The sequence below is a fragment of the Pecten maximus genome, chromosome 5, assembly GCF_902652985.1.
Source record: "Pecten maximus chromosome 5, xPecMax1.1, whole genome shotgun sequence".
NCBI lineage: Eukaryota > Metazoa > Mollusca > Bivalvia > Pectinida > Pectinidae > Pecten > Pecten maximus.
This window is the reverse complement of record NC_047019.1, coordinates 24,822,748-25,111,105: the sequence shown is the minus strand read 5'-3', so window position 1 is coordinate 25,111,105 and position 288,358 is coordinate 24,822,748. Positions and strand designations below refer to the sequence as shown.

Below are 288,358 nucleotides of genomic sequence, written 5' to 3'. Positions count from 1 at the left end.
GACACTAATTAAAAGCCTGATGGTTGAGAGGAAACTGTAACCTTTTGGTAGAACCGCCGACGACAAAAGCCTCGTCAATTGTTTTCTCCTCTGCATCAAAAGCCGGTCATTGAGAAGTATATCTGACTCTTGTACCGCCGTGTCGCTGCCCCCGCTCGTCTGTACTTTCAATGTGTCTTGTGTGATGGATATTTGGGTGGGGGCGGCAGCAATTAGATTACTACTCGTCATCATTGGTATAATCTATAACTGGTTATTTAATGGTGGGTACGTGTATAAATTAAATATTACTGCTGTCTGAGATCAGTGTGATCTGGGTTCATCTGCTCGTTCCTATCATATTTGTATATAATTAACAACCTCGTTTCCATTTTGTTTGTATTTAATCATCCACCAGCAACATCCATAATAAAATGAGATGATCGTGTGATATTACAGATACAAATGAGACCTTGAGAGAGAGTGAGATGATTTGTTTGCATGAAAATTTTATCAAATTGATCATTGCTGACATGCATGTTTATCAAACCCAATTGCAATGTATGTATATGAGACTGTATACTACAGTTTGCAGGGATTCGGTCATTGTATGAATACAAAATGTGGCAGCCAGTTACAATCGCATTGTCATGTATATATTTTAGTAGTTGGTCACTGTCGTCATCAAGTCTGAATAAGGGTGTTTATATTACGGAAGTATACTGTCCAAATCACTCGTATGTTTGTATACTAGTCAATGTAATCTATTGACAAGAAGCACTAGTCTGACCATGATCGTCGTATAATAAAGTGTGGTGCGCCAGGCGGCTGGCGCTAGATACAAGTGCTGCCAGACAATATGATGTGGTTTATGACACGTTTTAAAGAATCGAATGAAAACTGATGTTTAATATATCCAATCACTTTTATAGCCAAGCATATAATATCACTTTCCTACTTGTTTAACGTTCAGCACATTGGTTCTTCAAGCGATGTTTGAATAGGTTACAACACTAAATTCTGTATCGATGCGCGATAACAGGTTCATGCAAATTAATTTTAACGATTTTACGACAAAAATAATGTATATACGTTAATAAACCCACGTGTGAAAAATATTTAGTACGTGTTGCTTACTTTGACATTAGAATCTCTATTAGTTTTAGTAACTACGACTGCCCTGAGTACTTCGTTAAACGGAAATCAAAAGATTCATTTTGCTCATCAGAGTATCATAATCGTCGCCGTAATAACAGCCAAGACTGACAGCGAGGACCGTCTGTTTTTCTGATAGGCTCACAGTTCGCTATAACACGTCATGATCTAATCATTGAAACAGTTAACTTAAAAGTCAAACAGAAGACTACGCATTTTCACACATCATGAAAGATATTTTCATGCAGAAATGTGTGTTCTTGCTACCAATATCACGACAATTACTGCCAATCTTCCTACCAATATGACGACAATTGCTGCCAATCTTCCTACCAATACAACAATTGCTGCCAATCTTCTTACCAATATCACGACAATTGCTGCAATCTTGCTACCAATACGACGACAATTTCTGCCAACTTGCTACAAGTATCAATAATTGACTACAGTAATTAATCAATTTACTTCGAAAAAAATCTTTCTAAATATATTTCACGACCGTTTGTTTATATCATTGTTCGCCTTTGCTTAAAACGAAACACGTGTTAACAAGTGGATAAAGTAGTTCCTTACTGTGTTGAGATATGGTAATAAATGAAGTGAAAGAGTAAAAGGTTTAAGTACAACAGACGTTTGTGACGAACGGATGTTGAGAATTGATCACAAGGTCTTTAGATTTATTCATAATGTACGTTCCATTAATTCCTTTTCAGATGTTATAGTATCAGAAAACTCAATGACGAACACACTTACTTCAGCGCTTCAAAATCTATAGCAAGCTATAGAAAGACAGAATAAAAACTTTAAGTGTTTCTTTGTGTACGCTTTCAAAATTATTACATATATGAATGTATGGTGAAACTTGAACGAGAATGCTCTCTAGTTTAATAGAACAGAGATTTTTTAAAAGACAGTTACATTGTCGTAATGGCAAAACGTCGGAATTCACAATTGTTCAATTTGGCATCGTTACTAGATAATTAAATCACCGATAACACTGTTCTGTTTAAAATTGGCCGTCATTTCAGTCCGTTAAGAGTAAATTAAAAGAACTTTTTTCATATGTTCTTTGTAATTGTGTTAAGTTTGAGTGGCTTATACTCACCAAGGCCATATCAACAATAACGCATTGTCAATTCTATACCAGAAACCTATGTGTGTGCTAACGAGAAGGGTAGCAAACCTCGACATGAGAATTCCACGATAATACTGATTTGTTATATAAGCTGAATGCCAAATTTGCACTAACAACATATTGCTAACGTGTTATAAGACTCGTCCAGCCACTTGGTCATGAACACATGATGAAATTGGTTATATTACCGTCAATTTTAGATGATGAATATCTGTGCACATCTGTATGTATATTGGTTCCGTGTAGAATAGTGCAATCTTCGACAAACAGTATCCAAAAGAGAGTTTGTCCCTTCATTTACTTGTACGTCGATGGTAGTATAACCAGTCCAAGTTTATCTTCCCACTCTATGAACAATTACATACTAATGTCACGCCTTAAAGTGTTTTCTTTGGTTTGTTTCGAAAATTCACGACGGATCATGGTAAGTGGATCCTGCCATTTGGATTGACATACACGTATAGTATATATACATATACCACGGAGATATTGCTCAAATGAATATAAAACCAAGCCGACGCACGAAGTTTCATTTGCCATCAACATACCCTCAGCATCGTACACTGCGCTGGGACCATTATTTAAAACAGTACATGTTCATAAGCTTTTTAATTTGAAGTTTGAAATTAAACGTGTTCAAATTGTGTTGCATACGTCCCAATCCTATCGCTTCTTCTGAACAATATGCTAGGGCAAGCTAAGTTGCCATTTATTTATAGAGCAATGTTGACCAGGTACTTAAGTAAAGTATATAAGGTATATATTTATATCGCATATCATGCTTTATGATAGATATTATATAGTTTATAAGATGTCCTACTTATTACATAAATATCAATTGAAATGAATAAGATATATCATTGAGAAAATTAAATGAAATATCTTTTTTTTGTGATATATGTAAAAGAAAAATAAATAGTATACCTGATATAGATCGTTTATAACATATCTTACAAGTATCTGCTTCCTAAAAAGCGAAGAGGGCTATCATCAACATAATTAGTAACCAGTTATAGTATAGTTGACGTTAATGGTTAATATTAAAATTTAGTTTAGCTCAGAATGTATTAATGAGAGATATAATTTAGTGTTAAGTGGTTTGTAGCGGACAACTATTATCCTTTTAGTCTCTCATAACCAAACAGCAGCGCCGTCGTGCGGGGAATAGCAGAACAATGTCCAAGAATCCTGTACATTCGGATCTCTCGAATTATGTCAATCACATTTTGTTTGCAATTAATTTCCCAATTGGTACCTCTACGATGGTGTCCTCACAGACAGCGGGTATCCAATCAGTGCGTATAGACAAAGCTAGCGAGCCAATCAAAGTAGATAGACTGTCTATATCTATGTGCAACTCACACAATAGGTCTGGTACAACGATCAATTATAATGCTACCGTCGTAGGGTGGTAGTAATAAAGAACGAGATAAGAAGCTCTCCCCCACAGCGCCCGGACATCAGCGAAGCCTATTCGAAGGAATCCGATTAAAGGCAAACAATGACAACGGGATCAATAAATCTAAGGTTTCAAACTAAGATATAATGGGTTGGTTCAGCTTTTAAAATTCTTACCATCTTTGTTACTTTCGTTTATAACCATACGGATGTGACGTAAAAATATGAGAGGTAAGACGATTTCCAGGGTTGGGCACACACATGAGGAACCTTAAGTGCAGGATCGGCCCTTTATACAATGACATGATGGTAACTCGTAGCAAATTTTGGAATGTAAAATGAATTAATATATTTAGGTAGCTCTTTAGAATAGTTCAGTATGTAACAGAAGCATAGTATACATATCGTTAGTTCAAGGCCCGGGTACAGCACGAGTCATACAATTGTCTCCCTTCGTCACTTTTGATACATTGTATTATGCCTCACATGTACGTCTGATTAATAACACAATGTATCATATGAAATATCATATGCACTAGAATATGTGTTGTATCATAGATGTGTCATATGTAATAGATACATAATGGGTACGAGTGATGTATCGGATATATCACACGAGTGCGTAGCACGAGTGTGATATATGCGATACGTCACGAGTACCCATTTTGTATCTGTTTTATCCAATGACAGCCGAGGTTTTGTCACCCACGTGCCTAGGGGTGGAGCTACAATATTGATAAAAACCTGTCACTGTGATATGTTTCCCGCCAATTTCTGACACGTTTCATTCTGTCACAGTAGCCTATTCATTTCTAGTGAGACTGTCAACCATGGCGGATCAGGTACTGATCATTGATGTCGATGTGTTTACCGACCTCGACCAAGTATGAGTAGGAACTGGAAGATAGTGATACGGTAGCTACTGACATTGGATTATTTGATACCAAGGAATTAACGCAACCAATTGCATGCCAATTGTAAATAAACTGAATGGTAATGTGAAAAACATGTGAAAGACTGCAGGATTCGAGGGAAATTACACAAACGGTAACTGCTCCGGAAAGAGGACCTGCGCTACTTCCCTTTACCAAGCAGGTAAGTCTAAAATCATATTGTTTGAACAAATTGTGAAATGAAATATTTTTCGTAAATTTCGACGTTCACGATGTCACGAATCTTTCAAAGTCCATGAAATTGTTTAAATACATCGATGAATCGGTTAATCGGTATTTTTATCCACTCGTCCTGTTATCATTTTCATCACTATTTTGCTTATGATAAGATTTTTGTGCAACGAAAATGTATGGTTACATTTGGAGTAATCTGTATAACCATTTTTTTTAAATGACTGAAATTTTATATGTAATCATGAATGCGTTTTTTTACTGATCTGTTAGACCTAAAATATACTCAACAGGGTTTTATATTCTGTTTCGTCAGGTTTTGATGAGCAACTCAATATGGACAGGACGGAACATCGCAGCACGGCTGTATGCATACAAGGTGAAGAAAGAAGACAACAAAGAATATTTCTAAACGGCACTCGTATTTCATTAAATTTTGTTTAAAATGTTTTCCTGTCTTTGTTCATTTGCCACGCCCACATTTGAAATTGGCCCCGCCTCAAGACTGAGGCATGGACCAATCAGAAATGCCATGTGATATTTCAGATATCACATATGTGATATTTGAAATATCACATAGTATGCAATATAACGCCAACAAAAGATCAAAGAAAAACCGAGGCGTCATTGGATAATTCATTCATCTTGTCCTTGGAATATGTTATGAAGAGCTGACCTCTTCCAGTAAGAACCCATGTTCTTATCTAGTAAGAACATGGGTTCTTATTATGACCTATTTCCCAGTGTTGTAATTATACATAGCATGTACTGGGGTCATTTTGCAACACTGTATAACAAGCTGTCTGGGAAATAGGTTGCCATGTACTTTTAAAAACAAACACACATTTTTCAGTTGTTTTTTTTCGATACATTTAATTTTAAGAACTTTGAACATTGCTATTTCAGTGCAATTTTAACAAATCACTTCAAATTGATTGTCACTGTACAATTATTAAGGTTTAATTCATTGCTTTTAGACGTAACTGTGATCTCAGTCTTTATTTCATTTGTGTCACTGGCTCCAAAAACGCTCAGAGCATCCTGAAAAGACATTTTACAATGTTTAGATGGAGGTTCTAAGAGGGGACTGATTTCCTTTTCCTGTACAGAAGATGTTCTCTTATAATCCCGTACTGCAGTGCTCCTGTGGCCAGTTCGTTGCATAATAAGTTGTTCGTCTACTCCGCTCTGGAATAGTGATGTGGCACAGGTTCTTTTCCCGGAATGATTGGAAAAGTTCCATTGGATCCCCGCTTTTGTACACATCGTTTTCACAATCGTCGAGAGTTTGTTAACACCGACAACCTGACTGGAAAATTTCATTTCTTTTCCCTGAATCGGGCGCCTATAGATTGTTCCCATTTTCCCAACCTTTTCGAGATAAAGTTCATATAGATCATACAGTGACCGGTCGCTTCTCGCCTCAGAATAATGTTTCATACATTTTGGCTGTATCTTTCTTTGATTTAACCCGCCAGCAAAGTTGTTTGACGTTCTACCTTGAAATTCAATCAAAGTTCCCAACTCGTCTGCCCCCAACACAAATTGTTCACCGCATAATGCACGATGTTCATCCATTCCACGCAAACCAAATAGTTTACAGTTGTAATAAAAGACAGTGTTTAACAAAGATTGGGACGACTTACCCCCTAACTGTTCTTTTTCCCACAATACGTTTTCATTTTCCGGAGAAATTGGATCAGCTTCCTTTTTCCTACCACCAATTCCACGCGATGTCAAATCTTTCATCCTTGCGTCCAGCGTTTTCCGAAAACCCTGGAATCTTAAATCTCCTGTATTCAAATAATTCATGATGATCACACCGTTCTCTCTTAAATATCTCAGTAATCCTGACACCAGTTGGTAAAGACTGTTACCTGGATATTCTGTTCCGTCCTGTCGCCGACATTCTATCACAAAGCATGATAGATAATGGTTCATCTGTAAATCATTCATGGTAAGAAGGGCAGGGACATCTCCTCTGCTTTTTGTCCATTCGTCCCATGCACGTTTTGCCCAGTTTGTGTTTTTTCTTGTATTTCTGTTTTCCTTTGACTTTATAAAGTCCTGTATATATTCCGAATCAACGGGCGGTCCGAAACGTGATTTTGTGTTTTCCGTGGGTTCCGGTCCTTCTTTGAGTAATTCCACGTTAAAACTTCCAAAGGAATAGTCCTCTAGGCCTAAATCCAAGTTTTCAGAAATTTCATATCTGTCAAGAACTTGTGACAGAGTAACGTCGTCCAAGTCATCAAAGTCATTCAGAAAATCATAATCAAAATTCTTTACAAAATCCGACATTTAAATCAGCGTGCTTGGCATAAAAATGTGAGTGTGTGGCTAATTATGTAATCCAAAATTTGATAAAAAGAATGATAAATCAAAAATCAAAACCAACTCGGGATTGACAGAAGAAATAGCCAATCATTTTCAAATAGGAGTGTCAATGTGTATCATCAACTCTGGATTAACAGAATCAGTAGCCAATCAGAATAAAGTAGGCGTCACCAACCCAGGAGTGAAAGATTTCCATGCTAGCCCAGTGTACATTTTAACATTGTAGATAATTGAACATTGTTCTCGATGAAAGAAATATGTCACATCTATGATACAAGTAGGTTACACAATAGTTTACTCGTTCTTCAGGTAGAACCCACGCGGCACTCCGTGCCTTGAGGGTTATATCCTGAAGAACTCGTAAACTATGGTGTAACCAATACTTGTTGATCCGAAAGTTAAATATTTGAACTTCCTGTCGCAGTTGAAATTTGTTGAATATATGTAATATGTGTACAATTCTCATCAATGTATACATTGCTATCCAGGTTTTAATATCATCTAATAGACGATTTGTCAGTATGTTAATGTGAGGGTACCGTACAGATCCTCACTTCCTATGGGTATTTCTGGCTAGGCGATTTATGGGGCGTAAGTGACGAGGAATAGGTTGAGCTTCTTAGTGTACGACAGGTTGTCAGAAGAAGTGAGGACCCAACTAACGACAAACTTGACAAAAATAATTCGGTTGTTAGAGGCCTCAATGAAAGTCCCCATCTCAAAATCGATCATTTCATTGGAAGGACTGCTTTTCTTTAAAACATACATCATTCCCACCACATCAGCCTGTTTATCTTTATAACGTTCTGAAGCAAGTTCCTGTGTCCTCTGTGCAAATGTTCTGTAGCTGACTTCTTATCATGGGATGTGGAAGTTCCTTGGACCCGAACCTGTGCAGCTACCAACAAGCAGCCACTGCATTCGATGACGTCGCCTCTGTGTAGGTGGCGGACCAACATATGAAACTCCCGCGACCGATTTCTAACCGTTCTCATACATGCCAAACTTTCAGGAGACCAATAAGGAAGATTGATGATTATTTTAAGGGAGTTTTGCATAAAATAAGGGAGATTTGTGTGCGACATGAATATCAACATTTTTACTCAATTTTAAAGCAATAAAATAATTCTGAAAGTAATAAAGAATATTTATATTTATTTGGGATATTAATCATACTGTATATGCAAACATAAAAAAGTTGTATAGGGTAAAACATGCAATAAGTATAAATTCAGATTCTGATGATATGAATTATTTTTTTATTTTTTATGTAACACAAAAAGTTTCACAACTTTATGCATATTACATAACAGCATTTGAAAGGGGTATATTATAATTTCATGTACCTAACGATTAAGACAAATTTGGATTTTCTTAAAATGAGAAAGTTTGATCCACTCTGAGGGAACACATCAGTTGTAAAAATCACCATGAAATGTCCTGTGGGATCCCTAATTTTGGACCATTTAGATATTCTTTGACACAATGGCCGACCATGAGTGCCGACAGCTTGACATGCCGTCTCCGTTGAGATCTGAAATCGGTTACGGAGGACCTCGCGACGTAAAGCACAGTCGTCGGCTCCTGGGACGGCCACCTAATCTCTCTGTGACTCTGAGACGCCCAACTAAACGGGATATCGTTGTCTCATGTACACCATATTACTGGGCTACATGACTTTGCGAATGCCCTTGCATTAGCAGAGTGATGACCCTACCCATATCGACTTCACTCAAACGCTGGCATTTCGCTATGCGATCGCTTGGAAAAGAAATGCTGTGTTACTTATCTTTATTAGTCCAATCTTCGATTTGTCACGATTTACCGGCACAAATGATGCAAGAGTACCCCGGATGCACACTTTCTTGAGAGAGAGAGAGAGTTATCAGGGTGATGAAATCAAATCATTATTGCAGTACCTTTGGCTAAGTATCGTACTCAATCATGTTCGTCATAGAAGATCGAAACATTACAAATGATCAGTCAAATTTAAACCTCTGATATAGGGACCATGACCCTAAACAGAAACAACCTAACATAAAATGTAACATTTTGACGATGAAATACTTTAATTAACTGACCAGAGGACATCAAAGTCAAACTGATGTGGGAGTTAATATGAGAAAAGTGGAGTTAGATAAAACGAATGCTAACAAACGACATCAATGATTTATGTACCAATATCAATACGTGACGAACAGCTTGCTATCTATTTCCATAAGGGTACGTTCTCGTAAGCAGTGGACAATGCAAAAGACCGAAATTCCTTTTAATCAATAGCGTTTACATCAAAAAGTATAAAACTTTTAGTTACAGGTTTTGTCATTGTCTGCAAAAATATTAATGAAAATTCCGATCGCCTCATCAATAGCGGCCTTTCGCCAATAAAAGAACGGTGAACGAGAAATGCAATCCTATTTCCGGTATTTTGTAATGGAAAACCCGGAAGTAGATTGTGATCAATCCGGATGTTTGGGTTAGCCGATTACGTGACATAGTGTAGTTCAAGCAGTTTGATAATGTGTGGTACTTCCGACCTCTCGCCTCCATAATCCTCCCTCATGAGGACATGATGGATAGTGCTTGACAAGCACTGTCACAGTTTGTCTGTATCCATCGGCTCTACTTCCGGTATTGCTACGTCACGGAAGTATGCTTCTCACGTTCTCTTTCAAGCCAATACAATGTGTCAAGAATCATCAATGACTATTTGCCCCGAGAACGCGTCAATGCTTATATATTCTCTTTTAAACAGGACGCCGTGTCCCAGCCGATTAAAATGAAACCTACATAATTATTTGTAAAGTTGATTTTTGATGTGTGTATAAATACAAACTGTCAAATAGTAAACTTTAGCTACGTCACATTCTCACAGCTACGTTCTGTTCGTAAAACTTGAAAACGGTTTTAGCAATGTCAAATACCACTACAGTGTGTACTTAATTAAAACCAGGTCCGTACTATGAAATACACCTGCATGTGTCTTGTTAGGCAGGTTTGATTGTAAGTCGTACACTGTAAAACAGTCACGTTTTGAATGTTCGAAATAGCTTCAATTTCGACTGAAATAACCATATATCATCACCGAGCTGAAATAGAAAAGCTGGATGAATTATATATATTATGGATGAATATATGAGAAAGACACGTGCGACTCGATGTTTCTCCAAAGATTTCCGAGGCTCGTGGGCACGTGGCTGTCGCACTAAAGTGTGAAAATATAAACTAAAGTATCGAAATGCTTTCAGATTCGGCTTATAGGTAATCCGGTATAAATGTCATCATAACACAGTTTTAAATACTTAAAGGAACACAATGTAGGAGCGACTATAATCGAATAACGTAAAGATATGTCACATCATGCATTTAACGGAAACAGGAAGCACGCGCTTATCGCGGAAGTCGTGATGTGAGTATCGATGTGTTCGGGACTGTGTAGTCTGCCTGATGAACTATAAAAACCTTTATTTTACATGCCCTGCTTCATTAAGCAGATCTTTATCAATCCGCAAAACATACACGTGTAGATATTCACATTTAAAAGGAATCAAATTGATAGCGCTTCCGGGTTCATTTCACGTTATCGCGACTTGCAGGCTCATAGGACAAAACTATTGTAATAGATTTGATTAGCCGCTCCTGTACCCTCAAGTGCTCATAGCCCGAGGGAATCCGAATAGCGTCAATGGACGGGCTTCGATCACGAGTCAATAGACGTAACAATTTGGTGTCTAATTGGTCGTGTATAAATAAATTGGGTGTTGATAGCAGCACCGCAAGTGATACACTACAAAAACAATAGGTCCATATCCTGTTCTGTTTCTCGGTATTCTGATACCGTTAGGTTATATAAATATACATATACATATTCGATAATTTGGTAACTAAGCAAATTCTATTCTTTAAATGCTTTTCACAAATTTCGAATTATGTTAACATGGGTGTATGTATGTACCACATAGTTCATATTCATCGCTTTATCAAAACAATATTCAAGCATGGATACAGATGTTGTGACGTGGATGCCAAGGTGTGTTACTAAAGTAGCCTTGGTGGATCCATGCTTGATCTTTAGTCTGTCTCCTCGTGCTGCAGATCGATAATATACAATTTTATTTAAGTATTATTTCTCTTGCTGGGGTGTAAAACAAAGGATCTTGATGTCGTTATTGTAAAAAACATACTTTTATCGCGTTTGACAAACGTAAAATATCAACCTATCAAATTCTACAAACGTAAAATATCAACCTATCAAATTCTACAAACGTAAAATATCAACCTATCAAATTCTACAAACGTAAAATATCAACCTATCAAATTCTACCAACGTAAAATATCAACCTATCAAATTCTACCAACGTGAAATATCAACCTATCAAATTCTACAAACGTAAAATATCAACCTATGAAATTCTACCAACGTGAAATATCAACCTATCAAATTCTACCAACGTAAACTATCAACCTATCAAATTCTACAAACGTAAAATATCAACCAATCAAATTATACTAACGTAAATTGTCAAACTACCAAATGATAAGGACGTCAAAATATCATCACAAAAAAGAAAATCACATTTTGACAAGTTAGTTAGTTACTGGTTTATTGCATACATGACTCAGCCTATAGCAAAGTATCGTCTCGCCGTCTACTTCAGTGTTCTGTAGGTGTAAGTCGGTTGATGCCTTACACGACTCCGCCTATTGCTAGGTTTCGGTCTCACAGACTATAGTCAGTGTTTTGTCGGCGTTTGTTGGTTTATGGCCTACATGGCTCCGCCTTATATTAACCCAAAACTTAAAATCACACATGTTAATCAAATGTTACATACTTCGTAAATATAAAGCAGCCATTACAATTGAGAAACACCATCAGGATCATTTCGCCTCATTAAAAGTTGATCGGCATTACGTCTAAAAAAGAAACAAAAATGAGATAAACATGAAGATCAACTTGAGATGACCATATTGATAATGACAGAGACAGAAATCGAGAAAACGGTTTTTTATCAATAGAACAAATTAATTAATAGGGCCAATCCAAAGATCAAACGTTTGATGAAATGTTTCCGATTTGAGTTTGCTACGTGCGCGCAGTAACGAATCGGTTTAATAAATATGGACTAATATTGAAAATCGATAGCAACAATGACGTACATGATAAATGTGTGCTTTAAGGCTGAGGTCGTCCAATGATTACGACGTCTCAGCACATCCTACGTAAAACAGGTATTGTCTGAGTGTTATAGAATGTACAATTTTCTCAGGGACTTACTGACAGAAAGGTAAAAATTTAATGTGACAGAGAATATGTACGAATATGTTATAACGGACGGTATTACGGACGTCAAGACAGACTACAACACTGTAAAACATGAGATCGACACTCAACCACGTACACAAGCACGGAGATGTTTTATACTTGTGTCTAATCCCATTTGTGTTTTGACAATAAAATATGTTTAAGTAAAAAATGAACCACATACACAAATACGAAGATGTAACTACAATGTACCACATACACAAACATAGAGATGTAACTACAATGTACCACAAACACAAACATAGAGATGTAACTACAATGTACTACGTACACAAACATGGAGATGTAACTACAATGTAACACGTACATAAACATGGAGATGTAACTACAATGTACCACGTACACAAACATAGAGATGTAACTACAATGTACTACGTACACAAACATGGAGATGTAACTACAATGTAACACGTACATAAACATGGAGATGTAACTACAATGTACCATGTACACAAACACGGAGATGTAACTTCAATGTACCACGTACAAAAACACGGAGATGTAACTTCAATGTACCATGTACACAAACACGGAGATGTAACTTCAATGTACCAAGTACACAAACACGGAGATGTAACTACAATGTACCACGTACACAGACATCGGTATGTAACTATAATGTACCATGTACACAAACACGGAGATGTAACTTCAATTTACCAAGTACACAAACATGGAGATGTATAACTACAATGTACCACGTACACAAACATGGAGATGTATAACTACAATGTACCACGTACACAAACATGGAGATGTAACTACAATGTAACACGTACATAAACATACTGATGTAACTACAATGTACTACGTACAAAAACACGGAGATGTAACTACAATGTACCATGTACACAAACACGGAGATGTAACTTCAATGTACCATGTACACAAACACGGAGATGTAAATACAATGTACCACGCACACAAACACGGAGATGTAACTTCAATGTACCACGTACATAAACATGGAGATATAACGACAATGAACCACGTACATAAACATAGAGATGTAACTACAATGAACCACGTACACAAACATAGAGATGTAACTACAATGAACCACGTACACAAACATAGAGATGTAACTACAATGTACCACGTACACAAACATAGAGATGTAACTACAATGTAACACGTACACAAACATAGAGATGTAACTACAATGAACCACGTACATAAACATGGAGATATAACTACAATGAACCACGTACATAAACATAGAGATGTAACTACAATGTACCACGTACATACACATGGAGATGTAACTACAATGTACCATGTACACAAACATAGAGATGTAACTACAATGTACCACGAACACAAACAGGGAGATGTAACTACAATGTACCACACAAACATGGAGATGTAACTACAATGTACCAAGTACACAAACATGGAGATGTAACTATAATGTACCACGTACACAAACACGGAGATGTAACTATAATGTAACACGTACATAAACACGGAGATGTAACTTCAATGTACCACGTACACAAACAAGGAGATGTAACTACAATGTACCACGTACACAAACACGGAGATGTAACTATAATGTACCACGCACACAAAGATGGAGATGTAACTACGATACACGCAGTAAAAATAGACGTGACGCTATTCAAAACACGCCTGAATATGAAGACTCAGCATCATTTCCATTACCTCATAAGAAATCGGTGTATTATATGATAGAGGGAAAATGAGACAGTTATCCCTGCTAAAAGGGATCCCATTCCAAAGCCGGAATCTGCCAAGCCAACGGTAGAATGGTATTAAGTATGGTCATAAAACGCTAATACGTGTTATGTATAGCTGGTGAAAGCCTGATCACCGCCAATGTTGACAGGAAAGTTCATCGACCAGTCCGTGATAAGGTGTCGCCGCGATCGCAGTTACATCATTGGTAAAGCTGGATTAAAGATAGCTTCAAAATTTCTTACTGCAATATGCCGAGTTTTTTCAGATGACATTTCATTAAGAGTTGGGGTTATTTTCAGCTGTTTATCAGACGATCATTAAACTATTGATATCGTTTTGACTAGATAAATTACCACGTCAGTATATATAGGTTATACGCTTGAAACCAATGGCTATTAGATACTAGTTTAATGTTCTGGGGAAATTCTTTATGTATTTACATATTCACCAGGGTCAATGTATGTAATGGCCTCATCGTCATTGTGTGTATTAGACACCAACGTGTAATGGTGTAATCCAGACTTCAATGATTTAGTTTCATGTTCTTCAATTAGAGTTTATTGATCGCTCTCTTTGTTGTTGATTTTAGAGATATAATATTCATGGTTATATAATGCCAAAATAGGTGGGTGTTATTCGACTCCCAAGGTATGAAATTATCATAGCAACTGTTGAATAGCATTCAATCTAAACGCGGTTTGATCGGTTGACAAGGTGACCTTTGACCGGGACGATTGTTAATCATCCGATTCAATGCGATTTGATCGGCTAACATTTGAAAGCCGCTACACGGGGTCGCGGAAATGATGAAACACAAAAAGTAGTTCGTTTTTTGAAATGTTTTATCTTTTATTTAAGGATTAACATCAATTATTTTTTCTGTTATACAGTCATAACATAAAAAACTGGAGTGTACTCTCTTCATAAACCGCGAAGCGGTTAAAAGCGGTTTATGAAGAGAGTACACTCCAGTTTTTTTATGTTATGACTGTATAACAGAAAAAATAATTAATGTTAATTCTTACAATTTAATTTCGTCTTATACCCACCAAGATATTTCACTTTCTTTGGCGAACTCTTTTCTGTGATAAATTATTACGCAACGTCATCAGCCAATCAAAAATGACGTTACATTTCGCATCGTCAAAAATTTTGTTATGGAGGTATAACAAAATTATTTCAGCCAATGAAAATGCGTGTTTCATACAAAATCAAATTATATAGATTTCAAACAATTTATCGCTTTGAAAATGATAAACGTTCTAACTATTTATTATGTGTAACAAGTCAAATCAGCGATTTCAAATCCCCCGCCGAATGTGAAGCTATATGCCAAGAATGCACAGACGATAATAAACTTATAGATATTAACTGATAAGTGGTGTCCATAACCATGAAATCGGTGACGCATATTCATTATCGGATTTCATTTGATGTTATAACTTTTAGTAATATTAATAATTTTATATCAGAATTCAGATGTTTCACACAGGTAATGTGACAATCTAATTGAAATTAGACTTGTAATTTCCGTTCCTCTACGATACACTGATATACAAGTGCTTGTATTGCAGTGTATTGTAGAGAAGTGGAAATTACAAGTCTAATTTTAATTGGATGTGGTAATGTGACTAATTTGATCGATGACATCGCCAATTCTTGGTGTAAAATTAACCGTGATCATATATGATAATACAACTTATTCAAATGGTACTTTACCAATTTGAAAGGTATTAAGTTTATATTCCTTCCTGAATTAAACATATTTCATACCCGTATCCGGTAAATTATTTAAAAGAAAATATCAAACCTTAAATGTGCATACAGATGCACCTGGAGCAAACTGTATGGAAACTGAATATCTAATATATATTTCAAACATACATGGGAGAAAGAATATGCTGTTCTATTCGTATGCAAGGACTCTAGTACAGTAGTTCTTAAGTCTGTCTTTGATGTAAGTCAAAGGTCACAATGCTGGTAAGAGTGACCGACTTTTGGTATGCAACACGCTGCCTCATTTATGTGAACCTTTGTCCCAAGGATGGAGTGTCAGTGTTGAGAAGTGTAGGGGATAGAGCACAGACTGATGTAGGTCAAAGGTTACAATGTTAGTCATAGTGACCTACTTCTCATACGCGACACACCGCCTTATATAGATGAACCCATGATCTCAAGTATGAAGAGCCAGAGTAAAAAAAAAAGCGTAAAGATGGACGGACAAAACGTAAAACTACACTCCCCCAAGGCAAACATTGAAGGCGTTGTCAAAGGCGACACTATGGAAGGTGCTTGACACATTGTGGGGCGTTATAAAATGCAAACATTGCAGACGCTGTCAAAGAGGACATATTGGGGCGTTATAAAAGGCGACACGGCGAGAGGCGTTGTAAAAGGCGAGACAGTGGTGGCGTCGTCAATGGCGACACAGTGGACAATGGTACCAAAGACATCATAGTAGCAGGGGACGCGTGTCAGTGATGGCAACGTGAAAATACTAAGGAGTCGTCAAAGGCGTCAAATTGTCGAAATGGAAAGTCTTATCAAAAACACCTTAGCAACTGTGTTTGTAGGCATTATCAAAGAAGACATACGATGGCGTTATCGCAGTCAACAGAGCGTGAAAAGGAACAGAGTGATAAAAAGCGATATCACGATAAAATTAATGGCTGTATCCAAAGCGACATGGCGAAAAGTGGAAATTCATAGGTTTGTTATGAATAGTTCTAAAAAGAAGTTTTAACCAAACAGCGATTAAAAACTGTGTTTGCGAGCTTCCGAAAACGTCTCTTTCCGTTGTCAAGCAAAGAGTGCAGATGACTGAGACCAATCGGGCCGGAAGTGTTTTGTCAGCTGTCAAAATGTCAAGGCGCATTTTCGTCCTAAAAGTACTTAAAAAGTGCAGGCAGTCTGAGGGATGGGCAGTATATTTATCAATGTAACAAACAAGTAAGGAGAGGGAAATAGTTCTCTGTTTTAACGGGAACAATCCACACCAACATTGTTCGTTTAGTCGAAATATTGGTTGTATAAAGATAGTATATTATGTATATGTAACATCAAGATATATCTATCGATATTTAGTTTGAGCAATTTTTAAAATATTTTCTCTTTCCCATGCCTTTTTCAGAGAATGTTTTTCTTATGAAAAAGGGATTAATTGGCATTACCTGTGACAACCAATCATAGGTGTCTTCATTCGATACGTCATAAATTACAGAATCACTTCTATTAGATTTAAAACATTACAATCCATTCAAATAGATAAGACATTTAAATTAAAAACATATTGATAAAGCATAAAAACACTGTTAGAACAAATAAAATATAACAAAATAAATACCATCACGAAACCATTAAAATGGTATATAATATATATATATATTAAATATAAGCTCGCCGATAAACAATCAAAAACCAATCAAATCGATACTATTATTAAAAGTAAAATCACACCAAAAAACAATTACCAACCAATTTTATTGGAAACATAAGCACATTGGTAAACCATCACAAACCAATTAAATTGATAAACCCAAGGCATAAAATAATCATTACAACTGTTGAATAACATTCAGTTTATACCACGTGGAAAAACTCTTTTAATGCATTTTGATTGGTTGACACGTTGACCTTTGACCGGGACTATCACCTGGTTCAATGCAATTTGATTTGCTTATACTTGAAGGCGGCTTCATGATGTCCTAGAAATGATAAAGGACAATAAGTAGTTCGTTGTTGTTTTGTTATTTTCTTGAAAATATATGTAGATTTTTTCAATGTATTGCTTTGAAAGAAGAAGCCTACTTATTATTTTGCTATGATTTGTAATAAATTGTAATATTTCCATACATTTGTCAGATTTGCATATTAATTGGCGGCTTTTCAAATTAGGTCATATCCTTACACTAGACCTGATATTGTAAAAGGAACAAACGTTGACACAAAATGGCTCAATTCATCCTCAGAATAGCTTTTCTATTGTGGTAGAAACACGTCACACAAACTCGTGGTTGTTGTATATGGTATTTCTTTCATTCTCGTTAGTTATTTTTCAAAAGTTACAAAAAACGCTCGCTAAAACTCATGTTTTTGTAACTTTTGAAAAAAATTTTTTAACTCGAGTGAAAGAAATACCATATACAACAACCGCTAGTTGTAAATCCTCTTTATAAACAATAAAATCGATAAATCATTAAATTCAATGACGAAGGCATAAGCATGTAATAAGAATTCAGCTGGGATGGATCCCTATGAATTGAGTACAAAGATTACATAGATATTGATTAATAAGCATTACGAATCGCTGTGATTCATGTGTTGTAAATGAGTGTGTTTTTTCTAATTGTCACTGAAAGCATGCGACAGAGTTGTCAACATTTGACGACATGTTAAGTCCTCGAGTGAGTGTGACGTTTATCAAGGGAGATCAGCATTACAGCGCCTGTATTTTGATAGGTTAATGCATGGTTGGCAGTCGCACTCCCATTCCTGATAGCTTTGCGTGGGAGATTGAATTCCCGCCAGATATGGTGATCCCCTCTACTTTGGGCAATGTCAGCGATTTCCAAACAATATGCACTATTATTTAACAGATTATGTGAACATAGCATTGTATAATGTATATCAGATATATTTGTTTAAGCTCCTTCACTCTTTCTTTGATATTTTTTCCTCTAGCAACACCTACAAGTCCAGGGGAAACGAAACAGGTATACGATGCAATTTTATCTTAAATGATCATCGAATTTCAATGTATTCTATACATACGAACACTACACAGCAAGCATCTCACATTTAAATAAGTATTCTAGTAGGTAGGTTTAGTGAGTTGCCTTTCAGATACGTCACCTGTTGTGTTGGAGGCAGACTTTCTGTAGGGCTCAAAATGTCCTCTTTTTCTAGTGACACGATAATCAAAGCAATCCCAATCCCACAATCACGATTTCCGTGGTAGATATCGACAGCTGACACCAAACCTACAGGGTTTCGTGAGAACCTGCTGAGAACGTTCCATGGTCAGTAGCATGATCCCATTAAGAAGTATTATATTCCCTCACGTGCTGTAATATCAAACTCATTCGATGTTCGTTGATATCATTAAGGATTCTGTTGTCATGACTTTTATTCTCGTTTTCAGATCGAGACTGTATCTGGCCTGGATTTCCATGGCAAACAAAGCAGCTTACACTTTTGGAACATCTGGTCCTTTCATTCTGATAGTTGTCACGTGACGTCTGGGTAGCTCTTTATCTTTATCATTTCCCCTCCCTTGGTGGATTTTGAGATTGAATTAAGATTTTGATCACATGTCGATGTTCTCTTGTTGTAGAGTTTTACAATGTGGTATCCTCTTACCTACTTTGAGGCAGGATTTTATCCTTACCTTATATATTGATTCGGTCAATGTTGTTCTGTCAAATATGATGCCCAGTCGTAAATATCAACGTTCTAGTAAATACCTTTGATGTTCTTTGTGGCTTCATACTGGAACATGTAATGGACGCGTTTGTGATTATTTGCCCGGTGAAGGTGACAGATGAAGCGAAGTAATCTAACCTTCACACATATGTTCCCAACTGGTGGGCATGGACCTATGCTTCTGTACTATGTGTTGAGAACTTTTCTGGATGACAAGTCTTTACAATTATTTTCGGATTAATTCGAATATTTGTTTTTGTTATGGTGATACGAACCACACAAATATGACAAATGAGAGTACATTCGGCTAATCATAATAATCAATCTAATATAACTACTTCTGAAAATCTGCTTTTATTGAGGGACTTTTTCTCTTTTAAAGTATTACGCCACAGTATCAGCCAATTAAAAGCGACGTTACAAACATTTTTACGTTATAGGCTGACAACATAATTTTAAGCCAATGGAAATGCTTGTTATAAGCAAAATTAAAATTCAACAAAATAATAACAAAGCGACAATAAGTTCTCCCCTTCATGACAAAAAAATCCCTGGTTCTCACTGAAACCAAATGTGGCCCACCGTTATTGTACATTTAAATGATGTAACAATTGATTAAACAATATGTCACCTCCATAAAATTTCATGATTATTGATAAATAGAGACAATAAAAGAAACCGGAGTAAGAGAGATACTGGGAAAGACATGACGTGTTATAGCTGACTGGCGAGAGGTAAAGAGCAATGCTGATTTTAGGATAAGAAAATAGAAAGATGAGGAGGCTGACAGAGATTGATAGAGAATGAATAGAAGGGAAAGCGATATCGGTCTCAAATCATTGTCATTCATAGAGGCAAACTTGGTTAAATGGCGGGAGTCTCCCACGCCTCTACTGATGACGGCCATCCAGATTAGGGCAAGCTTGAAATGTATCCGCCAAACAATTTCATCCATCAATTATTGATATCACAATTCCGTTATAAAATGAATAACCCCATTTGTCGTGTGATCTGTACATTAACAGCTCTAGTAATGCGTTTACATTCATAACACCTCAGCCCTATCAACGGATAATTCTACCACTTCCTGGTACTCACTATTACATTTGCAGGTTCCACTATTAATAAGGGATGGGGTGTTATCAATACATCGATTAGATCATTATCATAATGAAATGGTTTGAAGAATCATGGCCTACATAGATACACAGAAAAGCGATCATTATTTAAAAAGCGGGATTCAAATATTAGCATTCTTATTCGGACGAATTAGTAAAACTGGGTCGTCGAGGTATCCACGATCGCCATATAGTAACTTTTTTATCCTGTAATTAGCACCGCAATAGCAAGAATGACCTTGACACACCAAACACGTGTCTATATAAAATATGTATTTGCCCTGCTTCATTGCCATCACTGACGCAAAATAGCTGCATGTTAGTGCATGCATAAATTACTAGATCTAATTTCTTAGTTTTACATTGATGTTGAAAGAGATAATCGAGATGATCGTGTCTAGGCATTGATGAATGGTATTTACTCCTTGCCAAAATGAAAGTTAAGAATGAATTTGAAATACTCCTCTACACGTTGCGCATAACATATTCGTCTAAAAATATGTGCAGAATTGTAAAGAACGCATGACAATTCTGCTATCTCTTTGAGAACTGATTTGAGGTAGGCCGTTATCAAAGAACGGTAAAATTCACTTGAGATAGGGCAGCATGACCAGGCAGGCCAATTGTTTTAGCATTAGAAGATTATGGATTGCTACTGTGAAAGCAATGGTTGAAAAGGGATAGTCGATACAGAAATTCTGTTTGAATGTTTGACAAGGCAGCGCACACCTCAAACTAGTGATGAGACGATAAAAGAACGCGAAGACAATTTAGCATGGCATTTGTTTTAATATATATAATTGTAATGAGCCAGTAATATTATACAGACGTTATTGAAATGAGAGAATGTTGTATAGACTAACCACCCACCTAACTCACAAGACCTCATTACCTTGAATTTCTCTGGTTTCCTTAGTTTACGAAAATGATGTCTGAAGAAAATTATGCGCCTAGTAATAAAATGATGTAATGTTCCAGCTTAACGCCAGTACACAAAAACATGAATCTACCGATTATATACTGTAAAAGTGGATATTTTCGCGTGTGGAAATTTTCGCTTAGCCAGCTTCCAAAGTGTTCGCGGTGTGGATATTTTCGCGCCGTCGAGATATTTTTGCGCTAATTGTATCTTTTATATTTAGTATTTTTATGTGTTAATATATTCGCGGTGTGGAAATTTTCGCGGAGATTTACTGATAGCGAAATAAGTGAAAAATTCCACACCGCGAATATTTCCACTTTTACAGTATTATAAATAAAATAAACGCTTGATTGGTCATCGTTTATATTAATGCTGTTTATATGGGAAAATGCTTATAAAACTGCATCACTGTGTTGTCCTTCTAGGACTCGTCAGTGATACACGTGGCCGCAAAACGTGGCAATACAGAAGGAAAGCTGGGGGATATGGGCCTGAACACTCAATGGAGATGCATACATACCATGATTTAATAAATTGCTTATTTGTTGGATTTTTCATCAAAAAAAAATTCATAAGAATTCTAATGTGTCAAGAATAACACAGCAAATTTCAGATGCGAAAGGATTTGTTTTCGGTTGATGTTACATGTATCGCCTTTTTCAAAGATAAGGATGCTGTTAGTGTAGATGGTGCCCACGCAGATCTCTCGGAATACCCTTCATGTAGTGTAGATTGGTAGGGTAATATGATCATTGAACATTCTCAACCGAAATGAAACAGTAATTGATTAGTCTGTGTATCTCACCGATATCAGGTGATTCTTTCATTATCAGTCATAATACAAAACCTAGAACTAATCAGAAAAAAATGGTCGTCAAAAACGTTTTGACACCGAATAAAACTAGGCCCTACACAGATCGTAATATCACAGTGACGTCACATATTTTTCTATCCATATATTTCGAGTTTTTTGGGGTTTTCTAAATTTTTAATGACTACATAAGATTCTACCCGGCGTATAATGATCAGACTTCAAAGGAAAGACAGGAAGCTTTGAGAAAGATTCGCCACGTTATGACGGTAACGTTGATAATCTGGGAAAATGGTAGTATTCCACGTTTATCAACGTTCCTTAGATATAAGGGGGGGGGGGGGGGGGGGGGGGTGTCTAAAGAACTTTTCTCAAATTGTGAAGTGCTTTCCTATGGGAAAATGTGGTAAGGCATTCCCTTAAGTAAAGGAATATTGATGAACCAGCTCTGAACGGTTCTAACATTCTGGGCTTTATTTAATCTTTGAGGGCGTTTTCGGATAAAGAGTATGTTACATATCCGTCATGTGACGTCCAACCTGATGTCGAATCTTTTATCAGAGAAAAATGTCTTAAAACTTGCTTCAAGTCCTTGTACCTAAATTCCTATATAGTTATCTCATTCAGTTGTCGGTCGTTTCCACAATCTATAATCAGCTCGGATCGTTAATTTCCAGGTCCGATATTTGCAATAATTCTTCGCGTCAGGTCTAAATTCTTATTTTCAAATTTTACAAATTGGTTGATGTACTAGTTTGACTTTCCTAACATCAATTTTGAATTCCCACACTTCTGTATCCGAGCATCAGCAGTATGATGTACCTCTTTCATGATAATTAAAGGTACTACGAGTGTTGTATACAACTCTTTCAACTAGTATTTTGTGTAGCGTCATTACTTAGCGCATCGACACCAATTACAGGTAACGTAGCAAGGTAAACTCTTGGTGCTGTGAAATGCACAGGTTGACAAGCCACATATCTTGGGCGAACATTGACTAAAAGTAGGTCGAGATCGTCATTTATCTCACAGAATTAGATCATGTGTGAAACTTCAAAAAGCAGCAAAATGGCTGGCTTAGCGAAATGTCGCCCTGTAGTATGATGGATGAAAGGCAGTGCTGGGTGAATAAGTGCCGTCATTGCGATGGCGACAGCAGGCATTATACATATAGAAGGATGAAACGATACCAATAGTTTTAATTAACACAATGGTTTTGAAATTATGTATAAACTATTCTATAAACTTTTTTTCTGTTATAGGTCCATTTAGACATTGCCGCTACATGAGTGAAGTTTATGATCAGTACGCCTACCACTATTAGTATAGATCTATTCGGCTGACATTTCATGTCGAGTTGCTATCAAACTGTGTCCACGCAATCCATTAGAGATGTTTGATTCTCAGCGTCATTCCAATTTTCAGGAATGACTTTCTCTGGGTCAACGGGGTATGCTGTATATTGTAAAACACCCGTGACCATAAAACATAGAATCAAATCCCATCAAGATCATCCGATTGACAGCTTGTGTGTATTGTAATCCTTCTTTTGAGACTGGGTGTCTCAGACTTAAGTCACGTTGCGGAATAGAATTTACATATTCACACGGATTAACATGGCAGTTATGATTCAAACATTATACGACAATATCAAAAGTAACAGATTCACATAAGAAACTATACCAGTGTTTGAGTGTAGGAATATGTTTGTCACTAAATTAGTCTTGACATATGACATATTCAATGTCCCAAAACAATAGACACGTAGGTCCAAATGATAAATATAATGAAAGGCCAAACAGACGTTAAGGTGTAGCAATTTCCTTTAGATAAGAAGACGTACCCAGAGGGTAGCTGTGTAGGAGCATTGTCATTTGAAGCTTCCATAAACAATGTATACCATGTGTCCTGTCCAGTAAACAACTAACCATACGCTTACTCCTGTGGACCGTAGTTTGGGTTAATTAAATCGTTTTAACTTGCAAACAATATGTGATCACAATGTGATCATATTGTGTAAAACATAAAGTTGAATTACACGGAGGTCCATGGATGACAAGTTGGTATCCAGCATTCCAAGGACTACTCTGTTTTAACAAAGCTCTTTTTTGTTGGTTGGCTTGTTGCTATTCTTCATTTGTATATTGTTAAACGCCATGCATCAACACATTTATGACATTAAAGGATTAGAAATAGACAGTGAGGTCATTCTATTGTGACCTTTCAGTACAATGTCACGCCGCCGCCTTATTATAATCCCTGTAAGTACTGACAGTCAGACAGGGACCATCCAGTACCATCCCTATCAGTACTGACAGTCAGACAGGAATCACCCAGTACCATCCCTATCAGTACTGACAGTCAGACAGGGATCGTCCAGTACCATCCCTATCAGTACTGACAGTCAGACAGGAATCATCCAGTACCATCTCTATCAGTACTGACAGTCAGACAGGGATCGTCCAGTACCATCCCTATCAGTACTGACAGTCAGACAGTAATCATCCAGTACCATCTCTATCAGTACTGACAGTCAGACAGGGACCACCCAGTACCATCCCTATCAGTACTGACAGTCAGACAGGGATCATCCAGTACCATCTCTATCAGTACTGACAGTCAGACAGGGACCATCCAGTACCATCCCTATCAGTACCGACAGTCAGACAGGAATTACCCAGTACCATCCCTATCAGTACTGACAGTCAGACAGGAATCATCCAGTACCATCCCTATCAGTACTGACAGTCAGACAGGGACCACCCAGTACCATCCCTCACAGTACTGACAGTCAGACAGGGACCACCCAGGACCATCCCTCACAGTACTGACAGTCAGACAGGGACCACCCAGTACCATCCCTATCAGTACTGACAGTCAGACAGGAATCATCCAGTACCATCCCTATCAGTACTGACAGTCAGACAGGGACCACCCAGTACCATCCCTATCAGTACTGACAGTCAGACAGGGACCACCCAGTACCATCCCTATCAGTACTGACAGTCAGACAGGAATCATCCAGTACCATCCCTCACAGTAATGACAGTCCGACAGGGATCCTCCAGTACCATCTCTATCAGTACTGACAGTCAGACAGGAATCATCCAGTACCATCCCTATCATTACTGACAGTCAGACAGGAAACATCCAGTACCATCCCTATCAGTACTAACAGTCAGACAGGAATCGTCCAGTACCATCTCTATCAGTACTGACAGTCAGACAGGGACCATCCAGTACCATCCCTAACAGTACTGACAGTCAGACAGGGACCACCCAGTACCATCCCTATCAGTACTGACAGTCAGACAGGAATCATCCAGTACCATCCCTATCAGTACTGACAGTCAGACAGGAATCACCCAGTACCATCCCTCATAGTACTGACAGTGAGACAGGAATCATCCAGTACCATCCCTATCTGTACTGACAGTCAGACAGGAATCATCCAGTACCATCCCTATCAGTACTGACAGTCAGACAGGAATCATCCAGTACCATTCCTATCTGTACTGACAGTCAGACAGGAATCATCTAGTACCATCTCTATCAGTACTGACAGGCAGACAGAGATCGTCTAGTATTATCCCTATCAGTACTGACGGTCAGACAGGAATCATCCAGTACCATCCCTATCTGTACTGACAGTCAGACAGGGATCATCCAGTACCATCCCTATCAGTACTGACAGTCAGACAGGGACCACCCAGTACCACCCCATCAGTACTGACAGTCCGACAGGAATGGTCAAGTATCACTCAGAAAGTGACCTATCTAAAATATCTATCATTCAAATATTTCCTCCACACCACCAAAAAATCGTAGTATATTCAGGAGTTTTGATTCAGCTACTCCAAATGTTCAGTTAGGTGATAGTGGACTAAGCTACACCTCTGCTGTGTGCGCATAGAATGAGAAAAATAAACCACGCCCTCTTCATGTTATCTTGAATTGAAGATAATTCATTGATATAGATATACATGAATTTGTTTAGATGGGCCTGAACAAGCAATGGAGATGTATCCATCCATTGGAAATGATCTGAACTCTTATAATCGAATTCAAACTGATGGAAGAGAATGCTTAATTTCTCAGATACCTTCTCGATCAAAAGAAATAAATCATCATTTGAAGACATCATATGATATCAAAACGGAATCCTTCCTTCATTTTGAGCTTCGCCTCTTAAGATGCATCGAAGCTGAAAACAGTTCCTTACTTTTCTCATAAACTGTTCTTCTATCGTGTATTTGCACCACACACAAAGTGGATGCAATTCTTGCTCAAAGTAAAGACGGATATATCAAGGAAACAGGGCACTGCACTAATTACCATGTCGAAATCTTTTGTATCAAAATATTCTATTATTAGATTCATGTATTCGACAAAACGGTAGTACCTGGTGCTTGGTCATGGCCACCTCAAGGGAGAAAATCTAGAATGTCACAGAAGCAATTTTTTGTCGGAAAGGTCACTGTCGTCCTTGAAAGTACATATATTGATATAAAACAAAGCACAAGCTCCATGGAATCTCCTACTGTGGCCAGAAAAAATGTAATTATTTCAAATTCACGAGCATAGCTCTGCCCGATGGCTACATTCTGGACACGGTAGGGCCATTTCCTATTATCGACAATGATACCAACATCACCAAGTGTAGCATGGATATACTCTCAGCTGGCGATGAAAAGGTGGCTGTTGATCTCAGTTTTAGGAACGAGCAGCTAAAAGTACAATCTTGCCTAAACCTCGGGCAGCATTCTAGCTGGTACCCGTAAAATGAGTTAACCAATATAAATAAAATCCAGAAAGGGCATAACGTTGATAAAGAAAATGAATTTACATTGTTAGTCTTCTATATCTCACTCAAAATTATTCTTGAAATATTGAAATGCTTCTCGCCTTAGAACCACTTTTTTATTTTAATAACGCATGGTTGCAAAGCTTTTTTTTTGAAGAATCACTTTCACGAATATACTAGAGCGTATAACTAATTCAATTTATTTTAAGCCCTCGAATCAAGTTTACTAATCATTCGACCGATCCAGGTAGATATACTGCAGCTAGTATTTACCCGGGTTTCACTGAGGAACACTGCACGAGGTTTGAGCCTGGAAGGAATTAAGTTTTCACTTAAGAAACTTTGACCTTTTGCAAGACGTTCGAGTGAGTAAACAGTGCATGTTTGTGAGAATGAGATAGGTCCCAACGTTTTAACGCATGGAACCAATATTACATTTATAGTATTGGATACAGGAATTGAACATTCTATCAATGAAAAGTTATTATATTACTAAAGATACAGCGAAGCATCAATCATTCTATCAATGAAGAGTAATTACTGCTTGAAAAAGCGGCACTCGCATCTAAACAAGATATCTAAAAGGGATCTTACTGTCCACAAATGAATGTATTGGTTCTATATATGACTGATCTTTTGGCTACTTTTCCTTTCTTTTCTCTTAAATCATTTGATAACAAGAGAAACCTTAAAACTGGGAAATGTAACCGACAAAATCTAAGATGACCGGCTGTCAGCCATTTTGCCTTCCCGATCAGATTAAAAACTGAATGATTGGATATCTATGGTGAGAGAGAGACGAAAGCCTCAACGTTCCGTGCTTCAACTCCATGGAGATCCAGTCAAAGTATAAAAAACAAAACAATTAGGTCCAATGGAACATCCCCGGATTAAAGACAAATATAGAAGAATTTCAAAATCTGTCAAAAGGATGTAGACCTGCCATTTTTTGTCTAAAACAAATCATGCTCAAAAACCTAATTACTCTTAGAATTCTCTCTAAAATACCATTCCAACTGTAGGAAGCAAAGCAGCAGGTGATACAGCTGTAGCCGTCCATAGAAGTATTTCTCACAGAATGATCACGTTAAACACAAATCTACAGGCTGTTGCTGTATGTGCAATACTACACAGACAAGTAACAGTCTGTTCAATTTATCTTCATCCAAGTGCTTTTCAATAACATCGTCTCCTAACTCCCGACACCATTCGAAATTCTCTGATTTTAATGGGCATAACAGCCTGTGGGGCTCTCAAAACACAGACGACAGAGGAAGACGTATTAAGGAAGTTATGGATAAAAACAAATTATGTTTTTAAACAACAATTCCCTACCTATCTACACTCTGCTACAAGTTCTTCTACCCACATTGACCTATCATTATACCATCTTTCCATTCTACTCGATTATGACTGGAAGGTAAATAATGATCTGTGTGGGAGTGACCTACTTCCCCATTTTTCAAAGAATGTAAAGACTCCTCTTGATAATCTATCTTGATGGAATGTGCACAAAGCAGATTGTGTCCAATTCCAAGAAATGTGTAACGAGGAGCTTAGAAAAACTTACTAACCTTGACGACCCAATCAAAACTTTTACTATAACACTGGCTTATATTGTCACAAAGACAATTCCAAAATCCACACCAAAGCTCCTTTTATAATAAGAGTCTTTAAAAACACGCAGTAATCGGGCAGCTGCTCTACGACGCTACTGGAATTACCTAACTGCTTTAAAAGAAAGTAATTTAAAATTTGTCGGGCAAAGTCTCGGCGATTGTATCCAAGATATCATCAAACACCTCCTCAAAAAGTATAGGATATGATCAGAACAATGAGTTGGAAAAAAAGAAAAATTCAAGATCCTCCCACCTCCAAAAACAAAATCTATTCGTCAAGTCTGAATTAGTGAACACATTTTTGAAAAACATAGCAAAAATACTCATCCATGACCCTGGCGAACGTTGAAACCTCACAAATATCTAATTACCTATCGGAAAGACACTTCAAAGTCCGTGTCGGCTCAATTTTTTCTGAAACATCCAAAAAGGAAATGGGAGTCCTACAGGTGCAATCTTATCAGTTACCAAGTTTGGACGTAACATCAACGATATGGTAAAATGTCATAGTCAGTCAACAGTAGGGTCGTAATTCCTGGGCGACTTCTTGATCTGTTACAGATCTAAGGACATGCACACTATAGAACGACAACTTCAACAGAGTTTAAACAAACTACCAAATTCTACAGAAGTAAACGGTTTCAAAAACCTGTGTGCATGCATATCTGCCAAAAACGAAAAGCACACAATGACACAAATCTTCATTCTAAACTCTCTTTCATACCACACAATAAGTATCTAAAGGATAATTATTCGAAGCTGTTCAACAGAATACGAGTACTTTCTCATACTGAATGGGGAGATGGACCGTGAAATGCTTTAGCATATTTATAGATCACTTATTAAAAAAAAACTGGAGTACGGTTCTATGGTTTACGGGTCAGTGCGCAGTACATACTTGCAGATGCTTCAGGGCTGAGTTTTACTAAACATCTTAAGTAACGCAAAAAAAAACAACTTACGGTTTTCTTGAGCACAATCTTAAGTTACGATTGGCCCGTTTTACTAAAGCGTTAAATTTTCTCTCTTACTCATACATAAACAAAAACATGTAAACGTGAGCATTTTCCTTTTTTGTGTAAGTTAAGATGCATTAATCAAGAAAAAGTCGTAACTTAAAGGGACATCACGGTAAAAACATTGTAATTTTCAATGAATGTACGTGTTTTGTTCCTTTCCAGTTATGTTTCTGTGCTGTCCCAATGTTCACAGTCGATCCTCATGTCCAGCTTGACCACTTGATTTAGTTGGGAATCCCCCTCTAAATTTAGCGCGGAAATTATTTTTAAATCATCACGTAACTGTTTTCAGACTATTGATCAACGAATTGTGATAACCTTTTTATAATTAATAATTGATGTTTTTTATATACATATATCATCAAATTCGAATGGTTATTGTTCATAAGGATATTTTTTTTTAAGATATACCCAATAATATGAAAAAATACAAAATAAAAATTGGTTTACCGTGATGTCCCTTTAAGGGTAGCCCTAAGCTGCCGTAAGTTACGACGTTATTTTATGCGTAACTTAAGATATGAGGTTTAGTAGGACGGAGATTTAACGTAACTTAGGTTACGATACAAATCGTAACTTACGATGCTTAGTAAAACTCAGCCCTGACCTTTAAAATCTTGATTTTGAATTCAACCAAAAATACCAAGACATAAATTCGCCAACATTTGGTGTCAGAATTATTTACCGACATAGCTGAATTTAACATATCTGATGTTCCCTCATGGAACATACAAACACCTGCTTTTAACTTCACATTACAGGAGGGAGGTAAATCCGCTGCAAAGCCCAAGAACACAAATGCTGCTTTCGGAAATGCTTTTTGAATTACCCTTCCCACACATAACTTTACACAGATAGTTCAAAAGAAGATGCACAGTTCGACTACTAGACGGCGCTTCCATCTTTCCCGCCTAAGATGGCATTGCTTTGGCCCTCGACCATATCGATGAAGACAGTATTAAAAAGCAATCATATGTCCCTACTCTCTTTCCTTCAAAGTTTACTGTTACGATATCCTAAAATTACTCTGCAAAACCTTTGTTTTTCGGATATCTCGTATCTTAAAAAAGAGCAAAATAACTTTACTTTGATTCCGAGCTAAAGTAAATGGCAGCAGCGCAGATCTCTCGAGACGAGCAACAAACTTTACAAGTAAAATCGAAACTTAAAACATTCCTTCCCAGTCGAAAATATCCTAGAGAGGAAGTTGTCCCTTTTTCGGTTCCGTACCGAACATACATATCCTACTTATTCGCTCGATTTAAATCGAGAATATCCACTAACATGACATGCATATTACACTCCATTTAGAGTAGAACATTTTCTTATAGAACGTTCCGATTTTAAGCAAAGTCATAAATACTTCAGAGTCCTGGATATGAAAACTCTTTTTCAGTTCGGTGGATTCTAAGGCACTATTTTAAAACAATCTGAAAGACATCGATCTATTCTAGACTTTGATGTCCTTTTACTCTCTTTGACATTATGTATATATCACAGAGTCAACATAATATATTCATCATCTTTTATTATTTTAACCACCTTTTTATTTTAATGATCTAAACAAACAATGCGAATGCTTTAAAAGTGAACATTTTCATCTGATTTTGTCTTCGATACCCACGTTTGTTGATAAGGTAGTAAATGAATCAGCATTGCCCTAAATGACCAGTCGTCGAAAGGCTGTTAAGTCCAAACAAACAAAAACTTTCACCTCTATATTTACTGGGCTATCAGAAATGTAAATAAGGATTTGATACACGTTAGTTTTTATCAGTTTAAATGCCCCCCTACCAACAGTAGAGGTCATTCTACATTGTCCTTGAACTTTGCAGCGAATTGACCTTTGCTCAGTGGCAAATGTACTCCTTGTTTAATTAAGACCAACTTCATAATCTCACAGCAAAATGTTCATCAGTGAAAAGATACTAAATTTGACCTTGACCTTTGACCTTGTGACCTTTGCTCAGTTGACATCCGTTTAATTCTGGGACCTAATAAATATCCATGGATGGAACGATCAATTCCTGTTGTATAGGTAATTAAATTACCTTTACCTTTTACCTGAAAATGAAACCTAAACAACTCTCAGTTAGGTAGCGCTGGATTGAGTTGGGAGAAATATGGGTCAAGAGGTAACACAGAAAGCTGTTCTGAAAACGACCGACACAGCCATTCCTAAAATATACCACTTCCAGGCATCAGAAAATCAACAAGACAATGTATGGTTTCTAATATAATAATTGTTTATTTTTATAGAAAAATATGAGCACTACGAAGATATCTTTCATAAAGTATATAATAATATGTGAATGCTATGTCTACAGGGACAGGCATGATAGATCAACATACAATACGGAGTAACACAGATGATTTTGTATGAGTTTTGATTAAATAAGAAAAAGAAAATATAACATTACGATTATGTGTGTTACACTGACACTTGTATTAAAAGGAAACCATTTCGAGTTTTTGAAGAAAAAAAATGTTTAAAGCTCCCAACTTTTAGCACTTGCATATGTTATATACAGTTGTAAAGGTAACCATGTTTCACATGTAACAAATGTAATAACGAAATCATAAAATTTGTCATTTTTTTTTAAATATTATAAGTGATGTGTTTATCTCAAATGTACACACATAATGAATATTTCTAACACATGTATCCACTATTTGCTTTCCCCCCAAATAATTCTCTTTAAACACGACCCCAAAATAATTCTCTGTAAATAAGACCCAAAACAATTCTCTTTAAATATGGTTTGTTCTAGGTTGCTTATGGTACAGAATAAATGCTATAATATGAAGAGAAAGGTATATATATTGTTCAGATTTATTATAAGTAATTGATTAACAATGTCACAAATGACAATGCCACACAGATGTCGATTATTCACAAGATACCTGTGCTGGAAGCCTTCACACAATGCTAGGTGTTTATGAAAGGCACAAGTAGAAAGTTACAATAGTACTGAACAACACAAACCATAACACAAATTTACAGGAAAATAGTCCACTTGACAAATTTTTTTTTTTTTTTTTTAATTAGTAGTAACAAATCTGATACAACCCCTGTATTCAACACAACAAAAATACTTGAATCACATTTGGTGAGGAGTTGTAAAAGAACAGGCCTGGTTATAGTATTCCAATTACTAAAAGTAAGGTTTAACTGGACTTGGTTTATCAATGCTCCTCAACTTTAAGAAATCTATTAACTTTGGAATTGATGGAAAATCTAAGTAAAGGAATTTTCCATAAATGCTGTTCTGCCATCCCATGAAAAAATTTATGTTAAGGAATAATGATGAAACTGAAGCACAGAATACTTAGAAGACTGATAAAAATCAGGAAGTCTCAGTGACTGTGTTACATCGCGAACAATCATACATAACCTGCTCTCCTCCCCATGTTGGCCTTCCAACTTTCACAAAACACCAAATTCCTACCCTGACATTTGGAATGAGGGTCATGAAAGTGGTATGCAACCTATGTATAGGAATACCACAGACTGATATTGTCCACCCAGTTTCACTGGTAGGGATACATCATACTTTGGTTTGTTTTTGTTTAACGTCCTATTAACAGCCAGGGTCATTTAAGGACGTGCCAGGTTTTGGAGGTGGAGGAAAGCCAAAGTAACCGCAGAAATACCACCGGCCTACGGTCAGTACCTGGCAACTGCCCCACGTAGGTTAACAAACTCGCAACCCAGAGGTGGAGGGCTAGTGATAAAGTGTTGGGACACCTTAACCACTCGGCCACCGCTGCCCCCATACATCATACAGTTGAATCTTGATTGTTATACTTTGGTCTGAGTGGATAGTGGATTCATTCAAAACAAGCAAAGTTTAAAATTTCAAAAAATATATTTAAACTCACAACTTATGGTTAATTGTTCTATCTAACATACAACTTAATGAAAATGCATCCTTTTTTTGTGAATGCATTTTGAAGTCTCGAGTGTGGACGAAAACAAAATAAGACCAGTATAATGTCTCTATGATATATCAACAAAACATATCTTTAAATCAATAAGGCAATGCACTATAATGTTATATTGATGAAGCCATTAAATTGTAATGCATTATTGTCTACAGAAAACGTATACCTTGAGTGAATGGTGGTAAAATCGCTCTGAATCTGGTAAAAACAAATAAAAGAAATCAATCCAATATTTTTCAAAATTAGAAGTTTCTTTAAAATTTCTATTGTAATAGAAATATTTATTCGTAAAACGAATCACAAGTTAAAGAAATGAAAATACTTGTGAGATCATAATGTCATCTCTAACAGGTGGAATATACTTATTTAATAATGTCAGACGGGGACACTATCAGCTCAGAAAACATAAGCTTTAGGGACAGTAGTATCGCTTCAGTATTGACCAGTGTTAGGGACTTCATAAGAGTACGTTTATTGTACAGTTCATGGCTACGATTTCAATTTCTTCAATAGGGTTTTATTAAGTTATCAATGAAGAGAAGAAGAAAAAAATCATTAACAACAAATGATCTGAGGAAAATATCAAGACATTTACATGTATATCAAATTATCCAAAGAAAAACCCTTTGGTTGAAATGAGCAAAAACGAAGAAAAGAAAAAAGTTATTATGTATACAATATAATGAACATATAGATAAATCTATAGTATCAAGATTTACACCTGATTTAATATATATTCATAAAATTTATCATTATCACAACAGTCAATAACATTCACACACACAAAATTTATCTCCAGCAGTCGAGCTTCCTCCTCGCACGTGTTTATTTTATTTACATGTAAATATACATTATTCAAATAACAAGAGTACATGTATATTATATGCACTTTGTTTAATTAAAGACTTTTAACAACAAATAATTGTTTTCCATATTATCTCTTTCACATGCTTTAACATTTTGGAAAACATACAGATTAGCAGTGTGAAGAGTGAAACCTAATTAATATATAATTTCAGCTGTTTATGAAACTTTAATAACTCAATACAAATAAGAACTGCAACCTTCATTAAACATCTTGTGTAGTAAACTCACACCAAGAGAATTTTAATGTTGCATGTTCAACATACAAAACTAGTTATTCAGTTGAATTTACCAACAACTCAAATTCTAATTTTATACTGATCTCACTCTTATGGACTAAAACCAATGGAAAAACCTATGGAAATGGTACAGTGCATAGCTTTGCTTCTGTATCAATGAATTATAGTTAATATATATGGAATTATTACAGATTTAAAATAAAACTTATTTGGCAACACTTATTTAACATGTTCTGTCAACTTATAAGTTGACCACTTGGAACAAAGCACTACATTTTGACATTTTTCAACTTCATGAAGAAATCAATTTAATAATAACAATAGTATTATTATTTGTATAGAATTAGCAGTTTATTAATTAGTAGCCTATTAACATTTTTGTTAATATTAGATAGTATGTGCTATAAACTGTTCAATGAATAATCATTTACTGTAAGATTTTATTTTATCTTATAAATAACTGTTGGTAAAAACAAAATGTATTTCCAGAACTGACTGAGATCAGGCAATCTCCATTGTGTAAGATTCCAGCACCATACCCAAACTGAAGTATGAGCTCTGGATCATAAAGAATTTAACCTGATATCAAAAAAAAACGAATACAACTTACAATCTTTTCTTGCTCATTATTTAGTTTGAAAAAATATTTCATCATGTTACACAATTATCCTGTCTCAGGCCCCTTTTCATTTTGTTTATGTGTAAAAAATCCAGTATGAAGTTCTTTATCTTAGAGGAAGGAGAAATAAGAGATCCTGGTATCTAGCTAGTTTTAGTTCTGTATATCATGTGAACATTGCTGCACACCAATACTCTTATACTCAAAACAATCTTATACTTTAATGCCCAGACAGGTTCTGATGGCCTGATGGAAGTTAAAATCCTACTCCTCTTCAATTTCTCACTTGAGCTCTTTCCAAACTGACAGACTCAAGGGTGGTCATGGGATGTAAAATTGAAAAGCTACCAATTTTCATAGGATAAAGTTTTTTCAAGGTTATTTACAAGGAATTTGCATAAAGGCTATCGATATAAAAAGTTATTGGGATTTGAAATTATGTGGAAAATAGAATCACATAGAACTTTGGGTGCAATAAGTTTTCACAACAGCACGAAGGCTTTGAAACATGAATTTTTTTTAGATACTCTCTAATTTCAAACAATAAATGACATATTTGTTCAAACTAAATGTTTAAATTGAACCGGTATAACAGCAGATCAACACCCTTATAAAAGTTTGCAGATAGAGCCATAATCTTCATTGAGCAAATCCATATTGTTCATTTTCAATTTCTTACAGACGTACAATACTGAATCACTTGTTAACAACATATACATATATTAGTACTTAAGATCCTTTGAAATAAAAACAAAAATATCTATGGCTCCCAAGGGAATACTCTTAACCTCTTGACCTTTCATAAACACTTAGTCCAGCCATTAAATACATTTATGATGCTTCAAGAGTTAATATGTATGGGGCCTAAGGAAGTAGGGTTTGGACAATAATTTGACCTTCAACTCCATGCAATGACATCACGCATGTAATATGAACCCCACTCATACATATTCATAATATACTTCTTTGATATGAATTCCTCTCATACATATTCATGATAGATCTTTATTGATATGGACCCCACTCATACATATTCGTGATAGATATTTATTGATATGAACCAAAATCATTCTTATTCATGATGGATACTTCACACCAGATATGGAAATGCATAACATTTATGATAGGTTTCATAACAAAATAAAATGTCCAGTTATAGAATGTATGACAACATGGCTATAATTTGACCTTTGGCTCTTTACAATTAGTGTGACCTTCAAACATTCTGCTGATTTCATCTGTTTCAAGGACGTAACACCAAAAAAAAAAAGTATGAACCTGAAAGTTTTTCACAAAATCTATTATGATGTAATATAATGTGTCATAAAAATTAACAGAAGATATATAGTCAAAACAAGTTATACAATCAACTGACAGATGATTCAATACTGAAAACTATTTTTTCTTACAAAAACAAGTTTCATATATAGTGGCCATTTAATATCTTAGTTATCATACTGATACATGAATTAAGCAGATAATAAAGAGGCATGTGTGTTTTGATCTTTAATTAATTAAAGGAATAATCTATTTTCAATTATTATGAAATCAACCCATAATATGTACTAAAATATTGAAAAATGTATGTAAAATAACCATAGCATGATAACTATAATATCATCATCATAATGCATTACGTATGCCAGCATTTCCGATGGTGGGCTTGAGGGGGTAGTGGTGGGGGTATTTGGGGTGGGGTACAAGGAAGATGGGGGTAGACATGTTATTCATTTAGTACAAAAAGGGTATGGACAACTTTATGTAATAATTTGCCATTGGTTAAACTGGTGAAGAGTCCTGCACAAGTAAATAGAAGCTAAAATGTTGTCAACTACAACACAGAAGACAAGTAAACAAGTGAGAATGGAGATGAAGGTCTCGGTGTCCTCTCCTGAGGTACAAGTCCAGCTCCCTAGATTCTGACTCCAGGACAAAAAGGGCCTGAAGTTGAGATTCCAGCCCCTAGTAACAGCATTGACCTTCAGATAGGAATAGGTATAGTTGTCACACTGCTGTTGAACTCTTTGGTCTGTTTTTGCCCCTTCTCTGAGCCAGAATTGATGCTCCGACAGGTTCTAACACTGGCTTTGGCTGTTCTTTAAGTGCCTCAAATGTGGCGTGCATTGCTCCCTAAAACAAAACAAATAAAATTTTCACTTTAACACATCTTTCTTAGTTTCTTCACTGCAGTAACAACAGGATACTCGTACCCACCATTGATAATTTTGTAATGATTCTATACAGGTTTGATAAATCCTTCAGTTCTTTTCTCTTAATTATCCTGTATTAATGTAAACTACAATATGTATACAATCCTAGCATTTCTTCTGGGGCATTTCAGGACAAAACAAGATATTAACTACTTTGTTTATTAATCTTCAAACAAATGTTAAATCAGTATGTATTGCTGTTTTTATATGGAAACTTTAACACTATTCAGCAGATCACAGTCCTCCACCAAATGTGGAATTATATGCTAATGATTGATGTTTTTCTTTGATGAAAGTGAAAGGTCAAGTTGTATGTCAGAGTCTACAGGTACTTTAATTTTTGACGTACTGCATCACCTGGGTGTCAACTCATGCCCCAAGTATTCAAATTCCAATGACAAGCATAGTGTCTGAAATAGATGATCCAAAAACACTTTTTTTCTTGGATGTAGGTCAAAGATAGTGGTCATTATCCGCTATGCACCTCTAAACAAATGGAAACTACGTATATATACCAATACATATTTTTTGTTTGTTTGTATTAAGTGCCATATTTGGGTTTATGATTTTATGGAAACTATATATATACCAATACATATTTTTTGTTTGTTTGTATTATTAAGTGCCATATTTAGGTTTTTGATTTATGGAAACTATATATATACCAATACATATTTTTTGTTTGTATTAATTGCGATATTCAGGTTTTTGATTTTATCATTTCACTGTAAAAATGTAAGGTACAACAGTCAAAACTAGGTATGAAAATGATATTGACACTTTGTCATCTTCTTAAATAACATATTTCTACCCTACTCATGTTAGAATTCAATAAGGATTATAGGCTTCTAGCAAGAGTTCACTGACAAATAGCCACATCAAGCTAATACAAGCAAGATTATCATTTTTTTTTTTGGCATTCTCTGGAGAATTGGGACATCACTGAACCCCCATCCATCAGGTTGAGATGCTGTCATCACACACAAATCACCTCCTAATTCATTTAGTTATATAATTATATTGTCAGACAGCGCTATCAATCATCTGCCATGTGTTACATGAACCTTCCAGTGTGGCCTTGGGCCAGACACATGATTATCACCAAGTTCTGATAATACAGTGATTATGAGTATCACAAAACCTCCAGATATACATTTTTTAGCTCTATAGAAACAACAGGCTGATAGGGCCTGCATGACTCACTTGTTCAGTTCAGCAATCAATATTAGATATTTCTGCATTCTGTGACCAGTCCCGCAGAGTGAAGGAAACAATGCTATTTTTCAAAACATTGTAATTCATTATTCCAAATGTAATCTTAAAGCAAATACAGTTAAAAACCATTAAAATACATTTTATATTCAACCTTTTTTGACCCGTTCCTTTGTTTGATGTGCCAGGGATACAACAATTTGTGTATTTTTGAGTTGGAGTTATCTTGCTTGATAAATTTAATTTCAATGGAATTTGTTTACATTATTTCAGCGCAATAAATTTCTGACATTAGCATAATTGATATGTATTACTTGATTGTATAATCAAATATTGATACTTGTCTATTTCCACAGGGATTGAAGTTGATTGGATATTCTAAGTCCAGCTAGTTCCTTTATTATATTGAGATTGGTGTACCAAGAATAGTAATTCCATGCATATATAATTGTTTTGTAGTTCTCAAATTGACAAATAAAAAAAAATGAAAAAGACAACATTAATCTACTATAATCCAGCTACAAAGGAAATTCCAGTGCATAGTTAGTTTTTGTTCTTGAAAATTATCATCAACTGCAATATTCTTATATCAATACCCTAATTAATATTGAATGGAAAGCAAACAAGAGGCCCATGGGCCTTCACAGTCACCTAAGTTTTGATATATTTTAGCAAATTTGACCCCAGTGACCTTCAATGAAGATCAAGTTCATTCAGTTAAAAATGTTGACAGCCCTACACCCCAGCATGCAACAGGCCCATTATCAGGTCCCTGGACCTCTCGGTTATCAAGAAATATTTCAAAAGTTTTAGCATATTTAACCACTGTGACCATGAAATGAAGGTCAGGGCATCCATTTGAACAAACTTGTTAGAGAGTTCTTCCCAGCATACTAGACCTAATATCAGGTCTCTGGGCTACTTAGATATCAAGAAGTTGTTTAAAGATTTCTGCCTATATTCACCCCTATGACCTTGAATGAAGGTCAAGGTCATCCATTTGAACAAACCTGGTAGCCCTTCATCCAAGTATGCTACAAACCTAATATTAGGTCTTTGGGCTTTTTGATTATCAAGAAGTTGTTTCAAGATTTAAACACATTTGACCCCTGCATTTTTTAATAAAGATCAAGGTCATCCATTTGAACAAACTTGGTATCCCTTTATCTCAGCATGCTACAGACCTAATATTAGGTTCATGGGCCAGTTGGTTATTGAGAAGTTGAAAATGTAAATTGCTTATGACGGACGATGCTTGGCAGGTCTCGGGTGACCTAATAAAATATGGTTCAATCATGCTCAAAAACATTGATGAAACCATATCACCCCAACTTTAAATGTCAGTAAACAATCCCATTTTACGCACACTTGACACATTAACCTCTAAATTTCCTTATTTGGCTAGTCTGTGCGATGAAGCCTAGCAGTGGGCAGACTCACATAGGCGGTAAACTAGCAACAAGCTATGCCAAATTGGTAGCATAGACCAAATTTTATCAAATCACATCCCTTATTCCCATGAATATTCAAAATCAAATCTGCCCAAAATACAACACCATATCTGACCTGAAAAAGGATTTAAAACTGTTTATTTCTATTTTTTCCCTTTTGAACCTGCCCCCTCTTCCTCAGAGATTCTCAGATCACTTGATGGCAAGGCAGAGAAATAAAAACAAGAACAATATATAATGAGATTGTCTCCCCTAACAGGCCACGCCTAAATGTCCAGAGAAAAGTTGCACACTTGCAAAAAGAAAGAGGCCCATGGGCCTTAATGGTTAACTGAGTTCTAATGTAAATTTCAATCAATCTAACCCATCTAATCCACATCCCCCTGGGGGTCAGGCAGTGCCAATGCGTCCATATCACTAAACTGCCATCTCATTCTGATTATTTTAATCAAGTTTGGATTAATTTTGATGGAAATCAAACAAATGATGCTAAAAAATGTGATTTCCCTATATAAACTATAATAAATTAACCTCCTTCCCTGTGGGAAATCTGAGACCCAGGGTCATGAAGTTGAAAATTTTGGTAGAGTACCTATGTCCCTTCCATCCACAAGAGTATTAGATTTTACCATGTATGGGACTTAAGATTTCAGCAAAGTTTCCCACTTTTGCCCCACACCTCAGGACCTTGGGAGAGTCAGTATGATGAGATGACCTACATGAAAACTTGATTTGAGTTACAAAATGTCAGTTCTGAAATTTACATGAAACTGGTATCTTTCCTACCTTAACAAGCTGAGCATCCTGAAGTGTGAGTCGCAGGTGAGGCAGTGTTTCCCGGTGGGCAATCCATGAGTTGTTGAGCACCTGCGTGGCTGTCAGTCGACTCTGAGGATCAACATGCAGCATTTTCTGCACAAGATCCTACATCAACATAAGAATCAAATGTCAGACTAACAGAAAATCATACAACATACATAAGTGTAAAGTGACCTAATATAAACAGATATTGTAAATCTGATTCCAGCACTTTTTGCATTTTAAGAATTCCATTTATCTGTGGCAGCACTAATTGAGGTTTCTGTATATTGTTTTCTATGGAGAGTACTGTGGTTTCAAAAATTCATTGTTGTATTAATCTGTTCAACTTTATTTTTAGCTAAAATTTGAATGCGAAACTTTTTTAAAAAAAAGTTTGCGGAAAAATTAAATAGCTTTTGGCAAGCTTGACCATACATATGTGCCACATCTAGATTGACATCATCAAAACATAGACCGACAAACTAAAATGTTGTGGCTAGATATAGAGTAGAAAGATAATTCTTTTACTCACCTTTGCTGCTGGGGACACAGAATCCCAGTTTCCCCCAGACAAAGTAAACTTGCCGGTCCCAATCCTCGACAGGATATCGTTGGGCGTGTCCTTTGGGCCATTTGCAAATGGAGTGTGACTTTCAACAGATAAGGAATTAGAAACTGTCAGAAATTTATATCAGACAAGAGGCCCAAAGAGAATGTATTGCTACCTGAAAAATCAGTCTACCACAACAAAGTATTTTCAGTAACAATAACATTGCAAATTTTCCTACTTTTGATTCCAACTCATAGCATCAAAGGGGATGATACCCACGAGAAAATGATGACACATCTTGTCCATCCTATCTGTTCTATGAGGTAGGCTTACAGCCTCTATTCATAACATAATTTAGGGGAGATACTTACCCTGCCAGCATGGTCTAGATTACTAGACTACTTTCCTTAATTATGGTGCCTCTTCCACTGTTTATGGGGATGATATACAACATCATTAGGGGGGAGACTCCCCCCCCCCCCCAGCATGGCGTAGAGTAGTACATAAAGACTACTTCCCCTAATCATGATGCCCCTCCTATCTATGGGGATATATACAACATCATTAGGGGAGAGACCCCCCCTCCGCATGGCGTAGAGTAGTACATAAAGACTACTTCCCCTAATCATGATGCCCCTCCTATCTATGGGGATATATACAACATCATTAGGGGAGGAACTTACCCCGCCAGCATTGTATAGAGTAGTACCCCAAGACTCCAAATATCACAGGCTGCATCATAACCCTGGCGCTTCAGTACCTAAAATAGAAACCAATTTGGCTATCACAAACTGTCTTAAAGCTAGCAGTAATTAGTAATTACATTTCAAAATCAATTAACTGATTACAACTGATTATTATACAAATTACTTACCTCTGGTGCTACAAAGTTAGCTGTATAGCAGGGTGTCATAAGGAGGCCATTGTCTGCTCTGAGCTGCTTAGCAAAGCCAAAGTCACATATCCTAAGGCTGTCTGGCGACCCACTCTCATCAGCATACAATATATTGGATGGTTTTAAGTCTCTATGTACAACCTGTAGCAGTAAAGGTAACTTTGTCAGGCTTCTTTTTTTCAGATATTTTGTTTCAAAAACTAACCTAAAGGATTTGTGGACATGTAATGCTTAGTTGTATAACATAAAGAGGGAGCAAGATTCAAAATAACTAAGGGGACACATGTCATCATGTATCCACTTCTAGAAACACCCAATCAACCGGATATTTTTTATCAGTTTTTTTTTCAGTCAACAGTGAAAACACATGACAGTATTTGAGTCAGTGTGAAAGACATGATTCTAAAATGATATTCCTTTGTAAAGATTACTTTTTATGAAGTGTATTTTTGTATTATCATATTCAATAATTACTTGGCTTTTGATTAAGCTGGAAGTCCCTAAAGTATGCTTTTAAGTTAATATAAAATACAAACATACAAGGCTAAATTATTTCTTGGCAACGTTAACAGAATACTTGACTTTTGACCAATCAAATGTTCAATCCTTTCAATAGTATGTATCCAATGCAAATGTGCCTGTTCAGGGTTCATACGGATTATGTCAAACCAAATTCAAGACCTTTTCAAGGCTTTTTCATTGTCTTGATTGAATATCCAAGGCCCACTTTACCTGTCATCTAAGTCAGCTTGAGAGGAAACAAAAGAATAAAAAAGCAATTTATAACTATCCACTTAATCAAAATACAACCTGACATGGTAGTTATTCTTTAAAATTTATTAAAACAGTAACATCTGTAGGGGAGGCGGTAAAGACAAAGTTAAATCCAAATAATCAGTTGCCAGGGTTTCACTTATCCTAATGAAACCTTGATATTCAAGGATTTTTCAAGGCTGTCGACCAATTTTTAAGGCTTTTCAAGGCCCAGGATGAAATTAAAGGCTTTTCAAGGCCCAAGGTGTAATTCAAGGCTTTCTCAAGGCCCATGCTAACCCTGCTGTTAAGCTTCATCAAAATCTTTGAGATAGAGAGAAGGATGGACAGACAAAGGGATACACTTTATGCCTCCAAGTAATTTTCTTTTCCAAATATGGGACTATTCTTTATTTTGGTAAATTGTGTATAGCATTCATCTTTTGTATGACAACATGATACTGTCATAGCCTGACAATATAATAAGGGAACAGTGATATGAATGTTTTCAAAATGTAATTCTGGATTCACTTACGCCATTTGAATGTAGATATTCCACAGTTTTTGCTACAACTTGCAACACAGCACTGGCTTCTCTTTCCGAAAAAAATCGTTGTCTTAATATTTTATCTAGCAGTTCACCACCCTGCATTAATTCTGTCACCATGTATACTTTGTTCCCATTGTCAAAAACCTGGAATAATAAACACACACATCAGCTCACAACATAATACATACATTTATTGATAATTGAAGCATTTCTAGGGATCATGTCCCATTTAACAGTCTATATAAATAAGTATAGTCAATATATAACACAGTAACACAAATGACGAAGGAAGACAACTTCATGACTCGTGCCCTGACTGGGCCTCAAACTTATGATCTTACGATCAATTGCGTAAGTATGGTCAATATATTTTTAGAAGTACAGAAGAGCCCAGAAAAAGGGAAAAAGCTGTTTGCAAGTTAGTCATCAAACTGTGTTATTCTTTTTTTCTGTATTGACTAACTCCATGTGGACCCAAACTTTTTTCTTACTATATAAGTATATACATTGGGGACAGGTAGAAATCATCCATTTATACCAAATCTTGATTATAATTGAGACTTCAACAGCAACTTACATCCCGTAAAGAAATGATGTTTGGATGGTGGCCAAACCTGAGCAAAATTTCCACCTCCTCTGAGGGATCTCTTTTCTCTTTGTCCATGATCTAGTGCAAAACCAAATGTTAACATTTAACTTAAAAGCAATGTTTGTCTGTCTGTATTTCTGTCTGTATTAACCCTTGTGGTGCTGAATTGTCTTCCATTAGGATGGCATTAAGTGCTGATTTGTTTCAAAAACAATTTTTTACAAACCGTTTTTTTTTCTTCCTGCTAAAATATCAAGAATGATCCAAATGATGTATTCCAGACATTCAATGGCGGTTTGAATATCAATTTTATGAAAAAATTAGCACTTCATCTGCTAAGCCTGAAAAAGTGCAAACTTCACATGAAAAAACAACAAAAGTCCAATAAACACAATTAAAAATATTATTTAATTCTTTAAGATATCTTTTATCTATATGAGTACACAATATATATCTTTTATTTTATCAATAACAATAATTATAACTGAAATGATTAATGGAATCTGAAATGTTATCACTCAAGGGAGATAATTTGAAATTATTTTACTCAAGGGAGATAATCTTAAATTTTGTTACTGAAAAGAAATGACCAATGTCCTATCCAGGAAGTTGCATTTCACAGCGTTTTCAGCTACAAGAGCTATTACTCCTCCTCCTGTCTCCTCTGACGCTTGTAGGCAAGCACAAATTCTGCAGTTGTATGGAATAGCTCAAAGCAGGGTTCAACACACAGAGCTACCTGACACTGCTTGCACTGAAAACATGTCATCCTCCCACAAGATTTCGGCACTGTCTCACCAGGATGCTGGGACCTGAACAAATCGGTCTCTGCTGGACCGCAGACAATACATTTCCTGCTGGCATGGGCTTTCCTTCCTGTTGATGGAGAGTAGCCAATGAAATGCCGCGCTGTCAACCTCTGAAGCACTTCAGCAGATTGCCTCCTCCTCCCCTTTTGCTGTGGGCCTATGGATTAGAAACATATATATGATTATTTACGCATGCAATGATTATAATGAAGATTATCATAATTTGTCTCTTAAAATGTTACACTGAATCAGTATAAATGTACACAATTCAATGTAAGTTGAAACTAAACCTATTATTTAATAAAGAATACTGTTGAACTTTGATCATAATCTAGTTATTTCATCTGGTATAAATTGAACTTTATATAGTTCATATAATGAAATACATGTTATACAGAGTGTAAATATAAGTTTATGAGATATATATATATATATATATACGTGTATATACACGTCTTTTTATATATTTGTGTGTGTGTGTGTGTGTGTGTGTGTCCATATGTATATCAATGAATCCTTAAATCTGACATTACCTTATGGTAATACAAATCACAAAACTTTTTTGTAGAGTTACAATGTAACTAAAGTTAATTTAGAAGACAGCACTATTTCAAAACTTACCAGAGATCTCAGCAGCAGAGACCAGTTGACTCACAAGCTGTCGTCTGAAAATCCTGTGCAATACTGGGTTGGCTGTCTGTTGTTTGTACAAGATGTACGAGTTGAGCACTGCAAGACCAAGCATGTGGAAGAAGACCTTTTTCCACCATTTTAGTGTCCTTCTGTCAAATCCAGCATATGCCACCATCTGGTCACATCTGTCTACTGCACCCATGTTGTGGTTGTAATCTAACACACAGTCTGGCTTGGCAATCAAGTTCCCCTCTGAATCTCTCTTTGCAGTGTTGACCATTTTTCCTAAATAGCAGCAATATGGAGAATATTTTAACAAAGTTTGATAAATTTATTGTTTCATTGAAATTTTATAACAGGTCAAATAATAACGTCTTATGATAAAATTACCATAATGATATCAATAACTTAATATTGGAATCAACATAGAGATATTTCATAGTTCAGAGGGAGCTCAAAGTAATGTCAGTAATATTACCAGAAAATTAGTAAAATAATGCACGTGTAGCAGACCTTACTTGTAATACTTGTAGCATTATTCATTCATCACAGAGTTTCAATATAAGCAAAATGCGATTATATAAATATGAAATTGATCAAATATTTGAAAAGTTACAAATCAATAGTATACCATTGATAAAGGTTTGCAGACATCAACAATGTAATCCAAAAAGAAATACAGATCATAGGCCAAAAGCGTGATGTATATTAAGTCAAAAACTGTATTGCACAAGAGTGTATTCATGATATAAATTCATAAGCAATTTCTGAATAGGTACATACCTTCATGGATTGTTGTTAGGAGACAGACTTCTTTTTTATCGGAAAACTTCACTGCCACTAAAGTTCCATTGTTGAATGCCATCATCTGGCCTTTGCATGGATGAGCATTTTTCATCTTGTCTGGAACTCCTCTCCGATTGCTGCGTAACGTTCCACAAGCAAGGGTACCATTAAGCCACAGGTTATAAAATAGTGCTGGACTGCTGAAGTAATTGTCCATATAAATCTTGTAACCTTTCAAAAGGTATGGTTCGGCCAGCCGCATAACAAGATCATAAGTCACCCCGTACTCGCTGACTTCTGATGGACGACCAGTATACAGCTCCACTCGCGAACAATATCCATTCTTAGAGTCACAGAGCATGTAAAGCTTTATTCCGTACTTGATTGGTTTGTCCGGACTATACACCCTAAACTTCAAATTTCCCCTCCAAGCAATCATTCCCTCATCTACTGCTACACACTGACTAGGATTGTAGACTTCCTGGAATCTCTGAAGAAGCTCTTGGTAGGGAGAACCAAGTTTTTGAAGAGGAGTATAACCTTCCTCGCCACGGGGAACAGCCAAAGTGTTGTTGGACAAGTGCAAGAAACTCATGATCGACAGGAACCTATCACGGGGCATCACAGAAGAAAAAAATGGCGTACTTACTACAGGGTCAGTGCACCAATAGTCCTGCATGTTAATCTGCTTTATAATTCCCATTGCAATTGCCACTGCTATAAAAGCCTTCATCTCACCATGGGTCACTGGAGTCCATTTCTTGAAGCGGGAGTGCTGAGTAGGCTCTGGATGTCCTTGGATATAAATGTTGGCATACCTGTTGGTTTCAGTGACAATTTTATCCAGAATACCGTCAGTGAAAACCGCTTCAAAGTAGTCAAGAATGGATAATGATCCAGTCTCTGGCTCAGGCAAGTTCTTAGGTCCAGCATTCCCCGTGAATGTAAACCCCATGGGAGTTTTACCGCCTTCTATCCAGGTATCTTCAGCAAATAACCCCAATAAATCGCCGTCGTTATTCTCCTCATCAATATCGAACCCGTCAAACTCATCGCTATCTTCATCATCAAATATTTCGTCAAATAACTCTTGAAACTCTGGTAAGACTTGACCGATCGTAAAGTTGCCTGCCATGTTGTTTACATCTGCGACGAGCACTTCCGGTGTTTGGTCAAAGTGAAAGTCGAGATAAATTCGTCTGGTTTTAGCATGATTCTTACGCTTTATTTCAAACGCCAGTGATGGTAAATGACAACACCAATACAAATATCATATTTCAGTGATTTAATATCCATGTATTCCGCCGAAGACAACAGGACATCGAATTTAATTAACCGATTGACTAAGAAGTCAATGACTGCGCATGACATTACTTCAGGACGACTATTAGCTTCGATCTTTTTTACTTGTCTGTAAACAACGACAATAAGATCGAATTAAAACGTAAATAAAATCACGAAGAACATCGATAGACTCCGTGTTATTGTACATACCTCAATTCTTGTTTGTAAATTAGCCGAGAAATAGCATTATTCCTTATAGTAACAGAGCACCTGTTTCCGACATTGGCGGTAAAATTACGTCATCTACTTTCACAACCCATGCGCATTCGTCGAAACTTCAAAGCCTTCCGCTGAGCTAAAAATATCGTAGTTGCAGACGAAGCGGAGGATTCCCAGTGGTTACGTTATGGTTGTTTCAGAACTACGACGTATTGGGCTTTGATCTTCAGTAACTAAATTTTTAAGATTCTTAGCTTTTAGGCACACGTGAGTCATTTTTTTAATTTCAGACTCAAACTTGTATTTTTAGCCACCGATATCTGGGGGTTTTCCCATTTTTCTCTGGCGGGTATATATACCCGTTCAGCACCCAACCGATGGATCAGATATATACCCGTTCAGCACCACTAGGGTTAAGACTAACTATGTGATGTTCCTTCTGACCTTCACATAATTCATAAATGTCCAATTATAAAAGATGCACTTCATTAAGAAATTTTGACTGTCAATCATAGAATTTTAACTACAAATACAATTCTACATAAAATGGGTATAAAACAAGATAATTTATGTACATTCTGTAGAAATTTTCCAGAAACCATTGAACACTTTTTTTGGGATTGTGATAAGGTTAGTGTTCTTTTACGTGAATTTAAACAATTACTTGCTGCTAACAACATTTTTGTCGATTTTATTAAACAGGAATTTATACTTGGAAAATTTAGTTTCAGTGATGCAGATTTGGTATTAGATAACCTTATTTTACTATTGATTAAACAATATTTGTTTAAAATGAAATGTTTAGAAAAAGATATCAATTTAATAAGTTTAAAGAACCATATACTGTTTGAACTGAAAGCTCATAAGCTGATGATAGTTAAGCATAAGGCATACCGAAATAATGTTGAGTTACAAAATAATCTTGAAAACTGGCTTAACATATGATTTTAATGATTTTAATATATCTATGATGTGGTTTTATTTAATGTAACAGTTTTGTGCTGACAATTTAAAGTTCAGGTATATACTTTTACGTGTACATTGTATACACTATTTACCATCTGTGTAATCAAACAATTAGTCTGAGGCTGCAAAAGAAAATCCCCCCCCCCCCCCAGTATGTTTGTAATGTGTAAGTTTGATTTGGTGTCTTTATGTGAGTGAGTGAGTGAGTAAAGACATATAGAATGTCTACATGCATGAATATATATAACATTATATCTAAATGAATATGATGCATGCTTGTAAGTTTGAATGGACATGTATTGTATTTGTAATGTATTGTTGATAAAATTAAAATTGAATAAAAAATTTGTTTAAAAAAAAAAAAAAAAAAAAAAAATTTTGACTGGAAAAATTCAACTTGTGCGTCTTGGATAGTTTCATGTTATTCCTGAAAATAATTTGAGTTTATTTCTTAGTTTTGAAAGGCTATAGAGACAGTTTAAAACGAAACCTCTGTCCAACCTCTATATTTTGTACACAAAAAAAGAGCTTCACTCACAATATTTCATACATGTGTAATTAAGTTTTTGCCATCACCTTTAAACCAGTTTGAAGGACAAAAGATGGGTATTCATTATAGTTATGGTACAAATGTACTAACTTTTACAGCAAAGCTTCCTCCTGTGAGCTTGTGGATGCAGCGCTTGCATACAGAATATGACCCGATACCAATATCCTGAAATAAAACATGTATGATATTAGTTTTTTATTTCACACATTTACGTAAAAAGGTTGAGATTTTTTATGGAAATACAAGTTTGCTTAATGTGACTTTTCTGTTCACAAGATTAAACACTGTTTTTCATCTATCTATTTTTTTTTTTTTGTAATTTATATTTTATTCAGTTAAACATATATTATCAACAAACACAAGACATCTACATTTTATGGTCATTCACACCTTTCAGCACTGATGTGTATTTCTATTATAATTTACTACGCACAAGCTTACACACACACATACACACCCACACACCCCCATTCTCGCCCCCCAGAGTCTGCTAAGCTACGTAAGCTACGCTATACCACCGTACTGACCGAGTGACATAGGAAACGAAGGGAAGTAACTCTGATGAATGAGAATGACACACCCCACGCAAACACCTTCCCACACACATGAATGTTCTAGTACATATACATACATGTACACAATACTATACACATATACAAGTTCATACGTACTACATATAGTTAACATGTAATGTTGTTTTAATGTGATGCCTGTTTATTTCTTCTTCTTAACAATCACCACAAATCAATCCTGGATGTGAGTGCCCACTTTTGATTTGATACAAAAAAATGTTATTCAGAATATCACACCAAAACCTTGATGTGAAAACAATACATTAATAGATGAGACCGACAACAAAACCAATACTGATTTTATCCTGATCAGTATAAAATGTAGTGGTTTGACAGGTGGAAGTCGGATAAAGGGACTTAGATTAAATTAAAATAATACTCTACCTCTTTCATTTCATATTCATCGGAAAACTGAATGGACTTTACACCTGGCAACTGAAAAACACAAACAAGAAAATCAAATGCATTTTATCTATATCTACTTTGTCTAAACTAGTACATGTTTACACAACAATAGATAATATAATGGGTACTATTGTGATTCTCTAACACTATTGAAATTGTATAGCATAGGCCCATTACGATTCTCTTATGCTATTGAAATTTTAGAAATTACCAAATTTTGCTATTTACTCCTGAAAATTTCCTTCCCACTTTACAATTTTTTTTCCTCAAATGAGACAAATACCCCATTCAAATAAGTGATGAAAAGCTGTTCTTTTACTTTCAGACCAGGAGCACAAAAGGCGTCATTTAAAAATTAATGAAGAGCCTTAACTCTGTACACACAAGGCACACATACATAAAGTTTAGTGAGGCATTTCTGCTCTTGATAAACCGACTCAAAACTGAACTAAGGGGCATAACTAGATGTAATGACAAATGAAGCCTGGTGCTAGATAAGAACAAAAAACACTGAAATATGAATTAAGTTAATGACTTGACATAAGCGTTAGCAATCATTTAGAATTAACTATCTCAGTAAATATCCATCAGGGTTGTAAAATAAAGCTCACTGCCTGGACAGAAAATTATTAAATCGTCTTTATGTTGGTGTCACCATCAGCAACAGGTGACAGGGAGAAAAATAACCTGTTGTAGGATTGCTTAAAAATCCTGATTGATACTAGGCTTTCTCAATCAAGCAGCTGGATAGTGAAGATTTGGTTGCTGTTCTGACCCTTTTCTGGAGATGGGTATCATAATAATAAAATAGTTACCTTTTTAAGGCTAATTTCATTATCTAACGGGTTAGGGATTTCAGAATTGTCGTGTAGTAGTGCTGGTGCTACAAAACTAAAGCCACGGAACAATTCATGGGCCGTCGCACTAGGAGGAATTCCTGGGGAATCTAAAACGGAAAAACTGATATCAAATATTGTCCAATTATTTACTGCTCTACAAATCTTGCGAAAATATTACTTTGTCAGATATGAAATAGTACTCTGCCATGTAATTAAACCTGAGAGTATTTTATTTTGAGGTATCTTCTTGATGAAATCAATTTTTTTTAAATTTAACAAAAGAAATGATGGGAGCATTCCTTTCTTTGACACTACAAAATTATTAGATTCGCAGCATTTCTAAATTTCCTAGGTGCCTTTAACAAAATGCAATTTCCACATTTTCATGTTTATGTAAATTTATCTATTGCACTGCATTGCGTACCATACTTTATCTAAAAATATTTTAGAATTTGCTTTATTACATGAAAAGCAAATAGTGGCACTTGTACTGTTATAAACATGGAAACCATCTATACCCTACCATCACAGCTCTATTCTGCATAAGGGCTATTCCTGAAAACCATATATGGGACTGAGGGAAAGCACTTCAATAAATTACATGTAGTGGAGTGGGTTCAAATTAAACCGCTTCTAAAGGTAAAGTCCCCTAATTTCAAAGTGCCTTCCCCACGTCCCGATATATGTTTTCCTTGAACAGCCTTAAAGGACAAAATATATCAAATAATGCTAGGGAGTACAGTAAAATATTGTTACACTCAGAAAGTATTATTAACAGTAATAAGGCCAAGAAAGTTGAAAGTTTATCATCCCAAAGAATTAGCAACCATTGATTTTCTGGTTCGAAATCTGTAATTTTCATAGCAATTTCGGCTGCAAAAACACTGTAATTCCAATATTGTGGATGCCTAGATCTCTGCAGTCTACAGGAGGGGCCAAACCCTTAAATTATCTAACATTCAGTTCACTTTATTGAATAAAATTACAAAATAGAACACTACTGCCTTCATTTAACATTAAACATTAAACATTAAATCCAGACCTAATATACTGTTTTGTGGATGAAGTATACCTTTCGGTGTTCTGGAAGTAAATTCTGTGTCAAAGTAGAAAGCATCATCTGTCTGTACAACAGCAGGTTTAAAAGGTGGGTTAATTGTCCGTGTCATCAACCTATCAAAGTCTATCGTGGAGAAAAATGGCTGTTTTTTAATGTCCTCAATACCGTTGGGTCCCATTCCTGTGAAAAGAAATCATTGGATTACAACATAATTAACACTTTGTTTTCTCAATAAACAGAAATAATTAATAACCTGATAACTGGAAGAGAAAAAATACTCTAGAGTCATTTTTGAGTAAGGATTTTGATCCTTATGTTAGGATTAATAAAAAAAATATTGATCAAAACATAACCGGATGTTACAGAGGTTAAGTTTTGAGACTATAAACAGCCCATTGCTCAGTCCATAGGGTGCCCATCACTTGTTGCATAGGTTATAACCTTCATATAAAGGTCATATTAATAGATTATATGAAATATTTGTGTAACCCACAAAGTTGGAGAGACAAGAAGAATATTTTTGCTTGCCTCAAACTTTGATTGAAGGTACAAAACTAATATGTTTTACTTTCAGGTATTTAGGAACTAACCTAGTCTGTTCTGTGGATTCCGTTTGAACAGTGCTCTCAGCAGTGACTGTGCTTCCGGGGATAAAAACGGTGGCATTCCTAGTTTTGCTCTGAAAGTAAAAACCAAGTGTTAAACTACCAATCCTAGAGGACCTTACAATAACAAAGAACAATTTGATCCACACGACATTATGATCCCAGAATACATTACAATCCCAGAGGACATTACAATCCCAGAGGAACTACAATCCCAGAATACATTATAATCCCAGAGAACATTACAATCCCAGAGGACACTACAATCCCAGAATACATTACAATCCCAGAGGAACTACAATCCCAGAATACATTACAATCCCAGAGGAACTACAATCCCAGAATACATTACAATCCCAGAGGGCACTACAATCCCAGAGGAACTACAATACCAGAATACATTACAATCCCAGAGGAACTACAATCCCAGAATACATTATAATCCCAGAATACATTACAATCCTAGAATACATTACAATCCCAGAGGAACTACAATCCCAGAATACATTAAAATCCCAGAGAACATTACAATCCCAGAGGACACTACAATCCCAGAATACATTACAATCCCAGATGACATTACAATTCCAGAGGACATTACAATCCTAGAGAACAATCAAGGATACGTTACAATCCCAGAGGAACTACAATCCCAGAATACATTACAATCCCAGAGGAACTACAATCCCAGAATACATTACAATCCCAAAGGGCACTACAATCCCAGAGGGCACTACAATCCCAGAATACATTACAATCCCAGAGGACATTACAATCCCAGAGGGCACTACAATCCCAGAATACATTAAACTCCCAGAGGACATTACAATCCCAGAATACATTACAATCCCAGAATATATTACAATCCCAGAGGACATTACAATCCCAGAATACATTACAATCTCAGAGGACATTACAATCCCAGAATACATTACAATCTCAGAGGACATTACAATCCCAGAGGACACTACAATCCCAGAGGACATTACAATCCTAGAAAACAATCACAGAATACGTTATAATCCCAGAGGGCACTACAATCCCAGAATACATTACAATCCCAGAGGAACTACAATCCCAGAATACATTACAATCCCAGAGGACATTACAATCCCAGAATACATTACAATCTCAGAGGACATTACAATCTCATTAAACTAACATAAATGCCTTCACAGTAATGAACAAATTAAAAGATGACTGATTTCCTTAAATATATCCATGTTAACTTGTATGTTGGAATCAACTTACTTCAAAATCTGAGTCATTGTTTCCTTCCTATTTGATCCTTGAAATGGTAGTGCACCAGTCAGCATTTCAAACTACAAAGAAAAAGAATAAATATCAGGAGGTTAAACAACTACTGACACTAAACAGATACTCAAAATTATGATACTAAATGGCCCAATAGACCTTTGGCATTTGCAGTCACCTACTAGACAAAGCTATTTATAGGAAAGTGTTTTCTTGGTCAAGTCAGACACCAGACTGTTAACAATAAAGTCGATGAAAGAAGGAATAGACATCTGGAGGAAAAATGTATTTACCTATCCTGAGGACACTGTTGGGCAGTCATTAGTGGATTTCTTACCTACCATTAGGTCACTGTTGAACAATCACTAGTGGAACCTTTACTTACCATGAGAACACCATAAGACCACCAATCAGCAGCAGTGCCATGACCTTTACGGTTGACAACCTCTGGAGCCATGTATTCCACCGTTCCACAGAATGAGTAAGTTTTCTTCTCATCAAATATGGACTCCTTACTAAGTCCAAAGTCTGTCAACTTGATATGGCCATCTGTGTCTAGTAATATGCTGTAATTTTCAGAAACAATCATGTAAAATATATACTTTGTGTCAGGACGTTTTGAGGGTAATGTGAGAATTAATAGTACGTAAATTATAGACTTGTTTATTCCATTCTTTGTTACAGAAGAAGCTAAATGAAATTCCACCTTCATTCATTTAAAGATATTGGGATGTTAATTGAAACCTCCTGGTGATTAAGTTATATTAATTAATAGATAATCATGAATAGAGGATCACTTTGGAGTTTGTATATATAATTCTGCTAGTTACTGTTAAATTTGCTCTCTTTATTGGGCAAAAATCGCCAAAGTTACACAATGGCAAAACTGTCTTTGTATACAGTAATAAAGATTTATTTAAAGAGTAATACTGACTTTTCTGGTTTGAGGTCCCTGTACACAATGCCGAGGGAATGGAGGTGGTCCAGGGCTAGTGCTAATTCAGCAAGGTAAAACTTCACATCCTCTTCGGTAAACATAACCTAAATAATAAACAAGAAACTTCTATTAAGTTAACTCAATGAAAATCATACTTATTGGTATCATTGGTTTCATGTGAATGTGCTAAAAGACTTAATTAATAAAGGATTCACCTGTAATATCAGTGATTTAACTGTGAAATAGATTAGAGTTAACCAGTGTTGCTTAAAAATACTAGAAATTTTCATAATTTATGTCCAGAACGTTTTTGACATCTATTCCTTTAATAGGCAAACTACAAGTTATGCATATTGATGATAGACTTAAAATTTCTGAAAAAGAATCATAGAAATGTCACTGGAGTTTGCTGAAGTGGGAAGCAAAAGCCTCCATAACATAATAGTATTTGTTTATATGTATTACACGACTTAATATTCTATGTAAGGAACAACAGTTCTGGTGTTTCCCTACCTCCTTGGACAGACGTGTGAAGAGGTCACCACCTCGCAGGAACTCCAATATCAAGTATAGTTTGCCCTCTGTTTGGAATGCTAAAATAGAACAGTACATAATTATGATAAATATGAAATATAACCTATATAATTTTCAGTTCACATGATGATATCAATGTTATTTCCAATTTCTACTTTTTATCATTAAGGTAAAATTTTCAGTTTACAAATTAGGCCTATAGCTCTTTGGTCAGGTTTATGGAATAAGACATGATTAATCAAATGTTGTTTTTTATCAAAACCAGAGACCTATATAACTTTCTATAATATAACTATCTATTAAAAGTCTCTGATCATACAGAATGGAAATGTTTTTGAAAGTAAATAGCCATTGTTTAAATAATAACATAAGGATAAATTTCTAATATCATTAAAGATGATATATAATAATCACAATCTTAATGTTTTCTACAACAAATACCAAACCCATACAGAAGACTTTATCATTCACTGTTTCTAGGTCTTACAATTAGGCTTTAATTCTTCCTTCAATATTTGCCAGGTGTAAGCACAAGTGCTTCTCATCATGAGATTGCAATCATAATCAAACATAAAAATAAATAAATAAATGAACTTCCACTGATGTTTGGTTTGTTTGGTTTGTTTTTGTTTAACGTCCTATTAACAGTCAGGGTCATTTAAGGACGTGCCAAGTTTTGGCGGTGGAGGAAAGCCGGAGTACCCGGAGAAAAACCACCGGCCTACGGTCAGTACCTGGCAACTGCCCCACGTAGGTTTCGAACTCCACTGAAGGGTTGGCAACATCAATATATTATTCAAAGGGTACCTATTGAGTAACTCGTCTTATAAAAATAACACTTGGTTTTTTAATGGCCACCATAATGGTTTTTCAATTATGATGCGAAAAATCTGAGCTAGTTCCGAGAATCCAAAAGAAATTGGTCAAAGGGAAGCAACTCCCTCAGTCAATCTCAGGAGACTGGTCATTATACAGTGCAGCCTGCTATTATAATATTCTACTTTCAGAAAAAAAATAAAATAAAAATGACTGGGATATTATAATAACCAAGCAAGCAATTATATGCCTCTTAAACTGGAAGTTGGGGCCCATTATAATCCTAAGACCTATGACTAAGCGTAGAAAGAGATGAAAAACACATTAATAACATTATACAATAATTTAATTTGTAACATCTGTAAAAAATATTGAATTCATCAATTATTAAGATGTTGATCTGTTGGTATTGTGTTGTGAAAAGCACGACAGGATGTTGCAGCATATTTTTACTTTCACTTTCATCTCTATCAGAAATTAACGTTAAACTGGAGTCTTTTAACTAATAATTTAATATGTAACATCTGTGATAAACAAATATTGAATTCATCAATTATTAATTGATAAAGATGTTGATCAATTCATATTGTTGACAAAAGCATGACAGCATATCGCAGCATATTTTTACTTTCACTTTCATCTCTATCAGAAATAAAAATAAAACTTGAGTCAGAGAACTATTATAAATTATAATGTAACATTCAGTTGAACTGATCTATATCAAATTTAAACAATACACCAGGGCTCAAAGTGGCGCCTATTTTAGTGGCCATGGTGCCTTAAATTCACCATTGGCGACCAGTTATTGACCTATAAGGCGCCTGCATGGCCCCTAAAAAATTGTGTAAATTTGCGATTGTGTTAACTCTTTCAAAGGTTGCAGTAAATGCTGAAATGACGTTCACAATTGAAAAGTTACAGAGAGATGTTATACTAGTACTAAAGAGTCAAAAGTTAAGAAACTTGGCCGGCGACTAACTTTTCCAACTGGCACCTAGATTTTATGACTTGGTAGCCAAATAGGCCACCTGGTAAAAATATCCACTTTAAGCCCCTGCATACACCATTTAATATTTGTCAAATTTCTTATCAAAACATAATTTGATTACCTTCTTCTCATAAACATCAGTAACATTTTGCCGGGAGATGCTCATGAAGTGACAGTCAAAAGACCTGCATTCAGGTCATGCCAAGTCAGCTCTTTTAGTCCAAGCGAAAACTTAATTTACTTGAATATCTCCAATATTATATAATAAGTGGGCTCCACTGTACATTAATCATGGGGACCAAAACGACTGGCCGTTGGTCGCGTTGTGTAGGTGGTCATTATATATGGTGTCATTATATTACAGTAAAAACACTTTTGACTTGTATGACATGAACTACACTCACTTTCTTTTAGGAAAAACATTGGTTCGGCAGGGTCAGAGAATTCATGTTTGATTTAACACAGCAAAACTGTTCCATCCATGAAGAGTTTTTGTTTGTAGCTAACCTAGGTCTGAAGATGTTCAAGTTTTAACCAATCTGACCCAATAAGGCTTGGGTGAGGTGTGATAATTTCAAAATTTATCCGAATTGTAAAATTCTCATCATATGCATTACAACATCTTGAGAAAAGTTACTCACCATAATCAAGTTTTACTATAAAAGGATGATTTACATCAGCTAGAATGTCCCTTTCCATCTTTGTCCTCTGTCTGTCTCTTACTGGAAATAACAAGTTTGATTCACTACTAAGGAATACTTGTTTTCAAAATGAGTCCTTGTTTTATTTATGCGTTAACTTTGACACTGCAACACATATTTTGATAAAATGAGTTTAAACTAACAAGTTTATTTCACATAAAATGATGGGATATTGTTCAAAATTGTACATATGTGCAAGATATCTAAAATTTCTTAACTAAATTCAGAGTAAAGTATGAAACAAGAGAATTCTGTCTGTAATTAGTCTCTTGTGATGATTTGTCAGGATAGACTACCTTTCAATGTGGCTTTCTTTAACACCTTCATTGCATAGAGTCCACCACTATCTGATCCTGTTACCTTTCTCACCAAAAACACCTAAAAAATCAAATACGATTATGACATTTACAAACACTGCTATTAAATATAAATTTGTTTATTTCAATGTGGGTCTATCAAGATGAAATTCCTCAAAAAAAAAAAAATACACTTTAAATGTGACAGTATTTAGTATGAAAATGTGAATTTTGTTCAATAAAACTTGCAACTTTTTATTTTATGGCAATATTCCTACTACAAACTCATTTCTGTATCAAGTTTGATCACATGGAATGCGAGTACATGAAAATAAGGGATCTAGCTAGCTACTGAACTTGCGCAAATTCACATCATTAAAGTTGGGCATATCTTACCCTACTGTGACCAATGTATTTATAGGCCTTATATGTACATGCTCCAGCAAAGAATCAGTTTAATTTCTGTGTACCCTATATACTGCCCTTTTTCACAATTCTGTTTCAACATCATACACATGTATCATACTCAAGCTAAATAATTAAAACCGAGTACTTACAATATTTAACCTAAGTTCACCCTACATTGCATATACACCAGACTGTCACTTTGAAATTAAACTTTATTTATTTTACAACAATTGCGAAACAAGTTCCACCAACTTATATTAATTACTCGTTGGCGCAGATAAAGCACCTGATCATGAGGGGCCTTATGATTACTGCAGCAGGAAACTGGAGTACCCACTGAAAACCAATCTGAATAAAATTCAGATTATCATTATACACTACATTGTGAAGATCTGATAGTTGCTGGTAAGATCTAGAGGTGATGTTGACCACATTGCTAACCTGACAACGGTATGTTTTAAGCCAATCAATAAACATCTCTTATATGCCTCTTCGACAGTGTGTGGAAATTGAATGTGCAATCACAACAGCACTGATAATGCTATTAAGCCTCTGATCTATCTGCTGCTTTGCTACTTCATTTCCTTCTGCAGCACTGTCCGCTATAACAATGGAAAATCTGCAAAATCTGAAAAGCAGCATGCTTTGTCCACTGAATACTTTGTTTTGGACATGAAGTGGATGGGGATAGGCGCAGTGTTTTTAGTTTGGTTGACATTTGGGACACACAGATGTTATTTATTCAATAAGGACTAACCATGAGGCTGTCGAGGGGAAACAGATTCTGACAAAATTTGGGCAGTTGAGTTATGATTGGTTGGTTGAAAGGTTATTTGAATGTGACCACTAACCGGCCACTGCCAGATCTTTGTAATGTAGTATATAATGATGATCTGAATTTTACTCAGAGTGGCAGATAGTCTGTATGGTCCAGCAGGTGACCCAATACCTTTTCACATCCAATAGGGAAATTGAACCCTGGCTGCCTAGATAAAAGGCAAGTGTGATTACCATTGTGTCTGTCACCCGACCACCACAATATCATTTAACTGTACAATCACCCAACATGCTTACCAGTTGCAAGTTTAACCACATCAATGAAACCTTACCTTCCCGAAGGAGCCCTGTCCCAATACTTTCAAAAGTTCAAAGTCGGAGGCTGACACTCTTTCTCCATCCCTCATGAGACTGGTAACATCAATCTCTCTGTCCATTTCATTATCATTCTGAAAGCAAGATCAAATACTATGAATATATCACCATGCATGTTTTTTAGATAAACTTTATAAATCATTTTATTTGATGATTTATACAAGTCATATTTAAGAAGGAAAACAAAATAAATGATTTTATAATTCTAAATTTTCAGATGCTATTCAATCCTAATCTAATACTTATTGTAAAACACCATAGTCATAAAAGTACTAACTATGGTTGGTTTTGATATTTTGCTCACATTTCACTTTATATCTAATGCATTAAAATTAACTAAACTTAGTAATTAAGCGCATTGTGTACTAGCTAGTTACATTGCATCGGGACAAGACATGATGGGACGAACATGGAACACCATATGCCCATGCCCCCCCCCCCCCCCATTTCAATGCGGGGCATTATTAGGTCAAGTACTATAAATAATTATCATCAATATTGACTAGATCTGTAAGTTATCTCTCTCCTTGATGGAAGCACCGGTACCAGTAGACTGGTCTATTGCAAGTTTTCTTCCACCGAGTTATGTTTTTCCAACACTTTACCAACATATGGCCATAACAGATGATGTGGTTAAATTGAAGACAACTTGGATTTCATGCAACCTTAATCAAAATTTCTGTATTTATAGTCATTCAAGTACAATTGTTTAATATCAATCCATCCACTAAACAAAATCATATCTCAAATTAAGAGTCTGATGGGCCAAAAGTATGGGGCCATATATAGCTACAGATCATAATTTGCCTGATAGCAGTCTATTGTTAGTATCAATGGCCAAGAAAAGTGCCATATACACCTTAATAGAACTTTACAGTTTCATTATTAAGTACACAGGAAATATTGTATATATATATATATCAGATTCTGAATCCTTTACCTCTGACAACATAATACAATTCCTTTTTGCTAACATTTAAGACAGAAAGTAATCAATCATCAATTAAAAAGGAGAAATAGACACAAAATATTGTATAGTTGATTAGTTCAGTAAAATTTTCACTTTGACTGGAAATAATATGGGTAAGGAAAGGAAAGGTGCATGTACTATATAACTGTGTATGATGATGAAGAGAAAGGATAAGACCTGAAAGCCAACCATTGGAGTGCAGTAATAATTTATACAGTGCATTCCGCTTAATTGGGTTGCCTATTTGAGGGGACTTTTTACCCGATTAACCAACTTATGCAATAAGCCGAAATGCACATGGCCATCTTGGATTTGGTCCGTAATGGTTGTCAGACTTGGGTCGATTTTGGATGAAAATATTTGCGTTATTATTGTTAATAAACAGTGTTTTTATTTGTGCCTTTACTGATGTCAAATTGTCAGATTACTATTACTTATTGTATAAAAATACATGTATTAAAATAATAAAACCTTACAGATTGTTTCTTATTCCCAACACAGTACAATCGCAGCATCTCATTCTCAAATCGGGGGTCATACATCCCTGTTTCATCCACATGTTCCTAATTTGACATACGATCTAAGGACTAGCCGACAATTACAGCTAAAATCATTTATGCTTATCCTAGAGGCATTCTTTTGTTCGCTATTACGTTTTTAAAATTCCATATTATTTCCAATTGCCAAAGCACAGAGATCGGAGAAACCAAGTTTATTTGGGTCGTTCCCTGTGGTATAAATACAAACTTGACACTGGCAGTCACTGATAAAACAACACGAAATCCAATGTAACGTTTTTATTAACCAGTTCTAATCCTTACCTGAATAGGAATTATAAGCTAACGTCGGGCGTCTGTCCTTTTATCTGCTCACTACTGTTTTTTCAATAACTCGACCGTGTACCGGTGTCGTCACATTTCCCCGTGGTGGGGAACCCCTCACTTTTGATTCGCCACAGTTAGCGATATCAATCGATCTGTAGCAATGTCAGACCCAGGTCAAAACCTATTGTTTTGGTTTCTGCTTCGAAGATTTTACATCCCAGAGGTAAAAGTTTAATTGTCAAGTAGCTTAATTATGCTTTTAAACCCCCAGTACTTTGGCCTATTGCTGACTCTAAAAATAACATTTAATTTTACCCACAATTCCTAATCCATTTCCTGTTGGGGGAAAACCCCACGAGGCAGAATTAACAACAACACAGTTCTGAACATGACAAAACCCCGACATAACATTATCGTTTAAGGTAATATTTTACCGTTTTTTGACATTTTAACCATCTAAATTTAATACACTATTTGTTGATAAATGTCTAAAACTTAAAGAAATACGTGATGACTTTCGTGAAAATCGGAGCATTTCTATTTTTTTGGTCAAATTATCGTATTCGAATAACCGAAAAATACGACTTTTCCAACCCAATTAAACAATTTTTTTTAACATGATTCAAGAGAAAATGGTTTTGGTTTTTGAATTTTTACCCCAATAAACGAAATACCCTATTAAGCGTTACCCGATTAACCGGAATGTACTGTAGTATGTACAGAGCAACCCGCTTATTTGCATAGCCCTTTTTCCATGATAAAATATGCAAATAACCGGAGTATTCGTATAGGCGGAGTTGGGTTTTGGCCCCTCTTATTCACTATGTAGATCGTCAGGTTGGTACTCAAAATGGGCGCTATATGATTGTTTACGTTATTTGCATTAAAAATATATTTTTAAAAAACATTATTTAAAATATAAGAGTAAATACGAAATACATGGGTTGTTATTCTTTGTAAATGTACAAATATTTGCATACACTTCATCGTTTACTACTTGTCACTCCCGAGTCTCTGGGTCCGACATCGGTCATACACGCGTGGGTTGGCACTACGATGTACAATGTGATCGTTTCAATTAACATTCCTTATCGTCTCGAGATGCGTTTTGTTCCTGCTATGAGTATATTAGTTGTTTGATCATAGATGATGAACTGCTTAAGCAATAGACTGTCTTAAATGACCGTGAGATGTGTATTGTCGTTTGGGTTTGTTTTGGAAAATGGCGCACACACACAAAGAGTTGTCGTTCATGACACATATGCCCCCACAATGCAACGCGCCTAGTAAACAATCATGGTGATCGCAACCTGCATCAGCGAGTGTTCAAGTGCACAGAACACAGGTTTGAATCGATGCTATAATAAATAAACAAATCTCATCAAAAGATGAGGCATATAAATATTTTATTCATTAATTCTTCTGCACATTGCTACTGATATGGTCTGGATAATAACTTAATGTCGATATCGATGCATTGAACGTAACCTGTAATCACAGGCGTCTGAAGTTCTGACAGTAAACTGAGATATAATACCATAGAAAAAATAAGAGTATCTACTATAAAAAAAGAACAGGTATGCAACGCCTTCGATGTCAACAATCACTTCAATCTCTGCAAACAGGAAAAATATACGATTTACAATATAATTACTGGTATACACAGATGCCGCTAACATTATTTAACACTCGACAAGCATAAACCATTACTCACTGCGTTTAATAAGTTCTATTTCAGCTAAAAACTTTCTGAGATGGTCTGTCACGTCAACCATGTCGTGAAAATGGCGGACATTGTTATGCAGGTCCGCAGTGAATATCGAGGTAATACTTTTTAATTCATGAAAAAATAAGAGTTACCTGCCCTTTATTTTCAAACGTTTTAAAAACTGAGAAACATGTTACACCAGAAGTATTAAAAATGTTTCAACGACACAGAATATAAATATAAATTGAAAGAATCCATGTGCTTCTAGAGTTCTTTTTTTATTGTCAATATCATGAATTAAATAGTATTACCTCGATATTCACTGCGTACCTGCATAACAATGTCCGCCATTTTCACGACATGGTTGACGTGACAGACCATTTCAGAAAGTTTTTAGCTGAAATAGAACTTATTAAACGCAGTGAGTAATGATTTATGCTTGTCGAGTGTTAAATAATGTTAGCGGCATCTGTGTATACCAATAATTATATTGTAAATCGTATATTTTTCCCGTTTGCAGAGATTTAAGTGATTGTTGGCATTGGAGGCGTTGCATACCTGTTCTTTTTTTATAGTAGATACTCTTATTTTTTCTATGGTATTATATCTCAGTTTACTGTCAGAACTTCAGACGCCTGTGCTGTAATGACGAAGTGTGAACCAATGATAAGATAACGTTGTACATCGTGTCAAATCAATATGTAAGTTAAAACACTTTTCATAAAACTTTTATTACGGGAAAATCACAAAAATACCCTAAAATCAATTCAAATTTTTAGATTTTTTTGAATTTTTATATGCATATAAGCGGGAGTCGGTGTTTTAGTCGATGCAAATACACGGGATTAAAATACAAAGATAAAGAAGAAAAAAATCGGGACCTGAGAATTTTATGCAAATAAGCGGGATTTTCAAATAACCGATATGCAAATAAGTGGGCTCCTCTGTACATTGTATATTGGCTCTGTCATTGTACAAGATATCTTGGTTTTCCCTGAAATTATCTCATCTGTTTTTGAAACTGTTTGTGTTTAGGGCTGATATAAAGGTTTCTGGCAGACTGTTCCAAATGCGTGCTGCTCTCGCAGTGAAATAATTTTTTCTTGGTTTTGAAATTGCTCATTGTGGAAGAATTTTTTTTTGAAATTCCCTCTGATGCTATGTTTGTCAGACATGATAGACCACAGTTTTATATAGGTGCAACATTCCTGGTCAAAGATCATTCTGTATGCCTCGATCATGTCTCACGTGCACATAGAAGGTAGCTACTGTAGATAAATGGTCAGAGTCACTGAATGGGTGACCAAATTTCAGATATGTGAAAGAAAATTTCATAAGCCTGCCGTCTTTCTCAGAAGAAAAGACAAGGACAGCGTTGTTTGAATTGGTTTATATTAAATGATGATTCCCCACCACATTAGTATTTTCTCGTGGATTTTTAACAAACTAAGCGCATTGGGCTTGTGTCATTCATTGGCCTTGTAAAGGGTGTCAAATAAAGACTCATTCTATAACCTCCCTCATATCAAGTGATCCTTGTTTTGATGACTGTTATCTAAGATATCGGATAGAGAATTTTATATTGTATGTAAATTAATTCAAATGTTTGATTAAATAAAATATTTTGAAATGAAAACAGAGAATTTGTCATTTTCGATTTGTATGTAATAGAGTTCTGAATACAGACTACAAAAATACTTGTTTATTTTTATGACAGTCGCTGAAGCGTTACACATGATTTGTGTAGGCCTACATTGTCAAACTTGGTACGCATATTAAAAAGTTCAGAATTCGAAATAAAATAGATCCAATAATAACCGTCTTTGTACAAAATTGGGAGTCGAATTCAGGCGAAATTCATGTTAGTGTATGGAAATATTAACGATGACTGTCATTCTAACCACGTACTGTGCATTTCCGCATTCTCTCGTTTATATATTCTTACCTGCTCGTCTACAAGCATGTCTTCGGTGGAGGCCTGGCAAAAATAAAGCAAGTTTTCAGAATAATACAACGTTATCATGACTTTACACAATACAGATATGTTTGCAAGTATACAATGTTTATAATAACAAAATGAACAAACGCTGTCAAACAACTTTCTATAAATAACCTTGGCATAGAAAAAATATATTAAATTCACTGTGTGTTTCTAAGGCAAAGATACTAACCTTACGCATATCTGCGCTTACCTCCCCCTCGTGGACCATTTCCATCCGCCTCCATGGGTCTGCAAGTTGTGCCAGTGGCATTTTAGGGCTGAAAAGTGGAATTTTGGAAAGTTGTGCTAGACAACACAAGACTAGCCGTGCCTAACTTCCCGAGACCCCGACACAATATGGCGGCTTCCCCTTTCAGATAGAGGCTCGCACATGTCTACTTCCTGTGACGTTAAAGAGTGTTTGGCAGTTTAGGCGGGAAATTAAAACGTGTGAACGGCGAGGGGCGTCGCAACCTTCTTGAGACAAAATCAGAATTCATGACGTTAGCTAAAGTGTATACAAATGTAGAAAAAAAAACATGTTTTCATTGCGGAACTTGACATGTCGGGTACGTGCTTCCGTGAAAAAATTCCGCATTAAAATTCATTTTCAGACAAATCAGCTCAGCGGTATTTAAGAAGTAGTAATTAATAGCATACATGTTCATAACTCTATATTCTGGCAGTTGTAAAATATCTCTTGAATTTTGTGTAAAAATAAATCGCAAATTTTCCTCGTTCAAACTCAAAGTCGCATTTAGCAGTGTCAGTTGAAAGTTCTTGGTGTTCTGAAATATAATGAAACTCGTCGACATTTTATCCGTGTGATATACTAAAGGGGCATTCCTTCGTTCGAGTAAAGTTTAGGTAGTCAACATTAAACTTACTGGGAAAGCTGCATTTTTTCCAAGTTGTAAAATATAATCTTTACATTAAAATACATTATAATTCCATATTTATCTATCTTTATATTATTCTCATTTTCAAGACAAATATATCACAGATTTCATAAAGATTTTGTGGCGTCTTACAAACAGTTCCTACAGAACACCTTTAATTTACTGTTGTTTGATATCATACATGATTACATCACGATTCGATTTTTATATATATTGTTAACACTTTTCAGATTTTTCAGATGTTCTACATACATTTACCACTGCGAGAAAGTTTAAAGACTATTAAACCATTTTTGGACGAATTGGTCTCCATCGAAGCCAAACTCGTATTCAGATATTAACAAATTATTGAAATCCGGGTCATTTAGTAAAATCTGTACAAACTTTCACAATTTGAAAGATGTTACAGAACTGAATTATTTCCTTGCCACGCATTTTCAATTTCACCATGCTTACTTTTTTTTTAATTTCTAGAGAATACATCTTCAGCGCGCCATATACGTCACTCTCTGGTGTTGTATACAACATTGAAGCTGTATATCCTTCACCAATTTTCACATGCATGCGATAAATGAAAGATTTTTTACTCAGAGGCGTCAGACAGTTTCACTTGTATATCAATCGATTTGCAGTACAAGTTTTGTTGTGGGGGACCTTTTTCAAACAGTTATAAAACTTCAGGATTTTCTGTCCTGAGTACTGTAGTACCTGTACAAGTCCTAAGATGTGTTACGGAACACATACGATAAGTCAATAAATGATCAAGACATGGAGTACGATTTAAATCTAAGTGTGACGATAAAACACCTGAACACATTTGATTAGTGTCCCAATTTGATATATTATTAGAACAAGCTATAAGTGTTACCTCCCTTTAAACACGATGTGGCAATGGAAAATACGCGTGTCTTTTTTTATACAAAATCAACGTGATATTTTACTAATCATACAGTACATAAATGAAGGAATTGGGAAACAGCAGGCTCACTTGAGGTAGAGAAGGATACATTTTACCAATAAATTCTTTATTTTTTAGACTTGAAGTCAGTATTGTTGACAGCCTCCTTAGTAAGCGCCATGAATTGGAATCAATTATTAGTTCGGAGAATCCGACCATCGTAGCCCTCACAGATACTTTGCCTAAAACAATCCAGGCAATCTACAAAACACTGAATTTAGCATGAACGGTTATGATATGTTCACCAACAGCTTAGCAGAGGGCCGCGGAGTTATATTGCACATCAAAAGTGAATTACAAGGAGAAATTGAGGACGACATGATGGAAATGAATTTCAATGGAATGGTATGGTGTACCATCAAATTACAAGGAGCAAACAAGCTATTAATAGGATGTATATACAAAAGTCCTGCAAGCTGCAGAAATACCTCAGAAAACCTACGAACAGTATTAAATGAAGCAAACAACAGAGATTCAAATCCTCTTATAATGGGTGACTTCAATTACAAAGACATCAATTGGCAATTGGAGACCACAACAGGTAACAGCGAACCTACAACCCAGGAGCTTTTTTTTATTGTATACCAGATCTCTACCTATATCAGAATGTATCAGAATACACAAGAATTAGACCTGGCAACATACCATAAAATTTAGACCTTGTATTCACGAACGAGAAAGAAACAGTGGAGGACATGATGGTTGGCCAACTATTAGGGAGTTGTGACCATGTCACCCTAAAAAACAATGAGAACACCGATGTAGGAGAGCCTGATCGAACCACACAGAAGACATTTTGCTTCTACCGAGGTGACTACGAAAAAATGTGCCATGAACTTGAGGGACAGAAGTGGGAGGAGATGAATGAGATGGACCTGGAGGAATGGTGGGCCTACTCTGTTGACAAAATCATGAAGTGTATGGAAAAGTATGTACCAATAAACAAAAGTAGTCCTATGAGGCCTAGGAAGCCATGGATGAACGAAGCTACAATTGAGGCACTCAAGAGAAAAAAGAAGGAATGGTATAAGTATAGAGACAATAGTAACCAGACCAATCTAGAGAGTTATAAAAGAGCCAGAAATCAAGCAACAAGTGTTCAACGACAGGCCGCGAAAGAGTATGAGAAAAAACTTGCTGTGGAGTTCAAGACAGACACAAAAAAATTCTGGAAGTACCTGTATATCAAAACCAAGTCAAAAATAAAATCAGGTATGTCACCAATAGAAACAGAAGAAGGAAGAGTTGTGTCAGAGGATAAGGAATATGCTGAAGATATAAACAATTGTTTCTGTAAAATCTTTACAAGTGAGGATAAATATCCCTACAATGACAGCCGTTAACAACATGTTAATGTGACACGTGGAAATCACAAAAGAGAAAATATTGGCCAAATTATAAAAAAAGACTTGTAACATCAAAAGCACCGGAACCAGCAGGTATACATCCAAAAATACTACATGAAACAAGACCTGTGATAAATGAACCACGAAGCAGTATTTTCAAAAAATCATTGGAAGAAGGGAAGCTCATGTCATTGGAAAGAAGCAAACATTACCCCAATCTTTAAAAAGAAAAACAGTAAGAAAGACCCCTTGAACTACAGACCGGTCAGCTTGACGAGCATAACTTGCAAGATCATGGACTCGATTTTGAGGAACAGTATTATGGAACACCTAGATCAACATCATATACTGAACTAAGGCCAATATGGATTCCGTAAGGGCAGAACAACTACACTACAACTCCTTGAGGTCCTAGATGATGTAACCAGAAAAATAGATGGACATGATTTTTCTAGACTTTCAGAAAGTCCCCCATCAAAGACTCTCAACAAAACTCCAAGCCATCGATGTCAATGATAAAGTATCAAAATGGATAACATCATTTCTAAGTCAAAGGAAACAACGAGTTACGATCAACAGAAAAACGTCGGAATGGTCAAGTGTAACCAGTTGGGTTCCTCAAGGCATAGTACTCGGTCTTGTACTATTCCTAATAATGAGTATATCAACGACCTTCCTGAAACAACAGTTTCAACCAAAAAGCTATTTGCAAATGATACAAACATTTATGGGAAAAGCAATTATGACTCCGACACCAGAAAATTACAAGCCGACCTTAACAACGTGGAGTAATTGGTCCAAAAAATGACAGCTGAATTTTATTCTGGAAAATATAAATACCTTCATACTGGAAGCAACAATACAAGACAAACTATAGAATGTATTGTGAAGACCTGCCACAAGAAGAAGAAGAAAAAGACCTACGTGTAATATTTTACTGCGATTTAAAGTTCGGTATACAGGTAGAAGCCAATGTTAAAAAGTCGAACAGACTACTAGGTCTAATAAAGAGGTCATTTCTCCATATGGATACATCTATGTTTACCACACTATACAAAGCTCTCATTAGACCACATTTGGAATGTACAAGAAAGGTGTTTGGGTTATCGAGAATGTACAAAGAAGAGCCACCAAACTTGTTGTTAATGTGGAAGATTTATCCTGTCCAGAAAGATTGATCACCCTTGGAATTCCATCATCACAATACAGATGAACGCGATACGATGTCTATAGAATTCTCAATGGAATTGATGAATCAGGAAAAGATATGTGTGAAATCATTGAAAACAACCAAGGGGAAATAATTCAAAAACCAGACGACAACAACACTAAAGGCTGGACTGAAGGAGGCATTCATTTAGATTAAGAGTTGTTAGAGACTGTAATGGCTTACAAAATGATGTAATCAGTGCACCAACTATGAACACTTCAACATATCTAGGTTGAATACTTATTGGAAATGATTAGAAATAAAGTTCAACCCGGATTGTTACAACTAAGGCTAAATATTGCAAGATGTAGTTAGATGAATATAGTGTGAACATGCTCATGTAAATATAACGTACCAATGTCAACGTCGTGCTTTTTAAACTATGGATGTGTTTTAAAAGAACTGTATTAAATGAACTATGGATATTGTGGATATACATGCGGAACCCACAAATAATCAAGTTTGAAGAATAAAGGTGATCTAGAAGCTAATACTTATACAGACCGCAGATCAGGTAAACCAGGTAAATAAACCCCTCCATATTAAAACTTAATTAGTACAGTTTGTAGCCCGAGTTTCCTCGGCCACTGACACAATGTTTGGTGTCGGACTTGGTGTCAGGGGCAGTGGAAACTCGGGCTAAACACTTTGTTATTGGAATGTGGAAATGAAGACAAATTATGTAAATAATAGTTTTTGTCATATGTATTGTATTCGTAATGATCCCACCAACACAATAGGGCCAATGAACGGTAGGTAAAATATGTTGGTACACTCACCTACATGTACATAGTTATACATGTCGTAATGGTTAGTCCGATCTTGTGGTACAGACCGACAGCTTTTAGATAGTGTCCCATATCGTATCGAGATATAGACTATTGTCCAGATTTCTGTGAAGACTGTAACACAGACATATCTTTGGATTCAGAATAGAGAATTGCTCTCGGTACATATTTAGCTCTAATGTGTTCAGGACTGAGGTCGATATCATGTATACACAGTACAGAAGTACTCAATGGAGATGGTTTTTCTTTGGAACTTTCTTCTTTGGAAGCTTTGGACCTAATTTACTTGTTTACTTAATTGCATTACCAAAATTTGACAACATACCCAATAACCATACAGTTGTTATATATAGGATTCGAAATCAAGTTTATAGACAACATCTATAAAATAGGATTCTACAATTTGTTTGTTTGTCAGAGCTAAATATAGGGCGTAGTAATACCTGCTGCCACGATGGCAAGAACAGAAGAGACGACTTAAGTTTGGATCTTATCTACGAGGCCACAAAAAACTGAAAAACTCATCTAAAAGAATCTTCCTGCAAAATATTAGCCTATCACTGATTGGCCCGCAGAAAGTCCTTAATTGGCACACTGCCTTTAAGAAATTATTAGTTAAGGTACCTTTTTTAAATTCTGTAATGCTGCGGGAAAGTTTATGTTAATGATCTTACTAGTGTTCCCATTGAAACTACCATATCGCACTAACTGATTTTGAGATAGGTTGGTAATTCTCTACTATCGATAATGCCTATACATGTAAATAATTTCACAATAATATCTCTAATGAGCTAATGTCGTCTGGAAGTTTACCGCACAAATTCAATTTTAATGGCATGACTTTTCATCGCAGCTAATGTTTCGACTTTGGACACTAGAAGTCTGTCAGAGGCTTCAACAAAGGTACTTTCACTTGCAGCATTCTTTCTTGTTGCCAAATTCTTATTGCATGGATGCAATTGGCTACAATAGGAATTTTCCATTTTGAAATCATTAATCACAAAACATTTATCTTTGCACACTCTTCATCACTATCTGTGTGTGACACAGTCGGGATTTCAGTTGGGAGGGGCCTTGGCAAAAGATAATGGACGACAGGGGCTTCTGTTCACATGTTATTCTTCACATATCAAATAGGTACAGGTTCCTGTACAGGAAGAAAGGTCCTTGGCATGTTGTGCCCAGGACGTATTTACAAATGTATGGAAAATATAGTGTAGGCATAAAGTGTCTTCTCTGACCAATGTACAGAGTGGAACTGGGGAAAGAGCGCCAAAAGGGGATAGAAAGAAAGAAGGAGAAACGCAATGCGCACGTCCTGTCCTGTCCGTCAGTGGTCAAACCAGTTTATTACAAACATACGTCACACGAACATACTCTCCGGACACTCACGAACCACACATACAAAGCACATAACTGACGGCTACCTGTAACACAGCATATGATACGCACGACGTGACAATCACACGACGAGTACAGAACATTTACCTAACAGACACATAAACACGACATGGGATACGAACAGCACAAATACAACACAACGAGCAATTATAAAAATAATTCAGTTAAAATAACCAAAATTAACAGGGCGCCACGTACACTCCCTGTGCAAGAATGGCGTCCTCGCCTTCCCTATAATGGATAATAAGGAACAATCAAATACAAGTATAATGAAACCTGTAATGGAAAGACATTACAAGATATAATATAGTACTTATACAACTACAGGGAAATATGACGTTGCAGAATAAATAAAATAAGGCAAATGATAAAACATGGTTAAAAAACAAATCAGGTTGATGTCTGTATCACTGACAATACAGCCTCCAAAATCCGTTCTGCTCCTGGAGCCAGAATATCGCCAGAGACCATGGAGCGAAGATAATCCGCCTTCCGCATCCATGACAGATCTGGAGCTGTACCTGCTGTCATCACATAATCACCACTGGTGAACTTCTTATGTGGTCGACGGACTCTCCCCGAACGTCTCGGAATTGTTGGAGACTCTACCCCGGCTGTATCATCCTGCTCCTGTCCTCCCAGTGCATCAGTGTCCTCCCTATTGGTCCTATCAATAACGTGGTTCCTTCACACTCCGTCGTGTCAATCTTGGTGCTGGGGTTGGGGTTTTCTGTGGTTGTGGTGTAGGGGTATCATCATTCCTGTCATCAGTATCGGTTGCCAGGGAACCGACGGGGAAGGAGAAGGTTTCTGTGTAGAGTACGCTTTCTCCCTCGACCATCCTCCTTCTGTACAACATAGACAGGCATATCTGGGTTGGGTTGGTCTAGAACAACATATATTTCCTCCTCCCACTTGTCCGCAAGCGTATGCTTCCCATCAAAAGCAACCGCTTTAACCAAGACCCGATCTCCGGCGCGGACAAAGGCTCCACGAATCCATACGTCGTATCCGGTTTTCTGTCTAGATTTAGCTGCGTTACTCTTGGTGAGGGCAATAGTGTAGGAGTCCTTAAGTCGTCTTCGCATCGACTCCACATATGAGTGTAATGATTCCCTCGAATTGTCCGACTCGATTCCGAAGGCAAGGTCTACAGGTAATCGTGGCTCTCTCCCGTACATGAGATAAAATGGCGAGTATCCCGTAGACTCGTTCCTCGTGGCGTTATATGCGTGCACTAAGGGTGCGACGTAGAATTTCCAGTCCCGCTTCTCCTCTTCAAAGGTTCCGAGCATGCTCAATAATGTGCGGTTAAAGCGCTCGCATTGTCCGTTGCCCTGTGGATGATACGGCGTAGTCTGGGACTGAGAAATACCCGTCATAGGGCAAAGCTGCTTCACAAGCTTGCTTCTGAACGTCATTCCTTGGTCCGAGTGCAGGCGCTTTTGTGAACTACAAGGTTGTAGTCACTTGTAGAATTGTTGTGTATGGTGTAAGAGAGGAAGACGGAGTCCAAGTAGTTGTATCTTGGTTTATTTAAGTGTGTAGAACTGCTCAGTCCAGTCCTTGGAAACCGACTAAATAGTACAATAATATCTAATCTTATATAGTCCTAGGTAGTCCTAGGGATGAGTATGATTGATTGATACATGGTAATACAGAAGACGTCAGTCATATAGCCTGAGACAATATTATATAACCATGTACAACATGTTCTGTTAATATCAGATCAACTACGTCAACAGGTAAACAGAGTTGGTGCCAAAGGGCAAATATGTGTAATATAGACTGACCTAGGAACAGTTTTGGATATAAAATCTGATATATATTTTTAACTAAATTTTAAAATAATTTATTATATTTCATTCGTCCCTTTGTCAAAAATGATTTCAAATTAGATATAATTTCGACATCATATAAGTAGATTCTAAAATAATTAATTATGTTGATAACGTCCCTTTGTCATAAATTATTGAAAAGTAGGAGAAATATAACATGTTTAGATTATTTAAAACAAAAAGTTAAAATAACGAAAGAAATTGTGGTGAAGGCTAGATACTTATACTAAATATTATGACGGTATAGTATTGTATGAAATGACATTCAGTATACATTTCTTACATTTATAATAAGAAATGAAGTTATATAGATACTAATAATGAATTGAATACTAATCATGAACTAACATGATTACATTACGTAGTACGTAACAAAAATCATAAAGCAATAAAGCTTATAATTAAATAACATAGCAACATATATATTTCTGATAGTAATATCAAATATATCAATCAAATAATATTTAGTTTGTACTTTATATGTGTACAAAAACTTTAAATGTGTATAAATACATTATAACATATGTACTTGAAATGCATTAAAATATATAAACAAAAGATAAGAATTAAATTCACACAATATTTTCTTCACACAGTTCACTTGTTGTAATTCCAGTATTAATGTCCAACGTAATTAAAGAAATGTTTATGCACTGTTATTAAAATGAATGTTAAAATGAAATGGCGTGGATACGATGTACAACCATCTGTAAATCCAACTGTAAATTCTCGCACTCCAATTAGGCTGAGAAGATGTAAAAAAAAAATGTCAGAAAGTTCCATGTAATGTAAAGATGTTCCTCTTCGGAAGTGGAAGTGGTATATCCTTTTTCCTCGGCAATTGTACTGCATCGAGTATTCCAAATCCGTCGAATAATCTTGTTAAGTGTTAGTGGATGTGTAAATGTAGATATTTCTTCTTCGGACAAGGAAAATATATACTTATTTTTCCCTGGCATTTGAACTGCATCAGGTATTTCCTTATCCGTTGAAGTATGGTGCGTTGTTATGTCGTTTGAGTGCAGTAGATTATATTGTAGATATCAGTGCGTGTATTATCACGTCACCATCTCTGACTCTGACATAATATGGAAAGTTCAAATTACACATTTAACCTCGTGGTGGAATCACGTTAGGCCGAACTCTCCATTGTAGATATAGGTGAAGACGTCTCTTCGGTATATATGAATAAATGAAATTGTTGTAATATATGTTGAATAGTGTCTCTTCAGTTGAAGATATTAAAAATGAATTCAAAGCCTCTTCTTATATGTTGAGGACGATATGGCGAAAATGTTGGAACTTCTGTATGGAAAACACAGCACATAAACAATTCAATAAAACGTTGAGGAAAATGAATGTATTAATCCTCTTCAATAACCGGAGGTGGCATTATGGATTGGAGTCGTGGATACATTGGCGTTGGCTGGTACGATGGTGGTATCAATGGTACTGCCGCTGGTGAAGGAACTGGTGTCACAATTTACAGGTTTTGCAGATTTAAACTTCCTTCTAATCTTAGTAAACATTTGCCGTACATTAAAACTAGAGATATTGTATATTGCTTTGAATTTCAATTACACATATAAAATGCAGTTTAAACATTATTTAAAAAACAACAAATATTAACTCAGTCGTGATTTACATAGGTAATAGGTTTTAAAAAATGTGGTGTTTTAAATAAGGAAACTATACATTGTAATTTCCAAATTGACTAGACTATATACATTTTAGCACTACATGTCGCTATTTACTGATAATGCAAAAAAAGATAGCTTGAGGGCGTAATACCGCCTACTTATTCAAGCTTAATATACCTCGTTCTCCAATTAGGCTGAGGCTAAAAAAAATTATGTATTGAATTATCAGAAAAAAAAATAAGATAGCAACAAGTAACACTAACATTTTAAGAAATTACTTTGATTTATTGAATAATACCTTTCATTAAATACATAATTTGCTAACTGTTTCAAAAATGAAGATATGAAAAAAGTGCTTGTTGTGTCGTCTACCGTACACAAAATCAAGCGATGTTATGTCGCACTGCAATTAGGCTGACATGAAAATAAAATGAATGAAATGAAATTTACCAGAAGAATTCCTAGTTATGTATTTGTGTAATATGTGTACATTCAGATACTATCGAAACATAATTTTCGGCATAAATTCAAGAGGTATTCCAAAATCCGTAGTAATACATTTACAAATGATGTTCTGGTTGGGATACATTGAAACCGAGTGTTTCTGATCTGATAATGTACGTGTGTGTGTAGTATGTTGTCAAAGGAGAACAGTAGATTTATCATACCATGTACATATTATGTGTGCGTAAAACCGCATCACTATCTCTGAACTCCGACAACATGATGATGTTTCATTTACTATATAATCCCCGTGTTAAATCACGTGGGCGAAACTCATCATAGGATAAATGTGTAAAGATGTAAAATTTATATATATATGTAAAATGTAAAAACAATTAATATTAAAGTATATAGGAATTTTCTGGTAATGATATGAAAACAGTGCAATTTAAATCATTCATACAAAAATAATAATTATTGCAAGAAAAAATGTTTGTTTTAGTTCAATTCAAAAATGAAACATATAATTACTAAGGTATAACTAACCTAAAGTGATGTTAAACAAATTGTATAGCTATAAACGGCAAATGTTTACGAAGATAGTCAGAAGTCAAATCAACGTACCTGCATCTTGTTAACAGTAGACATATTTAGGTGATAGTATAAATGGCGTTGATCTTTTAAGTGGCGTTGATCGTGTAGTGGAAACTTCATGTTGTGTCCGCTTTCCGTCCAGCTTCGCTCCGAGGTCGCGGCATCAGTATAATGAAATGAGTCTTCTTCTTGAGATGGTATTTTTATTATTTATGCGTGCGTCATACATACATATAGCATACATAGGTATACATCTGTACATGTATCGGTACTGGCCTGTCCCGGGCGAAAGCCCAGCCAAGGACTTAGTGTCCAGGAATGGCTCCCTGGAAACCGACTAAATGGTACAATAATATCTAATCTTATATAGTCCTAGGTAGTCCTAGGGATGAGTATGATTGATTGATACATGGTAATACAGAAGACGTCTGTCATATAGCCTGAGACAATATTATATAACCATGTACAACATGTTCTGTTAATATCAGATCAACTACGTCAACAGGTAAACAGAGTTGGTGCCAAAGGGCAAATATGTGTAATATAGACAGACCTAGGAACAGTTTTGGATATAAAATCTGATATATATTTTTAACTAAATTTTAAAATAATTTATTATATTTCACTTTGGCATCCCATAGTGGACAAATGGTTCATCAGAGCCTCGGCGGTGGTCTTGCTGGTCTGGTTACGGGTTGGAACCGCAACGGCGTAGCGAGTGAAGTGGTCGGTAATGACCAAGATGTGCTGGTAATTCCCCTTGGAAGGCTCCAGAGTCAGGTAGTCCATACAGACAAGTTCCAGCGGTTGCGTGGTCTGGATAGAGACTAAGGGTGCCCTCTCCCTGGTGGGGGTTTCCCTTCGCAAACATCGGTTACACCTCGCTATCCACTTCTCAACATCCGTAGACATGGAAGGCCAGTAGAAGCAGTCTCTACACAGCGATAAAGTTTTGGCCACAGCTAGATGTCCCATGTTGTTGTGGAGGCTCCTCAAGACAACAGGTATAAGTGACGAGGGAAGAACCAACTGCTGTTTTGTCTCTCCATCCACGGAGGCTTGTCGTTAAAGGGCTCCTCGCTTAACTATGAGAGAATCAAAGTGCCGGTATAGCGAGGGATTCCAGGCTGACTTAGGTAATTCCTCTCTCCTGGGCCTAACACCACCCTGGACGTTGTTAATACAGGGTCCCAAAAGTTCATCCTTCCTCTGTGCTGTTCTCATATCCCTGAAACTCAGTTGCTCCAACTCAAGATCTTCCAGGCATGTAGCATCCATACCGTCAACCGTAGTATTCGCTAAACAAATACTCTCAAAGTAAGGCTGACCATACAACATCTGACACACCGCAGCAACAGAGTCCTCGGAAATGGTGTCCTCCTTGGTATTATGACCACTGGTTCCTGGAGTTGGCAATCGTGACAATGTATCAGCATCTATGTGGGATTTGCCTGGTCGATATCGGATGTTAAAGTCATAGGCGGAGAGGGCTGCTAACCAGCGATGACCCGTGGCGTCAAGTTTCGCGCTCGTCAGAACGTAGGTGAGGGGGTTGTTGTCCGTCACCACAGTGAAGCGATGGTCATACAGGTAGTCCTTAAACTTCTCCGTAATAGCCCATTTCATGGCAAGAAACTAGAGCTTATGAGCTGGGTAGTTTCGCTCTGACCTTGACAATCCCCGGCTGGCATAAGCGAATGATATGTGCCCTATTGTCCTTTCCCTGGTATAACACAGCTCCAAGACCTTTATGACTTGCATCACATGTCCCTACATGGGCGCCAATGTGACACAGTCGGGATTTCAGTTGGGAGGGGCCTTGGCAAAAGATAATGGACGGCATTAATTTCACAATAATATCTCTAATGAGCTAATGTCTTCTGGAAGTTTATCCTACAAATTCAATTTTAATGGCATGACTTTTCATCGCAGCTAATGTTTCGACTTTGGTCACTAGAAGTCTGTCAGAGGCTTCAACAAATGTACTTTCACTTGCAGCATTCTTTCTTGTTGCCAAATTCTTATTAGATGCAATCGGATACAATATGAATTTTCCATTTTGAAAGCATTATCACAAAACATTTATCTTTGCACACTCTTCATCACTACCTGTGCTTGCTGCATCGTTGGTAAGAAGCAACTAAATTTGGGATATACTTTTTATTCTCTCAATTCCCATGACCATGATGACTTGCTGTGTCTTTGGTATTATTCTCAGCTGAGACTGTCCTCTGACAATGTGGACCCTGTAGGTAGGGCGTTGGGATTGTACCTGCTACTCCCATTGCATGATCCGTACGTAAGAGGAGACTAAATCTGGAATATTTTCATTTCTTTCTAAACAACTTTATTATTTCTAATGTTTCCCTTGACACCTCCCCACTTTGGCTTTTAGTTGAACGTTTTGGTTTCTGTCCTCTAGATGAGACTTATAGAATCTTTCACCCCTTTTGGGGTGAGATACGGGGATCTCAACCCGAGGAGGGAGATTGTTAAATTCCCAAACACGAGACTTGCCGAGTGTTTGGGAACTTAACAATCTCCCTCCGAGGGTTCGGATCTCCCTATCTCATCCCGAAAAGGGAGCTGTTTTCCGATCGTTGTGTGAACCAAATCCAAACGTATGTAAACAACAACACGTGGACGGCGGATGACAGTTATGATAAGGCTGCAGCAGGCGCTTTACACGTTACGATGTTGATTTCATACAAGATATAGTTCCGATTAGCTTGTCAAAAAGAACACCAAACGCTCAGTTAACTCTGATAATTAATACTTATTTTAATTTCTTTTGTGAATAATATTGATATTTAGCATTCAAACGTTCCGGGTCGGGTCATAGTGACGTCACCCTATCGAGAACAAGAGCACGTTCGAAGAGCGCGTGTAGCTGGTCTTTTCCCTAGGGTGAGATAAGAAAATCTCACCCCGGTAAAACTGCGGATATCCCTGTCCAGGGTAAGAGAAATAACAGTCTCTGAAATGGTAGCTGCTACTCCAGTTAAACGCCGAGCACTTTAAGAGTCGGACTGGTGGTTCGCCCGTTGTCAGTTGTCGGGGTCACTTGTACATGATATGATTCTCACTTGTTCTGTGATTTGAACTTTAAATGTGATTGAATCTAGAAACCTTTCTTTAGGTAAAACATCTGATACACACCTCACACATTACCACCTTCTGTAAAAATTTTAATCAGACAGCTGCTTATCATATATACATAATCACAATAGAAAGTTTGCGTTTTCATGTTTTGTTTTCAATACTTGTTTTTTTGTGTATTCGTGTTATTATTGAGAGGCTGTTATTGGTTTTTGTTTCTGTTTTTTTTTTTTTTTTTTATTTATCTAATAGTTTGATAGACTTGACCAATGACAATGTTGTAATTTGCTTATACTCCCCAATCAAGCTAATTGCTCCTTGCTGCATATTTCCCTTTCCTATGAATGGTTTATGTCGTTTAAACCACAAAAATACAAGCAAGAAGATGCTATTGAAATTGGAATAAAATATTTGAAAATTATTATCTTCCCTTCTTGTTAGATTTTATCAAATTCTTACATTACTTAATTACTGTTGTGAGACTTGCTTGCTAATATACTGTAATGGTGCTTCCCGGTGTCCAAGTAATGATATTGGTACTAGTATATATACTATGTCTAAGAAGAAATCAAATTAAAAAATGTAGATCACAGTTAAAATTAAAACATGGAGATAATGCACAATACAAGTCTTGAACACTTGTAGTAATTTTATATTATATTTTAATGTTACAATGATCGGAAATGTCATGTTATAGAGGTGTGTTTACCATGGCGACAATGTAAATCATCGACAGTATAGACTTTATTTGTATGTGTATAAGACACGACACTGACAGATGGTTTTTACTTACCCATTCGGCAGTGATCATCATTACTAAGCAAGTTTTACACGATATCAAATATCTCAGATTATCTCATCAATAATTGTCGAATGAAAATGCAATGAATATTTATTTAAACTTCCATTACACACGACCAGGCAGCCCCCGTTGAGCTGTTGTTATAGAGTTATATAATTGGTTTATAGGCTTTAATGTACTTTTGGTTTACATAAAGTCTCGTCATTTAACCTTTTAACCTCCACAGCTTAAAAGATATTACATATGTATATAGACCATCGACAGAAGCTAAAGCGTGCATATTTAACACTGTACCACCCCCGGGAGTCCGGCTAGAGTTACCCACATATTACCTCAAATACGGGCCCATGGAAGAGGTCATGAACCCTATTGTTCAAAATCCTACTTACGGGAGAACAAAGATATTCCACAAAAATAACTTTTTGAAAACAACAAAATGCCGACATAATAACGAAACCATAATTCAAACTGATTTTGAGTATGAAATATTAAAAAATGATCGATAATGAAGATGAAATATATGTAAAGATATTGATCTACCTGAATATTACTGAAAAAGTACAACGAGAATAAGAACATTTGCTCCGGCGGAGTAGGAGTCTTCAGTTTCATCGATGTCACTCGCCATAAAATGTAAGCTAGTTTTCAGTTGTCTTTTCTTTCTTGTTTAATTGGCATCTTTTGTAAAGGAGTACTCTATGATAAACACATGGTCACTCTAGCGTTTCTCCAGTAATTAGACACCTTCTGTACCATCATTAAATTCTACAGCAAAGAGAGCTGTCGTTACACGGCATTTTACAAATGCGTTCGAATGTAATGCAAGAATTAGTTCAGCATTCTGACTCGAAAACATTTCTACGGATTGGCTCTTTCATACTTTCGTCTCGTTACTTATTTTTCTTCTTTTGTTGCTTCAAGATAGATATTGTGGTGTCCTGTGTCTGATAACACTTTCTAAAAGTACGTTGTTAAGAGAAACGCCAGCGTCACCTACCGAGTGTATGATGACACAGTCGGAGGTAACTTCGATGAATCAATCAAAGATAATTACAACTCCTAAGACACCTTTCCTCTCCCACGGTTAAGTTATTTTTTCAAGTCAACGTGAAAACAATGCTTCGGTTTCCAATTAAAAATAAATTGATTTTGATACGAGGGGTGATTGATAAGTTGTGAGACTCATGTTGAAGGATTTGAACTTTAACGGACATATTGTATTATCTTTCAACATAATCCCCTTCAGTATCTATACACTTTTGCCAGCGGTGTTTAAGGGCCTCAAAGCCACCTTTATATAACACCTCTAAGTCTTCTTGGCTGTTCAGAAAATCGTCCACTGCATGTTAGGGTTAGAGTTAAGGTTAGGATTAGGGTGCCTGAAATAGCGGTTTTCAGTTTTGGAAATAGATGAAAGTTTGATGGAGCGAGATCAGATGAATAAGGCGGATGCTCAATCAATTTAAAGCCACAATCGTAAATGACAGCCATGGCAATGACAGACTCTTTCATCCTAACACTAACCCTAACCGATTTTGTCCATTTTGCAAATGCCGCTTTAGAGTGCTACCTCGTCGATATAAAGTAACCGAATGAGACCAGTCCTTTGGTACACGGCCCTATATAGTCAGAGAATAGGACTTAAAAAGAACAACATCGAGTACCTCCTTCAATACGAGGCTCACAAACTAATCAATAAGTCTAGCAAATCGAAACCATAATCTTTTCGGTAATGCGTCACAAATCAAAATGAATGGCAGTAGTGGTTAGAAAATCATCAAATAATACCAACATGATAAAGATACCGTAATACAAATCGATAAAATGAGGTCAAAACACGAACAAAAAGATAGATATGGATGAAGATCCTTAAACATGAACAGGAGACCAGTTGTTCCGGATTCAAAGTAAGGTCATGATGTCGACCAGTGACCTTTCCCGTGGTCTTCTTCAACCTGCATACTCCATCACCAGTTGACAGTTGTCAGGGTAGTGATACAAGTCCTTAAATATCGGATCAACTGGGACATGTAAACACGGTATAGTGTAAGCAGGGATACTACTATCTAGAAGTGGACAATTAACGATAAGAAAATCGAAAGTCATCACGGTTGTCATACAGTGTTGTGAGTTTTCACTGATGTTACCAAGTTTAGTAATTCTAAGACAAACACCATCGATATAGTTAAATTGAAGGATGGTGCAAAGAATGTTACCTATTCGGATAAGCTCTTTCATAATTATAATAAAAAAACAAGTCGACCAAGAACAAGTTGAACAAATTGGAGCCAATAGTATGATAACAGATTTCATCCGGACTTCAGTGTTATAAGTAACGAAATACTATCCGTTTTGTTTATTACCATGAATTTCACCTTTCTGATAAAAGGAAACTCTAATAGCAAGATAACGGAGGAGATTTTTTAGTTTTGAATTGGTTAGGGAAGAAAGGAAAAATCAATTCATCTATAGAATAAACATTTGATGAGCAGGTGTTCGAGACTGAACAAAAGTCTTCGAATTCTTTAAAATCCACATTCTATTGCGTTTCTTCTAGGATATACGGTATCACAATTCGACGACACTCTTTTTAATATTACTGAAAGTGGTAATAGTTTGTAGAAAGGTTACGGAAAGCAACATCTCGAGCTAGCAACCAAATGTTGTGAATTGGATTTTATGAAGCTCATTAATCTAAAATAAACGAGGAAGGTCTACTCCTTTTGAAATATTGGCAGCACTGACGCATAATTGGTCAGTATTAAAAAAGGATGAACACAGGTAGTGTTTCGTTTGTTATCAAGTAAGCATAGCTGCATTAACAGGTTGTGTAGTAGTGGATTTGTTTCAGACGAAGATATAGTTACATGTGTATTAGAAGCTTTACCACAGACACAAACCATCACGAAGAACGGTAAATATGGTTTTGATATCAGGATCAAGAAATGGGCTTTGTTTTTACTTAAGCTGCTTTAACACATAGTTGTCCTTGTCCTGTTTGTAACCGATAACAAGGTATATACGTGTTAATGTTTTTGTTTAATGTTTTTGTTTTTTGTTTTTGTGAGTATAGGTATGTTGTAGTTAATGTCTCGTGTTCTAAGTTAAGTACAGGTAGACTAGTAGTGCAGCTTTACACTTTGAACTCGTTATGTGATTCCCAATCTACTCGTATGTAACGTGGGTACACAAGGTTCACGGTCATAAAGTCACCTACACTACAAACATAAGTTTGTATTGTCCAAAACGCAAACAAAATGTTGTTTATAGCGAGTCTAATCTCCGATGTAAATAGGATTATCCGAACACGAGAGTTCGGGACATAAGGTCGATACAAATACCGCTTAGAGAGGATACATACAGATTTTAGGTATTGTTACACAGACTCTGACAGCTGTATATTACAATCCGTATTAAGTTATTGTGTATCTAAACATTTTTATTCATGATTTTCTCTTTGATGTATTTTTTTGTCAGTAGTGTCATTTATAAGTACGATTTTTATCAATGAATTGAATTTACGTTAATACTGTCACTATTGGTTTCAAAACGTGAGAACTCGATATTTACCTGGTTGTTTGTGAAATTATGGACGAACGTGGTCTAACGTCATCCATGTACATATGAAGGCCTAGACTAAGACACACCATTACTATAAAAAAAAATATAGGATGTATGTTGTAATTGACACAACGATAGAACACCACCTCCAACACAGCACGACACCGAATTCATGTCACCCACAGGTGTAAATCAGACCGTAAAATACATATCAAAAATCAAAACATAAGGAAATACATAGATCTTCTTCATCAATTTACATTTTTAAGAATGTCATTCAGCACGATTAGTTGCTGAAGCAATATAATTCAATGCTTTCACATCCTGGTTATAAACGTTAGGTTTGCGATTGCCGTAAAATTGTACCCAGGTCAACTGTGTTAAGCTACTTAAGATTTAGTTCTTAGATAACAGAGTTGATTGCAGCGTGTGTTATAGTTAATTATATTGTAGCTTTAACCACTACGGAAAGGTCTTGGATTACTGTTATTGAATTCTCCGTCTACTAAACTATAACTACAAGGCTGGTTATACAATTCTCTGTTCGGCCTCTCTCTAAACCGTCACTTACGCTGAAAATGGCCACGAATGACCACCTCGTAACGATTTGTGTTGAAAATTATATAACATGAAGCCTGTCACTTAGACATGAACGTTTGACTCCGATAAAACTCTTGTCGATAAGCTTGGGATATCGTAATAAGAAGCATTTAGAAGTTGACATTCGAAAATTGTACACTAAAATCTTATATATACAGGTATTTACATGTACTAGTATTGTAATACGTATTCAACTATTTTAAAATGATATTTTAAACAAAAAGGTTATATGACATTAAATAATATGAACGAATTTGTGTATTGGTGTGCTTTGGTACGCTTTTACTTTCATGGGGAAGTTAATTTAACGTTTCAGATACATGCATGCATAAAAACGTACTATTGTTTCAATAAACAATAGATGCAATTGATCAGTTGGTTGTCATACTTTTGTTTGTGTATAGAGCTGGCTTCATTAATCCGGACATTTTCATTTGTCCAGAGTTCGGGGGTCGCTGGTCTTGGATATGGAGCAGCTTATCGACATAGTTTAGGCCTGGCCTCTTTAATCCGGACACTTTTGTTTATATATGAAATGGGGAGTATTTAGTTTGATATTTCGGTTGCACATGCAGCACGACAACTTTAGCCTTATATTAGAGTGTAAGTGAGGTTTATTAGGTCGGACATTGTTTTGATATGGATAGCTACAAAAGTCGGTTGAATTTCGGTGTTGGCGTGGCCAAATACACCTTAGAATCTTCGAGCTGCTGATTATAATTATTAAAAATTGACACAATTAGGGAAAGACATCCTAATGAATCACTGTCCTCTGTTTAGCCACTTACGCTGTGTATGGAAGGGCCTCGTTGGGTATGTGGGATATGGGAGAATGTTAATACAAAATAATTGTGCAATTGAGGAAAATTTGTTCATGATGCAAACATATTACGAGGAAATTATTTAGCAGAAAATTAGATTTTGTATGATTGACCCTGGAAATATTTATTGTTATTTAATGTATTTAAATCTTCATATCCATGAACTGTATCAGTTTACGATTAATAAAGAATTGAATGTGCCAAGGATATTATAGACCCTTCCATACATTGTAACGCGTGTCTGAATGTATGCTGTTCAGATGTAAAAGTCGGTCAATTGCAAAATAATACAAATTAGAAATACAAATGAATAGATAAATAAATAAATAAAAAAGTAAGTAAAAATAGATAAATAAAAAATGCACATGTATATCAAATTTATGTATTGTTTGCCATTACATCATAACCAGCACCACGTTGTCAGTATTCACCACAAAGAATATATCTGTGGCGTTAATCCAGTATTATACAGTGACTCGCTTGTCCATATAGATAACAAGTGCTTTATAATGTGATCAAACATCACGAGCAAGTATTGAATCGATGTTTGTACATTATGAAGTGGAATGTCAAACATATTTAGATGATAACCTTTCTGTTCAATTATTGAGTACAAAAACATGTATTTTGTTTTGTTCTGACAAAATACACACAGCTCATGTAACTCGGACAAGTTTACTGGGTGACGTAATTACACAAAACACAATAGATGACAATGACTATTTGTGAACAATGGAACATTTTAGATTTACTTCGACCAAACAGTGATCATCATGAATTATACACCCTGGTTCTTCAACGTGTTTAATTTGACGAGACCCAAATCAAATATTTAAAGAGGATATTTGTTTAATAATTAAAATAAACCCCGATCAAGTGGCTTAATCACTAGGCTTTACAAGTATACAGTAAACAGGGCTCCGTTGTTACAAGCTTATAGTAAAAACCTCATCCAATACACACTGGCAGTGAACCATAGGGATCACGGGCGAACACACCGCATTATAACCTAGGTTTCCCAGGAGGGCAGAGTACAACAGTATCCTGGAGTGACCATCTTCACCATTTCAAAGTTTTGCTTTAATGTTTTGTGTTGGAAAATGATAAAGAGCTACGTATTAAGACATATGACGTAGCTGTTGCCCTTTTACAGGCAAGTATCACTCTTCGGATTTTTCATTTATCATGCCAGTATAAAGATCACGTGTAATTTCAAGCATTTTCGTTTTAAATAATTATATTTGTACATTGAAGGACGAGAAAAGCATGTATCTATATAATTATGAATGATTTAGTTATTATTAATTGTTAATGAAGTATACCATTTTCTATGGGTTTGACCGATTTGTTGGATGTTACAAACGAGTCACTACGTATACGTAATATGAGATGACAATACTACGGGATTCTTAGACTTGAATATGTTAGCATGGCTTAAATGTATCAATTGTTACGGGTGTAAATAGAAATATGTTAATCAGGACACGTGATTGAAGACACTTCCATAAATCATAATGTATTAACCCAATAATATACCTAAATGCTGTTCATTGCCCCGTAAACCACACACTATATAATTTAAAAGTTAGGATAAAAACATAGAAATGATACTTGTTTATCATACTCTGAGACGGATCGGAAGGGGCGCTGGAAATAATTTCAACCTGGTTATCTGGTGAGTTCTCTTAATGCTGTATGCTGCCTTTCTGAAATCATGGCGCGTCATTCTTCTAAAATACATCCACAAAACAAGGTATATAAAAATAATTGTTATTTGTTATTGAACACTGGATGGATTATTATACGAATGAGAAAACATACTAGTACCAATAATATACTCATGTAATACGGGTACATTTGAAGTTAGAAATTTCCAAGGGCGACAACTCTAATATAAGTCTCGCATATTATATACAAACCGAACCCTCTATAAACCGAACAAATAGTCATGTCCCTTGCATGTTCGGTTTATAGAGGTTCCACTGTATAAACATATCATATATGCAAGTTTTGTAGATTTGAGATGGCACGGATTCCCAACACACATATAGGCCCATCTACTTATGTACATACCTAAATATATAAATATGGGTTGGGAATACGGACCATCTCACATTATTTCCACTCGTACTGTTTATACTGAATTAGTGTATTTATCTGTGTAAAATGGATCATATATAGTCCGTCAACTAATATGAAATCAAACTTTGGTCATTCTTACACGTAATTACAAAGTTGAGAAACAGATTAACAGTTCAGATTTTTTCATTTTCGTGTTAAACATAAAATAATGTAGTCATAAAATCAAAATACATATCAGTATTAAATATGAAATGTGTTCACCAAAATGACAACATTTTATAGGAATAATCACACAGTAAAGAATCTCTGTCGGTATAATCTCTCGCTGAACCTTTCTTTATCAAGGGATTTGAGAATGTAATCCTCTTTTGAAAATGTGTAAAAAGAAAGACTATCTATATTCGGGAAGGTATTTATTTAGACCCTATTGACACATACGCATTCACCTTACACACAAAGACAAGATAAATCGGTCAATTGTAGCTGATTTTATTTCTAATAATAATGACGTAAGAACGTGAGTTCTTATTTTCATACTTTTCAGTGATGTTAGTGGAAATAAAAACAATTCAAATATAGGGTTCAATAAAAGGCACACAATCTATGTCTTAGAGGAAAATAAACCATTCTATGACGGTAAATATAGCCGATAACGAGATAAACATGACACACGGGTATAACATCAGGTAAATATAGCCGATAACGAGATAAACATGACACACGGGTATAACATAAGGTAAATATAGCTGATAACGAGATAAACATTACACGTGGGTATAACATACGGTAAATATAGCCGATAACGAGATAAACATGACACATGGGTATACTATACGGTAAATATAGCCGATTACGAGATAAACATGACACACGGGTATTACATACGGTAAATATAGCCGATAACGAGATAAATATCACATACAAGTATAACATACGGTAAGTATAGCCATAACGAGATAAACATGACACACGGGTATAACATCAGGTAAATATAGCCGATAACGAGATAAACATGACACGCGGGTATAACATGCGGTAAAAATAGCCGATAACGAGATAAACATGACACACGGGTATAACATCAGGTAAATATAGCCGATAACGAGATAAACATGACACGCGGGTATAACATGCGGTAAAAATAGCCGATAACGAGATAAACATGACATACGGGTATAACATACGGCAAATATAGCCGATAATGAGATAAATATGACACACTGGTATAACATAAGGTAAATATAGCCATTACGAGATAAACATGACACACGGGTATAACATAAGGTAAATATAGCCGATAACGAGATAAACATTACACGTGGGTATTACATACGGTAAATATAGCCGATAACGAGATAAACATGACACATGGGTATACTATACGGTAAATATAGCCGATTACGAGATAAACATGACACACGGGTATTACATACGGTAAATATAGCCGATAACGAGATAAACATGACACGCGGGTATAACATGCGGTAAAAATAGCCGATAACGAGATAAACATGACACACGGGTATAACATCAGGTAAATATAGCCGATAACGAGATAAACATGACACGCGGGTATAACATGCGGTAAAAATAGCCGATAACGAGATAAACATGACATACGGGTATAACATACGGCAAATATAGCCGATAATGAGATAAATATGACACACGCCGATGCCGATAAATGTCACGAACTTTAAGGTGTGCTGCATATTAAATAATTATCTATATTATATTGATACGAGTGTATGATTCTTTTGTCACATTATTTCTATCAAATTTGTGAGAAAATAAGCGAAAATTTTAACTCGAATTGCAAGTTCTTAACCACCAAAGCAATCGTGTGGAATCACCATGATGTCATTTGATGACGCCAGAATAGTGTTATTACACATACATTGTATATGTGTGATATGATATTTATGACAGGCCTGTGTGACATGAGAGAACATGCCAGATTTATGATTTATGGAGTTTAAATGTAAAGTGAAAGTTTTTTCTCCTATGTTCGAATTCGATTCGTTTATTGATCGCTTCTGTCGATCCGCTTAAAAAAATAAAATAAATAATCGCCCGATTGACCTTGGCAATGTTATTAACAACGTCAGTGTGATAATATACACTGTTATATGAGAGTAATCCCGCGAGCAGAATTAGCTGATAATCCGAAATAGGTTTCACATTAAAGGAATACTTAACTCCTTAAGATATGTACAATGTTATGTACTTTATAAGTCTCGTTCGTGTTGTTGGTTTAAACATGCGATATCAATTTGTTTCTAGTTTAGAAAAAATAGTCCTTGGTCTAAATATGATGATTAAATTGAGTTCAATAATGAAATATTTCTTTTCTTTCATATGTTTCAGGTTCATCTTTTTTTTGCAAGTGACCGTAATCGTTAACAACGCATTATGTCAGAGGTAACGGTAAGTTCATTTGCTCACAAGAACACGACACACAATCGGGAACCGTCGCCACTTTCCGTAAATGTTCCTGTACATTCCGGAACCTTTTATCAAGGAATCTACAGAGATAGTCGAATGACGTTGGAAAAACCACTTGAGCATTTTCGTCATTACTTCAGTTTTTCCGAAGATATGATGAAAAGATCCGAGTGGTTTTCTGATTGAAGATCAGTCATATTTACGGAAAGTGTCATTTTTTTCCAATATTAATATACGATCGTGACACATTAGTTCATACCTTTAACAACTGTACACAAAGTTAGATTTTCAGGAGCTGTACCATGACATCTTAATTGTATCACAATCACAATACTGTATTTAATACACACCCTTTGTTTATATTCGTTTTGTTAATCGTTTGCCTGTGCTATCTGATTAGCCCATTCAATATTAGTAATTATGTTAATTGAAGCTTTCTATAAAAACTGATGGCTATACCATTTTAGTCAAACAAATATAATATTTGGAATACAGACAGAAGGAAACTCTTACAGCGGGCTGAAGTTAGCAGCGGATTCGTTATTCGTTATTGGGGATTCGAATAACGAATCCGCTGCCAGCAGCGCAACGATTCAGTGACATACATGTTCAAGTGATGTTTTTCCTTTTGATATATGATTGGATATTCGAATAACAGCAGATTAGTTTAGCAATATTATTAATTAGTAGCATAAATATAATAATCAAGAGTATTTTACTGATAGAATTTTAAATTCCGTATACATGTTAGCATTCCAATAAAACCTTCAGCTATATCGAAATGATACTCTGGTCTTTATATATTTGTACCATAGAATGCTGGCGAAGAAACATAGAACTTCGTCTACTTGTAAAGAGACGATAAACCTCCCACAAGAAAGAAACTCTTGGCAGCAGATTCGAACTAGAATCCCATTATTGTTGATTGAATTACAAAGTAATTATATCATTGAAATACCCGCAAATTACCATTTTCGTAATTTGTGATAAAATACGTCAATTAAACATCAAGAACTGAATCCACAATGCGCTATTTGCAGCAAATTCGTTATTCGAATCACAAAACCAAAATGTAAAATCGAATCTCTAATCATAGTTTATCAGAAAAATACCAATAAAACATAAGTAACTGAATCCCCAATTCACTGCAGCGGATTCGTCAGCGGAATCGTTATTCGAATCCCCAATCACATATTATAAGACAAAATACTTAGATGTAACTGAATCCCCAATTCACTGCTTCTGCGGTTTTGTTATTTGAATCCAATTGTCAAAATGTCAATTAAAAGAAATATCATTTAAACATAAAAAAAACTGAATCCCCAAACCGCTGCTGGCAGCGGATTCGTTATTCGAATCCCCGATAACGAATAACGAATCCGCTGCTAACTTCAGCCCGCTAACACTTACTACATGTACATGTAAGTACGCTAACTAATGAACCTATTGTCATGCAAATTGGCATGAGTGATCTTTACACTGGAGTGTAAAGATCACTCATGCCAATTTGCATGACAATAGTTTCATTTCTTTCAGACTTGAAACTTTCCAGGATACTATTGTTATAATTAATTTTGTACCTGGTACAACTGCTCCTTTGATAATGACATTATGGTGTTATTGTGAACATTTCCACTTCCTTTTACACAGATAACAGACGATGCCTCCTCAGACAGCAAGAGGCGGACCTCGAGAGAAGTCGTCTCCAAACTGACGGCTCCCAATGCAAGTCGTCGGAAGTCCTCGTTCTTTAAGCTGGCCCAGAGCTCGCAACAAGGAATCCACATAAGGCGTATGACTAAGGCATTATTAGGACAAAACCTTGAAACACCGGACGAACAACAAGACTCCAAATCAAAAGTTCGACTAGAAAATACATTCAAAATGAAACCAGATGAAAACTTCTTGCCGTTCAAAATTCGGAATGAGATCTCGTTGGTGCTTCAAGAGCATCTCGACAACGTGACCTATGACCCGATGGTGTGCGCTCGATTATGCTGTGAACTTTCGGTGGCTATAAAGAACAAGGTGAAGAGTTTGAATACCCCGCGACATAAGGTTATCTGTAACGTTTGTATCAGCCAGCACACAGAACATGGCATTCAGTTCGCCAGTCGGTGTCTTTGGGACGCCAGTACTGACAGCCACGCATGCGTAACGTATAAAAACAATTCCCTGGTAGCTGTTGGATTGGTTCATGGAATATTCTTTGAGTGACGTACACTGTATTTCCATGGAAGAATAAGCAGCTAAACTTTGATATATATTTACTTTTCTGTGATATTGTACAGGACATTAACAATCCATTATCAGAATCCGTATCTTTAGCTTTGTTTATTTGATTGTTCTTTTTTTTTCAATTAGTGAGGGAGATTTGAGCATTATTTTAGTAAATTCAAAGGCGTACGGCGTAAGTCCATTGAAATCAGTATGAAAGTGCATCGATTCATCATTATTTTCCAATACCCTTGTATACTCTCTTTAAACTTCGTTGAGCAATCATTTGTAAATAACATGTATTTTAGACAATTTGAGCTATTTATCATCGAAAAGAGTAGGAAATATGACAGACGAAGCCGTTCCGTCATCGGTATACTAATGTATTTATTATACCGAATTATTGTTGATTTGAGATTTGAATAAAATAATCATTACCCGAAATGCGTGGTCAACTAGCGTACGAGTACATCATTGTGTACATGTATAGTCTTCCTATCACCAGTACATCATTGTCTACCTGTATAGACTTCCTATCACGAGTACATCATTGTCTACCTGTGTTAACTTCCTATCACGGGTACATCATTGTCTACCTGTATAGACTTCCTATCACGGGTACATCATTGTCTACCTGTATAGACTTCATATCACGAGTACATCATTGTCTACCTGTATAGACTTCCTATCACGAGTACATCATTGTCTACCTGTATTAACTTCCTATCACGAGTACATCATTGTCTACCTGTATATACTTCCTATCACGGGTACATCATTGTCTACCTGTATAGACTTCCTATCACGAGTACATCATTGTCTACCTGTGTTAACTTCCTATCACGAGTACATTATTGTCTACCTGTATAGACTTCATATCACGGGTACATCATTGTCTACCTGTGTAGACTTCCTATCACGAGTACATCATTGTCTACCTGTATAGACTTCCTATCACGAGTACATCATTGTCTACCTGTATAGACTTCCTATCACGAGTACATTATTGGCTACCTTATAGACTTCCTATTACGAGTACATCATTGTCTACCTGTATAGACTTCCTATTACGAGTACATCATTGTCTACCTGTATAGACTTCCTATCACGAGTACATTATTGGCTACCTTATAGACTTCCTATCACGGGTACATCATTGTCTACCTGTATTGACTTCCTATCACGGGTACATCATTGTCTACCTGTATAGACTTCCTATCACGAGTACATCATTGTCTACATGTGTTGACTTCCTATCACGAGTATATCATTGTCTACCTGTGTTAACTTCCTGTCACGAGTACATCATTGTCTACCTGTATAGACTTCCTATCACGAGTACATTATTGGCTACCTTATAGACTTCCTATTACGAGTACATCATTGTCTACCTGTATAGACTTCCTATCACGAGTACATCATTGTCTACATGTGTTAACCTCCTATCACGAGTATATCATTGTCTACCTGTGTTAACTTCCTGTCACGAGTACATCATTGACTACCTGTGTTAACTTCCTGTCACGAGTACATCATTGTCTACCTGTATAGACTTCCTATCACGGGTACATCATTGTCTCACTATTTTAACTTCCTATTTAAGGGACATCCGAACAGCAAATCAGTCAAAACAAAGATATTTTACAAGCCTATATAAATTCCTACAACAATTTCACAGTAGTAACAAGATAAACTTTTAGTATGTATCCTGTCAAACCGTCGGACATTCTGTTGTCATGTAATTTGTTAATCTGTTTGTAAATTTCAAGAAAACATGCGAAAAATGCATGTTTCAGGGGGACATAATTAGCTCATTTGTATCGCTTATATTGCACAAAATAGCCGTGTCGTGAAATGCAAATGGTGGTCGTGAATGATATCGCTCAAATGCGGCATATACGGAGGCATTTCAAGCATAACAATGCTCTTATTAGACACTATAAAGAACTCTAGACAAAGCAAAAAGACTGTTTTTATAAAAAGAATGTTCGACCGTTGAGACTGGGGTAAAATAGGCCTATTTCTAAAAAAAAGGCCCCAAACTCATCCGTTTAACAATTTGTCTTAAAAAGATACTTCTTACTATGATCAGATATCTTAAAAGTATGGTATATGAGCATATTTATTGATTGAAATGCCTCCCTTTATGCCATATTTGTGTAATATTATTCACAGCCGCTAATTGCATTTCAAGGTCAACACAAAATAAGTGTTTATACATACATAAAGTCAAATCCGGTCAAATAAATGCTCCTACCCTGTACTAAAGCCACTTATGACCATAGCAGCTTGGCTATTTTTCAGGTTTGATGATTTGTGTGACTTAGAACTATCCCATGCTACATCTTACCACAAAGGCACTCTATAGAAAAAAAAATGTTAGTCTCTACAGCACAGTGTTAGTGATTTTAAGAAATTACGTCCAAACAAACATTTTGGTATACGACATGACTATTTTGTGTAAATTCTTAGATATTTAACGCGTGTTCGAAATTCATCATTATTCTCCTATATGTACATAGATGACCATTAACTTCCCATCCGTAAGAATATCTACTGAAAGTTAGACGTCAAATAGCTAGCGTGAAACTAGGACAGGCCAATATAAACTATCTACAGGTAATGTTCGGAGTGCGTTCGGAATTTATGTCGTATAAAATAAAAAACATTACTGAGCAAACGTGGTTGACGGGGATCAATCAGGTGAATAGATAATGTATAACGTGACTTCAATAGATAAATATATATATATAGTATATATCACAAATACATTCTCAACGTCGATATATCCTTCATCGTAAAAAAAACAAAAAACACCGCAAATGTAGTTACCAGAGACCCCTAATTACCACGAGGGAACCAACGCTTTTTCACCACACAAAGGTCTCAAACATTATCTGTCTACTCCTTTCTGTCTTGTGCCGATCTTCTGTACTTCTGGCTTCAGTTCCAACACGTCTAGTCTTGATGGATTCTCCCTTTTAATATTATTCTTCTCCGTGTGGTTTTAGGTCTTCTCCATGCTCATCTTCGTTGTAATTTCCTCTTATGGGCTGAAAGGCCTAAGGAATAAACTTGAATTGAATTGAATTCCTTCCAGTGCCAATTTCATGTTACATAACAGATGCTTCTCTCTCTGAATATATGTTACCGATTACCGCGCTTATCAATCCACCGAGTCCTTTTTTTTCATTGCGTATACACTATAGCTGAAGGAGAGATGTGAATATTTCCATTAGTACAATGTCATCCAATATCGGATCCCGCGGGTCTCCCTGTTATCACTTTACTGAAATGTTCAATATGTCGGTTTTTCAACTCTGTCTTTGCTTCTTATCTCTGTTCCTTGTTTCTTTCTTTCTCCAATAGAACGTTTGTGATGTTGTGTAACTCTTTCCTTCTACAGTGCTCAGCTGTTTTCTCAACATCATCAGCTTTCCCGTTGTACCAATGCCTTTGGTCCTCTCGAGCACTATTTCAACTTCTTTATCCTTGTCAACATACTCTACATTTAACTTTTCCGTAATCTTGCCCATCTCGCTCCCTCTACTTCCAGTTTTATTTCTTTTCCATCTTCTAAACATTTTCATATTTCGTTGGTTACCTATGGCTATACTGATATTGCCGCCCTTGAACTCTATTGTTTTATCATCATGCTTCGGTAAATGATCTCCAATCTCCATTTCCTCACAGACCTAGAATATGTTCATATTAAATTTTCCTTTTATTAGCTCTTGTTTGTTTTCCCTAAGGATTGGCCAGCTTGATTATGATGATTTAATCAACAACATATAAAATTTATGATCTGTGAAACCGATGATAAACAATCTATACATATATGTTTGCAGTCCGTCTTGCTATTAAACTCATTTGTAGCTATGACACTATTATTGATATACATTATATATATATTTTTTTTTAATTCAATGATTTTGAAACTGGAAACACAAAACGCCGTTTTGCAATGAGACAGCATGGAACAAGTATTTGACAAGGACTCGTTTAGATCATTATGCATTAAATTATCTTACCAGCCATAACACTCCTGCTCTTAGTAACTAAACAGTTGTTTTGATTCAATTATATTCCTGGATTAAAATCCAATTCAACTTTCACGATATAACAGTATAGGGGAGGAAACTCTGTTTGCCTTGATTGAAAGGTCTGCCTACACCGATTACGCCAGCAAGTAAACTTGGACTCACAAAGGATAGAAATGAAAAGTCAGTGAAATCAATACCGTAATACTAGCACCGTGATACAAAGTATTACAAGTAGTGATCTGTATTACCTTCTACCAGGTACTGACCGTAGGCCGGTGGTTTTTCTCCGGGTACTCCGGCCTTCCTCCACCTTCAAACCTGACACGTCCTTAAATGACCCTGGCTGTTAATAGGACGTTTAAACAAAAATAAACCAAATAAACCAAACTACCTTCTCCATATATATATACACTGTACTAACAATAAACCGGTAGGGACGGAGCAGTAAAGTCCGGGTACAGATGTACTCGATAACACAGAGACCTATATCAATCCCTTTAGTATATAGGTCTCTGGGGTACAGATGTACTCGATAACGCACGCAATTAGTTATCACCTAAAATTGGACCATCTTCTACGACAGACATCAGAAAATGACCAGTATTGTTAATGACACGTCACAAAATGACCAACAACTGGACGTCCTCACAATTCACGACACATCAAAATCACCACCCGAGCTCGTCTCCAATCGTAGACGATAATAATCATGTTGAGTACAGCACTAGTGTCGGGAATCTACAATTAATTTAGCGCGAATTTGTTGCCAGTAATATGATTTCCACGGTTTGGTTTACAGTATCGGACTAAAACTGGTCCTTAAACGTTAACCGGTTTCTTTTTGAGAAACAAACAGAATCTTTTACTTTTTAAATGACGTTCATTGAAGAAACAAGACGTAGTCGTCAATATCCCCGCGCCCCGCTTAAATAAAAACAAGAGGTCCAAAGGGCGTTGCGCCCACCTGAGGACATTCGTGTGATCTGATCATGAACACATGGCAAACACTATTTTCTTTTTGCGAGTACTTTTACACAGAATATATTATGTTTGTAGATTTAAGAGGAGGCGCATGGGCTTTATAACAGTCATCTGACTACATATTACACCAGAAAAGGTTAGCTATAGCAAATTGTCGTGTTTCTAGACTCGAAGTCTAAAACTGTTAAGAACTAAATGTGAATCCCAACCCCGTAGAGAAAGGCACCATAAGTCCGTTAGCGTTTAACAATCGTCGTGTAGATATATTGAAGCTCGTAATCAGTTTTGGATTTTAGATATTTGTTTCCATGGTTACAGGACAAACCAAAAGGGACCACTAGGGAAATGCTTGTACCAGGTTTGATGAAGTTATCTTAAACAGTTCGAAATTACGCTTCGGAAACGTTGATATTTTTTAACCATTTTTTTCTATTCTTATAGGGAAAATATGAAAAATGCAAAGTACTCCACACCGAAAGACACCACAGAGGGAGGGGGGATGTTATGTTTAGATGAATATATATTATCATTGATAATTGGCCGATTACGGAAGTTTACACTTTTCACTTTACGAAACACTCTGCTACTAGAAATGTTCGTCACATCCTGTGCCATGGTTAAACAGCAGCACATGAGGCCAAACCCAGATTGAAATCGCTTTACGAAACAATGAGAAGTTTGCAGAACCGGTTCACACCTAAAACTAGTTTGGGTGAAAATGCGAACCCTCGTTACAGTATTCAGTATTTCTGTCTTAGTGATTTTACGCCATCAAATCTCTCATTTCACATATATGCTATACTTTCGTATCAATGTCCTTTCCAGTTGAAATTTGATATTTTTTTCAGAATTTTTAAGATATTTCAATTACTAATTGTGTACATTTTATATCGACAAAAAAATGACATTTTAAACAGAACTTTGATAGGAAATTGTTGGTATATAATATTGACCTGTTTACAACAAAATATTGGCGTTAACAGAACCAGTGCCATTTGATGCTTAGTGATACCTTAGCTGCCGGTTTTCTCAAAGGACATATACAGGATGTAATAACTTGGTGATCAAAGTTAGATTTATCTTTCATTATATTCCACGTGAAACCAGACTCAAACAAATATTATTATCACCAAAACGGACCAATTTTACTAAGAAATGAGACAATCTAACAGGTTATAAATGAAGGCGTGTTAAATTATGTAAGCAAAATATATAAGATTGGACACAGATCAGACTGGAATTATCCGGCCAAGTCCGACAGGTACCAGGCCAGGTAAGGTCAATCAATCGCATGATTGACTTATATAAATGTTTGTGTAATAAGGTGGTAATAACGATTTACTCGGGCACGATAAATAAAGCTAATTAGACGTACATTGACGACTTGGCTTGCGTTCCAGGAATTCTTCATCCCTGGAGATCTATGTAATCCCCTTAATTGTTTCGACATTCTCCCATTAGAGCCATTAAGATGATACCGCTGAGCTTTACAAGCCGATAGTAAATTTAAAGCTGGCAATCTCTAGACCGTGACCGGGTCTTGTGTAACAGGTCACGGGGGAATATTTCATTCATATTGTCAGGCTAAGGCTGAGGTCACACAAACAAAAAATGAATAAAAACATACACAGAACACGAGTGATTCACGTGGGGAAAATTTACGTCGGGGAACCAATGGAAACTGATATTGATCTGGGACGGTGCATTTTGATTGGTTGATCTAAGAGAAGCCGGTACTACTGTACATACATTATATTGATTCTCAACCGATCGAGCCATCACAACAGGAAACTCGTGCAAGTACTTACAGAAGCTCTGTAACATTTTATCGCAAAGATTACCAAGCAGATAGCTTGTACCCAGTTGTATTAACTGCTCTGAAAATTCGTTATTTTCATCAGATTTGAAGAAAGAAAGCCATGGAAATCACCGATTTCATAACACCAACCCCATCGGTTTTGAATGAAGATTGCGATGGAAGCTTCCTGAAACGATTGTCCCTGTACTCTACGCTTCGCCAAGAAGATTTAGAATCCGTACTGAGAACCAGTGAGGTTCACGAATCCGGAAGGACCGACTGTAATAATTCCATTAAAAGGAATCGCCTGTCCCTACAGATCCCTGCCATCAGGACAAGACAAGACGCCATTTTGTTCAGACAAAGATTCAATTGAGGAAGAGGCGCCCTCGGCAGAAAATTTGACCACCGGCCAGAGTTTGACCTTGATACCGGAGGACATCCCCGTCCAATATACAGTACACGGTATCCACCCTCATGAGTTCCCCGTCAAAGGTACGATATGTTTGTTCTCTGTTGTGTGCCGCCATATTGTACGATATGAATTGATTTAGACATAATGATAAGCATTGTTCTATTGCATTCCATGATAATACCTGACTTTGTAGTAAATGGTTTACGTACAATTTGTCCGACTTTTAGACACTACAGTGTTTGGTGACTCCGACTCGCAGAGATGCAAATATTTGGAGTAGCAACTTTTTCGTGGTGCCCCAGACCTTGGTGTATTCGATGGTAGCCATTATATGGATATGAAAAATTACTCGTTTGATGCCATATCTCTACAAAAATCTGGACCATTGATTTGTCCATATCTTGAATTGAGGTATTATTTATCTCTTACTTAAGTTGTTATAATATAAAATGATATGATAAAACCATCTTCCTTACTGGCGAAAATTGTTCACCAAGACGGGTGCCACCATATCTAACTCATACACTTCGACAAGACCGTAATAGAATCCTACGTTAATAGAAGTGGTAAATGGAAAGCTAACGGAGTGCCAATGGTATATCATTATTTGTTTACTGAGCGTACGAGCCACACGTGTGTAAAACTACACACACATGTTCCCTCTCCAGTTTGTGGAAATGAATACCGCCTCAATGGTAGTTCTTCCGTAAGAGGACCACAATGTACTTTTGGAGACGTTACAGTGAACGCACAAATCTTCCGTCTGTATGATAACAAAAATGTTTAAAAAAAAAACAATTAAGTAAAGAATGACTACATCGAGGTAAAGAAAAAAACAAACGAAATATAAAATCATTTTCTTGAACTAACTAAGGGATTTCATTTCAAAACTGCTGATTTCGAAGCCAATACAATTTTGAATACCTATAGTCAGTCATTAATGACTCGTGAAGCCATTGCCCGACTTGATCGGCTGACATTCCCCATTTACCACTTTCTATCAGGACTAGCTTTACATATGTCGAGTGTTCATTGTCATACAGCTGCATACTATCTCTGAAGTATAGAATTAGACTGGGTAACTGTAACGGTCCGGATCACACGACTCCTTACTTAAGTGTGACAGACTAAAGCTATATGTTAAATGTATATTTAGTTTGTAGGGTTCTTAGTAAAAATGTGAAATTGTTTATATTTGTGAATAATGTAAATCTACTTGTATATTTTACGCGTTTTTCTTTAAGACAGACATAACTTATTTTTGTCGTCTCGCCACGTCTCTTAACAATGCATGTAACACGTGGATCTCTAGAATAGAAATTTAAGGTGCATGGGAACCTCTTAGATTAATTTTGTATTTTATATTGTAAAATATAGTAAAAGATCATTTAAAATGATGAAAATTCATTGTTCCATTTACGTTGAAGTTAGTATGGTACATGTTCTCAGAACCTAGAGGTCCACGTTTTCTGCAGTTTGAATTTCTGTACATATATGTTTGTGTATAAATTACCTGTCGATAACTGTAAAAGTCCAAGATGCTACTCCAAAGTTCACAGACGATCACTTACGACATCTGACTTGACCAATACGATGGTTAGTGACGTGCTGTTCTGCTTTGCCATGTGTTCTGGAAACTATTTTTACTTTCAGTTTTTGAGATGTACTAAGTCGGCGGTACTGCAGCCCAGCGATGGGACGAAGTCCTTTATAACATAAACTTGCTCACTTTGTGTGCTTAGTAAGTTTTTCTCCTCTGTGGAGGGACTTCCTACCACGCAAGTTCATCAGGACCGCTGTAAATATCATGCCTATATATGTGTTTTCACTTTAATCACCTGTCATAGTTTCTTAATAACGTATCTGATGTTTATAGGAATACGTAAAATCCACGATTACTTTAAAACAGTCATTTAAAAACGTTTTAACAAGAAAACTATTGAATATTTATGCTTGTATTTCACTTATATTTAATGAGATCTAGTGGGAAATATTTGACAAAGTTTGAAATATGTACATGTACTCGGTAAACTTGGAAGTCAATTTGTATAGATTGTATTTTGTAACTTAAGTAGTAATATGCAATTTAGCCACTTTCCCACCATTTTGTTTGTTCAACCTAGAATGTGTAAGACCATTGTCTCACTACAAATAATAAAACTAGCTTAATCACATTATTTTATGATTCGATAGCAGGGTATTCATTTTGGATGTCTCCATTGTAGGTTTCTATGTGGACCGGCGAGTCTGCCCTGGTTTCCGGTACAAGGTGCGCTTCGTCAGCAGGAGGGATGACGTCTTTGACGGTAAAGGGCGCTGCCTGTTGTCAGTCGGCATGGGGTATGGAAAACGCTTGACCTTCAAGGGAGACAAACTCAACGTCAACGACTGTTTCTTTTGGTCAGACAACGACGAAGATGGTTACGCATTCAGTCACGATGTCCTGGAGAAGGGCGAGAAATTCATTCTCTACGACTCCAACTCTCAACCAATCGGTGATGTGGTTGTCGAATCTGCCACGGAATGCCCACAGATCGAAGAATCCATGGAAACTACAAAAACGCATATAAAAAAAGTAGTTCGTGTTCGATTTGCATGCGTTATTAACTATCACACACGTTTCCACGGTAGCTTGGTAGAGGTGAACAATCAGGATATCGAGATCGTAGAAGGCCTTGTTGACGTCATCAAACAACGTCGTGAACGAGAAGCACAGGTGCAATGCATTAGGAATGTCCATCTAATGCGCGCTGGCGATTGTACCCTCTGGAAGGACTGATGTGTCGCTACATATTTATCTGGTCGGCGATTCGTGAGGCGGAATGAATTAATACTCCCCGCGGAGTTACACAAGTGTGATCAGGTCAGATTTCGTGCTCAGGCTCGAGCGATTACGTACATTACCAACAATGTACAACACACATGTACGTCATTGTACGTGTACCTAGCCCAATTGTTCACGAACAATAGACACGGGATTGCTGAGGGACTGTGAATCAATTGTGATAGCAAAACATATTTAAAGTATATATTTACAATTTTCTGTTTGTCCCTTTCTTGTACACATGTTGGTGCAATCTTGTTTTCAAGAAAGATGGAAGTTGTTTTTGCAAATGTTTGTTGTTGAAATTATCAATAAAAGCTTTGGTTATGAAATTTGTTTTTAATTGTTTATCTAATAAAAACAATAAACTCAACTTAAATTATATAAAACACGTTAATTTGTGATAGACATGCAGGAAAAATAAACATCACAGTAATGCCAGGAACAAAATAATAATACATGTATATCTCCCAGTCAGGAGATACAGAAATGGACTCCAGTTTCCATTTTTGAGTGTCAAATGGAGTCCTTATTTGAATGAGGCTATTGCGACAACCGTCAATGAATGATACTTGTGAAGTTCATACATTCCGGGTCTTACTTTAAATTCCTGTAAAACGGTACCAATCCAAGATATTGTTATGATGAAAAGTCACGTGTGTGACACTGTCTGTCATCTGTCTAGTCACCACTACTCTGGTTGTCCCACTATCTAGTCACCACTACTCCGGTTGTCCCGGTGTTTAGTCACCACTACTCCGGTTGTTCCGCTGTCTAGTCACCACTACTCCGGTTGTCGCACTGTCTAGTCATCACTACTCCGGTTGTCGCACTGTCTAGTCACCACTACTCCGGTTGTCCTGGTGTCTAGTCACCACTACTCCGGTTGTCCTGGTGTCTAGTCACCACTACTCCGGTTGTCCCACTATCTAGTCACCACTACTCCGGTTGTCCTGGTGTATAGTCACCACTACTCCGGTTGTCCCACTGTCTAGTCACCACTACTCCGGTTGTCCCACTATCTAGTCACCACTACTCCGGTTGTCCCACTATCTAGTCACCACTACTCCGGTTGTCCTGGTGTCTAGTCACCACTACTCCGGTTGTCCCAATGTCTAGTCACCACTACTCCGGTTGTCCCGCTGTCTAGTCACCACTACTCCGGTTGTTCCGCTGTCTAGTCACCACTACTCCGGTTGTCCCACTGTCTAGTCACCACTACTCCGGTTGTCCCAATGTCTAGTCACCACTACTCCGGTTGTCCCACTGTCTAGTCACCACTACTCCAGTTGTCCCACTGTCTAGTCACCACTACTCCGGTTGTCCCAATGTCTAGTCACCACTACTCCGGTTGTCCCACCGTCTAGTCACCACTACTGCGGTTGTCCCACTGTCTAGTCACCACTACTCCGGTTGTCCCGGTGTCTAGTCACCACTAATCCGGTTGTCCCCCTGTCTAGTCACCACTACTCTGATTGTCCCAATGTCTATTCACCACTACTCCGGTTGTCCCACTGTCTAGTCACCACTACTCTGATTGTCCCAATGTCTAGTCACCACTACTCCGGTTGTCCCACTGTCTAGTCACCACTACGGTTGTCCCACTGTCTAGTCACCACTACTCCGGTTGTCCCAATGTCTAGTCACAACTACTCCGGTTGTCCCACTGTCTAGTCACCACTACTCCGGTTGTCCCACTGTCTAGTCACCACTACTCCGGTTGTCCCACTGTCTAGTCACCACTACTCCGGTTGTCCCAATGTCTAGTCACCACTACTCCAGTTGTCCCACTGTCTAGTCACCACTACTCCGGTTGTCCCGGTGTCTAGTCACCACTACTCCGGTTGTCTCAATGTCTAGTCACCACTACTCCGGTTGTTCCACTGTCTAGTCACCACTACTCCGGTTGTCCCACTGTCTAGTCACCACTACTCCGGTTGTCCCACTGTCTAGTCACCACTACTCCGGTTGTCCCACTGTCTAGTCACCACTACTCTGGTTGTCCCGGTGTCTAGTCACCACTACTCCAGTTGTCCCACTGTCTAGTCACCACTACTCCGGTTGTCCCAATGTCTAGTCACCACTACTCCGGTTGTCCCACTGTCTAGTCACCACTACTGCGGTTGTCCCACTGTCTAGTCACCACTACTCCGGTTGTCCCGGTGTCTAGTCACCACTAATCCGGTTGTCCCCCTGTCTAGTCACCACTACTCTGATTGTCCCAATGTCTATTCACCACTACTCCGGTTGTCCCACTGTCTAGTCACCACTACTCTGATTGTCCCAATGTCTAGTCACCACTACTCCGGTTGTCCCACTGTCTAGTCACCACTACGGTTGTCCCACTGTCTAGTCACCACTACTCCGGTTGTCCCAATGTCTAGTCACCACTACTCCGGTTGTCCCACTGTCTAGTCACCACTACTCCGGTTGTCCCACTGTCTAGTCACCACTACTCCGGTTGTCCCACTGTCTAGTCACCACTACTCCGGTTGTCCCACTGTCTAGTCACCACTACTCCGGTTGTCCCAATGTCTAGTCACCACTACTCCGGTTGTCCCACTGTCTAGTCACCACTACTCCAGTTGTCCCACTGTCTAGTCACCACTACTCCGGTTGTCCCAATGTCTAGTCACCACTACTCCAGTTGTCCCACTGTCTAGTCACCACTACTCCGGTTGTCCCGTGTCTAGTCACCACTACTCCGGTTGTCCACTGTCTAGTCACCACTACTCCGGTTGTCCCGGTGTCTAGTCACCACTACTCCGGTTGTCTCAATGTCTAGTCACCACTACTCCGGTTGTCCCACTGTCTAGTCACCACTACTCCGGTTGTCCCACTGTCTAGTCACCACTACTCCGGTTGTCCCACTGTCTAGTCACCACTACTCCGGTTGTCCCACTGTCTAGTCACCACTACTCTGGTTGTCCCGGTGTCTAGTCACCACTACTCCGGTTGTTCCGCTGTCTAGTCACCACTACTCCGGTTGTCCCACTGTCTAGTCACCACTACTCCGGTTGTCCCACTGTCTAGTCACCACTACTCCGGTTGTCCCACTGTCTAGTCACCACTACTCCAGTTGTCCCAATGTCTAGTCACCACTACTCTGGTTGTCCCACTGTCTAGTCACCACTACTCCGGTTGTCCCACTTTCTAGTCACCACTACTCCGGTTGTCCACTGTCTAGTCACCACTACTCCGGTTGTCCACTGTCTAGTCACCACTACTCCGGTTGTCCCGTGTCTAGTCACCACTACTCAAGGCTTCTAGTAATCGCCACTTTGCCTTACCGGTTATATCAAATCACGTACACGTATTAACCTAAACTTATGGTAATCTGACGGGATATTTCCAATATGTACCGGAACTCGGATATAAGCTTGCTCAGGAAATATTTCAAGAATATTTGTGATTTTGCCTCATAACGTCAAAGATTTCAATGTATATATATATATGTATATTTACCTAAAATATCAAATATCAAAACAAAAATGAGTTTTTAATTTTTTAGATTTTTGACCAAAATTCTAAATTTTCAACTTTCAAAATAGTTTTTAGTTTTTAGATTTTAAAGTTTTTGACTGAAAACCTAAAATATCAAATATCTAAAATCGTTTCGCGATTTTGATTTTTTGGATTTTTGGAGTTTTATACCTTTGCCGTTCAAAGTTCCAAAATATCAAAACTCGTTCGTCTCTTCAAAGCACCGTATGAAGATATACGGCAAGTCTGTCGACACATCAATTATTATAACATTGATTTAGTTGTTTTAAATGCTTTATAATACTGAACCGATTCCATCTTGTTTTTAATCTCAAACATACTGTGATCATACGATGTTCCAAGATTCTTCCGTCGTAATTCATTTCGGGGTGAAATCTTGAAAGTAGGCCAGAGCAGTCTCTGGTCAAAGTCAACTTTGAATAAAATCGGTAGCTCTTTATTCTTCCCAACATGCAGTCATGCACTAATCCAGTGTCTCTGTATCATAGTTAAAACGTGAAGGTTATTGATTCATCCCAGCTTGCTACTGGCCCGCAATTTTTACACGTGACCACTGAGATCAAGTTGTTTAAAAGAAAAGGACAGACGACGCACCACGGTAGATGAATATCCTTTAATTACTCATTGAAACCATACATCAGATAAATATCCTACATGGAACAGTTAAACTGGCTACTCACAATCCACATATTTTCTACATATTTGAATTGATACGGCAGGGAAGTGCGTTTTTTCTGCTTTTTTTTCGGACTTTCATTAATTTTCGCATTCAGTCTAACTTTTAAACATATAAATAACCAGACCAATACGTCCTCACTGTACTCTTTTGAAGATTTAGTATGGCTATCATTATTTACTAAACACCAACCGGTTTAGACTTTATCTCGTCCCATTTTCTACCTTGTGGAATTATACCAGCCGTGTTAGGGCAGGTGCCTAAGGGAACAAAGAAAGGAACATTACGAGATCCCAAGTGTTGCAATGGCAGATGTATGAGTTTTTTGGAGTTATTTTATTATCTTCCATCATTCACAGATTTTTCTTCCGTTTTATCTTACAATAATTCGTTCTCATCCCTCAGGGTGTTATTAAGGGGGCGTGATTTCTCTGTCATTCCTGGGGGTATGACGGAAAGCATGTGCTGGCAACAATACATTGACGTCACATCAACAATACAATGACGTCACATCAACAATACATTGACGTCACATCAACAATACAATGACGTCACGTCGATATTGTGTTGCGGGAGAATAATCACCCCCCACCTTGAAGACATGACGGGAAAATGTCCAACCCTCCGAGTTAGACGACCAAGAATGTCACCTCTGTGGTTAACGATCGAGAATAATAGAGTATTATGTACATGTGTTTGTACGGGCCTATGTTTGGTTTGCTCACCTATAAAAAAATATGTAGACATCCTGGATGTAATTGATTGCATAACTATACTGTTTTTATTTTGTGGAGTTTAACGGATATAATTTAAATATTTACAATGTTTCACATAACATCTACCATTGCACATACAAATGTTTCACATAACATCTATCATTACACGTACAAATGTTTCACAAAACACATATCATTACACGTTCAAATGCACGTTCAAATGTTTCGCTAAACATCTATCATTACACGTACAGATGTTTCGCTAAACATCTATCATTACACGTACAAATGTTTCACAAAACATCTATCATTACACGTTAAAATGCACGTTCAAATGTTTCGCTAAACATCTATCATTACACGTTCAAATGCACGTTCAAATGTTTCGCTGAACATCTATCATTACACGTACAAATGTTTCACACAGCATCTATCATTACACGTTCAAATGTTTCGCTGAACATCTATCATTACACGTACAAATGTTTCACACAGCATCTATCATTACACGTTCAAATGTTTCGCTAAACATCTATCATTACACGTACAGATGTTTCGCTAAACACGAGATTTGTTGAGATTCTCCCGTCCCACTTCCATGGGAGTGAATGATTATTTCTGCCTTATCCCGTTAACTCTATTGTCTAGAATATCCATGGACGTTGCATCTTTGCAAGAAATGTTGACGTGACGTAATTCGACGTGACGCCATGGTATTGTTGACGTGACGAAACGCAATTGTTGAGAACGTGCAAAGAGCAAGTATAGCTTGTCTTTTCCCTAGGGTAAGATAAGGAAATATACAGGTATAACCACGGGGTCACCATGTGAAAGCTCTCTTAATGTAGGGGAACCGAGACAGGGACGTATATTGATTTTATATTAATATATTGCATTCCTGCACCAGTGTAGTCTCTGTTGAGCAAGATTTGAAAATATGCAATTTTATATAAGATTTTAGTACATTACGGAATACATCCTTGATCCTGACGATCTCGCATTCGATATGTAAATCGGAGATTCTAGGTAATAAGGCCAAAACTACACCAATCACTTACAATAGATAGGCCTATGATATGTATACTCTTGTCAATGTAAAAAAGTATGAAATTGTATCTTGACTTGCTTAATCAATTAAGATATTTAATATCAAATTGCTCATAGGATATTTGAAACATAATTCATATATTTATGTGTGTATACTAAATATTTCTAATGTCTTTACGTCTTTACGTCACAAAGAATATGCAAAAATCAGAAATCAACTTAAATGGGAAATAAGAAAGACTAGGAGGGAAATGGAACGAAGCATAGCAGAGAATATCAAATCAAACCCAAAACGATTTTGGAATTATGTTAACTCAACGAGAAAAGTGAGAACAGGGATATCCGACCTCATGGGACTATATAAACGGAGATGATCAACAGATGGCAGTCAAGGACAGCGATAAAGCCGAGGTCTTAGCTAAGTTTTTCAGCAGTGTTTTTACGAAGGAACCATCTGGAGACCTACCGGAATTTAATACTAGAACTGTAAATCACCCTTTTGAGGAGATAATTTGTAATCCATTAGTCGTTGAATTTCTTTTTAGCAAATTTAAATGAAAATAAATCGCAGGGGCCAGACAAAATTCACCCGAAAGTTCTAAAGGAATTGAGACATTTTATCAGTACACCCTTAGCCGAGATTTTCAACCGGTCATTGGAAGATGGAAAACTACCTCAAGAATGGAAAGAAGCTAACATCACTGCCATATATACAAGAAAGGATCGAAGTCGGACCCAGGAAATTATAGACCTGTCAGCCTCACAAGTATTGTTGTAAAGACCCTAGAGAAGTTAGTTAGAAACAGTATAGTTAATCACATGGATAAGAATAATCTTTTAAGCTCTAAACAATTTGGATTTATCTCGGGACGATCAACCCAACTTCAGTTGCTGAATGTTTTAGAAGATTGGACTGAAATTATAGATAATGGAGGAGAAATAGATGTAATTTATATGGATTTTATGAAGGCATTTGATAAAGTCCCGCATAAACGCCTCTTAAAGAAATTGATAGGATATGGCGTAAGCCAAAAAGTAGTAAATTGGATAGAGGATTAACTGAGTAATAGATGTCAGCGTGTTATTGTTAATGGTGAGATGTCAGAAACATACCCCGTAATCAGCGGCATCCCGCAAGGCAGTGTACTGGGCCCAATCTTATTTGTAGTATATATAAACGACCTTCCTGAAATACCAACATCTTCGTCGCCGCTATTTGCAGATGACACAAAGTTATACAGACGGATTAGGAACGAGGAAGATGTGAGAATCCTCCAGGAGAACCTGGATAAACTCCAAATTTGGTCGAACAAATGGTTACTCAAATTCCACCCCAACAAATGTAAAAAAAAATATCAATAAAAGCTTCCAAGAAAAGACATTACTATATGAATGGACAGGAAGGAGAGAGGATTCAGCTGGAAAACATCACACACGAAAAGGACATTGGGGTTACCATCGATGAGGACCTGAATTTCAAAACTCACCTGCATAACATTGTAAACAAAGCGAACAGCATAGTTGGACTGATACGAAGATCGTTTGTATATCTTGATGAGTCAATGTTCAAGTTATTATTTAAAGCTCTCGTCAGACCACACCTGGAATACGCGGCAAGTGTATGGAACCCATATCGAGTAGCAGATATCGACCTGATCGAGAACGTTCAAAGAAGGGCATCAAAACTTATTCCGGGACTCAAAAACCTTACATATGAAGAACGCCTAGAGAGACTAAATCTTCCAACTTTACAACATCGGAGAACTAGAGGGGACATTATCAATGTTTTAAAATAGTTAAAAAAAACTTTATGATTAGGCTATAGAGTAACTGAGAACTTTTTCCAAATGGACAGTTCTAGTAGGACGAGAGGTCACTCTGAGAAAATTTTTAAGAAACGTTGTAATCTAGAATTACAATGTAAGAAAGAATTTCTTCAGTAACAGAATAATAGATGTATGGAATAATTTACCGCAACATATTATAGAAGCAGATACTGTATACAACTTTGAAGTAATGTTAGATAAACACTGGAAAAATATTCATTTTAAAGTTTAACATTTTAGATATATTGAGGAAACATAGCCATTGATATACTGGAAATCAATCATTTATTTATTTTATGTACATATATTGTTGTTATGGATATAGAGGCTTCCAGCCTGCAACCATTAATTATCCTGATAAATCCTAATAAACGTCTATAACATAAACGTTCAGATTATTCCTCTTGCCCCAGGAAAAATAAATTGTTGCAAAAATATGCATGGTATAGTCACGTGCATCCTGTATTATTTAAATATAACACTAATCAGAATCTAAACTATTAGGGTTTTTTCACATAACATGAACAACCAGGTGTGTCATCAAGTGTCTTTGGGGCAGCGCCTGAATACGTTGGCCGATTTTTCCACAGGTAGAAATGCACACATACATGTACCATTAATAATGAATCTGTACAGCGAGCCAATGAAATGGAAGCCCGGTACACGCTGGGTTCACGTGGTCACAGTATACTGAAGTGTGTAACCTTCACCGGTAACGATTGTAGTTCTGTAAGGCCGGGAAACCGTGTAATTACAAAATCTGTCTGTATCGGTGGTATCGCGGTGTACCAAGGTCCCTTATAGGTGTCTGCCAGGTTGGATCCACACACGTGAGTGTTTCAGTCATATTTGAAAATTTGTCCTTTACTATATATATGTTGCACACGTGTGTCGATCACACGAAATGAAGCGGAACATGCATGTCTTGGGATGCACAAATGTAAACATTGCAATTGTTTATTCTTAGCACGTCGTACACAGTTGTATATGAACGGATACTGGTAATTGGTGTTTAAGTGCGAAATGATGCAGACTAGGAGGTATCTGTTTGTATGTGGCATGTTATACAACTATTCAGTCTTGTGTAACACACGTGCTTCAGATGCTGATCCGAGATCTAGAGCAGTACAGGGGACATAACTCTGTTAATTTGATCAGACGATTGTTTTTTTATCACTTACATGACAGTTCATTGGCTTGTTGTATTTAAGGCATCTTTTTGGAAAGTCAATTGTTAAATTTTATTTTTGGTTTTTAGTGTGTATAAACATCCAGTATTTCTGTTTAATGGAAAGCTAAATGTATGGTGAATTCTGACAGTTATTGCGATACAAGGCATATACGGTGTATATAATATAATATAATGATAGACCCGTCTTTTTTTTATATGATATACAGAAAATGTATATCTCAATTTATTGTCAGAAATACCCGTGATAGGTGCATAAATGAAGGCCCACAGCAGGATTCGGTTTTGTTGAATTAATTAACTTGAATATTTGAGTTCAGATTAAATTAATTACAAGCAAACCCCATTTTGACATACCAGAAAAAATACAGCAGTTGCTCATTGTCTTGGGTAATGAATATTGAACCAAGTGACTTACTCGTGGATCATCAGATTTTCAGTAATTAGAGACTTAATAGAACAAGACACAGTAGAGCAAGACATGGAAGCCTGTGTTAAAGGGGTGGGGAGTAAACCTGGGTACCGGTGAAAACCTATTTAATTGGGCAGGTGACCCCATACCTTTCCACGTCCAAACAGGGAACCAGGAAAACTGCATAGGTGAAAGGCGAGTGTATTTATACCACTGCCACCCAATATCCTAATTTCTAATCAAAGTGTGATGATGATAAGATAATAGTTTGATATATAAAATCATGTAAGAGGTTGCTATACTGTAGAATTTTTGACTCCCAAAATGAACTCCAACTCTTGGGATTGAAGGGACATGTCAATTTGTATTTGACACAATCATATGTTTTGGCCTTAATACATATTTCTATTAGTGTTCGATCGATCCCATGGGGTTTATGAGGCTTGTTTGTACCAGTATGAAACATTGGAGCTGGGAGATTTCCATTTCATTTATACAGTACATGTATATATAAACAACCTGTAAGCTTGTGTATACATATATATATCTAATCTTATTGTTAATATCTATGTTGATTATAATGCATTCCTTCTATAATCCTGTTATCCTGGTCTGCAGATTCCCGCTGTGCTGTTCACCAGGTTATCAGAGATACAGGATTTTATCACTCGGCTGATCGATACTCGATCTAGCTGTACTCTGAGCATTTCATTTGACACTTGGGTTATCCTGCGCCATGCAATATTAGAAATTGCTTACTTTTCCCATCTACCAGTGATTAAATTAGGAAAAGATCTTTAATTGACTAGCACACAAAAATTTAACCTTAATAGCAGGAGCACACATTGTGATTGAAACATGTGATCAATAGTCACATAAACTGAAATGTTAAATTCAGTTATAGTATTTATCTAGCTAAATGCTATTTATAAGTCCCTTAGAATTTCCAGATAAGCACCCATCATCTATTGCAAGTCAGTTGAAATGCTTGCAAATAAATTTCATTGACCTGCGGTAATAAACGTTGACTATGTATACATGAGTCAAAATTAAGTGTAAGCTGTAAACTCACTTTCTAATTATCAGATGAAAACTGTACACTACTTTTTCAGGTATAAAACATTTAATTCTGATGTTAAGATTCAGATTATGAATGTCCTGAATTTTTTCTTTAATGTAGATAAAAAAGTTGCCATTTAATTTGATTACAGGTAATTATAAGAACCAAAAATGTTCAGACTGGAGCATGTTCTGTGCATGCAAGATTAAAATTCTGAATGAGTGTAACATGTAATTTGAAGATAACACCATTCTTTGATAATTGCATTACAATTCTTGATAGGCTGTTCTATATCTCATCTAAGACTGATATAGCTACAGTAATTATCTCTGTCTAACAAATGCTTTTTTCCATTTCAGATCAATACCACAATAATAGCTAACGCCATTGACAGTTTGTATATATATAGAGTCTGCCATTTTGTGTGACTTCTTTTCACTGACTTTCAACACCAGATGGTACAGGATATCTTATAACGCCAGAACACCTTATCCTGTAATAGAAACACTGAAGATTCGATAAAACAATAGACATTTCAAAGAGGCTAAATTGCCTTGTAGAATTATACATATAGAACAACATTTAGTCTGACGAGGCTGCAGTGACCTAGATTTACACAGGGCTAGGGATGCCTTGTGTGGAGGGCCGTGTTCCTGGAATTCCGGAGAAATGTGGACTTTATGACCCAACACTTGAAAGTGATGCCTGTGGCGTTGGATTTGTAGTTAGCATCGATGGCATCCGCTCACATAAGGTAAATATAAATAAGTAATTTTTATATGAGACATTAGCCTTCCTTTGATGGCGACTCGAAAACAATTGTTTTCCATGAAACCTAGCTATATATATAGCTACACTTCTGACCAGGTTTACACATTCTTCAATGAGTAGAGTTTATTAAGTCCAGGGTGTCCATACCTGATTTTCTCAGAGTTGAAGGTTGGGCAATTATTACAGGATACTAAATTAATTTTTTTTTGTTACGTATAACAAAAGGACAAAAACATGTGCGCCCTTACAAAATCATTCTTGATACTATCATCTTAAAGCATAACAATTCATGTGTTATATGTATAATCCTGACAATCATCACAACTGTTACAGTTTATTTTCTTTATCAGAATATATCGAACCAATTAATGTTTCCTTTAATGTTATCTGTGTTGAATTTACTGTGTTTCATCTGGAGCTAGCTGATATGATCTCCTGGATTTGATATTCTCATCAGGAAATCATTTATCCCCATCAGGAAATCTTTTGATACAGTCCCCGTAAGGAAATATTAAGATATCCTCATCAGGAAACCTTTTGATATGTTCCCCATTGGGAAATATTTAGATATCCTCATTAGGAAACCTTTTGATACAGTCCCCGTAAGGAAATATTTAGATATCCACATCAGGAAACCTTTTGATACGGTCCCCATTGGGAAATATTTAGATATCCTCATCAGGAAACCTTTTGATACAGTCCCCATTGGGAAATATTTAAATATCCTCATCAGGAAACCATTTGAAACAGTCCCCATTGGGAAATATTTAGATATCCTCATCAGGAAACCTTTTGATACATTCCCCATAAGGAAATATTTAGATATCCTCATTAGGAAACCTTTTGATACAGTCCCTGTAAGGAAATATTTAGATATCCACATCAGGAAACCTTTTGATACAGTCCCCATAAGGAAATATTTAGATATCCTCATCAGGAAACCTTTTGATACAGTCCCCATAAGGAAATATTTAGATATCCTCATCAGGAAACCTTTTGATACATTCCCCATCAGGAAATATTTAAATATCCTCCTTAGGAAACCTTTTGATACAGTCCCTGTAAGGAAATATTTAGATATCCACATCAGGAAACTTTTGATACAGTCCCCATAAGGAAATATTTAGATATCCTCATCAGGAAACCTTTTGATATGTTCCCCATAAGGAAATATTTAGATATCCTCATCAGGAAACCTTTTGATACAGTCCCCATAAGGAAATATTTAGATATCCACATCAGGAAACCTTTTGATACAGTCCCCATTTGGAAATATTTAGATATCCACATCAGGAAACCTTTTGATACAGTCCCCATAAGGAAATATTTAGATATCCTCATCAGGAAACCTTTTGATACAGTCCCCATAAGGAAATATTTAGATATCCACATCAGGAAACCTTTTGATACAGTCCCCATTGGGAAATATTTAGATATCCACATCAGGAAACCTTTTGATATGTCCCCATTGGGAAATATTTAGATATCCTCATCAGGAAACCTTTTGATACAGTCCCCATAAGGAAATATTTAGATATCCACATCAGGAAACCTTTTGATGTGTTCCCCATAAGGAAATATTTAGATATCCTCCTTAGGAAACCTTTTGATACAGTCCCCATAAGGAAATATTTAGATATCCACATCAGGAAACCTTTTGATACAGTCCCCATTGGGAAATATTTAGATATCCTCATCAGGAAACCTTTTGATACAGTCCCCATTGGGAAATATTTAGATATCCTCATCAGGAAACCTTTTGATACTGTCCCCATTGGGAAATATTTAGATATCCTCATCAGGACACCTTTTGATACTGTCCCCATTGGGAAATATTTAGATATCCACATCAGGAAACCTTTTGATATGTTCCCCATAAGGAAATATTTAGATATAATATCCTCATTAGGAAACCTTTTGATACAGTCCCTGTAAGGAAATATTTAGATATCCACATCAGGAAACCTTTTGATACAGTCCCTGTAAGGAAATATTTAGATATCCACATCAGGAAACCTTTTGATACAGTCCCCATAAGTAAATATTTAGATATCCTCATCAGGAAACCTTTTGATATGTTCCCCATAAGGAAATATTTAGATATCCTCATCAGGAAACCTTTTGATACAGTCCCCATGAGGAAATATATAGATATCCACATCAGGAAACCTTTTGATACAGTCCCCATTGGGAAATATTTAGATATCCTCATCAGTAAACCTTTTGATACAGTCCCCATTGGGAAATATTTTGATATCCACATCAGGAAACCTTTTGATACAGTCCCCATTGGGAAATATTTAGATATCCTCGTCAGGAAACCTTTTGATACAGTCCCCATAAGGAAATATTTAGATATCCACATTAGGAAACCTTTTGATACAGTCTCCATTGGGAAATTTTTAGATATCCACATCAGGAAACCTTTTGATACAGTCCCCATTGGGAAAAATTTAAATATCCTCATCAGGAAACCTTTTGATACAGTCCCCATTGGGAAATATTTAGATATCCACATCAGGAAACCTTTTGATATGTTCCCCATAAGGAAATATTTAGATATCCTCCTGAGGAAACCTTTTGATACAGTCCCCATAAGGAAATATTTAGATATCCACATCAGGAAACCTTTTGATACAGTCTCCATTGGGAAATATTTAGATATCCTCATCAGGAAACCTTTTGATACTATCCCCATTGGGAAATATTTAGATATCCACATCAGGAAACCTTTTGATATGTTCCCCATAAGGAAATATTTAGATATCCTCCTTAGGAAACCTTTTGATACAGTCCCCATTGGGAAATATTTAGATATCCACATCAGGAAACCTTTTGATACAGTCCCCATTGGGAAATATTTAGATATCCTCATCAGGAAACCTTTTGATACAGTCCCCATAAGGAAATATTTAGATATCCTCATCAGGAAAACTTTTGATATGTTCCCCATGGGAAAAAAGGGGGCGACATGTATCTGCTGTCTAATTAAAACAAAGTTTGTTAATAGAGAATATATATATACGTGAATGGATGAGAAAACACATCAAGTCAGTTCTGAACCACTAAATACTCCATAAGGCTGTGCTGATATGAAATCAATAAGCCTACAGAAGGAATTGCTTTTGGAACAAAATTGTGGCAAAATGTTGGTGCTTTATACAGTTCTGTTTGGACAAATTGCTTTCGTCACAATTGATTTGGGAATAGTTTACGTCAGCAGTATGGGTTGGTGTTATGGGATAGAAAATAGACGCAGCTCTTGAAAGTGCCGATGGAGACACATCGTATGTACGTCACGATGGAGTCCTTGAATGTGTGGGTGTTTAATCAATTATTCTGTGTCTTTCCCCAATCTCGAGGGAATTTTGAAATAGAATTCGTCTTCACTGGGTATATATATATCTGGGTATAGATATGCCAGCAATCAATAAACGTGTAGTCATGATCATGATGTTGTTATATTGTAATTGTTCTGATCTCATTGTTTACATAATACTCTGATGTTAATATTGATGTTCTATACTCTATTGTATCGTAAATAAAATAGAGGAATATTATAAATTTTAAAAGGACATATTCTTACAAAATAAATAAATTGTATGTTTCGCGATTCATTTCCCTATATCATATATAGTGAGTAAAGGATGATTTTAAATCAAGTCTGATAAAATGTTTTGCCTCTGGAAATACTTACATCCTGGTGTCGGTAATTTTCTACGTGTGTGTTTATAAGAATATGGGACAGATAAACTAGATTTCGGGGTGCGATAGCAGCTACAGTTACGGTTGCATAACCATGCATTAACTCATGTTTGTGTATTTACTTCAAATCCCAATTTTTGTTCCACTATTTGGCTCTGTAAATTATGTTACTTTATAGATACTGTATGAAGTATGTAGTATGACTTTTGATATCAAATGCTCAGATTTTAAAGCATTCTTTAAAACAGATGAAAAGAAACTATCTATTATTAGCTCACCTGCCTGAAGGGCAAGTGAGCTTATGCTGTGGTGCAGCGTCCATCGTCCGTCCGTCGTCAAGCCGTCCGGCGTCAACTTTTTTCATTTAAACAACTTCTTCTTAATAACCAAAAGGCCGAAGGACTTGATATTAGGCCTGTAGCATGCTGGAGTGAAGGGCTACCAAGTTTGTTCAAATGAATAACCTTCATTCAAGGCCACAGAGGTCAAATTAAATAGGCTATAATCTTCTAACGACTTTTCTCAATAACCAAGAGGCCCTGTAGGGACTTGATATTGGGCCTGTAGCATGCTAGGGTGAAGGGCTACCAAGTTTGTTCAAATAAATGACCCTGACTTTCATTCAAGGTGACATAGGTCAATTAATATAAGCTATAATCTTCAAATGACTTCTTCTCAATAACCAAGAGGCCCAGGGACTTGATATTGGGCATGTAGCATACTGGGGTGAAGGGCTACCAAGTTTGTTCAAATAAATGACCTTGACCTTCATTCAAGGTCACATGGGTCAAATAGGCTATAATCATCAAACAACTTCTTCTCAATAACCAAGAGGCCCAGGGACTTGATATTTGGCCTGTAGCATTCTGGGGTGAAGGGCTACCAAGTATGTTCAAATAAATGACCTTGGCTTTCATTCAAGGTCACATGGGTCAAATAGGCTATAATCTTCAAACGACATCTTCTCAATAACCAAGAGGCCCAGAGACTTGATATTGGGCCTGTAGCATGCTGGGGTGAAGGGCTACCAAGTTTGTTCAAATAAATGACCTTGGCTTTCATTCAAGGTCACATGGGTCAAATAGGCTATAATCTTCAAACGACATCTTCTCAATAACCAAGAGGCCCAGAGACTTGATATTGGGCCTGTAGCATGCTGGGGTGAAGGGCTACCAAGTTTGTTCAAATAAATGACCTTGATCTTCACTCAAGGTTACATAGGTCAAATAGGCTATAATCTTGAAACGACTTCTTCTCAATAACCAAGAGGCCCAGGGACTTGATATTGGACTTGTAGCATGCTGGGTTGAAGGGCTACCAAGTTTGCTCAAATAAATGACCTTGATTTTCATTCAAGGTCACATGGGTCAAATAGGCTATAATCTTCAAATGACTTTTTCTCAATAACCAAGAGGCCCAGAGACTTGCTATTGGGCCTGTAGCATGCTGGGGTGAAGGGCTGCCAAGTTTGTTCAAATAAATGACATTGACCTTCATTCAAGGTCACATAGGTCAAATAGGCTAAAATCTTCAAACAACATCTTCTCAATAACCAAGAGGCCCAGGGACTTAATATTAGGCCTGTAGCATGCTGGGGTGAAGGGCTACCAAGTTGTTCAAATGAATGACATTGACCTTCATACAAGGTCACAGGGGTCAAATAGGCTGAAATCTTTAAATAACTTCTTAATAACCAATGCAAGAGGCCCAGGGACTTGATATTTGGCCTGTAGCATTCTGGGGTAAAGGGCTACCAAGTTTGTTCAAATGAATGACCTTGACCTTCATTCAAGGTCACATAGGGTCAAATAGGCTAAAATCTTCAAACAACATCTTCTCAATAACCAAGAGGGCCAAGGGACTTAATATTAGGCCTGTAGCATTCTGGGGTAAAGGGCTACCAAGTTTGTTCTAATGAATGACCTTGACTTACATTCAAGGTCACAGGGTGAAATAGGCTTAAATCTTTAAACAATGATTATGCGATAGCCAAGTGTCACCAAGACCTGATATTAGGCCAATAGTATGCTGGAATGAAAGACTAGAAAGTTTATTGACATAAATAAACCTAGCTTACACTGATATTTGAATAAAGTGGTAATCAGCATAGTATCTGTTGAAATGACCTCAATCAACTTCAAATTTTCGTAGAGCCAGGTGAGCGATACAGGCCCATAAGGCCTCTTGTTCACCACATGAACATGTTGCCAATAATCCAATAATTGGTTCAGAAAAGTTATGATTGATTATCAGATCAGTTAATGTTAAAAATAATAATAAGTGATATTTGATTATTGTTCACCATGCCTCCAGTAATATATTGTAATTACCATTTAATTTGTTTTGAAGGTGTTACGAGATGCCCAGATCATGTTACAGCGGATGGAGCACCGCGGGGCGTGCGGGTGTGACAATGATACGGGTGATGGCGCTGGGGTCCTCACAGGGATCCCTCATAAACTCTACCACAGGGTACTCAGGTAATACCACCTAACTTTACTAATGTATCAGGTTCTACCACAGGGTACTCGGGTAATATCATCTAGCTTTACTTGTATCAGGTATTCGCGTGTTAATGTACAAGAGATTGAGCCACAAATGAAATTATCTTTTTTTTTTTTTTTTTTTTGAAATCTTTTTATTCATCCTTTTACATATAGTATACATACAGGTACATTATATTACAAGGTATAATAATACAGACATATCATTACAGCAGTAAGATGTACAATACGTATTAAGTGATGAATAGAAAAAAAAAAGGATTGGTTGGTTTTTTTATGAAATTATCTTGAAATAGTCAGGCATGTTTAAAAAAGTGATGACTGTGTAACACAATTTTAACCTAAGCATATATTGTCTACAGAAAGCTGAAATGATGATACTGATTAAGATTATCAGTCCTGCCTGATGATAAGTGTTTTGTAGGTTATGTTGAGGTGATATAATCCGGTGACCGATATTTGTTCTAGTTCAGGCTGAGGTCAGAATCGAGATAAAAGATTACACTTTAAAATTTACAAATCACAAGGGTATACTATCAATATTAAAATCATTTTTAGCTCACCTGGACCGAAGGTCCGGTGAGCTTATGCCATGGCGCAGCGTCCGTCGTCCGTCCGTCCGTCGTCCGTCGTCCGTCCGTCCGTCCGTCCGTCAACATTTGCTTCAAATCGCTACTAGTCATAAAGTTCTTATTGGATTTTGACCAAATTTGGCCAGAAACATCCTTGGCAGAATGGGAACAGATTTTGCATAAATGGTGACTCTGACCCCTGAGGGGCCAAACGGGCGGGGCCCAATAGGGGAAATAGAGATAATTCCTTTAAATCGCTACTAGTCATAAAGGTATGAATGGATTTCAACCCAATTTGGTCAGAAACATCCTTGGGGGAAGGGGAACAGATTTTACATAAATGGTGATTCTGACCCCCGAGGGGCCAAAGGGTCGGGGCCAAATATGGGAAATAGAGGTAATTCCTCTAAATCTCTACTAGTCATAAAGTTACGAATGGATTTGAACCCAATTTTGTCAGAAACATCCTTGGGGGAAGAGGAAGAGATTTTGCATAAATGGTGGCTCTGACCCCCAAGGGGCCAAAGGGGCGGGGCCCAATAGGGGATATAGAGGTAATTCCTTTAAATCGCTACTAGTCATAAAGTTACGAATGGATTTGAACCCAATTTTGTCAGAAACATCCTTGGGGGAAGAGGAAGAGATTTTGCATAAATGGTGGCTCTGACCCCCAAGGGGCCAAAGGGGCGGGGCCCAATAGGGGATATAGAGGTAATTCCTTTAAATCACTACTAGTCATAAAGTTATGAATGGATTTGCATGAACCCAATTTGGTCAGAAACATCCTTGGGGGAAGGGGAACAGATTTTGCATAAATGGTGATTCTGACCCCCGAGGGGCCAAAGGGGCGGGGCCAAATATGGGAAATAGAGGTAATTCCTCTAAATCTCTACTAGTCATAAAGTTATGAATGGATTTGAACCCAATTTAGTCAGAAACATCCTTGGGGGAAGGGGAAAAGATTTTGCATTAATGGTGGCTCTGACCCCCGGGGGCCATAGGGGCGGGGCCCAATAGGGGAAATTAAGGTAATTCCTTTAAATCGCTACTTGTCATATAGTTATGAATGGATTTCAACCCAATTTGGTCAGAAACATCCCTGGGGAAGGGGAAGAGATTTTGCATAAATGGTGGCCAAAGGGGCGGGGCCCAATAGGGGTAATAGAGGTAATTCCTTTAAATCACTACTAGTCATAAGTTATGAATGGATTTGAACCCAATTTGGTCAGAAACATCCTTGGGGGAAGGGGAAAAGATTTTGCATAAATGGTGGCTCTGACTCCAAAGGGACCAAAGGGGCGGGGCCCAATAGGGGAAATTAAGGTAATTCCTTTAAATCGCTACTTGTCATAAAGTTATGAATGGATTTGAACCAAATTTTGTCAGAAACATCCTTGGGGGAAGGGGAACAGATTTTGCATAAATGGTGATTCTGACCCCCGAGGGGCCAAAGGGGCGGGGCCCAATAGGGGTAATAGAGGTAATTCCTTTAAATCACTACTAGTCATAAAGTTATGAATGGATTTGAACCCAATTTGGTCAGAAACATCCTTGTGGAAAGGGGAACAGATTTTGCATAAATGGTAATTCTGACCCCCGAGGGGCCAAAGGGGCTGGCCCAAATATGGGAAATAGAGGTAATTCCTCTAAATCTCTACTAGTCATAAAGTTGTGAAGGGATTTGAACCCAATTTGGTCAGAAACATCCTTGGGGGAAGGGGAACAGATTTTGCATAAATGGTGGCTCTGACCCTAAAGGGGCCAAAAGGGCGGGGCCCAGTGGGGGAAATAGAGGTAATTCCTTTGAATCGCTACTAGTCATCAAGTTATGAATGGATTTGAACCCAATTTGGTCAGAAACAGGGGAACAGATTTTGCATAAATGGTGACTCTGGCCCCCGAATGGCCAAAGGGGCGGGCCCAATAGGTGAAATAGAGGTAATTCCTTTAAATCGCTACTAGTCATAAAGTGATGAATGCATGTTCTATAAACAATTCTTGAGGTCTTTCAGACCTTAGAGAGTCTGGACTTCATTAATCTTTAAAGCAGTTCGGATTCCCACACTATAACCATATATAGCATTGTTAGAGTTTTACAAATAAAACAATTTGAATATGAACATTATTTCGACATTTGGTCTAATCCAACCAGGTGAGCGATACAGGCCCCATGGGCCTCTTGTATATTCATGTGATAACATTTTTTGCTCTGCAACCAAAAACTTAAAATGTTGTATTTTCAAACAAGAGACTATAAAATGCAATTTAAAATGGAGACCGAATTTCATGTATTGTTATCACAATTGTCTACTTAATGCTAATACAAATGTAGATTAAAGATAAATTGATGAAATGTACCATTCCAGCTAATCAGTATGCTATTTACTATTCACACTGCATTTTAAACTGCTGAGGTCAACAAATGGGTTTAATATTTGTGTCCTTATAAATGGGTTAAATGGTCAAGTCCTTATAAATGGGTTAAACGGTCATGTCCTTATAGATGACCCTTTGACTTAAATACATCTACTGTATATATCAGTTGATCAGTTTATTGAAAAGCAGTGTTATTTGATATTTAATTGTACTAAAAGTCCTGCTACAATCTTGCCTGATAATAATGAAGACCAAGACTTTTGTACTGAACATTTCTTTTTGAATAATTAGAACATGCTGACAGATGCTAATTGTTTGCTGTGCTATAAGCTCACACACCCTCTACTTGGATCAAAGCTTATACATTGAACTGTGGATACAATCAACATTCTTATTTTGGTGCACTCAAATTTTAGTGTAAAAATGAATTTGAAAAAATCAACGCTATAATGAATTGGCGCACCCAAAATGCTTGTCTTAAAAAATAATATAAAGAATGCAATTAGCACAATCATGATTAAGTAGAATGCCTACAGCGCTGAAATACAATTAACACTAAAATGTACACATTTACATACAGTATATAGATATAAAAAATACATGTAAACAAGAAATATCTTTATAAAAGATAAACGGCATAGTTTTAATGCTGGTGGTTATAATGTAAAACTGCTGGTGAAATAAATCAACGACCTAATGCGTTTCAGCAAGGATAACAAAATTGTATCAGTTTGAATCATTTTTGGTGATAATAAGACTGCATTTGAATCAGGAATATAATTTTATTTAAGGGTTAACTGTAATATTTTTTTACGTTATTGAGCAATAACACAAAAAACTGGGATGTACTCTGAATAAACCGCAAAGCGGTTTATGAAAAGAGTACACCCCAGTTTTTTGTGTTATTGCTCAATAACGTAAAAACAATATTACAGTTAACCCTTATAATTTAATTAACAACGGTTAGAAACATTTTCATTAAGTTTAACATATTTATTTTGCTCCAGATATTTAAAAACACATCGATAACTACAAAATCCCGTGAACAACGATTATTTCGCTGACGTCACAGTCATTATTTATGTTATGAGATATGATAACATAATTTTGTGAGCCAATTCAATGAAAATGCTTGTTACAAGCAAAATTAAATTATTAATGTGTCATTGGAAAAGATACATCCACTTATTCAGCTTGTATTCAATCTTAATTTTGTTTCGTTTTTTAACTGGATATCTGCATTTTGCATTAACCGCTACATTGACCAATCACATACTTCGTCTTGACCAGTAACGCCACCTGTCACGTCATATCCGGGGCCAAAAGAATATCTTGACCAGTAACGCCACCTGTCACGTCATATCCGGGGCCAAAAGAACATTATACGGCTATGCCGAAAAATCAAAGGACATGATTTCAGCCAAGATACTGGCATTTTATCATAATCAAATATTTTGAGAGCAGTTGTGCAATGACCATAAATATAGCGAAATTAAATCCCCTTATAATATTACCAACTATACAGTAATTACTTAACCCAAGAGTAAACATAATGAATTACATGTGTATTGTGAGAGCAGGGTCATGCTTCAATTATAATCTAATTCTAAGCTGCTGTTCTTGTTGCGTGTGACTTCTATAACATTATATGATCTAAGCTTAAAAATCTTATGAGTGTTACATATAATTGTACTAGTACAGGTACAGCCGTACTACAGCCATACTTGAGTATACTATCACCTGTCCTGAACCAACAAAATACACTTACAAACTATGTTGTGTCATGCATCAATTACAATATGCTACCGAGACAAATAGAGGTGGATCTCAGACAGTGAAACATTCATATAATTGTACATACCACAACAAATCATGGGAGTTCAGGTCAAGTTTGAAAAATGGACAGGTACAGGAATGTGTCACTTGTGACCTCCGATATACCTTTACACTGGAAAAACATCTGCCCGCAGCTTCTTATATATCTAGTTTGTTGGGCACTAGCTGACCAGCGTTGAAACACAAACACTGTTGTTGTCCAGCCCAGTATACCTACATAGCCCTTGTATTAATAGGGTTGTTTGTTGGAGCCTATAAGAAAAAGCAGGCAATTCATGTACAGGAATTTTTATAGCCGATCTTGACATAGCAGTAGATATTATATGTTGTCCATATCCATTTTGTCTGTTCGACAGACTCTGTTGTCATCACTCAATTTGTTGTATTTATTGAGAAATTTCAATGAAACATATTGTCCTGATTAGACTAATTTAATCTGATCAAGGTCACTCATACTCCAAATGAAATTTCTTCTTAAACCCTTTGACATCACTCTTTCATGAAACTGAAACTTGACCTGTTTCTTTGCATTTCATGTACCTATCAATGGACAAGTTTGCATACATGTATACATGTATATGATTCCATATGGTCAACAATCAAGTTGGATACTGTTACTAAAAATAGAATTCTGCTGTTTCACTGTTTGTACCTAAATAGTTTGTTACTGAGTGTCAATGTACACAGTTGTATAAATTTATTAACAGTTTTTGATAAAAACTCACCATTGTTTTCATTGCTGATTGGTTAAATGTCAATGTCATTTACCAAAATTAAAATAAAAATTTTCTTCACATTCATTGTCATGCACTCATTGAACTTATACCTAATACAAGTTTCCACATCAACACTTGGCCAAAGGTCAATGTTACTTCAATAAGAGTTTCACATGCATGTTGATATAAAGCATTCTAAAGTGCCTTCTATAGCTGTATGAAGTATTTCTATACTAGCTGTATGAAGTATTTCTATACTATAGCTGTATGAAGTATTTCTATACGAGCTGTATGAAGTATTTCTATTCGAGTTGTATGAAGTATTTCTATACTAGCTGTATGAAGTATTTCTATACGAGCTGTATGAAGTATTTCTATACTAGCTGTATGAAGTATTTCTATACGAGTTGTATGAAGTATTTCTATACGAGTTGTATGAAGTATTTCTATACGAGTTGTATGACGTATTTCTATACTAGCTGTATGAAGTATTTCTATACGAGCTGTATGACGTATTTCTATACTAGCTGTATGAAGTATTTCTATACTACCTGTATGAAGTATTTCTATACGAGCTGTATGACGTATTTCTATACTAGCTGTATGAAGTATTTCTATACGAGCTGTATGAAGTATTTCTATACGAGCTGTATGAAGTATTTCTATACGAGCTGTATGAAGTATTTCTATACGAGCTGTATGAAGTATTTCTATACGAGCTGTAAGAAGTATTTCTATACGAGCTGTAAGAAGTATTTCTATACGAGCTGTATGAAGTATTTCTATACGAGCTGTATGAAGTATTTCTATGCTAGCTGTACATGTATGAAGTAACATATCATGGTATATAAGAGTAAGCTAATATATAATCAATACAGGAATTATACCAGTAAACTAAGGACCGGTTTGACTCGGGAGTTTTTGAACTTTGCTCACTTTCTCAGGACAGTCTTGACTTATTCCTTTCCCAAGTAAAATGAAGATTACTTAATACACAGGAAAAATAACTAATGTAAATGCTTCTTCTTTATATATAATGTATTTCACTATTTTGAAATGTATTGTAATGATTCCATAAGAAAAAAGGGTTGTTAGTAAGATACAACTCTTTTGTTTTACAGTACATCTAAAAATATGATAAATTTTAACATGTCAGCTGATCATGACAGGAATACATTCTGTCTGTCTGTGACCTGGGGTTCACAATATGAGTTTGTCTAAAATATCCGAAATATAAAAGGTTTCCATGGTGTGCAGCAGGTGAGAGTTCATGACCTTTATGACAGAATTTATCTTGCCAAAACTTTGGTTTTCAAGTTGGTAACTGCCTGTAGATTGGAAACTTAAGATTTAAAATGAACTTTTTTTTAAAGTTCCGGCAGATTAGGCTGCTGCCATATAGTAATCCAAACATACACTACTAATATAAGAACCATATGTTTAGCCTACCTATTAAAGTGCAGAACATATTTTTGTTAAAATATTTTCTGGACACCAAGATATACCAGAATGTGTACATAAGCGTAACCATTTACAGAATTCTTGGCAGAAAAATTCAATTATAACAGATTATTTTCTTTTATACACTGTTTTCACATAAATGCCTCAGAATTGCTGAGCCCTGTTTTTTGGTACAACAGACTCATGGTTCCAATACAGAAGGAATGTTTTTGGTAATCATGTAGGATGGATAAATATTCTATAGCATGCTATTTTCTCATGACACACACAGGTTGGAAGTTATGTTGAAGCATATAGTAATTTAAAACCAATAAAAATGCACAAAACTTTCTCCCCATGCAATGGTGCAAATTTTGCCAACTTTTTGAGTTGAAGTGCCTTGTCAGCAGAATAGGATGTTGCCAGCACTGTGAATGTTAATGCTTGTCTATCACCTGCATGTCTTTGGGCGCACAACTAGTACAGGTCCTAACTAGGTCATGGGCCTTAGGTACAGTATTCCTCTGATCCTTCACCTGCATACATGGCAATACTGGATATACACAACATATAATTCTGATAGGGATGGATTAAAATCGGGCATCTATACATGTAACATGGGCCTTTTTGATATGGCACCAGTGATTGAATATTGACTGTAACTTTGAATATACACAGACACTTTGTATGATCAAGGAAATTCTTTTTTGTTTGTGAAAGTAGTAAAGTGGTTTTTACAGCTCGATCGTAACGGTTTCCTTATTACATGTGTACATATATATATATATGTATATGTAAATTATATCTCATTTAAAAACCTTGGTTTGTGACATAAACATTCCAAAAATTAAGGGAATAGAAGAATTAATTGTATAAAACAATTACCAATGTATCTTTATTGATTGACAATGCACACTCTGGCAAGCCATCTATAAGTTGGAATGTTATTCTGACTGATTCATAATCCTTTTTTCACTTTATATGCAAATAAAATCTATTTATTCAGGTATATATTTTCAAGTGTGATGAGTTTCACAGAAAATCGTAAAAAAATAATTCTACACATGTACATTGTGTTCCCTAATTATGATATAAATACAAATGTTTTTGTTTTACAAAACAAGGTAAAATGTTTATATTTATTTTCTTGTTCATTATGATGAAACTTTTCGAGGTCACTGTTAGCCAGAAAAACTGCATGAGTACAATCCTATATATAGATATATACAGAAGTTTTCTTTTTCCATTTGACCTCAACCTTTGTTTGAGATAGCCTTGAACTACACACCAGCGTGGCATGCCAGCCTCTCGTGGTGTTCCAGAGGGATTTCAGTAACTCAACTGTCCTTTACAATACCATTTGTTTTGTTCCTAGTATTGTGTTACAGGTCTGAGCTATATATATCATACTTATCATATATCTGAATTAAAAGTAGATGAATATAGAGTTTCTGACGTAAATGTTGTTGAAGAACATCTAAATGACTTGAGGAAATTCAGAGAAATTTGAGAAATTGGTTACCATTTGATACAGACGTGTGTGACGTGAACAATTCTAGTGTAATTCATTTAGCTTCAGTGTATTTATATAAGTGTGTATACTATGTTGTAGTATTGCCATAGTAACAACAAAGAGATATTGACATTGTGTATGTCTACTGTATAATGGTTGGTGTATCATATTGACATTGTACATTTCTACTGTATAATGGTTAGTGTATCATATTGACATATTGTACATGTCTACTGTATAATGGTTGGTGTATCATATTGACATTGTACATTTCTACTGTATAATGGTTAGTGTATCATATTGACATATTGTACATGTCTACTGTATAATGGTTGGTGTATCATATTGACATTGTACATGTCTACTGTATAATGGTTAGTGTATCATATTGACATATTGTACATGTCTACTGTATAATGGTTAGTGTATCATATTGACATTGTACATGTCTACTGTATAATTGTTGGTGTATCATATTGACATATTGTACATGTCTACTGTATAATGGTTGGTGTATCATATTGACATTGTACATGTCTACTGTATAATTGTTGGTGTATCATATTGACATATTGTACATGTCTACTGTATAATTGTTAGTGTATCATAGGTGATCGAGGAAGGGGCTGGAGATATTGACATTGTGCATGTCTACTGTAGGTATAGTGTATCATATTGACATTGTGTATGTCTACTGTAGGTATAGTGTATCATATTGACATTGTATATGTCTACTGTAGGTATATAGTGTATCATATTGACATTGTGTATGTCTACTGTATAATGGTTAGTGTATCATATTGACATTATGTATGTCTACTGTAGGTATAGTGTATCATATTGACATTGTATATGTCTACTGTAGGTATAGTGTATTATATTGACATTGTGTATGTCTACTGTAGGTATAGTGTATCATATTGACATTGTATATGTCTACTGTAGGTATATAGTGTATCATATTGACATTGTACATGTCTACTGTATAATGGTTGGTGTATCATATTGACATTGTACATGTCTACTGTAGGTATAGTGTATCATATTGACATTGTATATGTCTACTGTAGGTATAGTGTATCATATTGACATTGTATATGTCTACTGTAGGTATAGTGTATCATATTGACATTGTGTATGTCTACTGTAGGTATAGTGTATCATATTGACATTGTATATGTCTACTGTATAGGTATAGTGTATCATATTGACATTGTACATGTCTACTGTAGGTATAGTGTATCATATTGACATTGTGTATGTCTACTGTAGGTATAGTGTATCATATTGACATTGTATATGTCTACTGTATAGGTATAGTGTATCATATTGACATTGTATATGTCTACTGTATAGGTATAGTGTATCATATTGACATTGTATATGTCTACTGTAGGTATAGTGTATCATATTGACATTGTGTATGTCTACTGTAGGTATATAGTGTATCATATTGACATTGTGTATGTCTACTGTAGGTATAGTGTATCATATTGACATTGTGTATGTCTACTGTAGGTATAGTGTATCATATTGACATTGTGTATGTCTACTGTAGGTATATAGTGTATCATATTGACATTGTGTATGTCTACTGTAGGTATAGTGTATCATATTGACATTGTGTATGTCTACTGTAGGTATAGTGTATCATATTGACATTGTGTATGTCTACTGTAGGTATAGTGTATCATATTGACATTGTATATGTCTACTGTAGGTATAGTGTATCATATTGACATTGTATATGTCTACTGTATAGGTATAGTGTATCATATTGACATTATGTATGTCTACTGTAGGTATAGTGTATCATATTGACATTGTACATGTCTACTGTAGGTATAGTGTATCATATTGACATTGTGTATGTCTACTGTATAATGGTTGGTGTATCATATTGACATTGTACATGTCTACTGTAGGTATAGTGTATCATATTGACATTGTATATGTCTACTGTATAATGGTTAGTGTATCATATTGACATTGTACATGTCTACTGTAGGTATAGTGTATCATATTGACATTGTATATGTCTACTGTAGGTATAGTGTATCATATTGACATTGTGTATGTCTACTGTAGGTATAGTGTATCATATTGACATTGTATATGTCTACTGTAGGTATAGTGTATCATATTGACATTGTATATGTCTACTGTAGGTATAGTGTATCATATTGACATTGTGTATGTCTACTGTAGGTATAGTGTATCATATTGACATTGTATATGTCTACTGTATAGGTATAGTGTATCATATTGACATTGTACATGTCTACTGTAGGTATAGTGTATCATATTGACATTGTGTATGTCTACTGTAGGTATAGTGTATCATATTGACATTGTATATGTCTACTGTATAGGTATAGTGTATCATATTGACATTGTATATGTCTACTGTATAGGTATAGTGTATCATATTGACATTGTATATGTCTACTGTAGGTATAGTGTATCATATTGACATTGTGTATGTCTACTGTAGGTATATAGTGTATCATATTGACATTGTGTATGTCTACTGTAGGTATAGTGTATCATATTGACATTGTGTATGTCTACTGTAGGTATAGTGTATCATATTGACATTGTGTATGTCTACTGTAGGTATATAGTGTATCATATTGACATTGTGTATGTCTACTGTAGGTATAGTGTATCATATTGACATTGTGTATGTCTACTGTAGGTATAGTGTATCATATTGACATTGTGTATGTCTACTGTAGGTATATAGTGTATCATATTGACATTGTGTATGTCTACTGTAGGTATAGTGTATCATATTGACATTGTACATGTCTACTGTAGGTATAGTGTATCATATTGACATTGTGTATGTCTACTGTATAATGGTTAGTGTATCATATTGACATTATGTATGTCTACTGTAGGTATAGTGTATCATATTGACATTGTATATGTCTACTGTAGGTATAGTGTATCATATTGACATTGTGTATGTCTACTGTAGGTATAGTGTATCATATTGACATTGTATATGTCTACTGTAGGTATAGTGTATCATATTGACATTGTATATGTCTACTGTAGGTATAGTGTATCATATTGACATTGTGTATGTCTACTGTAGGTATAGTGTATCATATTGACATTGTATATGTCTACTGTATAGGTATAGTGTATCATATTGACATTGTACATGTCTACTGTAGGTATAGTGTATCATATTGACATTGTGTATGTCTACTGTAGGTATAGTGTATCATATTGACATTGTATATGTCTACTGTATAGGTATAGTGTATCATATTGACATTGTATATGTCTACTGTATAGGTATAGTGTATCATATTGACATTGTGTATGTCTACTGTAGGTATAGTGTATCATATTGACATTGTGTATGTCTACTGTAGGTATATAGTGTATCATATTGACATTGTGTATGTCTACTGTAGGTATAGTGTATCATATTGACATTGTGTATGTCTACTGTAGGTATAGTGTATCATATTGACATTGTGTATGTCTACTGTAGGTATATAGTGTATCATATTGACATTGTGTATGTCTACTGTAGGTATAGTGTATCATATTGACATTGTGTATGTCTACTGTAGGTATAGTGTATCATATTGACATTGTGTATGTCTACTGTAGGTATAGTGTATCATATTGACATTGTATATGTCTACTGTAGGTATAGTGTATCATATTGACATTGTATATGTCTACTGTATAGGTATAGTGTATCATATTGACATTATGTATGTCTACTGTAGGTATAGTGTATCATATTGACATTGTACATGTCTACTGTAGGTATAGTGTATCATATTGACATTGTGTATGTCTACTGTATAATGGTTGGTGTATCATATTGACATTGTACATGTCTACTGTAGGTATATAGTGTATCATATTGACATTGTGTATGTCTACTGTATAATGGTTAGTGTATCATATTGACATTATGTATGTCTACTGTAGGTATAGTGTATCATATTGACATTGTATATGTCTACTGTAGGTATAGTGTATCATATTGACATTGTGTATGTCTACTGTAGGTATAGTGTATCATATTAACATTGTATATGTCTACTGTAGGTATATAGTGTATCATATTGACATTGTGTATGTCTACTGTAGGTATAGTGTATCATATTGACATTGTGTATGTCTACTGTAGGTATAGTGTATCATATTGACATTGTGTATGTCTACTGTAGGTATAGTGTATCATATTGACATTGTGTATGTCAACTGTAGGTATAGTGTATCATATTGACATTGTGTATGTCTACTGTAGGTATAGTGTATCATATTGACATTGTGTATGTCTACTGTAGGTATATAGTGTATCATATTGACATTGTGTATGTCTACTGTATAATGGTTAGTGTATCATATTGACATTGTATATGTCTACTGTAGGTATATAGTGTATCATATTGACATTGTGTATGTCTACTGTAGGTATAGTGTATCATATTGACATTGTGTATGTCTACTGTAGGTATAGTGTATCATATTGACAGTGTGTATGTCTACTGTAGGTATATAGTGTATCATATTGACATTGTGTATGTCTACTGTAGGTATAGTGTATCATATTGACATTGTGTATGTCTACTGTAGGTATAGTGTATCATATTGAAATTGTGTATGTCTACTGTAGGTATAGTGTATCATATTGACATTGTGTATGTCTACTGTAGGTATAGTGTATCATATTGACATTGTGTATGTCTACTGTAAGTATATAGTGTATCATATTGACATTGTGTATGTCTACTGTAGGTATAGTGTATCATATTGACATTGTGTATGTCTACTGTAGGTATAGTGTATCATATTGACATTGTGTATGTCTACTGTATAATGGTTAGTGTATCATATTGACATTGTACATGTCTACTGTATAATGGTTGGTGTATCATATTGACATTGTACATGTCTACTGTATAATGGTTAGTGTATCATATTGACATTGTACATGTCTACTGTATAATGGTTAGTGTATCATATTGACATTGTACATGTCTACTGTATAATTGTTGGTGTATCATATTGACATTGTGTATGTCTACTGTATAATGGTTAGTGTATCATATTGACATTGTGTATGTCTACTGTAGGTATAGTGTATCATATTGACATTGTGTATGTCTACTGTAGGTATAGTGTATCATATTGACATTGTGTATGTCTACTGTATAATGGTTAGTGTATCATATTGACATTGTGTATGTCTACTGTAGGTATATAGTGTATCATATTGACATTGTACATGTCTACTGTAGGTATAGTGTATCATATTGACATTGTGTATGTCTACTGTAGGTATAGTGTATCATATTGACATTGTGTATGTCTACTGTAGGTATAGTGTATCATATTGACATTGTGTATGTCTACTGTAGGTATAGTGTATCATATTGACATTGTGTATGTCTACTGTATAATGGTTAGTGTATCATATTGACATTGTGTATGTCTACTGTATAATGGTTAGTGTATCATGGGTGATCTAGGAAGGGGCTGGGGATATTGACATTGTGTATGTCTACTGTAGGTATAGTGTATCATATTGACATTGTGTATGTCTACTGTATAATGGTTAGTGTATCATATTGACATTGTGTATGTCTACTGTATAATGGTTAGTGTATCATGGGTGATCTAGGAAGGGGCTGGGGATATTGACATTGTGTATGTCTACTGTAGGTATAGTGTATCATTGCACATTAAAAGTGATCTATGAAGGAACTTGGGATGTTGAACATGTCTACATGTTACAAGTTACTATACACACCCCCCTATACACACACCCTCGCCAACACTTGGGCTGTCTTGGCAGGAAAGGTATAGAAGATGGCAGACCAACATGTACAGTGTCTCAAAACTTCTATAGCTAGGACATACACATGGAGCTGTATGTGTTACTTATAATTATTGTGTACATGTTCTACCAGTAACTTTCCACACATTAATTGCATACATGTAGGGCCAGGGGTACATTCTGTTTCCATATCACTTCACTTCCTTCCTGTGCTCCCATCCTCTCCTACTTTCTCTACCTTTCTACCCAGTGTCTTCAAATTTGACGACCCTGCATGGCCCCAAACATAGCATCAACATAAGGTATGCCTGACTTTCATTACACTCCTGCCCCCCAATGGTCCCCCTGATACCACAGATAAATGTCAGCATGGCACACCAGCTGGCCTCTGGTTCAGGATCTGTGTAATAAGACAGAGATATACCAGATTATGCTAATTTTTTCAACATTGGATATGACATTGTCTTTCATCTGTCTCATATTACTCAGTATATTAGATAAATTAAGAAATAAAAGAAATCAAACTGTTCATTATCCAACAAGTACACACTAAGCTAGTTAATGGAACAAACTGATCATTCATCTCATTTTACATTAGTACACATTTTTATTTCACCAGAGATGAAGTGACCTATAATTAAATTAATTTTGTCTGATTTCGTCCGTCGTGTGTCATCTGTTTCCTTCGTCTTGCGTTGTCCGTCATCTGTTCGTAAACATTTTACGTTTTCAGCTTCCACTCAATAACCAAGAAGCCTTGCTAGAGACCTGATATTGGACATATAGCATGCTGGGGTGAAGGGCTATCAAGAGTGTTCAAATAAATGACCTTGATATTTTTTCAAGGTTACAGGGGTCAAATATGCTTAAATCTCAAAACTACTTCTCGTTAAGCAAGAGGCCTGGAGACCTGATATTGGGCATATAGCATACTGGGGTGAAGGGCTATCAAGATTGTTCACAGGAATGACCTTGACCTTGAATCAAGGTCACAGGGGTCAAATATATTAAAATATTTTAAACAACTTCATCTCACTAACCAAGAGGCCTATAGAGACTAGATATTGGGCCTGTGGCATGCTTTGGTGAAAGGCTGTCAAAAATAAATTGTTCACATGAATGACCTTGACTTTCATTCAAGGTCACAAATGAATGACCTTGACCTTTATTCAAGGTCACGGGTCACATGTGCTGAAAATCAAAAAAAAAAAAAAAATCACGAAGGAAGAGGTCCAGAGTTTTGATATTTGGTCTGTGGCATGCTGGGATGAAGCGCTATCAAGATGTTTAAAATGAGTGATGTTGACCTTCATTCAAGGTCACAGAGGTCAAATATGCTAAAATCTTTAAATGACTATTTCACGAAGGATGAGGCCTAGAGACCTGATTTTGGAACTGTAGCATGCTGGGTGAAGTACTATCAAGATTGTTCACATTAATGACCTTGACCTTCATTCAACTTGTCACAGGGGACAAATATGCTAAAGATATTAAAACAACTTCTTCTCACTATAAACAAGCTAATTAAGTGACCTAGAGTTGTGATATTTGGCCTATAGCATACTGGAGTGAAAGGCTATCAAGATTGTTCAAATGAATGAAATTGACCTTCATTCAATGTCACAGGGGTCAAATATGCTGAAATCTTCAAACAAAATCTTCTCTCCAAGCAACTTAAAGGCCCAGAGACCTGATATTGGGCATTGACCTCAAATTCAAGTCACTGGAATCAAATCAAAATATATCAAAACTTAATATAAGTGACCGTTAAAGCCCATTGGCTTCTTGTACAGATTTATTATTATTTTAGTTGAAATTCGAGGATTGGAAACAAAAAAAGAAATGTCAAATACTTAAAAAGGCCAGCAGTTTCATATGTATATAAACTAACAGAAAAAAAAGGGTAAAGATGACCATAACAACGTCGTTCTGGGTGGATCCGCTTTAATCAATTAGTTGACTAGTTTCGACACTTAGGCATGTCGTCATCAGAACCAGATCCACCCAGCACGACGTTATGGTCACCTTTACCCTTTGACTACTCAACTTTACGGCCGGACTCTTGTATTCCTTGTGAATCCGTCGGCTGGGTAACACAGAACCACAACTTTTTACACGGATGTTGGACCTCCCGCATCCCGTAACGGAAAAAAAGAAACTGTACATCTCTAAAATTTAATTTTATCAGAAACTACTTTCTAAATAAAATTTCACAGGACATCCGCGTGTGACTTCACCTCAACAGGACAATCACATACAATAATGCATCTTAGAAATAATTTCCAAATGGCCAGTTTAACGTCTAGAAACATTCCCGAACTAAGAAATATCCACCCAAGATCTGTCCGTAACCAGTTGAGATAACATGAACTCCGGCTGTGATGCTCTACCATGCATCCTGTATTGCTTCAAAGTCATCGCCAAGCACAATTAGTGTGGTGTCGTAGGCATATCTGACACACCAACATCAACAACCTTAGCAGAGTGTATCGTCGTGTAGGAGGTAGATTCCGAGATGCCTGCTACGTAGAACGACGTTCTTTTAGTGGTGGCAGTGTAATGGTTTGGGGAGGGATCACTGCCCATGGCAGAACCCCTCTTGTGTTAGTCCAAGGTAATTTGACTAGAATTCAACACAGATATGTAATCATTGTACAACATGTTGTGCCCTTCATTTGTGCCCAACAAAGTCAAGTGCCTTTAGGGGTGAAACGGTACACATTTAGCATGGTTTGGTACGTATTGCGGTATAGTATTGACAGTTCGGTTTTTTCGGTTCGGTTTATTTTAAGATATATAAACCAAAATACAAATAGATGAATAGCTGACGTTGAATATATGTAAAACAAATTCGGCAAGTTACAAGCTGCCATCACATCCTTTATTGGAAACCAAAATGTTTCTATACGGAAGATCGATAGGAAGCCGGGGAATCTCTCGGCACTAAGTACCATTTTCCCTGTCAAAATATTGCTTTAATGTAAGGCCTCTTCTGATTGGGGCTCATCAAATTCGCTTGACCAATCAGAAACCAGCTTTTGTATATATCATCAGTCTACCTTCCGCCGGCGGCGGAACAACAAGACAATGCCTGTCTGCATGTTTCACATGTTGTTACCAACTTCTTAAACCAAGACCAATGTTCTTCCATGGCCAGCCATTTCACCAGATTTGGCACCAATCGAGCATGTGTGGAACTAGATGGAACGTCATCTATATCAACTGCCTAATCAGCCAATGACGTTAAATCAACTCAGCCAAGACTTAATGAGAGTGTGGAAAAATATTCCCATACACTTCTTCAGCACGTTAGTTTGCTCCATGAAAAATTGTTGTCAAGCTTGCATTGACACAAGTGGTGGACATATATATTTGATACTAACATTGTGAACTCGGTTTTGACCCCATATGGAATTGAACCCCTGTGACATGAATTGTTATTCTAATCACTATAGTGATTTTGTTGTAATGAAATGAATAAAGCAACATGCAAAATATCAACCTAATATATTAAGAATTGTTGATTTTATAAACATTTCACTGATGCCAAGGAACTTTTTTCCACTAGTATATGTATGTGAAAAACTATAATGCGATCAGTCCTAATCCTAATCTATCAAGTCTGATCATAAAAAAAAGAGCAAAATTAAATACCTGGACAGGGCAGGTATCTCCAGATTAAGCTCAAAACTAAGACAGCAGTACAATTTACCTTAATCATTACCATATGTTATCAGCCCACCATCATCCGATGATGGGCTATTCTAATCGTCCTGCGTCTATGGTTTGTCTGGCTTCAGTCTGTCATCTGTCTTTCGTCCATCCTTCATCCGTCCGTGAACAATTTTTGTTATCACTGTTTCTTGAAATGTCAAGAAGGGATATTTCTCCAACTTCATGTGTATGTTCCCCTTGGTCCCTAGTTATGCCAATTTGATTAGATTTTTTATCAGAAAAGTAAATGTCTGACAGGCGGCTATCTTGGATTTTGAGAATCAAAGATTGTTATCGCTATTTCTTTAACAATACTGGAGGGATATTACTCAAACTTCATGTGTAGGTTCCCTTTGGTCCCTTAAGTTGGTTGGCACCATGATCCCTCTGGGATCTCTTGTTTTATGATAGATAATGTAACACATACATGCTAGGTAAATCAATATAAAAGTTCATGTTTTCCAAATCACTCTTGAATTGAGTTTGGATGCATACCATGGTGATATAATTCTGTCTCCTTACCAGTATAACTGGTTTGTCTTATATAGAATCTGAGATGAAATAGACTGCTCCTTATCTGTTGATAGTCACACCCAATTTGTGAAATCATTTAATTTGTTTGTGCTGAATGTCATCTTGTTTCATTATTCAGAGAGGAACAGAATATTGAATTGCCTGAAGAAGGGGGCTATGCCACAGGAATGATTTTTGCTGATAAAGACCAGTTGCCTCAAACCAAAGAGGCATTTTCAGCCATAGCAACAACCTATAACCTCCAGGTATGCTTGTAACTAAGGAATAATGATACTAATATTGGATCCCATCACCCACTTACTTTATATCTATACATGTGTGTACTTAGTTTTTGGTCACTAGACATCATATGTATATAGGGTGTATCTCACACTGTGAATCTAGAACTGCAAAACTCCCAAGCCAAGTACCCTGTTTGTATGATGAAGCTGATAATGAATCTGGGTACTCAGCTACAGTGTTATGGCCCTTTGTTCATTTTTTGGATACTTAAATTTCACCCTACAATATTTGTTATCAGTACTAGTATTGTTAGATATCACAATAATTTAGGATGTGTTCAATATTTACCTTAAACATTTTTTTTCTGTAAGGTTGAATTTTCTATCCTTCAGCTTCTATCTTCATCACGCACAGAGGCACTGTTTCAGTGTTATACTTATTTTGTTTTAAATTAGAGATATAGAAAATATCTATAGTTATAGGCTCAGGGAATTCTTTTACTGAACATGTAGCATTTGTATGCTTTCAACCTACTTGTATATATTATTATCTTTTTACCTAAATATTAAATGTTCTTGGTAGATCCTGGCCTGGAGGGACGTACCTGTAGACAACTCACTGATTGGAAGGGTTGCCAAGACAACAGAGCCGTTCATTCTGCAGGTAAGGTCAAGGTTCTTTGCTTTCTCTATAATTGGTCTCGATCCATTTACCGTGTTTAATTTCCTCTTTGGCAACAATTTACCAACATGTATCCTACCATGCTATAGCCCTGGTCAAAACAAAATTATGGTGGCAATATAATTAGTTCAACACATATAAGTATTTTGTAATTTATAGATACATGTACATGTATATCAGATGTAACAATTGACACTTTGGGTTTCTTCAGATGTAAGATGCAATACCATTGGTCTCTTCAAATATTACATGTGATACCATTGGTTATTTCAAGTGTTAAATGTGATCCTCAGGTGTTACATGTGACACCAATGGTCTTTTGAGATGTAACATTTGATACCATTGGTTTCTCCAGATGTTACATGTGATACCATTGGTTTCTCCAGATGTTACATGTGATACCACTGGTCTCTTCAAATGTAACATGTAATGCCATTGGTCTCTTCAGATGTAACATGTGGTACCATTGGTCTCTTCAAATGTAACGTGTAATGCCATTGGTCTCTTCAAATGTAACATGTGATGCCATTGGTCTCTTCAGATGTAACATGTGGTACCATTGGTCTCATCAGATGTAACATGTGATACTATTGGTCTCTTCAAATGTTACATAATTATGCTATACCATTGGTTATTTCAAATGTTACATGTGATCCTCAGGTGTTACATGTGACACCAATGGTCTTTTGAGATGTAACATGTGATACCATTGGTTTCTCCAGATGTTACATGTGATACCATTGGTTTCTCCAGATGTTACATGTGATATCATTGGATTATTCAGATGTTACATGTGATACGATTTGTCTACTCTCCACACCAAAGCAATACACAAATAAATATGTAGCTTCAGACAACTCTTTATAGTGCAGTAATTATTAAGTAAACAGTTTTTACTTCAAAAAGATAAATATATTATTATTAATCTGATATGCTTTGCTTTGACATGCTTGTAACAAGTAGCCTATATATATGTGTGTGTGTGTACAAAATACAGATTACATATACCGTATACAGTTACAATAGATATGTGTTTACCAAATATATACAGCAGTTTATAATAACTTATATAAATTCAGTACAATGAACTACATACATACATAGAGGATGCTGAAATAGATGTGTGTACATTAGCTATAGCCTACACTATTAAAGATATATGTACCCGGTATATGTTAACATATCGTTATGCCTAAACTGGACATTGAAGTCTGTAAACATGTTTACCAAATATATACAGTGCACTTATATACACATTACACTAAAATATGCCTGGTATATTATGGTAGTGCTAATGCTACATGTTGCTATTTTATTTTACTATTCATTGCTGTTTTTATGCTCTGACCTTATTTCAACACTACTGGTATTCAATCTTAGTATTGAATATCACAAACATATTTCATCAAACAGATGTAATGTAATAAATTCTGTTTATATTTACCTAAAACTGAATGTGGTGATTCAGAATGTTTGTGTGTGGGTGTGTGCAAATATATAGTATGAAGTTCATTTATTTTAATCTATATATATCACGGTATAGCTGTCCACTTTTCAGTTTTTAGGTCATTTTTTAATGTTCTCACTTGAAATTAAGTTCATACAGTCCATCCATACTGAGATGGGTTATTTTTCATGTCTAAAGGTCAAAGGTCAAGGTCACAGACTTGTTGCTATGAATAGAAAATCAGTTTCCATAGCTCAACATACCTTTAGGCTTATCAAAGGAAAACTTCATACAGCCCTTCTTCATCCACATGCTCCAGTCCTTGTTTTGCATTTTAGGCTTGAAGGTCAGGGGTTATAAGGTCGCCATAACAACAAATCGAACATTGTTTTCATGCATTAACTCAATCCTCACAGAGTTTCCTTATTAAAAATGCTTATATAGGATGACATGCAGGTCACTGTTACTATTAATAGAAAATATCAATGTATCTACAATTCATTTTTTCTGATTTTGGATTTTTCACCTAAAGTGCTTTCATTTCCATTGAAACATATCATTAAAGCTAGATCAGAAAATTCAATATCAACATCTTAGGGTATTTCTTAAAGGAAAGTGCATCCATGCCTTTGTATGCACAGTCACTACTGGCTCAGGCTACAAACATGTAGGTAACACATCCACATCTGTGGTCAAAATGGTGATAATTAAGTCTCACATAGTAAAGTGATCATAACTTAATATGTACTTAAATGATTGTGATGAACAGTGTCATGATGTTACCATCTGTTTGTATTAAGCTGCAGTGACGATTTTGAATAAATCCCAATTTTGCATTTGAAATCTTCTACCCAGAATGTTAATTTACATGATTTTTCCGAATTTTTTGTACCAGTGTGCGTGTGTGTTTTTGTTGCTATGGCGAATACGCCAGCACTTTTCCTGGAGGATTTCACATATTTTCCAGAGATGCTTCGAACCTTTTATGATTGAAAGGTCTGCAGTCGGGGAGAGATGAAATTTCCGACCCCGAGGCGGCCCATAATTCTCAATCATGTGATTAGATCACCTCTACCTGCCCTTGAAAGTCACGTGACTGAAATGTTCTGTAAATAGGTTTGTCTAATACAGCAAGTATTGACTTCATCAAGATCTTTATGTTGGAGAGACTCAGTGAATATTTCAGACAATTTTCTGTTTCTGTGAAGTTCATAGCAAAGGGGATAAAAAACAAAAAATGAAAATAACATTGATGTTCATGTTTTTAAAATTAAATAAATGTGTTGAAATTTGGGTTTCTTGAAAGTGAAAAATTGTACCTGTAATTTATCTAAACTGCATGTAAATGTACATTGTAGATTAAATTGTACAACTGTTACATTGGTTTAATACATTTGAAAAAAACATAACCACGAACTATTTCAATGAATTTAAAACCATAACTGTTGGTTTAAATAAGTGATCCGGAAACACTTACATATAGCTGTCAAAAAAAACTTAACATCAATATCTTTCATATATCATATTTGAATTTTTAAAACATTGAATACATTACTTTGTGGTAATTTATTTGATTTTTTCTGTGATACATGTACAATTTGAATTGCAGAATATTTAAATTATGTGCAATTTCTCAGGTGCTGCTGGATTTTGTTTTTGTATTTTTTTTTTCAATGGAAGAATATTTGAGGAATGTGTTTCGTTAACTCGTTCAATCAATAACATCCTGTTCCTGTTACATACCAGGTATATTATATATACCCAGTTAAATGTTCTTGAAACAAAACTTTACAATTCAAAATAATGTTTGAAATTGCAAATTTTGGTACACAAAAAATGCATGTTGGGTATGTCTTAAAATTACAGTTACATTAAAGGTACATATTTGCTTTGAATTGACAATCCTTAATTTCATTCTTTTTTTAGGTTTGAAATTTTGAAAATACAAATTATGTACTTACGAGGGATGATTGATATGTTGTGAGCAAGGAGGTACTCAAGGATGTTCTTTTTAGTCCCCTGCCATTTAAAAAAACGGGGGGACTATAGGTTTACCCTCCGTCCGTCCGTCCGTCCGTCTGTCTGTCTGTCACGCAACCGTTGAAACTTGGTATACATGATCAGTATAACATGTAGTTGTGCATCCCACTTTTTTTTTCCGAAAAAAACAATTTTCAAAATGGCCGCTGACTTCTCATTGGTTGAGACTTGTCCGGACAACTCTTCCTAAAGTACTACTCCGATTTTAACGAAACTTAGTATTCATGATCAGTATAACATGTAGTTGTGCATCCCACATTTTTTTTTTTCGAAAAACCAATTTTCAAAATGGCCGCCGACTTCTCATTGGTTGAGACTTGTCCGGACAACTCCTCCTAAAGTACTGCTCCGATTTTAACGAAACTTGGTATACATGATCAGTATAACATGTAGTTGTGCATCCCACATTTTTTTCTTCAAAAATTTATTTTTTTTAAATTGCCGCCGACTTCTCATTGGTTGAGACTTGTCCGGACAACTTCTCCTAAAGTACTGCTCCGATTTTAACGAAACTTGGTATTCATGATCAGTATAACATGTAGTTGTGCATCCCAATTTTTCTTTTCGAAAAAAACATTTTTCAAAATGGCCGCCAGCTTCTCATTGGTTAAGGCGTGTCTGGACAATCCTAAAGTACTACTCCGATTTTAACGAAACTTGGTATACGTGATCAGTATAACACGTAGTTTAAAAAATGGGAAATAAATAGTTGCACTCCTGGGTCAGGCAGGGGACTTTGTATTGCTGTTGCAATACTATCCATCCTTGTTAAGTCCTACTATTCTCTGACTATATAAGACCGTGTATCCTAGGACTGGTCTCATTTGGTTAGTTGATATCGTCGAGGTAGAACTCTAAAGTAAACAAGACAATTACAAGCAGCTTTTGCAAAATGGACAAAATTGGTGAAAGAACAGTGATCCAATACATTTGTATTTGCATATAAAAGGTTTCACACCTTTATGATAGCAACACTAGGGAAAGATGCCCCTTCATATGCTACAGTGAAAAGGTAGCTGTTAAATTTAAGCACGGCCGATCGCGACAGATCAGAGCCTTAAGGATGTCCCCCCACCCTCTGGAAGGCCTGTCAAGTTCATGATAATGTTATGACTGACAGACGAGTCACAGAAAGATGTATAGCCAGTAGATTTGGCATTTCACAGGAAAGAGTACATTCAATTCTGACTGAGGATTTTGCAATGAGAAAGCTTTAGGCCTGATGGGTACCAAGACTTCTATCAGTTGATCAGAAGCACACCAGGCGCACATTATCGCATACTAATTTTAATCTCTTTGAGGAAGATCCTTTCATCTGAGATTTGTCACTATGGATGAAACATGGGTCCATCATTTTATCCCAGAAGCCAAACAGCAACCGAAATAATCAAAGCACCCTTAAGCTTGCTCTCTCCGCCATAGAAGGCAAAGACTGTTCCATCAGCTGGGAAGGTTATGGCCTCGGTTTTCTGGGATGCAGATAGAGTATCTGCAAAAGGGACAAACAATCAATGGCACATACTATGTTTCACTTCTGAGGCAGTTACAGGAAAATATTGAACTTAAGCACCGCTGAAAGCTCACTAAAGGTGTGTTATTCCACCAGGATAATTCTCCTGTTCACAAGTCTGTCATTGCCATAGCTGACTGGTTCACGAATGTGGCTTTAAATTGATTGAGCATCAGCCTTATTCACCTCATCTCGCTCCGTTGGACTTTCATTGATTTCCAAAACTGAAAACAGCTATTTCAAGCACCCACTTTCAGTCTGGTGATACATGTAGTAGATGCCTTTCTGAACAGCCAAGAAAAGGAGTTCTATTAAAGTGGCATTGAGGCCCTTAAACACTGTTGGCAAAAGTGTATAGATACTGTAGGGGATTATATTGAAAAATGATACATTATGTCATTATGGCAAAATTAAAATCCTTCAATATGAGGCTCACAACATATCAATCAGCCCTCGTATCTACTTCATGCAATATTCAAAAACTTTGACATCATATAAAATGCTACACATTTATTAGTATTGATGTTCACAGGACGTACATCATACATTTCATTTGTAAAAACATTCAAATCACATCTTGCATTTTCTAAAAGAACACCTTTTTCAAGCATAAATCCCTATATTTGGCCAATAACTAATTTATTGTTAATTAGCCCTGGACTGTTTGACCTTTTAGATATCTTTTGTTTCATTTTCAGTAATGCATTGTTGAATAAGTATTCTTTTGTTCCATTTTGACACATGTTATTTGCACACCATGATAATGTATAACCACACATCTGGATTGTAACCCTGATGAGTCTCTTATATGCTTCTTGATACTCTTGTATGGTGTACTGATCATGATCATATTAAGTGAAATCTCCTTTTATAGCTACACATATTAATGTAATAACACCATCAAAGAGGGCTATTTTAATATAAATTTGAGGTTGTTTATCATGAATTGATAGGTGAATAACAACTTACCAGTAGTGTTCTGATGACCGGGTGACGTCATGTTGGGGTCTGTGTCAATAAAGATCTGCTCCCTCTTTCATCAATACAGTTTCTCAATTAAAGAAAATCCCTTAACTGTACATTTTCTAAAGGAAATCATAACAGCATATAAGGAATTTAGTTTCTTAACTGAGAATTGTTTCCTTAAATCCTTGTGAAATGTCAAACAACAAAAAAACAGGGCCTGTCATCATAAACATAGATTATATTTCTCCTTAAAAACCTGTTTGTCCATTAAACATCACTTAGTTGTGAAGTTGTCATGGTAATATCAACTAAATCTTTAAGTTGGTTTGATAGATATTTTATGTTAAACTACTGCTTTATGTTTTGAAATTAAATGAACTATAAATTTCTTTGATTATAAGATTTTTTTGTATAATGGCTATGTTTTGTGTAAGATCGTATGTAACAGGAACAGGTAACTAGAACCTAAATCAATGGTTGATATTAAAACTTGTTCCCAATAATATTTGCTTTGAACTTCACAGCAGAAACCAATAAAATGTATTATAAATCATTTGTTTATATACGCCTGTCAATCATATCATCAAGTCTTTATCATAAAACGAGAAGGAAATTATGGAAAAGCTCAAAGAAGCAAAATGATCAAAAGGAACCAGAGTCATGATGATTTATATTTGAAAATAAGAGTTGGTTGAATTGAGATTTTTTTTTTTTCTGGATTATCGGTATTAAGATGGTTTAAGATGTTCTGTTGCCTCTGTAGGTATGGTGAATGAGTTGAATTTTCTTCTTCCTTAGGTTTTTGTGACTGGAAGTGATGATGCTGAAGAGTTCAAACGTCAGGTAAGTCATATTGATTCTGCGGCAAGTAAAGGATATATAATACTTTTGATTATTATAGGTATAGGTAATTACAATTTGAAAAAAGCTTGTATAATGAAGTTATGATAATTTTCTCAAAAAATTACCAGTTATTAATTGTTCTTTAGAGTTATTCCATTAGAATGTCTAAATATTTGCCAAATATCGGACCATCCTTAATGAAGACATTTGTAGATGACATCTTATCATAAAATATGAATTGATTTAATATCCATTGTTGTTAAATCAAAAAGATACTTTAAAATGTAAGCTGGTATAATGAATGGAGAGCCTCCAATAATATTTCCAAATCACACTTAATCATATTTTGAGACAACTTTCCATGTTTCTATTTTGTATGTGATTATCCATTTGTAAAAACATACAAAGCAAATTTTTGGATAGGCCCTACATCTGAATAAATTTAAAGCTGAGTATATTTCTTAAGTTATTGTAAAATCTAGTTATTTTCAGGCTCAATAAAATTTAAAATATATGTGTATTTAACAGGTGTATTTACTGAGAAAGTACAGCTCCCATCACATTCCTGAGCAGGACTTGAGATATTTCATCTGTACGCTGTCAACAGACACAATCGTGTACAAGGTTAGGATACGTACTCTGTGGTATATATATTAACCAACACAGCCCAAACTTCTTCCCATCAGGGCCCCACAAAACACCCAAAACTCCTCTCCAACAGGGCCCCACAAATCACCCCAAACTCCTCCCCAACAGGGCCCCACAAATCACCCCAAACTCCTCCCCATCAGGACCCCGAAATCACCCAAAACTCCTCCCCACCAGGGACCCACAAATCACCCCAACTCCTCCCCATCAGGGCCCCACAAATCACCCCAAACTCCTCCCCACCAGGGCCCCACAAATCACCCCAAACTCCTCCCCACCAGGGCCCCACAAATCACCCCAAACTCCTCCCCACCAGGGAACCACAAATCACCCCAACTCCTCCTCATCAGGGCCCCACAAATCACCCCAAACTCCTCTCTATCAGGGCCCAACAAATCACCACAAACTCCTCCCCATCAGGGCCCCACCAATCACTCCAAACTCTTCCCCATCAAGGCCCTACAAATCACCCCAACTCCTCCCCATCAGGGCCCCACAAATCACCCCAACTCCTCCCCATCAGGGCCCCACAAATCACCCCAACTCCTCCCCATCAGGGCCCCACAAATCACTCCAAACTCTTCCCCATCAAGGCCCCACACATCACTCAAACTGCTCCCATCAGGGCCCCACAAATCACCCCAAACTCCTCCCCATCAGGGCCCCACAAATCACCCCAAACTCCTCCCCATCAGGGCCCCACAAATCACCCCAAACTCCTCCCCATCAGGGCCCAACAAATCACCACAAACTCCTCCCCATCAGGGCCCCATCAATCACCCAAAACTCCTCCCCATCAAGGCCCTACAAATCACCACAAACTCCTCCCCACCAGGGCCCCACCAATCACTCCAAACTCCTCCCCATCAAGGCCCTACAAATCACCCTAAACTTTTCCCCATCAAGGCCCCACACATCACCCAAACTCTTCCCCATCAGGGCCCCACACATCAACCAAACTGCTCCCATCAGGGCCCCACATCTCACCCAAACTGCTCCCCATCAGGGCCCCACATCTCACCCAAACTGCTCCCCATCAGGGCCCCACATGTCACCCAAACTACTCCCCATCAGGGCCCCACATGTCACCCAAACTGCTCCTCATCAGGGCCCCATATCTCACCCAAACTGCTCCCCATCAGGGCCCCATATCTCACCCAAACTGCTCCCCATCAGGGCCCCATATCTCACCCAAACTGCTCCTCATCAGGGCCCCATATCTCACCCAAACTGCTCCCCATCAGGGCCCCATATCTCACCCAAACTACTCCCCATCAGGGCCCCACATGTCACCCAAACTGCTCCCCATCAGGGCCCCACATGTCACCCAAACTGCTCCTCATCAGGGCCCCATATCTCACCCAAACTACTCCCCATCAGGGCCCCACATGTCACCCAAACTGCTCCCCATCAGGGCCCCACATGTCACCCAAACTGCTCCTCATCAGGGCCCCATATCTCACCCAAACTGCTCCCCATCAGGGCCCCACATGTCACCCAAACTGCTCCCCATCAGGGCCCCACATGTCACCCAAACTGCTCCCCATCAGGGCCCCACATGTCACCCAAACTGCTCCCCATCAGGGCCCCATAGACAGGTCCCACTTTACATGTTTTGTGTTATCTGCAGACGCACCAAGTCCCACTATAGAAACTCCAATCTAATCCCTCATTTCTGACAAAAATGTTTGGGATAATAAATGTGTGATGATTTAGCAGATTGAGCTCATGTAATTTCATTGGTAGGAACAGATTTTTTTTTTTTTTTTAACTTTGTTTGATAAATTACCATATTATTAAAAAAAATTAGTTTAACTCTTAAAAAAAAATTAATATATCAATAACACTTAACTTTTTACTACTGTGGGATGACCACAGTATGTGGATTCAATGTTAAAAACACATTCTGAGTAAGAACAAAGCAGTAAAAGAAATGAGTGATATTTATGACTGCTAAACCTCCGACATGACCTTGAATGAAATGAGACCTTTTACAGTGTTCACGTGGAGAAGTAATGTCAGAAAAGGCAGTTTGTTGGGCTACACTAGCCTCACAATTACAACATACAGGTACACTTCCCAACAATCCTTTACAGGGCGCCCTTCACCACTGAAAGTTTGTGGTTAGCTTAAAGCAAAATAAACTAGTGTACATTATACTATATACATCATGTAACAGATTAATAAAAAAATTAATTGAATAATTGAACGGCACATGCACATTGTGAAGTTCACCCCTTGCGCAAAAACGACAAGATTTTATGTAAATTTTAAGAAGAGTAAAAATCAGTGTAAGCTTCTTTAAGCTCACACAGCTGTTCCGGTTCAGACTACACAGCACCCAGCAGCTATGTACAGTATACTGACAGTGATTTCATTAAACATTTACTGGTATCATGGCAAATCAAATCTGAACCAATTTATCAATAAAATATTACCTCAAAACTAATTATGCTGAGGAGAGCTATTTACATCCCTCTCATCTAAACAAATACGATCATGCTATATATTGTGCTGACAGAGGCAGGTTCATGTGTATTATTGAGTACATATAGGCACTTTCATTAATTAGTTTAAACTCAGTGGATCAATATTCTAAAACATGTATGAAATCAGATTGAGTATTGCGCCACTTCTGTATACAAGTTTTATTGTTAGTCCTCTACTGGTATTACCTGGGAGATTATAACTATAGGTTTCTTTCCCATCTGTCTCGTTGCCCATCTGTTAGTCCGTCCACTCTGTTTTTTCTCAGCCATGCTTCAAGACATGTTTTTGAAAGTTGGTATTTTATCAAAATCACATTTTAGGGTTTTGGGGTGAAGGTTGTATTTGCTATCTATATAGCAGGGACGGGTAGGGGAAATGTATTGCTTTAGCAATACCCAGCATGCTTGATATGTTATTTTCCTGTTAAATATTTTATTTTCCTGTTTCTATGAATTCCCTAAATTCTGTAATGCTTTCCTATGGAAACTTTTAAGCTAAATGTCCTAAGTTAAAGAATATTGATTAAGTTGGGGTCTTAATGTAGGTGAGCAATGCAGGCCCTCTGGATCTCTTTTAGCAGTCGTTTACGTGACATTAAAGCTGTCAAACATTACTGATGTGTAATAGTTGGTATGGAATTCAAGGTAACCTAATTTTATATATCAGTATAATCTTTGAGTCTCAGTAAATTGCTACCAATTTCGTACATAAATAGAATTGTTTATGTGCTATATAACCTTGTTAAGACAGATGTTATTAGCTCACCTGCCCGAAGGGCAAGTGAGCTTATGCCGTGGCGCGGCGTCCGTCGTCCGTCCGTCGTCCGTCCGGCCGTCCGTCCGTCCGGCCGTCCGTCCGGCGTCAACTTTCCATTAAAGCAACTTCTTCTCAATAACCAAAAGGCCTAGAGACCTAATATTGGGCCTGTAGCATGCTGGGGTGAAGGGCTACCAAGTTTGTTCAAATGAATGACCTTGACCTTCATTCAAGGTCACAGGAGTCAAAAAGGCTAAAATCTTCAAACGACTTCTTCTCAACAACCAACAGTCCCAGGGAGTTGATATTGGGTCTGTAGCATGCTGGGGTAAAGGGCTACCAAGTTTGTTCAAATGAATGACCTTGACTTTCATTCAAGGTCACAGGAGTCAAAAAGGCTAAAAAAAAATTAGACGACTTCTTCTAAATAGCCAAAAGACCCAGGGACTTGATATTGGGTCTGTAGCATGCTGGGGCAAAGGGCTACCAAGTTTGTTCAAATGAATGACCTTGACCTTCATTCAAGGTCACAGGAGTCAAAAAGGCTAAAATCTTTAAACGACTTCTTCTCAATAACCAAGAGTCCCAAGGACTTGATATTGGGTCTGTAGCATGCTGGGGTGAAGGGCTCCCAAGTTTGTTCAAATGAATGACCTTGACTTTCATTCAAGGTCACAGGAGTCAAAAAGGCTAAAATCTTTAAACGACTTCTTCTCAATAACCAAGAGTCCCAGGGAGTTGATATTGGGTCTGTAGCATGCTCGGGTGAAGGGCTACCAAGTTTGTTCAAATGAATGACCTTGACCGTCATTCAAGGTCACAGGAGTCAAAAAGGCTAAAATCTTTAAACGACTTCTTCTCAATAACCAAGAGTCCCAAGGACTTGATATTGGGTCTGTAGCATGCTGGGGTGAAGGGCTCCCAAGTTTGTTCAAATGAATGACCTTGACTTTCATTCAAGGTCACAGGAGTCAAAAAGGCTAAAATCTTTAAACGACTTCTTCTCAATAACCAAGAGTCCCAGGGAGTTGATATTGGGTCTGTAGCATGCTCGGGTGAAGGGCTACCAAGTTTGTTCAAATGAATGACCTTGACCGTCATTCAAGGTCACAGGAGTCAAAAAGGCTAAAATCTTTAAACGACTTCTTCTCAATAACCAAGAGTCCCAAGGACTTGATATTGGGTCTGTAGCATGCTGGGGTGAAGGGCTCCCAAGTTTGTTCAAATGAATGACCTTGACTTTCATTCAAGGTCACAGGAGTCAAAAAGGCTAAAATCTTTAAACGACTTCTTCTCAATAACCAAGAGTCCCAGGGAGTTGATATTGGGTCTGTAGCATGCTCGGGTGAAGGGCTACCAAGTTTGTTCAAATGAATGATCTTGACCGTCATTCAAGGTCACAGGAGTCAAAAAGGCTAAAATCTTTAAACGACTTCTTCTCAATAACCAAGAGTCTCAGGGAGTTGATATTGGGTCTGTAGCATGCTGCGGTAAAGGGCTACCAATTTTGTTCAAATGAATGACCTTGACCTTCATTCAAGGTCACAGGGGTCTAAAAGGCTAAAATCTTTAAACAACTTCTTCTCAATAACCAAGAGTCCCAGGGAGTTGATATTGGGTCTGTAGCATGCTGGGGTGAAGGGCTACCAAGTTTGTTCAAATGAATGACCTTGACTTTCATTCAAGGTCACAGGAGTCAAAAAGGCTAAAATCTTTAAACGACTTCTTCTCAATAACCAAGAGTCCCAGAGACCTAATATTTGGCCTGTAGCATGCTGGGGTGAAGGGCTACCAAGTTTGTTCAAATGAATGACCTTGACCTTCATTCAAGGTCACAGGGGTCAAAAAGGCTAAAATCTTCAAACGACTTCTTCTCAATAACCAACAGTCCCAGGGAGTTGATATTGGGTCTGTAGCATGCTGGGATGAAGGGCTACCTAGTTTGTTCAAATGAATGGCCTTGACCTTCATTCAAGGTCACAGGGGCCAAAAAGGCTAAAATCTTTAAACGACTTCTTCTCGATAACCAACAGTCCCAGAGACCTAATATTTGGCCTGTAGCATGCTGGGGTAAAGAGCTACCAAGTTTGTTCAAATGAATGACCTTGACTTTCATTCAAGGTCACAGGAGTCAAAAAGGCTAAAATCTTTAAACGACTTCTTCTCGATAACCAACAGTCCCAGAGACCTAATATTTGGCCTGTAGCATGCTGGGGTAAAGAGCTACCAAGTTTGTTCAAATGAATGACCTTGACTTTCATTCAAGGTCACAGGAGTCAAAAAGGCTAAAATCTTTAAACGACTTCTTCTCAATAACCAAGAGTCCCAGAGACCTAATATTTGGCCTGTAGCATGCTGGGGTGAAGGGCTACCAAGTTTGTTCAAATGAATGACCTTGACTTTCATTCAAGGTCACAGGAGTCAAAAAGGCTTAAATCTTTAAACGACTTCTACTCAATAACCAAGAGTCCCAGAGAGTTGATATTGGGTCTGTAGCATGCTGGGGTAAAGGGCTACCAAGTTTGTTCAAATGAATGACCTTGACCTTCATTCAAGGTCACAGGGGTCAAAAAGGCTAAAATCTTTAAACAACTTCTTCTCAATAACCAAGAGTCCCAGGGAGTTGATATTGGGTCTGTAGCATGCTGGGGTGAAGGGCTACCAAGTTTGTTCAAATGAATGACCTTGACCTTCATTCAAGGTCACGTCGATCAAGTATGCTTAAATCTTTAAATGACTTTTAGTGAAAAGCCAAAGTGCAGAGAGACATTATATTGGTCCTGTAGCATGCTTTCAAATAACTGCAGGATCCATATATGAAAAGATCACTGCATTGCAGGTGAGCGATTTGGGCCCATTGGGCCCTTGTCATTAAGCTGCTGACAAGATCCTTTTGAACTATGCCTTTAAATTGAGCTCAGATTATTTAGAGTGGCAACATCTTTTTACATAACATAATAAGGTCAAAATTAAAAGCAGAAATTATTGTTAGAGAAATTCAGTAAGTTTTAAAAATTGCAAGATAACTAAAATTTGTTTCATATCGATGAACAGTTTTCTTGGATATTCAGAGTATTTTCTAAAGTAACATAAAAAATTGTCAAACTTGTGACAAGTGTAGTTAGAAGTAACATGTGTTTCATCTAGGATTATTTAGAAATATGATGTTTTTCCTAAGTTAAAGTCTGAGGTTTTATCAGTATGTACGTCATAACCAGACAAAAAGAGAATTAATTACATTCCAACATACCTGTATATGTTAGCCAGGTGTATTATATCAGATCAAGTTTAACATTTCTTACATCTTTTAATATTTAAAAATATTAAGAGTAATAAATCATGGGTGACTTCGTAGAGCAAGGACAGATTCACAAGTAAACAAGATCAGAAATAGAATATATAATGGTAAGCTATTCTCTGTCGAAGATAGAATAACATTCCTACATATCAGAAATAGAATATATAATGGTACGCTATTCCCTATCCAAGACAGAATAACATTCCTACATATCAGAAATAGAATATATAATGGTAGGCTATTCCCTATCCAAGACAGAATAACATTCCTACATATCAGAAATAGAATATATAATGGTAGGCTATTCCCTATCCAAGACAGAATAACATTCCTACATATCAGAAATAGAATATGTAATGGTAGGCTATTCCCTGTCACGGTCAAAGACAGAATAACATTCCTACATATCAGAAATAGAATTTATAATGGTAGGCTTTTCACTGTCCAAGATAGAATAACATTCTCACATAAGCTGTTTCCTATACCTGATATTGCAAATAAAAAAATATATATATTTATGTGTATATTCAGATGCTGCTTTTCATAAGGATATAAAAATGACATGCATGATTAAAGCTACAGGTTAATCTTCTTACATAATGTATTTAGGTCAGTTCTGCAGCAGTTGACTGCCATGGCTTTGATAATTATTCTAGTGTTCCAAGTGACACATGTTCATGTATGTCTTTTAGCGAATTAAATAGACAGTCAAAAGTGTAAGGTCAGCATGCTTGTATATTATTATGGGCAGAAAGTTTAGGAAAAAAACCTTAATTTTCCCTTTTATATTTAATAGTATGCATGCTTGAGGAGTATAATGTAATTCTGTACACATTAGATCCATGAATGGCATGATATTCCTGATAAACATGCATCAATCAGCATAATTATCAGTTAATTATCATATATATTCATTTGAAAACTATTACATTTGCAGGGTCAGTTCACTACTTCACAGCTGTGGACCTACTTCAAGGATTTAGAAGACCCAGATTTTGAAACACACATTGCTCTTATCCACAGTCGATTTTCCACCAACACATTTCCTAGTTGGGAGAGAGCACACCCTCAGAGGTAGGGGAGACAATCCCTACTATTTTGTGATTTTAATGAATTGCATAATGTATTTCAAAGTAACAGGCTTTTATTAATACAATAATTATGTGCATTCTATTATATTTCACACACAAAAAATAATTTCTTATAGCTAGCTTTCAGACGAAAGAAAAACAAAGTAGGAAAGAAAAAAAACCAAAAAAACGATAATAATAAAATAGAATTTAAAAAAAATCCTGATATATATATATATATATATACACTGTAATACTCAAATAATGAGTTTTAACAAAGTTTTGTCAAAAATTGTTGAAAAGGGTCATTGTATCTTAGTTAAATCTATTAGCTTACCGGCTAGATCTGGGAAGTTCTTGCCATTGTTGAAAAATGAAATGAAGATATTTGACCTTGTCCTTAACGTAAAGATACCTGGCCCACAATGGTGAGATCAACACCCTAAGAGGGAACAACAATCTGATGCGTGCCCGGGAGGGTGTGATGAATAGCGATGTGTATAGGGACAAGCTACATGACCTGTACCCTGTTGTGGAGGAAGGCATGTCAGACTCCGGCTGTGTAGACAATGTATTAGAGTTCCTTTGTATGGCGGGTGGACGCCAACTTCCGGAGGTAAGGCTGTGCAAATGTTAATTCTTTGTTTTGTTTTCAAACAGGACTTTGGTTCTTTGAATACAAATGAAATAAAACATAACCATGACAAATTTTTAAGGAAACCTTAGGCATATTTGTTTGCTTTACAATTATGTATATCTATAAAAAAGGACGTTTTTATGGGTATCTAAAAGAAAAATTGATTTTCCTGGATTTAAAAAAAAAATCTTCATTAAGATAATGTTAAAGCTGTTTTTAGCTCACCTGCCCGAAGGGCAAGTGAGCTTATGCCATGGTGCGGCGTCCGTCGTCCGTCCGTCCGTCCGGCCGTCCGGCGTCAACTTTTTCATTTAAACAACTTCTTCTCAATAACCAAGAGGCCCAGGGACTTGATATTGGGCCTGTAGCATGCTGGGGTGAAGGGCTACAAAGTTTGTTCAAATAAATGACCTTGACCTTCATTCAAGGTCACAGGGGTCAACTAGGCTATAATCTTCAAACGACTTCTTCTCAATAACCAAGAGGCCCACGGACTTGATATTGGGCCTGTAGCTTGCTGGGGTGAAGGGCTACAAAGTTTGTTCAAATAAATGACCTTGACCTTCATTCAAGGTCACAGGGGTCAACTAGGCTATAATCTTCAAACGACTTCTTCTCAATAACCAAGAGGCCCACGGACTTGATATTGGGCCTGTAGCTTGCTGGGGTGAAGGGCTACAAAGTTTGTTCAAATAAATGACCTTGACCTTCATTCAAGGTCACATGGGTCAAATAGCCTATAATCTTCAAACGACTTCTTCTCAATAACCACGAGGCCCAGGGACTTGATATTGGGCCTGTAGCATGCTGGGGTGAAGGGCTACAAGGTTTGTTCAAATAAATGAACTTGACCTTCATTCAAGGTCACAGGGGTCAAGTAGGCTATAATCTTCAAACGACTTCTTCTCAATAACCAAGAGGCCCAGGGACTTGATATTGGGCCTGTAGCATGCTGGAGTGAAGGGCTGCAAAGTTTGTTCAAATAAATGACCTTGACCTTCATTCAAGGTCACATGGGTCAAATAGGCTATAATCTTCAAACAACTTCTTCTCAATAACCAAGAGGCCCAGGGACTTGATATTGGGCCTTTAGTTTGCTGTTGTGAAGGGCTACAAAGTTTGTTCAAATAAATGACCTTGACCTTCATTCAAGGTCACATGGGTCAAATAGGCTATAATCTTCAAACGACTTCTTCTCAATAACCAAAATGTCCAGTTACTTGATATTGGGCCTGTAGCATGCTGGGGTAAAGGGCTACAAAGTTTGTTCAAATAAATGACCTTGACCTACATTCAAGGTCACATGGGTCAAATAGGCTATAATCTTCAAACGACTTCTTCTCAATAACCAAGAGGCCCAGGGACTTGATATTGGGCCTGTAGCATGCTGGGGTGAAGGGCTACAAAGTTTGTTCAAATAAATGACCTTGACCTTCATTCAAGGTCACAGGGGTCAAGTAGGCTATAATCTTCAAACGACTTCTCAATAACCACGAGGCCCAGGGACTTTATATTGGGCCTGTAGCTTGCTAATGTGAAGGGCTACAAAGTTTGTTCAAATAAATGACCTTGACCTTCATTCAAGGTCACATGGGTCAAATAGGCTATAATCTTCAAACGAATTCTTCTCAATAACCACGAGACCCAGGGACTTGATATTGGGCATGTAGCATGCTGGAGTGAAGGGCTGCAAAGTTTGTTCAAATAAATGACCTTGACCTTCATTCAAGGTCACATGGATCAAATAGGCTATAATCTTCAAACGACTTCTTCTCAATAACCAAGAGGCCCAGGGACTTGATATTGGGCCTGTAGCATGCTGGGGTGAAGGGCTACAAAGTTTGTTCAAATAAATGACCTTGACCCTCATTCAAGGTCACAGGGGTCAAGTAGGCTATAATCTTCAAACGACTTCTTCTCAATAACCAAGAGGCCCACGGACTTGATATTGGGCCTGTAGCTTGCTGGGGTGAGGGGCTACAAAGTTTGTTCAAATAAATGACCTTGACCTTCATTCAAGGTCACATGGGTCAAATAGGCTATAATCTTCAAACGACTTCTTCTCAATAACCAAGTGGCCCAGGGACTTGATATTGGGCCTGTAGCATTCTGGGGTGAAGGCCTACCAATTTTGTTCAAATAAATGACCTTGACCTACATTCAAGGTCACAGGGTTGAAATTTGCAATAGCCAATAGCCTCCAAGACCTGATATTAGGCCAATAGAATGCTGGAATGAAGGACTAGAAAATGTTTAATATGAATAAAACTAGCTTACAATGCTATTTGAATAAAGAGGTAATCAACATAGTATCTTTAGAAATGACCTCATCAACTTCAAAGTTGCTGTAGAGCCAGGTGAGCGATGCAGGCCCATTGGGCCTCTTGTTTAAATACTTAAGAAATTATTAACATTGGTAAGTCATTAATAGTGTTTGTAAAATTCCAATTCTTTTGGGGTAGTCTTCTGGCATATATTTTAAAGAAATCATGTAGTAAATCTATGTTGCTTATTTGATGATTTTATAGACTAAGCAGAAATAACATTCTTCATTAATGTTTGTATATTATGTCAACAATAAGGGTGCATCCAGCAGTGCAAGTTCATGAACATGACTACTAACCTAGCTTCCATAACAAGAGTTGTTATAATTATGATTGGCTTATTTCAGGCGGTGATGACTATGGTACCAGAGGCCTGGCAGAATGACAAGACCATGTCTGCTGACAAAAAGGCATTCTACCGGTGGAGCGCATTTGCAATGGAACCCTGGGATGGACCAGGTCAGTGATTTTTATCCTTTATAGGAGCAAATACAATTTAAACCAAATCTAAGTGAGTTTTCATTTTCATCAAGTTTGCCTGCTTTATTTTTATGCAAAGTAAAAACAGCATTTGGAATGTAAGCTTCAGTAGGATTTACAATATAGAAAAACTGGCCTTCTGTGATAGCTAGATTTCAGACAAATTTGTTTCCTGATAAAAAAAATGTTCAGATTTTGTTCAAGTCTGACCCATGTCTGCCCAATCTTTTCACAGAACATTCTTCATGTCATTAACAATTGTATAACTTTCATCACTTTCATTTCCTAACAGACATTTAATCAGACTTTGTACTACAATCATTTGTGAAATTACTTAATTGGATGAGATTCCTGCAATAGTTACTTTTAAATTGTTAAGAAAAATAAAACCTTCAGTAAATCCTCCAAAGGGATTAATAAGATATTAATATTTCTGAATGAAAAGCTTTTTTTCTGTTTTCAGCTCTCCTGACATTTTCTGATGGAAGATTCATTGGGGCCATATTGGATAGGAATGGTTTACGGCCTTCACGATTCTACGTCACCAAATCCAACCACATGTACATGGCTAGTGAGGTGGGGGTGGTGGACATTCCTCATGGAGATGTCATACAGAAGGTATGTCCCTCACTCATGTGTCATACAGAAAGTATGTCCCTCACTCAGATGTCATACAGAAGGTATGTCCCTCACTCAGATGTCATACAGAAAGTATGTCCCTCACTCATATGTCATACAGAAGGTATGTCCCTCACACACATGTCATACAGAAGGTATATCCCTCATTCAGATGTCATACAGAAGGTATGTCCCTCACTCATATGTCATACAGAAGGTATGTCCCTCACTCATATGTCATACAGAAGGTATGTCCCTCACACACATGTCATACAGAAGGTATGTCCCTCACTCAGATGTTATAAAGAAGGTATGTCCCTCACTCATATGTCATACAGAATCTATGTCCCTCACTTAGATGTCATACAGAAGGTATGTCCCTCATTCAGATGTCATACTGAAGGTATGTCCCTCACTCATATGTCATACAGAAGGTATGTCCCTCACTCAGATGTCATACAAAAGGTATGTCCCTCACTCATATGTCATACAGAAGTTATGTCCCTCAATCAGATGTCATACAGAAGGTATGTCCCTCATTCAGATGTCATACAGAATCTGTGTCCCTCACTCTGATGTCATACAAAAGGTATGTCCCTCATTCAGATGTCATATAGAATCTATGTCCCTAATTCAGCTGTTATATAGAATCTATGTTCCTCATTCAGCTGTCATATAAAAGGTATATTGTTCACACAGACATCATTCACAAGGGTTGTCACAGGTAAAATGTGGTAAATTCTTTTTAACTTTTTAAATAACAAAATGTTTACAACATTGAGAAGAATATCATGTGACACAATCCCTTTGATAGGACATATAATGACACCTTGTGTTTGATGAATCCTTTTCTCACCAGAGACAATAATGTGTTGTAGGGTCGCCTGAAGCCTGGTAGGATGTTACTGGTCGACACACATCAGAAAATTTTCTTGAAGGATGACGTTCTCAAGGCACAGATTGCAACCCTCCGACCCAACCAGAAATGGCTGACTGAAGAAGTAGGTCACATTTCTAACAAAATTTTGTATTTTGTGATTCACCCCATCCTAGCAAAAATATGAAAAAATGAGCTGTTTGAAAAAGTTTTTTTCTGTCAACAGTAATCAATGCTAAGTAATTTTTTTCTTGATAAGTTCTTTCCCAGTATGACCAGTACAAACCTTAGAAAACTTCTTTCAATAGATTTCATAAAAATACTTCTTTCCTAACATTTCTCTTATAAATAATAAATATTTTCTTTGATTTGTAGACATTATCGCTGAGTGAGCTTTGCCAGGCACATGTCCCCAGTGAGACGGTGAACCAGCCTCAGCTGGAGGTGGAGAAGTACAGTCATGGAGGCTTCCTGGAAAAGGACAGACGTCTGGCCCTGTATGGTTACACAGTGGAGGCCATTAATCTACTGGTGTTACCCATGGTCAAGGAAAAGTGAGTATGGCTGACTCCTACAATATACCCAAATTTAACCAAGGCCTGTCATTGAATTTGTGTCGTAGCATGGCACTGTGTAAGATTTTACATTGTATACAGAATGGAGTTTGAAACAGACTATCCCTCAGTTATATGTGCTGGACTGTCAGGAACCATATTTAAATTTAGATACATCATTCTGGTATGTGAACAAAACAATTTTAGTCCCTTGCCACAAGTACATTTTGTATGTATAATATGGGATCAAAATTAGTTCTCTGTTACTATAAATAGAATTTAAATATCCTTGTCCTACGACTTTATTTTAGACCCAGTGGTCATGAAAATTAATGAAGTTCTTACATTTTCAATTAGTTCCTGATGAGAAAAGACTTTATTAATCTTGACTATAATTTGCAATGCTTTGTTAATAAGGAAATTGACAGCTCTACCCTCCCTTCCCACAGAAAGATATTCTTAATGCATTTAACAGACTGCTTGTTTGTAGTCTAGACTAAATTTATACCCTAAATCATTGTTATCAAGACAATGAGAACATTTAACAGTGGGAGATACTTATAACATTACAGGAAGGAAGCGCTGGGCTCTATGGGAAATGATGCTCCCCTGGCTTGTCTGTCCCAGTACAGTCCTCTCATCTTTGACTACTTCAAACAGCTGTTTGCCCAGGTCACCAACCCACCCATAGACCCCTTCAGGGAGAAAATTGTCATGTCTCTGGTAAGTTACTCTGTGGAGAATGTATTAAAATGTTAATTTGATGAAAATTACATAACGTACATGACATTATATCAAAATATAGCAACACTGCTCAAAGCTGCAATTATTAAAGATACAATGTTTATGAATATTTCTGCTGGATCCTGTATTGGTAGTTTTTGAATCTGAAGCAGATTCTTTTTTATCTATTAGCATATAATATGGCTGATTCATGTTTCCAGGCATGCCCCATAGGCCCAGAAGCCAACATCCTGGCACCGTCGGCAGAGCAGTGTAAGCGACTATGGCTCGACCAGCCGATCCTGTCATTACAGGACATGGAGGTGCTCAAGCACACAACCTACAAAGGGTGGAAGGTAGGACGTCTCTTTGACTGAGACATAGTTAATTTTTACACAGTTTTGTTGAGAAATAAAGCATTAATGTGACCTTCTTAAAGGCACAATTAAACCCCCATGCATCATTTATGATGTTACCAAGTATTGAATACTAAATAAACACATACAAATTAAGTGAGTTTATTTCTAAGTAAAACTCGAGAATGCATATTTACTGTAAATCATGTTTTACCCATTATACATAAGGAGAGTCACCTACAGATTTGAATAACAACTGTGGATGGTTGCCAAACTATTGGTAACACAAGGAGAGTCACCTACAAATTAAAATCCTTTATGATTATTGGTACAAAAATAACAACTATGGATGGTGACCAAGCTATTCGTTACCCATATGGGTAGTCTTGCAGAGTCTGGCGCTAATAGTTTCTAGTTCAGCGATCACAATATCACGTACATTATATTGTACATGTATTTTGTGAATATGTCTGAAGAGGTAATTAGGTAAAGAAAAGTACTCAGGAAGTCCAAGTCATTTACAGTAATTAGTTAGAGAAACATTTTGTACTGTGTGAGAGTCCAATGTTCTGACACTCACCTGACGTCACAATTAAAAGGGAACTAACTCTGATCATTTCGTTACAGACAAAGCAGATAGACATCACCTTTCCTGTGAGTGAGGGACCGGAGGGAGTTAGTCCTGCTCTACAGAGAGTGTGTCTAGAAGCTGCTGAGGCTGCGGAGGGATACCAGTTAATCTGTCTGACTGACCGTCAAATTGGCAAGGACCACATACCTATACCGTAAGTCCTATACTCTCTCAACCCCAAGATAAACAATAGTTTTTCTGGTCCACTCAGACTTATCTAGATACTTTTATTCTATTTGATTTGAAGGACAATTGTTTCAACTCTATACAAAAATGTAACTTATTTATCTGTAGAGCAACTCTTGATAATTTATTTTGAATTTTTATTTTTTAGTTGCAGGATATTAAATGTTATTACTCACCTACCTGTGATACCGGGGGGATTATAGGTTTCCTCTCTGTGTAATATGTAGGAAATGCCAAAGTTGGTTAGTGTTCTATTGGCTTCATTTCTTGCGGAATTATGATCAAATTTCACACAATAATAAAGGACCATGATATCTTGAACAAATGTGCATTTCAGGGATTTTTGGTCAAGGTGAAGGTCATTATTACAATTTTTAGCTTAAAATTTTTCCTTAAAACAATCATGATTCTGTCCTTAAAATTTAACTAAATTGTATTGTATTTCTTGTTTTTACCAGGTCCTTGATGGCTGTGGGAGCTGTCCATCATCATCTAATTGACAAGAAACTCCGCCTGAAGGTCGGACTTGTGTTGGAGACAGGCGAGGCCAGGTCAGGAACTGTGATTAAACATTTGTCAGAAATTTTAATTTTTTACTACAGAATTCAGGATATTTATGATTTAGTGCTGTTGCTTGGAATATCACCTGAATGTATGTTTATTGCAAATAAGTTCGTTAACGGCCATGAGTGCTCTTAAATTCTTCACCTTTCCAGCTGCAGTTAACAAAAAGTCTGAGGCCCTTTTCATTGAATAGCATTCGCAATGTTCATCCACCCAATCACTTGTTGGCTAGATTGTAAAGGTCAATTAAGCTGTCAATAGTTGTTTCAGGAGTCTGATTTCTTGTATATTCAATTTGGTTCCTTTTTGTTTGTAACTTATTTGTTTTGATGGAGTTAGATTGTTATAAGAATGTTTTTCCACACCAGGGAGGTACATCACATCTGTACATTACTGGGTTATGGTGTAGATGCAATCTGTCCCTACTTGGTGTTTGAGACCATTGCTCGTCTGAGAAATGAAGGCTTGCTGACCCCACCCCTGACAGATGATGTGGTGTTTGCTAACTACCGTGATGCAGTTGCCCGGGGCATCTCCAAAGTCATGGCTAAGATGGGTATATCTACCCTACACAGTTACAAGGTAGGAATCTTATTAGCCATCATCCATCAGTGCATGTTTTAAGTATCTGGAGTGGCTACTTGTACAGATGTCTGTCTTAGGAAGCTGCTGTGACTTACTGTCTGATGTGACATTCTATCCGATATGTCTTCCTGTTTATTATGCCTGATGTGACTTCCTGTCTGAGTAGAATTCTTGTGTGGTGTGACTTCCTGTCTGATTAAACTTCCTGTTTGATGCGTCTATCTGTCTGATGTGTCTGTCTGTTGTGATTTCCTGTTTGATATGACTTCCTGTCTGATGTGTTTGTCTGTTGTGACTTCCTGTCTGATGTGCCTATTTGTCTGATGTGGTTGTCTGTTGTGACATCCTGTTTGATATGACTTCCTGTCTGAAGTGTCTGTCTGTTGTGACTTCCTGTCTGATGTGTCTGTCTGTTGTGACATCCTGTTTGATATGACTTCCTGTCTGAAGTGTCTGTCTGTTGTGATTTCCTATCTGATGTGTCGTCCCTGTCTTTCGTGACTTCCCTGTTCAGTGTGACTTCCTGTATGATGTATCTCACTGTCGGTTGTGACTTCCCTGCCCAGTGTGACTTCCCTGTCCAGTGTGACTTCCCTGCCCAGTGTGACTTCCCTGTCCAGTGTGACTTCCCTGCCCAGTGTGACTTCCCTGTCCAGTGTGACTTCCGTGTCCAGTGTGACTTCCATGTCCAGTGTGACTTCCCTGTCCAGTGTGACTTCCCTGTCCAGTGTAACTTCATGCTGATGTATCTCACTGTCGGTTGTGACTTCCCTGCCCAGTGTGACTTCCGTGTCCAGTGTGACTTCCCTGTCCAGTGTGACTTCCCTGTCCAGTGTGACTTCCCTGTCCAGTGTGACTTCCGTGTCCAGTGTGACTTTCCTGTGCAGTGTGACTTCCCTGTCCAGTATGACTTCCCTGTCCATTGTGACTTCCCTGTCCAGTGTGACTTCCCTGTCCAGTATGACTTCCCTGTCAAGTGTGACTTCCCTGTCCAGTGTGACTTCCCTGTCCAGTGTGACTTCCCTGTCCAGTGTGACTTCCCTGTCCAGTGTGACTTCATGCTGATGTATCTCACTGTCTGTTGTGACTTCCTAGTTGGTGTGCCGTCCTGACTGGTCATGTGACATTCTTTCTCTTGTGACATTTGACTTTTCTTCCTATGTAGATATTTTGTTGTATAAAGTGACTAGCTGTCTGTGGTGACAAATAAACAGCTTCTTAACGTATGCTTTCAAAATTGTACTCCGATGATGTTTTCATTCATTATGGTTAAAAATCGTTTTGATATTCTTATGATGATTGACATTATCTGTTTGATGATGTAGGGGGCCCAGATCTTTGAAGCAGTAGGTCTACATAAGGAGGTGGTGGATCTGTGCTTCAAGGGCACAGCCTCTCGTATTGGAGGAGTCACCTTCAAGGAACTTGCTGCTGAGGTAGGTAGATCGGCAATAGTTACTTCAAAATAAAGGATGATTATAGCGAACCGGTATAGTATAGTAATAGATAAATAGTTTCAAATTAAAAAGGTACTTATAACTGACACAGAACATTAGAGAGTTCCACAGGTATAATATTACATTGAGGGAATCATAGACTTATTTAGAACTTTTGTATTTTTCTAATGTTTGGTAGATATTGGTATACCAGATTGGTGAACATGTGAATGGAATTGTTTAATTGTCAATATGTGAGGATAGTATTAGTGTCTGGTGGTGATATGTCAACTTAAGGGAGCTCTGTTAATATTGCATGTTGTTTATAACAAAGGTACTGACTTGTGACTTTCTTGTCAGACTCTCCACAGACACCAGCAGGCATACTCAGACAGAGAATGTGATGACACGATAGTCATGAACCCCGGCTTCTATCACTGGAGGGATGGAGGAGAGAAACACATCAACGATCCTCAGTCAATAGCTAACCTCCAGGTACAGTCAAATACATAACAATCCACAGTCCGTAGCTAACCATCCTCAATCAATAGCTAACCTCCAGGTACAATTACATACATCAACGATACATTAATGTTGGTGGCTAACTTTCAGATACAGTCAAATGCATCAATATGTATAGAAATCTATCATAAACAAGGTTTGTTTTCATGTAGTTGTACCAGGCTTGCAAAAAAAGTTGATAAATAATTGAAGGTTTGAGAAATTAAATATTTTCTGGGTTGGTAATACATGTAGCTGAATGAATGAAATCTTTTAAGTTTTGATAATTTAAAAGAAAATAAAAAAATCCACAATAAGTTTTAAGAGAACCGACTCTCAGGTACACAAAAGATTAATCATATCTATTATGCTACTACCTTCACAGGATGCTGCTAAGAATAAGAACAAAAATTCCTACGCCAAATTCACAGAGTCGTCATGGGAGAGTGTGAGGAAGTGTACTCTCCGCGGTCAGCTGGACTTTGTCTATGCTAAAGAATCCCTGGATGTATCTGAGGTCGAGGAGGCTGCCAGCATCGTCAAACGCTTCTGTACAGGTACTTTGCACTAGATCAATTCTGAAGTAATTTTTTCTTGAAGAATACTGAGGGTGTTAGTAAATTCACCTATCAGCAATCTTTAATTTTTTCCTCAGAAATTTTTACTATTTTATCATAGGAATGTTCAAGTCAACAGCTACATTTTCATATATAAACATTATATAGATCCAATACTAATTTCTTTAAACATGTACCTGGTATGTCTACTCATGTGTCTAGAAATTTTCAGTTATTATATTTGATAAATAATTATTTCAGATTACATGTATTTTGATTACTTCATGATTAAGTAACTGTATATTTGAATTTAATTAAAAATTAGAGCCTATTAAGTAATACCGACATTAAATTTCCACCCTGCCAGGTGCTATGAGTTTCGGAAGTCTGTCTATAGAGGCCCACTCTACCCTGGCTGTAGCCATGAATCGTGTAGGAGGTAAGTCTAACACAGGAGAAGGGGGAGAGAATTCTGACCGTTACACTCACAATGAGGATCCCATGTTCAACAAGCGGTCAAGCATCAAACAGGTTGCATCAGGACGGTTTGGAGTGACGAGCTCGTACCTGTCGCATGCTGATGAGTTACAGATCAAAATGGCTCAGGGAGCGAAACCTGGAGAAGGAGGAGAATTGCCCGGTCACAAGGTACACAGCTCTAACTGATATTGTGTAATTTACCATGTGATTAATATAAATGTTTTCATTTGGTTGATAAGAATATCCTCAATCCTTGGACAAATCAGAATATTGAATTGTTAAATTTTCTGATAAAACATTGGGTTATAAATTATCCATTTACCTGAGCCACCATAAGTCACATATTTGATAACATCCATAAACAGTTTTATTACAACAAGCTTAATTGTATGGATTTAATAAGTTTAATGACAAGATTTTTTGAGTTTTTGTAAGGAAGTCCATTGTGTTAACTCATTGAATTGTGATATAAATTGTTGTGTTCCAGGTTTCCAAGGACATTGCCATGACACGTCACTCTGTCCCTGGGGTGGGGCTCATCAGTCCTCCCCCTCATCATGATATCTACTCTATTGAGGACCTTGCAGAGGTAAAAACTTTATATTTTATTTGCAAACGCTATCGACAAAATAATTTTGTAGCAGTTTTTCAAAAAATCAATAAAGTTTTCAGTTTTTGCACTCAGCCATATACTTTGAAATAAGTACCCTGAAGATATCAACTCACAAAAGATATCATTACAGAATATATTGCAGGAGGGTGATGTTGTTAGAAGTAAATTTCTGCTGTAACTAAAATAAATGTAACTATATGGTATAATAGTTCAGTGTTACCTCGATGACAGTGTGCAAAGCATGTGTCCTATTCTGGATAAATTGGGAAAACATTTGGAGATTACATAACAACAGTTTCTCACAAGATTATGTGAGGGATGTAATAATGTGTGTTCATTGTAGATTTGGGGTTGAAAAGGTGTCTTTTGTATGACATAAATTACAGGATGTTCTAAGCATCATTCTTCGTTATTAAAGATATAATTGTACATCACAGAAAACATTTCTTCTAATTAATTATCAATAAAGGGATAAACAGGTAATTAAATAAAAGGAACACACATAGTTCTTTATTGTTTTTGATTAACAAATAACAAAACCACTCATAGGTAAATAAACACACAATACAGGCGAACTCAGTTGTTTTTATCAACGTATACAGATCAAGTAGGATGTAGTCTACCCTAATATGTACTCTTCATACAGGAATGTGGACTTTTACCTGTGTTATTATTTACATTTGACTTTGTTTTCTGTTACAGTTGATCTATGATCTCAAATGTGCCAACCCTGAAGCCAGGATCAGTGTAAAACTTGTGTCGGAGGTCGGTGTAGGGATCATAGCAGCTGGGGTTGCCAAGGTAACCATCTTCTAATAATTATCATTGATTTTGTTGGTAAAGGTACATATTTTTAGCTCACAAATCATAACATTTAAATCAAAATTTTTGAACTAAAAAATGTACCCATTTAATTTCACAGATTTGATAAAGAAGTAAAGAAAAATGCATGCTTCTGTTAAGAACTTGCAGTGAGATTATAAGGTTTGCTGTTAAGGTTCATATAAATGTGTAGAACATGGACATATTCTTTAAACAGACATTAATGTACTTTTGAAATAGAAATATTTTAACAGTTGTAGTCATACATAATAACAAGAACAACAGTGTACTTATATGTACTCAAATGAGGTTATATGGGTTAATCCTGACCTCCAGCCTCAAATTAAGTGAGGGAAAACCTGATGATTCCAGCAGGATTTGTAACATGTCCTGTCATTTGTGCTTGGAATTGTCAATTGTCCTCCAAAATACAGTGGATCTAAATGGCAACACAGAAAATAATGTTATTTAAGAAGTGAAGTTGTTTCATTAACATAAACTTTATGTTTCACAATCTAGTATGTTGATTTCCAGGGTCACGCAGAACACATCACTATATCTGGACATGATGGGGGTACTGGAGCCAGCAGCTGGACTGGCATAAAGAATGCTGGGTTACCATGGGAACTGGGTATCTCGGAGACGCATCAAGTTCTTGTCATGAATGATCTTAGGTCTAGAGTAGTGCTCCAAGCTGATGGTCAAATTAGGACAGGTACATAGATGTTTGTCAGTAATTATAGTTAATTATTTCATGATTTATGTAATATTTAATTTATGTACATAATCTACATTCTGTACATATTTGCATAACTTCTGTATAATGTCATATAATTAATTTTTCTTTGTTTTCATGGTAAATACTCAAATGTGATTGGTCGAAAAATTCTTTTCATTCTTCTATGAAAGAAATTCCGAGAATGGCGCGAAAAATGTGACGTCACAATACGACAATTGATGTTGCGTATTGATTTGAGAAAAAGAATCCCAAATAAAACCTGTAAAATTGTACATAAAACATGTTTTGAATTAGAAAAAGACAATTAACTGAAATTAATTATAAGCATTGAGGTTGATTTTTTTAATTTTCATCGGGGTATGAAAAGAATTTTTTTTGCAAACTTTGTAAGAATCCGCGTAATTCTTTTCATACCCCGATGAAAATTAAAAGAATCAACCTCAATGCTTAAATATTACATAATTTCTGAACATATTTTTTATCATATATACATACATTTCATATTTCATATTTTTCTCACATGCTTCATAGGGTTATCTCGGGATTGCTAGGGAGAATATTATTCAATCTCACACAGGGGGTAAAGATAGCTGGCACACACAGTATGATACTGCTCACAGTAAAGTAACATCATCATTTGACATTGAGTAACCATGTCGTAAATGATGACATCATCAATTTTGACACACATTCCAAGGGATGAGAACTTTCCATAAAAACTTACATTTGCTTACAAGCATGTGAGAAAAAATAATCAAACATGGGTCTGTTCTGTGGACAAGAATATCTTAACCCTTGTGTGGGAGTTTGGCTGGCCAGCACTTGGTGAGATTCGTGCTGACTGGCCAAACTCTTACACTTGAGTTGAGATATCCCTAAGGAATGAACACATATTAGATTCTATTATTCTAAGCTCTGATAATAGATTACTGTTGGTATATCATACTGTTATTCTGTGGTGTTACTGGGAATTGTGACACGGATGACTGATTGTCTTATCATAGCACCAGCATCTCTGCAAGATTAATATTAGTAATATGTTGATATTGTACAGGGCGGGATGTATATTTGTAATATGTTGGTGTCGTACAGGGCGGGATTACCAAAGTAATATGTTGGTGTCGTACAGGGCGGGATTACTGTAAGTAATATGTTGGTGTAGTACAGGGCGTGTTGTATATTTGTAATATGTTGGTGCCTACAGGGCGGGATGTATATTTGTAATATGTTGGTGTCGTACAGGGCGGGATTACTATAAGTAATATGTTGGTGTCGTACAGGGCGGGATGTATATTTGTAATATGTTGGTGCCTACAGGGCGGGATGTCGTGATTGCTGCCATGATGGGGGCTGATGAGTTTGGGTTTAGTACTGCCCCTCTTATTGCCATGGGCTGTACCATGATGAGGAAATGCCACCTCAACACCTGTCCTGTCGGCATAGCAACACAGGTAAACTATTCATTTCCTGAGGATATTGATACACTGGATATCAATTGAATTAAATTGCACACACATTGTTTATGTACATTGTCATATGTATTACATTTTGACCTGTTGTGACATACATTCAAACTGCATTGTGTCAAATTAATTCAGTGGGGGCCATGTCAAAAAATATAAAAGATATTGTGAGTAATTGAGTTATACAAAGTATGTTTTATATACTAGAATTTTCACTCTTTCAACTGAATTTTTTGTTTGAATTAAGTAGGGTCATGGAATTACCAGAATTTGAGATAACAAAGTTTGTCTTACTTCATGGATTTATACTTAATTAGATATAAAACGATTTGTACTCTATGTCGACAAGACTAGAGACTGAAAAGAAATAGATGTAAGACTTACAAATGGCTAGAAATGAAAAACTTTAAAATACGTTTTAGGGAAAGTACATGTGTCAAAAAAGGTATACATACTTTATTTACAATATACGTGTGTAGCTTTAGGAATACTGGTAGGAGTTACAGCAAAGTTTTGTGACTACTGCATGTACAATCCTCAGTAACTTATCGAATGATGAAAATAATCAGTGGTATTGGTGATATATAACTAGTACTGTCTTTGTAAATTTAGGATCCTGTGCTGAGAAAGAAATTTGCTGGAAAACCTGAGTATGTTGTCAACTACCTTTTCTTCATTGCTGAGGAGGTAAGACTTGTATTACATTCTAAAGATTAGCAAACTAATGTTTATTGGTTTTTGCAGACAGAATCAAAATAACTATAAAGGTTGAATGTATGATCAATTGTACTAGGTTGTTCAAAATTCTTCTCCTTTATTTCACAATCAGTAAATTAATTTCATGTACAACTACTGAATGTTTTAAGTCTTAGAATAGAGCATCTCTTGACTCCATTCAAACACATGAGGTTTAAAAAATGTGAATACTAAGGAAATGTCTGATTAAATGCCTTTATATTAACATGACTTAAAATGTACCCTATTTGTCCAACAGATCAGACAAATCATGGCTAAGATGGGTCTGAGGAAGTTCCAGGAACTCGTGGGACGCACAGACAAATTATCATTTAACCCTGACCCTGAGAATCCCAAAGCTGGTCTCCTTGACTACCAGGCTATGCTGAAAAATTCACTGGACCTACGTCCAGATGCCAACATTGTCGGAGGAAGCGTGCCACAGCAGTTTAACCTGGAGCGACGACTGGTGCGTGTCGTTTAAGAATCCTTTGGTGCTTGTCATATTTTGTTGTCTTTATACAGAATGATTTGTCAGTCGTTTTCCTGGTACACAATATTGGTTTTGTTTTGCAGGACTACAAGGTGTTGGAGCAGGCACAGAAAGTCATCGAAGGTCAACAGAAACAAGTAGTCATAGATATGAACATCAGAAATGAAGACCGGACTTTTGGTGCCACACTCAGCTACTACGTGTCCAAGTAAGATAACTGCTGTATCGTCTGATATACATACCTTTATAATGCTGGGGAGGCAATCATTTGAATGAGGAAAATAATCTTTTCTTTAAGCCACATGTTTATCACTATCTAGCTGGATAGGAGAGAAGAGAAATTCATCACTTTATGCAATCCAGTATGACCATAACAGGGCTCAAAGTGGATATTTTTAACAGGTGGCCTATTTGACTACCAAGTCATAAATTCTAGGCGCCAATTGGAAAAGTTAGTCGCCCAGCCAAGTTGTCTTACATTTAAAAACAAAATCTTTTAATTCTTTAGTTCAGTGTAAAATCTCTCTCTAACTTTTCCAATTGTGAAAGTCATTTTAGAATTGACAGCAACCTTTGAAAGATTAACCAATTCACATATTTTCACAAATTTTTAGTGGCCATACAGGCGCCTTATAGGTCAATAACTGGTCGCCAATGGTGAATTTAAGGCGCCATGGCCACTAAAATAGCTGCCACTCTGAGCCCTGCATAATGATTTTCACTGGGTATTTAATAAACTGGATCTTTTTCAAATTAAATTGGGTCCCTCTGTATAGTATGAAAGGACTTCCTGAAAATAAATGGGGTCTTTTTTATTTTCCATGTTCAAAAAATAATGGGCACAGCTTCTGGACCTACTAGACTGCATCAATGGTATAAATGTATAGATGATAAAATAGTTGTCAAAACTACAAACTACTGTTACAGGAAAACTGTAGAGGAGGGACTCCCAGACCAGAGTATTCTCATCAACTTGAAGGGGTCAGGAGGTCAGAGCTTCTGTGCCTTCTTAGCTAAGGGCATCCATGTGACCTTGGAGGGTGATGCTAACGACTATGTAGGCAAGGTACAGATATTTGTCATCTGAATGTTTTGGGCTTCATGTGTGTAGTTTTGTAATTTGTTGAAAAAATTGTATTTATAATTTGTTATTAAACGAGTGTTTATCAATGATAAAACTTGACTAAGTCCAGGCCCTGTTCTTTGTATAGATATTAACAGAAGTAGGTGATTGTCAGTGTGGTTTTACAATTCTAGGGTTTATCTGGAGGAGAGATTGTGATTTACCCTCCCAAGGACATGTCTCCATCCTTCCGAACCGAGGACAACATTATTGTTGGCAATGTGGTCCTGTATGGAGCTACATCCGGAAAGGCTTTCCTGTGTGGACAGACTGCCGAGAGGTTCTGTGTCCGTAACTCGGGAGTTACAGCTGTCTGTGAGGTATGTACCTCACTGGAACAGTATGGAGGACCCTTGTTAATTTTATTGCTTTTGTGACTGTTACTTTTGTCATGATCAGAGGGGCTTGCCCCGGTCCATAATCATAGGATGCATATTATACATAGTTATATGGACTGTGGTCGCGAATTGTTATACATGAGTGACTAGAAATGTTTTCATTTCAGTAGAAGAATTAATTTATCTAGAGCCTATTTTGAGATACAATATAAATGCACTTGTCCAAATGCCACATTTATGATATTTCAGTAATCCAAACTCCTTCTATATCTCCACACAATTAAGTATGACTGCTGTTATGAGGTCACATCTGAGTATCTGCATAATTAAACAAGTTACTTAGTTATCCCTGTAGTCAGAACCTACAATGTTCTGCAATCATAGCATATTGCTTTCTTAGTAATACATACATGTACCATTTCATATATAGAGAACTATTCTAATTGGTGTATGTGGACTGTATCACTTATCTGTATTGTGACATCACACCCTATCTGTGGCTAATGCATTGTTTACTGTGTTACAGGGCTGTGGAGACCATGGTTGTGAATACATGACTGGAGGAAGAGTTGTCGTTCTTGGATTAACAGGCAGGAATTTTGCTGCTGGAATGTCTGGTGGCATAGCCTATGTATATGACAAGTAAGTTATTGTATTGACAAATATAGCTGATCAACTACACAAAATGGCAAAAAATACTACAAGCCCTTTATTTTGAAGTATTGGTATGTGATCTCTTTATACAAAAAAAAAGAAAGAAAGAAAAACGGTATAGTTTCTAAAAAGTTGATTGAGAGTTTATAGTTCCAATCTCAATTTTCTGTAGAATTAGAGACACAGCATTTGCTTTGGACTACACTTTGTCTAGCAAGTTGTTGAATTACCATTGGATCTCATTGAGTTAATGAAATATTTTGAAATGAAAAATCCGTTTTCCTATGAATCATTTACCAAGTCACAAGGATCTTACCTCAAAGATATTGATATTCTGTATTATTGACTCTACTTTCCCAACTAACTAAACCTTGATTATTTGGAATTTATAGATGGTGATTGGACCATTGGTCTGATTTTGACCTAAATATGTACCAGGAATGTAGGTGTTGTATTATTACACAGTGAACTCTACAACAGTGGGTGGCTATATGACTTCTGTAATACAGAGGTACATCAAAGTCCCTGTCATAGCTAGAACTTATTATATATCCATCTTTCTCAGACTGAAGATGTTCCAACAGCGTTGTTATTATATATCCATCTTTCTCAGACTGAAGATGTTCCACCAGCGTTGTTATTATATATCCATCTTTCTCAGACTGAAGATGTTCCACCAGCGTTGTTATTATATATCCATCTTTCTCAGACTGAAGATGTTCCACCAGCGTTGTTATTATATATCCATCTTTCTCAGACTGAAGATGTTCCACCAGCGTTGTTATTATATATCCATCTTTCTCAGACTGAAGATGTTCCACCAGCGTTGTTATTATATATCCATCTTTCTCAGACTGAAGATGTTCCACCAGCGTTGTAACCAGGAATCTGTTGCTCTGGAGCCCCTTGACGTCCCAGAGGATCTTACATTTGTGCATGACCTGTTAGAGGAGTTCCAGGTAAAGACAGGATCCCGTCTGGCACAGAGTATCCTCGACAACTGGCAGGAAGAGAAACTCCACTTTGTTAAGGTACATATTGTTCTGGTCCATATTATTCTAGATACCATATGTGAACTTATCTAGTAAGTTTTCTGTTTCCGTCACATTGATTTTTGTCAGATTTTGAAACAAAAGATGTAAACAGCACTCATAGACAGTTGGATTAATTTAACAGGTATTTCCTCCATAATTTAACAGGTGTTTCCTCTATAATTTAACAGGTGTTTCCTCTATAATTTAACAGGTGTTTCCTCTATAATTTAACAGGTGTTTCCTCTATAATTTAACAGATGTTTCCTCTTTAATTTAACAGGTGTTTCCCCACGAGTATAAACGTGCCCTGCTGGAGGCGGAGAAGGAGAAGGTAGCTGCACAAAGTGACTTGGGTGTAAATGGTATTGTCAACGGAATGAATGGAAATGGCAATGAGGATCTCATTATGAATGGCGAGGAAAAGGTAAGGGAAGCTACTCTCACAGTTTAGACCTATTTAGGATTATCTTTGCAATGTGTCTCCATGAACATAATATTTATATCTCAGCAAAAAATACTTTTTTCATGCTGGAAGCTTCATGCTAGGTTTGCTAATTCCTTGTTGTGCTATTCTATTAATATTTGCTAATAAATGTACTAGAATTTAAGTGTATCAAAATAAGAAGGGTTACAGTAGAATGGTACTCAGGTATCAAGTGACATATTATTAACACTTATAATAGTAAATGATGGCCCCATAAATATCTATTTTTTGATACAACACTTAGTTTAGATGATGAAATTTTATATCCCCCTTGATGATTAGAATATTGTGAATGTATGAATATATGTGATTTACAAAATCTCTTTATATCAAAAGGTATCAGTTAAAAGTTATTTGTTTCTCTATCAGCAGTAATGTGGTGAGGAAGTTACAGTAGTGACTTAATAGTTATAGATAGATTTGTCAAAAATGACGGCCATTTTGGATTTGGCGGCCATCATGGATTTTTTTTATTAGCCCTATATTTAAAATTAATCAGTGTATTACCACTTACAATCATGCCAAGTTTCATGCTAGACTGTTATATGTAATATGAAATCCCCCTAATATTTTTTGTGTGATATTGTAACCTTCAGGCGAAGACCAAGGTCTCCAAGGTCGTAGATATAGAGGAAACTATACCAGATGCTGTTCGTAACCAGAAAAACCTTGAAAAGCTTGATAAACTGAGGTAATCTTTAGAGTTAAGATTTTCTTGTTAGTTATTCATGACATCTCTTCATCAGTTAGTGAATTAATGATGTGTTCAAACAAAATAATTAGGAGTTCTGTAACTGTCAGAGCTGTATATTGTCATTTAACTTCCAGGGGTTTTGTGAAGTATAACCGTGCTACCTACCAGTATCGGGATGTGAAGTCACGTCAGAAGGATTGGAAAGAGATCTACAATCACAGCGTGGTGAAGGACGGACTACAACAGCAGGCAGCTCGATGTATGGATTGTGGAGTGCCGTTCTGTCAGTCTGACAATGGCTGTCCTCTCAGCAATATCATACCCAAGTGGAATGACCTTGTTTTCAAGGTCAGTTATAATCACATGTTGATTAAAATTTGAACTGTTCATTTTAAAGGACAACCTCATCTTTATTGCCAGTAAGCAAACTATTTTTATCACTAAATGGAATATAACTTGAATTCAGCATAAGTTGCCTGATATGATGATCTAACTAAAAAGAGGAATGATCTTGTTAACAAACCAGACAGTCCCTTAATTTTAAGAAAACTAGATTATTCATTTATTGGTGGAGTTCCTGTGTGTTGACTTGTATTGTAGCAGGATAATCTATGTAACAGTGAATTGTACATTAAAACTTATAAGGGATAACTGTAATTATTGTGATGTTTCTCTGATATGTATCTGTATTGTGTTAACAGAATCAATGGAAGGAGGCCTTGGATCAGCTACTGCAGACAAATAACTTTCCAGAGTTTACTGGGCGGGTGTGTCCCGCTCCATGTGAGGTAAGTAATATATCACCTGTCTACACTGGTCACACGTGTCCCACTCCATGTAAGGTAAGTAATATATCACCTGTCTACACTGGTCACACGTGTCCCACTCCATGTGAGGTAAGTAATATATCACCTGTCTACACTGGTCACACGTGTCCCACTCCATGTGAGGTAAGTAATATATCACCTGTCTACACTGGTCACGCGTGTCCCACTCCATGTGAGGTAAGTAATATATCACCTGTCTACACTGGTCACACGTGTCCCACTCCATGTGAGGTAAGTAATATATCACCTGTCTACAGTACTGGTCACACGAGTCCCGCTCCATGTAAGGTAAGTAATATACCACCTGTCTACACTGGTCACACGTGTCCCACTCCATGTAAGGTAAGTAATATATCACCTATCTACACTGGTCACACGTGTCCCACTCCATGTGAGGTAAGTAATATATCACCTGTCTACACTGGTCACACGTGTCCCACTCCATGTGAGGTAAGTAATATATCACCTGTCTACACTGGTCACACGTGTCCCGCTCTTTGATGTATTCCTGTAACCTGTCTATACTGGGCATAAGATGAAAAAAATTGTTTAAAAATAACACATCAATAATAATGGTAATGAATAATAATAAACGACTGAAAATTGAAGAATTTGATGTGGTCTCTTTTACCTGTTCTGATAAGATGTTAATTCAGCTTCTTATGAAAGCAGAAAACAAGGTGGCCAGGAAATTGAAGCAGTTGTTCTTTAATTTGATTTGCTAATTGTAGCAGGTATACCTTTGCTGCCTGGACACTTTATGATTAACATATGTTTATGTACCAATTACATCCTATAGGGTGCATGTGTGTTGGGGATCAACTCTCCAGCAGTGACCATCAAGAACATTGAGTGTACCATCATTGACCATGGCTTCGAGCAGGGCTGGATGAAGCCAGAACCTCCACTGCATAGAACAGGGAAGAAGGTGGCCATTGTTGGCAGTGGACCAGCAGGGATGGCAGCCGCTGCGCAACTCAACAAGGTGAAACATAAATATTTAAAGAAATATAACAAAAATGTAATCATTTACTTTAAGGTTGTTTATTCAGTGAATACCAAATGATGGTTATATGTAACAGATTTTACTGTCCAGGTCTGGATAGATTTTTCTCTACTTTAGAAAGTTGAGAGTTGCTTAAAATGAAAACCAAGTGATTCAGTGCACCTCAACGATCAACAAAATTACTGTAATTTTGTTAGCAACTTTGCTTAATAATATCAGCACAGTTTTTCAAAGTCTTCATTAGTTAATTTTTTTCGCAGACTAAATAAGTAATATTTTTTGGTTCTTGTAAGCAGGTAGTAATTCCTATACATGTACAAGGTAGTTTTAAATCATGGTCTTTTGAACATTTGCTACAACTTTATCAGCATACCAGTGATGATTGTTGGTTAATTACCATCATAGGCTGGTCACTTAGTGACCGTGTACGAGAGAAATGACCGGATCGGGGGACTGATGAGGTATGGCATCCCCACCATGAAACTCAGCAAGGAGGTAAGTACTCAAACACATACCTTAGTCTAGATCTGTTGTATCATTAGTATACCACTGACATATACTGTAGAAATTTAAGGTGGATCAAAGGCGAAATTATCCCCACATGTATAGTTTACATATCTCAATCATAAAATAATGGAAAATAAAAAAAAAAAAAAAAATTTGTGGAAAATTGCCACCTGGCTGAAACTAGAAACTAAAGAGTTTGTAAGGTTTAGAAACTAAGATCCATTCTTCTAAATTATTGGACCCAGGGTGAATTACAATTGTATCATGTATCTATTTAGGAATGTAAGGAGATAAGTGATGTTCCTACAGTAATATCTATATATTTGGGATGAAATTGCATTTTAGGTTGTCCAGCGACGTGTTGACCTCATGGCTAATGAAGGAGTAGAGTTTAAAACTGGAGTGGAGGTCGGAAATGACATTCCTTCTACACAGCTTGTACAGGATTATGATGCAGTTGTTCTAGCTTTGGGGGCTACTCACCCTAGGGACCTACCGATACCTGGTAAGTCTTGTAGCTATGGGCCACACTCTAGGGCCCCACCCATACTATTGTCTTGTAGTTATGGGCCATGAACTCTAGGGGCCCACCCATACTATTATCTTGTAGTTATTGGCCACACACACTAGGGCCCCACCCATACTATTGTCTTGTAGCTATGGGCCACACACTCTAGGGACCCACCCATACTATTGTCTTGTAGCTATGGTCCACACACTCTAGGGCCCCACCCATACTATTGTCTTGTAGCTATGGGCCACACACTCTTGGGCCCCACCCATACTATTGTCTTGTAGTTATTGGCCACACACTCTAGGGACCCACCCATACTATTGTCTTGTAGCTATGGGCCACGAACTCTAGGGACCCACCCATACTATTATCTTGTAGTTATGGGCCACACTCTCAAGGGACTTAACCATACCTTGTAAGTCTGTTACCCAAACCTGGTACATGCTTAATACGTACAGGATATCTAACAGTATCTTCAGTAATACCAAATATATTTCACGAGTGGGGCTAATATTTCCATATTTTTCAAAAGTGCTCAGCATGAGTGAAAAGTAATAAAATATTAGCCACTCAAATGAAATAAAAAAACATTGTATTACTGAAGATACTGTGATATTCTGTTATACCAGGTCAGCTATTAACTATCCCGATTGTCGTTTGTAAGCAGTGTTTTTATTGGTCAAATCATATCACTTTTATAGGATGATTAATTTTCGATTTTCACTGGTAAAAATGTAATAAAAAAAGGTATAACTAACCTAACCTTTTTAGTGATATTACTGGGGATCATATACCAACAAACCCTGCCCATACACACACCATCATGGGGATGACTGTCAGATTGACCAGAATTGAGAAATTTTGTGAACTTATTATATATTATAATGAATTGGAACTGTTTGTAGGTCGTCAATTGAATGGCATTCACTTTGCAATGAGCTTCTTGGAAACATGGCAGAAGAAGCAGGAAGGAAATGACCTTGACTTTCTGAAGGTCCATGCTAAGGACAAAGATGTAGTCATCATAGGAGGCGGAGACACAGGATGTGATTGTATAGCTACCTCTCTACGACAGGTAAGTCGGGGTAACATAGAGTGTGATTGTAAAACTACCTCTCTACGACAGGTAAGTCAGGGAAACATAGAGTGTGATTGTATAACTACCTCTCTACGACAGGTAAGTCGAGGTAACATAGAGTGTGATTGTATAGCTACCTCTCTACGACAGGTAAGTCAGGGAAACATAGAGTGTGATTGTATAGCTACCTCTCTACGACAGGTAAGTCGAGGTAACATAGAGTGTGATTGTATAGCTACCTCTCTACGACAGGTAAGTCGGGGTAACATAGAGTGTGATTGTATATAGCTACCTCTCTACGACAGGTAAGTCGAGGTAACATAGAGTGTGATTGTATACCTACCTCTCTGTGACAGGTAAGTCGGGGGGGGGGGGGGGGGGGGGCGGGGGGACATAGAGTGTGATTGTATAGCTACCTCTCTACGACAGGTAAGTCGTCTCTACGACAGGTAAGTCAGGGAAACATATAGTGTGATTGTATATAGCTACCTCTCTACGACAGGTAAGTCGAGGTAACATAGAGTGTGATTGTATAGCTACCTCTCTACGACAGGTAAGTCGGGGTAACATAGAGTGTGAAAATATTAGCCACTCAAATGAAATAAAAAACATTGTATTACTGAAGATACTGTGATATTCTGTTATACCAGGTCAGCTATTAACTATCCCGATTGTCGTTTGTAAGCAGTGTTTTTATTGGTCAAATCATATCACTTTTATAGGATGATTAATTTTTAGGTCACCTGAGACAAAGTCTCAAGTGACCTATTCTAATCCCCTTTTGTCCGTCGTCGTGCGTCGTCCGTCGTGCGTCCGTAAACAATTTACATTTTCGACTTCTCCAAAACCCCTAAACCAAATTCAATGAAATTTGGCAGGAAGCTTCTATGGCTAAAGGTCAACCAAAAGTGTGAATTATATGTTCCCCATCCCCAAGGGGCCTGAGGGGCGGGGCTAAAAAGGGTCAAATTGACTAAAACTTAAAAAATCTTCTTCTCTACTCTCAGATATAGTGGAATCAAACACTCTTCATAGATGGAAGGGTCTTAAGGTGCTTTACCAAAATTGTGAATTTCATGACCCAGGGGTCTCGGGTTTGCCCCTAGGGAGGGGGTAAACTTTACTATAGTTTATATAGGGAAATCACATTTTTGACTATTATTTGTTGGATTTCTATTGGAATTCATTCTAATTTGGTTAACATTATCAGTTTTGGATGGCAGTTTGATGGTATGCACATGTTGGCCCTGACTGACCCCCAGCGGCTGATGGGCGGGGCTAAAAAGGGTCAAATTGACTGAAATTTCAAAAATCTTCTTCTCTAATCTCAGATATGATGGAATCAAACACTCTTCATAGATGGAAGGGTCTTAATGTGCTTTACCAAAATTGTGAATTTCCTGACCTTGGGGTCTCAGGCTTGCCCCTGGGGAGGGGGTAAACTTTACTATAGTTTATATAGGGAAATCACATTTTTGACTATATTATTTGTTGGATTTCTATTGGAATTCATTCTAATTTGGTTATCATTAGCAGCTTTGGATGGCAGTGTGATGGTATGCACATGTTGGCCCTGACTGACTTCCAGGGGCTGATGGGCGGGGCTAAAAAGGGTCAAATAGACTGAAATTTCAAAGATCTTCTTCTCAAGACCCAATTAAGACAGAATCAAATACTCTCCATTAGTGGAAGGGTCTTATAATAGTGCTTTACTAATGTAATGAACTTCATGACCCTGGGGTCACAAGTTTGCCCCTGAGGAGGGGGTAGATTTTACTATAGTTTATATAGGAAATCACATTTTTGACCATTATTTGTGTGATTTCTATCGGAATTCATTCTAACTTTGTTAACATTATCAGCATTGGATGACAGCTTAATAGTATACACCTGTTGGCCCTGACTGACCACTAGGGGCTGATGGGTGGGTTCAAAAAGGGTCAATTAAATTAACTGAAATATTCAAATCTCAGGTGACCGTTAAGGCCCATGGGCCTCTTGTTGATTTTCACTGGTAAAAATGAAATAAAAAAAGGTACATGTATAACTAACCTAACCTTTTTTGTGATATTACTGGGGATCATATACCAACAAACCCTGCCCATACACACACCATCATGGGGATGACTGTCAGATTGACCAGAATTGAGAAATTTTGTGAACTTATTATATATTATAATGAATTGGAACTGTTTGTAGGTCGTCAATTGAATGGCATTCACTTTGCAATGAGCTTCTTGGAAACATGGCAGAAGAAGCAGGAAGGAAATGACCTTGACTTTCTGAAGGTCCATGCTAAGGACAAAGATGTAGTCATCATAGGAGGCGGAGACACAGGATGTGATTGTATAGCTACCTCTCTACGACAGGTAAGTCGGGGTAACATAGAGTGTGATTGTATAACTACCTCTCTACGACAGGTAAGTCAGGGAAACATAGAGTGTGATTGTATAACTACCTCTCTACGACAGGTAAGTCGAGGTAACATAGAGTGTGATTGTATAGCTACCTCTCTACGACAGGTAAGTCGAGGTAACATAGAGTGTGATTGTATAGCTACCTCTCTACGACAGGTAAGTCGAGGTAACATAGAGCTGTGATTGTATAGCTACCTCTCTACGACAGGTAAGTCGAGGTAACATAGAGCTGTGATTGTATACCTACCTCTCTGTGACAGGTAAGTCGTCTCTACGACAGGTAAGTTAGGGAAACATATAGTGTGATTGTATAGCTACCTCTCTACGACAGGTAAGTCGAGGCAACATATAATGTGATTGTATAGCTACCTCTCTACGACAGGTAAGTCAGGGAAACTTAGAGTGTGATTGTATAACTACCTCTCTACGACAGGTAAGTCGAGGTAACATAGAGTGTGATTGTATAGCTACCTCTCTACGACAGGTAAGTTAGGGAAACATATAGTGTGATTGTATAGCTACCTCTCTACGACAGGTAAGTCGAGGCAACATATAATGTGATTGTATAGCTACCTCTCTACGACAGGTAAGTCAGGGAAACATAGAGTGTGATTGTATAACTACCTCTCTACGACAGGTAAGTCGAGGTAACATAGAGTGTGATTGTATATAGCTACCTCTCTACGACAGGTAAGTCGGGGTAACATAGAGTGTGGAATAGAAGGGGTACAGATATAGGGTGTGAACACGTGGGGAATAGAAGGGATACAAACACAGGGTGTGAACACGTGGGGAATAGAAGGGGCAGGGACAAAGGTATTCCTATACGTATATGAGGTCTTATTCCACCTGATTACATTGGTGAAAACTCATCAGGGAAGGGACAAGAAGTCGCAAGATGTAAATATGGTGTACATACTATGGATTAATATATTGTTTTTATCATCGAATGAAGATTTAATAAATAACCAACACTATTGTTTTCTTTGTGACAGGGAGCCAAGAGCATCACATCTTTTGAGATACTGCCACCTCCTCCACCATCTCGGGCAAATGACAACCCCTGGCCCACCTGGCCGCGTGTTTTCAAAATGGACTATGGCCATGAGGAAGTAGAACTGAAGTTTGGGCGTGACCCAAGGATATTTAATATCAAAAGCACAGTAAGTATTATAATGAACTCTGTGGAATGTACAGAATGTTTCTTTGAGCCTTAAGATTGATATGTTTTCTAAAGTTTTGAATGAAAATAACATCTCTTGATGGTGGTAGTGACAGCAAATCTTTTGTTTTACAGAACTTTGTGGATGATGGGAACGGTAATGTGTGTGGTATCAACACCATGAAGGTGGAGTGGACGAAGGACGACTCTGGCCGCTGGACCATGACCGATGTACCAGGTATGATAACTTTATTTCTGTTATATATTGATATGACTATGTAAGTTTTAACTGTTTAATGCTAATTAATCCCATAGTCAAAGTCATTACAAACACATTGGAATAATATTTCTTTCTTCTTTAACAAAATTGAGCACACAATTAAGTCAGTTGACAGTTCAATTAACAGCCCAGGCATGTTCTTTTCAAATTGCAAGCACTCTATACATCTACTGTAAAGGTAGATATGGATAGAAGATTAAGAAAACAATAGCATGCATGGTCACGTGTTTCCTTGTTATACTTCTTTTGATTTTTTTTTTCTAGGATCTGAAGAACTTATAAAGTGTGACATTGTTATGCTGGCTATGGGATTTCTGGGACCAGAAAAAAAAATTGTGGAGGAAATCTCAACCAAACTTGACCCTCGAGGGAACTTCCAGACACCAAAAAATAAATACAGCACCAGTGCTCCCAAGGTCTATGCTGCAGGAGGTGAGTACCCGGTATCTGTATGCCCCGCCATAAAGTGGGTATCTGTACGCCCGGCCACAAAGTGGGTATCTGTATGCTCGCCACAAAGTGAGTATCTGTACGCCCGCCACAAAGAGGGTATCTGTACGCCCCGCCACAAAGTGGGTATCTGTGTGCCCGCCACAAAGTGGGTATCTGTACCCTCAGCCACAAAGTGGGTATCTGTACGCTCAGCCACAAAGTGGGTATCTGTACGCTCAGCCACAAAGTGGATATCTGTACACACGCCACAAAGTGTGTATCTGTACGCTCAGCCACAAAGTGGGTATCTGTACGCCCGCCACAAAGTGGGTATCTGTACGCTCAGCCACAAAGTGGGTATCTGTACCCTCAGCCACAAAGTGGGTATCTGTACCCTCAGCCACAAAGTGGGTATCTGTACGCTCAGCCACAAAGTGGGTATCTGTACGCTCAGCCACAAAGTGGGTATCTGTACGCTCAGCCACAAAGTGGGTATCTGTACCCTCAGCCACAAAGTGGGTATCTGTACGCTCAGCCACAAAGTGGGTATCTGTACGCCCCGCCACAAAGTGGGTATCTGTACGCTCAGCCACAAAGTGGGTATCTGTACGCTCAGCCACAAAGTGGGTATCTGTACGCCCCGCCACAAAGTGGGTATCTGTACGCTCAGCCACAAAGTGGGTATCTGTACCCTCAGCCACAAAGTGGGTATCTGTACGCACGCCACAAAGTGGGTATCTGTACGCCCCGCCACAAAGTGGGTATCTGTACGCTCAGCCACAAAGTGGGTATCTGTACGCCCCGCCACAAAGTGGTTGTGGCTTATCTTATTGTTCATTTGTTAGTTATTCTCTCTATGGTAGTGAGAGTTTGATGAAATTTTGCATTTATGTTATGTCTCAATTGCTGTTTAGTTGAATTGGAAAACAGATTTTTTTTTCAAATATTTGACAACTTCATAATAATCAGTAACTGTTAAGTTCTGCATTGAGCTCTGTGAATTTCTGTCAGATTGGGGGCAGGGATCCATATCTAACAAACATTGCCTTGTTATTTTCTCATCGAAAGATGTTGCTAAAAAGCATATCTAAATATAGTCTTAATTAGGCTTTTAACAGTAACAGTTGCATACTTTTTAAAAATCTGATATACATGATTTTGTGTAAAAATATTTTTCTTTTAAAAATTTAGAAAAATTCTTTATATTGCTGGAATTTGTGAAATAATTTCACGTTAAGAATAGATAGCAGTATGATTTAATCTTGGGTGATTTGTTCTTGACAGACTGTCGACGAGGCCAGTCTCTTGTGGTATGGGCCATATCGGAGGGCAGGCAGGCTGCACGCCAGGTCGACCTTGACCTCATGGGCAAGACCTCTCTAGCAGGGCCAGGTGGCATCGTGTTCCAGCCAGAAAACTGACCAGAGATTGTCTGTAGCTAAACCACATTATACCAACAGTCATCAAATCATATATGAACATATCTCACAATCTTAAACAGTGTTTTACGTTCCTTATAATTATATGCTTATGAAATGGTTGTAAAAGCCAGCTAGTGTAAAATAATGACAGATAAGGTAAGTACTAGGACTATGGACAAGACAATTGATGTAGTTTTAAGTTCGTGATTTGTGTCTTGGCATTTTGAACTTGTTTTCCACCTTCAGAGCGTTTCTCTAACATAAGTGTTTGTACTGTTATAAAGGTAGCAATGTTTTAAAGACAAGCTTAATGTTCCCAGATGTCATCGCTGATAGTGCTTCTTTGAAAATGTCTTGAATCTGATAACGGTACATGTGTTGAATTGGCTAGCTAGCTTAAGTTCATGCCAAAATTTTGTTTTGTTCATGACTGTTTGGACCAGATAACACTGTTGATTAGGAAATTTGACAGTGTTTGCAACTGGCTGTTGAAAAGTGTTATTAATTTACAAATACTTTAAATTAAATCTCAACAATTATATTACATGCAGCAAAGAGGAAATTATTTATATCAGCTTTTGATTTTTTTTCTACAGTTGTGATGCACATACTATGCAGAAACAATGTACTTTTTGTATGTTAAAAAGACAATGCAATAGATTGTTAAAACTCATTATATGATACACATATTGTTATACGCAATTATTTCTAGGAGAGAAAATACTCATATAATTGTTTCGTTTGATAGGTCATGGGTTCGAATGTTAAAAGGAAAACAATAAAATCTGTTCTATAGATATTTTCTAAGTTTGTCAAACTGTATCAGTGTATATATGTATAGTAATATTTGTAGTGCTATAATTTACCGTATTAAGGCAAGGCAATGTACAAGTTTGTTACCATATTCAAAATGTATCCACTTTATCATACATGCAGGAGTTGTCATGTAGACTGTTCTGTGATTAAACCACTTAGAACTGCTGTTATATAGATTTGAAGTAAAGTTTATTTTGTAGATAAGTAATAATAGATATATGGTTGTTATGTTCTAGTGCGGTAGAGGTAAAACTGTAGAGATGAAAATTTAACACCATGGTGTATGTGATAAACAGAAAGCTTTGTGTTTTAATTACTATTAGGTACCTAATTACATATATTGTGTAGAATATATATTAGGTACCTATTTATAGAATATATATTAGATACCTAATTATAGAATATATGTTAGATACCTAATTATAGGGTATATGTTAGGTACCTAATGATAAATATCTATAAGGTTCCTTGTTTTAGAATACACGTTTACAATTATTGTATGTTTAACAATAATAATGTTTCAGATATACAGATATATTATTAAACAGAATTTTACGCTTCTGTGGTTACCATGGTAACTTGTAGGAGGTGAATATGTAGAAATTTCCTGTTCACTTGTCATTATCCACTTCTGGAAAATAAGGCATGCTTGATATAACTATTACTTCATGTTATGTTATTCTTGTCTTTGTGGAAAAAAACAACAAACAAAAACATAAGAGAGAAAGAAAAAAAAAACAAAAAAACCCCACAAAAATGGAAGACAGTAATGTTGATCGTATTGTGGTTGCCATGTTGATATATTTTTACATTTGTAATAGCTTATCTAGTTTGATATACCAGTATACTTCTATACAATATTTGACGGAACTTTCATCCAATACCCAGCAAAGAAAACTTTGAAGCATCACAAGTGGCAAGATAAAGTTTATTCTGTATGAAAAGTTCCTGGTCAAATAATTATTAGTAAGTACTTGAAACAATAACCAGATCTGCATACATCTGGCTTGAGAAAGCTACCTAGCTGGTAGTGTTTGTTAAAAGAAATCATTGTACCGAATGGATAAAAAGGAACACTACATGCTTATATCCAGGCTGCCTCTGTGTACCACATACTTGTTACTGTTACCTAAAAGTGATGATAGTATTTATCATTTATACTAGGTTTTATTTGATAAGATTACCTGAAGTATATTATTTTATTCTTTTATCTTAATTCCTGTATTTAGTAATGAGAAGCCCCGTTATATATTGTTAGCCCACCATCATCAGATGGTGGGCTGTTCAAATCGCCCTGCGTCCGTAAACAATTTTTGTTATCGCTATTTCTCAGAAAGTACTGAATGGATCTTTCTCAAATTTCATATGTAGGTTCCCCTTGGTGCCTAGTTATGCATATTGCGTTTTGAGACCAATCGGAAAACAAAATGGCCGACAGGCAGCCATCTTGGATTTTGACAATTGAAGTTTGTTATCGCTATTTCTGAGAAAGTCCTGAAGGGATCTTTCTCAAATTTCATATGAAGGCTCCCCTTGGTGCCTAGTTATGCATATTGCGTTTTGAGACCAATCGGATAACAACATGGCCGACAGGCAGCCATCTTGGATTTTGACAATTGAAGTTTGTTATCGCTATTTCTGAGAAAGTGCTGAAGGGATCTTTCTCAAATTTCATATGAAGGTTCCCCTTGGTGCCTAGTTATGCATATTGCGTTTTGAGACCAATCGGATAACAACATGGCCGACAGGCAGCCATCTTGAATTTTGACAATTGAAGTTTGTTATCGCTATTTCTGAGAAAGTACTGAAGGGATCTTTCTCAAATTTCATATGGAGGTTCCCCTTGGTGCCTCGTTATGCTTATTGCATTTTGAGATCAATTGGAAAACAATATGGCCGACAGACCGCCATCTTGGATTTTGACAATTGAAGTTTGTTATCTCTATTTCTCAAAGTACTGAATGGATCTTTCTCAAATTTCATAAGTAGGTTCCCCTTGGTCCCTTGTATTGCATTTTTGGACCAGTCTGTCCTGAAAACAACCTGGCAAACAAACAGCCATTATCGTTAAATCTCAAATTTCTTATATAGCTAGGATTCCCTTGTTTGAAAAGTACTGGAGGGATGTCTCAATTTGCACAGATTAGTAAAATGAAGGGAAAAGTAGAGAAAAGATCAATCTGACATGGAACCTATGAAGATCATTCAATGGTGGGCGCCAAGATCCCTCTGGGATCTCTTGTTGTTTGTAGGTGATTGTTCTAAACAGTCATGACATGTGGTTACAGTCTGTATCTTTTTCTTGTCATGAAAGTTGAAAAGACTTGTGTTCAAAATTCCTCATGCCATGCATAATTTTTGTGTATTAATCTTTCAAGTTGTTTTGATTTTACAGTTGATTCAGGAAATAAATTTAAAGCAATTAAAGAGTAATTTCTTATGAAGAATTTATTCCATGTGTGTTCTAAATTTTCAGAGGGCATGATCCATTTTTTTTTTTCATTTTTATTTTATTTTTGCATCAATTGTTCTATCATACATTGTTTTGAGCTTTACATATTCTGTTTACAAAAGAAAGTTTGTTTTTTATTTTATTTCTTTTGTTGTTTAAAGACTGTTTCCTCAGCAAACTGACCAGAGTCAACCGTCATTAATCCACTGAACATGGCTTTATTCAGAAATTGTCCAGCGTCTTTTTCAGGGACATGAATGGGAAAAAAGGTCTTAGACCAGTGGATTGAAAAATCATATATGCAAACCTGCTTTATATACATAAATACATATTGTCTAAAATTTAATTGCTCTGGTTACCAGGTTTGATTTCTTCTCAGCTTTCCCGAATTCTGATAACAGGAAACATTACTTTCTGTTGAATAAATTCTAAAAGAAATGTCTTGTTCTGGTTTCTTTTATTTAAGAAGTTGCTTATCCCTTTATGATGGGTGGTGAGGGATCAGCCCCTACATGTTTGTATGTGTGCAAGATGTTAGCCTTTTCAAATTGACCTTTGTCTACGGGCCCCCTCCATCTGTAAAAAAACCTTGTTATTTTTAAATGTAGGTTTTCCACAGTCCCAAGTCATGTGTTGTTAAATTTTAAGACTGACAGGGAAAACAAAATGGCTGATAAGCAACCAAATTGGATATTTACATGTGTAGATTGGTGTCAATATTTCTTGATTATTATTTGAAAGATATTTTTAGGTCACCTAAGTTGAAGTCTCAAGTGACTTATTCTAATTACATTTTGGGGTGAAGGACTATCAAAATAATGAATTTTCTTTCATTGTCGCAGGGTTCAAATATGCTTAAATCATGAAATTACTTCTTCTTACTACAGTAAGGAATTAAATCTGACAGATTATATCAATACGTCTGTTTCATTTTGAAATTATGTCCAATAATGTTAGGGAGTTAGTAAATGTATAGCCCTTTGCTTTAAAACGTTTAGATAAATGTATATTTACATATCTTGTAGTCGCAAGTACGTTTGTTCTGTTGGAGGTTTGCTAACATACAATGATGGTGTCACTTGATGATGTGGCACCTGACAGGCACTTTTATAGTGGTGTCACTCTGAAATACTACACCTAGACACGGTAGCTTGACAACTTACTGAATTTTAATGTGGACCCAAAAAGCGTATGAAAATGTAAGAGTAGACCAAATACACATTGATCGACTAATGACAACAAAAAAACACCACATCAAGCAGTACTTATTTGGAAGTGGACGAACACAGTTAGAACGTGGTAAGTGTGTGACGAAAACGTGATGCACACGGAGAAATATCGGTTTGGTTGTAGTAAGAACGCATTGGGCGTGGTACACGCGTGATCATTACCCGATATCGTCCGAAATACAGTATAAGTGTTTGCCGACGACACTAAAAGCTCCTCGGAAATCGACTCCCTCGGTGACCAAAACGCTTTCCAGCAAGATATCAATAGACTATATAAATGGTCAAATGACTGGCAACTCCAATTCAACTCTACCAAATGTAAACACCTGACCCAGGCACCTACACTATCAATGGTGAAAATATAACAGGTTGAGGATGAAAAGGATTTGGGAGTTATAACTGTTGATAATGAACTAAAATTTCGTAAACATGTAAAGAACTCTGCTAAAAAGGCAAACCGTGTATTAGGAGTAATAAGGAGAACTTTAAATTCATGGACAAAACTATGTTTATAAATCTATACAAATCTCTGGTTCGGCCCCATTTGGAATACACAACACCCGCATTAATAATAACAACAAAAGGGCAGTGCTACTCTCGAAAAAGTTCAAAGGAGAGCTAGTTAAAAAAAAAAAAAAAAGGACAAACCCTATCAATAACGATTAAAAGAGCTGGGGACCCCATCATTAGAATACCGACGCTTGCGGGCTGACATGGTGGAAGTCTACCGAATCATGAACAGCTATTTCCGCCAAATAACTATACCAGAGGAAACGGTAAACAGATTCAGAAGAAACATTGTAGAACGTTTAGAAGGAAATATAGTTTCTCACAAGGAGTTGCAATTGTCAATAACTGAAATGCCTACCAAATGAAGTGATGTGTGCCAAAAATTAACGATCACTGGAAAGGACTAACCATCAAATTCCTACCCAACTGCTTCTCTGCTGAATTGACAACCAAATGGCTCAGAGAGGCTCCCAAGCCTAACCACAGGCGTCTGAAGTTCTGACAGTAAACTGAGATATAATATCATAGAAAAAATAAGAGTACTGTATCTACTATAAAAAAAGAACAGGTATGCAACGCCTCCGATGCCAACAATCACTTAAATCTCTGCAAACGGGAAAAATATACGATTTACAATATAATTATTGGTATACACAGATGCCGCTAACATTATTTAACACTCGACAAGCATAAATCATTACTCACTGCGTTTAATAAGTTCTATTTCAGCTAAAAACTTTCTGAGATGGTCTGTCACGTCAACCATGTCGTGAAAATGGCGGACATTGTTATGCAGGTACGCAGTGAATATCGAGGTAATACTATTTAATTCATGATATTGACAATAAAAAAAGAACTCTAGAAGCACATGGATTCTTTCAATTTATATTTATATTCTGTGTCGTTGAAACATTTTTAATACTTCTGGTGTAACATGTTTCTCAGTTTTTAAAACGTTTGAAAATAAAGGGCAGGTAACTCTTATTTTTTCATGAATTAAAAAGTATTACCTCGATATTCACTGTGGACCTGCATAACAATGTCCGCCATTTTCACGACATGGTTGACATGACAGACCATCTCAGAAAGTTTTTAGCTGAAATAGAACTTATTAAACGCAGTGAGTAATGGTTTATGCTTGTCGAGTGTTAAATAATGTTAGCGGCATCTGTGTATACCAGTAATTATATTGTAAATCGTATATTTTTCCCGTTTGCAGAGATTTAAGTGATTGTTGACATCGGAGTGTTGCATACCTGTTCTTTTTTTATAGTAGATACTCTTATTAGCTCTCTGGACGGAGTCCAGGAGAGCTTACGCAGTCATTCTCATGTTTTTGCCGGAAGTAGAATTATTAAAATTTTGTGGACAGAGGATATCAGAAACAGTGGGACTGTCGGAATGGATTTCAAGACACATGATTGGGGTCGACACGAACTAGATTTGACAAGAAATTTGAGTTGTTAAATGTTTTCATTTTCGAGTAATCGTCAATTTACGGTGTCATTTTGGACATACTCGGTGTCACAGGGACATGCCGAACGTTATTCTGAGGAGTTATGGGGCACAGTTCCTATATCAACCCACTGTAATGTGTATATAGTAATGTGCTGCAACACACGTATCCATGTGCCGCTGCAAAAAATTGCTGCTATGCGTGTTACTTTATACACATTATGTCGTCTGCTATAGTGTACAGAGTGTCTGGCGAGGTATACGTATACGTCCCTGGCAAACACTGATCAATATGAAACATTACGTTTATCTTCTCTCATAATATTAACTTAATTTCTTGAAGGCATGGGAATGGAGCCCTATCTCCAGAGCTATTACTTAGTAATGAAATATGTCCTGTTACCCAGTGAATAGCTTTAAATCACTAATAACTGTTGACAAATGTGTTTTGGGTATAAAGTGTACCTTGTGTAAATATGGTAAATATCAGATAATTTAAATCAAATTTGGAGAGAGTATAGGTTTCTAATTGATTATAGTCATATGCATATATATTGATGATTTGTATTATGAAGTGATAATGTGCAAGCTGAAAGCATGTCGCATTGATACTATATCGATGACCAATTTGACCTGTGACCTTTGGTGACTTATAAATGTATATGATTTCTCTAGTCATAAACATCGGAAAACGGTGAAAATATTATGAGATGAAACAGGAAATAATTCTCTATAAGAGTACAAAATTTCATTGAAAACGATCAATACTCAAAGTCAGGAAAATTCATTGAAAAAGTTGAAAATACCAAGAATATATAGCAAAATTTAAAAAAAATTGAAAGACTAAAATTGGCACGTAACTGTATATACAAACAAGCTGGATTTCAAATCAACGTCCAGAGAGCTACGAGGCCCTTGGCCTCTTGTTTTTTCTATGGTATTATATCTCAGTTTACTGTCAGAACTTCAGACGCCTGTGGCCTAACAGTAGAGCTTGATGACAAGTAACAAGTGCCATGCGTGTGGAAATTCAGTGACGACCACATCTCCGTTGAATTTCTTGAAATTTCAGGGCGCAGTCTGAGTGTGGTTTGGGCTTGAAGGTAAACTGAAAAAGATGTATATAGCAGACATGGAAGGAGTAGGAATCGGAGAGTTATAATTGGAACAGCGGGTCATGTTTGTGTCTTCATTACCTCCTAAGCAGAAGAAGCTTCAATTTCGCAGGGGTGATCACTTTTAGTCGCCTCCTACAATCCACGTGCAGAGGGAAACAGCAGGCTTTATCGGGTTCTTACTAGACATCAGAGAGGCCACCCGACCCTGCAGGGGGTCCCACAATTTGATAGAGAAGGCTTAATCTTTGTCCGCTCCTTCATGGGTGCAGCCAGATCAAGAGATTAAGAGCCGGTGTCAATGGTGTTAACCCGAAGAACCTGAAATCAAGGCCACAACAGACTCCACCAACAGATGTATACTGCACCAATTACAATGTTTTTTCTTTAATTTTCCTATAGACTCGCTTGACAAAACCATCAATTTCGCCTAAGCGTAAACACACGCCCAAGCGAGGTGGCTGTGGGTGCTGTCCTCTGACTGAGACATTCTTTATCAGTTGGTACTAACGGATGCTTAGGACCCAATTGGGTTTTTAGGAAGAACAAGTTGATAACATTCCCAATATAATCGACTCTTACAATTCCTAGCCTTATCTGCCGGACATGTCTTTAGTATAAGGGATAAAATAGATATCAATAAAGGCTTTAACACTTATGTTCTACTGTAGTATCCGTATGGACCTGGAATATGTCCCCTAGTCCCATCATGTCAAAGACAAACATCAGTCTTTGCTGTCCTCCACTTGACGTTCAGCTTTAAGTTGGCGGTGAGGTTCGCACGACGTCAGTACAATGTATAATGTTACCACATGTTGCATTTGGTGTCACGCTACCGGTCAACACAAGGTACGTCACACTAGCGGTCAACACAATGTACGTCACGCTACCGGTCAACACAAGATACGTCACGCTACCGGTCAACACAAGGTACGTCACGCTACCGGTCAACACAAGGTACGTCACGCTACCGGTCAACACAAGGTACGTCAAACTACCGGTCAACACACTGTATGTCACGCTACCGGTCAACACAAGGTACGTCACGCTACCGGTCAACACAAGATACGTCACGCTACCGGTCCACACAAGGTACGTCACGCTGCCGGTCAACACAAGATACGTCACGCTACCGGTCAACACAAGATACGTCACGCTACCGGTCCACACAAGGTACATGTACGTCACGCTACCGGTCAACACAAGGTACATGTACGTCACGCTACCGGTCAACACAAGGTACGTCACGCTACCGGTCAACACAAGATACGTCACGCTACCGGTCAACACAAGGTACGTCACGCTACCGGTCAACACAAGGTACGTCACGCTACCGGTCAACACAAGGTACGTCACGCTACCGGTCAACACAAGGTACGTCACGCTACCGGCCAACAGAAGGTCATTGTGTGTTTAAGCATTCTTGCCCCTGATTTTATCAACATCCCTTACCTTCAGGGAATTCCTTAACATATTTTATTCCACAAGAAAGTACATGTATTAAAGGTGTAACCTTGGCTAGGAATTTTCCTTACATTATGTGTACATTATATTTGTATTTGTAATTGATGAAATGGGGGTCTTATTTCTTTTCCTATGCACATATCAAGTAACTGAAAACATGAGTCAATGTTTATTTCGCATGTTACAGTCTTCACTGGATTCGGAATCCTGTAAATGTGGTCCAGCCCCCTCCATGAATACGTATGTTCCCGGTGTTGACGCCTGAGTTTTTCAGTATCCGAACCCAAACCTGATCACCAACGTCCAGACGAATCACTACAGAATTAGTAGCCTGATTATGAAACGTTTCCCCCGCGGCATAGTTTACCATTATGTTATTGCCATTGTGGACCAACTCCGTTTCGAATTGGTCATGTGGCCAAACCATTACGGTAACAGAGAAGTAGTACATCCCAGCTTTCGGGCAGGTGAACACGCCAGTTGTGTTGCTGTACGCCGCGCCTTCGTTCATGATATTTCCTTCGAAAATCAGTGTCTGATGTATACCAAGATGATCCTTCCCCGTGCCGAGTTTTGAGGAGAACGCTATAACCGGTTCTACATCATTTACCACCCGTCGAACTGAAGAAAATAAAAATGGAGATAGCATTGTTAAAGGTCTCCCCTTCATCAACAGTATCGGTATAGTTGAACTAACACTACATTTGTACTTCAATGTACATTATATATTATCATAAAATCATATCATTCATACTTTCTGATTGGCTAAAATAGTGTCACGTGATTCCCGATGAAAAGTTATTTTCAGTTTATAAAACCATTTATTGACCTTATCAAAAGATTTTAAGTGTGTTCAGTTTGATGTTCTAGAATGCTATAAAGTGCTCTTTAATTGAACAATTGTTTTCGTGCTAGAGAGGAAGGCCTGATGACCAAATCAGACATTGAAGAATTGACATGAGGGCATCGATCTGCATGGGTGTATTTACCGGGACGATTCCCACAATTGAGAAGTATTCAGGTTTAGAGGAGACAATTGCAACATGTGATTATAAGGCAAGATATCCCGACAGGACCGGTTCGTCAGTGTCGGTGAAATGTGACCTGGAGAAGTTTCGCGCCCCTGTGTCCAAGTGTAGCATTTCAGTGCGACAACACTATGAAGACATAATCTCCGGACATATCAATCGTCTACACCGCCCTTATACATGTATGATCTCATTATGTTACTGCATTGTAGCTGGGACATTTTAAAGCAATACAACACCCAGCCGCCTTAATATATGGACGTACATATGTAATTGTATCCATTATAGTTTGTATCAGTCTTGTATTTTGAAATGTCCACCTACCTCTGGTGTTATCCGATAGACTTTTACTATTGACACATGCATTTAATTTTAATTCAAACTCTTCACGAATCGCTTGTAGCTCAGATGCAAATTTCTGTTCCATTTCTTTCATGCGATTTTCGAAGTGTTCTTCGGATGGCGCCAAGGCGAGGATCGCCACTACATTCCAAAACAACAATATGATTCGTGTCATTTCCACCTGTTGAAAGCATGCAACATTATATTTTCACAGTACTGCGAAGCGTTAATACATTTGTATATATGTAAAACACATGAACTAAATGGACTTTTTTGTTTTGGTTTCTAGTTTTTTTTATTTTGAATTATAACCAATTCTTAGCCCACCATTTTGAAATGGTGGGCTGTTCAAATTGTCCTTTGACCATTGCCCAGCCGTCCGTAAACAACCCTTCCATAAGTTTGTAATGCTATTTCTTGAGAAGTACAGATGCACGGAGATGGGACATTATGCTCATACTGCAGTGCAGTTTGCCTTCGTCATAGTTGTTACTGCTCAATTGTCCGACATACGGCTCTCTAATTGGTCTAAGTAATTCATTACTATTTCCCAGGAAATGCTGCATTCCATGACCAGAAGGGATATAAAAGGCGATATCTATAAAACTTGTTAGGATATGTCCTAGACTCGGTTATAACAGGAACACGCATGTTAGGACCCATTAATCCATCAAACTTGTTAGGACTGGTTACTTAAACATTAAAGTACCTTCTTTGGAAATTACTCTCCTATTATTCTCTTAAGATCGCAGACAAATTGAATAACAATTGAATAACGAGCGTTAGCCAGTGGTTCTCTAACATTGCTCTAAAGATGTCCCGGACAGGGTTCATGGACCGGGAAACAGTACAAATGTCGCGATACATACCTATTTCCCCGGTGTCCTCAAAGCAGAACTCGGGTTGGAATGGCAATACACAGGGCGCTCCTTATCGTGTTTGTGATAATGTAGTTGTATAAGACTGTACTGGAAAATGTCACAAGACTTTTATCACCAATTCTGTTGTACAGTCGTACTATGTGTGGTCAAACGAGTCGACGATTTTTAACAAATTTGACACCTGTGATTTCGCAAGCAGGTCAACGTAATTCATTTGATTAAGCCTTTAATTTACCACTGTCAGAGACCTATATACTATAGGTCTCTGCCACTGTATGATAGTAGTCCAATATCATGAACTCAGGCCTCATGGTAGTAGGTTGATTTTTTTGGCCTTCACTTGTTACCCAAAATGTACTTCATGGTCATCTTTTCAGTCATTCATCCCAGCATGCTATTACACTAACTTGTGTATCATGACCCTAGGCTTCTTGCAAGGTTATTAAAAAGAAATTGTTTTAAGAGTTTGAAACATTTGTCTACTGTGACCTTTGATCAACTTGACAGCACTTCATCCAAGCAGGCTGTTGGCTAAATATCATGACCTACATGTAGCTTGGGCCTCCTTCATGAGAACAAGAGGCCCATGGGCCTTAACGGTCATCTGACTAAAGACCCTTATACTATTGTAGTATACATTCTCTGCAGGAGTATAGTGGCACTGCTGGCCATGGCGGCCATCTTGGATTTTGGATCCACCCAAATAATAACGATGATTAGAACCATTTCAGGATCATTTCTGGTAAGTTTGAGTTGAATCCCATCGGTGGAACTTGAGAAGAAATTTGAAATAGGTGTTATTCAGGAAAACCACGATTGCGCAATCATGTTACAAAATGGCCGCCATGTCAAAGTTTTTACGAGGCTGAAAAATAACAACACTTTGTTGGCTCTCCTTCCTTAATATCCTCAACAATTTCCAGCTCAATGGCACCAATTGAACAAGAGAAGAAGTTTAAAATGTGTTTTTCATGATGGCGGCCATCTTGGATTTCTGACCGACCCGAAAAATAACAACACTTGGTCAGGACCATCTCAGGATCATTTCAGGTATGTCGGGTCAGATGACATAAAAAGTCAATAATAGATTTTAACACAATAGATCAATGTGACATTCATACAAGTCTGATGAGAAGTAGCAGAAAATTATTGAACGCTTTTAATTATGCCAATCCACAAAATCTGTCTTAAATTTGTACTTTTTTCTTGAAAGTTGCACTTAACATTCATCACATACATATTAAATCAATTCAAACCCTAACATAAAAATGTTTTGACATCAATAACTACATAATAATTATTACGAAGGAACATCTACGTGGAACTGTTATGATACAAACATAACATAATACAGGATTTATTTTCTAGTTTATTTGATTTTACATACAAATGTAGAATGGTTTACGCTTGACGAATTAAAATAAATCTCTGTTATATAATAACAATAATGAGTACAATAGCTGAAGCTCCCCCAATGCTATCATTTTTTATGTCATTCTAAACGAAACATTAATTCCCATATGTAAGATACGGAGTAATCCATCTTAACTTTATCTAGTACCCTATCCTTGTACTCTGGACGAACGAAATACATCAATGTTCTGATATCTAAAACTAGACTATAAGAGGTTGCTGGTTGGATCATTTATATTATTGAATGTTATTTTGCCACCTGCGACATATTCTTATATACAAATTTAACCTTGAAAAGTAATTGTGTACTTCATATGCACATGATGTACATTTGATATTTCTCCACACATACATTGTAGTACAATACTTAGTCAGGTGATATTATCAAATTCATATAATTTACCCCTATCATTTAGAAGAATACTTTTGGTATCATTTCTTGATTTCAAATGGCACATTGTAAAACAATTAGTACTTAACATACAGATACAGCAACCTTGTAATATGTACAAATCATGCTTTTCCTTGAAAGAATTTATCGTATAATTTCTTTTACAACACTTTTACACTCGGCTTGTTTATATGCTCACAACAGATGTTCATGACCACTGGTCTATAAAATAAAGACAAAATCAAATAACTTCCATTTTTCTCCTGGTGTAGGTACAAACAATTTACCAATTTCCACCTGAATATTAACTACTCTAAAAAACATGCTATAGAATCTGTTTAAAAAGAATGCCAATAACAAGATCTGATAGTGACCACAAGCTTATCACTAGCCTCTATAATATAACACCCAAACAATCAACAGTCTGCAGTAGTACATACAACTTTGCTGTTTTTGACAAGATGTGGTACAATCAAAGTGAGTATTTTTGTGTCTTTCAGTCATTCAGTTCGCAGCTATTTATTAACATGTACTGTAATAATGTAGTATTTATCTTAAATTTACAAATACAATATATCAGCATGCACATCTTTCTTAGTTTATTTGTTTTTGACTTTTTGTCAATATGCACAGTCTCCATGTGTTGCTGCAACAGTGAACAAATCAATCAACCAATTAATTATTCTAACTCATTTAATAGAACAGATTTTACATTGCTTTATTTTTTACCATAAACTTCCCACTTTTATATTAAAGGCTGTTTCAGAATTCATGAGCAGGATGGAAGACACTTCTGACAAATATTCAAACCACCTTTGATTAATGAAAGGTATAGGTACATCTGGTTAAACCTTGACAACAGATAATACTGTTACAGTTGTATCTTGACTCCCATCTTTGACTTTCAAGAGTGACTAATGTCCTTGAAATGGTATCTACCTTGCAGCCAACACTTTAACACGACAGAATCAAAGTTATGATCTGTTGATTAGTAAATCTGTTCTAAAACCTAATAATACAAAGTCAACGTTTTGATTAAATACAAATGTGATTCATAAGACAGCTTAACAGTAAAATGTGTTGTTTTAATCTCAGACTAGCCTTTTGATTACACAATACTATTTTCTTGGTCAGCTTTGGTAACTAACCAAATGGCTGGCTGTACAAATAATTCTGTGAGTTTGACATTTAGGACTAAGGATGTATACCAGGTAATTGTGTGAAGAAAAGACAGAACCCTTTGTTTTCAATGGTGATTACCTCCCATATACTATAAATCAAACCGAATTTAATATTTAGAAGAATTTGAAATATATTCAGTTTAGAAAAATAGATACAAAAAAATTTATGGCAAGAGGTGTAACGGTTTAAAGCATATGATGGATATTTTAACATTGCTCCAATAAGGCACTTAAACCTTAGAAACAAATATATATATACTCCCGGTGTATACACATATATACCCCTGGTAAATATATAATATCCCACCAAAGAAGATCAGTGATGTATAATGTCAATGTCAAATTTTGCTGACATTAGGAATTGGAAGTTGATTCGTAAACATGTAGACAATCTTTAAACAAAAATATATCCCTGAATTAATATCTGTTAATAGAAACTTGTTAATGAATAAATCAAACAAAACAAAAAAATTGATCTTATATATTAAAGGTTAATTTTAACAATTTCCCGTGATGAAATAGTGAGATGAAGACTATTTCCATTTACTAACATTTTACTAGTAAGAGCATACAAACAAAATACAAGTATTTATATTGGATGTACTTCAAGTATTTGAACAGATAAAGAAATATCATAAACTACAAAAACATTGGTAATTAAGGTTTAATAATGATAATAACAATGAAACAATTTCACAGAAAAATATTAACTGATAGCTCCAAACGCGATGAGACACGAATACCGTGAATATACATATTTTGTGGTGATTTTATTTTAGCGATTTTCATCCTTTGCACTAAATTTAGATTTTGACAATTAGAAATTATTATACTGTTTAACATTGTATTACTGTAGCTATATCAATCAGTTAAAATCAGATTATGGACAACTGTTATTACCGGTAAACAGTATAACATTAATTGCAGTTATTTGAAAAAAAAATAAAATAAAATGTTCACTGTTATTAAACAGTATATTATTAACTGCAGTAATTTGAAAAAAAAATAAAATAAAATGTTCACTGTTATTAAACAGTATATTATTAACTGCAGTAATTTGAAAAAAAAATAAAATAAAATGTTCAGTTATTAAACAGTATATTATTAACTGCAGTAATTTGAAAAAAAAATAAAATAAAATGTTCACTGTTATTAAACAGTATATTATTAACTGCAGTAATTTGAAAAAAAAATAAAATAAAATGTTCACTGTTATTAAACAGTATATTATTAACTGCAGTAATTTGAAAAAAAAATAAAATAAAATGTTCACTGTTATTAAACAGTATATTATTAACTGCAGTAATTTGAAAAAAATAAAAATAAAACGTTCAAAATTTCTCAACTGAGAATATGTTAGATATATTGACACTGACTGGTTTGACAGAATGACTGATTGACCATACACTGTACTTATCTGAATGTTTACTCATCAGGTAAAATAAATCAAAATTTTACAACAAAAACAATGACAAAAGTATGAACAAGTTCAGTTAGTTGTAAAATTAATTTGGCATACATTTTAGGTTAGGTGACTTGTACTTTGGGACTGTCATTGTTTAGTATGCAGAGAGAGAGGAAGAATTAGGCGGAGATTTGGATAAGTGTGTGAAACTGAAGAAATATTCATTATAAATGACTTGCTGATTCACTTGTCAGATGGAGAGTAAATACATCCAGTACATGGTATATTGTTCTGACCAGATCGTTTTTAATGAATTGTAACATTTCATCTTGTTGGTTCCTTTGATCAATACATATCAATAACAACACTGAAACTGATGTTGGTCCCAAACTGCGTACATAGTGACGGCTGCTAACATCAACTTATATAAAGTTTATGATGAATTCAATCTCACAAATAACATGTATTCTGACTGATAAGTTTTTAAGGCCTATTCCAGTAAATTATCTACCAAACGGGAGGAATCCAGGTTTGTTGAACAAGAACCACCGCTAGAAGTGTTTAAATTCAAACACTACCCTACAGTGCATTACTATACTCTAGCATCCATGCATAGATTTTCTAATATTTCTCAAATTTTCCTGTTGGGTATTTAATTAACTGGAATAGTCCCAAGCTGTAATTTATGCTGAGAGCAAGTTGAAAAAAATATACTTTATCGTCTAAATATCTCTCCAAAATTAAAGGAAAATACAACAGTCTATCATACTTTCATCATTATGACTTCTGCGTTATGATAATTTTAATTTAAAATAAATACATCTATACATGCTATCAATTTTATCAATTTCTTGTTGTAGGTTCATTTATTAGAAGATTCTCTCTTTTAAGGAGAAAAAGAAATAAAACCCAAACAACCATTAGTAATTGACAAAAAACCTAACAATTTAGACCATGAAATTCTCACACACTCATTACTATTATACAGATCGGACATGGTTATAAGTCACATATGTTATTTCTTTTAAAACAAAATATATAGAAGGCTTTTTAGATACATATAGCTATACATATAGGCACACCATTTAACATTATCCAGCACCAACAATGCTATACCAGTGTTTTATGTAACAAGCTTAACATTGGATAAGATACATCGCATATACACAGTGGACAACAGATACAATATATTCTGAAAGGTTTTTTCTAACAAAATAGAAAACCTTTTTTCAAGAGGTGAAATCATAAAAATACTTATTTTACCAACTGTATACGTGTGAAGCATTAAATTCGCCAAGAGACAAACAGGGACAACAAAAATATATATTTCTGATAATTAACAAACTATCTTTTTAGTTTTCATCAAAATACCACCAAGAAATCAAGTTTACAGGAAACTTGTTTTGATTTCCTGATCATGAGTTTACACTTAAATGTATATTGTACATTTCTGTGAAACAAAGATTATAAAAACAAATATACTATCAGACGATTGTATCAACAATAAGATAAAAATATAAACTACAGACTTTCCTAATCATCTCTAAGAATCCACTCATTCAAGAGATATATCTGGTAGCTGTTGAGATACACTATAACCAATAGCACACTAAGTTGTTCTTGTATCAAAAGGTAAATCTCAATACAGAAGAAAAGCTATCATAGATTTGTTTTTTACTTGCATACACATTCACATACTGAATAAATAGTTAACATTCTGATGGTTGATGACTTGGTAACTGTAGCACTCTCCATCTACTTGTCCTAGCTGGTGGACATTCAACCTTTACTCCAAACATGCACCAAAACACTTCTTTACTGCATCTCTAAATAAAACAAATATATCAAAACTGTTACATTGTATAGTCAATGTCAGAATATATAATCAAAATATATTTATAATCAATGTAAAATCATTGTTTAATCAAAATAAATATTAAAAAATTCTATTAGACAGCTCTTTATTTTAATCATGCACACTTAATATTTAGAAGCAATATCAGTTTTCAGACAATTACTGAGTTTGTTCACAAGACAAGTTTCCCGTGGACCATAACAGAATGATCACCTGAGTTCTACTGTAATATTTTTCAGTCAATTTTACCCATTTTGACCCCGCCAATAAGCCCCTATGGGTCAATCAAGGCCCATATATACATACAATGTTCCAAGTAAAGGCCCATATATACATACAATGTACCAAGTCAAGGCCCATATGTACACATACAATGTACCAAGTCAAGGCCCATATGTACATACAATGTACCAAGTCAAGGCCCATATGTACATACAATATTCCAAGTCAAGGCCCATATGTACACATACAATGTACCAAGTCAAGGCCCATATGTACATACAATGTACCAAGTCAAGGCCCATATGTACATACAATGTACCAAGTCAAGTCCCATATGTACATACAATGTACCAAGTCAAGGCCCATATGTACATACAATGTACCAAGTAAAGGCACATATGTACATACAATGTTCCAAGTCAAGGCACATATGTACATACAATGTACCAAGTCAAGGCCCATATGTACATACATTGTACTAAGTCAAGGCCCATATATATATACAATGTATCAAGTCATGGCCCATATGTACATACAATGTACCAAGTCAAGGCCCATATGTACACACGATGTACCAAGTCAAGGCCCATATGTACATACAATGTTCCATGTCAAGGCCCATATGTACATACAATGTACCAAGTAAAGGCCCATATATACATACAATGTACCTAGTAAAGGCCCATACGTACACACAATGTACCAAGTCAAGGCCCATATGTACACATACAATGTACCAAGTCAAGGCCCATATGTACACATACAATGTACCAAGTCAAGGCCCATATGTACATACAATGTACTAAGTCAAGGCCCATATATACATACAATATACCCAGTCAAGGCCCATATGTACACATACAATGTACCAAGTCAAGGCCCATATGTACACATACAATGTACCAAGTCAAGTCCCATATGTACATACAATGTACCAATTAAGTCACTGCACATATTTACATACATTACAATGTACCAAGTCAAGGCCCCTATGTACATACATTGTACTAAGTCAAGGCCCATATATATATACAATGTATCAAGTCAAGGCCCATATGTACACATACAATGTACCAAGTCAAAGCCCATATGTACATACAATGTACTAAGTCAAGGCCCATATATACATACAATGTACCCAGTCAAGGCCCATACGTACATACAATGTACCCAGTCAAGGCCCATACGTACATACAATGTATCAAGTCAAGGCCCATATGTACACACAATGTACCTAGTCAAGGCCCATATGTACACATACAATGTACCAAGTCAAGGCCCATATGTACATACAATGTACCAAGTCAAGGCCCATATGTACATACAATGTACCAGGTCAAGGCCCATATGTACATACAATGTACCAAGTCAAGGCCCATATGTACATACAATGTACCAAGTCAAGGCCCATATGTACACATACAATGTACCAAGTCAAGGCCCATATGTACATACAATGTACCAATTAAGTCACAGCACATATTTACATACATTACAATGTACCAGGTCAAGGCCCATATTTACATACAATGTATCAAGTCAAGGCCCATATGTACATACAATGTACCTAGTCAAGGCCCATATGTACATACAATGTACCAGGTCAAGGCCCATATGTACACATACAATGTTCCAGGTCAAGGCCCATATGTACAGACAATGTACCATCAAACTGCCATGGTATACTGCCACAAATGATCCTCAAATAGTGATCTCCCTATATAAACTATTGCCAGGGAGAAACTGGAGACTCCCGAGTCATACAGTTCACACTTGTGGTAAAGCACCTTAATACCTATCTATCTATTAAGAGTATATGATGGAAGTATATGATTCAATCATAAATGAGAACTGAAAAGTCTTTTATTAGAATAGGTCACTCGAGGCCTAAATAATTGAAACAATGAATTCTCCACAAATACTACAAATAATGTAGTTAAATGTAACATGCATGGAAATTAATTGAATTATTTTTTTTTCTACCATACCAACTAGGAAATTACGAATTACCGTAGGTAAGTCCTATTATAATAAAGTTGTTTCAAGAACAAAAATACAATCTCATATTTAAAATTTGTTTGTTAGCCAGTAAACAGCAGTACCCTGGAAAGCTAACACCTAACTTTGATGACTGATTACAAAGTAACTAACTCATAAAAATGTTTTGAACAATCTGTGAGGAATAGAAATATTCAATATTGTGGTAGTACCTGTAACATCATATTGGATAAATTTTTAACCAATATTCCAAAATAAAACGAAGCACACTGTAATACATGTGTCACACTTGTCTGCACAATCAATTATTTTATGTTAACAATTTAGTTATTTCTACCACCAAAGTAAGTATGCCTGTGAGATATAGGCATGGCCTGTTCAGAAACTGGAGGATGATTACCTCCCCTTAGTGTTCTCTGATTAGTACTAAGTAATAAACTCTCAGTACTCTGTATTCTAAAGTTAACAGTATATGACAGCACTTACCTGGCAAATGGTATGTAGGATAATGAATACCAAGTTAAAGCAAGAAACTGTAACACACAGCATACGATGGTCAATGCTGTATTTTTCAACTAAAAAAAAATTAAAAAACATTGGGATTTCGTAAGTATTTGGTTGCAACTTCAAATGTATCAGTCATTTATGATAATTAAGACCTAATCAATGCTAGAGATATGAAACATCCAATCCCCATTAAACAATTACATGTATTATCTCAATTTTTTTCAAGCTTTAAATTTTATTGCTTTGTGTAAGATATGTAGGTAAAATGTTTCATTACAACAAAGTGTAGGGTAATAAATGATCATCATAACGAATTTTACAAGGCTTCCCTGAACACATTTCAGGTAGGATTAAAAGATTAAAAATAAGTAACACTAGGTCTTTTGGAAACAAAAAGCATTTAACATATTTTGATTTAATTTGTCTTACAATAACTTTATAACAACTGCAATGTCACCAAAGCATAAGGTACTTACTGCAAAGGCACACACCAATGTCAAAATAAACATTACCTGGAAAATAATGAAGTTTCAGAGTAATTATAGATTTTCAGAGTAATTATAGATTTTCAGAGTAATCGTAGATTTTCAGAGTAATTATAGATTTTCAGAGTAATCATAGATTTTATACTCTAAAGTCATACAGACCTGTGTGGTTTGTCCTTGATATAATCTAACAATTCTAAAGTTAAAGTCTGGTAGTTTTTTCTATTTTAATTAGATCAAAAACTGCCCAATCGGGAACTGTTGGCACTTTTTGCAACCAAGTTGAATGAAGTCTTTATATTGGTTATCTCCTGTTACCCAGTACACAAAACACTTAACATTTTATATATTAAGTTCATGTCAATATGAAGCTTTGTAAATGAGTTAGGAGTGAGCTTGTACATAGGTTAAAAGATCATTATCAGATTAAGTACACATCCATTACAAGCGTCATTAAGATACGTTGTACGGGAGTTATAAGTATCATTATAAAACTTGGAACATGATTACAGAACTTTCTCCTCCAAATAAACATCTCTGATACTGGTCATACTTACAATTACAAGCAATGTTGCTATTATTCTGGTCTTAGCAAACATCTTTTTGAATTGATTTACTGGTCCCATAAGGAAACATGTGCTGTAAATAAATGAGAGCAGGAGTTAACTTTGTGTCCCATTTTCATATGATCCTGAATGTCGATACTGTACCATATATATTGTTAAAACTGATTGATAATTATCAAAAGATGTCTGCAAATTTTAGTAAAATAATCAATGTTATTATTATTATGTAGTTAAATTATCTAATCTAATGACACATGATTCCATATATAATCCTTATACCTTGTTATTTACAGCATTACATCTGTTAATTACAAAATTCACAAAAAAAATGGAAAATACTACATAATCAAAACCAAAATACAGGAAAAGTTATATAACTGTCTTAAAAAGTAGGAGTACTACCAGGTACATCTTTAATTAGTACAATCTCAGGGTATTCCTACAAGGTACTTGAGTTAACTATGTTCATTTCAAAGAGAAAAGACCACATTTTGAGTTCTGTCTTCCTGAATGTTTGGAATACATCAATATCATTGAATGATTAAGCAGAGCATTATTTGAAGATCTTACCAAATCTAAAGCTATCTAACCTTTATGTTGTAAAACAACTAATGCCAACAATCTTTAACAATAAAATTATGAATATCATGAATTTGTCTTTAAATCTTATGTTTACCTTGCTAATGACAATATATTTCCAAAGGTGTATAATACTGCAAATATTATCAGGCCATCTTTAAGGAATAACAAACAGCTTCCCTGAAATGAGAAGAAAAACATATTGACAAGGTAAAAATAATTTCACTTTCAAGGAATGAAAAATTATTTCATTACAATGTATTGGATATTCATTGGCATCTGTTCAATCTTGATATCACTATATAGCTAGATACAGTCGAACCCACTTAATTTGAAATCGGATATATTGAATATTGTTTAATTTGAAGTGAAATACAATCCCCGTCGAAATGCCTTCTTTGTCTTTGTATTGTTTCATCGGTTATTTTGAAATCGGTTTATTTGAAATATCGCTTTATTTGAAAGGAAATTATTGCCCCCGGCAATGCTAAACCATTGTTTATGTATCGCTTAAATTGAAAGTCGCCACGACTGGCTTAGATTATATAATTACCGGCCATTACGGTACGTGCGTCTGATCAATAGATAGGTAGAGATGAAATTCTTATTTACACAATACAAATAAATTGTGACTTTTAATCATTAAATGCGTACGTTATGAACACGCATCTGTATTTGTTAACAAATATACCTTGAGGGACACAGCTTATTTTGGCTTCTGCTACATATACACATCGAAATTGACTCTCATTTAACTATACGCGAGACAATTACAAATGACGAGGCCATTCTTAGGGATTCGACAGAAAATGATAACAACGTAACCAGAACAGTGATATTGACAACGACCCTCAAACGATTCGTGAAAATTCATCTATCATCAACGCACATGTCTGGTTTCAGATGGTAGTTTCTTGGAAAGTAGCCCGGATGTACTGGAAACTGTTTTCACGTGTGTCCGCGAACTCAACATAAACAAAAACAAGCAACAGTCGAAGACTTCTCCCGTCGAACTTCACATTATTTTTAATAAACTGTGAAACTATCATCATTTTGGAACCGATTGTAAATACGGGGATATACTGACCAAGTAAAATCAACTACAGTGTATATTGAACAATGGTGTGTTGTTTGACGTAGCGCGGTACTGAAATATGTCGGCAAAAGGCTGGATCCCGGTTATATTGAAAACCGGTTAATTTGAAGTATTTTTCCATTCCCCGAGCATTTCAATATAACCGGGTTCGACTGTATGTTAGAAATGTGTGATAAATTATCTGTTTAAAACAAGTACCAGTATAGGTGTTACTCTCCTCATATAGTTTAAGATACGCTATGCCACGGATATGTGACACTTTAATCTATACGAGCAGAAACTTGTCAACATTTCCCAGTGGTAAAGAAAATTTGTACTTTTTCACAAAATTTTAAATCAAATTATGATTTATTCAAATAATTATTGTCTGTTTAAATTATTTCATATTCTTAATTGGTCACTAGAATATAACTGTTTACATGTGTAACTCACCAGAATTGATAAGCTTACTCCCAGTACAAAACACACAATGAAACCTTTGATCCTTGTAGACCAGCTTAGAGTTGAACTGTTACTGATCTGGAAAGTATAAATTATACAAATATATTGCAAGATAACATTGATTAACTTATCTGTACGGTCTCAAGTACATGCAGGAATGTAAAAATGTGTTTCTAATCACTAGGCCAGGACGAGGAGACATCAAAAATTCACTTGCCCATTGGCCAAGCAAAAAAGTGGGGAAAAGTCGAAAGTCTGGATGGCAGGTCAGACTGGCAGATTATTGGCAAACCTTACATACACACTGGCATAAAAGCCAACAAAACACATACCATGGTAATGACTAACAAGAGATCCCAGAGGGATCTTGGCGCCCACCATTGAATGATCTTTATAGGTTCCGTGTCAGATTGATCTTTTCCCTACTTTTCCCTTCCTCTAAGTCTTACTTATCTGTGTAAATTCAGAAACAGCCCTCTAGTACTTTTCAAACAAGGGGAACCTATATACAGAATTTAAGATTTAGCTATAATGGCTGTCTGGCGGCCATGTTGTTTTCGTATTGGTCCCAATATGCAAAACTAGGCACTGAGGGGAACCTACATATGAAATTTGAAAAAGATCCCTTCAGTACTTTCACAGAAATAGCGATAACAAACTTCAATTGTCAAAATCCGAAATGGCTGCCTGTCGGCCATGTTGTTTTCTGATTAGTCTCAAAATGCAATATGCATAACTAGGCACCGATGGGAACATGCATATGAAATTTTAGAAAGATCCCTTCATTACTTTCTGAGAAATAGCGATAACAAACTTCAATTGTCAAAATCCAAGATGGCTGCCTGTCAGCCATGTTGTTTTCTGATTGGTCTCAAAATGCAATATGCATAACTAGGCACTGAGGGGGAACCTGCATATGAAATTTCAGAAAGATCCCTTCATTACTTTCTGAGAAATAGCGATAACAAATTTTAATTGTCAAAATCCAAGATGGCTGCCTGTCAGCAATGTTGTTTTCCGATTGGTCTCAAAATGCAATATGCATAACTAGGCACTGAGGGGAACCTGCATATGAAATTTCAGAAAGATCCCTTCATTACTTTCACAGAAATAGCGATAACAAACTTTAATTGTCAGAATCCAAGATGGCTGCCTGTCAGCCATGTTGTTTTCTGATTAGTCTCAAAATGCAATATGCATAACTAGGCACAAAGAGGAACCTGTATATGAAATTTCAGAAAGATCCCTTCAGTACTTTCACAGAAATAGGGATAACAAACTTCAATTGTCAAAATCCAAGATGGCTGCCTGTCGGCCATTTTGTTTTCCGATTGGTCCTAAAATGCAATATGCATAACTAGGCACCAAAGGGAACCTACATATGAAATTTGAGAAAGATCCCTTCAGTGCTTCCTCAGAAATAGCGTTAACAAACTCCAATTGTCAAAATCCAAGATGGCTGCCTGTCGGCCATGTTGTTTTCCGATTGGTCCCAAAATGAAATATGCATAACTAGGCACCAAAGGGAACCTACATATGAAATTTGAGAAAGATCCCTTCAGTACTTCCTCAGAAATAGCGATAACAAACTCCAATTGTCAAAATCCAAGATGGCTGCCTGTCGGCCATGTTGTTTTCTGATCGGTCCCAAAATGCAATATGCATATCTAGGCACCAAGAGGAACCTACATATGAAATTTGAGAAAGATCCCTTCAAAACTTTCTCAGAAATAGAGATAACAAACTTCAATTGTCAAAATCCAAGATGGCTGCCTATCGGCCATGTTGTTTTCTGATCGGTCCCAAAATGCAATATGCATAACTAGGGACCAAGGGGAACCTACATATGAAATTTGAGAAAGATCCCTTCAATACTTTCTCAGAAATAGAGATAACAAACTTCAATTGACAAAATCCAAGATGGCTGCCTGTCGGCCATGTTGTTTTCCGATTGGTCCCAAAATGCAATATGCACAACTAGGCACCAAGGGGAACCTACATATGAAATTTGAGAAAGATCCCTTCAATACTTTCTCAGAAATAGAGATAACAAACTTCAATTGTCAAAATCCAAGATGGCTGCCTGTCGGCCATGTTGTTTTCCGATCGGTCCCAAAATGCAATATGCACAACTAGGCACCAAGGGGAACCTACATATGAAATTTGAGAAAGATCCCATCAGCACTTTCTCAGAAATAGCGATAACAAGAATTGTTTACGGACGGACGGAGGGACGGACGGACGGAGGGAGGGACGGACGGACGGACGACGGACCACGGACGCAGGGCGATTTGAATAGCCCACCATCTGATGATGGTGGGCTAATAAAATACTACTGAACACTTGATTTCTATCTAAAGTGTGACCTTGTAACCGTCAAAGCTGAAAAGTAGTTGTATTTTGTTGGCTTAGTTAAATTGGTAACACTAGACTGCTAAATCTTTCATCTGTTTCAGAATATATATATTACATTACAACTGTGCCTTTAGCTAAGTGGCTTCATTTGACACAATTAGTTAATTTTGTGATTAGTAATCATGGCATGTATGAATGATTACAACTAGGATACATCACTTCAAGTACAACCACTGGTCATATTTGTAAACAATATTTGCTCATATGAAAGCCAATAATGCATTTCTTAATTAAAATCATAGCCATCTAGCTGTCCGTACTAGTTTTTGTTCTGCTTTCATCTTTATTTGGGCAATACTGATAAAGAGTTGCAACTGTCACAAAAATCGGGAAAACAATTTAGGTAAAAAAAAAAAAAAAATGAAGCAGATTGTTTTATGTCACAACAGAACTAGCAGTAATAAAAAATAATTAATTAATGATTGTGTAATTTTTGTTTAGAAACAAAGGGAAATAATTTGATAAATACAATTAAATCTATTTCATTAATTCACTAAATATAACTCCTCTCCATCAAATTCTTTAAAACATTAAAAAAAAAAAGTAATGATTTGTTTTTATTTTTATTTTTGTTCTCTAAAACTAACTATTACTGTCAAATTTTTGATATCAAAATGTACTTATTGATATTAAACCAGAGGTCATACATGTACCTATACAACCTCAAGTGGAACATCCCCTAAATGCAACAAAAAGCATCACAACTTTTTTCACACACTTTCTCCCTCATTTTGGATGTGGAATAAGGGAGATCTCCCTCATTGAAGGTGTTAAGAAGTTGACATGCATGTATGAACAGGTACCAGTCAGATTATATTATTGTTCTTTCTCACAACATTGTGTACAATTGTAATAGAAAATATTAGTGGATTATTTAGTTAAGGTAATTAGACACTCGTGAGCTTCTAGAGTGCAGTTCTTCTGTATTTTTTCTATTAGTATTTATTTACCTGTTGAGTGAATATTATAAGTTATCAGTGTAGGCTAGCGCTAGCTGTCTCCCTTTAATTGAAAGTCATAATAATATGACATTATTATAAATAGAATACTACATATATGTTTTTTCTTGAAAAAACAACAACATTTATTGTGACTTTTCCAGGTCTAAATAATACTATTATATATATATGATTAAACTTTTATTACTGTGTTGTTATATGGTTATAGGATAAACTGGTAGATTAGTTGAAGTCTAAACCCACTAAATATAATGTATATATACATTTATAGATTGACAGAAGCCGTGACTTGGGTGGTTGGTACTACATGCTGCCAAGAACTATTAACTGAAACCATGCCACAGTCCCAATTTTTGTCACAATATTTCATATAGGTCCTGTCAAACTTTCATTTTCGGAATTCGAGTAAGATAACATTATCGATACACACATGGAGATGAGTCATACTGGTTGATATGGCATTGGTAACAATCACATGCCTGTGTGTTGTGATGATTTTGACAGTCCGTTTAGACAAAACATCATTGTCTGTTAAAATTAAAGTGGCGACAATCGTCGCATAATCGAAGGCTCCGAAATTCTGACCGGTCGCCTCACTCGCCTGATAGGTTTATTTGTTTAATACCACGATTTATCATTATCAGATTATGGTCAGTTTCAGCGGAGACTTAGTATGTACAAGTCTACAATTTGTACTTCCCAAAACATATTCAAAAGGCACCATATCAAAGCTTTGAATAAAACTTAATAATGAATCGCTGGAAAGCAGTGTGGTAATGAAATGAAACAAAAGTTATTAAAAGGAAAATCACACGACTCTATCAGTGCTAACTTCTAGTTCAAGCTGTGCAACAGGTGAAATGAATAACATATGGGCTTGTCTTGCATTTTATTGAAGCACATGTGACATTCCTTCATTCCTACCTGTGTTACAATACCCTCCTCTTCGTCTTCATCATTTCCACTGAGAACTTTCTTTAATTTGTCCATTTTCGCTCAAAATAAAGTCTTTAGTAGAACTTGCTGCAGGGAACAAAACTAATACATGCCCACTTCCTGTTTACAGCGACATCACCCGGAAGTAGATATACTCCAAGGACAATAATCTAAAAACAATAAGGTGTCACGCTACTAAATATATTAAGCGGTACCGTTAGAGGACCGTCGATATTAGGCATGCTCAAATGGATTTGAGGAACAGCTCTGTCGGAAATTAGTTTCTTCTTTGATCTTCTATTTTTTTGCCCTGAACAAGCTGACAATTCATAGACGATTTAATATGAAAACAATGTGAACTTTCGATCCCGGCACACGGAAGTATCATGATAATAATAATGATTTTTTTTTACATTGTACGTGTATGCACGTTAATTTCTGTTGCTCAAATTAATTTAGTTTTGGCATTTACATTAAGACTTTTAAAAGTCGCTACAAATATTGGCGACCGAGGACGAAGTCCGTGGTTGATATTTTTTGCCCAACATTATATCATATGGTAGACTTTTCATATCGCCATACGCCCGTGGTCCTTCTCCCGTCTGTAAATAATCCTCGTTCTAGCTGTTTCTTGAATAGTACTGGAGGGATATTTCTCAAAACTGTATTGTATATTTTCCCATGGTCTCTAGTTAATCATGTCCAAAAATGTTTTAGTTTGTTCAGAAGAATCACCTTGGATTTTGACTTTGTATAAAATCTCTTTTAATTCACATGATACTTTTACTGTTTGGGTGATAGGATAGGGCATTGTAACGGAAGTAGCATTAGATTAACATTAATCAAAAACAACAGAAAAGAACTACCTGTGGACAGTCTCACAAACGTCTTGAGAGAAGTTGTGTGTATTGTTACTTTACTACTAGTCTTTATAACTTGTTGCACATATATCATTATAGTTTTCAACAGGAAGATCCGGAATAACAGAAACTAGGTTTAGATATATTTTATTAACATCGTACAATAACAGTAGCCGTCTTTTTCTCTTCTACTGAAGGCTTTTCTAACCCTTACTCTAAACAAAGAAATAATGTCGATCATAGGGTTGAAGACCTGTGATAAGACGGACGGCTTTACGTTGACCTTTTACTAACATTTTCATTTCATTGCTTTAACATTCGTTCCGTATCCAAGCGGACAATGTGCAAATACTTAAATTTCTGTGTTTAGTAGAGAAACTGATTAATGTATAAGCATTAAACAAAATACACAAGAAACATCTTTGCACTAAAAATGCGAGAAAAAAACCCAACTGAAATCCAACGCAAAATTAGACGGACACAAACAAATACACAAAACAAATATAATTCAAGACAGAATCAGTTAATAGTTAAAGGCAAAATCCAAACCCTGTCTGTATATAAAAATATATAGGACCGGGGTATGGCTGTATTCCTTGGTGCTGATTTACTCCTCTAAAACGCTCCCGAAATAAAAGCACACAGTAAAAAAAAACAACGTCTTTACAATGTGATCAATGCATGGGAACATATATACCTATCACGCCCAACGACCCATTCCCTAATAGGTCTGAATTAATTTCCTCACACATTGCTTCTGTTTAATACCTACCGAATCATTTTAGCGCCTTAGTAGAATCTTAGAAAATCTTCGCAAAATTATCAATATCCTGTTCAAGTAGTCACTTGAAACTCAACTTATTACTCCTGTTCTTCAGACCTGTTCGTTACTCCTGTTCATTACACCTGTTCATTGCTCCTGTTCATTACTCCTGTTCATTACTCCTGTTCATTACTCCTGTTCTGTACACATGTTCATTACTTCTGTCCATTACACCTGTTCATTGCTCCTGTTCTGTACACCTGTCCATTGCTCATGTTCATTACACCTGTTCATAACACCTGTTCTGTACACCTGCTCATTACACCTGTTCATTACTCCTGTTCATTACACCTGTTCATAACTCCTGTTCTGTACACCTGTTCATTACTCCTGTTCATTACTACTGTTCTGTACACCTGTTCATTACTCCTGTTCTATACACCTTTTCATTACTCCTGTTCTATACACCTGTTCATTACATCTGTTCTGTACACCTGCTCATTACACCTGTACATTACACCTGTTCATTACACCCGTTCATTGCTCCTGTTCATTACACCTGTTCATTGCTTCTGTTCATTTCTCCTGTCCATTACACCTGTTCATTACTCCTGTTCATTACTCCTGTTCTGTACACCTGTTCATTACTCATGTTCATTACACCTGTTCATTGCTCCTGTTCATAACACCTTTTCATTACACCTGTTCATTACTCCTGTTCTGTACACCTGTTCATTACTCCTGTTCTGTACACCTGTTCATTGCTCCTGTTCATTACACCTGTTCTGTACACCTGTTCTGTACTCCTGTTCATAACACCTTTTCATTACACCTGTTCATTGCTCCTGTTCATTACACCTGTTCATTACTCCTGTTCTGTACACCTGTTCATTACTCCTATTCTGTACACCAGTTCATTACTCCTGTTCTGTACACCTGTTCATTACTCCTGTTCATTACTCCTATTCAATACATCTGTTCATTACATCTTTTCATTACACCTGTTCATTACACCCGTTCATTACACCTTTTCATTACATCTTTTCATTACACCTGTTCATTACACCTGTTCATTACTCCTGTTCATTACACCTGTTCTTTACACCTGTTCATTACACCTGTTCATTAATCTTTTCATTACTTCTGTTCATTACACCTGTTCATTACTTCTGTTCATTACACCTGTTCATTGTACCAATTTATTACTCCTGTTCAATACTCCTGTTCATTACTCCTGTTCATTACACCTGTTCATTACTCCTGTTCTATACACCTGTTTATTACTCCTGTCCATTACACCTGTTCATTGCTCCTGTTCTGTACACCTGTTCATTGCTCATGTTCATTACACCTGTTCATTACACCTGTTCTGTACACCTGCTCATTACACCTGTTCATTACTCCTGCTCATAACTCCTGTTCTGTACACCTGTTCATTACTCCTGTTCATTACTCCTGTTCATTACACCTGTTCATTGCTCCTGTTCTGTACACCTGTTCATTACTCCTGTTCTGTACATCTGTTCATTACTCCTATTCATTACACCCGTTCATTGCTCCTTTTCATCACACCTGTTCATTGCTCCTGTTCATAGCTCCTGTTCTGTACACATGTTCATTACTCCTGTTCATTACTACTGTTCTGTACACCTGTTCATTACTCCTGTTCTGTACACCAGTTCATTACTCCTGTTCATTACACCTGTTCATTGCTCCTGTTCATTACACCTGTTCATTACTCCTGTTCTGTACACCTGTTCATTACTCCTATTCTGTACACCAGTTCATTACTCCTGTTCTGTACACCTGTTCATTACTCCTGTTCATTACTCCTATTCAATACATCTGTTCATTACATCTTTTCATTACACCTGTTCATTACACCTTTTTATTACACCCGTTCATTACACCTTTTCATTACATGTTTTCATTACACCTGTTCATTACACCTGTTCATTACTCCTGTTCATTACTCCTGTTCTTTACATCTGTTCATTACTCCTGTTCATTTATCTTTTCATTACACCTGTTCATTACACATGCTCATTACTCCTGTTCATTACTTCTGTTCATTACACCTGTTCATTATTTCTGTTCATTACACCTGTTCATTGTACCTGTTCATTACTGCTTTTCAATACATATTTTCATTACACCTGTTCATTGTACCAATTTATTACTCCTGTTCAATACTCCTGTTCATTACTCCTGTTCATTACACCTGTTCATTACTCCTGTTCTATACACCTGTTTATTACTCCTGTCCATTACACCTGTTCATTGCTCCTGTTCTGTACACCTGTTCATTGCTCATGTTCATTACACCTGTTCTGTACACCTGCTCATTACACCTGTTCATTACTCCTGCTCATAACTCCTGTTCATTACACCTGTTCATTGCTCCTGTTCTGTACACCTGTTCATTACTCCTGTTCTGTACATCTGTTCATTACTCCTGTTCATTACACCCGTTCATTGCTCCTTTTCATCACACCTGTTCATTGCTCCTGTTCATAACTCCTGTTCTGTACACATGTTCATTACTCCTGTTCATTACTATTACTCCTGTTCATTACACCTGTTCATTGCTCCTGTTCATTACACCTTTTCATTACACCTGTTCATTACTCCTGTTCTGTACACATGTTCATTACACCTGTTCATTACTCCTGTCCTGTACACATGTTCATTACTCCTGTTCTGTACACCAGTTCATTACTCCTGTTCTGTACACCTGTTCATTACTCCTGTTCTGTACACATGTTCATTACTCCTGTTCTGTACACCTGTTCATTACTCCTGTTCTGTACACCAGTTCATTACTCCTGTTCTGTACACCTGTTCATTACTCCTGTTCTGTACACCTGTTCATTACTCCTGTTCTGTACACCAGTTCATTACTCCTGTTCTGTACACCAGTTCATTACTCCTGTTCTGTACACCAGTTCATTGCTCCTGTTCATAGCTCCTGTTCTGTACACATGTTCATTACTCCTGTTCATTACTCCTGTTCTGTACACCTGTTCATTACTCCTGTTCTGTACACCAGTTCATTACTCCTGTTCTGTACACATGTTCATTACTCCTGTTCTGTACACCAGTTCATTACTCCTGTTCTGTACACCAGTTCATTACTCCTGTTCTGTACACCAGTTCATTACTCCTGTTCTGTACACCTGTTCATTACTCCTGTTCTGTACACATGTTCATTACTCCTGTTCTGTACACCAGTTCATTACTCCTGTTCTGTACACCAGTTCATTACTCCTGTTCTGTACACCTGTTCATTACTCCTGTTCATAACTCCTGTTCATTACTCCTATTCAATACATCTGTTCATTACATCTTTTCATTACACCTGTTCATTACACCTTTTTATTACACCCGTTCATTACACCTTTTCATTACATCTTTTCATTACACCTGTTCATTACACCTGTTCATTATTCCTGTTCATTACTCCTGTTCTTTACACCTGTTCATTACTCCTGTTCATTAATCTTTTCATTACACCTGTTCATTACACCTGTTCATTACACCTGTTCATTACTCCTGTTCATTACTTCTGTTCATTACACCTGTTCATTACTTCTGTTCATTACACCTGTTCATTGTACCTGTTCATTACTCCTTTTCATTACATGTTTTTATTACACCTGTTCATTGTACCTGTTTATTACTCCTGTTCAATACTCCTGTTCATTACTCATGTTCTTTACACCTGTTCATTACTCCTGTTATTTTCACCCTACCACGACTTCTCTAACAAAACGGTCTGTATTGCCCGCCCCTCTACACTGTTCATTACTCTTGTTCTGCATTTCTATTCAGTCCTACTCCGTACATCTGTTCATTACTCCTGTTCTGTGCTCCTGTTCATTTCTCCTGTTCTGTACACTCGTTCAATACACCTGTTCATTACACCTATTCATTAAACCTGTTTATCACTCCTGTTCTTTACACCTGTTCATTACTCCTGTTCATTAATCTTTTCATTACACCTGTTCATTACACCTGTTCATTACTCCTGTTCATTACTTCTGTTCATTACACCTGTTCATTACTTCTGTTCATTACACCTGTTCATTGTACCTGTTCATTACTCCTTTTCATTACATATTTTCATTACACCTGTTCATTGTACCTGTTTATTACTCCTGTTCAATACTCCTGTTCATTACTCATGTTCTTTACACCTGTTCATTACTCCTGTTATTTACACCCTACCACGACTTCTCTAACAAAACGGTCTGTATTGCCCGCCCCTCTACACTGTTCATTACTCTTGTTCTGCATTTCTATTCAGTCCTACTCCGTACATCTGTTCATTACTCCTGTTCTGTGCTCCTGTTCATTTCTCCTGTTCTGTACACTCGTTCAATACACCTGTTCATTACATCTATTCATTAAACCTGTTTATCACTCCTGTTCAGTAACCTGTTCATTACTCCTGTTCATAACACCTGTTCATTACTCCTGTTCTGTACACATGTTCATTACTACTGTTCTGTAAACCTGTTCATAACTCCTGTTCATGACTCCTGTTCATAACTCCTGTTCATAACACCTGTTCATTACTCCTGTTCATAACACCTGTTCATTACTCCTGTTCATAACACCTGTTCATTACTCCTGTTCATAACTCCTGTTAATTACTCCTGTTCATAACACCTGTTCATTACTCCTGTTCATAACACCTGTTCATTACTCCTGTTCATAACTCCTGTTAATTACTCCTGTTCATAACACCTGTTCATTACTCCTGTTCATAACACCTGTTAATTACTCCTACTCTGTACACCGGCTCTGTATTCCAGTGCAGTTCTCATGAAAAATTATCAGCAGTTCACAATCGATCTGGTGTTCTAAAGCTTTTCCTTTTTTCATTCGGTAGAGTACAATTGTACTTAAAATTTGGATCTCACATATCTATAACAGCAAGTCTCTTTATAAATGGCACATCTGCATATATATGAGACACTGTTTTACAGTTTATTCACGTTTTCGATTTTTTATATCAATAATTCGAATATTTCATTAAAAAAAAAGTAGGACGATGTGTTTATGATACAACACCAAACAATACAATATAATAATACAAAAATAGTTTTTTGAGTGTCATATTTTGTAATACTTAGATATTAATTTAATTAACGTTTTATGGTACTATTCAGTGTTCTGGAGTTTAACCAAATACAAGTTGCTACCTGATATTGTCCCAAGCTGTTGTCGAGTTTGCAGGACGAAATGAACAACCTCGGAGGTAAATATCTACTGCACTTCATACTGATCATAGCACGCGCTTGTAATCACATTGTTTTAACTTACACTGTTAATTATTACACTGTCATTTATGACACTATTACACTGTTATTTATTACACTGTTATCTATTACACTGTTATTTATTAAATCTTCTGTTCGGCTAATTGTTATTATCCATCAACCGAAGGGGTCATTAACGCAAACATTACTCTCCGCTATTGTTATAGAGAATGTTTCCACGAAAACTCGACAACTTATGCTTGTCAGTGATGTCGCTTTTAATTGACTGATCATACATCTATTTTTGGTAATACATCCAGCGAATGTCTGTTTGGTAGGAGCCAGTAACCCTAAATTGGATCATAATAAACGTTTTCTTGATCAAAGTTCAGTTAAGGTGAAAAAGTATTCAATAGAGTACCATTATTATGATATAAGCACATGAAGAGAGCTGTTTTAGGATTACATATATTTAGCTATCATTGTGTACATTTTGTTTGTTAATTTGGTATAGAAGTTCGCGTTCAAGCACGTACTTCACTATTTACCGTGAATCAGCAGCAGCGAGGGGAGATAACTTCCCTGTCTAATGACCAGCTTGCACGGTTAAGATGGTAACCCTTGTTCGAATATATATAGATACATATGGCTTAGTTTGATAAAACTTAATCTATATGAATAATTGATCTGGGACACTGAGTCGGAGAAGTGTTGACAAGAAAAGAAGCTCTACCATATTTATGCTGTAAAATTAACACGTTTAAAAAGAAGTAATATATTCAAGTTTCAGTTGTACAAGATAACAATACTTTCCACTAATTTAGCGTATGATCTGTTTCCGTGTAATGGGGACTCAACTCCGTTGTACGAAAATATGAATCAACCGTGAAAAGTTACAAACGGATTTCCTCCCGGAGGTATGAGCCTGTGTTCTGCACACACATATTTAATATTATATATACACTTACATCAAAAACACAAAATTAACTCGATTTCAAAAATGACGCCGGAGACGAAGGTCATCGTGTTGGTGTGTTTCATCTTGAAGGTAAATACGTTATACATTGGCTTGTGTAATGACTAACTCATAATCTAAAACAGGAACAAATTGTTAATATTGTAGGGTATATAATTATTAATATATGGTATTCACAATACCCTACACTGTTTCTGTGGGTGGTCATTTTAAGTATTTCCCTGTTTTGAGCTCTGTTTTTTTCCCTCTTCTTTAGCCCTCATTTGTTTCATCTTCATTTTTTCTTTCTTTTTTCTCTATCTCTGTCCAAAGTCAATCACTATCTCTCTGTTTCACCACTTACTCTTCCGGTATGGGTCTATATTATCTCTCTCTGTCCGCCATAATGTCAACACGTTCTCTGTACACTGCTCACTTTTACCAGACTTTGAGCGTTAGTATGCTTTTTATTCACCAAATGCTTTTTGACTCTTGGCTTTTTCATGGCCTGTTTGTCTGTTTTGTTGGAAGCAAAATGGTATCCTGACAGACCTGGTTGTCTACTAAGACTACATAAGAGAACCCAATTTTGAGGTAGTATGTTTTGCGACATATTAAATAGATCTAGAATAACGAGTCATATTATTGTTATAATTTGATATCTTTATCCTAAGCGATTGGGGTAAACATGTTTAGTCATTAAGTGTTATATGTAGTTGGCCACTTGATTCAGTATGTTGCATGATCTACTTGAGGTGTATCTATATTTCACTGAGCACACTATCTAGAACTTATACATGTATGTATATACGTACATTGGTTAGTATATATATTTGGTCTAAACCGACCAGCACAGCTAATTTTAGTCGTTTTCAAATAAATGAACATGAACTGAAAAGTAACATCTTCCAAATACCAAAAAGGCAATAAAAATATGCAAATATTAGTAAGTTACTTGTAACAAGAGGAAATAATATGACTAAAACAATGCTTATCTGAGTTAGCAGTCAATATTAGAACTCAAAGGTGTATACTCACTAAAGTTTTGTCATCATCAAAACATGTTTATAAACATTAAATAATTCACTTTATTTGCAGAATTGTACTATTACATATATTTACCAAACATTTTTTTTTTCTTTTCTGGTAGGTGTAAGAAAGACTGGAAATGTTTCACTTTTTCATTCGTTCTCAAAACTGACAGCCGATTTCGAATGTAAATGGAAACTTTGTGATCAAGTTTAACATTCTTTTTTTCCCCTCTATTCATCGTTACACAAAATTCAAGAGCTACCGATTAAGTAGCGACTTGAATTGTTTGTTATTTTAGATAGTAATACTGTCACATGTATGTGGATCTGAATTATATAAAAACTATAAAACATTTGTTTTAGTTCCGTAAGCATAGCGATCTTCAAGTCCAAATTAATTATTTAAGGATAACTTAGTCAATGTTCTCTGCAAATTAATTATTCAAGGCTAACTTAGCCAATACTATCTAAACGTTATTCATTTAAGGATAACTTAGTCAATGTTCTCTACAAATTCATTATTAAGGGCTAACTTAGCCAATACTATCTAAACGTTATTCATTTAAGGCTAACTTAGCCAATGTTCTTTACAAATATGTATAACTCATTCTAATTGAGTTGTAGCCGGATGTTTAGATTATTGTTCAAGTTTCACATCAATATACATCCTTATTTAGGTAGAATACACCAAAGGATGTTACGATGAATTTGGACATTTTTTTTAAAGAATAAAGACACTGTTTGTAAAATGTATTCTATTCAATACAATGATACATTCTAATTCGCTGATAAACTTACATATGATTACACGTATTAACATGGATTCCATAAGTAATACTCATGTCTGATTGCCGAATTCAATATCAATTTCAAATTCTTACTCAACTACATTGTAGTTGATTAAAGTGCCATATATAAAACAGATACCTCTATTACAAATGACTTTACAACCAGTCTGTAATGAGACTCTCTAATGCATTGGACTACAAAATAATCTGAAAGATTATAATGTGATAATATATTTGATTAGACCTTGCTTGCTAGATGGGCATTAGCGCTTGGGCATATCCATACAGAAAAGCCTCACAGCCCTCATCATAGAGCTATATAAAATAAATGATATTATTACTATTAAGTAGAGATTTGTCACTATGTATAAAACGTGTGATACATACACATGCTTACTAGGGTTTTACTAATGTTAAACACAAATTTTATACTAAAAGCAATTTACCACTCAAAGAGAAAATTACGGCCAGTTTATAAGTAAATCTGGAAATCTGCCGTTTGGTTTTGAAACCATCTCGTAGTTCTTATTTTCGAGGGATCTCGTTTCGCCTCATAAATTTCACACCTCCCCTGATGTGATTGATAAGAATGTCTTGTATATCAACATATCTACATATTTTTTTGTTTCCATGAGACCTTCATCATTGTTGTAGGATTCCATACCTTTCTACTATTACTATCCTAGATTTCGTACCCCCCCCCCCCCCCCCCCCCCCCCCCTCCCTCTCCCTATCATAAGGTGTCACACAGTCAATGTTTGTCATGCTATTAGGTTATGAAATAACAACAGTACATGCGTAGTATTGAATAACCCATGTTTTGTCATGCTATGCTATGTATACATGCGGAAATTTGCTAGCAGTTTTCTGAAACACACCAGGTCTTTCTCAGGAATACAACATTGGAGGAGATTACACATGTTGAAGCGTATATATTTATAATCGAGGACATCCGGAAACCACAAAAAAAAAAAAAAAAAAAAAGTTGACCCCGGTGTCACAAAGAATGTTAAGCATATAGTTTTCTAAATAATAAAACATCATGATGAAGCGTGAAATACCGGGGGTTCATCTCTATATCGGTACATCCTCTAACTTCCGTCTGTATTTTATAAGCAATGTAGCATACAGGTGATACATTTGAATTCTCAATTCCTTCTATAGCTTATAAACAGTGTAACGTACTTATGCTTTGACTCTCACTTTCGTCTATAATCTATAAACAGTGTAAAGTAGTTATGCTTGGACTCTCACTTCCGTCTATAATATATAAACAGTGTAACGTGGTTATGCTTGGCCTCTCACTTCCGTCTATAATCTATAAACAGTGTAACGTAGTTATGCTTGGCCTCTCACTTCCGTCTATAATATATAAACAGTGTAACGTGGTTATCCTTGGCCTCTCACTTCCGTCTATAACCTATAAACAGTATTACGTGGTTATGCTTGGCCTCTCACTTCCGTCTATAATATATAAACAGTGTAACGTAGTTATGCTTGGCCTCTCACTTCCGTCTATAATCTATAAACAGTATTACGTGGTTATGCTTGGTCCCTCACTTCCGTCTATCATTTATAAACAGTGTAGAGTAGTTATGCTTGGCCTCTCACTTCCGTCTATCATTTATAAACAGTGTAACGTGGTTCTGCTTGAATTCTTACTTCCGATTGTTATTTCATAAACAAATCAACATTGTTTTACTTGAATTTCCAGATCCGTCTATATTTTATGAACAGTGTAACGTAATCATGCTTGAATTCTCACTTCCGTCTATATTTTATAAACAGTGTAGAGAAGTTATGTTTTCATTCTAACTTCCGTCTATATTTTATAAACAGTGTAGAGAAGTTATGTTTAGATTCTAACTTCTGTCTATATTTTATAAACAGTGTATAGAAGTTATGTTTTCATTCTAACTTCTGTCTATATTTTATAAACAGTGTATAGAAGTTATGTTTTCATTCTAACTTCCGTCTATATTTTATAAACAGTGTAGAGAAGTTATGTTTTCATTCTAACTTCCGTCTATATTTTATAAACAGTGTAGAGAAGTTATGTTTTCATTCTAACTTCCGTCTATATTTTATAAACAGTGTAGAGAAGTTATGTTTAGATTCACACTCTTTAATTGTACTTTAATTTGATTGAAGTTGCCAATATTGTGTGGTTGCAACCACTATGTATTGATGTTTATCTTTAATCTTATATCACAAAATTCATGTTGTAAGCCATATGGTGGCTTTTGTAGTAATAAATCGAAAGGTTACCCATGTGGATGGCCACTGTAAATTTCTCATTGTTGTTGCTGTTATTCTAGTGAGGTATAGAGATGTTTAAATGGTTTTAATAACATAAATGTAACATGTCTCCATGCATGTCCGGATTCTCTCTTTCTGAACTATTTCATTTGAGTCTCTGATAATTTTTTTTTCTGGTTTCAGACGTGGCTCACGTCGTGTCAGGAAACAACGCCAGACGATGTCACACTTCCTGTTACAGTTCTATCGACAACGTTACCACCTGCAACAACGACAAATCCACCGCCCACAACCTCGACAACAACACCATCAACAACGACGACGGCACAACCACCAGCCACGTCAACAACAATGCCGCCCACAACAACGACACAGCCACCACCCACAACAACGACACAGCCACCACCAACATCAACACCAATGCCATCCACAACAACGACACGACCACCACCAACATCAACACCAATGCCATCCAGAACAACGACACAACCACCAACCACATCAACAACGATGCCGTTCACAACAACAAAACAGCCACAACCCACATCAACAACAACAAAGCAATCTACCACGACGACACAAACTTCTACAACAACCAACCAACCCAAAACAACTACAACAAAAGCACCCGTTACAGAGGTTAATTGTGTTTATAAAGGTAACCTGTCTAGTACCGATAATCAGACTTCCTCAGAATCTGTCTGTGTTTGCCCTGACGAGTTCATCTCAATAGCAAACCAAACGTGTGCAAAAGGTAAATATTGTTTTCATTTGATGTATATTGCTATCCATGTTTTAAATGCAATGCCCTGGTTTTGGCAGTAGTGTCATTTTAATCTGTTATGCTGTCTCAACATATGTTCATTCACACTTTCTTCCCGTATATGGATTTCAGGACTCATCCTGCTACCAGATACATGTTTGGTACCTACTGTTTACGTACATATATTAGTGTTTAATCTATAGATATAGCTAGCACCAATTAATCATGGTGCTAATATGTTAATATTTGGCAATTTCCTTGAAGACAAATAATTGATAGATAAATTGATTCAATATCTATTTACCTCGTATTATGCAGTTTGTTTTATTTTTATCGATGACAAATACATACATGTATGTTGTGCCTTAGATAGATTATTTGGAATCTAAAATCCAGCTGTGAAAATATATATTCGATAGGATGTTCCGTATAAAGCCTTCGAATCATTTTCGCAGGTGATACGTTATTTCATATGTAAGGCAATATTCACTTTTTCCTTGAACATATTAATCAATGATTTTGAAAATAGGTTCATATAAGGTATGTTCTGATGTTTATTTTCAGAGACCGATTTGAAGCCGATGGATATAAAATTTTACCAGACTGAGTTTCTCATCAACGTGTCATGGACATACAAGGTATTATTCTCGCGGAACATCTCCTCCCAGGTAACTACGGATACGGGAAGAAATTCGTCCCCGTTGCAGACTGTCCCTGACACACCATGCTTTACATTCATCAGTACCAGGCAAAAAGGTTATGATAACAATTACTCCAATTGTGAATCGCAATTTGATAGAATCATCTGCTGTGTATAAAACTACATCATTTAGTAAGTATCTTGTGTTATCATATGTATATGTAATTACAAAACGTTTAAACTCTGATATACATGTACAAAATGTATTTAAAATCTTTTTATTTCCCCGGCGAAGGAAAAAAATTAACTAAAAATCGCTTTATAGATGGCCGTATGAAAGCATTAATCACTTACATTTTTGCCAGTGAAATATCGAAAAAAAATATTCATTCTGTACAAGTGAGTGAAAAATATCCCTTTTTCAGATTTGAAAAAAATCAAAACTGTGCTTACAAACAAGACAATGAACTCATGTACAAGTATATTTCACTCGTGTAGCTAATATTTTGAAATGTTTCACTCGCACTGCCTACTCCTTTAAAATATCAAAATGTTAGCTCCACTCGTGAAATTTGTTTGATATTACTGAAGACACTATTATCCTCATATCTATGGAGACGTGTGATTAAGTACCACTCCGGATAGAATAAGAGTCTTTTGTATCATCGACGACTCATACAAATCTAGGTCAAATCTAGGTCAAATCTAGCTTATGGCGCATTCTCTAATGAGAACCAGCATGAATATTATCGTGCATCGAACACGTCTGATTTCATATCCCATCCGGAAATAGACTGTTTCCAAACGAGAGCATGATGCCGAGCATCAAGTGGTCTTAATCAACTTGCCAGTAGTCGATACATGTATATTGTGATAATGGGAACAGACCCTTAAATATCAAATCAACTGGGACAAGCAAACACCGTATAGGCAAGAGGAAATAAAAAAAAAAAAAAAAAAATGGGTCAAAATATCATCATTACGGTTCTCATACAAATTAACTAATAATGGGTAACATCATCACATTTATCATACAGCTTAGTTAATAATTGGTAACATCATCACACTTATCATACAGCTTAGTTAATAATTGGTAACATAATCACACTTTTCATACAGCTTAATTAATACTGGGTAACATAATCACAATTATCCTACAGCTTGATTAATAATGAGTAACATCATCACACTTTTCATACAGCTTAATTAATAATGGGTAACATAATCACAATTATCATACAGCTTGATTAATAATGAGTAACATCATCACACTTATCATACAGCTTAATAATGAGTAACATCATCACACTTATCATACCGCTTAATAATGGGTAACATCATCACAATTATCAAACAGCTTAATTAATAATGAGTAACATCATCACACTTATCATACAGCTTAATAATGGGTAACATCATCACAATTATCAAACAGCTTAATTAATAATGGGTAACATCATCACACTTATCATACAGCTTAATTAATAATGGGTAACATCATCACACTTATCATACAGCTTAATAATGGGTAACATCATCACAATTATCATACAGCTTAATTAATAACGGGTAACATCATCACACTTATCATACAGCTTAATTAATAATGGGTAACATCATCACACTTATCATACAGCTTAGTTAATAATGGGTAACATCATCACACTTATCATACAGCTTAATTAATAATGGGTAACATCACCACACTTATCATACAGCTTAATTAATAATGGGTAACATCATCACACTTATCATACAGCTTAATTAATAATGGGTAACACCATCACACTTATCATACAGCTTAGTTAATAATGGGTAACATCATCACACTTATCATACAGCTTAATTAATAATGGGTAACATCACCACACTTATCAGACAGCTTAATTAATAATGGGTAACATCATCACACTTATCACACAGCTTAATTAATAATGGGTAACATCATCACACTTATCATACAGCTTAGTTAATAATGGGTAACATCATCACACTTATCATACAGCTTAGTTAATAATGGGTAACATCATCACACTTATCATACAGCTTAGTTAATAATGGGTAACATCATCACACTTATCATACAGCTTAGTTAATAATGGGTAACATCATCACACTTATCATACAGCTTAGTTAATAATGGGTAACATCATCACACTTATCATACAGCTTAGTTAATAATGGGTAACATCATCACACTTATCATACAGCTTGATTAATACTGGGTAACATCATCACACTTATCATACAGCTTAATTAATACTGGGTAACATCATCACACTTATCATACAGCTTAGTTAATAATGGGTAACATCGTCACACTTATCATACCGCTTAATAATACTGGGTAACATCATCACACTTATCATACCGCTGAGTTAATAATGGGTAACATCATCACACTTATCATACAGCTTAGTTAATAATGGGTAACATCATCACACTTATCATACAGCTTAATTAATAATGGGTAACATCACCACACTTATCAGACAGCTTAATTAATAATGGGTAACATCATCACACTTATCATACTGAACTGTAAGTAGATTTCAATGAGTTTCAACGAAATTTCATTTTGGAGGTCATATTTACACCATTCTTAAACATTATCCTTGTATATATATGAAAATTACATCGAAATTGCACTAAACTCACGTTGATTATAATTAACAAAAACGGTATGACAAAGTAACAACAAACATGCATTGGTATACACAGGACAATAATTCTAATGAAAATTGAGTAGTAATATTTTACAAAATAATACACCATGTTCACTATATAAATTTATACAAAATACCATCATTGTTCACATGGATATCAAAACGCATCTTAGTATCTAAGTAAAGATCGATGTAAGCGGCCAATGTGTCTACAGTGTCCTTGATTTCAAGTTCTTAAGGCAATATCACATCGATATAGTCAGTTCAGTTTTTATCGTCAATAAACCTATATTTGAAACTGAAGAACTTTAAAAGTCTTTGTTTCCCGCTATCATAAGTTCTTCAATATAATCGGTCTCGTCTAAAAATATAAACAAGTAAGACACTGTTCATTCCCACGGTGTTTCAATCAGTCTGATGGAAGGTCTGGTCACCAAACTCAACAAAGATATGGTCGATCAGAAATTCAATAGTTTCCATGATTCATCTTCGGTGCATTCCTCACACTTTGGCATATCTTTTCATTATCTGGTTTGGTATGACTAATTTAATAAAAAGGAACTATTTATGTATTTATTTTATCAATAATTAAACGGCAGATATAACTTCAGAATTAAAAGTTTATTAGGTTGTCAAAAAGAAACCCCCCCAGATACCTCCGTTATTAGACTAAAATTATGTGTGTATTTTATTATGATGTAGCATGAAATACTTTCATACAAGATTTTGTCACGTTGCAAACAAATAATGTAATGATACAATATCTTTCACTGTGAGCAATGGTAAATATGATATATTACAGAACCAGCCAAGCCCGGTCAACTAGTGCCTCCTACTGGAGGATATATTGCACCAAACACAACACTGCAATGGAATCAGTCCATCGGGTCTGTTGACAAATACCGGATCCGTTTGACACCACTTTGTCCAAGAGGAGAAGATTCTATGGAATACACGTCCAACATAACCGACGTGTTTGTAACCAATTTGCAGCATGGACGCAAATACCGCTTGGAAATAACAGCAATGAGTGGCGACGTTTATAGCGATTCCAGAACCATTGAGAATTTCACCACAATCGACATAGGTGAAACATCGATCCAGTACCAATAACACAGTTTATTTCTATAGTTATATTTGAATAAAAAAAAGTCAATAATCAATCCAAACATCAAAATATAAATAACTGATTAATCAATTTATTTTATCTTTGATTTTTGTGTTATTTGTTTTTACAAGTTAATTGTAATAATTATACAAATTACTGAGCAAATAATATTAAAAGTCAGAAATTCCTTTTCACATAGAAGTTCATTGAGTCATTCTGTTCTATTTATAGTACCGGATCCCCCTCAAAACGTGACTTTAATACCGCCAATCAACACCACAAGTGTTGGCATCGCCATTGACCCCGACACGGCTGTGGAATGTACGACCTTGAATTATACATTCAATGCGTCGGTCAGAGTGTATAGTGATCAGAATTACGAAGCATTTGCGTTAGAAAGCACTTTTGCAAACCAGTCAACTTACATCCTCAATAGACTCTATCCAGGTAGGACAAGAAATTGTCTTTTTTTGTACTGACCAGTATTTCGACATCAATCATTGTATTATTTTAAAAAAGAAATTAAAGGTAAATAGTCTACCAATTTTGGGATAAGATTTGTGTTCATCTCCACACAATAATATATGACACAGTTTCTCTTTTCTGAGCTGATATTTTATCTCAATATACACTGCATGATTAATTGTGTAACTCAAACAACTGTGTAAGAGTGGCCTCCCATATCGTCAGAATTGCTTTTTTTTATTTGCAGGCGCAATGTACATTGTGTGGATATTTTCCAAAAATCGCAATTTTGCCAGTAAAAACCCCTTCAAACTACCATTCAAGACAGCAGAAACTGGTGAGTTACATGTATATCATAGCCATAATGCAACTCAATGTTCTTGTAAATAACTGGCGATTGTGATTTTTTATCTTCAAAGAAGAAGATCAACGATGAGAAACTACTTAATCTGTAAAAATTCTCAGCAAACTAATGGATATTTTATAGCTGTATCATTAAAATGGAGTAGTTATTATATATAGTTAGTATATATATATATATTGAAGATCCCGGAGCGGTCCAAAACGTCAATATCAGTACCAAAAACACATCTATCTCTGTAAGTTTTGACCGCCCGAATCGACCAAATGGTGAAATAACCAGCTACGTCCTCGGAGTATCACCCACGCCATGTCCAGTACTGAAAATGAACCGCGCTGCCGATATTGATTGCGAAAGCGTGCAATCCTCCTTATTTCAGGTGAGACCTCACAATATCATATCTAGCTATCTAATGGATATCTAGTACTAACAAGTGTAGCATTACTGAAACCAGCAGTTCTATTTTAAAAAAGTGTGCTTAAGTAATATAGGACTTCATTCAATATCATGAATATTGACAAATTTCAAAGCCTTTGAGTCATCAACAGGAGGTTTTAAGTTCGTTTCTATTGCCCTTCAATTTAATAACATATATACGCTATTGGAAAAAACCAACGTAGACCTATGTTTAGTTTAAAAAGGTAACCAACAGTAAAAAAGAAGCAGTTTTTTCATATTGAAATTGTTTCCGAAGCGGTTGCATTCCTTTATAATAGCAAATCGTTACGTAATTGTCAAGTAAATAACATTGTCCTCCTTGCTTCCCTTCAAATGAGAATGAGGAATAGGGAGACTGAAGCAAAATGATAGCTACTCTATAACACCGGTTATTTAATCTGACCTGATCCACGAAAATCAGAACAGCAAATTGAAACAAGATATTATTCACCTACATGTACATCAATTGAACTGCTAAAATTGGTAATCTCATCGTTTTCCCCAGTTTATCATAATTGCTGAAAGGTGTTGTAAACGTACATATTTTACCAGTAATCTAATTCGATCACTTTTTGTACTGGAAGCTAATCGCTAAATCATAATCTGTGTCATACTAATGGAAAAACATCCATGAGGTTGATACTATTCGGATAACTGAGTGCTGGTGATCAATCTTCATCAGATTGTCGTATCGCTGTCGTATCTAAACAAAAATCAATATAAGTTATTAGCAAAATGAGAATGATGCTCAACTGAAGACGTAATGCGCATCTGTCTCAAAATGCATTTTTTTTAAAAATTTTAACACGCATTAGAATCGGATTCGATGAACATAAAAAAATCAGGTGAGACATATTTCATATTTCAATACTCATATTTCTGTTCATACAGGGGCATACTGGAAAGAAGGGAAATTGTTTGTGTATCATAAAAACATACACTACTCCTCTGCAGTTTGACATTGCGAATTTATTGCCATATACGAGCTACATGTTGATAATACAGGCTAATAACTCCGCTGGCCTTGGTGATCCTGTATCTACAAACGCAACAACAGCCATAGGAGGTATGCTATGTTTTAGGCGAATTGTTTTTGTTCTAGTCTGATAAAGGTAACATTCTAACCATACACAGTCCGTTGATGTACAATACACAATTGTGTTGTTACACAGGATAAGATTAAAGACAATGATATGAATCCTGCAACTGTCACACACACACACTGACCGATACCTACTGACGGATAAACGTATGCTTTATCCGTCAATAAGATTCATGTGATTTTTTTTTATCCCAATACAAATGGGTTCTGTCCGTCCAGCCGTCCGTCCTTCCGTCCGTCCGTCCGGATTCGCTTTCCGCACGTATAATCTTTTGAAGGAATGATAAGATTTTGACGAAACTTGCTTGGTAGACTTATTAGCTAAACTCCTCGCCCAGGTTCGATTATCGGCATATTCCGCGCATATTTAATGAGGCTGCTGTGATCTGATTGGTTAATTGCTTTCCGCACGATATCTTTTAATGGAATAATAGAATTTTGACGAACTCGCTCGGTAGACTTATTACAAATTATGTTGATAACTTTCACAGGAACTTGATTGCTGAACACAAATACCTGCTATGATTCTAAATACTATGTAGTGTTTCATGTTTTTATGCATGTTGTCCACTTTAATTTCATGTATTACAATTTTGCATCGGCGGGGGATCTTGACGACTATGTCCTTGTTCATCTTGAAGCGTATCAATGAAAACACACGAAACTGATCGTGACAGACGAAAACTGTAAATATACCCCGGTTATGCAAATTTTATCCTTCCATTGAAGTTATCACCCGACAACCTAAAGAAAACTGAAAGTTAATCTTAAATCTCTTATGCAAAATGTATTTGTTTCACAGAATTTAATAAGAAAACTAGACGTGTCGGATGATTGCAGTGGAATTATCTATTAAATAAGGCTGGTATAAATATGTGTATGGAAAATGCTATCTTATAGTATTCATTTAATAAAACATTGCACAACGTTAGCATCTATTTTCATGTCACAAATTTCAGCACCTCATATTCCTGGAAACGTACACGTAGCCAAAAACAGCATCAAGTCAGAAGAAGTGACCGTTCAGTGGACATACGGGTATTACACTGGGCCCACAACGTTTAGTCTTGAGATAACGGACAAAATATGGTCAAAGAAGACTACACAGAACTGTATATCAAAACTGTCGCCGACAAATCGCAGTATGTATACATATCTCTATAGGATTCCAGTGGCAAATATAGTGTTTTTTTAAGCAATTGAAAATAAACAAGTTATGTCAAATCATATTAATCAGTCCTAATGGAACGGATCGCGATCGAAACCAAGGGGATTTCCTGTGGGAAGAAAATGGATTATTATGTAAATCTTAATTTTTGAGCGTCTCTTAATGTTTACCTCTGCTAGCAGTTATATGGTTTCCATATGTCTATCTTTGAACTACATTATGATTTGTTTTACTTTCAGGTTGTACAGCTGTTGACTTAAGGCCATATTGGAAATACAGCTTTGTTGTTATTGCCAAAACAAACATATCTGCTGCAAGGTCCATCTCTTCTGAGACAATCACTACTTTGGATGCTCGTGCGTATTGATATAGACTTCGTGGTTTCTTTATATCTTTCTACCGACGAGGATTGAGAATAATCAATACTGTAAATCACTTTTATTTCGCGTTAATTCGCGAGGAGAGTCAAACGCGAATTCAAATCCCTCGCGAATATTTATATAAGAATGACAAGAATAAGTGGCGTCCATTATCAATCTATGTAATCTTTAGTTGGTGAACAGACATCGCCATTAAAGTAATAATAGAATGATTGATTATATACTTATATCAGAGTGTAATTTTGTATCACAAAACACCAAACTTTCACACATAAAAAACCCGCTGAACACTAATATTGTAGTTGAACTCGGACTAAAATACCTTGTAGACGACGATTTAGTTAATTTAAGCGCAGTAGGTCCGGTCCCGAGGATCCCAGATGGTCACCCGGAAGACGTCATACTTTATTACCCGCGCTGTTGTTTATGTAATTATATAAGCTTACATGTATGTCGTACTTCACATCGCATGATTCTACATGTTTGTTCACTGTTTCCGTAATTGGGACTGGCAGCTTATCTTTGGTTATATTTTCTAATTGGAGATCTGTGGCGTGGTCATGTCGGTGAAATAATGCAGAAAAACTATATATGAACGGGCGTGACACATGTATATAGCCTAGAGGCGTATACAGGTACGGTACATACAATGTACAATTCAGTATAGACAGACATCGATATCACATGACTTTTATTGTACCGTCACATGACTCTCATAAACGAAATGGCTACCAACATGGGAATATCGCCGACCTGTTAACGTCATTCGCGAATTTAAAGTCATTTTGAGGTCAGAATTCGCGAAATTATGTATTCGCAAATAAATCGAATGAGGTGAGTTTGCGAAATTAAGAACTCGCGGAATATAAGAGATTTACAGTATATGGTTGTCACATTTCCTGTAACCGTAATGAGATCACTATTCCAATCGCGATAGTGTCTAGTAGTTTATTTCTTTAAAAGACCATTCAATCTGAAATACCATGCTAATTCTTTTGATTTGAATCGAATTACAATCATATTGATGTCCCTTTACTTTACAGGATGATGTTTTTTCAAGGGAAAATAGATATGTCTTTAAAACGTATTGGTATTGTTTTCCTTAAAGTCATACAACTGCTGTGAATGGGTTTAATCTTCGCGGTTTTGGTTTTTGAGGGACGACTTACAATTAATTCGACTAGAATTTTGATTATTGGTCAGTATATGAGAAAAATAATGTTTACGATAATGATAAAAAAAAATCAAGCAACGCTTAAGAGTTGGGCTGGTCAGCAGTCGTCACGTTTGGTTGGTCAGCATGAAGCTTAGTGAGCACGCAGTGGTCAGTTAGCCTTCCAGCTCCCAGTTTCAGGGTTATTTATTTGAAACGCCTTTTTCTTGTGGTGTCTAAAGTGAACAAGTCTTATGGTGAACTTTCAACATCACATCATAATACATACTAGTATACCCCGTGGTCCAGTATAGGACCAATAATACATAATAGTATACCACCAAGTCCAGTATAGGACCAATAATACATAATAGTATAGCCCCAAGTCCAGTATAGGACCAATAATACATAATAGTATACCACCAAGTCCAGTATAGGACCAATAATACATAATAGTATACACCCAAGTCCAGTATAGGACCAATAATACATAATAGTATACCCCCAAGTCCAGTATAGGACCAATAATACATAATAGTATACCCCCAAGATTAGTATAGGACCAATAATACATAACAGTATACCTCCAAGTCCAGTATAGGACCAATAATACATAATAGTATACCCCCAAGTCCAGTATAGGACCAATAATACATAATAGTATACCCCCAAGTCCAGTATAGGACCAATAATTGAATCTGACAGCGATTGATGTCTCGTGTTCAGCTGTGATGTGATATTCGGCATCCCGATGCCATCTTTGAATTTGCGGGGAAGGATTTAAACACGTGCTCTATTAATGTAACACACGAATACAATGATTGTCATGCTGATATTTCAATTTTTGAAATTATATTGATTATAAGTAAATATGTTATAATAGACATACGTTGTTCATCTTATTGAGATAAACTTACCTTCATTGCGAACTAAACTTTGTCGCGTAGTGATGTTCCCATATTAGATTCGTTTGTTTATCAAGTTAATGTACTCGTTAGATAAACAACTGCCACTTGATGGGGAACCTCTATTATTACAACGGCTCAAGATCTTTTGGGTAGTTTGTGTACGTTAACAATACGATTGATACATATTTAGCTTTATTCGAATTAAAGAGGACATGTATCAAAATTCAATTTCTTCACTCAATTATTTTCTAACGTGATATGTAATTTTAACTTTTGATTGTTTTTGTACCTGTTATATAGGACCTGGTCGTGTACAGAATCTGACCAACAAGAAAAAAGCCGGAGATGACTGTACAGAGGATATATACGGTGTGAAATGGACTGAACCGAGCCTACAGGACCGACATGGAAACATAATACAATATAACATTTCCGCAGGACGTTATTCAGTATGTAATCATTATGTTTGGATATTTCATATTCTAATTCCGTTTCTCATTAAGTCCTTCAAACTTAGTTTGGGACTTGGGACTTATGGCCGACGTTTAACCTCGTTCCGATGCGGGAGACTGTTTGTTACGTTAACGGAATGGAGGCCTCTTATTGGTAAAACAATTCGATTTGTCTGATTTCAAACAGAGATGATGTCAAGGCGACTGTAGGGGACAGTTTGGGAACATTGTTCGATGAGGCATTGCCGATGAAGCAAAGTTATAACCTTCGCAAAATTTAGTTGCCGCGGTAACAACATCGAGTTCTGTTTGGGGAACAATGATGTTTGATTTAGTCGTAATTTGGTACGCATGTGATTTGAAGGATTCCAAACACAATGGTAATACTATGTTGTTACGGTTATAGAATGGATGACTTTAATTGGTAGAAAGTGATATGTTTTCTGATAACTATAAAACAACATTGCAGCTGTTCTTAGCTTCATTAATGACTGCGGATATATTTTGGAGGCCTCTTCCGTTATTTTTGCTAGTTAGTAGTAATTATTTCAGAATTTTATCGTACTATCTGTTACTCTGACGACTGTTCCCAGTTGACATAGTATTTCTGTGATGTAGTTACATTGTCCTCTAAACCTCCTGGATCAACATGAGGTCATGTACCTTGGTGGATCTTAGAAAATAGACGCAGTACGAAAGAGTAACGAAAAGGAATTGACTTAGATCAATCGATTCTACAGGGGATGCTGCACAGAAACATAATGCAATGCAACCTTTTTTCTTTTATGTTTATTGTATGTTAATGTTTTGCCAGTTTGCCAAAGGGATTTTGTTGAAATCCTAAACAATTGCAAATATATTTTTACTAACCTTTATTGTTTCAGATGACTAAAACAATTACAAACACCGGTAACCATCAAAATACTAGAAAGCAGTTTGAAGTTTTCTTTGCAAAGACAGGAAGCGGGAGTCAGAATTTAACCGTGTCGGTAAGAATCGTACGGTGTAATTGTGTATACTTGTCGTTAACTATTACCATTACAACATTATAATTTTCTGTGTTAAAAATTATTAGTTTATATATTTTCTATCGGTATGATGTCTGCTTACGAACATATGAAATAGAGTATTATTGCCTTCAATATGGGAATAATATATGGCTATTTTGTGTCATAAACCTATAGATTCGGCAGCAGCAATGAACTGATCCATTAATCTGATGACGTAATTTTCCTTAAGATGATGACATCAACATTTTTTTTTTGTATATATGAAATAATCAAGTAAGCGGTATATTAATGCTTAGTCGAACCTCCTTATCTCGAGGTCAATGAGGACATAAAAAAAACGAGATTCTCCGATTATTCGTTGTAACCAAGTATATTTCATCAATCTATTTCCTGTCGGGACTGTATTTTACTTCGAGTTAAGAAAGATCAAGATTATGATGTTTGAAAGTATTTTAGTTTTTACTTTCCTGCTTTTTGCTTTTAAGGTCGTAACTGTCACCGAAACAGGACGCACATCAGACAAAAGGATTGTCAGTATACATATACCCCCATGTTCACGTAAGTTTGTACATTTCAACTCACACATATACACACACACACACACACATATATAGGCTCTCACATTTGTGACAAAGTCACATTGATTTTATCAAAATAACATTTAGGAGAGTGGAATGTCAGACAATTATTGAATTTGTTATGACCATGTAACACGGTAGAATGATGGGAGCATAAAGTTAATAATACATACTTGTCATCAATGTTAAGCTGGAAATCAGTTAATATGATAACGGGCCCACATAATGAATCAATGTTCTGCACCTAATATGATGCTTATTTATAGAGAACAGCTATTAAATACTGAGATATAGTAACAAAAGGTGTGTTCAAATTGCAGCTGGGATATCAGGTGGTATGGTCGCTGTGATCATACTTGTGGTGATATGTATGGCAGCGATAATAATCTTTACGGCGTTACTCTACAAATGGAATCTGCTGTAAGTTCAAAAATATGTTAATCTGCATTACCTAAGAATTAGAACACGTGCTTAATTTAGGAGTCTATTCCAAAATACAGAAAAAGCACAGGATTGCTAATTTCTCTTCCATTTTTTTTCAAGTTCAAACTTTAAGCGGTTCTCGTATCACATTACCTACATTTTAGCATTTTCACAACACTGATCTATCCTAACATGTCGCCTTGGCCCCAGGTTATAAGCCTGATGCCCTCAGAATCGAGTTTTTGTACTATAAATTAAATTATTTATATATATAAAGAAAAAAAAAACGCTGTTCCACGACTTACTAGCAGCTTTCTCCCTTTTCCGGGATCTTTAGGTAAGGTTTATTTTCAATTGGCAACTCAATGACGTCATAAATGACGTGACGACACAATATACAGGAATTCACATAACAGGTACATATATTTACATTCCTAATGTGGTTTGCTGATATGAACATACCAAGTGAAAACAACAAAATATGACCATGAATACACTATGAAAACCCTATGAAAACATTGTCTCTCGTGCTGATTTTCCACACATAACATCAGAAAAATATCAATACGTTTGAAAAATAGTCCTCGTTTAATTTCCGTAAATTATGTTTTCTTTGTAATCTATTTACATAAATTAAATCTAATTTAACACAAATTATTGTATTCGATGTTATTTCATGTCTCTTTGTTTTAAATAACAAGCAAAAAATAAATAAATAAACTACTGCAAACTGCGGAGCGGAAGGACACGGTAAACGATGGTACATAGGCGGGATCTCCCGACTGTTCTAATAATTTGGCGTTTCGTCGTATACATGACACATTTTTCTTTTTAATAAAATTGCTCGTTTTCTCGATAATTTTTTTTAAAAAAAAGGTTATGTAAATATATGAATTGAATAGATTTTTTAAATTTTCATTGCGGCTAGGAATACCAGTAGCTAGCTACATATCCTCCGAGGTGCGCTACCGCGCGCCACGGGATATGTAGCTAGCTACTGGTATTCATAGCCGCAATGAAAATTAAAAAAATCTAATCAATCCATATATATTAGCTTTTTTTATGGCCGGTTGAGACTGGACTTTGATGTTTTTATTTATTGATCCTTTTTTGTTCTTGTAAAACTGTCAGATGACTGTAATTGATATATGAATAATACATTAAATTTATCATAATCAGGAATATATTTATTGCCATATATAAGTTTTTGTTGTCTACATGTATGTACATTCACAAACACTGATTTACCATTCATATTTGCCTTTGCTGTGGAATTTAAGTCATTTTTATTCATATGCATACTACATTCGATAATCATGTACACCTTAGTGTCTTACATTTAACACAAGAATTATCAAACTTGGTTGCTGTCTACTATGTGAAATAGTGTTATTATCAAACATATTTCTCATACTGTTATTTCTTTACTTTAATTCTTCACATTTGCTTTTATCGCGGTATAATCATTGGAATTTCGTGGGTTAAAAGTAGAAACAAAAGGAATTAACCCCGTATTAAGGTTTTGTTTGTGTGCACAGGATGTTATTTTAGGTAGCTTACTTGGCAGTCTCAACAGGCAATAGATTATTCAAATGTAAATTGTGTACCTTTTATGTGAACGCATGAACATGGTGACGTCATGCCACTTATGACGTCATTGAGTTGTCCTTCGAAAAGTAACCTCATCTGAAGAGCCTGTCAATGGATGCAAGCTGCTAGTAAGTTGGTCGGGAAACTTGAGTTTTTTCCCGATGTTCACCAATGCCACGTGAACACAAATCTGTCACTATATATATATATGTATATAATATTAATACAATCATTTATTACAGTCCATGTCTTAATAAAACCCGTTCTATGACGATCACAGGGATATCAACAAGTCCCAGCCGTCACATCAAACGAGAACGGTTGGTACCACTTGTCATATTCAAATACGTTTGGCCAATTAGGAAGGCATAACTAACCTGGTAGCAGTGGTTTAGGGAAGAATAAAAAAAGAATTTTTCGGACAGCCCTCCCTCAGCACGTAGGAAAATCTTTTCTTATAGTTATCAGTAATTTCCTTACTTCAACTTGGCACCTCAATATATAACTCAATGCATGCTGTTTCCATGAATGATGGATTACAGTTCGAGTTTGATCCTCATGTCAAATTCAATTCATTGCCAGAGTTATAACAATCACACGACCTATTATGCATTAATGACACCATCAAAAGATGACCTCACATGCATCAGAATCAGAATCGGAAAAAATAACACTTTTCCTATGGTTACCAATACATTACGAAAATGCCACCCTATCAATAAAGTTGGCACAGGCAATGCATTTACATATGTGGGATTCTAGTTAAGGCATACGAAATGCCATGAGAGTTAAAGGTCATCAAAGCTGGCTGACTTCTTTTAAGGTTTAGAGTTACCATGAGAAAATTACTCCCAGGATCTCACAGCGTCAAGGACAATCCTGAAATTATCCAATCAATATCTTCGAAACGAACTAGAAGAAAATTCCATAATTCACAATAACTGCATAACTTTTAACAAGTTGTCACTTCTTATCGATTATGGAATTGAATTTAACCAAGATGCCCCTTTAAGAAACCGGAAATAACATTATCATTTTAATCAAGATATTATTAACATGCATACATGTACGTTAACCTTTTTATTTTTATTTCATAGACCGTTTGTTTTGGGAAGCATTAAGCAGTTGGTTGACCGAATGAAGAAAGACAGTTTACGATTGTTCATGATGGAATGGGATGTACGTTTTCATCCTTTTCTACATAAAAAATGCAATGTTTAGCAATGCTTTAATTTTAAAATGCGCTGAATACAAAACATACCTTTCTTAACAGTTTTCCTTTTTCTTGATTCCCGTGATTATTGGTGAGAGTGGATTTTTATTTGCTTACAATAATAATTTTAACGACTTATGAATATTGTCTGTTGTCAATGATACGGAAGACGCTTAACCTGTAGGCATACTTGATCTTGTTATACCTCAGTGTTCTTACAAAAACTTGTTTTTCTCACACTATTAGATATTTTATAGATGGATATAAATGTCACTGAGTTTAAAACTTTGAAAAGACGAGACGGAAAGATAAATGTACATGTATTCATTCACAAAACGAATCTCGAAGTTCAGCTTGTATTTCATTTGTATATTTTGTTAGATTTTGTATAGAATTTGAGGGTCGTGGATGAATTAACACATCGTATGCTACTACTTTTGTAACTCTTTTATGTCTGTATTCTGTTGTAGGATCTTAACTCACTGAGTCCGGAGTATCCAACCGAAGTAGCCAAAATGGCGACTAATGTCCCAAAAAATCGCTATAACAACATACTTCCCTGTGAGTTATTCTAGCATAAAAGTACTACATGTAATATTGTATTTCTAACGAAGAAGAGTTCTTATGAGTTAGGTTTTCTCCTATACTGGAGGTAATAAGATCGATATACGAATAATTCTGGAAGGTTTGAATACACGTGACCGTATTTTCTGCTTGTTCGTTGAGCATTTTTATTGATAAGAGAGAGATAAACAGCGCTTGCTACTTTTACACAATCTAACGAATAACTACCTGCACATTACATGTGAGGTATTGCAGGTAAATTGAGTACCACTTTCCTCTCCTATTGACGAAGGAATGATGACAGAAATTTCTACAGAGTGATCTCCCCCTACTTTGAGTATATGATAGGGAGATCTCCAACCCGAGGGGTGATATTCTAGGTTGTAATATTTGAGGTTCTACCGAGTTCAAGAATCAAGAATATCATCCCGAGGATTGGGTTTTCCTCTGTCATGTTTCAAAGTAGGGGATGATTAGTTTACCTCCCATAGGACTAATTATCAGCGATAGTTCCAGTTGTTCCAATAATAAAAAATAGATATTGAAAAGAAAAATGCAACACAATGCTGGCATGCTGTGATTGAATTGGCGCCATGACGTCATTGTATTGTTGCAAGAACATGCGATCTGTCATGTGTTAGGTTGACAGAGATATCACGCCGCAGTGTGTCACAGAGAAATCTTCAGCTCGTAAAATGGGTGATAAATCTGTGAATGATGGGAGATGAACTTTTAACTTATTATGTTACAGTTGACCGGTCCAGAGTTAAATTATGTGGAGGCGGAAATGATTATATCAATGCTAATTATATTCCCGTAAGTATGTTTATTATATCGCCGTAAGCATGACTGTGTTCCTAATTATTTAAGCTTCTTTCAAAACGCAAATTGAGAGTTAGGTACAGTAGCGCAAGAATAAATTTAACGATTTTGTTAAAGTGAAGTATGTGGGAAAAATGTCTTTAATCTGGTAACTTCCAGATATCGCACACAACCACAACTTGACTAATCAGTATCGAATAAACAGATTAATACTTTTATTTGTTTGGGCTCGTGATTGTCATATAAATAAAAGCTTTCGGTTATTATCGAAGTATCTAATAAATCAGTTCTTAAACTGATTAATACATATCATGCTATAGTTGATGGTATATCGCTGATATCTTAGATTTTATTACATGCTGTTCCTATGGTAACAGTATTTAAACATGGGCTTATTTATCATCTTTATTATCTGCAGGGATTCAAGTTTGAAAGAGAGTATATAGCCTGCCAGGGCCCTCTTCCCGGTACCATTGCGGACTTTTGGCAAATGGTTTGGGAGCAAGATGTACCTATAATCGTCATGCTCACTGGATGCACTGAGGGCAATACTGTTGTACGTTTTACCTTTGATTTCAATCATTAAAACACATTCAATAAATCCAAAACAATCTTAAAATTCAAAAATCTAATAAAAAAATATCGACGTACGACACTCGGCATCGTATTTCGCAATATAATAAGCTGTCCATTCCCCCTTTCGAGTTGAGATCCCTCGGTTTCACCCCAAGGGGTGAATTATTCAGTTAATCCTATCCCTAGCACACAGGGTATCACCCTGCGAAATATGTGAGGCATTTCTATCCATATCTCGATTCATTGTTAACTAGGCATGTCATACGAACTGATTGCATTTAAATAATCTTAATTCTTCCATTCCCCAGAAATGTCTATATACCATTTCCTATGTGCCGTAATTACCGAGGTGTTAAAGTTACTATGGACTTCAGGATCGGATGAATACTACGGCAGGCGATGCAATAAAGAATATATAGATAGTTGTTTAAACATTCAAAATCTATTTTCTTTGTTCATGTAGCGTTCATGATTAAGGAGTACTGACGCGGTTGTTTATTATAAAATTAAAGATGATAATTTCACAACTCTCCATACGAATTAATTATCATGCTGTTTAAAAACTGATGTATTTACCAACTGCAGAAATGTGAACAGTACTGGCCAGAAGAACTGGATGAACCTGAAATCTATGGAACAGTTGAGGTAACACGGACAGTCTCAGAGCACAACAATGACTATGTCTACTCCGAGTTTACAATTGCATCTGTAAGTGTGCTTGGTTACTTGTCACTAATAATCTGGGTACGGTATCGAAGATATTGTCAATTACCAGTAGTGCAATACTTTACTTGTTTTTGTTAATGGAAGTGGAGTTAACTAAGTTTGTTTCAATCCTATCCTTTAGGAAGAGCACGAGAAATCCATCAAGCATTTCCACTTTCTTGAATGGCCTGATTTTAGCGCTGATTTGGACTGCGACGCGTTCCTGAATTTTTTGTTCAGAGTAAAAAGTGAAATTCACGATGACCTTGTAGGACCAATCGTTGTACATTGCAGGTAAGTATACTCTGAAACATCTATTTTAAATTTTACAATAAAATTCAGAAATGAAGATTAGAATTTGTCACGCAATTTGGTTAATATACAAATTAGATTCTTCACACTTCTCGAATACCTGTAATACACTAGGAATTAACATTTATTTCTATGATTCCATATTTTGGAGGAGGCAATAAAATAAAAATGACATTAGTAAATTATATAATTAAAATACAATCATACAACGCGTTTTTAACAGTAGAACGTAACATTTATATAATGCAGTGCTGGAGTCGGTAGGACAGGAACTTACCTCGCCATTGACTACCTAACAGAGTTTGTCAAGACCCACAACCTGTCAGAGGAATTTGATATATTTCAACTTGTACTGAAAATTAGACAACATCGAACTAAAATGGTGCAAGCAAAGGTATGATAAGCTTCTTAGTCGTTGTAACAGTACCAAAGGCTCAGCTAGAGGAGTTTGATGTTAGTTGATATGCGTGATATTGCTGTTGTGCTGTTCGAAACACTGACCAAAATTTACACGGCCGGTGTCGTCGATAAAACTGAAGGAACCAATCCCTCAATTTTTATTCCAATATCAATTTTCCTTATCAACAAATTCCGATTCCATGTAGGAAATGGATTGAACAACAAACATAACCTATATAAGTTACTCCATTTAGTAGTAAACATCATAAAACAAATGTACAACCATGACTTGATTATCCACTTTGAATGAGATTATGTTGTGTTGTTGTAAGGGGCAGTTTTAAATGTAATGATAGAGTAGTTTATCCAAATTTCATTTTATTTATACATATATGTCCATGTCCAGACTCCCTCCCCTGTGGTATAAATACATGAAACTCTCAGTATAGCATTTTGTTATCTCACCTTTTTATTACATTACAAGTACGGTGTCATTGTACGAAACCATTTCTTATTTTCTTTCGTTTCCTCTAATGTTATTGCTTACATCGGTTTTCATGATAATCCAACCTGTTAAAAGAATAAACATATTTCGAAAAGCATTTAAAAAATCAGCACAATTTTCTGACTATTTTATGATGTATTCGGTTGATGTCTATTTCAGGAACAATACATTTTCATTCACGAGTGTCTACGAGAGTTGGTGAAACGCCAGATGACGGTGGAAAACCTCAGCAATGACGGACTGCAGATGCCAAGTGAGGAAGAATATAGTGAACAGCTTTTTGGTGCGTCTAACGGGTCGATTGATTCGTGTCGTAAGTCATTTATAAACAAGCTTGTGTTTATACATCATAAACATTAACATTGAACCCAGTGTAAGAACTTAACATTTAATTTGGTGTTGAACGCATTAATTACTTTAACATTATATACAACCGGTACATACCAACGGAGCGATTTAAGATTCATATGAACCATGCCATTTTTCTGCCTGAAGAGTCTGTTGCGATTGGCAATAGCATATTTATTCTTCTCTAGCAGACGCTAAATGGCGTTCTTGTTATATCTTGTTGCAATGTTAATGTTACGTTTATTGCTATAAACATATATTGAAGCGGTTTATGTTATCTTAGCGCTTTTCGCGCTAGAAGCAATACGCAAAATTATGATTATGCTAAATTCACTTTCTACATATTGTTTCTGTATACGATATTTTGGCGCGCCGAGTCATCAATGCACTAATCTGTGATAATTTGGAAATGAGCTTCAAATTTGAGTGCGCCAAATAAAGTACGTTTATTGTGTACTATTGTAGATCAGAAACAGGATCTATTATGTTCAATATGTATTAAATGATGCAGGTATACAGAGTATAGGTATATTTTCTTATAACTACCAAATGGACTAGTCATTAGCAGAGGGGTGCACAAATATTTAAATAACTCAGTCAAAGTAATAATTTGTAAAACATATTTTATATTGATATTGTATTTGTAGATCCTGAGGACAAACTGATGATTGAAGAAGACGACAACAATGACGTAGAAGATGGCAACTTTGGGGGGTACGAAAACCCAAGCATGACAACAGAGTTGTGATGACGTTGAGCCACTTATTTTTCATCAACCAACATGCATTTTTTCCTGATGTGACTTGATATATTTGATATCGGTGTATTTTGAATTAAACAACATATACTGCTAAAGGACGACAACTCCTGAAGAATAATTTTTTTTAACAGATTTTAATAAATTGATGTTTAAAAATGTTTTTCCTGTTTATCAGGGCAGTATAAAATGAAAGTTGACGCATAAAATATGGATACAAAATGCAAGCGTTTTAGGTATCTGATACCGAGAAGTAATGTCATGTACAAATGATGCTATACTCTTATTATTTTTATAGTAATATATTGCAACCTTTATAGATTTATAGACAGTGTTCAGTAGAACTAACTTATAAAGATCTTCCATTTATGTTCAGAATGTAATTGTATGAAAACATGATTCTCGTAAACCACTACATCGATTATACAATTATAATTATTTAATTATTCTGTCACCATTATCAATGTGTTCATAAGTGATTCTTTTATGTAAAATCATATCCGTGTTGATAATTAGATGAACATTTTATTTAGTATTATGTCCGTGTTTGTAATGATCCAGCCTTCATTAATGGACCTGTGATGAGTTTCATATGGTGTTATATCGACCTTGTAGAAATATATTTGAGTTCATAATTATGAAATATATCGATCTTCACATGATATATCTTATCAAATGTACAGGGATTACCTTTATGTGCGTATTATGAAAAAAATTTTGATACACATTTTAAGATGATGTACAAGAAATTAATTTTCGAAACAGGTGAAGTTAGATAATTTAGAATTGATTGTTATGGCAATAAACTGACAAAAAAAAGAAGAAATGACATATACTATATCTATGCAAACATGACGTAAACTATAACTATATTAAACAGTTGTCCAAGTATATAAATAATTGTTGTATAAAACTAACTATAATTTGTCATCATATTCTGTCTTTTTACACGCAAATTCATCAATAATCCTTGAATTTAATGACAGCTCCTCAACTAAGATTTCCCAATGAACCCACAGCTAAAATACATAGTCGTTGTAATAGTTAGAAAAATTGAACATCAACCCCTGTTTGATAGAGTTTTATCATTTTCTTGATATGTCTACACTTTATATAATATCTAAAGGCGTTATCCGTTTGCATGTTCCCTGTAAATTCCATAACTGTATCTAATAAAAACTACCCTCAGGCAAAGGTTGTTTGCTTCATGTAGAATGACAACATTTTTTATCATCTGTTATAGTACTTTTTGTGTATATCTCTAAACACAATATATACAGTCCAATATATAATATATGACATATTGTGTGTCTTTTGTTAAAACCTGGATGCTTTACTTCTATGTATACGTCAGATACTTATGTGATTCACATTTTTTAGACTATGAATTTGTCTGTGTTAGGAATAGCAAAATGTTTTCTTATGTAAAATTCTTCTGTATAGTGGCTATGAATTTCATAATAATTACACAATTATATAGACATACTTTATTCATATTCTTTGTCATATCATTTCATCAATTTGACACAGCATAGTTTACCGAAATAAATACCAATCAAGCAAAATGTCCACAAATGTAATGTCTGTTAAGTATGTATTCAGAGGTAACAGAATGTAGACTATAACTATATGTATATAACAATAAATGTAGTATTATGTATCTTCCCAAAATATAGAGTTCAGTTAGTTGCTATTTATTTATTAATAACTATTATATAAGGTAGCTAGTTACCATTTAAAAAGCACTACATAGGCACTTGGGCATCTGAAGGATACATGATATCGACCTTAGCTTCGCAAACGTGTCAATGTTAAAATATGCAATTCTTTTAGATATAATACACTTGGGTAGTTTTTGATAAAATTGTTGGAATGAATATGATAGAATGATAATAAAAAATAAGCATGTGTTCAGTGGAAGGTTTACTAAAGTCTATGCATTTCTGTCGATAAGTGTTGATTTTTATATATTCATTGGAGGAAGCATGTAGTTTTTACATTCTACGCGTATGTTATCACGACACAGCATAGCCTTTTTACATTCCACGACGTATATAGTTGCAACACAGCATGTAGTTTTAACATTTTACTACACATGACTCAAAATCAATATGTCATCAAACACGTCACACAAAATCAACATGTCATCAAACACGTCACACAAAATCAACATGTCATCAAACACGTCACACAAAATCAACATGTCATCATACACGTCACACAAAATCAACATGTCATCAAACACGTCACACAAAATCAACATGTCATCATACACGTCACACAAAATCAACATGTCATCATACACGTCACACAAAACCAGCATGTCATCATTTACGTCACAAAATCAACATGTCATCATACACGTCACACAAAACCAACATGTCATCATACACGTCACACAAAACCAACATGTCATCATACAAGTCACACAAAACCAACATGTCATCATACACGTCCCATAAAATCAACATGTCATCATTTACGTCACAAAATCAGTCATGTGTATACATTCAAAATATAAATATATTTGTGGTGGATAAAAAATGACAAAAGAAACTGTATTATGTATGTTCCGAAAACAAAGAATGCTTTCCATCTATTATAGCTAATTTCCTTAGCTAATAATATTTTATGGCAGCTGTTTCAAGAATGTACCGAAACCATGCGATACATGTTAACAGATTTTGTCTCTGTGATTAGTCTAACTCTCTTAACAGGATAAGTAATATGCAGTTTGGTAGTAAAACAACATGGAACTTATATTGATCTTTGCGCCCAATTGTTACGTAACAGTGTATTGTTTGCATCTTGAACAACTTTATCGATATATTATGATATTGTATGATGAATTTCGTTTTTCTGTTACCACTATAAAAAAATCTAGTCACACATGTTCATTTTTTTTATTGTAAATACAACATTCTCATTTTCATTCAATATTCCTTTTTATAAACATATCGAGTAAACATCTTAAAGAAACACACAATTTGTCCCTAGATTATTTTGCATTGTTTTGAATAATGTATTAATAATTCAGAACAGGTTAAACGTGTCATACAAATAAACCACTGACTGACTTTTCGAATAAAAATGGTCCGAATTTTATCGTCACAATGTAATAGTAATGGAGATTATGAATGACGTGTCATGGAATTCAAATAATGACTAGAAACCCACAATGATTGTCTATTACGGTTTGTCCATTGTTGGTTTAGTAACCATTGAAAACACTAACGTGATTAGTGCTCCACAAAACATTTTGTTTAAAATGAATCATAAACCATAGAAATATACATAGAAACACTAATTATACGTTTTTTTAAATAAGAAAAAAATGTTTAGGCTGAAATTATTTTTCAACAGCAGTAGTTTGTAAACTAGGACTGAAAAGTATCTTTCAGCTATTGTTTGCAGGTAAAGCAAGGGACGTAACTCGCTTTCAATGACTTAGTGTCTTAAATACAGAATGGACTCTTAGCAATTTAGTCAATTAAGTCTTTTATGCTATGAAATCGACCAGAAATGTCTAATGTTTTCTTTACTTTTATTTCCGTAATACTGTTTAATTTATAAGATATATGTATGTTACTATATTTATTTTTTTAATAAAAACATATACTAGTCTTTGCTTTTTTTAGACGCTTGGTCTCTTTGAACCACGGTAAGCTTTACAACCATGATATAATATGATTTTCCCCTTCTTCATTTTCGAAAAAAAAAACACTTTCCAAATCTAAGATTACGTATGTGTAGTGTGCAATTTATTTAGGTGATTAAAGAAGGAACCAATTCCTACACAATCGACACATAAGAAATATGTGGGGCAAGAGTTAAACTGTGCACGAAATTTCCTTGTTGCCCCACTTGGCGTGCAAACACAATAAAACCTGGGTTTGGTTCATTTTTCAAAATTGACTTCGAGATAAAATATTTGGAGATGGAGCACATTATTTTAATTAACCAGAGTAGACATTAGCTACATGGTAATTGGTGTCTAAATTGCCCCTTGAAGGCATTATGTTGCGAGTTGATTAATATAAATGACTTTATGAAAATGTCTTTAATCTACATCTAATCTACATGTTATCATTACCAAAAACCTTTGCTGTTCCTAAATGCTTTATCAAGAAGACGTTTTTCAATATTACTAAGTATATCTCACAGATACAGGGAAGACTCGGGAAATTTTTTTGTTTTTTTGAGATGCCCTTCATACATACGAAAACTGTACAATACTGGAAAGTAGCCATGATGATGTTTCCAGATACCTAGTCTTTTGTTAAAACATTGTTGGTGTGAATACATTCACGAACAAACTAAACATAAATATTAATATACACAAGACATACTGGTAAGTAATATTTAATAACAATAAGCACATTTTAAAGGTATTATATGCAGCAACAACGTAAAATTCTCGAAATGACACGTGCATTTATTAGGGAGTATGCATATTGTAATACGTTAAAAAATAACAAAAATCTACTTATCCGCAAAATTGTGAATCTATCCACTTCAACCGAAATACATAAAATATCGATGTATATAATTATGTACATGTACGAGTGTGTATTTGTAACATCTTTACTGATTTCCTGTCTCTTAATTAAACCACAGGATTTCAACAATATCACAGGCATCGAATATATAAAAAAAATGTGTTAATACATTTTTTGTTGAATGTCAAATTCGTTGTTATATTATTTTTTGTTTTTGCGGCGATGCAATATGATTCCATTTGTATACATTTATGAATCATGTATCAGAAATAGGATTTACAATAGCTCATTTTGAAATTATTAAAACAGCTAATTATCAATAGGCATGCGCACGAACTTATATTAAATTAAAAGGCTTTTGTAAAAAAAATATAACAATAAACTAATAAATCGTTACACAATGTTTAAACATCATTTGTGATCAAGTTTATATTAAATATTGGAAGGCCATATTTGATCCACTCATCGATTTCCCCTCATCTTCATCTCAGCTTCTACAAGGACAGCGTCCGTTACAATCAACTTGTGCCTCCCTGAAATAATAAAAACGTGAATTTAACAGCGTGAAATGTAAACAGGAAAGCAATTGATATACTATTATATTACATTTTAGATATTATATATATATATATATATATATAAATATATTTCTCTCGGTACAACTACGACAGGAAATTCAAATCTATATCTTCGGATCACCAACACATAGTGTATATGATGCATTGTGCTAATAAATAGATATATAACTTATCAACACAAATGACGAAGGAAGACAACTTTTTGACTCGTATATATACATACAACATTTTACATACTATCATATTACATTTTACATACTATATATTACATTTTACATTCTCTTCTATTACATTTTCCATACTATGATACTACAATTTACATAATATTATCTTACATCTAAACATAAATATTTTTTTTTAAAGTATATTTTATAAATCCATGGTATATTTTATAAATATTTCAGGCGATTTCTATCCGTGCAGCTTACGGCATCTCAATTTCGTACAATACACTTTCTCTAATATTTTTCAATGTATCTTAACAGATCTAAAAAGGTGTGTTCATCTCTTATATAATTTGGATGTATGAATAGCATTCTTCGTATCAAAGAATATCAGAGAAATTATCTTTTTCTTCAAAATGTTTTGTCATTTTCTCTTTATAAACTGAATTATAACCTAAACATCATCTTGATGAATGTTAACATGGACTACTTTGCGATGTCAATGGGCACAGATAAAGCTATATTTAGAAGCGTTCCAGTAGAAACTTTGAACCAAATATCTTGAAGGAAGCACTTTCTGTTTTACAAAGAAAGATGAAATATTTACACAATATATATGAAGAATATATGCAAATGTAACGTATCAACATGGAGATACACTGTCCTTCTAAAGTCTAACACCTGTTTCCCTTAATATCGTTATTATGATAATAAAACCAATTTAGTGCTACAATGTAATGGTTAATATCCATATAAATCTGATTATTTACTGACCTGCATGTTGCCAAGCAGGAGTTCGCATAGGTTCTACCGTTGTCACCACAAACAGGGCGATGTATTCTTGGGCAAGCACACCTCGACCTCAACCGCCTTTTGCATGGGCACTTTCCTTTACATGCGATCTTTGTACGGCTACCATGCAAGACAAAGGGAGACAATTGCATTTAAGTATTGTAGTTAATACGCTGGAATTATTACTGATTTCCTAACATTTTATTTATTTCTTTTTCCAGTTTCAAACATAAAAGCATGCATGTAGCTAAAGTTTAGATAAAGTAATTAACATACCAGTTAACCGTGGGATTCGTTACTTATGGTTTGTACTTCCCTCCCACCCAATACATTTATATTTATGTATTATCGAAAATCAGATCCGTTTTTTAATTAGTCCTGAAAGAAATATTAGGTACAAGTTGCAAAATTTCTGACAGTTCTGTATCTTTTCAGACCTCTTAATAATGTTGGTTAATGCTTTTGTCAGCTTTAAATATCTCTCCTTTGGTCAGTTTGGACAAACGAAGCTTCCAATATGAAATTAGACCACCTAAATATAGCGCGGAGGGAAAATGCATATTTTGCACTTGGTAAATGCACAAGTGTGCACGCTGTTCATTTATAATTTATGTTGGCAAGTATATCGTTTTCATGGCTTCGTTAGGCTTATTTACCGGCAATTTAAAATGTATACGAACTTTTCATATTGCTCAGCAAACCTGTTATAACGCAATCAGTATCAAAGTTATAAATCGATTTAGCCTACAAAGAATTCCACACCTTAAGTATGATATTTTTGTTTACATGGTAAACATGGTAAACAGAGTCACTTTTGCACAATTGTTATAAAAAAACACCTTATGAAATTATCAGTTCTGTCAAATATCATTTTAACTTTATATGAAGTATTTTACGTGTACAAGCACCGCACTGTGATGCATTTGACACGATTCCTTTATAACGAGAAAAAGGGGTTATCATATATAGTCTTTGGAAGCTGTTGATATAATGGTGTTTAAAATACCCATGCTTATTTACAATCATTGAACGATCGGCTGTCAGTTGGTTCCTATTATTTCAAGCACTATTTGTCAAGATAGCAATTCACGAAGTTTAACAGCATATATAAATGAGACATGGATCTAATTTGCTGTACCGATTTCATAAAAAGTATTACCGTCATTTCGAATGCATGACAAATGTTTCTACTCCATGCACTGTCGTGCAAGGATATTGCTGGAATAACAAAGACATGCGTTCCATTGTTATGTATGTATATACATTTCATAAAAAATGTCCTTCAACACCTCAAAATGTCCATCAATAGAATATTACAATGGTCTGAAGGGCTTGTACAAAAAAACATGCAAGGCATCGTTCAAAACAAATTTGGTTAGATACATTAGAGCCAAATTGAATTTAACTGCATTATATAGCTGTTTCGCAATCACATGACTCGTTAGAGAAGCTAAGGTCCTAATTTGATCACACGAGGCGACCACATATTCGAAATAGGTCACACATAATATCAAAATCTGGATTTGGCAATGCAAAAGACCAATAATTTCAAGGAAATTTGCTAATTTCAATGTTGGATTCAAAACATAAGATAAGAACACGTGTATATTCTAAACCGTGTCACTATCCAAATGAACTAAAATGTGACAAGCGGGATAAGATAACGTCGGCGACTAAAATTCCCCAGCATTGTCTACTACCTGCAATCTCAAAATATTGCACATTCGAAACAAATTGAGAAATTAGGTAATTAAGAAATATATTATTACATGATTAAGAAAGATTCAAATAGTATCATACCGATACCTATATGTTCAGCATGCAACACAAGATACCGAAAAGTGTGAGCTCTCCAACAGGTATATGATGCGTTACATGGTGTATCGAATCATCAATTTTAGTCTCATGACATACAATGCATATTATAACTCTTAAACATCTAACTTGTAAATAACTCGTAACTTACCTGCATGAAGCTTCACATCTGTTGGTATACGTTTGTCCGTCCCTGCCACATACTGGTTTCAAAATCTTTGGGCATGCGCACGTAACAGGCTTTTCACAGGGACACCCGCCTTTACAAGCCTCTTTCGTATTCCTTTGTAGAAAATTTAGACATAATCATTGCATAATAGCATGGTAAATCGTTAAAAGTTATAATGTAACAACGAATTATACAATGGTTGTTACTTGGTGGTCCCTGTATAAAATGTCAGCATTTCACTATTCATTATTACCTTATTTCAATATTCCAGAATTGACGTGTCGTTAACATAGGCATAGATGTAGGGATGCTTCAATTTGTGTAGATTTATCAAAGTATCAAAAAGTAAACTAAAATAACTACATAAAATCATAACAAAAACTAATTAATCTTTAAAATCACACATATTAATTAAAAGATATAACATAGTAACACAAATTACGAAGGAAGACAATTTCATAACTCGTGCCCTGACTGGGCCTCGAACTAATGAACTACGGCACATAAATGTGAAACATCTTTGATTACCGAAGCTCAAAATAAGGGTATCACAGCTTCGGTTACGTTTGAGTTTATACAAAACGTAATAACAAATAATATTAATTTCTAACCTGCATAATGCTTCACATCGATTGGGGTATGTTTGTCCGTCCTTGCCACATACTGGTTTCAAAATCTTTTGGCATGCGCATTTAACCGGTTTGTTGCAGGGGCACTCGCCTTTGCAAGCCACTTTGGTATCCCTGTGTAGAAATATTATCACACAATTGATAATCATGACGAAACATGACGAAACAGGACCAATTTGTGAATTTCAGATGTTTCATAATTAGACATAGAAACACAGCAACTTTTATCTTGGTAGTAAAAATCATTAATACCCATATCATTCAAATATGTAGCATTTATCAGGTTACATGCATTGCTATGTTTTATTATGCCGTACATGTAGATGTTTAACAATATAGCGTTAATATGAATAAACATTTATACTATAAATTATGCTCATTAGATTGCATTCATATTAATAATAAATGTAACGTTACAGTCAATTAACTGTTTAATAGATTGTTTATATATATATTACCCGGTGTGTTTTATCAACTTATAACGGCTTTTCTATTGGTATCCTATGTGTGTCCTTAAGTGTTATTAACGGAGACATTTAACTCTCACTTGCTACACTGGGTGATATCGCGATGAGATAACTCTATATCACATTGAATAGGAAAGACAGCGGGTACGCGCTATGAAGCTACTCACAAAAGGGTGACGTCATCCTTTTATGTAGCGTGACCATGTTGCAAATTAATACCTCATCAATTTCATACTTAATTGGACAGTGTTGACTGCGCGTCAAGTGTCACAGCAACTTACAATTGGTTACAGTCTTTTAAGTATGTGAGAAATGTTGTTCTGTGGACAGGGATATTTCAACTCTCGTGTAAGGATTTGGCTTGCCAGCACTCTCCAAACTTCGTGCTGAACCAGCCAATCTCTTTGGTTGATATATCCATTTCCAAGGTTGAAAAGACCTATTCCAGATTCTGTTAGACAATCTCCTCTTGATGGTCACCGAACCAATACATAATACAAATGTAACCGTTTTTGAAATGTAGGTATGCTAACCGTCATGATTTGAAATTAATTTTAACCATAATATGTTCAGCTGTTTAACACAAGTGCCTTTCAATGAAACTCCACATTTAAACGCTTTAAAATGTAGCCAAATAAATAACTTACGAACATCCTGCTGTACATTTGTTGCCGTAGGTTTTCCCGTCTACTCCACAAACAGGTCGGTAATGTTTAGTGCACTTACAGAAATCAGATCGACAGGGGCATGCTCCTTTACATTTCACAGCTACGTCGCTACACAACGAAAATGTTTTACTATCATATGTATAAATGTTAATATCGGCTTATACTTTCAATAGGAGAATCAAATTATCCTTTACTGTATACCGTCAAAAAAGATCCTATGGCACCGCCTCATTTTCTCTTTCATGTGTTTTGTTGTGGTACTCCTAACACCCGAGTATAGCATATGCCTTGATGTGTGGACGGTGACACTTACATATGTCATAGTACGCTCCAATCACCGAATACTTATATCTTATACACACGTGCCCCTCCCTCTCTCTCACACACATACCCTTACACCTAGTTATGAACACATATATTCAGGTGATAGGAAGGTGGGTTACAGTGGAAAAAATCAGATTAAACTTCGAGGATTTATACGACGCCATATCAACATTCGAATAATGATCGAGAAGAAAATATATGACATCCTCAGTTTCTATATTCTTATATGCACTGATTGGTTTTGTTTCCTATAAATAGTACTTACGCGCATTTTGCTCCACATGCGTTTCCATAGGTATTCCCATCAGCGCCACAAACGGGGTTAGAATGCAACGGACAAGCGCAAAGCTTTGGTGGAGTACATGGACACTCGCCTTTGCATCCAATTTTAACATTTCTGAAAATGCATATTTGAATATTTCAGATTATGAAAGCAAATGTAACTACTTTGTGATACGATTTTATGGAAACTGTAGTTATTCCTCGTTTAACTACAAGCAACACAGTACGCAAATAATGAATACCCACGCGCAATTAGCTCCACATTCGTTTCCGTAAGTTTTCCCGTCGACACCACAGACAGGGGTGTAGTCCACTGTACATATACAGGGCGTTGTTTTGTTGCATGGACACTCCCCTTCACACGCCTCCGCCACACCCCTAAGACAAAGAATACCAAAACATAATTACCAACTGGCTATGTTGCCTTAAGGATAAGATTGTATAAAACCGTTCAGAACTTGATGAAAATTAAGATGCTCCAATGTTAAACAAGACGACTGACCAGTTCTTAGACGTCGTTGATTTGTGATACATGTAATCATGGACGTGTAATTAAGGATCTGGATTAACTAGAGTATGATTTATTGGGATGTGATCACAGCTTACTTACGCGCATTTCGCACTGCACGCGTTGCTGTAAGTAACTCCATTACGTCCACACACTGGCCGTAAATCAGCCGTACACAAACAAGGCGTTGGACTTTTACAGGGGCATTCGCCGTTGCAGGATACTTTCACGCCACTGTAAAACATTATTATTGGCTGATGAAAAAGTCAGATTTAAATATGCACCTCTCCCTTAAAATCTGCAAGTCTGAGAGTATGCATCATTTCCTTGAGAAGACTGTATGCAAGTGAGATCAACATTATATCAACATTATATTACTTACGCACAATTAGCTCCGCATTCGTTCCCGTAAGTTTTTCCATCGACACCACAGACGGGGGTGTAGTCCAGTGTACATATACAGGGCGTTGTTTTGTTACATGGACAATCCCCTTTACAGGCTTCCGCCACGCCCCTATAACATTACCACCATACATTACATCCTCCTGATTGAAACATGCATGATCAGTGTTATGGATTAAGTGTTCAAGATTTTTGTTTATCTTTAATTTATGTATTTCTAAAAACTGTCAAAGATTACGCATTGATTTTCTTTAGGATATAAATTAAAGAATACGGAAAAAATATATCATGTGGTAATGATACGATATGAATAAAATCGTCCGTTTATAGAAGACTCCATACACACTTACGCGCAATTCGATCCACATGCGTTTCCGTAGGTTTTCCCGTCAATTCCACACACCGGGTCAAAGTTCAACGGGCAAATACAGGGCTTACGGGGTGCACAAGGACACTCACCAGTGCATTCTACTGCTACTTTTCTGAAAAATGGTTACACGAGCTATGTATAATGTGTTCGTATATATTTACTCGATTAATTTCAAATAATTTTAACATTATGTTATATATATATATATCCTGTAAAAGTACTTACGCGCAATTAGCTCCGCATTCGTTTCCGTAAGTTTTCCCGTCGACACCACAGACGGGGGTGTAGTCCAGTGTACATATACAGGGCGTTGTTTTGTTGCATGGACACTCCCCATTACACGCCCCCGCCACGTCCCTGTTTTTAGAATAATAAGGAGTGTAACAAATAGAGACGTAATATAATCTAGCGCATTGATACAAATCCGGAATACTATACAATATAGATCAGTGTCAGTAGAGCCTGCACTATGTTGTTTTTTCCCCAAAACTTAGTGATATTTAGTTTCTGTTGTTTTGAGGCTCGAACCCGAACACAGCTAAAGTGTAGACAATAATGGTAGTGGTACATGTACGTTCTTTGCCAGTCGCATTTGATCTGGAGATGCTCCGGTGATAAGCGTGATGATTTAAATTTCCCATTTCTAGATAACATTCCTGTATTCCCTACTTTGCTTCGATTCGATATTTAAGTGCTTGTTCCCATTTTCACTAATTCCGTGATATATGTCGACTAGTGATGTAGGAATTAACAACGCAAGGTTTTGAGAGATGTATGATGATGAAGACTATTGGAAAGTCTGCTAGTCGACATCACGATCTGTTCTAATTCTATTTCCTTTTGAAAGATGAAGAAATATTGAAGTCGTGCGTTTTAGATTCTTGTTGATATGCCCAGTAGTTCCGTTATCATCACCTAACTTTCATTTGAGATGATCACTTAACCCGGATTTGACCAGAATTTTCAGGAGTCTCCAAGGAAATCTATATTTGCGCTTATATTTTGCCCTCGTTTAATCGATTAAAAGTTTGATTGGTTATTATGCCAGTAAATGTGTTCATGTGTATGTAAAATTGTGTACTGTTCAATTATTTATTTCTAAATGTTTGATCAACAATAGTTAGGTTAAGCATGCTATTGTAATAAATTGCTTTGTTTTCATTGCTCTGTACGCTGTTTCGTAGTGAGGATCGCTAGTCACTCATTAAGTAGTATGAATGACCGATGACAACATTTATAATACTGACACCATCTGAAGAACCCCTGTTGCAGTTATTAGGTTCATGTAGAAAGACAAGAACAAACAACTACCTAAAAAACATCGCTCTACCACTAACCTTTCTTAGAGTCATGTTTAACTTGAACAGATTTAATTATAATCAAGTCAGGTTGTACTTACGCACAATTAGCTGTACATGGATTACCGTATGTTTTACCATCTACTCCACATACAGGGTTGTACTCCTTGGTACAGAAACATTTTCTACCGGGGTTACAGGGACATCTTCCTTTACACCTAACGTCTACTTCCCTGTAGCAGACGATGAAAGTTAAAAAGTTATTTCGTTCAAGGTAATATATATACACAGTGCTGTTCAGTTAAATTATTAATATAATTTAAACTGTTAAACTTTACCCTCTGCATGTCCTTAACAGTGATCCTGTCACCTATTAAAGGTTCTCTGTGATAATACACTATACATAATGTAGACACAAACCCCTGACTGTACTTACGCGCATCTGGCTGTGCAAGGGTTGCCGTACGTTTTACCATCTTGTCCACACACAGGGTTGTATTCCTTTGTACAAAAGCATCTTCTATCAAGCCCACAGGGACACCTGCCTTTGCAATCAATTTTCACCCTCCTACAAGGAGATGGGCATAGCACATTGGATTAAAGTTGGTATGCAGAATTCATAGTATTCATTAATTCAAGTACATTGTACTATCATATTATCTATCTTTATTGTTTCCTTCCTGTATTGATACCCAGAATCGAGTATCGTTTTCTTCGGCAATAGAAAATATGCCAAGAGATGTAGAGCGAGGCTTTGTACCAAGAATAATTCCTGTGTCACCTTTGTGGGTATACGTGAATAGGTAAATATATCAAGGTTACAATTGATTTTTTAAGTTGTTAAATGTTACATAGGCGACAACATTTGTGTCGTAATCAGTTGGAGTGAAAGGTAATAGGACATTTTCTTCATGATGAAAATGTATAAAATCTATAAACGAAGAAATGCTTCATATGAATAAGAACAGATCAAAACAAAAACTTTTAATGAAAAAAAAAAAAGGAAACTGAAACTTGCTTTGCTGACATTTAAAGATCATCAAATAAAAACTTTTATTCAACTGCTAAATTTGCTGGGGTAATCAATACACATGAAACCGGATGAACTGCTTTGCCATGTCGTAACAAATACGCTACATGTCAAAAGTTAAGCCTACCTGCGGTTAGCGACACAAGCACTCTTGTAAGTGCGGCCATTGTTACCACACACGCGATCTCGTTGTAAACTACACTTCACTCTCCTATCTGTAATAGAAACCATCCATTAATACACAACACTGGTCTGGAGTATTTTGTTTAACGCCCTACTAACAGCCACAGTCTTATAAGGACCTGCCTGGTTTTGGACACAACACAGTTACCCAAGTTAGCTGATACTTATATCACTGTATATCAGGATTTTCTCTAATAACTAAAGGTGGAATAGAACTAACACATTTTAATTACATTAAATGATACAGTAATGTATTCTGGTTCTATTGTGTTGTTATTTGTTTTATTATTTCCACAACAACCATTACAGATATCAACAAATCAGTTAGTTTTGACATGTATTAACGCCATTTTTGTATAAATCCCGAAATAGAAATAATTAACCAGGTAAACCATAAAACTGTCACAAATCATTTACTGTCAAATGTACAACTATACACCTATCCTGCTAGATTTATCATCTTGTAGTTACCAGCGGCATTTTTATGGCAGTTCATGTTATTGCTACACTCCTGTTATAAATATATCTACTATAACGTATACCCATCCACCAAGTGCTAGTATTCATTGTGGTAATGGTAATTTAAACACATTTACATCTAAAATTTCGACAAAGACATTAAGGTACCTTGATATTTATTTGTAGATACTGAATACCGGTATTATTGAATTATATAAAATATCGTAAACATCTATCAAATTAAGAGTAGTGTTATGCTAGAATACGTCTTGATTCCTTCTCTTGTTTTAATGCGAATTATCAAGTTAAGCAATCTACTCATGATCAGAGTTCTACTCGCTGACGTTCACCTTCGTACATTGTATATTGTATATATGTATATTACGGTATTACAATTTACTTACGTTTGGCATCCGACTTGTGTATAAGACAGCATACAGCCACCAACATAAACACTTGTAAGAAAAAATGATTCTTCATGGTTGTCTGTTGTCTTCAGCAACCCAGAAATATCTGAGGGAAAAAGGGGTGTGAAGATCTTAATAACACGTGTATTCAGAATGTCATGTAGGTAATGCTGTCTGAGAGTGTTTACCAGGGTCACGTGACTTCGCACTCACACACGTATGGTCAAATGATATGAGTCATACGTAAACAGATAAGGACGGGCCGAACCAATCAGATCGGTCATGTAGACATATCATATTTATCAAAATCTCAACAATAATCCGCTATCATCTGGTTCAGATTATGTTTCTCCTGAATTATCTTAATAATGAAAGTATGCCCAGATTCTTTGACGTTAATATTTAATCTGATTCCAACATGATTATCTAGAGTTTCTCTTAATAATTGTAAATTGTAAGGAAATGACGAAGTTTAATATTTCCTACTTCACGGATTTCTCAAAGGAGTCTTAACTCTTCATGGGAAAATGCTTTAACCTGGGGCTAAACCATTAAAACTTCGCTCCTTTAAATAACTTATCACAACCTCAAATTAGGTAGATACCTAAAGCCACACCCACAATCAGATGAGATGACATAATCCCTACTGCAATTTTCTCGTGTGTAAAAATATCTCGGTGTTGTAATAAATCTAAAGAGGCTTGCCCGCAGAGAGATCAGAAAAATTGGCTAATAGAAAAAGATTTTTTACACATGACAGATTGTTGGAATTGTTGAGTTTTTCATTTTATTTTCCTTATAAAACGCTGAAAAGTGATATTAAAACCTCATTTTTAAATATTATTTATTTAATCGCAACCCGCAATAAGTCTAATTTGATTGACACTTCAAAGAAACAAGCACATGCACAGTGCCGCACAGTGATAACTTCAAAGGCAGCGGCGATTTACAAAGAAGATTTGCCGTTATATTCCATACATTTCCCTCTCAGGTTGAGTTTTAAAACGTCTTTTAAATACATATTCTGTAATTGTTTCCAAGAAATAAAGTCGGAAAGCCTCTAATTTTGTCACATAGAAACGTGTACTGAAGTTTATTTAGTGATCGGAGATGTGCCGTTTACCGGTCCGTCTGCGGGTAAGCCTCTTTAAGTTAACCTGCTATTATATGTAGACTGGCCACCAGACCCTAAGTTGTTTTTTTTCTTAAGAATTGCCAAGCTAAATTCTAATACCAGATTATCTGCCCCTAGTTTGATATCCTAGGGATCAAAATCATAAAGCTCAATTTTATTTATAATTTAAATATTCTAGAGACAGGGGGCCATTCTATATTATATGATGCAATGTAATTTATAATAGGATAAGTGATAACAGTATAAGAATGAATGGTCGACTAATTACATATACGTATCTTAATTACTTATCACATAAGAATATGTTTGTCAATTACAATTCCATCACGGGTATTTACATAACCGGACATAGAAATGATATAAAAAAATTACCACCATTTCATCTCCACCATCCTTAAAGTGATGTATGAGGTGTTGTGCTGAGCTGACCACTCGTTTGTTACCGCGTCACAGACTCACAAACCGACGCTATAACTGCTCACGATATTTTACGTGACGTAAATTGACTTTTCAACATGTATGATTAGTAAGATCGATAGGCTAAGCACTCCCCAATAGGTAATCAGAGTAAGATACAGTCGAGCCAGATACATTCAACTTCATTATACAACTGGCTCCTCAGTGATGATAAATTATTTATACCTAGGAGTCGCCACAGAAAACTTAATAAAGGTCGAAAGAAATATCCGAATTGGCATAAACCTCATAATCTTATTCTTTTTTAAAGGTGGATTTAAAAAAAAACAAAAACCGCCAAACATATGTATAAATTATTCATATTAATTCAAACGTGGATGAACGATACGCCAACCCTAGACGACTAGATTTCAGTAACAGTGAATGTCGCCTGTATTCTCAAAAGATTGTGAAAAAGATACACCCATATACATCTCTTTGGTACCTATTTTAAAGATTTGCCACATCGAAATGCCAGCTTTCTATATGCTGATATTGTATATTATCAGCTCTTTCCATAAATCAGGACTAGTGATAATAAATACACATATCAGTTCACATATTTTTCTTTTTGCAGCAGTGCTTCGTCTGCATTAAAACATAAACACATGAAAGTGTTAGCCTACCTGCTGATCCCGTGTTGCCTGCGGTATGTATCGCTATTGTTTGACGCTACCTGTGTGCATCGGTTGTTTATATAATATATCAGGGGCGTTTATCATCAGACTGATCTCTCAGTCAAGTTGAACCGGAAACAAACTAAGTTGATAGCACCGATCGTAAAATTTGACAACAAGCCGCAAAGGGCAAAAAGTAAGATTTTACTCTTCAACCTTTTATACGGAAGCCACGAGGAACCTTTATATGTGTGTTATTCCACAACCGCAACGTTCGCGATGTAGATAGTTGCCGGTTGAGGAGAAGTCCTTTGTCGGTACGGAAAGAAATACATGTCGACGATATTGAATAGTTTCCTCTATACGACACAAATGGAATTGAGTTGTCTTTCCACAACCAAACAGATTATTTTTGTAACGTTATTGTCCTTAATTCCACACAAAACTGATATATATATATATATATATATATTAATTCATGGTAGCGCCACGATATAAACTAACTACTGTAACTAGGTATTGTGATTTAAAGGATTGCTACTGTCGTCCATAGTCCCTTATAACACCATACTTGTAGTCATGTCTGACTGGTCACCGTCTGAATGGCTGTTTGATTTAAATTGCTATGTTACATGTATATCAATTATATATTATGGCATTATATTATATAATGGCATGATTGATGTAAATCTCTAACCAGAGGAAACAAAGAATGTCTGTCTGTCTGTCTATATCTAAAATATATATGTTTTAAAACTTAGTTGAGCGTTCGCCTAATTGAGGAAGCTCTGTCATCTTGCCGAGATATGCTACTACTCCATGTGATTTCAAAGGGACTTGTCGACGGAAGAGTTATTTCTTAATTCTACCATGTTTGCTATGCAACGCCAGTTTTGATTGGTTTAAAACCATGTATTATTTTCCAATAACCCACGCTCGTGCCAATAATACACGCTCGTGCCAATAATATACGGTCGGGAGTCACGGCTGTAACAATTTTATATATCTAATATTCACCCACTTTGTAAAATGTTACTATAGCCGAGTGGGCTAATGGGTTAGTCTTTCACTAATTTTCTATCACGACGCGAGTTCGAATCCTACGGAGGCCCCCATATTTTTTTTTCTTTCTTTTTTTTTCTTTTTTTTTCTTTTTTTTTTTCAATTTTCAAAATCAATGCCATATGATAGATGCTCTTGATCGTAGTACTGTATTGCCTGTATATTTCATCAATAAATAATGCAATACTCAAGAAATAAATTACAAGGTTTTGTCGGTGTTTCTTTGCTGTTTTTATATTAGAAAGAGGTCGATCTCAGAACTAAACAGTACATGGTAGAATAGAAATAATCAACTTTGACTCGTGTATTGTTGCAGGGTATACAGCTCGGACTCGGATATTTTGCAATTTTAATTAATAACTCAGGCCTGCGGCCTTCGTTATTAATTCAATTGCAAAATATCCTCGTCCTCGTTGTATATCCTGCAATAATACACGAATCATCGTTAATTATTTCTTAATTATAAGTAAAAAACATAGATATGAGTTTACCAGTTTCAGCGAAAAATCATTGATTTGATACAGGAATATATACATATTGTCATTTAACTAGTGGAGTGTAATAATGACGTAAGAGCAAAGTACTTTTGGGTGGATTTTGACGTTTTGTTTTGAATTACAAACGTTTGAATACGATGGGGAACATGTACATAGCCACTTACATGTATGTACAGTTAAGGACATGTGTAATTGTAAGTATTATGAGTATATCATCTAACATCAATTATCGTTTTATAATATTTTCCTTTACAGTATGCTACCTATTATTGATAAAATCTGAATTGGAAGCTTTGTGTACCATGTTATATATATATATATTTCTGAGACTAAGCTAGTTTTCAACTTTTCTATTCTTAGAAACTCATGGGAAGCCCTATTTTGGGTACACTTACCAGGTAATAGTATAGGTTAGCTGTACTTTATGGAAATGATTCAGATTCAGATTATTTATCGCTTAAATTTTTTCCAACTTACCACAATTACACAAGAGATAACACAATATTTATATAAACAAACATACATTTACTTTTCAAACACCAGTAAAATATAATCTAAATCATACGTAACCACTGAGGATTATTGGTGGTACAGATTACATATGATTTCCATTACGGATTATCTATGGACACATTGTAAATACATGAGCCCCGACATCAATGAAATGCACTAAATAAATTCAAATACATCTATTGTTTTATTGCAGCAAGTACTTTTAAGAATTGTTCTATTTTGGGTCGCGTCACGTTTAGTTATTAGCACATACATTTCTCTAATACAATCCGCCGCCCGGGCTTCCATACTCTACTACATTATCCCAATGTAAGAGCAGTGAGTCAATGTTTATTTTACTTGTTTATGGCATCACTATTGCCTGGGAAGACAATTAGTGAGCCTGGGAAAATCCGGAAGCCGCACTTAGATTTCCCTAGGTCGGTTCATTCTGACGTATGATTTAGATTCTCTTCAACTTGTCACGTCACACCTTCCGACCATAAAAAAAAAAATCCGAATATATCTCTCACGCTACACATATCCGCGATCTCTTGTACTGGACATTTCAAACACGATGAGAAAATATATGTAGGCAATCTTTGAATTCAAAATTCTTCAAGAGGTCTTTTTTAATCAATATATTTGTAATTGGTAAAGAATGGATATCGTATTAAAAAAAAACAACCTTGTTATACCATAATAATAGACATTGTTGTTATATATAACTCAAGATTTAATCTAATTTAATTTAAATTTTTATTAGTCTTGGGAGTATATATCTCATCAACATCATACAAGTCCATAGTTGATGCACTGGCATATGACATTGTAGCATGCATATATATATATATATATATAAATGATTCAATAAGATAAATGAATAGTATGGATCAAACTACTAGTTACTAGGAGCCATCAGAGTAGAACGTAGTAAAGATGCGTGGTATCTTTAACATTACCAGTTGATAGTAAATTGATTAACTTATAGACAGAGGGATTTACCCGATATTGAGGCTTTATATATTTTATTCATAGACCGTTAAAGGAGGGACATTTTAGAATGAAATGGTAAACATCTTCTACGTCGTTTTTACAGAAAGGACAAAATCTTAAATTGTGAGGGATTTTTCTATGCCGTCCAGTTTCTATTTAAAGGTTATGCGATGTTGTGTATCGTCACGCATCATATGATTTCAATTGTATTAGTTATACCGTAACGCTGGCCATATAAGTATAAATAAGGAGACTAAAAATAGTTCATAGATGTAACTTTGCCATCTCATCGCTTAGCAGCTGATTATGTATAATGAAACAAAATACACAACTGATTGCAATGTCCATTTAAACAGGTGCGCATTAGATTGATTTACAATTCTAACATTTATAAGAAAAACAAATTCCGTTGATGTCGTTGTGTAGTGTCTGTATGTAATAATACTTCGATTGTGTCAACAATGTCCGGTATACTATCAGTTTTTTTGATAATTATTTATCAACGAGCAATACAACCCCAAACAGGAAAATTAATGACAACATTGTGATAACGGAATGCAGGGATATAGAGTTACACAGTTCAAAACACCGTAACAACAGAGCCCAGAGTCCTTCGATCGAATGGAAAATGTTGTAAAAGGTGTGTGTAGAGGTGTGTCCCGGGCACTACTGGTGTAAGGGTGTTTACGTGTGTGTAGAGGTGTGTCGCGGGCACTACTGGTGTAAGGGTGTTTACGTGTGTGTAGAGGTGTGTCGCGGGCACTACTGGTGTGAGGGTGTTTACGTGTGTGTAGAGGTGTGTCGCGGGCACTACTGGTGTGAGGGTGTTTACGTGTGTGTAGAGGTGTGTCGCGGGCACTACTGGTGTGAGGGTGTTTACGTGTGTGTAGGTGTGTGTCCCGGGCACTACTGGTGTGAGGGTGTTTACGTGTGTGTAGGGGTGTGTACCGGGCACTACTGGTGTAAGGGTGTTTACGTGTGTGTAGAGGTGTGTCCCGGGCACTACTGGTGTAAGGGTGTTTACGTGTGTGTAGAGGTGTGTCCCGGGCACTACTGATGTAAGGGTGTTTACGTGTGTAGGGATGTGTCCCGGGCACTACTGGTGTAATGGTGTTTACGTGTGTAGGAGTGTTTCCCAGACACTACTGGTGTAAGGGTGTTTACGTGTGTAGGGGTGTGTCCCGGGCACTACTGGTGTAAGGGTGTTTACGTGTGTGTAGGGGTGTGTCCCGGGGACTACTGGTGTAAGGGTGTTGACGTGTGTGTAGGGATGTGTCCCGGGCACTACTGGTGTAAGGGTGTTTACGTGTGTAGGAGTGTTTCCCAGACACTACTGGTGTAAGGGTGTTTACGTGTGTAGGGGTGTGTCCCGGGCACTACTGGTGTAAGGGTGTTGACGTGTGTGTAGGGATGTGTCCCGGGGACTACTGGTGTAAGGGTGTTGACGTGTGTGTAGGGATGTGTCCCGGGCACTACTGGTGTAATGGTGTTTACGTGTGTAGGAGTGTGTCCCGGGGACTACTGGTGTAAGGGTGTTGACGTGTGTAGGGGTGTGTCCCGGGGACTACTGGTGTAAGGGTGTTGACGTGTGTGTAGGGGTGTGTCCCGGGCACTACTGGTGTAAGGGTGTTTACGTGTGTAGGGGTGTGTCCCGGGGACTACTGGTGTAAGGGTGTTTACGTGTGTGTAGGGGTGTGTCCCGGGCACTACTGGTGTGAGGGTGTTTACGTGTGTAGGGGTGTGTCCCGGGGACTACTGGTGTAAGGGTGTTGACGTGTGTAGGTGTGTGTCCCGGACACTACTGGTGTGAGGGTGTTTACGTGTGTGTAGGGGTGTGTCCCGGGCACTACTGGTGTAAGGGTGTTTACGTGTGTAGGGGTGTGTCCCGGGGACTACTGGTGTAAGGGTGTTGACGTGTGTAGGGGTGTGTCCCGGGCACTACTGGTGTAATGGTGTTTACGTTAAGTGGTTCAACAGAGAATACTGACAAAATAAAGCAACCGAAATTCTAGCTCAAAATCGATAAAACAAGGGTACATAATGTGAATGTCACAGCGTGTAAAGAGTAGATATCACAGCGTACTTTATGTAGATATCACAGCATACAGAGTGTGAATATCAAAGCGTACAACATGTATATATCACAGCATACAGAGTGTGAATATCAAAGCGTACAACATGTATATATCACAGCGTGTACAGAGTGTGAATATCACAGTGTACAACATGTATATATCACAGCGTGTACAGAGTGTGAATATCAAAGCGTACAGCGTGAAGATATCACAGCGTGTACAGAGTGTGAATATCAAAGCGTACAACATGTATATATCACAGCGTGTACAGAGTGTGAATATCACAGTGTACAACATGTAGATATCACAGCGTACATTATGTAGATATCACAGCGTACATCATGTAGATATTACAGCGTACAACATGTAGATATCACAGCGTACATCATGTAGATATTACAGCGTACAGAGTGTGAATATTACAGCGTACATCATGTAGATATCACAGCGTACAGCATGTAGATATCACAGCGTACAGAGTGTGAATATTACAGCGTACATCATGTAGATATCACAGCGTACAGAGTGTGAATATCACACCGTACAACATGTAGATACCACAGCGTGTACTGAGTGTGAATATCACAGCGTACATCATGTAGATATCACAGCGGGTACAGAATGTGAATGTCATACAAATGTTTCATATCATATATATCATTTATTTATCTCGTTAAATGGCTTGAATTACCTATTTTAAAAATGCCGTCGTATCAAATAACTTCACTAGTTAAATCGAATCAATATGATATAAGTATGAGGTTCTATAAGAAGAATACACACTATCCTCAGTAAGGGGTCAAAATCTGTATACACATGACGATTAGGTCGACATCCGCACCGTGATGTAGGGTCCACGTTAGTCATGTCAACAATAGTTGACAAATGTTTCTACTTAATCACAGTCCTCGATAGATGAACACTCAAACGTGCTTTGTGGTGTAGTTTTTCTATGTAGATATATCCTGTTCTTGTTTTTAAACTTTCAACAAACAACATTCTATTCATAGCGCTAAAAATTAATTATGATGAAACAATGGGAGTATTGTACTATATATCAGTGGGTAATATTGTACTATATATCAGTGGGTAATATTGAAAGTATAAAAAGCAGTGTTAAATCAGTACGCAATAATGGCTGATACTTTGCATGGTTTGTATCGATCCATGCGCTATAACTGGTAAGATTGTTCAAAGTGACTTCGGTATTGACAAGCGATAACTGCTTTGGTTCCAGGATGGTAACACGAAGCTGATAGTGGGATTTGTCGCTATAATATCCTGATCATGAATTATCAGTAAACATTTGTCACAGCGACGATATCAATACTAGTGTTATTAAGAACAGCTCTAAGTTACAGTACCATGGTTAGGTGTATAAATCTAAGTTATACAGCAAAAAGTAAATGTTTCTGGATTAAAAAGTACATTGTATGAAATGTACAAGTATTTTGCTACATAATTTATACTACATAAATATTTCTTTATAATGGCGAACAATTGTGACCGGCACTTGTTTACTAGACTAACCGGGATTAGTTAAGTACCTATCATCAGTTCTAATGACAAATGTGATACGCTAGCCCTGAGCGATGCTGGTCATCACATTACTTATCACACTCTGAAGTTGTTCTTAGTTGACCCAAACCAATGTCACCGGGTCAAAGGTCAAGTCAATTGATCAAGCATTCTTTTTCGGTATACAATCATAGCCAGTTACTGTAGATATTTTTTCTTACAAATTCCTTAATTACCTTACCAAGATAACAATTGAACACCTTGGATCAATTAAGTTATGTGTCTGGATTTATCTTTAACCAATACGCCTGAACCTTGACAATAATGTTAAACCAGTGTTGAAAAGGACGACTGTATTCTTTATGGTACAACCGCTACAAGTATGAAGTCAGAGATGTTGAAACGCTTATTTTTTTAGGAGCCATGATTTATAGCTGTTAAAAGAAATAGCAGTTTTTAAATCGCTCATCGTACATACCAATTGTCAATTTCTTTTGCAAGCAAAACGAATAGTAACAAATGGCATTTTAACTAAAGGTCACTGAAATAGCTAGGAGACGCCATAAAACACGGTTACTTAATATGCAGACAGTTACAGACAGGTTAGGCAATGGTATACTACAGATCGCACATCCAAATACCTCGGTAACAAATACAATTTTGTAGATTTAGTCAATGAGGGTATGTGATCATGTGACGCTGACATATGTATTGGCGTTTAAGTACAACACTCCCAAAATGCAGGATGTGTATCCCTATACACTGAAATCGATACCTATCTTACACAGGCGATCTGTTATAGACCCAAACACTTGTGTATGTGGTCATCCATACGGGAACGGAGTGTATTTGTAATTCATCGAGCTAGTTTCTGCACAGGGATTGAATTATGGTATTCAGTCTGATGAAACAAAAGTTCTTACCTTATGATTTCCCTGTTTCTTCCAATTGTAGGTCCTGTTTCACGTTTGATGTGACCAAAGCGAATTATTTTAGAATTGCGTGATATTCCTGAAGTCTGTAGTATAGCAAAACAGGGATATTGATCTCTCTGAACGCGCTAACACTTTCACTTTATAGCACAGCTAAGATTAACAGTACTCACAGGAACAACAGAGACAGACCAGCTCACACAAATATTACTTACACCAGGAACAACACGGACGGTACTTCTGACATCAACGTTATTTACACCAGGGACATCAGAGACAGACCATCTCACATCATCATTACTTACACCAGGGACATCAGAGACAGACCATCTCACACCATCATTACTTACACCAGGGACATCAGAGACAGACCAGCTCACACCATCATTACTTACACCAGGGACATCAGAGACAGACCAGCTCACATCATCATTACTTACACCAGGGACAACAGAGACAGACCAGCTCACATCATCATTACTTACACCAGGAACAACAGAGACAGACCATCTCACACCATCATTACTTACACCAGGGACATCAGAGACAGACCAGCTCACACCATCATTACTTACACCAGGGACATCAGAGACAGACCAGCTCACACCATCATTACTTACACCAGGAACAACACGGACGGTACTTCTGACACCAACATTACTTACACCAGGAACAACACGGACGGTACTTCTGACATCAACATTATTTACACCAGGAACAACACGGACGGTCCTTCTGACACCATCATTATTTACACCAGGAACAACACGGACGGTACTTCTGACACCAACATTACTTACACCAGGAACAACACGGACGGTACTTCTGACATCAACATTATTTACACCAGGAACAACACGGACGGTCCTTCTGACACCATCATTACTTACACCAGGAACAACACGGACGGTACTTCTGACATCAACATTATTTACACCAGGAACAACACGGACGGTCCTTCTGACACCATCATTACTTACACCAGGAACAACACGGGCGGTACTTCTGACACCATCATTACTTACACCAGGAACAACAGGACGGTACTGCTGACATCAACATTATTTACACCAGGAACAACACGGGCGGTACTTCTGACACCATCATTACTTACACCAGGAACAACACGGACGGTACTTCTGACACCATCATTACTTACACCAGGAACAACACGGACGGTACTTCTGACACCATCATTACTTACACCAGGAACAACACGGACGGTACTTCTGACACCATCATTACTTACACCAGGAACAGCAGCGACGGTACTTCTGACACCAACATTACTTACACCAGGGACATCAGGGAAAGTACTGTTGAAATCAATATTACTTACACCAGGAACAACAGGGAAAGTATTGCTGACACCAACATTACTTACATCAGGAACAAAAGGAATCAATGTTGAAATCAATATTATTTACACCAGGAACAGCAGGGACAGTACTGGTCGGAAACCAATATTACTTACTGTTACGGGTCGTAAATTACCAATGCAAAAATAGAGTTATAACCAACAAGTTCAGTATGCTTAAGCATTGAACTGTTACCAAATGGTAGTATATAGAGGATATCTAACAGTGTCTTCAGTAATACCAAATATATTTGTGCGCAGCACGAGTGAAAAATATCAAAATATTAGCCACACGAGTGAAATATATTTGGTATTACTGAAGACACTGTTAGATATTCTGTTTATTACATTTTTTATCAACGAAAAACCTACCCCGTCTGCTAACTAGGCCTACAGCGATAATTTGTAAACAAAAAAAGTAGTTTCCCCTGTCCAGGTGCTGACATATATGTCGGGCTTTCTGATTGGTCAATTATTTTGGTATTTTCTAATCATTAATTTGATTGGTCAAATCAGCAAAAGTGATATTTTTCATAATATGATAGTGAAAAATATCACTTTTATAGAATGAATAATTTTTGATATGTCACTGGTAAAAATGTAATAAACAGTCGATATGAATACAATTTGGGTGACAGATAAATAGAATGTCGCCCGTAGGGCGACATGTACTATTTATCTGTCACCCAAATTGTATTCATATCGACTGTATACTACCATTTGGTAACAGTTCATAATATTATATAGATATGCCAAAGTTCATTATAATTATGGATCACCAAAGATCGAATTGTTAATAAATATCGATCAATATGTTATGCTTGTTAGATTGTATACAGACTTGTATCTTAAAACAGAGCAACATGTACATGTGGTTCACTTTTCAACGGGTCCGTGTTCAACAGGCTACACATGGAAAAGAGAGACCTTATGGGGTCCATTTTCAACAGGAGAGTCAGTTTTCCACGGCGTCTCCGTTCCATTTTCAACGTTACACCGGCCAAACTCTTACATAAGGGTTGAGATATCACTGTCCACGGTACAGCCCCATGTTTGATCATTTTTTTTTCTGAAATACCTAAATACGAGTAACAAATTGTAAGTTGGTGTGATATGTTTTTATCGCGCCATCATTAATGAGCGTCTAAAGTAATGACGTTATCAATTTGCCAAATAGTTACGCTACATCAAATGATGACGCTACCCTATTATGAATGGCGTCATAGCGCGTGCCAGTTGTATTTTCCTACATCGCGTGAATTTACCCATCCCCAGCAATCACGGGATCATTCTGTTTATTTGAGAATGTGTAAGTTAAGAAAACCTTTGATATCTGTCCTTGATAAAAGCGACAGATACATGTATATTCGTGTTGACTGTGTATTTTGTCTCTGTTTGGTGTGAAACAACTTACAGAAGGTTTTGGTACTCGAACCATTTTCAAAGGTATAATATATACATGCTATATACCACGCTATAATTTGAATCTCACTGTCATAAACGGCAAACAAAAATAAACTTTACTCGGTGTCTTATGTAGTATCGCCTGGATAAGTCGGCAGAGACTAACCTTCCCTCAGTGTCACGTGAGTGTTGTTTTTGATGATCTGTTTTATTTGATATATAAATAGTTACTGAAGAGTGTCCATTGTGTGTCAGGTAAACTATGAAATCCATTAATCAGATAATAGGGGTCATCGTTTGAAATTGAAAACAACATCAACGTGTTTAAGAACATTCCCTTTTCTGCTCTTTTCATTCATTATCCTTATTGTTTTGAAATAAAGGACATATTTAGTCCTTTTAAAGCTAAAGGTACTACACCTCCGACAAATAGAACTTTTTATCAATTAAAAACACGAATAGATTCGTATGCATTTTTCTTCAGCAATAAAAGTTACACACTTTACATCATTACAACCCTCGGAAAGTTTCATCTTATGATTAATCTTTAAAATACAAAAAATAGAAATAATTAATTGCGTTCCGAAGAAATTCTTTTTCGCTCCGCCCCCAGATTGAATGAAATACTGATTGCGTTTCCGCCGAAAACAGAAACACAAACGAGTAGGAACCAAATGGCGAAGCGAGGAAGGCCACATGTCAAATGGATGCGAATTGTACACATATTACAAATATTCATCAAGTACAACTACGACAGGAAATTCAAATATTTATCTTCGGATCACCAACACATAGTGCATATGATACATTGTGCTAAATATTTGATATATAACATACTATGCTTCGTCATGTTTCAGTCGATTACAGGTAAACATTACTTCTGGGTCACGTTCTGTAAGCATGCGCTTCCGGTTACGTCATCAAATGTCATTTCTGGCGAATATATTTGGGAATCTAATTTTAACCTTTAAAAAAATGAAATGAAAGAAATAAAGACTATCCAAATAAAAAAAAATATCAGTATTGAGTAGAAAATTCTCTTTGTAAATAATTGTGACGATGCGCCAACCTAAAGCATAACCAATTAAAATGTTTCAAAATGTATTTTTCGATTCTTTTATAAATACAATCTCAAAAACTTTGATCACAATATCGTTTAGAAGTTTTGCAGTACTTACTGTTTCAAACGCATAGATGCTTTGATGTGAACAAAGATGGCGACCTGAAGCTACCAGGCGGTTTGGATTGGAATAAAATGTTTAGTCGCTACGGTCATTAACATAAAAATTCGGATTGTTATATAAATACTTATCTAATTAGACACTATAAAGAACTCTACTGTAGACATGGTATGAGGACTGATTAGGAAAAAAATGATTAAATGCTGAGTTTGGGGTAAAACAGGTACTCGTATGACAGAATATTTCGATATTTCTCGTGAAAATATCGATATACTGTCATGCTCGTATATAATATGTTATATTAAACGGGAAACCATTCAATATCCTCTATATATTTCACTGGCAAAAATGCAATAAATATATATATAGACTCATCCGACCAGTGCTCGAACACAAAACATAGTTTTTTGTTGTTTTATTTTCAATACCTATTGAAAAGTTAAAGTTTAATTGTGATTATACAGGACAGACTTACCGTTAGTAATTTCAAGCCTATCACCGTGACTTTTGCACGTTGGTTTATTTTTGGCAGCAGGTCACATGACACCTGTGCAATGGCGGGTATTTACGTAAGTACAGACCAGTGCTCGAACACCCCTATAAAACTTTTGTTTTCAGTTTTTTTGTGATAAAGTCGGTTATATTGTAATGTACATACATCCTTTCTTAAACAAATATTGTTCAGATTATCAAACATCCCATGGGATAAAAATAGATCGGAACACAGCGGAAGCTGACATTTTGGACCAGTGCGCATATCTTACGATTCAGATCATAGTAGCATTGACGAGTAAAGATGTCCCATACCTATTATATTTTGCTAGAAATGTCAAAACTTATTCCTCTTGTCTACATATGGTACACAACCATTGGTACTCGTCGACAATAAAGCTAAGGTCAACCTTTGTTGGGACAAGTGACGGTAGACAATCGTAGTGGTACCTGCTGTCGCACCCAACTCAGAATCTGTCTTCGTCCGTCATTTTGATATTTTTTTCAAAACTGTGTCAGATCTACATTTGAATCATTACTTTTCTTTTAAATTGTGTATTTTGCTATAATTCTTTCAAAATACAGATTTTTCCATGAATGCTAACCTTTCCGGAAACGATGTTTGTTTGATGATATTTGATTGTACACAATATGATGACCATTGTCGTCTGCTCAAATTTGGATTATCGTCCTTGATAGAGAGCTATCGCTACCGGAGGTAAGAAAGTGCTGTTACACCCCATAATACTCATGTGGAAAAAACGGACGGAAAGTACGATTTAGGAAATGAGAAGCAAAAATAAACAAAGTGTTCGAGCACTGGTCCCGTTCGAGCACTGGTCAGTATAGTCTATATAATTTACTTAGAATAGATATTCACTTTAAAAACTTATTATTATTAATAATTGATAGGTTTTTAACTTTTCGAATCTGATAGAATGTGTATCTAAATCGAACCCTATATGCTGCTAAATTGTCGCCAACAGATGCCAGTGCTATTTCATGTTATACGGTGTTTCCATCATTCGTACCTGTCGGTAATTAGTATTACTCTATTCACGGTTTAAAAAACCGTGCATTCCTATCCGTGTTGTGTTTCTGTCTTGTTCTCATTATGAACTCAATCAACTTCACAAATTATCATCAACTTATCGAATCTATGTGATGAAGTTAAGCAAAATTTTGTATTAAGATATAAATATTGACTTACCAGACTAGTGCAGACGACCGACACACCGAGCCCAACTTGATTTACACTCTTTTACTTCTAGAATATATCTTCCCGTCACTCAGATCTTCTACTTCTTCCGCTTCGAAGCTGGAAGATTTATCTTCCAAGATGGCGGCGACCATGTTTTAAGTGTGCGAGTGATGAATTTCACTAGAGAAGGATATTTGACACATACATGCATGTGTTTGTGTCATAGTGTTTGAGAAAACTTAAAAACTTGTTTATTTTGGGTTATATTCTAGATTAACATATAACGGAATGCAAGCTTCTTAGAAAACTTCTCTTCTTAGAAGAGTGCAAATCGAGTGGGGCTCAGGCCTGGGGATTGATATACTAGTATAAAAGTCGGAATGTTCCGGATGTCCAAGATTAAATTTGTATCGTTGCCTTCAAGAAAACATTTTCGGTTCGAAAATTTACAGATTATTATCGAAATAAATATTAAAATTCGTTAGTTTTTGTTTTTGTTTTTGTTTTTAGATTTTAGATGCAGGGATTTTTTTTATATATTGAAATGGCGTTCATTATAACGATGTAAACTTATTTCGGGTTGTGAAGGGGTGTGTTATAATTTATGTAAACTTATTTGAGGTTGGGAAGGGGTTTGTTATAATGATGTAAACTTATTTGAGGTTGGGAGGGGGTTTGTTAGAGATCATCTTTGCTACGGTCGCAATCATAATCAATATCAACTCATAGATTTTATTTGAAAAAAAAAATCACAAACTTTGATGCCGCATCCTATAACGAACGTTTTTTAACAGGCAAGATTGATATGTTGAAGTGGCCGTTCGGACTGTCACTAAGGCATTGATTTTATATTAGAAGAATTTAATAAAGATATTAAAAAGTGGGTAATTGGCATCGCCGACAGCGCAACGTGACAAACTGTTATTAGGAATCAATCTTCTTTTTCTAATTTAAGATCCATGATCCATGAACTCCTTTCGATCCCCTTACCAGAAAATTACACTAGACAGGTTCCAAAATATATTAATGAAAGGGATGAATCTAGAATATATCTTGTTTCTAATAGAAAAAATAAATCGATTTGATAGTAAAATTGAAATGTGTCACAACTCACAACTTTAAAATTTGAAAGCGTTAAATGAGTACTTGGTCTTCTTGAACTTCCAAAACAATTTCTCGGAAAATATCCTTAAAATGAAATGCAGGTAAAAAAAATCTCCGTAACTGATCATCAGAATGAGTGAATGAACTTAGAGAAAGATATAAACCGTACGAAAATGGAATTGATTTCGATGATTGGCGAGAATGTGAAAGTGCTGCCTGAAAGTGTAAAAGGTGAATGGTGACAAGAATGAAAGTTTAGGAAATTAAAACAGCTAACAAAACGACATTATTACAATTTTTCACCTGGGAAATAGTGAATGAACTTACCATTCCCGATTTAACCGAATAGATTGATTTAATTTGAATACCGGTTTTTGTGTCTTTCTTTGCATCGAAGTTACAAATTTCAAAGTTTGACAACGACAAGTATTTGTTAATCAGTGCAATATCACAAAATCACCGACTTCTGGCCGAAAACACTAGAAAACGTGGGAACATGCATACAATAAGAAATAGTGGCAGGGAATCTAGTTTTATAGGATTACGTATAAAATATCAATATCAACGTCCGAATATATAGGACCCAGTGGTTGTAGGGCAACACACATACTGTAGCCATACTAATGCATGGTCCTGTGGATATCCTATTATCATACCTCTATTTTCTCTATATGAAAGTTAACTGGTTAAATAGACTGCTTCCCTCCTTTTTGTTTAACCTGGCTTTGCTGTGCGCTAGTCCTGTGCGTTAGTCTTGATAACTAGCGCACCCCTGAGCTAACACACACCTGCATCTTCGGGTATTTCCGCCGAGCCAATCAGACGCGAGGTAGGCGGAGGTTTTTCCGAAGATGACGTTAGTTACTAGCGTAGCCAAGTGGGCGGGGCTTGCTACCCAACGCACCGCCTACTTGCAGACGACCGGTCAACTGAAATGGCACAGTCAAGATTTTCGGAGCTAGATGAAAGTGATTTTAAGCCCTTACTTGAAGAAAAAGATTCTAAAAGCACTAGGAAAACAGTGAAGGCCTCTGTGACAGTGTTGGTGCATTATTTGGAGGCAAGGGACAAAACAATTTAGGAGATTGACAGTTGTCGGCCTGCCGAATGCGATCAGCTGTTAAGAAAAATTTACGCTGAATTTCAGGTGGCATATCCCATGTACCAGCTGATGACTACCTCAATGAAAATTTAGTTTTGCTATGGGAAATATTTGAAATCATGTTCCATGCTTTGAATGAAAAGAGACATATTATCCCTTGGCCCCTTTGCACAGTGTATCAAAATGGTGGCTGGGACAATCACATGGAAGCTTGTTTCACAGCTTATGGTTTTAAAGATATGCTAAAATAATTTCTCTCGTTTGTATCGGTATAATAAAACGGTTAAAGTATGGGGAAATAGACATGGTTTCGAGTCACCAGAAACTTGCTATAGCCCTCAACCACATACTTTAACTATATACTAACGCATGGTCCTTTGGATGTCCTAGTGACGCATTGGTCCTGTGGATGTCCTACTAACACATGGTCCTGTGGATGTCCTAGTAATTCATGGTCCTGTAGATGTCCTACTAACACATGGTCATGTGGATGTCCTAGTAAATCATGGTCCTATGGATGTCCTAGTAATGCATCGTCCTGTGAATGTCCAACTAACGCATGCTCCAGTTGATGTCTTACTAACGCCGCGTCCTGTGGATGTCCTACTAACACATGGTCCTGTGGATGTCCTACTAACACATGGTCCTATATATGTCCTACTAACGCATCGTCCTGTGAATGTCCTAGTAACACATGGTCCTGTGGATGTCCTAGTAACGCATGGTCCTGTGGATGTCCTACTAAAGCATGGTCCTGTTGATGTCCTCCTAACGCATGGTCCTGTGGATGTCCTACTAAAGCATGGTCATGTGTCTGTCCTAATAACGCATGGTCATGTGTATGTCCTACTAACGCATGGTCCTGTGGTTGTCCTACTAACGCATGTTCCTGTGGATGTCCTAGTAACGCATGGTCATGTGTATGTCCTACTAACGCATGGTCCTGTGGTTGTCCTACTAACGCATGTTCCTGTGGATGTCCTAGTAACGCATGGTCATGTGGATATCCTAGTAATGCATTGTCCTGTGGATGTCCTACTAAACATGGTCCTGTTAATGTCCTACTAACGCATGGCCCTGTGGAAGTCCTACTAAACATGGTCCTGTTAATGTCCTACTAACCCATGGTCCTGTGGATGTTCTACTAAACATGGTCCTGTGTCTGTCCTAGTAACGCATGGTCCTGTGGATGTCCTACTAACGCATGGTCATGTGAATGTCCTACTAACGCATGTTCCTGTGGATGTCCTAGTAACGCCTGGTCCTGTGGATGTCCTACTAACGCCTGGTCCTGTGGATGTCCTACTAACGCATGTTCCTGTGGATGTCCTAATAACGCATGACCCTGTGGATGTCCTACTAACGCCTGGTCCTGTGGATGTCCTACTAACGCATGTTCCTGTGGATGTCCTACTAACGCATGTTCCTGTGGATGTCCTAATAACGCATGACCCTGTGGATGTCCTACTAACGCCTGGTCCTGTGGATGTCCTACTAACGCATGTTCCTGTGGATGTCCTAGTAACGCATGACCCTGTGGATGTTCTAGTAACGCATGGTCCTGTGAATGTCCTAGTAACGCCTGGTCCTGTGGATGTCCTAGTAACGCCTGGTCCTTTGGATGTCCTAGTAACTCATGGTCCTGTGGATGTCCTAGTAACGCCTGGTCCTTTGGATGTCCTAGTAACGCCTGGTCCTGTGAATGTCCTAGCAACGCATGGTCCTGTGGATGTCCTACTAACACATGGTCCTTTGGATGTCTTACTAACACATGGTCCTGTGGATGTCCTACTAAAGAATGGTCCTGTGGATGTCTTCCTAACGCATGGTCCTGTGGATGTCCTACTAAAGCAAGGTCATGTGTCTGTCCTAGTAACGCATGGTCCTGTGGATGTCCTACTAACGCATGGTCATGTGAATGTCCTACTAACGCATGTTCCTGTGGATGTCCTAGTAACGAATGGTCATGTGGATATCCTAGTAATGCATTTTCCTGTGGATGTCCTACTAAACATGGTCCTGTTAATGTCCTACTAACGCATGGTCCTGTGGATGTCCTACTAAACATGGTCCTGCCTGTTAATGTCCTACTAACGCATGGCCCTGTGGATGTCCTACTAAACATGGTCCTGTTAATGTCCTACTAACACATGGTCCTGTGGATGTCCTACTAACGCATTGTCCTGTGGCTGTCCTACTAACCCATGGTCCTGTGGATGTCCTAATAGTGCATGACCCTGTGGATGTCCTACTAACGCCTGGTCCTGTGGATGTCCTACTGACACATGGTCCTGTGGATGTCCTAGTAACGCATGACCCTGGGGATGTCCTAGTAACGCATGGTCCTGTGAATGTCCTAGTAACGCCTGGTCCTGTGGATGTCCTAGTAACGCATGGTCCTGTGAATGTCCTAGTAACGCATGGTCCTTTGGATGTCCTAGTAACTCATGGTCCTTTGGATGTCCTAGTAACGCCTGGTCCTGTGGATGTCCTAGTAACGCATGGTCCTGTGGATGTCCTACCAACACATGGTCCTATGGATGTCTTACTTACACATGGTCCTGTGGAAGGCCTAGTAACGCATGGTCATGTGGATGTCCTATTAACGCATGGTCCTGTGGATGTCCTACTAACACATGGTCCGGTGGATATCCTACTAACGCATGGTCCTGTTGATGTCCTACAAAAGCATTGTCCTATGGATGTCATAGTAAATCATGGTCCTATGGATGTCCTAGTAACGCATGGTCCTGTGGATGTCCTAGTAACGCATGGTCCTGTTGATGTCCTAGTAATAAATGACCATGTGGATGTCCTAGTAACGCATGGTCCTGTGAATGTCCTACTAACGCATGGTCCTGTGGATGTCCTAGTAACGCATGGTCCTGTGAATGTCATAGTAACGCCTTGTCCTGTGGATGTCCTAGTAACGCCTGGTCCTGTGGATGTCCTACTAACGCCTGGTCCTGTTGATGTCCTAATAACTCATGCTCCTGTGGATGTCCTAGTAACGCCTGGTCCTTTGGATGTCCTAGTAACGCCTGGTCCTGTGGATGTCCCAGTAACGCCTGGTCCTGTGGATGTCCTACTAACGCCTGGTCCTGTGGATGTCCTAGTAACGCCTTGTCCTGTGGATGTCCTACTAACGCCTGGTCCTGTGGATGTCCTAGTAACGCCTGGTCCTGTGGATGTCCTACTAACGCCTGGTCCTTTGGATGTCTTACTAACATATGGTCCTGTGGATGTCCTAGTAACACAAAGTTCTGTGGATGTCCTACTTACGCATAGTCCTGTGGATGTCCTACTAACACATGGTCCGGTGGATATCCTACTAACGCATGGTCCTGTTGATGTCCTACTAAAGCATGGTCCTATGGATGTCATAGTAAATCATGGTCCCATGGATGTCCTAGTAACGCATGGTCCTGTGGATGTCCTAGTAACGCATGGTCCTGTTTATGTCCTAGTAATAAATGACCCTGTGGATGTCCTAATAACGCATGGCCCTGTGGATGTCCTACTAAACATGGTCCTGTTAATATCTTACTAACGCATGGTCCTGTGGATGTCCTACTAAACATGGTCCTGTTAATGTCCTAGTAACGCATTGTCCTGCGGATGTCCTACTAACACATGGTCCTGTGGATGTCCAACTAACGCATGATCCTGTGGATGTCCTATTAATGCATGGTCGTGTGAATGTCCTACTAACGCATGGTCCTGTGGATGTCCTAGTAACACATGGTCCTGTGGATGTCCTAGTAACACATGGTCCTGTGGATGTCCTACTAACGCATTGGTCCTGTGGATGTCTTACTAACACATGGTCCTGTGGATGTCCTAGTAACGCATGGTCCTGTGGATGTCCTACTAACGCATTGGTCCTGTGGATGTCCTAGTAACGCATGGTCCTGTGGATGTCCTACTAACGCATTGGCCCTGTGGATGTCCTACTAACGCATAGTCCTGCATGTGAAAACAACGTCTAAGATAAGAACCATTAGAGATGTGAGATATCTAAATCTTAAGAAGACAACCACAGCGATAACTGTCAGGCAATATAGTTAAGAGAGCTCTGAGGCAGAAACGGAATTCGATGAGATAACACAAGAGAAAGAAACTGAGGTTTTAAGTTTGTATCCACAACACTTAATATCTATTATATATACACATCTGAAAACCATGTCGACACACCCAATTTTCACAAGGTTTTTATAACTGTTTGACTTTTAGTGTTGTCGTGTCTCAAAATTTGGAAACGAGCACCTGTGAGTGTGACAATGTTGACAACTTTGGCAATTTCGTATATAGAATAGCGCTTATACTAATTTTGTGACAGCTACATTTCTTATAATACATATTTAGCATCATAACTTGTGAAGATTGTGTGATGGCTTATGTGACTATATGCTAAGAAATGTCGAAAGCTCTGTACCCATTATCTTAAAATTTGGTTTAATACACTGAACAGATCACTGTATACAGTCTCATAACTACAATTTGGTTTACTAACGACATAAAACGTGTGGGGAAATGCAAAACGGATTATAATTAACAAGGAAAGGAGCCACTAGAGCACCGACAAACTTTGGCGTTACGTATTTACATATGCCGTAACGTACAAGACGGACTGAGTGGAATTCTAATAACTACTAATAAGACTATTAATAGCAGGTGTTCTGGAGAGTAAACGTCTTCTGCTTCACCCGCTATACAAATCTAGGTCATATCCGGGTTAAGTCACAATCTGAATTCAAAATTGAGTGAGGTTACAACGGAACCACCGATCATATAAACGGGCATCAACGTCTGACAGATCGCACAAAGTCCTGGAATACTACCGAATGAGAGCATGATGTCCACCGTAACACGTTTCTTGGTCGCCAACAACCTGCATCTTTCGAAACCTTGTGCTGTCAATTTTTCCGTCAGTAGCAGACATCTTCTCTAGGGTCACTTGTGATCGAGATAATTGGTGCAAAACCTTGAATATCGAATCAAAGCTAGTTTTTGAGATATATTTGTTTTAAAGATGTGCCTAATTTATGAACATTTCTCAGGATTAACAGAGTTGTCTCCCATTATACGAGTAAACCTAGAACTTGGCAAGACTTAAACTTTGATAAACCATATAAAGTTCACATGTCTGACATGTGACCACAGGCTTACGATTTGGTAAAAATCAACATAAGAACACCATACTGTCAAGGAACTCATGGCTTGTTTTTGTCCGGAGCCTATGATAATTTTCGATCTTTTCTTAATTTATTTATACGCTGTATTTTTGTTTGTTTGTTCTAAAACTCTATGATTCTGAACCTGTACACCGACCGATAATATATCAAATTATTATCCGTCTAATGATATTTTTTGTGAAAATAAATAAAAACAAAACATTATTGAAATGAGATAATCGATTCGAATAAAGTGACGTTTGCAGTTAAGTCGATAGAAGTTTTTTAAGAGTTCTTTCCCTTACATTGGATTCGTCACGCACTTAACGATGCCTCATGGAAAAAAACAAAGGAATTTTTATTAGAAACACTCGATTTCTGTTGTTTGAGCCGTGTAAAAGTATTTTGATGTCAGAGAAAAGACACATGGTGTGATTATGCGTTCTTTTTTGTTATGTGGAACCAAATGTATGTTCTCTAAACGAATAGTGTACATGAAAGGTGCATGACCTTTAAAAATAACAAACACATTGAATCATCGGGAACACATTTTGATTGTCAAACTAATCTAAGGATCACAGAAAAGTATTGATTTAGAAAAAAATAATGACGGATTCATCCAATACATAATCTTGTTTGAATACACATATTTGTGATAAACACACTGTAAAGCATATGTTGTAATAACTGATAATATGGTCAGATTAACTATTGTAAAGGGCTATTGTCATATTAGATTGTAATGCCATTGCTTGCAGCTGTTATCAATCATCTAATGAATACTATTTACAAATCTAACTGTTTTGTTAACGCCACCATTATTTTACAAAGATGACCTTTGAGTGTGATACTTATCTGAACTGTGTGTGGAGATACAACAGGTATCAGCTCTGTCTAGCACGTACTATACGATCTGAAGGCAATCATATTTTAATTAGGAAGTAAGTTCTAACAATACATCTTTTGATCTGACATGATCAGATGTCTTACATGAATTGGATATCCTTCTCTTGTAATGATATAACATAGGAGTCAGGACTTTAATGTCTTTGATAATAAATTAAATGAATCCGGCTGACCGGTCCTTTTGATATTTACTTGTACAATGTTGACAACAGGTCTGCTGAATTAACAACAAAGTATGTTGACGTTGCTATGGCTTTCATGTTAAATGTGATATGGTTATTTAGATCCTTCGTTTGTTTAGATACCTTGTTTCATTTATCAAACAACGAACATGACATTATGTGGAATTTTCATTTTCCTTATTTAACGCAGCAAAATATACCTACACTACCTATGTCAATATGTATAAGCACTAGTATCCATTTGTGTATCATTGGTGTAAGGGTAAATTGTGTTTTTTTGCTTTTTTAACAAATTAATCTATTGTTGTTGGTTTCCAATGCTTACTTAAAGAAATGCATATATGCTTTGAACCAGGTCAAATTAATTTAGTCATAATGACGCTTCATTCCCGATTGATTTCTGTAGGTAAACAAAAAACATGTGGTTTGTTTGTCCTTGGTTTTGGTTTCCCGGGTAAATATGTTAATGTACTCCCATTTTATCAATTGTATATAAAGTATGCTCATTGAAATAACTTAATCTACACATTGATTTGTCGACAATGCGGCACACCTAAACCTTTCGTCGTTATATTGGTCGCCTATTTATCATAGATCAGATCGTCACCAACAGCATTTGTTAAGGTACGCATAATATGTCCATTGTAATACTAGCCAATTGATAAAGTAATGCAATCAGTCCTTGTAGAAAAAAATCTTTTGTAGAGTTGAAGTCTCCCAAGAATCGTATGTGTATAACTGGTTTTTTTTTTTTTATCAATGGGCGACTAAATTAACGTAAAATGTGTTCTCACGGTCATGGCGTTTGCTAATACATGTACATCATTCTTTCATTCATAAATTCATGCCGTATTAAACACATCGTAAGATTATTTTCCCTAGCTCGTACACTTGTCACTAGACCCCATTTAGTAAAGGTGAGATCGCTCAGAAGGTTAGCAGGTGGGAGTACCCAAAACATTTCATATCAGAATGAGCATGAAAATAACTTTCATCATTCAAAATATCCTTAACATAAAGTTACCGTATGATACAACATTGATGCTATCGTTCTGTCTTCAAATGCAATCGAGATATTTCAAGGTGATTGAGATGATTATCTTAGTAGTTATATAAATACAGAGTCGTAACTTCAATTGTTTCTAAGTTCTGTAAATTAACTTGACTCGAATGTTTACAGCGTTGCCACGGTTACATTAAAGAGCCGTCACTTGTTCCCATGTTGAGCAGCTCTGCATGACCTAATATATATTAATAGGACATATTCATCACAAACAAACCTTGATACCATATTTCTTGGCAGTTATATGATTAATAACGTTAGATTGAAAATATAAGATAATTCATTCGGTATTTAAAAGGGACTAGCCATTGACAATAATCAATTTCCGGATTACATTTGACAGAGTATCAGATGTGCCGATTAATCGTTTTGTATATGTTTTCGTACCTGAATGGTGCTTAGTCATACATATAACTGCATAATAGGTACATTTAAGTGCAACACACGATACTTATTCAAACTATGAATAGTAACAAAGACAATGAAAAAAAAAAACCCAAAAAACGCAATTCCTCTATTTTAACCCATCAACAAGTAGGAGCAGCAACGGAAACCAAATGAGTGTTCAGGATTGAAGGTTTCTTTGGTGAAAATGTGATCATCGACGACTCCAGGATAATACCAGGGGAAACATTCTTTAACTGACAACCCTGACAAATGCTAATACCAGACGGAATATTCGATCCACGGAGATACCGAGCAACACTAAAACCAGAGGCAAAATGGATCACTAACGATCCTGAGAAATACTTATTCCAGAGAAAAAATGGATCACTGACGATCCTGAGAAATACTAATTCCAGAGGAAACTGACTGATGTTGAATGATGATGCTTTTTTGACTTGTTATACAAATGTGACAATAATCCAGTCTATGACTAATACCTTTTCAATGTAACTTTGTTTTGCCTTTATGAAGTTAACCTTGATCATCAGCGAAAAATCAATCGCTATTATATTTCTGCTTAATTTTGTTTGTTTTGTTTGTTTTTATTTCTTTATTTAATCTATTTTTGCTGGTTTCCAACGCTTACGTAAAGAAATGAATATATACTTTGAACCAGGTCAAATTAATTCGGTCATGATGACGCTTCATTCTCGATTGATTTCTGTAGGTAAACAAACAACATGTTGTGCGGTTTGTTTGTCCTTGATTTTGGTTTCCCGGGTAAATATGTTAACGTGCTCCCATTTTATCAATTGTATATAAAGTATGCTCATTGAAATAACTTAATCTACACATTGATTTGTCGACAATGAGACACACCTAAACCTTTCGTCGTTATATTGGTCGCCTATTTATCATAGATCAGATCGTCACCAACAGCATTTGTTAAGGTACGCATAATATGTCCATTGTAATACTAGCCCGTTAATAAAGTAATGCAATCAGTCCTTGTAGAAAAAAATCTTTTGTAGAGTTGAAGTCTCCCAAGAATCGTATGTGTATAGCTGTTTTTTATCAACGGGCGACTAAATTAACGTAAATGTGTTATCACGGTCATTGCGTTTCTTAATACATGTATATCATTCTTTCATTCATAAATTTATGTACAGCTTAAACACGTCGTAAGATTCTTTCCCTATCTCGTACGGTTGTCGCTAGACCACATTTAGTAAAGGTTATATCGCTCAGAAGTTTAGCAGGTGGGAGTACCAACAACACAACATTTCATATCAAAATGAGCATGGAAATTACTTTCGTCATTCAAAATATCCTCAATATAAAGTTACCGTATGATACAACACATTTCATGTTATCGTTCTGTCTTCAAATCCAATTGAGATATTTCAAGGTGACTGAAGTGATTACCTTGTAGTTTTAAAGATAGAGTGCTAACTTTAATTGATTTAGGATTTGTAAAAGATCACCTGACTCGAATGTTTACATCGTTGCCTTGGTCCCAAAAGGGCAGCTCTGTATGTCCTAAGATATATTAATAAGATATATTCATCACAAACAAACCTTGATTCCATATTTGTTCGCAGTTACATGAATTAATAACGTTATTTAAAATATAAGATAATTCATTCGGTTTTTAAAAGGGACTTGCCATTGGCAATAATTGATTTCCTGATTACATTTGACAGAGTATCAGATGTGCCGATTAATAGATTTTGCATACGTTTTTGTACCTGAATGATGCTTAGTCATACACATGACTTCATAATAGGTACAGGCAAGTGCAACACATGACGCTTATTCAAACTATAATTAAAAACAAAAACAATGAAAAAAAAAACCGCAATTAATATGTCTTATCACATCAAGAAGTAAGAAACCAAATGTGTGTTTAGGGTTGTAGTTTCCTTTGGTGAAAATGTGATCATCGTCGACCCTATCAGGATCCCGACCAACACTATTACGTGAGGAAATATTGGATCACAAACACTAACTTGATTTTCCGAC

The 288,358-nt window shown here is 36.3% G+C and overlaps 11 protein-coding genes across 14 annotated transcripts; 4 read left to right on the top strand and 7 right to left on the bottom strand.

Annotated features, from left to right (window-relative positions):
* Positions 1-5,712: 5,712 nt before the first annotated feature.
* Positions 5,713-7,092, bottom strand: LOC117328373 (zinc finger MYM-type protein 2-like). The gene has a single exon (XM_033885901.1). It carries the CDS (start codon positions 7,090-7,092, stop codon positions 5,713-5,715), a length of 1,380 nt encoding a protein of 459 aa, XP_033741792.1.
* A 24,999-nt stretch (positions 7,093-32,091) lies between these two features.
* LOC117327632 (ribosomal protein S6 kinase 2 alpha-like) lies at positions 32,092-66,206 on the bottom strand. 2 transcript variants are annotated; one of them, XM_033884693.1, is made up of 21 exons: positions 66,032-66,206; positions 65,806-65,838; positions 60,316-60,432; positions 58,799-58,880; positions 58,443-58,523; positions 55,977-56,056; positions 55,461-55,567; positions 54,912-55,092; positions 54,524-54,594; positions 53,258-53,346; positions 52,680-52,847; positions 51,584-51,714; positions 50,748-50,798; positions 49,882-49,956; positions 44,533-44,622; positions 43,941-44,099; positions 42,632-42,793; positions 42,441-42,517; positions 41,740-41,857; positions 41,193-41,330; positions 32,092-37,663 (listed from the first exon to the last, which is right to left on the bottom strand). In XM_033884693.1, the coding sequence occupies exons 1-21, from the start codon at positions 66,110-66,112 to the stop codon at positions 37,538-37,540; spliced, it is 2,217 nt and encodes a 738-aa protein (XP_033740584.1). In that variant the 5' UTR covers positions 66,113-66,206; the 3' UTR covers positions 32,092-37,537. The 2 variants fall into 2 exon arrangements, with proteins under 2 accessions (XP_033740584.1, XP_033740585.1); XM_033884694.1 differs by having other exon boundaries at positions 66,053-66,206.
* Positions 45,048-47,013, bottom strand: LOC117327633 (piggyBac transposable element-derived protein 4-like). Its single transcript, XM_033884695.1, has 3 exons — positions 46,770-47,013; positions 45,975-46,271; positions 45,048-45,510 (listed from the first exon to the last, which is right to left on the bottom strand). Exons 1-3 carry the CDS (start codon positions 46,987-46,989, stop codon positions 45,188-45,190), a joined length of 840 nt encoding a protein of 279 aa, XP_033740586.1. The 5' UTR covers positions 46,990-47,013; the 3' UTR covers positions 45,048-45,187.
* Positions 66,207-86,804: 20,598 nt separating the features above from the next.
* Positions 86,805-93,041, top strand: LOC117327631 (tctex1 domain-containing protein 2-like). Its single transcript, XM_033884692.1, has 3 exons — positions 86,805-86,995; positions 90,292-90,351; positions 92,020-93,041. Exons 2-3 carry the CDS (start codon positions 90,337-90,339, stop codon positions 92,584-92,586), a joined length of 582 nt encoding a protein of 193 aa, XP_033740583.1. The 5' UTR covers positions 86,805-86,995; positions 90,292-90,336; the 3' UTR covers positions 92,587-93,041.
* A 6,305-nt stretch (positions 93,042-99,346) lies between these two features.
* On the top strand, positions 99,347-102,979 carry LOC117327630. The gene is given in 3 exon segments (XM_033884691.1): positions 99,347-99,694; positions 99,696-99,903; positions 102,049-102,979. Coding segments are annotated over 3 exon segments (927 nt in total). The 5' UTR covers positions 99,347-99,529; the 3' UTR covers positions 102,603-102,979.
* An 8,142-nt stretch (positions 102,980-111,121) lies between these two features.
* On the top strand, positions 111,122-186,454 carry LOC117327627 (putative glutamate synthase [NADPH]). The gene is made up of 45 exons (XM_033884687.1): positions 111,122-111,246; positions 113,437-113,831; positions 119,903-120,033; positions 138,695-138,821; positions 139,381-139,461; positions 146,241-146,285; positions 146,814-146,909; positions 154,415-154,551; positions 154,959-155,163; positions 157,856-157,967; positions 158,452-158,606; positions 159,485-159,607; positions 159,859-160,037; positions 160,610-160,760; positions 160,982-161,116; positions 161,744-161,901; positions 162,392-162,484; positions 162,866-163,079; positions 164,408-164,518; positions 164,879-165,013; positions 165,405-165,576; positions 165,944-166,224; positions 166,544-166,645; positions 167,372-167,470; positions 168,026-168,206; positions 169,548-169,681; positions 170,306-170,380; positions 170,688-170,897; positions 171,005-171,129; positions 171,849-171,987; positions 172,179-172,364; positions 172,909-173,024; positions 173,890-174,067; positions 174,351-174,494; positions 175,151-175,245; positions 175,383-175,596; positions 175,950-176,036; positions 176,875-177,060; positions 177,487-177,576; positions 177,934-178,093; positions 179,008-179,177; positions 182,593-182,760; positions 182,895-182,997; positions 183,304-183,471; positions 184,756-186,454. The coding sequence occupies exons 2-45, from the start codon at positions 113,706-113,708 to the stop codon at positions 184,890-184,892; spliced, it is 6,234 nt and encodes a 2,077-aa protein (XP_033740578.1). The 5' UTR covers positions 111,122-111,246; positions 113,437-113,705; the 3' UTR covers positions 184,893-186,454.
* A 7,477-nt stretch (positions 186,455-193,931) lies between these two features.
* On the bottom strand, positions 193,932-196,936 carry LOC117327628 (complement C1q-like protein 4). The gene is made up of 3 exons (XM_033884688.1): positions 196,173-196,936; positions 195,286-195,484; positions 193,932-194,554 (listed from the first exon to the last, which is right to left on the bottom strand). The coding sequence occupies exons 2-3, from the start codon at positions 195,476-195,478 to the stop codon at positions 194,124-194,126; spliced, it is 624 nt and encodes a 207-aa protein (XP_033740579.1). The 5' UTR covers positions 195,479-195,484; positions 196,173-196,936; the 3' UTR covers positions 193,932-194,123.
* Positions 196,937-197,330: 394 nt separating this feature from the next.
* LOC117327629 (vesicle transport protein SFT2B-like) lies at positions 197,331-212,762 on the bottom strand. The gene is made up of 7 exons (XM_033884689.1): positions 212,622-212,762; positions 208,315-208,401; positions 206,884-206,966; positions 206,199-206,280; positions 205,633-205,668; positions 205,136-205,224; positions 197,331-202,400 (listed from the first exon to the last, which is right to left on the bottom strand). Exons 1-7 carry the CDS (start codon positions 212,685-212,687, stop codon positions 202,361-202,363), a joined length of 483 nt encoding a protein of 160 aa, XP_033740580.1. The 5' UTR covers positions 212,688-212,762; the 3' UTR covers positions 197,331-202,360.
* A 7,686-nt stretch (positions 212,763-220,448) lies between these two features.
* Positions 220,449-249,583, top strand: LOC117327624 (receptor-type tyrosine-protein phosphatase eta-like). Of its 2 annotated transcripts, none has more exons than XM_033884684.1 (24): positions 220,449-220,568; positions 224,737-225,307; positions 225,881-226,148; positions 229,425-229,709; positions 229,962-230,177; positions 230,443-230,532; positions 230,742-230,935; positions 231,886-232,060; positions 233,056-233,238; positions 233,504-233,620; positions 236,006-236,154; positions 237,042-237,146; positions 237,653-237,725; positions 238,066-238,165; positions 240,001-240,078; positions 240,856-240,937; positions 241,442-241,532; positions 242,287-242,351; positions 242,776-242,913; positions 243,519-243,641; positions 243,781-243,932; positions 244,200-244,344; positions 245,014-245,137; positions 245,850-249,583. In XM_033884684.1, the coding sequence occupies exons 3-24, from the start codon at positions 226,076-226,078 to the stop codon at positions 245,948-245,950; spliced, it is 2,859 nt and encodes a 952-aa protein (XP_033740575.1). In that variant the 5' UTR covers positions 220,449-220,568; positions 224,737-225,307; positions 225,881-226,075; the 3' UTR covers positions 245,951-249,583. The 2 variants fall into 2 exon arrangements, with proteins under 2 accessions (XP_033740575.1, XP_033740574.1); XM_033884683.1 differs by having other exon boundaries at positions 245,014-245,167.
* A 722-nt stretch (positions 249,584-250,305) lies between these two features.
* Positions 250,306-263,340, bottom strand: LOC117327625 (serine protease inhibitor dipetalogastin-like). 2 transcript variants are annotated; one of them, XM_033884685.1, is made up of 16 exons: positions 263,221-263,340; positions 261,001-261,109; positions 260,082-260,169; positions 259,361-259,492; positions 259,026-259,157; positions 257,852-257,983; positions 257,607-257,738; positions 257,237-257,368; positions 256,957-257,088; positions 256,593-256,724; positions 256,330-256,461; positions 255,720-255,848; positions 254,588-254,719; positions 253,959-254,090; positions 251,975-252,112; positions 250,306-250,991 (listed from the first exon to the last, which is right to left on the bottom strand). In XM_033884685.1, the coding sequence occupies exons 2-16, from the start codon at positions 261,074-261,076 to the stop codon at positions 250,946-250,948; spliced, it is 1,797 nt and encodes a 598-aa protein (XP_033740576.1). In that variant the 5' UTR covers positions 261,077-261,109; positions 263,221-263,340; the 3' UTR covers positions 250,306-250,945. The 2 variants fall into 2 exon arrangements, with proteins under 2 accessions (XP_033740576.1, XP_033740577.1); XM_033884686.1 differs by lacking the exons at positions 257,237-257,368; positions 257,607-257,738; positions 257,852-257,983 and having other exon boundaries at positions 263,221-263,339.
* An 18,178-nt stretch (positions 263,341-281,518) lies between these two features.
* Positions 281,519-281,854, bottom strand: LOC117328372. Its single transcript, XM_033885899.1, has one exon. It carries the CDS (start codon positions 281,852-281,854, stop codon positions 281,519-281,521), a length of 336 nt encoding a protein of 111 aa, XP_033741790.1.
* Positions 281,855-288,358: the final 6,504 nt, after the last annotated feature.

What these genes read in the sequence shown, in the direction of transcription:
- LOC117328373 (XM_033885901.1), bottom strand. Translation starts at nt 7,092, where the DNA reads ATGTCGGATTTTGTAAAGAATTTTGATTATGATTTTCTGAATGACTTT.
- LOC117327633 (XM_033884695.1), bottom strand. Translation starts at nt 46,989, where the DNA reads ATGGACAATTACTTCAGCAGTCCAGCACTATTTTATAACCTGTGGCTT. An exon ending in CCTAACAACAATCCATGAAG is followed by an intron (nt 46,272 to 46,769) that starts GTATGTACCTAT and finishes GCTGCTATTTAG; the next exon opens with GAAAAATGGTCAACACTGCA. An exon ending in CTCTGCTGCTGAGATCTCTG is followed by an intron (nt 45,511 to 45,974) that starts GTAAGTTTTGAA and finishes TCTAATCCATAG; the next exon opens with GCCCACAGCAAAAGGGGAGG.
- LOC117327632 (XM_033884693.1), bottom strand. Translation starts at nt 66,112, where the DNA reads ATGCCACTGGCACAACTTGCAGACCCATGGAGGCGGATGGAAATGGTC. An exon ending in GGTCTTATGGTGTTCTCATG is followed by an intron (nt 54,595 to 54,911) that starts GTAAGTAAAGGT and finishes TTTTCTTTGTAG; the next exon opens with TTTGAAATGCTGACTGGTGC. An exon ending in ATGAATATGAAATGAAAGAG is followed by an intron (nt 49,957 to 50,747) that starts GTAGAGTATTAT and finishes GTTTTATTTCAG; the next exon opens with GATATTGGTATCGGGTCATA.
- LOC117327627 (XM_033884687.1), top strand. Translation starts at nt 113,706, where the DNA reads ATGCCTTGTGTGGAGGGCCGTGTTCCTGGAATTCCGGAGAAATGTGGA. An exon ending in CAACCTACAAAGGGTGGAAG is followed by an intron (nt 161,117 to 161,743) that starts GTAGGACGTCTC and finishes ATTTCGTTACAG; the next exon opens with ACAAAGCAGATAGACATCAC. An exon ending in GAAAAGCTTGATAAACTGAG is followed by an intron (nt 175,246 to 175,382) that starts GTAATCTTTAGA and finishes TTTAACTTCCAG; the next exon opens with GGGTTTTGTGAAGTATAACC.
- LOC117327628 (XM_033884688.1), bottom strand. Translation starts at nt 195,478, where the DNA reads ATGACACGAATCATATTGTTGTTTTGGAATGTAGTGGCGATCCTCGCC. An exon ending in TCTATCGGATAACACCAGAG is followed by an intron (nt 194,555 to 195,285) that starts GTAGGTGGACAT and finishes TATTTTCTTCAG; the next exon opens with TTCGACGGGTGGTAAATGAT.
- LOC117327629 (XM_033884689.1), bottom strand. Translation starts at nt 212,687, where the DNA reads ATGGACAAATTAAAGAAAGTTCTCAGTGGAAATGATGAAGACGAAGAG. An exon ending in AGGAGGGTATTGTAACACAG is followed by an intron (nt 208,402 to 212,621) that starts GTAGGAATGAAG and finishes TATACTTTCCAG; the next exon opens with ATCAGTAACAGTTCAACTCT. An exon ending in CATTGGTGTGTGCCTTTGCA is followed by an intron (nt 205,225 to 205,632) that starts GTAAGTACCTTA and finishes ATTTTTTTTTAG; the next exon opens with TTGAAAAATACAGCATTGAC.
- LOC117327624 (XM_033884683.1), top strand. Translation starts at nt 226,076, where the DNA reads ATGATAACAATTACTCCAATTGTGAATCGCAATTTGATAGAATCATCT. An exon ending in TCAATGCTAATTATATTCCC is followed by an intron (nt 242,352 to 242,775) that starts GTAAGTATGTTT and finishes TATTATCTGCAG; the next exon opens with GGATTCAAGTTTGAAAGAGA. An exon ending in GCACTGAGGGCAATACTGTT is followed by an intron (nt 242,914 to 243,518) that starts GTACGTTTTACC and finishes TACCAACTGCAG; the next exon opens with AAATGTGAACAGTACTGGCC.
- LOC117327625 (XM_033884685.1), bottom strand. Translation starts at nt 261,076, where the DNA reads ATGAAGAATCATTTTTTCTTACAAGTGTTTATGTTGGTGGCTGTATGC. An exon ending in GCATGTGGATCGAATTGCGC is followed by an intron (nt 257,369 to 257,606) that starts GTAAGTGTGTAT and finishes GTAATGTTATAG; the next exon opens with GGGCGTGGCGGAAGCCTGTA. An exon ending in GAATGCGGAGCTAATTGTGC is followed by an intron (nt 257,089 to 257,236) that starts GTAAGTAATATA and finishes AATGTTTTACAG; the next exon opens with TGGCGTGAAAGTATCCTGCA.
- LOC117328372 (XM_033885899.1), bottom strand. Translation starts at nt 281,854, where the DNA reads ATGTTAGTAAGACATCCAAAGGACCAGGCGTTAGTAGGACATCCACAG.